The sequence below is a fragment of the Megalops cyprinoides genome, chromosome 2 (genome assembly GCF_013368585.1).
Source record: "Megalops cyprinoides isolate fMegCyp1 chromosome 2, fMegCyp1.pri, whole genome shotgun sequence".
NCBI lineage: Eukaryota > Metazoa > Chordata > Actinopteri > Elopiformes > Megalopidae > Megalops > Megalops cyprinoides.
Window position 1 is genome coordinate 49,315,046 of NC_050584.1, and position 244,491 is coordinate 49,559,536.

General features: G+C 39.2%; 14 protein-coding genes across 20 annotated transcripts; 10 read left to right on the forward strand and 4 right to left on the reverse strand.

Moving 5' to 3' along the window:
* Positions 1 to 58,018: 58,018 nt before the first annotated feature.
* On the reverse strand, positions 58,019 to 110,392 carry ttll7 (tubulin tyrosine ligase-like family, member 7). Its single transcript, XM_036522602.1, has 21 exons — positions 110,270 to 110,392; positions 94,498 to 94,681; positions 94,108 to 94,239; positions 92,108 to 92,229; positions 89,748 to 89,815; positions 89,452 to 89,610; positions 86,064 to 86,280; positions 85,415 to 85,579; positions 84,259 to 84,417; positions 76,337 to 76,431; positions 75,121 to 75,268; positions 74,422 to 74,495; positions 72,671 to 72,806; positions 71,591 to 71,677; positions 70,460 to 70,649; positions 68,848 to 69,125; positions 67,534 to 67,668; positions 65,891 to 65,971; positions 63,775 to 63,935; positions 62,233 to 62,406; positions 58,019 to 58,139 (listed from the first exon to the last, which is right to left on the reverse strand). The coding sequence occupies exons 2-21, from the start codon at positions 94,520 to 94,522 to the stop codon at positions 58,019 to 58,021; spliced, it is 2,727 nt and encodes a 908-aa protein (XP_036378495.1). The 5' UTR covers positions 94,523 to 94,681; positions 110,270 to 110,392.
* Positions 110,393 to 113,990: 3,598 nt separating this feature from the next.
* LOC118773620 (histone chaperone ASF1-like) lies at positions 113,991 to 117,972 on the forward strand. Its single transcript, XM_036522635.1, has 4 exons — positions 113,991 to 114,099; positions 115,610 to 115,725; positions 116,073 to 116,249; positions 117,769 to 117,972. The coding sequence occupies exons 1-4, from the start codon at positions 113,991 to 113,993 to the stop codon at positions 117,970 to 117,972; spliced, it is 606 nt and encodes a 201-aa protein (XP_036378528.1).
* A 5,712-nt stretch (positions 117,973 to 123,684) lies between these two features.
* Positions 123,685 to 144,495, forward strand: prkacba (protein kinase, cAMP-dependent, catalytic, beta a). Of its 5 annotated transcripts, none has more exons than XM_036520929.1 (11): positions 123,685 to 124,059; positions 136,768 to 136,776; positions 137,524 to 137,585; positions 139,175 to 139,303; positions 140,356 to 140,454; positions 140,696 to 140,778; positions 141,137 to 141,263; positions 141,427 to 141,522; positions 141,880 to 142,002; positions 142,615 to 142,779; positions 142,932 to 144,495. In XM_036520929.1, exons 1-11 carry the CDS (start codon positions 124,014 to 124,016, stop codon positions 143,055 to 143,057), a joined length of 1,065 nt encoding a protein of 354 aa, XP_036376822.1. In that variant the 5' UTR covers positions 123,685 to 124,013; the 3' UTR covers positions 143,058 to 144,495. The 5 variants fall into 5 exon arrangements, with proteins under 5 accessions (XP_036376822.1, XP_036376824.1, XP_036376821.1 ...); XM_036520930.1 differs by lacking the exon at positions 123,685 to 124,059 and adding an exon at positions 134,188 to 134,254; XM_036520931.1 differs by lacking the exon at positions 136,768 to 136,776.
* Positions 144,496 to 148,509: 4,014 nt separating this feature from the next.
* On the forward strand, positions 148,510 to 161,591 carry samd13 (sterile alpha motif domain containing 13). Of its 3 annotated transcripts, XM_036554556.1 has the most exons (6): positions 148,523 to 148,578; positions 151,158 to 151,200; positions 152,607 to 152,739; positions 156,354 to 156,396; positions 157,288 to 157,399; positions 159,179 to 161,591. In XM_036554556.1, the coding sequence occupies exons 3-6, from the start codon at positions 152,652 to 152,654 to the stop codon at positions 159,320 to 159,322; spliced, it is 387 nt and encodes a 128-aa protein (XP_036410449.1). In that variant the 5' UTR covers positions 148,523 to 148,578; positions 151,158 to 151,200; positions 152,607 to 152,651; the 3' UTR covers positions 159,323 to 161,591. The 3 variants fall into 3 exon arrangements, with proteins under 3 accessions (XP_036410441.1, XP_036410449.1, XP_036410457.1); XM_036554548.1 differs by lacking the exon at positions 151,158 to 151,200 and having other exon boundaries at positions 148,510 to 148,578; XM_036554564.1 differs by lacking the exons at positions 148,523 to 148,578; positions 151,158 to 151,200 and adding an exon at positions 149,228 to 149,338.
* A 1,424-nt stretch (positions 161,592 to 163,015) lies between these two features.
* uox (urate oxidase) lies at positions 163,016 to 169,240 on the reverse strand. Its single transcript, XM_036521471.1, has 8 exons — positions 169,133 to 169,240; positions 166,825 to 167,037; positions 166,620 to 166,736; positions 166,423 to 166,501; positions 165,930 to 166,116; positions 164,981 to 165,104; positions 164,539 to 164,622; positions 163,016 to 163,328 (listed from the first exon to the last, which is right to left on the reverse strand). Exons 1-8 carry the CDS (start codon positions 169,142 to 169,144, stop codon positions 163,254 to 163,256), a joined length of 891 nt encoding a protein of 296 aa, XP_036377364.1. The 5' UTR covers positions 169,145 to 169,240; the 3' UTR covers positions 163,016 to 163,253.
* A 1,899-nt stretch (positions 169,241 to 171,139) lies between these two features.
* dnase2b (deoxyribonuclease II beta) lies at positions 171,140 to 176,962 on the forward strand. The gene is made up of 6 exons (XM_036522548.1): positions 171,140 to 171,281; positions 173,048 to 173,222; positions 173,355 to 173,433; positions 173,889 to 174,050; positions 174,187 to 174,384; positions 176,501 to 176,962. Exons 1-6 carry the CDS (start codon positions 171,175 to 171,177, stop codon positions 176,830 to 176,832), a joined length of 1,053 nt encoding a protein of 350 aa, XP_036378441.1. The 5' UTR covers positions 171,140 to 171,174; the 3' UTR covers positions 176,833 to 176,962.
* Positions 176,963 to 178,039: 1,077 nt separating this feature from the next.
* LOC118771547 (deoxyribonuclease-2-alpha-like) lies at positions 178,040 to 182,626 on the forward strand. The gene is made up of 7 exons (XM_036519558.1): positions 178,040 to 178,047; positions 179,666 to 179,725; positions 179,893 to 180,058; positions 180,146 to 180,230; positions 180,586 to 180,744; positions 181,165 to 181,356; positions 182,286 to 182,626. Exons 1-7 carry the CDS (start codon positions 178,040 to 178,042, stop codon positions 182,624 to 182,626), a joined length of 1,011 nt encoding a protein of 336 aa, XP_036375451.1.
* A 1,160-nt stretch (positions 182,627 to 183,786) lies between these two features.
* rpf1 (ribosome production factor 1 homolog) lies at positions 183,787 to 187,837 on the forward strand. The gene is made up of 9 exons (XM_036522166.1): positions 183,787 to 184,072; positions 184,257 to 184,313; positions 184,634 to 184,714; positions 184,909 to 185,004; positions 185,137 to 185,290; positions 185,496 to 185,578; positions 185,759 to 185,940; positions 186,511 to 186,637; positions 187,646 to 187,837. The coding sequence occupies exons 1-9, from the start codon at positions 183,830 to 183,832 to the stop codon at positions 187,685 to 187,687; spliced, it is 1,065 nt and encodes a 354-aa protein (XP_036378059.1). The 5' UTR covers positions 183,787 to 183,829; the 3' UTR covers positions 187,688 to 187,837.
* A 58-nt stretch (positions 187,838 to 187,895) lies between these two features.
* LOC118773140 (guanine nucleotide-binding protein G(I)/G(S)/G(O) subunit gamma-5) lies at positions 187,896 to 189,685 on the reverse strand. Its single transcript, XM_036521925.1, has 3 exons — positions 189,503 to 189,685; positions 188,441 to 188,586; positions 187,896 to 188,263 (listed from the first exon to the last, which is right to left on the reverse strand). Exons 1-2 carry the CDS (start codon positions 189,581 to 189,583, stop codon positions 188,461 to 188,463), a joined length of 207 nt encoding a protein of 68 aa, XP_036377818.1. The 5' UTR covers positions 189,584 to 189,685; the 3' UTR covers positions 187,896 to 188,263; positions 188,441 to 188,460.
* A 3,132-nt stretch (positions 189,686 to 192,817) lies between these two features.
* spata1 (spermatogenesis associated 1) lies at positions 192,818 to 197,321 on the forward strand. Its single transcript, XM_036519569.1, has 12 exons — positions 192,818 to 192,859; positions 193,382 to 193,488; positions 193,727 to 193,844; positions 194,368 to 194,421; positions 194,637 to 194,988; positions 195,174 to 195,318; positions 195,849 to 195,882; positions 195,950 to 196,100; positions 196,267 to 196,392; positions 196,487 to 196,665; positions 196,949 to 197,047; positions 197,169 to 197,321. The coding sequence occupies exons 1-12, from the start codon at positions 192,818 to 192,820 to the stop codon at positions 197,319 to 197,321; spliced, it is 1,560 nt and encodes a 519-aa protein (XP_036375462.1).
* A 457-nt stretch (positions 197,322 to 197,778) lies between these two features.
* ctbs (chitobiase, di-N-acetyl-) lies at positions 197,779 to 200,919 on the reverse strand. The gene is made up of 7 exons (XM_036522174.1): positions 200,727 to 200,919; positions 200,098 to 200,236; positions 199,672 to 199,880; positions 199,252 to 199,423; positions 198,997 to 199,094; positions 198,662 to 198,823; positions 197,779 to 198,373 (listed from the first exon to the last, which is right to left on the reverse strand). Exons 1-7 carry the CDS (start codon positions 200,844 to 200,846, stop codon positions 198,170 to 198,172), a joined length of 1,104 nt encoding a protein of 367 aa, XP_036378067.1. The 5' UTR covers positions 200,847 to 200,919; the 3' UTR covers positions 197,779 to 198,169.
* Positions 200,920 to 201,710: 791 nt separating this feature from the next.
* On the forward strand, positions 201,711 to 212,537 carry LOC118771569 (vitellogenin-like). Its single transcript, XM_036519579.1, has 28 exons — positions 201,711 to 201,750; positions 201,840 to 201,860; positions 201,992 to 202,143; positions 202,315 to 202,566; positions 202,736 to 202,897; positions 203,052 to 203,206; positions 203,306 to 203,456; positions 203,546 to 203,703; positions 203,844 to 204,009; positions 204,130 to 204,255; positions 204,460 to 204,678; positions 204,804 to 205,021; positions 205,140 to 205,245; positions 205,484 to 205,600; positions 205,857 to 205,958; positions 206,426 to 206,615; positions 206,739 to 206,832; positions 206,980 to 207,165; positions 207,342 to 207,495; positions 207,686 to 207,799; positions 208,993 to 209,094; positions 209,291 to 209,497; positions 210,421 to 210,544; positions 210,718 to 210,904; positions 211,018 to 211,115; positions 211,203 to 211,457; positions 211,720 to 211,881; positions 212,422 to 212,537. The coding sequence occupies exons 1-28, from the start codon at positions 201,711 to 201,713 to the stop codon at positions 212,535 to 212,537; spliced, it is 4,134 nt and encodes a 1,377-aa protein (XP_036375472.1).
* A 3,263-nt stretch (positions 212,538 to 215,800) lies between these two features.
* LOC118772616 (vitellogenin-like) lies at positions 215,801 to 225,855 on the forward strand. The gene is made up of 35 exons (XM_036521115.1): positions 215,801 to 215,840; positions 216,166 to 216,186; positions 216,313 to 216,464; positions 216,700 to 216,951; positions 217,037 to 217,198; positions 217,282 to 217,430; positions 217,549 to 217,699; positions 217,825 to 217,982; positions 218,112 to 218,277; positions 218,367 to 218,492; positions 218,583 to 218,801; positions 218,929 to 219,146; positions 219,238 to 219,335; positions 219,451 to 219,575; positions 219,670 to 219,768; positions 219,917 to 220,036; positions 220,183 to 220,372; positions 220,471 to 220,564; positions 220,650 to 220,835; positions 221,025 to 221,166; positions 221,285 to 221,501; positions 221,640 to 221,823; positions 222,006 to 222,291; positions 222,421 to 222,465; positions 222,588 to 222,779; positions 222,887 to 223,093; positions 223,224 to 223,366; positions 223,471 to 223,609; positions 223,701 to 223,830; positions 223,999 to 224,182; positions 224,285 to 224,373; positions 224,495 to 224,589; positions 224,678 to 224,843; positions 224,922 to 225,083; positions 225,743 to 225,855. The coding sequence occupies exons 1-35, from the start codon at positions 215,801 to 215,803 to the stop codon at positions 225,853 to 225,855; spliced, it is 5,220 nt and encodes a 1,739-aa protein (XP_036377008.1).
* A 6,250-nt stretch (positions 225,856 to 232,105) lies between these two features.
* LOC118772635 (vitellogenin-like) lies at positions 232,106 to 241,533 on the forward strand. Its single transcript, XM_036521149.1, has 35 exons — positions 232,106 to 232,145; positions 232,364 to 232,384; positions 232,520 to 232,671; positions 232,857 to 233,108; positions 233,194 to 233,355; positions 233,439 to 233,587; positions 233,706 to 233,856; positions 233,982 to 234,139; positions 234,269 to 234,434; positions 234,524 to 234,649; positions 234,740 to 234,958; positions 235,086 to 235,303; positions 235,395 to 235,492; positions 235,614 to 235,738; positions 235,833 to 235,931; positions 236,080 to 236,199; positions 236,346 to 236,535; positions 236,634 to 236,727; positions 236,813 to 236,998; positions 237,188 to 237,329; positions 237,448 to 237,664; positions 237,803 to 237,986; positions 238,169 to 238,454; positions 238,584 to 238,628; positions 238,751 to 238,942; positions 239,050 to 239,256; positions 239,387 to 239,529; positions 239,634 to 239,772; positions 239,864 to 239,993; positions 240,162 to 240,345; positions 240,448 to 240,536; positions 240,658 to 240,752; positions 240,841 to 241,006; positions 241,085 to 241,246; positions 241,421 to 241,533. The coding sequence occupies exons 1-35, from the start codon at positions 232,106 to 232,108 to the stop codon at positions 241,531 to 241,533; spliced, it is 5,220 nt and encodes a 1,739-aa protein (XP_036377042.1).
* Positions 241,534 to 244,491: the final 2,958 nt, after the last annotated feature.

Below are 244,491 nucleotides of genomic sequence, written 5' to 3' on the forward strand. Positions count from 1 at the left end.
CCTACAGGCATACAGTAGAAAACCTTGGTTCAGGAATGCAATGGTGTGCAGCTTGAAAGAGCTTGGAAAGGCCTGCTTTTAAGGACATGGCCTGTTAGGTAGCCCTGAGTCTTGGGAGTAAATATACATAAATAAGCAACCCCTTTTTTAAGAAAAATGAGATCAAACTGAGTATACCACAGGAAGTTGTCTCTGTGTTTTTGTCCTTCTTTTTTTCAGTGTAGCACTGAAGCCTCTTGGGTCTTAGTTATGCCATGTGCATTTATAACTTCCCCAAGCATTTATAACTTCCTGTTTTTTATATGGTTTCCCACATGGCATTAAGATTGTATTACTTGTGAAGCCCAGCTTCTTTGAAGGTTTAATCTGTCCAGCTGTGTGAGGTAATTATATATGACTTCCATGCATCCTCTCTGAATGTTGAAATGTGACAATGTTTTAATTCTATATGTTTTTAAAGTTAATTTACCATAACGTATGTTATTGAGGGGAAAGCCAGCATCATCTGATGTCCTTATTCCCATCAGAGTGCTTTGCTCTAAATCCTCCCTGTGAATTGGGCTCGTTTTCTACAGCTACATTTCCATCTCCCATGTAGGATAATATTTCATCCTTTTTGACAAGCTATAAAACCCCATCACACTCTTCAGGGTCTTGCTCCGCATTCCTTCCATCTCAGTTTTAGCAAATGTACTAATGAGTGATAACGTACAGATGTGCCTAAGCAGGAAAATTAAGACAAATCCCTTAACAAAGCACACAGTGGGGTGGCAGTGGTGTGTTACTGTTATCCAATGTGATATTGCTCTGTATTGTGTAAGAGAAATTTCCCTGTCTGGGACTGTGAGAGGTCGCTGGAAAGCATAAGTATGACAAGTGGCACTCGTGGTTCCTCAGGTCTGTCTGTCGGTCTGCAAAGGAAAGCCTGTGACACTAGATCCTTTTGTTTTTCACCATCAGTATGTGAAACCACATATTGAAGGTAATGGGGCCATAGGCCAAACATTGTGTTGAATAGTCACAACATGATGCCTTTTTTCTTCTCCCACAGTTACTAATGTGTTTGTGTGCATATTTAGAAAAGAAATAAGATCAACTATGGCTAATCAGTCAGCTGGAATAAATAATTGGCAGTGGTGTTCAGTCACTGGGACATAATTGATGGCATGGTGTAAATGCGATATAGCTCATATTGCATTTTCTTCTTTCTTTGTGTTTTTTCCTACAAGATGAACAGTTCCCTGGAAAAGCAAAATAAAGGTAAAAGACAAAAACAGCAGTTTTATTTATGTGTACGGTCAGCTCATCTTTCTTACACCAAGAAAGGCTCTCAGCAGTAACCAGCAGTGAATTTATCCAGCAAATATGAAAGTTGTGACATGTATACCTATTATGCAGGCAACCTTTACCATATAGGTATGCTTGGTGTAGTGCAGCAGACTTCCACAGTGTGCAGTTGTGAGACCTAACCTCTCACCCTTGTTGGTGACATGCCATTAACTAAGAGTAGTGCTTTCCACTGCACCTACCATCCCTCACCAGCCAGGGCTATAAATTCTCTTTGTCTTTTCAAAGGCAGTGCAGCCCCTGTTAGAAGCCATGACTAAGGTCCGTTGCTTACAGTATGTTAATGTATCTTACAGATGTCCTTCAAAAGAGTTTATTTTGCAGTCATGTCACATTACTGTTCTTTCAGTTCTGAGGTCCCTGGCTGACAGTTGCAATTAATTGTAAAATAACATGCCGCTCCCTGTGGCACACCAAAGGGCTGCGCGGAGTACACCCAAGCGTAGCCTGTAGCGATAACTCCACTCAGATGCATTTACTTTGGGTGCCACAATTCCAGAAAACTATTTAATGGAGATCATGAGAGTGTCAGGTGCTGGGGAAATGGAGGCGGTTGCTGTTTTCATTTCTCCTGTCATTCCCGCAGCACCGCACGGATGCCGGAACACTGTCCTGTGACTTTCACAGTTCCAGCAAAGCGCGGGAGACTCCCAACTGAATCCCAGCCTCAGATTTAATGTCAGTGTGTAATAAGGGGTACAAAAGGAACTGGCCCTGTAGCAGTGTCCCGTATGAATTCAATTTTTGGTCCATATTATTGAGGGGAGGTGGGAGAGTGCTGCACCTCCCCTGTGAATGCCCCAACACACTACTCTGTCACAGCAGATGAGGCAAATATTTGAAATGGAGGTATTTTATGCTGACCCGAGGTTATTTTCTAAACACATGTAAGCACACTTCTGCAAAAATTCCCCTCTTGAGTTTTACTGAGATTGACCCCTGATGGCATTAATATCAGTGGTCACATCTCAGATCTTTCACAGAAATAGCACAATAGTTAGCAAAGTTACTTTGAATTTTGCCACAACGGCAGTATTACATATGTTGGGGGACATCTGACTAATTTTGACAAATGAAGCAAAATTTGCAAGACACCAGCCCTTGCTTTTCACATACATTGTCAACATACTTAATAGATAAGAGGTGACATTTTTTGACACAATTGCTTCTGTTGACCAGCAGCTGTGGCAGTACCGGCCAGTGCTTCCTAATCCCAGTATGCCTCTGATGCCCTGTTCTGATGCAGTCACCTAGAGCTACCTGGAATACCTGTTGTGGCTACACAGTCCTGTGGGGCTACAGCTGGGAGTGTTAGGACATGAGAGGCTGTTACCTCTCTGGAGAACAGGGTAAGGATGTCTGCTGGGAAGGATTTTTTACACAGCATTTGGCTCAAGATGAAGCTGGAGGAGATGTTCCATTTCTGTCTACGTCACTGTGGATTCTCAAATTCCGTCTTCCGAATGGGTCCAGTGCTTTCCCAAGTACCTGGTGAAGGTACTGGAGGAAAAGCTAAAAAGCTAAATGACAAATTCGAGAGTATCGCCCTGAAATACTTCCAACATAAATATTGTCCCTCTAGCTACATATTACTGTTATAAAAATCCACTTGGTAAGGGGAAATGCATTATATAAAAAGTGTTCCTGGATGCAGAGGTGTTGTCAGCTTCAAATTGTCAATGGTACTGATTTATATAATAAAGTACTGCAAAATATAATTAATCATACCGAGAGTTTAGCAGAGCATTGAAAAACCTCAGGCAACCAAATTGAAGTGTAATATCTTCTCAGTGTGGCCCTGGCAACTGTTGGCATTCAGTTATAAAACCCACATGTGGTACCATTTTTTCATACTTATGTCTGTCAATGCTTTTAACTCTGACTTCAAATGAGTTGTATATTTTACTAGAGACCCATATGAAGATAAAGGCACTTGGCAAGGCTTCAGAACTGACAGTGTGCTAAAAATTTGTTATTCCTATTGATGGCAATGCTTCATGACAGTAAGAGATGCATTATTTCTTTTAATATAAATTATTTTTTTTAATATTGCAACAATATGGCTGAAGTGAGGTAGAATGTGGTTACAGTTTGCCACAATTTTAAAACAACAGATTTTTCAATGTGATTTAATAATTTTTTTGAAAATTTAATGGTTTACCAGAAATCTTTATACAGTACATGCAGCATGTTTTTAAAGAATGTATCTCTGAATATGTGTGGTATGTGTTCATCCTTTTGCTTTGCTTCTTTTTTCTGTCTTCCCTCCAACGCTAATGCATTCAACTTACAAATTTTTAAGTTTTAAAGGATGCATGTGAAAAGGAAAATAAATGCCTCGTGCTATCTTTTAATTACTTTTTGGTAACGTTCCACAGCAACACAAAGGCAAGCAACAGGAAGGGGCTGAGGTCAGAAACAAGTTAATTAAAACTTATATGAAAGGGAAAAATATGCTTTGTAAAATGTTTTAAAATGGGAAAAATATGGTAGTGGAGATTGATGCTGGATATTAAAAAGCCAAATAGATTCTGTCTGAGAATTTAAACATGTATATTTAGTGTCATCTCAACTGTACACTCTTCATGTATGTGATCATACGCATAACAGCTCTGCCTGTGGAGGACTACCTGGGTCTACTCCCTCATTCATTTAGCAATAACACAGTCAGACTTTCACTGCAGAAAATTGCACAGAGCTGTATAACTACTGCTTGAAGAATGTGTGCTACAACTAATACAGCAATGACTTTATTATAATGGCTATTTGTTCTTTCAGTTACTACCCTTGTAGTACACATGTCTGCGGTGTCTTTTTACCTTTTCTTTCCTGTGAAAATGACCAGGTTGATCTTCAAGCAGATGGTGTCACGATTCAGCTTGAGCCATTACGGAACAGAAGCACCGTGGCACATGCTCCACATGTGTCAGCCCCGGCTGTCTCCTGTCTACCCCGCTCCTGTCATGCAGCAGAATGCTACAGAGCAGATTCCTCATATTGATCCATGGACGTGTAAATAAATAAATAAATCAGCACGCACTGCCTGAGTTCAAATCCTGCCCTTGACAATAATGTGAGGGAAAAAAATACAGCAGAGCAACAGGGAAAGGAGGCAGGAGGGTTCTGCATTGTTGATCCAGAATGACATTGATAGACAGGGTCTGAAGGAAAGCTGATAGCCATGTTTGGCCTGCTGGTTTAAAGGACGGACGTGACTGCAGATTCAAAGTCAGCCGAGCATGAATTCAGCGGGCTATCACCCTGAGTGGTCACACTGTGTAAAAAAAGAAGTAAAGGGGAAACTTTAACACAGGACTTGGTTGACTTTTTAGTTCTGTCATTATTATTCTCTATGTTCTGTTTCCATTTTTCACTGTTGTTTTTTTTTATTGTGTTATTTATTTTGTAGCTGTTCGTAATGTCTGTTTTTTCCTTCTGGCAGGCAATGAAAGGTCAAAGTGTCTGACGGAGTTCTGACTGTAATGTTAAATAAATGCCACTGTGCACCATCAATAAAAAGACAAAACCTCAAACACAGGTGAGCAGTGCATATGGGGGCAAGCGACATCCTGTCAGCCAACAGCTGAAATTACCATCCCAGTAGGAAATGAGTCAGAAGTGGCTGTGCCCCCCGTTTCGTGGGGCTTGTTCTGACTGAAATGGCCTGAGCCTGCAATTCAAGCAATTTATTTCAACTACTTGTTACTTTCACTTATTTTTCCAGTAACAAAAGAACAGTGGCTACTTGTAATGCAGCCTAATGGTGGACATTAAAACCAGCATGTGGTCTCCATAGCAAGGGGCATGGGCTGATTCCTAGTTCAGAAGTTTCTGCTGTATGTGTGGAACTCTCCCAAGGCTCCAGGCTGGAGCCAGAATGGGCATTGTGCCTGGGCGTTCTGTGAGTTCTCCGCACTGCCCAGAGGAACCATTAGTATTGTGTTAAAAACAATATTGAACACATCAGACCTTGGTTCTGCTTTGGGTTTCAGAGATCCCATGACATTTTTTGGAAAGAGAAGAGGAGCTACAGCAACAGTGGTGTTTTAGCAAAATACATTGTAGGCCAATACAAATCTGAACCACCCAGTCTAATTAATTATCCCAGAACCCCCTTTCCATCTTGGAATGTGTCCAGGCCGATGGTTGTAGGCAACATTTGCTGGTGCATTAAGTTTAGGCCTAAGGTGACATACTCTGCCATGCACTGCATTGCTTTGACTGGCGGTTGTCAGAAATGCTTGTGGTGACTCATGTCATGTGACTAAATCTACTGCAGGCCAAATTTTGTTTTCAGACGCGGCCTGTGTATTGATTTCTCTCTGAACCCATCTCAGTCTGTCTGCCTGTGTGTCTAACCACCCCTTCAGACATTAGCAGCCAACCTAATTCAGGATGCATAGATTTTTGCCAAGTCTTAAGAGTGAAAAAAATCAAGAATATGGAAATTGTGTACAGTATAAAAGGAGCTGATTGAGAGACTGCTCTAATGGAGCAAATATATCCATCCCTCCATATTTCCAAACACAGCAGTGCAAACGTCATCTATTCTACTGTGTGTTTTAAAGGACTTGGATTTTGAATTCCAGTTAGTGTTTCTGGACTTCTAATTTTAGCAGAGGGTGTCTGGCAGTGTGACATGGAGTAGCTCTCAGTAGTTAATCCATAGGCATGTTTTATTACTCTGCAGTCTTGGCTTTGGACTGTTTTTTGTTGGTGGTCCTCTCAGCATCGTTTCCCTTTTAATTCCTGCACTCACAGAGAGCAATGGGGAGATTAGTCACACTTGGCCCACACTTATTCCTTGTTCATAATTGAATTATTTAAGGAATACTTTGGTACACCACAGGAAAAGCTAAATAGTTATCCAGAATGTCACTGATTTCTCCACACCCATTTCCATAAGCCTCCTATTGCTCCGAAAACAGTAGATGGATGTCGCAAAAGCTTACAAATCTGAAGCGATTTTGTGTAAGGTTTATGGGGAAAAGATATATTATAATAGGAATCAGTACAATTCTTTATTCAAATACATTTTATTCATGACATGTTTATCAAAGCGTAATTAAAATGAAAGACATATAAGGGTGAATGTAGCCTTTTTAGGTGCAATATTGTAGGGTGCTATAAAGCATGGACATTTGTCCAAGAATTTATGACAGAATAGTGCTATTATAGAATATTTATCACACACCGTGTAGTGAAATCTTTAATGTTAAAGAGAAAACCACTACGTCATATCACAGATTGTCCTTCTTCGCCTGTTGCTGCTGAAAGCTTTTCTGCGGCCGACTAATTAATTCAAGAACAAATGTCCCCAAAGGCTGCAATTAATGATAAACTTATTAGACCTGATGGTACCCATGAGGCCTAGATTTAATCCTAATGCTGCTGCTCCTGGTGGTGTTACTTACCCAGCTGTCAGCTCAGATGAATCTTGAAAGTGGAGCACAGGAATCCCTCAAAAATGTGCTTGTGTTTGTGTGTGTGTGTGTGTGTAAGAGTGATATATATATATATATATATATATATATATATATATATATATATATATCTCAAACCTAATTTATGGTGTGGTGAAAACAGTTACATGTTTTGGCAACTATTAACATTTTCAAAACATCTCTTTATGTGGTTGGCACACGATTGCCTGATGACTACCCTTATTTCCAACATTTTAATAATATGTATGACATTAATTCTGCCAAACAAGGTACCTAACACAGGTAACACAGGTACCTACATACTTAGTGAGTGCAGACAAGTGAACAAAAATGACCATCACTTCAATTAGGCCTAATTGAACATTGCCCTGCTCCCTAATTGAACACTCATACTGAAGCCTATATAAGCCTAACAAGGTTGGAACATTGACATAAATATGACTTTCCCAATGTCTGATGGAATATGCAGCAAAAATATTGTGGGTTTTCAGAAAACAAGTGTGTGTCCCAATAATGTTGGACCCCAGTGTGTATATATATATAAAATCTTGAAGCTTTCCATTGTGTGTAATTACTTCTGTGTAGCGATCATAAACTATTTCCTCCAATGTGTTTTGAAGTAATTAAGTTTCCCTGTGAAGAGGCTGTTGAGCAGTCCAGTATAGCATCAGTAACCTCAGTGGTGCTGTAGATTTTAGCTTTCTGTTCAGCAAGGTATCAGCAGTCTTGCTAATTTGGCCGCTTGTGCCTCTCTGTAAGAACAACTGCAAACATTTGACTTAAATGCATTTTTAAGTCACACATCAAATTGTTTTGAGAACAGAGGGAAAAGTAAGATTCCATGTCCTTATTTTGCACAAGGTGTTTAAGCCAAGCAGCTGCTGGTGGGGTATTCACAAGTTAGTAAAATGTCCCTCTGTGCAAATTTACAACAGCATGAGAACACAAAACAGCACATTAAACTCTTAGGAGGGCTCCTAAAACGTGTCAGTAGGCAGTTGGCATGCATTCAGCACGTTGGGACGACCTCACATGATGGTCCGCTGCTCCAGTTCCGCCACATTTTTAATGTTTGTAGTGGTAGTTAACACCTTGCACCCCATTTTGCTTCTTATAATTCTTTCATGCTGCAGGGTGCAGTAAACAAGTTCAGGAATTAATCCACAGTGCGTACATCACAAGACCAGCGTGCGCTTTGCCAACTTCACGGTTACACTTTCTCAGATGGGCTTTTTTACTGCACCTTTTCCACAGCCTGGATTAGGCCACGCAGCTCAGGAAAGAAGGTCAAATTAACTTCCCCAGAAGAGCAGCAGGTTGCGGCTATGCAGTGACTCTGCACGCGTGGTCTGAGTGCCAGCAGAAGAGGAGTGCAGCGCCGCAATCTTAGCCGCCGCGGGGCTGCAGACACGGAGTTGCCATGGAGGCGACGGGTAATCAGTCGGCGGTGACGTCCAGCCGACCCCGCTGAGACCGCGTTGGAGTGACAGCAGTCATCAGGGAGGGTCAGGGGAACACGGGTACGAGCCGCAGTTTGATCAATGGCGGTCGCTGTTTGCTCAGCCTGATCACCTACCCTCTGACATCACCCCCAGAGAGTCACCCCCTTCACGGTGCAAGGGGTGATTCATTCTCACAGATCCCTCGCCCCTTTACTGATCCCCTGTGTACTCACACTGCACCCCCACCCCACACTCAAAAAAACTGGCTATGGGGGAAAAAAGCACCTGCGGGGTGCATCAAACCCTGCTAAATTAGAAATTATACTGGTCTGCTCAAAACAGGGGGATGGGGAGTGGCAGACCTGAAGTAATGCCAGGGGTGGGTCTGCTCAGCTGGCATTGTCCTGGCTCTGGGCCACTCCATACACTTCAGTGGCACAAGTACAGCTGCAGCACCACTTGTGTAATAAGTCATTAAGAGAGCCTTTGTATGCCTGCAGTTAATTCACAAATTAGAACAAAACAATGGCAGTTTTTTTTTAATGTTGATTACATCAGATCTGGGGGCACACGGAGAAGCTTCTGTTTTGTTTTCCTATTAGAAGTTGGATTAAAGAGGAAGCACAGAAATTAGATTCTGTGCCTTTGGCTAACTAAATCCATGTGAAGGCCAAACATAACACCTGTCTCTGTCATTAAAATGGGTTAGCTAGCTAACTTTAAAGATGCCTCGTACATCCACTATTCCTTGAATAATTGTATGTGTGATATGATCAGGCTCAGTTGTGGGTTTAATCTAGTGTTTCATTTGTGGCAACATAACTTTTCGAGCGATGGGGTGCATTACAACAGGGATTTCCAACATGCTAGAATGTACCTCCAACTCCTCTCTGTCAATGAAGTAGAACAGCTGTTGGGGGAAAACGGAAAACACTTGCCCTGCAAAAAGCAAACTGTGGACCCGATTCATCTTGTTTAATCCCTCGCTTAATGTCTGCAAGTCCAGTTTTACTAAACATTTCAAATGAAACAAAACACAAAGTGGGCATTTCACCCTCCCACTGTGATCCAATTATTCATCCTTCCCTTGATTAGAATGAATACAGAATGATTCTGAGCACATTAAGGAGCACCATTTTACAACTAGACCGCATCTTGCTCAGTCTAAATAACCCCTTGATACCTGGTAACAATGGGGAGTGCCTCAAGAGTTCGGAAAAAAGAAAATGCTTCATACTAACAAGCATCAGCACAATGATTCAGTTGAATCATTGCTCCCAGCTATTTAACTCCTCTGAGTTCAATAAAGGTACAGCCTCCGGATATAGTAAAATTATATATGCTTACACGTGAATGTGTGGACGTATACAAAAACTCTGTCCAATGTACACTGCCTTGTTCCCTTGCTCATATCTAATATGTATGATTATGTATACTGTTGTACAATATAGTGTATTATTGGACATCAGTTTATACCAGTAAATCTTTCACAAGAAAAAATTGATGTACTTAACAGAGGATACTAAAAAGTTACCATTATCATATACACTACAGACATTTAGGTAGAAGTAGCATGAAGTTATTTATCATTTTCATGTATTTATTGTTTGTTTGTAGTCCTCATTGGGAAACTATCAGGAATGCATATGGGAACCATAAACAGGTCCTGACCCCTACTTATAGAACCAAAGCCCAGGTGGATAATGACACAATTTAAGTGTTTCTTCCCCAATACAAATGATATCTGTGTATATGGACTCTTTTGTCTCCTATCTGTACATCCAGTATAATTTCTCTGTACAAAATGTTGAGGTGAAAGGACAGAGGCAGTGTGCCTGTGAGAAACTGACAGAGCCCATGCAGTATTAAAACTAACAATAATCATGGGATTTGATTGCCGGTCCCTCATCTTCAATAATTGATGACTCCAATATTTACTCTATTACCTGTGTGTTGTAAACATTCATTATGTGGATTCTTTTTAGATAGGTGAACAGGAGGAAGCGGGGGAACAAGGCCTGAGGGGAGCTCCTGTCAGTTTGACTAATGATGGAAATGAATAAAATCTCATAATTACTTTAGAAAAGGTACAGTCCCATCCTTATCTTTTGCAATATGCATTTTAAAAGTTTCTCTAGGTTTATTAAATTCAGCCTTCCAGCTCATGATACATTACAGTCAGAGCAAGTTCTCAAATGTCAAATTAAATTTTCAACTCACTACACACAGAATAAGTAATCAGATTTATGCATTATTGTATTTATATTGACATTAGTATCGTTATTATTTGTACCATGTAAATATTAGTAACTGGAGCTTGCTTCGTTCTTTTCCAGGAAGGTTTGTTTATTTATATGTTTTAATGGTTTCCAAGATCTGTTTCAGATGATAGCCATCTACTGTTTGCCATTATCAGGACATATTGTCTCTGTGTAAATGTATTATTAGTTTATTGCAGAGCAGAATACAGGACCATGCTTTTATCAAATTGTAGACCATTCTGTTCTGGCTTTCTATCTACCTCTATTGATACATTGTTTTCTAAGGTATATATAGGTCAGGACCAACACTATTCAATAGAAATGCAATATTACCACTGTGATACCAATTTGACAATACAAAACCCAAACAATAAAGAGATAAATAATGGTTACACTCCACTCCCTGAGAAGTAAGGCTGAAATCAGTGTGCTTCCTACAGAGCCTCTTGACTGGTTATTGTTTTTGTTTTTGTTTTTTGTTTTTTTTTTTTGTATTGTTTCCTCTGTATATAGCATGAAACACCACAGTGTCCTGTGCGTGAAGGATTTATTCAGGAGTGGCCAGAAAAAAACATAAAATTGAAAAACCTCCTGGGAGGCTTTGCAGGTATGCATCCATGATGGTGAGAATAGTGGTAATTATGCAAACCATCTATGTATACCGAGAGACATTCCAGTTATATTAGAGCTGAGGGAATGCAGTCAGAGCTGACCACTGTGTGGTTGTAGACATACATGGATTAATCCAAATTGATATAATTATCACCCAGGAAGTCAGCTGAAACATTTACAGTCCTTAAAATAGTACAGCAATCTTGGAGGAGCCCTGTACCTGTCAATTACAGGTAGTACCACTAATAATTTGGTTAGATTTTAAACTGGGAAGATTTGAGGAGAAAGGTATAATATTTTTAGCATCCGGCATACTTTTCAAAAACCAAGCAAAACTGAAACTTTAACAACAACACCAATTTTTTTATCCAAAGACAAATCAAGGATACTACTTTATGTTAAATGCTGACATTTCAAATTTGAAAGTGTAGAAACAAAGATCCTCCGGCATGTTTTTCCTCACTGCAGAGAAATCCCATATACAGCATGAAATATATATTATTGCATATTTACATTTTATAGAAAGAGACAGTGTATCATGTTCATTTTTCATGCTGTCAGAGTAATTACGAAGCATTGCAAGGGGGAGGTGTGAATAATATTATGCCCTACCCCCCCACTCGACTGTCACCCTGAGAACTGCCAATGAGCCATTGTGCCAAGTACTGCAGAAGAAAGCCTGAACAAGCTAAGAACATGGCATGGTAAAGGACAGTGATACCCACGTCAGGTATAAATACTTAACATAAAATGTCGTAATGAATGCAAAATCTACCCCTTTCCATGTTTTAGGATATGAAAACTGAGCAGAGGTTTTCTAGGTCTTTTTCACTGTGTTTTTGTCTGTTTTTTATGTTGTCATTTAACTGTGATGTGGCATTGTTGTCTACTTGTCTGTCATTTGTGTAAGCAGTGATTTTATCTTGCCAAAGTATTTTTATAGTGACATTTCCTAGTGTTAAACACAGAATACACTTGAAATGGATCGTGACTACAGAGACAGTGAAATTGGTCTGTCTCGAAGAGCGTGAGATGGGTTTAAGGACGCGGCTGCAGGGTGAAAATCAGTAGCTGCTCTGCGGGACATCCTCCCTCCTCCTCTCACTGCAGATGAATGTCTCGCCTGTGTGTTTGAAGTCAGGCATGTTCCAAGTTAACAGGGTTACAGAATTAGCAAAGATGCTAGATTTTGTTTTTTGCTGTCTTTCTAGAGCTTGATTGTTCTCTAGCTTGAGACACGAAGCTCTTGTTATGAAGATGCTGAGGAGAGATCTGAGCTGCAGTGTCTGATAATGTAAGAACTGCACCTACAAAGCATGAAGCCCTGACAGTAAAACAAGGATGAAAGACATTTTCGGTCACTGACAAACACTGTATCATAAGGAGAATATGCTTTTGAAGCACAGCTAGTCACACAGAATAAATCACAAAACAAGATGGGTGAAAAGGATTCAGCAAACTTGGAAGTGTATCAGATTTACCCTCGAGGCAACATAATAAACTGCAGAGAAATCATACAAGTCATGAAAGGAATAAATGAACTCCATGCTTCTTAGAAACACTGAATCCTTTACATACACTAGCTTTGTTGTGCATTATGACATCAGGCAACTGAATGATATCACTCTAAGGTCATATTGTTATGATCATACCGCCTGAAAGGAAGAGAGGACAGAGGAGAGTACACATGACTGGGATGTTAAAAGAATGGCTGTTTATCTTCTGGCACAAGCCACACAGTGGGTGGAGCACAAGCCACACCTGGTGAAATATACTGACAGCTGCTGTGTATTGCTCACCTCAAATAAGATGCTGGATTAGAACATTTGTGTTTAAAGGATGGGTAAATATACTGCATTTTGTGGTTCTGTTCAACAGTTTAAAAAATTTCCACTGTGGTTTCTTCGCAACTACAGAGTAAGGTGGTCTTCTTTGTTGCTGCTGTTAATGTCTCCACTGGCTTCCTCTAGGAGTTCTTCGTTCTCGGCATGGACCTTGCGGCTCTCCGTGGAGGATTCCAGTTGTGGGCCACAGGCCTTATTTGAATAAGCTCTGAACCAGAACGTTCAGTCCCTTTGATGGCTCTTGGGAGCACCACTTTGAGATGTTTCTCACTGAAATGCAGTAAAACACCTTTAAAAGGAGAAATAGGTGATTGTGGCACTACTTCAAACCTGTCTTAACAGCATGCAGTGTGAAGCTAATTTCTTTCTTGGGGCTAATATAGCCTAGTAAAGGAGTGTGGCACAATTAATACAACTAGATTGAGGGGTGGTAATGTTTTATACTGAACCATTGCAAGAGTATCAGAAAGGACAGGTTATATGAAGATGGCTTTATCCTGATATTATTTTAAACTCAGAGGAAGAATGGTAGTTATAAATATACAAAACATATCAAAATCAGATGCCAATTCTAAATTGCAAATTCAGTTCACTAAGAGGTAGGGTAGGAATAAGGTAATTTATGAATGATCACACTCAGATCAGTGATCAGTTTTATAACCTGTGATTAGTGGAAGAGAGAAAGCGCCTAATCTTTTCCCACCTTTAGTTGTTTTGTAGTCTTCCGTCTATATTGTATGCAGAGCAGTCCCCACTCGCAAGGCCTCCCGTGTTTCTACAGGGTCACCTTTACTCCTATGTTGCACAAGGTCTGGAAGCTAATGTTACTCACACATCATAAATGTGTCTAACAGCAATTTGGTTTGGATAAACACAGTCAGGCAGAAAGGAATTCCACGTACCCCATACTCCACGTACAGTGAGATAAGATTTTGCATTAAAATGTGCACCTAAGATAAGACAGCATTGACTTGGATAGCTGTAAAAGGGAGTGGGTGTAGGAAGGAGACCTCACTGCGCAGCATTAATATTAAACTGTTTGCCAATGCCCAGCTGGAGGATGGTCTATTAGTACTCTGCGACATTATTCACAACAGCTTGCAACAAACGTCCGGGGCCTGCAGCCAAATCAAGGAAACGATCCCTGACAGGCAAAACAAGGCCAGGTTTTGTTACTTTCGCCACATCATAATTGGAGGCTAAAGCCACGATCTCATAGTGTACAAATTGCACAGTGTGTAACTTGCACAGTAACATCAATCAAGAGGAAAAACCTGCCTCTTGACAGGTAATGACAAGAAAATGCTGGACCCCAAAACAGCAGGACACTCATTTTTACAGTTAACTTAGTTAAATTACCACTTTAGGTTTTAAACACAGTTCATACATTTGCATAAAGTATCATCATGTCCTGCCCACCCTTTACCAAAGAATGGGGAGAAGAGAGAAGAGACTTGAAGTATCTTTTTTTTTTTCTTAACCCAGTAACACAATGGGTTTGTGCCTAAAATGTCTTTCTGAGTAGCATTCTTATGTGAAATCCTACCAAGATTTTTGTGAAAACTTTACATTTTAGTTATAGAATTTATTCCAAATTTCAATACTTGTCAAATAATTTTTTAGTATTAATTACTATAAAACTTTATAATTAGTTCAGCAGACACCCTTAGCCTTACAAATCCTTACCTTACATTGCTCTTCCATGTGCAAAAATATCTGAATTATACACCATATTTCCAAATCTTAGTATGACTGCATTTTCTAAAGGGAACAAATAGACCCTTGGTTCCTCAACCACAAACAAGGTGCTTACTGTAAACTTATGGATTCTGTATATTGTTCTTGCTTTTGTCATTGGAGTCCTTTGGTAGAAAAGGGGTGTCTGTTGTATACACTTTACAACACCAGCCTAACAGCTGAATCCAGCAGCATTATTTACTGTTGTTGCTGCACACAATGTGTGCATAGTCAGAATGCTGAAAAAAATACAGTTGTGATTAGGCTAAAAAATCCTCTTGACGTATTTGACCACTCTTAGTATTCATTTAGTGGAAAGCAGGTGCTTATCAGCAAGGAGTCCCTTTATGTATTATTAATGTGTGATGCATGGCTTTGCTCCGGGAACAGGATTTTGACGATGTAAGACTGACACTGTCAATCTCTGCCTTCCTCAGAGAATCAATTAGGAGATAAACAGATCCACATGTCTTTGCAGTGAGAACGCCAATAGCCTTCCCTTGAATTACCTGGGGCAAGGTAAACTGACAATGGAGTTCTGTCCACTGGGGATAGAAGGAGAGCAAATTATGTATATGCTCTCACACTGTGTGAGACACTGTATATCAATTGTTACAGAAGGAGTAAATCAATATTTAAGGTTTGGATGCATAAAGGTTTTTAATTATGTCTTTGGGTTACTTCTAATATTCCACTAAAAAGTTCTGCATGTACACATACACACACACACACACACAACTCATCCATTCTACATTTCTACATTGCTGTGACTGCTCATTCTGAATTAAAGGGAGCAGGATTTGATATGTAAAATATGGTGATATGGTATGTCTCTCACTTTCATTTGCATGGTGAAAGGAAGAATATTTAAATTATGCAGTAGTCATTTGAAATAAAATTAATGTGATGTGGTAAAGAGAATAGCTTTGTGATTGTTTTTGTATTGGGAACTGGGCATAATAATATGATAATAGGAAAATGTTTTTTTAATACATATAGAATAACCAAGAATAGTATCACCCGTGTGTGTGTGTGTGTGTGTGTGTGTGTGTGTGTGTGTGTGTGCGTGTGTGTGTGTGTGTGCATACTTGCATGTATGCATGTATTTTCCATGAATATAACATATTTGGATTTATTTCATATACACATTTCAATGATGTTTTGACTTAAACAGTCTTCTTCAATCTCTTTCGAGATTCCAGTGAAGGGAGGTTTTTTTTTCAAACTGCACAATTTTCCTTAAAGATAACACTCAGATTGAGTGTGTCACAGATTTGTAGTCTACCAGTGGTACTATAATGAACTAACTACAATTCCAAAACATTTGCATTTAAGCTCATCACTTTCTTTGACTCCCCTACTTTCAGCTTTTAATAAGTGAAAAAGGAAATGTCCATGAGAGTTTTAATGAGCAGTAGCCTATTATTTCTCTTGTTATTTTATCATTAGCATACAGTAAGCCATGTACTAGGTTTAAATGACATTCTAATCCTATCCACATAACACTAAGAATGAAACGCTATGAACAGGGAGCCTAATGAACATTTTTTTTAAGATAATATGTTATTTTAAAATATTTCAATAACCAGGGGTAATGTATTGGACATAATGACCGTGTCTAAACCATATACAAGCTGTCTGCAGTACAACAGAAACAGAGGAATAGATACTGAAGAATGAATGTATAGAAAAAAACAAGCTAACTGCAAGAATTAGGAGTTAGGAGGAAAAGCAACAGGAAGCCAACATATCTTTCTTTTTTATCTCTGGTTTTACCTACTTCCTTAGCTGCATGTATATCCTTTCAAACCGAATTTGTGGGTGCCTGTATCTCTGATAAAATAAGTAAACATCTCCAAGACTGAGGCACTGAGGAGATGAGGACGTAAATGTATCTCCTGGCAAAAGAGTGAGCTGATGAATTACTTTTAAAATAACTGAAAGGTAATTGCAGGGAAAACAAACTATAATTACATAAAATCTATATAAAAAAACTATAATCACACAGAATCTTGCTGCAGGATTTAAAAATACAACCTGATAGACTTTAACAGATAACAAGGAATGAATGTACTTTTTATTACCAATCTGCTTCTGCTGAGATACAGAAATGTTGTGCATTCAAAGGCTTTCCATTTTCAATTAGCGCTATGCTCGATTATGCTATTTTATTTTGAAAGGAGACTAGCAAGACAATGGTGGTGCCAGCTCATTTTTACCATCCTGTCTGTTCCTTGTATATTGGGAGCTAGGTATGACTCTCCCGCCATACTAGCTGTCAGTTCCGCTGGATGAAGCCCCAGTGAAAGCCCCTGTCTCTGACCACCACAGACACAGACCAGGGATGCCATGAGGGAAGCGGGGATTTGATGGGTGGTCACACAGTGGCCTGACATGGTTTCAACACCCAGGCACTCATTGTAAACACGATGCTCATCTCCTTTATTCCCCCAATGCAGATTCCACGCACAGCAGTGCATAGCAAGAAGCCCCAACAGTGCCCCGGGATGCCGGCTTTGTGGAGTTGTCATCCGCAGACGCGGTGTCACAGCATGGTTATTGGGTAGTAATGACAGGGGGTGCAGACCCCATGGAGTGGGATTACTCCCGTGACAATTCTCCACTTCAAAAAAAAAAAAAAGCTGGTTTTGGGCGCAGGGCTATTCAACACAACTGGACTTTTTAGTTGTTGTTTTTTTTTTTTTCTCCCAAAGGGTCAGTGATGGTTTGCAAACCCCAAAGGATCCCGCATTATTGTTTACCAATGCATCCGAATGTAGAGACTTCGTTGAGAATGCTATTATTTGTGTGGGCACAGGAGGTGTTTGTGTCTGTATCTGACCGTGTCTGACCAGATGCTCATGTTGTTTCTAAATGAGCAAACAAGGGAAAACCTTGGCCTGGTGCATCCTTTTGTTTTTTATTATGTTATTGTGGAAGGACCATGGGAACGCACACACTACAATGCCTTCGAAGATGCACTGACCTAGATGTAGCATTTCTACACAGTGTGACCTTATAAAAATGTATGATTAAGTAATACTTTTTGGCCTTTATTTTAGAGGATCTGGCCCTCCATTACGTCATAATAAAGTACTCTTTCTTTAAAACTGTAATGCATTTAGCCATAATTATTCAGAAAAACAGTTTTAAAATGTTTGTTGCACACAAGTCTTTTTTGCCCAATCTGTTATGCAGATGTTTTTTCTTCAATTGAATTTACACATTGCAGGGTGTGGTGAAACATTTTGGAATGTTTTGAAGACTACATATAGAAAAAGAAGAGAAAATAATTGCACTGTAAATCTGATTGACTTGTTTGGCATGAAATGTTTGGAAAATGGAAAATGCTTATTTTGCAACAGGCTAAGGGTAAAGCAAAGAGACAGGGACATTACAGGAATTCTGCAAAGCCACTGGAAAAGGGTTTTTTGTTTGATTCTCATTTATAAATCCAAAGGATCTTTTGAGGTATTTATATATACAGTAATATGACGGGTGTCACTTTCAGAACCAAGTTTAACAGAGACACAAGGTTGTTTGGTAAACTGAGGACAAGGTCACTCCGGGGACTTGGAATGTATGCTTTCGTGAGGTTTGACTTTAGGGAATATGAGAATATAAACAAAAACTCAATGTCTAGCTGAATGGCTGACTTGTCAGTGTAGCTGAAATAATGGGCATATAGAATGATGCAATCCCCAAACTGAGCTATTTCATCTGATCTTCCACTAGGACCAGATCTTTTAACATAGTGGGGGCAGAGTGAACAATCTGATAACTTACAAATCAGTAGTGGAAGCACATACTGTCTTGGAAGCACATACTGTCATGCAATATGTTAGTCCCTATGGAATGATGCAGGTTGGCTTAATATTACTTCATACTGTTATTAAAAGAAATAGAGCTCAATGATCTAGTCAGCTGAACTCATCTGGATATCAGAGAGGTTTCTGCTGACCTTGCTAGCACAATACTTAGGATAGGTAGTATCATGTGCATGTCATATTGTGCTTACCCTTGGCCATTTCCATAATAGTAATTTACTGTTACCTACAGAGAGCAAGTTAGGAAAATACACATCTGCTTTTGTGTTTGGTAGTGGCTTAAGGTGACCCACAGAAAAATTAATTCCATACGCACCTCCCCGTTACATATATTTCTGTACTCCACATGACTATGAGGAATTTGTATTGTGTGTTGCATGGGAACCTCTAGAACAACAATATTCTCATTAAAAGATAAATAGATTATCCATTTACATTTATCAACATTTCTGGCAGTGCAGTATTTGGTATAATTGTTCCTCTAGGTGTAATTCATCATACTGTGGAATAGCATAATAGCAGTAAAATCCTTTCAAGCAACAGATATTAAATCTACCTGGAATTTTTGAAACAGAGAATTTTTCTTTCTTTTCTATTTTTCCTTTTTCTAGTGGGCTGCTGACTATGAACACACATATACAATCAATGGAACTTTATCTATTTAACAAAATAAAGTATACTAATTTTATGTTGTTACAATAGCTGTACATTTTTTAACAAAGCTGTTAAAATTGGGTAATAGTAGCTAATGGCCATGCATAAAATGCAGGGTCAAGACAATAGATGTCACCTTGTACACTGTCTCCTGGCTTTGTACTTTTACCAAATTAAACTACCAAAAGGTATTTTGGCAATGTTGACATGAATGATGCATTTGTGTTATTGTCACAAAAAGCCACATAATTGTCTGTGGTATTTCCTGGAAATTAAAAAATCTTCCCCTTCTCTTGCATTACAGTTAATGAAACTATAATGAATGCTCTGGCATAGCTCATTTATTTAGTCAGTCCGGGATATAATCGCCAGACTCCATGGCTTTCACCTAGTGCTTTATTACTCTTCCATATGAAAAGTGAAGAGTTAAGGCAGCGTTACACTGCAGAGAATGGTGATGGATGGTTGATTCGCTGTAGAAAGGGCAGGAGCACGTGAGGAAATCTGGAACTGTTTGAGAGTTGAGTTGTCATCAGAGAAGATGTAGTGTGCTGTAGTCCTCCCATATGCTGTTTTATTATTTTTTTCTCTCTTCTTTTTCCTTTTTTTGCATGAAGGAGTTCCCTGTGTCTCCTCTCTTGACTCTATATTGCAGTACACTCTATGCTCTGCTTCAGAAACGGTAGGAAAACTCGTATACAATTATTCAGATTTATCTTCTTCGGCTCAGAATAACTTTAGCCATTACACTACATTATTGTCTCTTAGCAGACGCTCTTATTCAGAGCAACTTACTTAGGTTACAGTGTTACCCACTTATGCAGCTGGATATTTACAATATAGGTTAAATACCTTGCCCAAGGGTACAGCAGCAGTGCCCTAGTGGGGAATATACCCAGCAACCTTACCCCTATGCCACACTGCCACCCACTGCCATCATTTTTTTGAATGACTTTAAGATATGTTGGCACCATCATGGTCACTTTAACTTGCAAACAACTTCTTTTGAATGTAATATGTTATAAGCATATTCAACTGGAACAAACCTTTAACTGTAGTATGAAAACCCCTATGTTGTTTGCAGCACAAAACTCCAAAAATGCCATCTTTTTAACTAAATGCCCACCACAACACAAACAAAGGCTGAATGTCTTGTAAATCCATGCATCTCTAGCCATTGTGGAGTGCTGCTTACACATTGCAAATAAAACACATGTAATGACAGTTTTTCATTCAGACCTGAGCAAATTCACACATTTTTGTAAACAATGTAGAGACATGTGACAATTTCACAAAGAAGGTGTTATTGCAGAAGAGGTATCTTTGCAATTTGAGTTTTCAGCCTCTCAGGAACCACTTCACATACCAGCCAATGTGGAATTTCACCATGAATGTTACATGCAGTTCGCAAACAAAGCACAAATTGAAAGAGTCCATGAGAGAAAGAAAAGGAGATTCAGAGGAATGAGGTCTGATATGTCAAGGATATCTCACTGCTTGATTTTCAAGGTATGGTATCCTAAGCATGATCTACAAGTAGAGACACAGATGATCTGTTATTCACGAACCCCGGAAGGTAAGACCAAAAAGGCTGAATAAGAAGGATGAGCAGTACTTGAAGTAGTATCCTTAAGGAAATAAAGGCAAGCAATGAATTGGGACAACTTGGGATAAGGTTTAGGTGTCACTGTCCATCTATCCACAGTACGAAGGTCACTTCTGAGGCTGTGTAAGCAAGAAAAACTCTGTTAAGGAATAAGACAATAAACCTAAAATATGCAAAGTTTTAGTCTCCTTATATTAGAGTGTAAAAAATGCAAAATAGTGAGAAGAAACAGCATTGTATTTCAACCATTCCATCTATCTGGATGATTGTATGCCTTGTCACATTTTATCAAAGTACCAGTTGCAGTCACAACTGTCCCTGACGCAACCACAACAACTGAAGTATTTTTGTAGGAAAAAAATGTTCAATGAATCTTTCTCAAAATTAAAAAGAACATATATATATATATATATATATATATATATATATATATAAAATTACATCAACAACTGCATTTCTGCTCTAGAACATAATTATTTAAATCATAACACCAAACCATTCTAATGAGAAATTAATGTACCATAGATATGTATTCATTTGTCAATGGCACTTACTGTAATTATTTGTGATTCATCTCATATTTCACTGCATCTGTTGTAGAAAAGGTATTAGTACATGTGTATGCAATCAATGTTTCCATCAAGTATAAGTGAAGTGAAAATTGCGATTTTAAATGTGCATTTCCAGAAATTTCAAGTATTTTGAGCATATTCTGTTCTATGACCCCGTGATTTTATCAGGAATTGTGTGCACACTGTCATTCCTCATATCTCCTCATTCAAACACCCTAGATGTTCTTATGATTTATGATCAGAGTAGCACCTTAAGGATTGTCTGATGTATTTCAGATGGTGTGTCATGTAACCTTGTTAACAGTGTTTTAAACATGTTCCTCTTAGACCTGTGTGAGAGTAACATCATTCCAACATCACCTGTGCACATGCAACACATAGCACAATGATCACATAGTCTTCCATTTTTACCTCAAACTCTGTAGCTGGCACTCTCCCTGTGAGGCCCTTCCAGCCCTATCCATTGCCATGCTTCATCACAATCAGACCTGTAATTAGTGGAACTGACCCACAAGTGATCAATCAAAGTAAGGTCTGCTCCAGAACCACTCCTCATCCAACTCTGAATTTGTTCCCTTGACAGAAGAGGCCACCATTGGCAAGATGGGGCCAGACAGATAAGACAAAATGTCCAATAACAGGGCAATGTTCACTGAATTCAAAAGCTCTTTGATTTTCTCTCCATGTTCTGCCACGTAATGGGTTTCAGTGACTCAGAGATGTTGCTACATTTGTGTTTTTCAAATGCTGAACATGCCAATTAGACATATCTTTAATGTGCATTTAAATCATTAGCAGTGGTTCTGTATAAATATGTGTGACTGGAATGTATGTCTTGATTTGGGAAATCCTAAAGCTCTGAAATTTGTTTGTTCAATTGTTATTCACAAGATCTGTCAAGATTTCCCAAACTCATAAAGGCCACCCAAAATGTTCCTTTGAGAAACACTAGTGTTTATGTCATGGTTCTCATACTACTGCCAGTAGCTGATTAAGATAAAAGATGAAAACAATAAGGTCTATATGGTTAGACTTTTTTTAAGTGGTTGTGCAATAACAAATCTTGTTGAAAATCCAAGTCCAACCCTCAGACTCACTTTCACCTGTGTACATGTATTTTATGAAATCTGTCATTACAAAAATGCAGTCTTCTCCTGGTCTGTTCTGGAGCCAATACCAGCGTCACTATTTTATGGCACTGGCCTGTGAACGGTTTTCCCATCCGTTATGCACATATGTGATATGGATTGCAGATTGCCAATGATCTGAAGTTCTGTTGATTTGTTTGAAAGCTGCAAATGACCCATAGCTGGTGACTTCAAGATGTTTCCCCGCTGCATCCAAACAGGGATGGGGTCCTCACCGGAGATGAAAAGCCAGCTTGCATCAGAAATATGGGCCCTGTTTCTTTGGCAGCCAGCAGAGTGTGAAATTTACAGAACTTGTCATGTTAGGACTGCAGCTGCTACAGAACCCGGGCCTGCTGCATTGTCAGGGAGGGAGCTGGGAGGGGGAAAATCCAGATGTGAAAGCATTGCCAGCCATTCCAGAATCCTGATGAACTGGCCGGGGCCAGGCTACAATCATTTTCTGTATAAATAATGTCAGTGATTTCCTCCTTGTTACATTCTGTTTCAAATCTGGTTGCATTTACGCTAGTTCAAACAGGCACGAAAATATGAAACTGATGTCTCTCCTCATTCGTATTACTTAAATTATTGTCACAGCTCAAATGGAATATCAAAAGATTTTGACAGCAATGGATAGCGAGCAGAAAAATGGCATCCAGAAACCCCATGAAGGGAGAGGGGGCGGGGAGCCCTGCCTTTATTCACATGACTCAAGCCACACTCTGCGTTATTTACACAGAGTGTTATGGCAATAGCATGCTTAATTTACAGCGGAGCCAATGTTTTCCTTACAAATTGCAGTGACATATCATTTTGTCTCCTTTTATTAATTTAAAAAATCAACAAACCTCAAATGGAGACACTGACGTCTGTTGTGCGCAGACCTTTGCCTTTGTTCTTCATCGCAGCAAATGCCTCTGCCCCTGTCAGGAGCGGGGAACAGATGCTGTTTGAGTCAGCTACCGGCTGGAAGCCTCCATCCTCCAGTCCCTGGGTCACTCACGCGAAGACGGTTGTGAGGGATGTGTGTTTAACTCCCAGGTTGTTTCAGTAAGCTGAGAACAATCCCCTCAGGTGATTAGCTCATTAGCAACTCAACCGTGGGAGAGACTCGCGGTCCTCCTCTAGCAAATCCTGGAGGAACGAAGGACGCTAACATCCATCGTCCCGATCATTCGTTTTCCTTTTCATGCTTGTTTATGTTGTTCAGGAGACTGAGGGCAAAAAAAAGTGTCCCATGGAATATTAGCACAGTTCTTTGTCCTAGGTTCATTATTTTTGCTTTGATTACAATCTGGCCCGGCTCAGGTTTCCTTAATTCGGCCCTCTGAAGCTGCGGCTGAAATTGGGCCGCGCTGAGTGATGGTTGACTTGAAGCAGTGAGAGGCTGCCATTTGATTGAGCGAGACAAAAAGAAAAAAAAAAAAACAATGGCAACAGCTATGATCAAAACAACAAGCGGCACGCAACACACAACAGGTAGTCAAAGATGTCATGTCGGGGAATAGATAGGTCTGTGGTGGGAGGATTAATTTTAGCAAATACAGTTTCATACCAAAATAGAGACATATTCAATGGTGCAGCCATAGCTGCGGATGTCAGTCAGCTACTGCATACTGCTCACTTTGTGAGGGTTTTGTTTTCTTCAGTTCAAAAAATATTTGAAAAATTCCACCACAAAGAATTAATTATACTGTACATCTGCATCTCCGGCTAAGCTTCAAATCCTCGACTGGTGACAGGCATGCCACGGGGATCACTGCAGACCGAGCTGACCACCACTAGACTGAGGACACCGCTCTACCCTGGTACTTCTGCATATCTGATCATAAATCCAGCCCATCTGTTCTCTATTAATGCCTGTAATTTCAGCCCTGCCAGAGTCACCCCCTCACCCCTCTTGGCTTGACTCCATCCCCATGCCTTTTGACTCAGTGGATCAGTGGAGCGTACACATTGTGCAGGCAGCTAGGTTTTTGTCCTGCAGATGTGGGTTTTGTTTAACACTTTTACTGTTGCTTTAATTATTTCCAGAGCCTTGTGCTTTACAGTAATTTTGCAGTTTCTAATGATCAAATTAGCACACGTAATTAAAAAAGGAATTGAAAAACATCCCTGTATTTCTCTTGGTGGTGATGAGTGCGGCACTGTTATTATGCTTTTGAACTCCTGCCGTGAGGGGGCAAGCTATGGACGTTTAAAGCAGCATGACTTTTTTTGTTTGTTGTTTCTTCAGTTCATTTTCATTCCTTACCAGAGATTAAAACATTGATAACCACCCTGAATTTTCAAAAGGGTAATTTGAGTAAACCTCTCAGGCAGATTTTGTTGTTTTCTTTTTTTCTTCCTTTCATACTTTCTTTTTTATTTTCTTTCTCTCACACTCCTTTTTTCCTTCTTTCTGTCCTTGCTTTGCTGTCACACTCTGGAGCTGAAGCACATACTGTGTGTACTGCAAGGTTTCATACGCTTTTCTCATTAGTTTTAATGCTTTCTTCTTGGCCAAAAGGGATTAAACCATAGGTTCAAATCATTTTGTCAGTGGTCTCAAAAGACTATGCCTGTACTAGGAAGAAATGTTTTACACCACATTCCTGAAAAAAAGGTATTCATTTTGCTACAGTTAAAACATTTTTTTCTTTGTCAGTCTTACAATGAAATATCACAGCTTTAAAATGAACCATTTGGCCTCCATATACAAAATCCAGATAGTCAAACTGTAAACTTTGTAATATTTTTGGAATAAAGTGCTATATTTCTGTCACTGGAAACTGCAGCACAGAAGTTGTAATTGTGATAGATAACGTATCCAGCAAACAGGGAATATGGAAATAAAAAGTCATACTGTAAGAAAGAATGAAAGACAGAAGCCAGCTTATACTGTATGTAGATTCTTCCACATATTCTATTGTACAGTTAACTTTAGGAAGGCATTAGGTCTCAGTAAGTTTCATACAAAACTTTTGAAATGCGTTTCACTGAACCATGTAAAAAGTATAATTGCCTCGTGAATGTAGGCCATAGATTTTGACTAAAATAATTTCACATGGATTTCCAGTGGTCTGCCTCTTCCAACGTGCTCTGAAGCAGACTGCATTCAATCCAACAGAGATACTGATGGACTGCTTTCCATGTTCAGTATTATGTCATCTATTTCTATTTCTTGTGGACCATGACTGCCAGACAGCCCATCTGGATAATTGAAATGACCTTTGGTTATTTGGTAGGGATTTTAATATTTTTGGCTGATTGTTATTCCCACAGCACAGGGAAAACATGTCAAGAGCACTCAAACATGACAGAACTGAGAGGGGCAAAACTGTTTTTTTTTATAATACTTTTGATGGAATTATATGTTGACTTATTTAGAAAAGGGTCATATAATTTGTACTGTTGTCCATTTCAGGTCTGCACATGAAAATGAGGACTGCATGCAGAAGCAGGCAGTTGTTTTCCCGATTCATGGCTCAGTAATCAAGCACAATATATACAATGAAGGGGCACTGATGCGTTACCCTGACAGAGAGATAAAAAAAAGTCAGGTAATACTATAAAACCATTGCTTTGCTCAGTATGTTAGTGTAACTGGTCAACAGGTAATGTTAAAATTGTTATTTAACATGTATATGTAACTAAAACTTGAAATGACTTTCAGGCTTGCTGGAAAATAAAATATTGTATATAAAAATCTGTAATATAAATGAGGTCTTTTACTTATTTTAGTTTGTTTAGTGTTTTTGTATTTTTATGTAAACAGTTGCATGCATGTCGGAATCAGCTAACTTATTAGATATATTTGCCTAGAGTCAGTTATCTCCTTAGGATTTATTTTAGCCTCATATCAACTTTATGTGAAATCAAAATCATAGATGTCAGGTACACAGAGGGATTACATCTTATTGTGTCTGTCAATCTGTAGTTTTCAAATACACCATTTAAATATTTGAATAGATTGTGACCATTTAGATTTGCATGTATGTCAATGGCAATATGAAATGACAGCATGAGCAAAATATCAAGCGAAACCTTTCATCAAATAAATAAATCCCTCAGTTCCAGCTCCATGTACACCTGCCAGGATGTTATGAACACCAGAACGAATCAGCTGCTTGCTGACCTCTACCAGGTTGAGGCTCAGCTCCATGCATCCTAGAGGCAATTCCATGAACTGATATGAAAAACATAATTAATAAAACCAGTGCTACAAGCTATTCAGGACTTGAACTATTGCTTACATCAAAATTGGGTCATGCTTGGAACGTGAAATGTCTCCCCTCAGTCTAACTATCAGCATGTGACTAGGTTCCTCAGTTCTTAAATCAGAAATAATCCAACCATAAGTTTAATACAGCTGCTGCTTTTCACGGGAAAAAAATGTGATAGAAATCAGTAAACATCAACACATGGGAGAAATAGGTTACTAAATATATGGGTTTTCACATCGAACTCTGTGTAAGTGTATGCCAGCATGTTCTTCATATGGTCTGGTGTAATAGGAAGCAGATGCCCAACAACAGGGGTGGCAGCTAAATCAATAGCTGAGGGACCCCTATTACTACCCTATTGCTACATTATTGTTATTTAGGAGATGCTCTTATCTAAAGATAATTAACACAGGTTACAACTTATAACACAGGTTACCCATTTATAAAGCTGGATATGTACTGAGGCAGCTCTGGGTTAGGCACCTTGCCCAAGGGTACCGCAGCAGTGCCCCAGCAGATAATCAAGACAGCAAACTTTTCCTGCTCCTTACCAATATGCTACGCGGCTGCCCCATAAATAACAAGTGTGAAAGTGCCACATTATTACTTTACATTACATTATTGGCATTTAGCAGATGCTCTTATCCAGAGTGCATAGGTTAGATTTTTACATGTTATCAATTTATACAGCTCTACACAAGGCCCAAGCATACAGCAGCAGCACCCCACTGGAGAATCGAACCAGCAACCTAAACAGTTTTCAGGAATGAGAATGTCATTGAGACACAACCAAATGAAGAAATTTTACTCAATCTTTCAGCTAACCCAGATATGGTCCCCATCATTTTTTCTGTAGTAGACTAAAAGCAAGGCCTTGTTTTGTTCTACTGGTCGCCCTGAAGAAAAAAATAAGCGTTCTGAACAAGCAGGTGCAGATTGGCTGATGCAGCAGTGACTAGCACAGCAGTTGTCAGAAATCAGTCAGTAACTCCTCCATTGATGGCAGATTGCACACCCTGTATAAACACCCTAAGTCTTCCCCCGTGAAGTCTGAAGTGCCATTAATTGTGATGGAAAGAGGGACTGCACTCATCAGCTTACTTCTGATTGGGTCTCTGGTGGCAAAGGCTATATTGCACGCCAGCCCATGACAGACTTTGCCATTTCTGCAGGCACTGCTCAGGCCCACTGCTGTATCCAGCTCACACACGGGCATTATCCTTGAAGGATTTATTGTGTTTAGTCGCAAAGTGAACATTCTGAAGCTTTAAAGTCACTGATCGCATATAAGCTTTGCACCACGTTCAGAATGTTGTAATTGCATGAGGTGGCAGATGGCAATTGCTTTCCTTTCCCTCTTTTGCCACATTTTGCCTATTTAATCTCTCATGCTGCTAGCCTCTCTCATGCCTTTTTATTGTACTCAACTGCAGATCTGCTCTCCCTAACCTGGTGAATGCATTTGCTTTTGCTAGTTCATGCTGGGCCTCTTTATTACAGTTGATACATTTCATATGTTGAGTCCAGTCATTACTGGTTGGCACCGCTGGTATCTCTGCCACTCAGAAAACCAAATCTTTTTTATTATGATCATATGACAGTTATTGTTTCCCTATTATCTATCCAGATGAATGGCTGATGATAGTTTAACTTAATATGAGCGGTCATTTATAGTGTCAATTGATAGAACAGATTATACAACTCTGTATTGAGACTAGTTTTACTCAGTTCAGACAAATCATCTAACCTGTTATCTGTTATCATAGATACCATATAGGTATTTTGATGCTAAAGTTGACATCCTAATCATAATATATACATTGGAACATTGGGGAATTGCCATTACTTTATGGAATAGCAAATGAAATGAACCAGCATATAATGACTCTGTTTTTTTTCAGCATTTACTCAACCTTATTGAAGAAGTGTCCTTACCTGAATCTCTTCAGTAAACTGTCCCAAATGATGAGAAAGATGGCTTAAGAAGAAGAAGTATTTTCCACAACTGCTCTTACAGGACTGATGCCTTCCTGGAGAAGGACAAGTAATACAGCTTAGTTATCTAATCCCCGGAGGAAGGACTGGTGCTGTCTTCATACAACACTGAAGGTACATCCCAATACAATAGGTCTGCATGGTAGCCTCACACGAGAGCTTCTCAGCCACTTGTGATTTCTTTGTGTAAAGCCATTCGATCTAGCATACCCCAGCATTCTCTTCAAGTTTATATAGCTGTATTGTCGCCTTATACAGTGTGGTGAAGAAAAAATGCAGTGATTTCACTTTTCTGTATGAGCCATGTATATCTTACCATGCCTGATCAGACCAATGAATTGTATTCATGCATGCCTTCCACCCCCCTGTCTGCCAAGTAATAAGATTTCTAAGTATTTAGTGGCTGGAGGGTCATAATAACGCCTGTATCTGAGGCAGAGTTGTAATAAAAGCATTCCTGTTGAGAAAATGGCAGCAAACAAGAGAAGGCAGGACAGAGTCAGAAGTAATTAAGCACTGGTGTGTGGGAGGTAGCCCTGTGCTCACAAGACAGTAGGAAATGATTACCATATTAAAGTCAGAACATCATGCTGAATTGATGGATGGGTAGATGGAAAGAAAGACAAGGCGTCCCTTTAATGATCCTCTCTGTTACATTTCCTACCGTATCCTGTTGATGCCAATTAAGGGGAAGGTAGAATAAAAAGCCATGTTGAATGGAGCTTCACTGAGCAAATACAAATGAGCTTCTTGCCTATCTTACAATTGAAAAAAATCCTTTATTTGGGGAAGGGGGACACAGTTAACAATCATATCATTGCTATTTTTTGAATAGACACCACACTTACTCCAAATTATGACGCTTAAACCAAACCATTATGACCAAAATAAAATTATGTTGCTCCATTCACTACCAAATACCACCAAACCAGTTGAGGAAATAAATGTTAATATGAGCAAGAACCTCTCCACTAACCTTTCAAGAAGAGATCATATATTGTTATGAGTCCATAAACTATGTAGTACATAATGACTCACAGTTCCTCAAGCTCCTACTCTAAAAAGATGCGTGAAAGAACAGTTTAATCATCAATTACAACAGCAGAAGTCAGAATTGCTTTAAAATTTAACCCCTCTAATACTAAGACTGGACTGCACTGATTAACCAATTGTGTATTCATTAGACCAATGTCACATGTAGGGAAAAAGTAATAATATATTGGAAAGTATAAGCACACAGTTTCGTTCTGTTATTAACACAAACCTAAAAGCCCCGATGAGATATCATGACACATGAACAAAAATGTATTCCTTTAGAAAACATATGAGACTTTTTCTTTTTTTTTTTTTGAAACGGTGGATTATAAGTGACGCCTTCCATTGCGCAACCTTAATTTTTTTTAATCCAACCAGCTCTTTACAGTTATTATTTTGTTCTTTTTTTGTTGTTATACTTTTTTAACAAGACAAATATACAGCACATTTCTCACATATCCACAGTTCCTCAGTGTTTCAAAAGAACAACAGGAATAGAACTGTGGGAACTGTATATGGAATTCATATGAGAATACCTGCATGTTGAGCTGCCCACTTTAAATTGTCCTGTAGTTATATGCTTTCCTATGCAATTTCCTGTCGTTGAGCTTTAAGAGGCTTTATAATAGACCATTTCTGCTGTATGAATTTCCTAGCATGTATCATGAAGTTTGAAATAGAAAGAGCAGATCACAAACTGCATGGCCTTCATGGTTAGGCCTTGTTGTTTTCACTAAAAGTGCTGTTTGTTTTGGTTATCAGAAAATACAGTGCCATGCTGTGAATAAATGTGAGTTTGTGAATTCTGAAAGGCTTCAAACTTAAATTACCCCGTAATATCAGAATATGACTCCATGGCAATTTAAACAAAACAAAACAAAAGTTGTGCTCCTTCCTTAAGTGTAGCTCTGGGTGTAGTTCTGTTTGTCTGCCAAAGCGTTTCTACCCCTGTTATTTCCTCCAAATGAGAAAGAGATGTAGTTTCCCCCTGCCATGAGTGAGCGCCTGTCGAGATGAGAAGTATTCCAGCTGCTTCATGGAGACTAACACAACAGGCCACATGACATCAATTAGAAAGAAATCCATTGCCACTTCAAAACAGAGCAATTTACCCCTTGTTTGCAGATCCAATAATGGAAATAATTGTCACTGACAATGTTAATATTGTTTTATTCTGATAATGCCATTCTGTTCTGTTAAACTCACAGTTTATGGCTTATTCTTTAGTTTTTTTTTTCAACAATTCATTTGTTTATTTTCTTACATGCTTATAGGGGTATTTAGAGCAAATATAATTGTACTGTATGAATTTAGCAAGATGTAATATGAAAGTGCTTCACTTCTAGTTTTTCTTGTTGCCGATTTTTAGCCTTGACAAGCTATTGAGGTGGCTAAAGCGAGGTCCGTACAGACACACACATACAATTAGCTGCAAAAATATGTCAGAAGTCAAAATAGCAATTTATGTAATTTCACAGTCACAACAGTTACAACAATACTTTTTTAGCACACACAGCACTGCAGCATACACAATAGATAATGTGTTCAGATTAACTTTTCAACCTTGTATGTGGTCAAATTCTGAAAAAAAAAAAAAATGGATTGTGGCAAGCCTAGTTCTAGTGAATATTACTGCATTCGATTCCAGTAAGGATGAGAGGTAAATTGACATTGGAGAAAAAAAAAACAGTTTTAGAATCTATTTTCTGCTGCTGGGAAATCAAATGTAATGTGCCAAAGACTTTAATAAGCTGGCCATCACCGCAGGGAGCCATTGAGACTGGGACATGTCAGCTGTTGAAGCCACTGTTTTTTATGAAATTTACTGGACACCAGAAAATATTGCAGGGAATGTCAGTAATTTCATCACTAAGCAAAGCACGGTCTCTCTGGGTGCCTTTTATAAACTCAAATTGCACCAAATTGAAGCCTGCTTTGACAATAAAATTATTTCAGACACACAATAAATAACAGGTATACCTTTTTGCATTATCGGTTTGCATGCCTTTGCTAAATTTCATAAGAATCAAAAGTGAATACACACAGAGAACCGTTTATAGAACATGTTTGCTTGGGTGTTTACAGCATTGTGTGTGGTTTGAAGACAATATCCAGACAACCTGAGGTTTTCCAATTTCAAATTACATGCATTTTTTTTTTTTTTCAAAACCTGGGCCTCAGTGAGCTGATCTGTGTAATCTCTCCTTCTTTAAAACTAAGTGCAATGGAGTCATTGTCAGTCAAATGTCAGATGTAGGTCCTGCTCAGGGGGATCTGTCTCTGAGTGAGTGGCTTTGGTGGAAACAGGACGTGTTGCATTCTAGAGAATTTTGTTCTCAGCGCTGGGCAGCTCACTCTGGCATGCGCTCTGGTTGGGCCCATGGGCCACAGGGTAGAGCTGCCATGACACAGGTAGCACATTCCATTTCATCAGCCTCCCATGTGGCCTCTGGAAAAACTCACATGCAGACTGCAGACCTTTCAGTTCTAAGTTTGTCAGTTTCCACAGGCATAACTTTCTGAAGAAAATACAGAGTGAGTATAAAGATGTAAAATGAGTGCAGCTGATGGAGGATGTAATATGATCCCACCACACCAATTTTCCCTGTTTATGTATGAGGGGGGAAAGGGGGCTGCCAAAGCCTCAGGGTCAGAACAGAGGGCCACTCTCCCCGGCGTGTGCCAGGTTGTTTCCTCCCCAAAGCACAGCAAGGTCAGAGCAATTTCCTAAAGTCAAAGCCAGGCCATCGGACCGTCAGTGTGCTCCCCTTTCATTTTGGTCTCGGATGGCTGGAAAGCGAGCTCAGACCATTTTGAAGTCCCTTCTGCGGTCCTCACAGTGGCAGGTAGAAATATGAAGATGTGGTTTTCAGTTTTTTTTCCCTCTTTCAAAAATACAAAAGAGAAGTATAGTCTTCATATTCCCCCATTGCAGTTCCCCTACTTACAAGGAAAATCCCACTGTTCCCCATTCCAGATTCCCCACATTGATGTCAGGTGTGTTCTGAGAGGAGCAAAAGGAAGGTGAGAGTTCCCTGAGCTGAACTCAAATGACCCATGAATAGGGTTATGAGGTTTTGGTGTATTTGATATCATGTCTGTTTTTAATTCTCTACCATCTGTAGGTGGTGTGGAGGTTATGTGATTAATTCTGTGTTTGTCTGTTAGCTGGATGAGTGAAACATTGACAGATTTGGATTATACCTGATCAAGTGACTGCTTTTGGAACAAGAAAAACAATTCAATTATCAGGGTCGCTACAAAACGTTGTGTGCAGTGGTATGCATTCTACCAAGTGCCTCTTCAATTATTCATTGCTCTTTTTTCATATATACTTTGTGCTAAAGTTTGTTAAAATCCACTTAAAAAATAACACATAAGAAGTTAGGCATGTGAACAGCGGGAATGTTTATTGTAGGTATACCTTGGTTAATGTAATCTCCAGAAGTCATGAAAAGCAGTTCCCATCCTGGTAAGCAATTGGTTCCCATGAGTACCAATTCTGTTTGTTTTGATTGTCAAAAGCCAACAATTTTACATGTTTGCCTATACACCTGCCTAAACATTTTAAAGAAGTGGTCCCTGTTTCACTTCTCATTTTATTCTGTCTTAGTAGCAGCACTGATTAAGTCACTGTGGCATCCTAGCAGCCATCTAATGCAACTGTAGTCATCCTGGGCAGAAGATGAAATGTAAATCAAATTCTCTAAATATAACAATGCAGATCATAAGGAGGACAGAATCAGAAGAAATTCCGCACAGTTGACATTGAAAACCATTTAAAATTAAGCAGAAAAGACAAAGTGCAGCATACTAGTGGCATTACAGGTTGGTGATATACTGTAGTAGTGGAAATTACAGAGCCAACTCAGAGTGAAATATAGGTGTTGAAGCATCTTTATTAATGTGTATTCAATATACTTTTATCAAATAAATTTGTATTTTCTTACATTTAATGTTATTTATTTAGTAGTTAATGTCAGTTTGCTAATTAACTCAATTTTCTGGGGGTATAATGCAGGTATTTATGCCACTGGTGACCTTCTGATAACAAAATGACTTAATTCAAAGCATCTCCTTTGTTTACTGAGGTATACTTCTAGAGGTATTGGTCTTGATCCTAACAAGTTATTTTTCCTTTAAAAATTGATAACCAGTATGATTATTTAAAGGTATATTCCATATATAGGTCCAATGGCTCCATTTCGTTTATTAACAGGACATGGTTTTGCTAGCCCAAATCTACCTTGGGCAGTAGCTGGGGACTTCATTTGGAGGATAATCCCAATAATAAGCACCTTGATCTCCTGGTTCTTATCTGTCTCAGAATGCAGGGCCTAGTTCAGGCATACAGCTCAGCACATATTCCGGTACATCAGAATATAATTAACAGATTATGGTGAGCTGAATTATTCCCTTTTGGTTCAATTCATTTCTACACTGCCCTCCCCCCTTCCCTTCCTGCCTCCAGGTGTTCCAGTTCCAGTAATGTCGGTTTATCAAGATCTACTTTTAATTGAAGCCTTGAAGTACACAATTGTGTGCCGTGAAATCCATAACAATGACTTTGACGTCTTCAGGGTCTGAGTTTCAGAATGCTGAACACAAACGGCACACTCATTTCTTTGAGCAAAGTTTCATCTAGAAAGAAAGTTGAGGGCAGTATATACCCTGGATGTCATTTATCTGGTTTCAAGTATTGTTCAATCTCATACTATAAGCATTATGCAGTGTTTCAAGGTGTTTCCCCTTTTAAGCAAATGGTACATTCTCATACATCTCTTCATCACTTAAGTCATGGCACAGTCCCCACATTAAGTGATTTCAAATTGCATTTCAGTGCAATGATGCAGGAGTATCCAGACATGTTCAAAAGGATGGAGTTCAAATAAAAATATATACATAACTACCCCTGAAGTAACTATACATGTTTCAGGTGCATCATGATAAAACTATGTTTCCTCACAGAAATTTAGGGATGTCAAACCAACTATAATGCATAGTTTAATATTTTAATAATATTCCATATTCCATAATATTACTATATTACATGGAATTGTACCTAGAAATAATTACTGTATATTAATTGTGTTGTAAAGTATTCTACATTAATTATACTGTATATCTCTGAACAGAAAGGCTTGACAAAGGGAAAGTAATGCTCTTGTCTACCAGTTCAGCACTGCTTCTCACTCTTGGTCTTTGGCAATGATGACTTCCCTTCTGTGTCATGAACTGGAATGTCATGGTTTAGCTCCAATAGAGGTGCGCTGACAGGACGAGACAGAGGCAGCAGATGGCAATGTGACATGCCCAAGGTCAACTGGCACATCGCTGTCTGAGCGCTGGATTTGAAATCCAACACTTCTCTCTTCCCTGCCTCTCTCTGCTCACTATCTAGGTCACAGAGCCTGCCACACATCCCGCTATCTCAGCTTTACCAAACCGTTCCACACAAGACTTCTCTCAACACACCGTGCTCGAGGCCCACCTTACACCTCCTGTACATTTTGGGGGTACATTCCTCATTATCATGTGACCATCTGTGTGGGATTCAGATTCTGATCAGTGAAATATTTTGACTATCTCCGAAGTTAGTGTTTGCGGAATATGTTTTACAAATCCTAATAGCTGTGAAGTGTCCGAGCCTTACACCTTCCAGGATCTCGTTACGGCTTTCAGCTGATTTCTCGCAGGAGCTGAGAGAGATTAGGAGGAGAGAGAGAGCTGCTGTTCGCCAACATCAGCCCAGACTATCAGGGCTCCCAAGTACATCTCTCAGCAATCTATGGCATAGAGTTATACTGTAATTCTGTTGAAAACTACAGCCACCATCAGCACCCTACAATTCTCCTCACAGACATGATATGGCGTTCACAGGCACAGCAAAGAACGGATCATGGTGGTTTTCTTGGATGGGCATTCTGAAACACATCAGAATGATTGATGAGCACATGAAAAGTTTCACGCAATACTGGGTATATTTACATTAACCAAGTCTTTCTTGTGTTTTTTTTCTCCCCGATATAAATTCTTTTTAAATATCGGTCAATATGTGTTGGCAAGCAAATTAAAGATTTTGAAGATTTTTTCATTTTAATTGTTCAGATTTCAAACTAAGGAATACCCACAGTATTCAAAACAGTTGCTATTTACTATTAGTTACAATTACTAACATGAACAATAGCTTAACAAAGACATAACGTACATGTGGACAGATGAAGAATGGAATTTTCGATGAACTGTGACGGGTCTGCATGAATAATGGTATTTAACCCAGTACACTGAGACTGGCCTCTGTGTCTTGCCGTGCCAGTCCCTATAATTCAGAAAATCTGTAGAAAAGATTCCAGCACTGCCAAGTTTGTGCCACTTCTTCAGTATATCTTCAGTGAAACACTGTGTTACTGTGCCAACAGTTAACTTTATTTGCCGAGTGCTTTTTGAAAGCACACAGTGACAGCATTAGTGCGGTAATAAGATGAGGAAGACATCATGGCTTTCAGCAGGCTTCAGAACTGCCGTTTCTTGTCGGGGAATATTTGACAACAAAAACGAACAATAATTACTCTCATGTTAAAACCATCTTAAAGCCAAATGTAGAATATTTTGTTGTTTTCCAGTGGTCTGCTTTACTATAGCTCCAGTTGTTTCAAATAAGCCTCTTGTCTGAACTTCTCCAATGCAGCCTTACTGTTCAGGTTTTGATTATTTCTGTCCTCTTGGCAGTATTTCCCTTTCAAAATAAACAGCAGAACTATAACTGATTGGTCTCAACTGCATCAGTAAGAGATTTTTTTTATCTATGGTAATGCTACAGCAAAAAAAAAAAAAAAAAAAAAAAACAAAGTACTTGGAAAAATTCAGATCTCCTCATCTACAGACATGTTTTTATGAATAGTAAGTATTTTAGCAGAAACCGCATGTTTTCCCTTGAAAAGATGTTTGTTCATACCCACAAACACTAAACATATGGAAGCACTTATGGGGAAACTTTGTTCTCAGTGTTGAAAGTATAGCGTTGAATCTTAAAAGTCTTTTTCATTTTTTTTCTATATCACATGAAAACTATTTTATTTACTGTCCATGCATTATGAGTGAGTGAGAAAAAATTGTAGAGGACTGAGGTTGTCATAATAGTTCAGACCTACATAACTCCACTGCTGAACTGCCTTTGTTCAGTTTATGACCATTATACCCAGTGCTCCAAATGCTTGATTGTGCTACTCACAATTAATTTAAAAAGTTTTCAAGGCTGCCAATATACAGTACACTGTTGTTTGCATAATAACAAAATGTCAAATACACACTTCTGCAGACATCACCAGCTTTTGATTAATGATTTGTGCTGTTTCCCTTTTTTGTCCATTTGAAATGATAAAAAATACTCAGTTAAGTCCAGTCACTGTTGAGAAACTTTGGCATGTTGAAATCTGCAAACTGTAACAAAACAAGCCCCACTAGAGACACCATTTTGTTGCACTGCAAGAGCTGGGAATTATTCTTGAAAGTACAGTGACACCTAAAGGCTAGTTCCATAGCCATCTTGCTGGTGCACAAGTGACTTGTTCAAGGACAAGCTGAAATTTTTTGAAAAAGTGATGAGTTTTCACTTTTACTGGACTTGATAGTTCCAAGCACCGGTGAGGGGGATCAAATTCCCACCCTAATGACATGCCTCAGGCTGCCTTCAGGAGAACTGGCATTTTCATCTCACAACCTGAAGATCTGATTGGGCATTTGAGAAAAAAGAGTAAGAGAAAAAAGAGGGGTGGAAATCAGGTAATTTTATTTATTTGAAAAAAAAAAAGAATTAGCATACCTCTGTCCATCTCTCACCAGTGTAGAAATCATGTGCAGTCATTTTCCACGTTAATATTAAATTAAAATTATCTTATACAAACCTACAGCACAAAATTGTTTGAAAACTTAGAAATGTCGTTCTTTTATTTTTTGTAAAAAAAAAAAATAATAAAAAAAAAATCTTAAATTCCAAAAAACATAAGATAAGGGAACAACATTTTGTATGAATTTCAATTTAAAGATGAGTAAATTGTTCTGCATGGTTGGTTTGAAACTCCTGTTTTCTGAGGAACGTGTGTTAGGAAAGGTGTCCTTGGTGATCGAGAAACGATTCGTCAAACTACTAAAATACATTTTCTACGATCTAAATGCTTTTTTTTTACTTGATCTGAGCGTGCGTGTACTTGAATGTAGTTAATAACAAAATTTTACTCTCCAATAAAAGTGAAGCCATACAGCTCTTCCCAGAGAAGTCAGCATTTAGTCTTCGTTTTTCTGGTATGTGTTTTTCAGTCTGAAGTCAGGATGCTAGCGCTGTTTAATACGAGACTTAGACTCATAGCAGCTGCCAAACAATAGACGTTGACTTGAACTGTCAGCGGGTCTTAATCACGGGGATTACAGCAAGGCGTAATGTTAGATTCATGTTAATAACACTAGTGGTGAAAAAGGTAAACAGCGTCAAAGATACACATCTCTGAACTTGAATTTGCCGTTGTGAACAATATCCCATTTCATCACTTTCAAATATTTAGGAATGGATGGCGAAAGAAATCTCCATTGGCCACCAGTATTCAGTCAGATTATAGGATTCTTCATTTGGAGAATATAAATAGATTATTGGGAACAGAAAATAAATTTTATCGGACTCAATTTGGATAAAGTGTCCTGGTTTTCTTACAAAGCTTCAGAGGTCGGTGTTTGTGGGTTACAAGTATGCAGTCGGTCATTTGTGATGACCGTCAGCATACTGTACCACGAGAGAACTGCCGTTGATTAGAATCCCGAGAGAAACCCAACAATGGAAAGATAATATTGCTGGCATCGAGAGGACCTCCTTTAATGGAAAAAGGTTTAAACTTAAGACTTTAGGCCTTGCATGTATATTACCTCATCAGAAATCTGGTACCTTGGAGCAGTTAAAAAAAAAACTCGTTTAACAAAAGCATCTAATAGTTTTGGAGATGACGGTCAAGGAAACTTTCACAATGTAAACAGAGGCGGAACTTTGCCTGTGATTTCAAAGTTCAGAGAAACATAAGACTTGTCGAAGTTTAAAATGTACACATTTTTTTTGGTACAATAAAATAAATACGCTTTTTCTGTGTTGTAAAGGGGTGCGTTAATGTATTTCCATATTTTAAGCCCTCCATATTGTAAAATGGAAATATTTGCACGTAACCATTTTTAAGTTGGAATTGGATTTTTTTTTTTAAATCGTGACTACATCGGGCAAATTGTATTATTTGCAAATTGTGCTTGTTACTACTACTGCTACCATCGCGTCTAATCTGCTTAAATCTCTGAAATGGGTGATCTAAATAAATTTACAACGCCCATTTTATTGATTTTTAATCCGCTGTAATTATCCGTTGTGTTAGTCTACGTAAATGTCACATTTAACATTCGCATTGAGAATATTTATTTTTGTAGTATTTGGCGTCTTTTCAAGTTTAATTCTACATAGATATTGTATGTGTTTTATTTTCGATGTTCTGTCTTACTGCCGCCTCCTCCTAACACTGGTCATTTTAATGTTTCTTACAGTGGGTCAGCAGAAATACGGTAACTCTCTCAGACACGCAGCGGTCTCCCTCTTTCTCAGCATTATTAATAATGTCAAAACCATCACAAACACTTATTGGACACGTCCTGGACAGATCAAGGAACTATTTTTAAGTTAACAGTGAGGGTTGGCATCTGTGACCTGGCTTCTGAAATTGTACACAAACTTTTTTAAGAAATGTAATAAGGCCTGTGTGATGTACAGTATGGCCAGTTAAGCTTACAGGCTGGAGGGGGAAAAAATGTGTATCATTATGCAAATGAACTTTGAAACCCTCCTGTGACTGTCAAAAGTGGAAATAAGTAAGTAAATAAATAAATAAATCAAAATGCACAGTCCCAGCTTTGTCACCCATACATTTAAATATCATCAATGGCTGTGGAGAAGATATGCCTTAAAGGTTAAATCCTTTCTCTGCCTAGCCCAATAATTTTACCATAGCTTAGCTGCTCCACTAAGATCTGCAGTGTGTGTGCACTCCATTGCCCCCTTATCTCATTTTTTAAAAAGCGACTGGATTAAAGGCGGCTGCTTGTGGACTCAGACAGGCTGACTCCATGGTGACATGGTTTCATGTCTGTTTCAAGCCCTGGGAAGTGTTTATCACAGACAAAAAACGATAAAGCAAATGCATGTGTATTGTAACCGACCTTTATAAACAAGCTGGTGTATTGTGTCGCGGGTAAACATCACTGGATTTGGGGTTGTCTATTTATTTGCAGCATTTAAGTGTAACTGAATTGGTGTCCAGTCGATGCTGTTTTCATTTTTGTTTGTCTGGAATGTCCTGGACATATATGTAAGCCTCACCATTCTCCACTGCTGAGTTATTATTTAACTGTGTTAGTATTTAAGGAACACACCACCTGCATAATAGTAGAGGAGGTGTAGTGTTTGTACATGGGTGGAGGTATGCTATGTGAATGATTGGGAAACAATGAGATATTGTTTACTTTGTCTTCTTATTCTGCAGTGACCTCTAGGGGTCAGTTATCAGGGCAAATCTTAACATAATGTAATATTTTGCCATATTTTACTAAGACCAAAACTAAAGTTATTGTATTGATCAACTGCATTATTGTATGCTATACCATAATGGTCTGTTCATATGAAATGGCACGTTTTTCACGAAATACCATATGGAAAGTGTATATTAAATCTATAATTATTTTACCTAGCCAAAATGTTCCAGATTCCCAAAATTAGTACATTCTGTGGAAGTGGTTCCTATAAGAAGTGGAAAAAGTAGAAAAAGATGTGGAAAAGAAGTGAAGCTGCAATTAGCTCACTAAAACAAAATTAGAATCCTGCTTGAATGAGTCTGTTATTATAACAATAGATCTGATATCATAAATACCTTCCATTCAGTATTTGAGGTACATTCTAGTTTCTTACATACGGTAGTGGTAATGAATTTAATGTGTGCCCTCTTAGAGGAATTACAAAATTATGGATGCAAGTGATGATCTGAAAAGAAATGCTCACAGTTTTTATTTCTGTGTATTGCTATCATTTTTTCCCTAAACAGAGAGCAAAGTGCAGAGAATGCACATTGATTACTTCAGTTTGGTAGGAAAAAAAAAACATCAGACTTGAGTGTCTTGATAGTCATTTGGGAAACAGCCACTCCTCAGTAAGAGAATATTGCCTGAACGGGCCCGTACATGAGACAGAACAGGATATGCATTCCACAGCTTAGTTCAAAGTGTCCATTTTTACTGTGCTTTGAGGATTATTCTGATTGTGCATTTGTCTGCATCTTTGTGAGCAATATACAGAGGTTCACAATCAGCACTTTGCTTTTTGATGCTTATAATTGCATTTGGCTTCAAGGTATCAGTGTTTAGTATTAATATTACATTATAAGGAGCATAACAGAATTATGTGTCAAAGCCAAGGTGAAAAATAATTAAATACACGGAGTTCCGAAAAGACTTTCAAATCCCATTCTTGGTGTTTTTGCCCCTGTGGTGGAATAAAGTTGAGAAAAAATGCAGTCTGCAAGGACGCTCCCATTTAAGGGACTGAAATACTTAGGAGCCTTCTTTCAGTGGTGTATGTAAAATAAGCAGGTGTGACTGATTTTGATATTCATTTTCCTTAATCTGTCCAAATCTCAGAGAAGTAAGATGAATAGTGAAGGAATGGACAATGTTCAGTGTATTCAATTAGTGCTCTCCTAGTGTTTATATACTCCCGTACGATATGTTCTATTTTTTCAAAGATATTGGAATAAAAGAGATTAAAACATTAAAACTATTCTAACATTGCTTAAGAAACCAAGACTGTGTGGAATTACAATAAACAGTGAAAGTGGAATATGGCGGATCTTCTACTGAAATCACTTTGTGTATTATTTAGTTCTGCTATGGTGATGTTCAGAAATGTTAATATGATATTGTACAATATAAAGTCAGTGTTCAGTGTCCAGTTATTTTCTTTGCTCTGGAGTGAAAAAATCTCTGTATAAAACAGAATATCCCCAGTCCATTTCACTGTTGCACGTATCAAAGTGAATACATTTTTAACTAGGCCATGGCTCATTTTAAAATCACAGTTGAAGGTTATGAAAGAAAACCTACTCAGAGGACATGGCAGAATTATGTGAGAATATTTTCGGTATTTTCAGTCTTTAGTTCAGTGTAAACTAAGGTTTTATCCATCTACATGTATGACTGTGTGCATAATGAAAGATCTGACGTGACTGTACGCTGTGATGTTTCTGAAACCATCACTGTAGAATTTTTGGCATGTTCCTCAGTAAAACTGCGCCCTACTGAAAAATCACTCTAGCTGAAGCTATTTATAGGAGACACTTTCATTTGCATCTGGAGCTTATGAGAGTACCGTGAAGGATACAGTCAATTTTAGAATAAATAATTAATTTTTTCAGCCTCCTCATTTATTTTCTAAAGCTAAGAGGAATTGCGGCTCATTTTTTCAAATGCTCGCAAATGTACGCAGTGAGCACAAATTCTGCAATACCCCTTTAACCGACACAAAACAAAACATATCATTTTCAGTGTCCCTCACTTATATTCTAGCATGTTAATTAGGTGTATTAGGTGTGCCAATCTCAGTATCCATAACCTTATTAATGGAAGTAATGAAACATCTGTTGGTATTTTAAGCAAGGAAACAATTATTATACCTTCCAAATACAGATGTAAGACAACAATTGCATTCAGCACATCCACAGTGATCGTATAAATTGCGTTTGTAAGGTGTAGCATTAGGCTTGTTGGCATTTCTCAAATGACATTTCGCACAAGTGAGAAGACAAGTGTCTTTCAGACATCTACAATATACATGGAGATTTTCTTCCTGAAATATAACACTTGCATCTTCTGCCGCATGCGGCATGTGTAGATTACAGATTAGGAGTTATGTATTTTGTTTTATCTGGGAAAAAAATGGAAATGAAATTAAGAAACCTTGATGGATTAAATACGCTTTTGTTCTCTCTGTTTAAAATTCAGCGCGGCATGTGTGTGATTTGCACATCTGCATAAGCTTAAAATGTATGTTCATCCTGCCAGTGACATAAAGCAAAGAAACCCCAGAATCTGACTGCATAATGTTCCATAGACAACATCACACGAAATCATTGACCAGCAAGACGCCATCGAGTCGCTACCTTTCCTCTCCCTTTTTCAGAAGTGTCAAAATATGTCATTTATGATCATAACAGCACTTTTGTTGTTAATGTTCCTGGGTTTGATTGAAATGGCTGCATTCTGAAATGGGCATTTTTTAGCATCAGAACATACCCCTGTCTTATGAGACCACATTAAGCAGTGTAATTACAGAGCTGAAATGGGGTGTGAAAGGAGTTGTGTGATCAAGGCTTCAATTGAGTCCATTTACTTTTGTGTGTTGTCACATTTTAAAGCAAAGTATAAATATGTTAATGTATGTTTACCCCATTCAGTACAAGGGCATGGGTGTATTGAAAAAGAAGCTTCATTGAGCACTGCAGCTTTGGAGGGGTGGTGGGCAGGGGGAGGCGGGAAGGGAGAGAAGGGGGTTGGAGGGGGGGTGGTAGATGTATACATTATTCACTATGGCTTCATCACATGTTCCTAGTTTCTTTGGGACTTATTATTCCAACCCGCTTTAATGAATAACAAGAGAGAGGGCAAGAAGATGAGAGGATGATTTATGAAGAAAGTGCAGAGAGCACCACCATCTGGTTTGTCCCAGTACTACATCACAACAAATGTATCCCTCTGTTGGAAAAATAAAAATAGCCGCAGATCTCAACCTCCACTGTGGCCCCAGCATTAGCATCTGACAAGGTCCTTGGCTGCTGCAGCGCATACAGATTGGGCTCTCTTTGTCAAGGATACTTGTCAAACACATGACAGCCAGATTTCAGGAGCTTCACGGCGTGGCACAGTGTCCAAGTGTTGTTGAGTGGGGAAGCATGAGTGAAGTTATTGCAGCGCCCATATCCAGACTGACTGAAACCATGTTTGTGTGTGCTTCAGTGTTCCAGATGGCCTACTTTCTGCACAAATGAACTTGAAGTTGGGGTGGACATTCCTTTCCGTTTTTCAACAAATTACAGATTTGTTCATTACAATGATCATAATATGACTAATATTATTATTTCTGGAAGTATACATTAATGGCAGAGAGCTATGAATGAGTACATCCTAATCGTAATTTCTGAAACTTTGAGTTATTCTACTATTTTCAAAGTGCCTGCATGAATGGAAGGCCCTTGTATTTTAGAATTTCTGAAAGCACCATGCTGTTTTGAGGAGTCAATAAAATACTGTGTCAGAGGGTGTTCAGTCCATTCGTAGGGTACTGTGATTTGTGGCTGTATTCTTTTTTCCCTTGAATTTCTTATTGGAGAGCATAGGTACCCTCTACAGAAAACTGTAGGGGAGTAAAATAAAGGTTTTTGCTATATGCTGCAATTCCCCCGATCCCCAATGGCGTCTAGCTCATGCTCCCCACATTGCCTGTATGTGGGTGTTCTTGCATTGGAAGCTCTGGGCCATGCAATCACTTAATCATCAAAAATCATTCTGATCATGAATTCCAATCCAGAGAGGGTGAGAGCTTTTTTTTCACAACATTACTGACTGATGAATTCAGTTCGTTGTTCACCGCTGTTCAAAATTCTTAAATGAGAATGCATCAATACTTTGTTGAAGGGCTTAAAACAAGATCAGGTTGTGTTGCTTTAATCTGTGTAATAGAATTAATTTACTGAATTAATGACACTCAAACAGTGATAGCTCAAAAATTCAATTATCCTCTCTACAAAAAAGCAAATTGTTGTGTTAGACTTGATTTTGTTATTTATGACAATGAAGAAAATATTCCTTTCATCCAATTAAAAAGAAAAAGAGGTTATTTAAAACTGTACCACACTGCTAGGACTGCAAGCAAACAAGAAATACATTGGTTTCAGTGATGACACATTGACAGTCTTCATCATGTTAGGTCAGCTTTCTGCTGTAACACTAAACCCATTTGCAGCTGTTTTTCAAGGCCTTTGATTATTTTCAACAATTTAGCCAACTGGAAGGCCTAATGTTAGACGGCCGTTACGTGTCCACTCTCATGGGTGACAGCTTAACTATTTCTTTCTTGATGAGACAGACTCTAGGGACGGCTAAATAGCACATAAGCCAAGGGCTTCGGCTGAGGAATCCAGGGACAAAAAAGTCATAGTCAGGCCTGGCAAATGTTTATCATCAGAGTCAAAGGTTATGCTTCCCAATAATTTTGAGAAACACAGTATGATTGAAAAGACAACATGTCGTGCAGGGGAGCGGCTGCTCCAGTCCCCATAATGGGGGAACAGCAGCCCATGAGGGCCACACCTGTAACATGTCATTCAGAAGCTGTCATCACAAAGTAAGCCTCATTAATCATGTTTATAGAACTATTCATCTTGTTCAACACACAAGCGAATGTTCAAAGAGCAAGAACTCAGGATGTTAAAATCTCTGAGGATGTTGTCATGTGCCCTGTAGATTTTAGCCATTTGCAGCGTAGCAAGCTCCTAATGGTTTTCCACTCTTCTGTGCATTTCCACTGCAAATCAAAATGACAAGAAAATTAGTCCCCCTGTCTGGCAGTGTTGTCCCGGCTTCAGCCCTCATTACTGCGCTTGGGTTACACGGCATATTCCGAGATTCAATAACATCGGCATTTGAAGATTCGTCAGGCAGCAAAACAAGGTTAGGTTGGTATGTAACAGGAAGCCTCCCCTAAACCAGCCATCCGTCTGGTGTCGGCGCATACTCGGGGATGAGTGATTAGATGCACATAAGTCAGTGTTTGTATACTTGGTGTAGGTAATCTCATAAGAACAGCTTTTATTACTTCAGTCAGCTAATGAAGTTAGCCACTCCACTCATCTAGTTTATTGTCCCTCCCTGGTGATCACCAGAGTGGCTGAAGGGAACCAGTGATATTGCTCAGTCTGGATAAATATTTCCCTTAATAATTTAAACCTTATCTCCATAAGACTCCTGTAACAAAGTAACCCCCTCTCTGGATTTCTGGAGAATCAAAGAGGGGGGTCTGTCTATAAGTAATAAAGCAGACTTCTGGGGGGTTATTTAAAGTCACTGTTTGTCCAGCAGTCTCAAATAAATGATGTAATTACATAAAAACTGGTTGGCGGCCACCAATAAACATCCTTTTGTAAAAGTATGTGGCTGTGTACAAGTGCTGTTTCAACTAGATTTATCACAGCACATAAACATGCATTTTTAAAGGTTTTACCTTTGTCCTCTCACAAGCAGCCTTTTATGGAAAGCCGAAAAATGTTTGTTTTCTTCCTTTTTGTTGTTGTTTCCTTTTTTAAGTTCAGCAGTTCAGACCATCCCCGGCTGAACTGCTCCTCGCCTGCAAAGAAACGTTGGTGGGCCACACTCTGGGAGTTTAATGAGGAGTTAATAAGATAACAAATATCACTGTGTGGATCCCCACACCCACTGTGACAGGACGACCGTTCTCAGGCTTCACAAAACCAAGCAGGAAGTGTGGGAACCCAAAGGGTCATGTTCCGTCCAGGTGACCAGGAAATGCCTGGCTAGTGTTTGTGACCATCTGTCCATTTGGGTGGACTTGATTGTCAGTAGTGAAGCTGTGCAGTGATAATGAAGATCACCATGCACTCCACCACTCAGTCCTTTGTCAGGCAGAGGAAAATATTTGGTAATGGTAGTCAAATGATTTAAGATTGCATTGCGGAATGGAACACTGTATCATCTGACATGTGGCAGCATACAGCTGAAGATTTACTAACCTGGGTTATTTTAGTGCCTGTCATAAACTGAAGATAATGTATTGAAAAGCTGAATTGTACTTGTTTTTATTTTGTATCATTTATTTTTCATGTTATGTACTAAAATTCAGATGTATTTTATCATGCAGTGTGAAGTACTTTGGGCTGTAAATTAGGATGAACGGTGATATGTTATATGATTTCCGCTATTATTTATCTATTTATTTTTTATCAGATTCAATGTTGACAATAAACCTATCACAAGTCTTGAGAGAAATACAGTAGCTATAAACTCTTGAATCGAAAAGGGACAAAATTATGTTTTAGAGTGAAGTGATCTGAGAAGCTGGATGAGGATACCATGGAAGACTAGTATGAGGGATGTTCTCAGCTTTCTTTGTAGTGGCACAGTCCATGCTTTTCCTCTCAGGAGTTTGAAATCAGAAACGGTGTTCCACGGGGTTAAGTGCACCCTGACCCATCCATACCCCATCTTTAACATGGGGAATTGTCTTGGGATTCAATTCTGCAAACCTTGTTCAAAAACAGCCCATCTGTAGAGGGTTTGTTTGTTTTAATGACTTTCTAGGAGCAACCTACGAGTCAAACAAGGTCAAGAGTGTCTGAGAACTCACTACAGAGACCTGAGAGAAAGATGGTCTGGAGCACAGTTGGCTGTGTTCACAAGCAAATCCAAGCATCCGGCCTGCAGTTTACAAAACAAATATTGAGATTTAACACACATGGTGTGAATTATAGACACCAATCATCGCACATTGACGTTAAAGCTGACTGTGCTGTAATTTGATGTCCTTTTCAAACAATTTGACAATATTATATTTTTTTTATTCACATCTTAACCTGCAAATGAGACAGCTAACAGGCTGTTCAAAAAATGACAACCAGCACTTTAAACAAGGTGTATTGATAAGGGTGTTTTGATATGCACACATCTCCAACCTTCAGAAATCATTTTTAAGCATATTTCCTTGTCCTTGCCTGTTTTTGAATGTGTCCTTTTTTCCATTTCTTTGTTCCTTCACTCTATTTCAGTTTGTTCCAACCCCTCGAGGCCACAGGAACTTTATAGGCAGTCTGCAGTGCAATGACAGATGTGAGCGCTGCAGGTCTTGAGAAGGTCTGTATTAACAGGCCTTACAGGTGCCGTAATCAAGGTGTTAAAACTCTCCGTCTTTTTTCCTTAATCAGCCTCAGTGCTATTTTTACTGTTCCCCCTGGCTGTTGATCTTTTTTGCTTTGAATTGGCCGGGTATGCTTCCCACTCACATGGCACAAGTGTAGCACTGCACCATTCTCCTCCAAAGACCAAAGGGAGAAGACACCACCATTCACAGAATTTTAATTATTTTAAAGATTAGAACCGTCCCTAAAGCATATACACTGTAGTATCCTTCACCTTACCCAACATTCAGGATCCTGAATTATCTGTCTCTCATTTTTTTCTCTCCAATGCAAGGCATTCAACCAATTCAAATGTTTATATTTGTCCAATGAATGCTTCATCATGTAACCTTGACCTACTGTACCTAAAATGTGTTTGAATTACATATTTCTTTCCATAAGTTGAAACAAGACTAGTAATTAATCTTCCTGGAGTAATGAAGCATATTTGCTGATTTGAGTCAATGAGAGCTTCCTTTGCCTGTACTAATGAAAAGCTGAAAGTGTGAAACTGTTTCCTCTTTGTGAACATCATTCAGCACAGTATTCCCTTAGTTTCCAACAGACACCACTCTGTTGATCATCTCACATCCTTACATCTTCTATGTGTATATTTGTTGCCCTTATTATAGAAAATAGTAGCAAGGCTATCAAAATCACAAAATAACACTAACAGTAAACCTAATAATAATCTTTGCTTGAGAGGAATGCAACACTCTAATTGGAGCCTTGATGAAAAAAAGGTGAATGTTCTTTGAGATTACAATACAAGGTACCTGAGATTGCACAAGTCAGTGCAATAATCATAATACCTTTGGAGGGTAGATTGTTGCGAAAATGATGCATTGAGCCATCTCAGCAAGTTTTGTGTTGCTGTACGGTAATTGCCTTCTGTGTGTATTGTCTGTGTGTTGTGCCAGTGTATTTGTGCCACTTCTCTATTCATTCCACTCATCCCATTTCTAATCTTGTATTGTTGGTGTTCTGCCTTCCTCTGTCACGTTGCACCCTTGACTCTCCCACTGTAGATGCTAAATAATACCTTTTGCTTTTCTAAGTATTTTTATTATTTCTGCATTTGTCAATATACATCTTCTCTGCTTCGCTCCCCATTGCTTGAGACAATGGCAGAATGTGGCAGCTATTCTTGTCTGATTAAGTGCGTTACAGACAATCAGAGACTCTGCACAACCCACTGGCTAGTGACTATGTGATGTGTGCACAAGGCAGGAACAAAGACTCAGATGTTCCCTGATACAGAGAAAGAGCAGCATTGTCTGAGTAAACACAGTGCATAAGAAAAGCATGCACTCACCATCCCTCCATTTAATCCTGCTTATACACATTGTTCCTAGAAATCCAATATTTTCTGGTCAGTTAATGTCAATATAGGTGGGAAAAACAGGTTGTCCTTTTGAGTAAATCATTGTTGCTTGAACTGCCCTCTGAAGTCTGTAGTTTGTTTAGCCTTTCATTTTCTCTTTTTAGGCTTTTGATAGCTCCAAACTCCCTCCTTCCAAGCTGACTTTATATGGCAGACTGTCGAGAAGTGCCACTGTAAACTAAAGCCACAGAAAACATGGGTGGCTAGGTTTTGGATGTGCATGATATTGCTTTCATTTCCAGTACAGTGGGGCCACCTGGCCACCTTCCCTCTGCGGGGTTCTGTCTCTCATGCTGCAGTGTGCTGTCCGGGAGTGTGCAGAGCACGAGCCTGACCGTCTGCTACCCCGCGCTGCCCTCAGCAGACCGTCTCTCAGGGAGCTCTGATGGAGAGAACGCATACAGAGGCGGTCCTTTTTAGATAGAGGGATTTAAGTGCGACACTCCCCTGGGTTTATTACTCAGTGTAGACGGGAAGTTTCGTAGACATTTTTTTGTCTTACGACAGCACAAATGCTTGTCATCCATTTGAATAAATGTATAGCAAGCATGATTTTGCTATCTGCACAGGAACATTAGCAGTTTTTTAGTTAGTTTAGCTAAACCATTCTCAAGTCAAACAATTAAGCCAGATAATTTATCTAGCCAATGCACATTTGTGCAAATAAGTTGCTATGAAATCTCGGTATCGGTGGATTTTTTTTTGATGACCAAAAATCCTTCAGGTCTGAATTTTTAAAATGTTTTTAAAATGCTTTTAAAATGTTTACCATGATAATGTTTTAGTCTTTTAGTTTCCTGTCATTATTATACCCTAGCTACCCTAAAATGCAAGGACTTCTTAATTCAATATTGTCTATTCAACCAAGATTAACCAAAGGTACTGTAATTTACGAAGAAATACCAGTACTGCTACTAGTATGGTAGTTACTGGTTTTCAGCCCACAGCAGCAGAAGACCCGTCCAGGTACCACTCCTGTCAGCTAAGAAAATGAAACTGAGGTTGCAGTTGGCACAGGCTCACCAAAACTGGATGGTAGACGATTGGAAAAACATCGCCTGTTCTGACAAATCTCAATTTCTGCTGTGACATGCAGATGGTAGGGTCAGAATTTGATGTAAACAACATGAATCCATGGATCCATCCTGCCTTGTGTCAACGGTTCAGGCTGGAGGTGGTGGTGTAATGGTGTGGGGAACATTTTCTTGGCACACATGAAGCACCTTAATACCAATTGAGCATCGTTTAAATACCACAGCCTACCTGAGTATTGTTGCTGACCATGTGCATCCCTTTATGACCACGGTCTACCCATCTTCTAATGGCTGCTTCCAGCAGGATAACACACCATGCCACAAAGCACACGTCATCTCAAACTGGTTCCAGGAATGAGTTCAGTGTACTCCAATGGCCTCCACAGTCACCAGATCTCAATCCAATAGAGCACCTCTGGGATGTGGTGGAATGGGACATTTGCAGCATGAATGTGCAGCTGACAAATCTGCAGCAACTGCATGATGCTATCATGTCAGCATGGAGCAGTATCTCTAAGTTATGTCTCCAGCACTTTGTTGAATCCATGCCACGAAGAATTCAGGCCATTCTGGGGGCAAAGGGGGGTCCTACCCAGTATTAGAAAGGTGTACCTAATAAAGTGGTCACTGAGTGTATATAAACACATATATATAAAGTGGATCTAAGAAGTCTACAGACCCTTTCAAAACGTCTTGTTTTTGGTGTCTTAAAGGCTGAAGTGATTGTTTGGATAAGTCTCTACCAACTTCTCACATCTAGATTTTGCAGTTTTCTCCAATTCTTCTTTGCAGCAGAGTTTGAGTTCACTTAAATTGTGAGGGGACCACTTATGAAGAGCTCTCTTCAGGTCAATCCAAAGATTTTCAACAGGGTTGAGGTCAGGGCTCTGACTGGGCCATTCCAGGACATTGATCTTCTTTTTTTCCCTCCAGCCATCCCACTGTGAAATTCTTCTCTATCTTCAGCTTTTTTTGCAGAGGCTGGCAGGGTTTTCTTTTGGTATTTTGCACTGTTCCTTTTCCCCTCCATCCTCACCAGAGCTGAAGAGAAACAGTTCCACAGCATGATGCTGCCACCACCATGCTTGACAGAGGGTACAGTGTTCTTAGGCTGATGGGCTGTGTTGGCTTGCACCAAAAATATCATTTGGAATTAAGGCCAAAAGGTTCTACCTTTGTCTTTTTTTCCATGTGACAAGCGATCCAGAGACTTTTTGTGTAATTCAGACAAGACTGGATATTCTTCTTTTTGAGACACAGCCTCCATCTTGCCACCCTACCCCACAGCTCAGAATTGTGAAATCTTTGTATAACCCTCTCCTGATCTGTACCTTTCAACAGTTCAAAACCAGAGATGTTTTGGTAGCTCCTTGTTGCCCACAGTTGTTTCCTTACACCGGTATGCACTAAGAAACAAGGAACCCTGCTGAGAAAACTTTCAGGAGCAGCTGATTTTATCCTGAAGAAATCAGAATCACTTCAATTGTTTACAGGTGAAGTCAGTTAGGTTTGGCATGATTGGCATGATTTGGATGGTGCATGGTCAGACCTGAGCACAATTACAACTCCCATTATAAAGGGTGTGTAAACGTATACAACCAAGGTGTTTTGGTTTCTCTATTTTAAATTGATATTCAGAAGTGTGTTGCCTTTTCTTTTTACTTTGATATTGTGGGTTACCATGTCTAAATGAAAGTGGAAAAAATCTGATTTTTTCATTTCAGACCCCAAGGCAATAAAAACAAGACATTTTGAAAGGGTGTGTAGACTTTCTTTTCCACTGTATATGAAATTTAAAATATTATTCTATTTTTGTCAATCAAAAGTGAACTTGATAGACCAGATTTTATTAATGCTTTATGTTTACAGCAAAATAATGAATCCTGCAAACAAGTATAATTTCTTATTGACTGACAATGCAAGTCAAATTGGCCATCATTAAACCATAAGTGCTTGTTTCTGTTGAATCAATGGGAAACTAACAGTGAAATATAAATTTTGGGAAAAAAAAAAATATTTTTTTTTGTTTTTTTAACAAGAAGGCCGTTATTTGCAATGATCAGCAGTGTGGAGTGTGGACGGTGCAAATTTGATCCCATGCCCAACCACCGCACCCTCCCTCTCCACCCCCAGGGTGCTACACAGTGTTCGATTTTAGATACAGACTCTTATATCCATACCACTCTTCAATGTTTTCTGCATGGTTTCCTCAGCAGAAACCATCTTCTAAAAGATAGGAATATAAATCGAGTGTTTGCCTCTCACAGATCTCACCGGGGTGTCACATTGCTTACATTTTATTTTTCTGTTTCAGAGTAGATTTTATTAATGATAATAGGTAGAGCGAAGTTCAAGGAAAACTCTGCACATCTACAGAATACTTCGATACTTGAAGCGTAAGTAGAAAGTAAAGGGTCCAATTATTTCAACTCGAGGACCCTGCAACACTCAATCAATTATTGAGGCAAGTCTGGGGCAGGTTGGCTCAGAGACATAAAATGTGGAAAGTAAATGGCATTCCACCGTGCCTGACAATAAGTGACAAATCTAATTGACTGCAGTTTACTTCTTCAAATATGTTCAAAACTATCTGGTGCCATCCCCAAGTTACACCGCATCAATATCATGCCAAAACTACCGTATATTCAACACACCGCACCTGCCTGTGCAGATTCAGTGAAACATGCACGTCAGAGACTCCTCATGAGTATGTGCAGCCCACTCTGTACTGAAATAGTGTAGATTTCAATTGTCTTCTCTCATAACGTAGGCAAGGCATTTAAAAGAAAATAAGACAAATATGACTTTGGGATGACTTTGAGGAGAGGGGAATGGTCTGCACCTGTCTCCAGGCAAGTCTCTCTACACACTTGGAAATACCTCTGACTAATCATGAAAAATAAGATGAAGTATGGCTCCATATGCAGTGCACACCATGTATTGCCATATTTGTTAAAGAGATTTCATGCAAAATTAATGCATATCCTCCAACAAGGGATGGGGTGCAAGCACACACACTCGCAAACACACACGCACGCAGGCACGCACACACGCACACACACACACACAAAGATGTGCCTTGGAAAGAAAAAGCAAAATGCTGAAAGTGAAAAACGCAAAAGCAGCAACCAAAATGTGAAAACGTTCCTAACCTAGTATATGAGTAAAAGAGTGCCCAGAATTTAGTCTAGTCTCAAAATATAATCACCAATGTTCAAACACAGCATAACTAATGGTATACCTAATTCTTATGTTTTCCAACTGTTTTGGGACAGACATCCAAAGAGAGCTAACCAATAGCAGCAGAAAGATGAATATGAAATTCAAAACTCCATGGTTTATGTGCATAGCATTGCTCCTCTTCAGCAGTCACAGCCCAGAAATCTCTTGAACAAGTTTTGAGTACAGCTTAACCTACATTTTCAGCTCGAGGAGACAACTGTGCAGTCCCCAGCCTAGCTCTCTCAATCTGGCCTTCTAATCATCCCCAAGTCTAACTGGCTAATTAAAGTCCTTGCCTCTCCATCACAACTGAATGTTCAGCCACAAAATGGCCACTATTCATCTTTCAAGCCCTAGATATTAGGGCTGGATGAACCGAACTAAGATACACAAGAGTTAACTTGGGTCCTTATTTTCAGAGGAACAGAGGGGGAGCCTAGGGTGACCCCCGGGTTTTTAGCAGAAGACGAGAAGAGAGAGACTTGATAAAGCTACAGTAATTCCTTCATGTAGTTATGTGAATTTAGGTGCGTCTCAGCACTTGTTCTCCAAGTGCAGAGACTCCGGGAGATCTCCTGGCACTGGAGCAAACAGACAGCTGCTCCCAAGTCCCTACGCTCAGCAGTCGACTAATGGGCAGAGCAGCCCTGTCTCATGTCTCTGAGCTTGGCTGGAGGGGATGTATTGATAATATCCACGCGGATGTCTCAATCCCCAGAAGGACAGAGGAATGGAATCCCTGGGCAGCAGCTCACTTTCTCCCCCGCTTTATTCTCTGTCACTTTCACAGACTGACAGCATGCACCTTAAGAGGGGATGAGAGGTGTGTAACAAGAGTGGAAAAGAGAGGAGACCACTCGGCGGGTCCTGCTCTTTGGATTGTTAGAAGTGATAATACGGCGGGGGAAAAACCGTGCGCTGGCCTCTTGTTAGGAGCGGGTTTTCTCCATCTTTAAAGTTGTAGTTTCAGTGAAACTGTATTACATTAGTGTGTCTATTTTTACATTCTTCTTCTTGCAAATGCCCAAGGGAGCTGAAGGGAGTGCCTTTGGATGTGAGGCTGTGTGGGGAGTTCAGGCTCCGGGCTTACTGTCACCCTGCGGTTTGAACAAAGAATGCCGGGCTTTTGGGGAGATGATTTTTGTGCCTGTATGTTTGACAGTGACAGTGTGTTGGGACCATGCCACACTAGTAGGTTTTCCATAAGAGCTGGAGAGGAGCAGGTCAATCAATCCAAGCAAATAATTTAATGGTGTTATTGCTACCAATAAAATACTACAACATAGTACATGCTGCCCATGCATTTCCTCAACAAAAGATAAACCTTGTTCAGTCCAACTCTTGATGCCTCTCAACTCGTGAATGATGTTTCAGACTTCACAAAGACAGGTATTTAAACGAATGAACTGAAAATCATTTTCATTTAGCTCTGCTGGGCAAAGAACACTAAATGGTGTGTAGTTAGGCATTTAGAACAGGGGGAAAGGAGCCCTTCATTTTTCAGACAAATGATGATATCAAACGCTCAAAGGTCTGAGAAAGCCAGAGGAACATGTATTTCCTGTACTGTCTATTATCTGCCAGCTGCTGGGTGGACTCCAGCTGAGAGAAAGATGCTGCAAATGTCGGATTCTGATAACGCAATGAAGGAAGTCACTTCTCCCCTGCTCTTCAGCTCACATAGAAAATTGTTTGTGTCAACAAACGAAATCATTTGTTGTTCTGCCGGGTCTGCAAGGGCCGATATTGCCACTTATTCTGAAGTAAAGTTGTCTGCATTAGGAAAACAGATTTGTCAGACAAAATGTTGTCAATACCCTACATCCTTTTTGACCTTGTAAGGATTGCTCAGAGTGAAAAGTTCGAAAATTGTCAAAACTAAGAACATCAGAGGAGCCAGAGAGGTCATCTTTTAGATCCCAGTTTCCTTCCCTTTCCACAGAACGCAGGATTAAAACAAACAGGTTTTGGAAAAGCAGGGACCGCTTCAGGTTACTTTCCAGTCGTGGTGTGCCACTTTATCACATTTGGACCGTTTCTGTCTCACGCTGCTCCACTGAACATTCCACAGACGCATAGGGACAGGCAGCAGTGGGCTTATGTGTTTATTAAAAGTGGGTCAACCACAGGGACCTCTCCACTCACAAACTACCCACTGACAGCTCTGCTCTGGCTGGACAAGTGCAGGTGCGACTGGGCGGTGGGAGAAAAAAAAAAAAACGTGTCAGGATATTTTTGGAGAGAGCCGAGGTTTAGAATTCAAGGTCCAATGTCTACTTATTTTGAAGTTGCGGGAGCTGTTTGAAGAGGAATTCAAGGTCGTGATCTATACTCTGGCTGCTGACAGAGAGGGAGGAGGGGGCAGAGAACCCGTGGCACCAGCCGAGAACGCAGAGGAGGCTGGCATGTGGCTGGACACTATCCTGACACTGAGAGTGTAAATAAAGGCTTGCTGAAATCTCACCAAAATCACCTTCATTCCCATGGTTTCAGGTCAGGACAAGACATGACAAGGCCACAGTCCAGTCTCACATCAAGTTGACGGTCTGTGTGGGAAGGCAGAGAAAGCCACTTTTCTACGGGCTGAGATCAAAGAAGCAATCTGTGAAGTGGACGCAAGTCTGCATACACAGGCAGGGCTACACAAGTAGGGGGAACCTAAGTTTAATTTAATCTTTAAATTTTAAGAGTCATTATACTAAATTACTTCTTTGCTTAACAAACATCTTACTCCAGTGAAATTTATAGTTTACATTTTACACATTATCTATTTATGCAGATGAATATTTATAAATGTAACATGTTGCTCAAGCGTCCAACAGCAGCGTTCCATCTGACATTTGAACCTCCAACCATCTTGTTAAGATACATTTCTATAACGTTCCGCACTGTCTACCAACTATGACTACCATCTAAGTAAGAAATCAAATGAGTATAATCAATCACAAGGATAATCAGGGGTAGTGTTTGAAGCATTTTATTGCTATGTAAACTTAAAACTCATACTCTGAAAGGAAAGTTACAGCAGTACTCTACACATATGCAGGCAAAACAAATATTTGGCATTGTTAAATGACACATTTAGGGAAAAAGAAAGTATTATTTAAAGCACATAATTAGGATGGAATCCATCAGAAGGAATCTTATAAAACCTACCATACCTTGGGGTTTGCTGCTTTACACTGATATTATCAACTGTGAAAAAAATTAAATAATGTATAAAACAGAACACAGTGTACCTATACATGTGTAATTAATGTACATTTAAGAGTACATTTCTATAGCTATTTTAAATGCATCCCAATGGAAGAATCTACTGTGGTTAAGTAATTTTTAACGTTAATAATGAACCAATTACTGTATTACTGGTTGTGCTTAATATTGGCATATCACTGTTTGCACTGGCACTTATATCTGTTGGAGGAGCAATAGGACACAGCTGCTAAAACACTTTATGGCAGACCTGGCTTCATTCAGATCGGAAACAATGCACTTCACTTACAATTGGGTAAACCAATCGGAAAGAATGCTTTTTCCTCATACAGTAAAACAGGTATCTTAAAATTCATGATACTACTGTCAAAAAAGACAACACATACATGTTTTTAAAACAAACTTAATTTATGCATTTGAAATCCAAAATAATTCAAGTATTTCCCCATATACAGTTGCTCATATCCAGTGCAGGTGAAATGATCAGCAACTGTTTATGCATGCAAGAAATAATGCAAACAGCTGCAGTACACCAAGTCCCAGCTTAACATACTGCAAGGCGCAAATTCAATTTAACATTCTGTAAGGAGTCCTTTGGCTCCCTTACACGCAGCCATACACTAAGCTAAAATGCGAGATCACAAAACTTTTGTTTTCCTCATGGACACTTGACAGCAACGCTAGCATTCTGTTGGGCTCTTTAAAATCAATAAACAGAATCACTGAGGCAAGACAGCTGCTGAGGTATTCAGCAGATCAGGTGTAGGCTGAGACAATATATTTAAAGTTCTGAAAGCCTATTGAGTAGGAGTATGTTGTACTTTGGACTGCACTGTATAGAATGGAGCAGCTCTACTCTGAAGAACTATAAAAGCAGCAGTATAACATTAAGACTAGAGCATGTAAAGATGTTACAACCTTTAAAAAAAAAACAGCACCAAAATTATTTTGCATTTTGTCATCAACAGCAAAAATAAGCAATTTACATCTGTTTCTTCAAACAAGGGATTACCTGTAATCTCATTCCATCTACATATTACTTCAACATTCTTGTTTACATGGAATATGTTACATCTCAAAATAAATGAATACTTTGTTGTCGAATTTTTACAGTACTGTGACAACTGTACAGCAAACAGGTATCATACAGCAGGTACATCTGGACGGCGCATCAGGGATTGGTTAAGCTTCTGAATTTGACATTGTAGCTCAGCAGGGGGGTTGTGTGGGGGAAAGGGGCAAAGCTCCTCTCCCGCTCGCTCTAGCATTTGTTCAGTACCCCATTGGCCTGGGCAGGATGCGGTCCTTCCCACCTGAGTGCTGAAGGGCTCTAGGAACACTGAAATCTGGCAATCTACAGAGCTGGGGTATGCCCTGCCCTGTCCCATTCTCCCCCCCCCCCCCCCCCCCCCCCCCCTCCCTTCATCAGAACTGCCCCATCCTGGTGGTGAACAGGCTGCGCGAGCGCGGCATGGCGGAGGAGACGCGTCCAAAGCTGGAGGAAGGCCACTTCATGATGAACTGGGAGGTCACTGGCAGCAGATACCTGGACAGACGGGAGGATTGGACAGGAGAGGTAATGAGGGGATTTGAAAGACAAAGGTCGTATAAAGAGATCAGTCCGCATTAACCCAGAGCTGCAATCTGACACTGGGGCCCCGCGGTTTATACTTTTCCGCCATGAGGCGTAGCTCCGGTATGGTCTCCGCTTTTATCTCCTGGCCATTTTTTATGTTCTACTCCTTGTTCAATGGCTCTTGGTGAGAGAAATGGACTTAGCTTGTTGAGATGGATTAAAGGTCATGTGGTTGGTATAAAAGTGTCTGAATCCCTCAGTAGCCGGGCACACGCCCTTGCCTGTGGATGTGCGATTAGATAATTAAGCCCTGGAATGGGACAGGTAGGTTCACAGTACGAGAGCGCTATTGACCTACATGGAGGAGTACCAGAATAGCAGGCCGATCGACCGTTGTCAGGTGTTTTACTGAGGCCAGTTTAACCAGTCAGAATACTTCAAAGGGAGAGTCCTTCTACCTGAGGACATAAGCATATTAATTCATTCATTCATGCACAATGGTTAGGAATTCAGGAATATGTGGCAGGGTAAGAAAACCCATCACATGATGAAAATTGGACTTTTTTTTACTTTAGGCATTTCTGACAATGCACTGTCCCAAGCAGTCTCCTTTCACACAGATGGCTTTATCATCACACTCATTCTCACTGTACATTCATTGTTAAATTGGTCACTATTTCCATCTTTGTGATTTGCAATAAAATATTTGTTTACTATCTATTCTCAGAACTGCAGACAACTTGGCCTTTTAAATTATTTAAACAGTAAGGAATAAGTGTTCTTAATTATATCTTCACTGGCCATACAAGCAGTCATGTGAAGGATGAGGTTATATGCTTCTGCAAAGTTCTGTGTCTTTACAGGAATTGTTTACAACACGCCAATACAATGTATAGCACAAATAAAAATATTCCATGACAAAAAAAAACCTGGGGGTGTGCAAACAATTTGAGCTGATAATTCAGTGAATTTCAGCCTATAGTCATGACTTCATCTATGACTTCCCACTACCATTTTGCATACCATGACACAAATGTATATTGCATTTTGAATAACATTTCACTCTGGGGGAAAATGTATTTTATGTGCAAACTGAAGCTGAGCCACGAATTGTCTCAAAAAAGCTAAAACTTGTTACAAGCTGGGTTGCTGGGCAATAACACTATCCATGTAACGTGTTCCTTGTAAAATATGTCTCCCTGACAAATTAACAGACCTGGTTCTTATAAGCGTACCAAAAAAAGAACTGCACGGAAGTCATCTTCTGTAACAGAGCCCTACCCATGAGAGTTAGCAAGATTTAAATTAACTTCATTTAGTTCAAGCAGAATGTCCTTGAAACTGCTCAAGTGAACCATTTGGGCTTTTGCATGGTCAAATGCATTCTTAAAAATTTGCTTTGACTACCTTTATGTCAACCATTCAGCTGGGGAGTGAGGGAGGGATAGAAGTGAGATTTTTTCACCTGCCTGTCTACAGCACTGGATTGCACAGGATTTCACACATTAAATACAAATTTTTGGGGGCTTGCACTTACTATTCTGAACATCGCCAGTTCTAAAACTGACGTTTTGGATGGGTAGATTCCTATTCTTCTTATGGCTCGTGACTGTTATGTTAATTAGCAAGGCAGTTATTATTCTTAGGGCTCACTGATTCTGATTATATTCTAACAAAGCTTTATGAAATATTTTACCTCTGTATTAAAGCAGGGTAGCTATTGGATTCGGGGTCATACACAATTACCACGTCACCTTCACCCCAGCATGCTCGCGAAAATGTTTATATATAGAAAGTCAATTCAAAGTTTGTGGAGATCGGTGCGTCTACATCCATGTAATACCATTTAAGAACGTTCTGTACATATACTGTTAAGTGGCTTGTTATGGATTTCTACCATTCCTCCTCAAGTCCAATCGGGCTGCAGGAGATGCTTAATTGGACCCATGTAAAACTTTCCCCAGGTCTCAGTCTTTTAATCATCTGTAGAGACTTAGGAAAACGTGCTGGTTTGAAGCCCTCAAGCACCAGTAACTCTGTACCACTGGTTTCTTCATACCATTCAGTGTGAATGCTGCTCTCATTATATGCACCTCTGTACATCATCATCACACATATCCTACAGGCTGTCTTTTTTCAAAGTCTACACCCTACATGAGCTGCCGCATTGAGTTGGAGAAAAATACTGAGAGAACTCACTTCTTAATAAACCAAGACAAAGATCTTTGCTAAAAGCAACAACTGCCATAAACCCATAAGACAGTGAATCTTGTGTTAAGATTTCATTTTGTTTTATATGGACTTCAGCGAAGAGCTAGTGTTCAAAAAGGCATACAGCACATTATAACCATATTAATCACAGTTTCTTATGAAAACCAAGCAAAAAAATAGTCCAAGCAGTCTGTAAAAGCTTGTTGGCATGGTAATTGAAGTTTCAACAGGTAAAGGCTTGTGGAGGTGTCCACATACTTCAATTCTGCTCAGATTCAACTTGAGCTACAGCATGTTCTGAGACCTGCATGATTAGAAAGGAACCTCTAATTTAGCCACGAGTGGTGCTTAAGCGAGCACAGAATTGCCTGTGAAAATAGAATCCCCCTACAGCACTCCTCTCTACCCCTCTCCAGTGGACTTCAGAGCCGCTCAGAGAAGTGCGTGTCAGTGATGGAGGACGAGCGGCACACGGGTGCAGTTCGGGGGGGCGCAGGCACATGCCAGAGTGAAGTGACGAGTGGCGGCAGACGGGTTACAGGCAAGATGATGCTCCCGTCATAATCAGACACAATTTCCCCAATAAGGCAAAGCATATGCAGTTAATGGAAAAATAACAAAGTTCAGTCCTGTTCAGGTCCAGAAGTGGGAGGGCTGAGGGCATGGAGCAATCCCCAAGTGCTTGATGTAATTAGACACATTAGGCAGAGGGGAGACGTACAGTGTTGTCAAGTGAGCTAAGTGCAGAGAGGGAGAGAGATGGAGAGACATTCTCTTTCAGCAGGAGGACAAGGGGAGGTGGCTGGAGGACATCTTCAGCACGCTCACTTGGTCAAGCGTCCTCCATATGCAGCATTATGAGACAGGTGTGCTACAGTAGTGACAGGGGGCAAGGGGGTGGGTAGGCATTAGGGACACAGCCACAGGCTGCAAGACCATGGGGTGTTTCTAAATCAAGCAAAGAAGCATTGAGAACCTGCTTCCAGGAGCAAGGTAGAGGATGACGAGTCTGCCAAGCCATGGGCCAAGGCTGGTCCTGTAGCCAATAGTGAGCTTCACCACAGTCCGCCAAGGTAGGAGCGTATGAGAGAGACACGTTCTTTAATGGACAAAAAGTTTGCCTCCTATCATGAAGGATGGGAGAAAATACCCATCCATGACACTGACTATGTCAGAGACTGGATGAACATAAATGGCTGTAGATGTCATTTTTTGACATTCCATTTCATACTTCCTAATAATGACCATGTTTGTCATAATATCTAAACATCACAACATCTAAAAATCACCATCACAGTACAGGATCTATGGAAAAGCCGACATAAATGTGCTGTCATTCATGCAACATTCAAAGGAATACCAGACACCATGTTTTTTTCGTCAGGTTTTTTTTTTAAATAATTCACATTCATTGCTGTCACTTTCTAATTCATTTCACTTTCATTGCCATCTACACAAAAACTCTGATGACATGGAGTTTTTAGTCTCTTTCTTTTAACACATTTCACTAAAACCCAGCAATAATGTGATACTTTACTGAGATGCTTCTAATTGAACTGTGATATATAATGCTTGTTGTGGGTCTTACTCCCATAAGATCATTCATTCTGCCACTGATCTGTTTTATAATCGGATTAATCTAGCTCCAGGGGGTATGTTAACTGGACCATTTAACTGAATTTAGGCACTCCAGGGGTCTTTACCTCCTGTTCAAACCACACCTTATTATCTTATAAAAATGAACTCGTACAAAGCCAAGTGAAGTTCCTTGACTACTGAGTGTGTATTGACCTGCAAAGGCCACGATTCACGGCCTGCCATTTCAGAGGATGAACCCGAGGAGGCCCCTTACCTGGTGTCATCCCACTCGGGACTGAGGCCTGTCAGAGAGCCACGGGAGTCGGCCACAAACTTATAGACCACAAGCAGACAGTCCCGGCACAGTTGCACCAGCCTCTGACAGCACTGTAGCTCCAACTGCGACACCACCTCACTGCTCTTACTGAAGATCGTCTCCCATGAAGACCTGAAGGAATACACACATAACCATTACAGCGAACAGCTAGGAAACAGGAAAGTTACAGCTGTTTATTTTCAGCCACAAGCCCTTTCTTTAAAATCCTCTCAAAATTAAACTAAATTGATTTGTCTGAGGAGTCTTCCTTCAATTTGGAAGATGACATAGTTGTATCAAAAATCTCCACATACTCATTCAATTTTTTTTAATGATTTAATTGTTCAGTCATTCAGATGAAACATCAAAAGCCAGGGATCTTAAGATCGCATAACACTGCGGATCTTACCTACAAGGTGGCCTCTCTCCACACGACAATGCACACCCATTGAGATTTCTCTCCTACCAGCTGCCTACCTCCTTCAGTGCCTGGTCTGATTAAACGCAAGCAGCGAGTGGCATTCAGGACTGCTGTTAATCCCCTGGCATGCAGGCCCTCATCAGCTGAAATAAACCCAATCTGAAACACCAGGCAACACGGCCATCTGTCAATTACAGACTTTTGGTAAAGAAGCCAGCTCTACAGAACTTGGGAACCCCCTGCATAGACACGAAGCTGCTTTACTTTAAAAATAAAAAAAAAAAAAGGAATGGAAAAACTCACACCGCCTCAAGATGAAAAGCAGCCCGCGCGGTTGGCTTTGTGAGATGCTATGATTATGCTAATGTATACGTGAACATCTATAGCGATGTGAAGAGCTGAAATAACTAACAGAGAAATGGACACTTTAAAAGACTCAGAGACTTCAAAAGGTTTGATAACTCCAAATGCTGTCAGAGCAGAAGCCCGTTAATATGGAGCCCAGACCATTTGGTGACTCATCAGTTGTGTCTAAACGGCACTGTGTTTAAACCAAAACTGACATCATAGCGTGCCGTTTGATACAGGCTGTTATTGTCGTTAAATAAATGCTTTAAAAAGCCCTTGTTCTCGAGGATGGTTACATGTTTATGTGACACTTTGACAGCAGTTTCCTTCAGAAATGGAGGGAACCCAAAGGCCCCTTCTTCTCTGTCCCAGCTAAGCAACTTTAGTCTGCAGATGCACCAGCACGTGTCACAGAATATCGACGGAAATCAGTTTGCTTCTGCTGTAACATAGTGTTGCAACTGTGCAGTTCCTTGCGCTGTTTCCCTGAGTTGGCTAGCTTTCTGTCTCCATAACTGAACAAGAAAATTCACTGGGATGAAGAGAAAAAAAGCCAAGGAAGGCAGCAGCAGATCTACTCTCATTCAGCTAACCTTGGGAGGAAGAGAGTGCATGAAAGTCGCAGTGGCGTGAGCATATACCTTAGGCTGAAACAGCATTTCCTTTCTTCTGGAATATGTTTAATGTAGGTGTCAGCCTTGTTTAGCGAGAGCTGAGGAGATGGAACCTACCCGGAGTTAGAGAAGCAGTTCCACAGCCCTTGGCCATGACTCCAGAGCAGGCGGTTAAAGACACGATTGAAGAGACGGTATAAAGGTAAACTGTCCACATCTGGCTCCCTCCAGATCCTTTGCAGAACCGAGCGCAAGTTGGTACGGACGATGTCTAAGACCTTCACATAAAATATTCATGGACGGGGGGGGGGAGAGAGAAATCAAAAGTCAGTATTTTAAATAGGTGCCTATGGATGGCTTGGGAAAAAAACAGTGAAGCACTAAGACAGCTGCCAATGGACTAATTAAGAATCAAGGTGGGAATACATTTTCACTAAGTTTATTAATGTATTATTTTAGCAGTGGGTACAGCCACATGCTCCCTCCACATGGCAGCAGACACGGGCCATAATTATCCTGGCTGTGTATGGAGGAGAAATTGGACAACACTGCAGGAGGAGACATCGTGAGAGAAGCTCTAAGGCCCAGCTGCACTGGGAAAAGGGGAGAAGTAATTGCAGCGAGTGTCAGTCTCACACGTACTGTGTCAAAAGTTCTTGGTCAGTTGAGGATTTTCTCTCCCCTCTTCTTTCCCTTCTTGCTCAAGGCCATAGTTTAGGCTTTTGAATCCTCTTCCCTAATTACTGACGTCTGTGATATGCCGTTCAACAGAGATGCCAGATTTAATGATCTTGCATGTGGGACAGAGTAAACCTTTTCAGACAGGTTTGACTAGGCTCACATCGTAATCAGCGTATAAGGGGTGCTACTGGCCCACCAGATGTCTGCAGTTCATTATACCGGCATCCACATTCCGAGCGGTTTCTGCAAACCACATAAGACTCTAAGGAAAGGGCACCTGAGATCTCAGATTTCTAATGAACGTAATCATGTTATCTCAGAAGCAGCTCTAAATATTGCTGTCGAGCTGGAGGTATTGATGAACAGCAGCATAGCTCGTAACTGACTTCCACTCCGCTGGGATGCTCAGATCAAGAATCAAAGCATCAGATAATATATGGAATAAATATTCTTTAAAAAAAATACACAGTCAATATATCCTCGTCCCTTTGCTATAGCTCATAAAGAGAAAAGGATATTTGAAGTTCATTCATTAAGGCTCCGCAACCTGATGCAATAGCCAGCGATTCTGTGCAAATCCCACTGACTGTCTGGTTGTCTGGCTGGTAGTGACACGTTCACAAAGGGTTCCACATCAAGCGCATTAGGTAGCAACATTCACACATTATCCTGTCTTGGAAACTTGACATTTCTTTTTTTTTTTAACATGCCTTCGCTTTAAGTATGCTGTTGAAATATAAACGGAGCTGTTTACATGATCTCAGTATGATCCGCTCTCCTGAGATCCTCTCACTCAGATGATTAAATGATGGTTGCGTGACAAATTAATATATTTCTCCTTTCGGTAAAAAATTAATTTATTAGTTAAAAATTAAAATGACAACCCAGTTCAAAATTCACAAAGAATGTCCTTTGAAGGTCATGAACACACAATCTACAGCAAAGGCACCATTTATAATCAGATCTTGCAGCCCAAAAAACCCTAGTTATTTACCAGCAGAAATATTTCCGTGCCGTCTGACATGTGAAGGTGCTTGCACACAAAAAAGCGGCTCCAGAGCGGCTGCCGTTATTTTCACTGGAAGATGGTGTCGGCGGCAGCTCTGGGGGGAGCGGGCTGGGTTATTCCACCACCGCAAATGTTCAAAACATATTTTTAATGCTGTGGTTTTCCACTCCATCCTCTGATATATCACCAGTTTATCCACAGGAAGGGGAGCTGTGGCCAGTTGCTTACTGTGTGCATGCAAAAGGATGACACTAGTTTGAAATCATATTTTAGAGGCATTTTCTTTTCTTTATTGATGCTTTTCTTCTTGATGAAACCTTGAATTATTGAGGAATAACAAATAAAGAGACACAAATCTTGTGTGTATTGTTGACTTTTTTATGTACTTCTATAAATTTTCTTTTGGCATGACATAAGATTAGGATTCAGGCCTAGTAGCTGAACTTGGTTGGCTGAAATTTCAATCTACTATCTTGAGCATCAAGTGTGAAAAATCTCTCATTTTTATCCCTGCAAGGTATAGAAAAATTGAAATGCACTCACCTTCCTTTGTTTTGTTGAGTCCAACTTCACCAACCAATATGATGCCACTTTAGGTTTATGGTATTTCCAGTTATCAAGGATCTATCGGAGAAAAGGAAATGTGCAGAACATTGGAACATTGTTCACATAGACAGATTGTTTCACTCAATTCATCTGCACATCTCCTTTCTCAAGTTCTCAGGTGTCTGTTTGCTGAATGGCAGGATTTTTTACAGCATTCAACAGTTCTTTGCTGCACAAAGTGCCAGCGAGACAAAATCAATGTCTGTGGTCCAGACACTGAGAACCACTGAAGAACATCTTCGAATCCAAATAAGCCTTTAAAACTTAAAGCAAAAGCATGTTTTTGTAGACTCAGCCTAAGGAAATGACTACACTGTGTGACAAGTTAATTTTCTGTATCTTTGGTTTCAAGGGGGCACTGAGAGCCTTAAGTATTTAATTCTACCTTAGTCAATAGGTAAATTAAACCAGTGAAGACCTTGGAATAAAACAGAATATTCACACTGGGTTTTTCACATTTAGTCATTTTTAAAAGTAGCTACAACTTTGAATAGTTGTATTGTGTTAATGTGATAATAGAGGGTTGTGAAATCAATATTTGTAGTGTGAAGAGACAGAATATTCTATGCAGTGTAGCAGATATGTTAGATCTGCATTCATTTTTTTCTTCACTTCCTTGTTTCCATCTCCTTTCAAAAGCATAATGTTTATCTATGCAAGGTGGCTCACAATGAATACCATCACTGAAGCCTGCAATCCCTCTCCCATCCCCATCCTGTGTCAAGGGCTCTCTGTCACTGTGGCTCTATTTATTATGCTACAGCATCTTATAATTCCTCCATTACACAACTCTAGTGGACACAGAGCATCCAGCTGGCCAAAGGCTCTCACTGCTATCTTATGGTATATAAGGGGCGTCATGAACATGACATGTATTTATCTGCAAAGGAAAATACATAGCCAGTAACCAATTTACATCTAGTTTGACTGCAATCAATTAATTTTACCTATTAACACTACAAAAACCTTCCCAAAAAAGAAACAATGATGACAATTGATACTTAATGCTGGTTAGTTACCTGAAGAAGTGTTTGCAGTTTTGCTGCATTTAACCTCAAAGTACACATTCTTTTTCCAAATAAAAAAGCAAGGTTAGCATGACCTCATACAAAATTAATCTGAAAACAAAATAACTGCAAACTGTGCAAAACAGTCTTTGCTGCAAATCAAAATAAACAATGAATAGTATACACGAAGCTTTTAAAGTTTGTTTTCTACAAGGTAATCATTTTATGTAGGCCCACTGACAATTATACAAGTTATATTCAAAAGTATTGTGGGCACAGAACACCAGCCTGACCTTAACTGTCTTGCATGAAAAGCCTATGCTTTAAACAGGCAGTTTTCAGCAAAGCAGAAAAGGAATAAGGACTACGTGTCACGAAAGCATAAGTGAAAAATAATTACATTTCTTAAAACAGGAAATCGGAACGTTATATATAAATTTAGGTATTAAAATCAAACGCAGATGAATTGGGGGGGGGGGGGGGGGTGAGCCAATAAAGAGGTCTCCCCAGGGGAGAGACTGCGACATTGCTGTTGTTGCGAGATGACTCCAGAGATCAGACCCAGACACTCACGTCATCCAACACCATCTCCGCCTCCTCCTCATTCTTTCCTGGGAAGCGGATCCTCATTTCGTTCAGTGCAGCCAGGGTCTGCCGCGTCAGCTCCGCCTCCTGTTCTTTAGTTCTCAGATTCAACAGCGACTCTCCCTGAAACACAACAGCATTGGCAAAAACATAGAATGAAAAACCAGAGATGAATTAGTACGAAGTTCCCCCCCCCCCCCCCCCCCCCCAAAGTTTTCTCTCTTTTTAATCATGAGTTTCACCACACTACGATCCCGCTCCTTTCTTGGAGCTCAGCGAGAAGACAAAATAACTGCAACAATTAATGCACACTCTGGCGGCACTTCAAAGAGAGGCCATCATTCAGGCCTGCTCTGCTCCTGAGGTAACGGTCTAAGAAGCGACTGTCGCCGTCTGGAGAATCACAGCGAAATGCGATGCTGCACATGGTGGCCTGTCTTTCTTTGGGATAACGAGGAATGTGTGTGACGGCTTTGAAGCCACACAGCCTACACTTCATCTGTGGAAGCGCACAATTTTTTAAGGTAATTACAGAAAGCAGACGGCAGGGCAAAGGGAGAAGAAAAAAAAATTCAGGGGGGAAAAAAAAAAGTGTTCACCGACAAGGGCTGCTCAATTATGGCAAAAATCATAATCACGATTATTTTGGTCAATACTGAGATCACGATTATTTAACACGTTTACTCATTGACTTTGGAAACATCATGCATTTACTGAACTTTTTTAAAAAACTTGTCTTTAACCCTTGCGAGCGTACAGTCACACCGGTGTGATTAGCTGTTTGGTGCGTATGCACACTAGATTGGAAAAATCTAGCTAATTTTAGCTTTGAGGAAACAGCGATTTAACGTTGAAAAATATAGCAAATGCTAACTGGACACTATGAAAATGAAAATGAAAACATAACGAACCATGTAATGTAACATTCGCGCTACACAGCATAAAAATAAGTTACGTGCGAAAGCGTTAACAGTGGATTTTCTTGAACTTTAAAAATAATTCAACTGAAAAACAAATAAAAAATAAATGTAAAAAAAGAGATAAATCAATAATAAATAATAATAATCTTTTTCTCGATTATCTTGTTTTCATCATCGTTGGAAGCCAAAATGGTAATTGAAAATAAAATTTGATTAATCGTCCAGCCCTATCACTGACCCCCCTACCCCCCCCAACACACACACACAAAAAGTAAAGGGAGTACAACGTATAAACGAGTGCATGCAGTTGTGCCCTTTTGTGTGCATGTGTGTCTGTGCACACAACGGTTTGCACATGCATGTTACTGCTAACTGGACTTGCCATGTTGGAGTGGATGGTACCCAGGCTGCTGCTGTGCGGTACCCTGCCGGTGGAGCCGCCGCGATTCAAGGAGTGAGAGCGTGAGGCAGAACTGGGTCGCATGGTGGGAGTGGAGGGCTTCACCGCGGCAGCACGCTGATCGCCAGTAGGCGACTGCGCTGTCAGCGAGGAGATGGACCGTGGGCAGGAAATTGAACGGCGGATCGGACCGGATAGAGTCGGAGAGGCAGAAGGTCCGGCTTTGGCGGTCTTTATGGGAGGTTTCCAATGCACCCTGCCTACGAGCAGAGGAAAAGATAATGAAACGGCACCAGAAGTAATCAAAAAGCCAGCAAATGCTCTTTTCACTCTAGTCTATTCACCCCCAGCCGCTGTTCTGACGGTGGTAGCTAAATCACTATCTAAATGTGGGCCGACATAAAGATCCTTCTCAAACATTTGACAAAAGATAGCAAATGTGGCTTATAAATCACCATACCATGTGTTTCCCTTACTGCCCAGTCTGTTCCCTCTATGGTTCAGATTATGAAGTCCGCTCTAGCCCATCTATTACCCAGCAGGTCAACATTGAACGCCCTCCAGTTTGACTATCAGCCAGTGTTTGCTGTTCTACTAGTGAACCTTGAGGGACAGAAGTTGCCAAATTGAGTATTATAGAGCTTAGCTTAGTCCACCCCAGATGGACTCTAAGAGAGAGGAGTCAAAGTCACTGCAGCATGGTCCCAGAAATCCCGCCAAATCATCTCTTCGTCCTTCATCCTGGAGCTAATGGAAAATCTCTGGCTAGGTCACTTGTCCAAATAGAAAACTGTTTCAGTATTGAAAACAGTAAAAGAATACATATTGCACAGAGAATGTAGAACCAAAATATTCGTAACTGCCTCAACAACTACTTCCATGATTTTTTTTTCTGTTTAAATGATATGCACTGGTTATGAACCATAAGGAAAACTGAACTTATCATTCCCTCTTCCCTTCAAAAGTTTCAGAACAATTTGCCCCAGAAGTTTTCAAGGTAAGTTGCAAGTTTTTTCTCTTTTTTTTGTTCTCCTTCATAGAGTAATCCCCAAACTGCAGCACACAGTGCCTGAGACTGAGTCACCGCCAGATCACTGGACTGGAACACATCAAAAAGCTTATTAAACACACAGTATATGTGAGCTGAGAGGGCCTTTCCAGCCGGCCAACTGGTAATGTAAAGCACCATTCTACTGACACATCAGACGTTCCGTCCCTAATTAAAAAAAGATCGATTTCTGCTGTCTCATGTATTAATTAGGTAAACAAATACATTATCCAGATTTACTCCTGTAATTCAGGTTGGGCATGCTGTCTGGCAAATCCAGACCCAGTAGGATATCTACCTCTTGGCACACGAGACTGTGTGTGACAAAGGCATAAGTTTGTTTTTGTAATTAACAGGCCCTTGTGGTCATCTGGAATGCATCAGGGGAGGAATCTCATATAACAGACTTCAATATGCCGGGGAGGAAATGGGGAATGTCCTGGAAATATCGGACATCCTAATAGGAACTCCTGATTGGTTATAAAGAGAATCCCAGACCGCCTTTTTAACAGGTGTGGCGCACGATACGGCATGACGAGCCCTTACTGGAGCGCTCCGATGATTTATACTTGTTTTCCCCCAGGTCGTATGAAACCTTCTTCTCTTTCTTCTCCTGGAGGTCCTCTTTTTCCTCGTCCTCTGAGCCGGAGGAGCTGCTGTTGTTGCAGCTGCTGGTGCTGCTGCAGTCCCTTTGTTTCTTTGGCGTCTGGGTGCTCTCGGGCATGGAGGACAGGGGCTTGGGAGAGAGCCGTCGGGGAGATGATGTCAGCATTAGCAGATACACCCTTCAGACCTTTCCGATTTACATTTGTCACTTAGCAAAAGCCCAGGTTTCAGCAGAGAAGAAATGACAAAAGCCAGCTGACATGCGTACAGATGACAAGGACAGTGTTGACTCTGCTATGATTAATGCAACAATGGAGACATGTTAATTCAATCCAAACAGCTCCCCGACACTCCTCCTCTAGTTTGTTGCATGAATCTCTAATTTCCTCCACAGGAAAGTTAATTGAACTGAATGTCTATTTCACACCCTAGAAGAAACACATTGTTAGCATTAATAAAGCATCCCCATCTGTTATTCATTAGCTAATTTGGCTTTCTTTTTCTTTTCACGACGTGATCATAGGCGTGTGCTTACACAATCAATGGAAACGGGCAGAGGGACACAGAGAGACAGCCTTTCCTAGTTCTCAGAAATTTCCTTCAGATGCTGGTTTACATAGGACAGTTAAAGAATGGATCTCCCGTATTCAAATTACCTCATTTCTTCTCTCTCTGATTTTTCCAGATGGCTCATAATACACCCCTGGGAGTGAACATATCCGTCTGAGCACTCAGCGAAGTCCAGCAGGCCCAGAGAAATCAACTTACACTCCGCGCAGTTGAAAGTGACAAGCGCAAATTAATTTCGGCAAAAGTAACCGTGTTGTGTGGAGCACGTCGTTATCCTTGTGGAAGTTTAATATGGTTTCAAGATGCCCTGACAGTACCACTTTGGTGCTTAATGCGTTTTCCCTCCTCAACTGTTGAGCTTTCACTAGATTTAGATGTAGAACCTCTGAAAACGGCTCAGATGTTGGGAACCATGCCGCTTCATTGTAGCTGTGGGTGCGTGGCGGACAAAGTATGTTGTAAAGCGGGAGAGCTGACAGCCCGAGCGGTGCTTGCTATTACCTTAGGCCCTCTCTGCCTAGATGATTTCCCCATGAGTTTCTCATCGTCCAACTCGCACTGCTCCAGGAGGTCCAGGATATCTTCCTCCTGTGAGAGTAAACGGCGCACAACAAATCTCCTTCAACCGTTACAAGGCAAAGAGACACTGCAGCGGCCATACAAACAGGAACAGATGGAGGGTGCTTTTCGCACATGGATGAAATACATAGGCTGCTATTCCAATATGGATGAATTTGCTTTTGATTACCTACGGAAGTGCTGCGGCGGTGTTAAAGGGTCACAGTGTTTTTTTGGTCAGCTGGAAAACGCTAGCGTCTGACTAGGTTTGCCAGGGAAAAGGTCAGAGGCTAACGCAGTGCTGGCTCACAGTAATCTCCTGATTATTGCTGAGCCCAACCAGCCATCCACTCAGTAGGAGTCACCTTTTACAGACACTGAGTCACATCTACACATGCCATATCTCCCCCAGTCCCAGGGCGGACCAGAACTAACTAACATCGTGCTCCATCTGCAGCTCTCCATGAATAAAACCTTCCATCTATAAGCTTCCCCTCAATAATAACACCGCCTCCAGCATCAGCACAAACAGTCCTTTCCCCTTGAGCTTAACTTCCCTGTCTCATAAGTCCTTTAAAACAATGGGACCTCCATCACATTGCTTGACATCTTTCCTGCAATATGATGCATTCATGTGCATTTGCATCATATTTATCCTTGAAAAACCTCTTCAGCTTAACCCACTGAAACCTTAGACAAAAAACATAGAATAATAATGAATAAAGTTGAGCCCAGTGACAATGACAGGAGGGAGAGAGGCCAGGCATGTATAAAACCCCTCGAAGACAAAGGGAAAGTCTGTACAGTTTCATAAAAGCCTCAGAAAAAAAATTATCCTCAGCATTCAACGGACGCTTTTTAAAGAGCCTATGCACAAGGACATGGCGACAAATGCAAGGTGGAACTGCAAGTGCATCGCTGGGTTTTCTATTTTCAGACGAAGAAAGAGTGAGAAAGGAAAAAAATAAAAGAAGACTGCATGTGCTGTTGAACACTAAAGCCAAAGGAGTCTCAGGTACATGCCTTCATTCGTTTCAGAGGATTATTCATTTCCTTTTGAAGTGAGGCGGCTCGCCCAGCGAGGAACGTCTGAAAGGCAGCGGAGAGGAGGCTTTCATACTTCTCCAAGAGCAGCTTGTCATCTGGGGGGTAAATACGTCTGTTGGTAAGGAGAAAAGGAGAGGAGGCAAAAAAAAATTCAAGTTAAATATTCAAATGGTTACTTCATTGGCCTGACTTTAACATGAGCAGGAGGTGAACCAACCCTACGAATGCCTTTCCCCCCTGCCATGCAAAGCTTGATGAAAATATACTGTGATTGTGAATGTGTTCATTCCCATTTAATATAAAGTGCTAGTTCACACACCAGCCTTCAGGAGCCTCTTTCGTGGCTTAAAACTAAATAAATATAGGTAATGTTGACCTTCCAGCAAGAGGGACCAGAGAGGTATGAAATGCAGTTGCTATCTGTATATGGTATATGACTGCATTACTTCATTGCATCACTATGTGAGTATTGCCATCTAATAAAAACAATGGTGGTGACAATAATCTAAACAAATAATAACTGTGGGCCTGAGTGGACCAGTGCATTTATATTTTTATAGGTGAACTGCCCCCGGTGTTAAAAGATTCGTCTGATAAAGCTTGTGTATATATGTCTATACAGGGTGTGGGAATCCAAACATCTTCCTCATGTTCCAGCACTGCAGTCAGACACTCTGCGATCATGGGATTAACCACTGTTAATATTGAGATCTGAAGATAAGATTTTCAGTCCATTAGGAACTATACATGTGTGTGGAAAAGGTCAAATATTTACACAGCACATTCTAGAATCAAATCTTTGCTGGTGTTAAACATCTGGTAGCTTAATCTGTGGATGACCTACATATCTTGAATTTTTCATGTTTCAGCACATTTTCATAGTTGTTTTTATAAGGCAGTGATGTTGGAAATAGCAATTACATCAGCTAAAAATTGACCCATTTCAATGGTTTCCCTTTGCATTCATCATCTGGCTTTGAAGTACTTGTATTGCTTCAGTATGCTGGTCTTCAAAATCACTCATAAAACATTAGATAAGTGGTACATATTGTAATGGCCACATGCAGGGGTTCTCTTTGAACTTAATTTCCCAATCCCAAACAGTATTTAACTTAATGGAGGGCTGAGTTAGCTGAGTGACTCTTCTCATAAGGGTCCCCGAATCAAATCCGGACGTTGCCTTTGAGCCATGGGGCTTTACTGCCACAGCGCAGGCAGGCCCATTTTAAAGCAGTATACACAGCATCAAACAGCTTAGCACCACTTGTTCGGCTACGTCGTCACTGAGTATTCTGCGAGGGCTTTCTGTATGCAAAACAGTGTTCGCGACATATACAATAATGTCCCTGGCAGACGTCAAAACCAGCAGTTCGCGCTCAGAAGTGGCATCTGCTCTTTTGACAGGTGAATATTAAAAATGGATTGCCTCCGTCTTCTGAAGTCTTTATCAGCAACGGAGAAACGTGAGCGCAGGGCCGGGGAAATGGCTGGTTTTTTGCTGCAGCGTAATGTGGCGCTTACGCAGAGGAAGTCACAATTCTCAGCTGCTGACAGAGAACACAGGCATCACCCGTTCATTTCAGCTCTCTCCTACTTACTCTTCTGACTTAACATTCTTTTCAATGTTATTTATTCTCCTGGGACAAAAACGCTCTACAAATGACCCTGTAAATGTAAGTAGAACCAAGAACCTGGCCCCCCGGGAGCTCCAGCGCGCCTCCTCTTACCTGTAGTTCCCTAGATGTCGGTTTTCATGCTCCTCCCTGGAGATCTGCTTGCGGACCTGAGCCAGCCTTTCTTTCTGAAAACAGAAAGGCACACGTTCCCATTATAAGCAGGCAAAAATCCACCCCATCAAAAATGCACAGTGATACATTCACTATTAGAGCCTGTTAATGAAGCAGGAGTTAAGAGAATGAACACAAAGACTTTCTACTGAAGACGCTCTCTCTTATGTCTGTTAGTGCCAGAAGCCGATTCATAATTCACATGGATTTTACACCCCCGTTTTAGATTTTAATATATCAAATGCAGTAAATGAGGAAAGGTCAGTTGGTCAATTTGCTGGAGAGCTGCAGGATACCTCCAATTATACTCTCACAGTTTGATCTTGCTTTAAGTTGCACACGTTCCAAATTCAACCTTGATTCCACTTTTTCACCCGCTCTTGTATCCTGCTGTGCACTCTTTAAGTCCCACCTACGCACAGCAACCTAACAGTCACACAATCATTCATTATTCAAACACTGATCAAAAGAGTAATGAAGAGACAGAATAAAGCCGCTTAGCTTGGTTCGGCTCACCAGACACCAAGACAGCCGGTCGGGACTTTGACAAGCCTTGACCAACCTCACCCAGAACTAGGAATAATGAAGCATGATATTGTCAACTGACACGGTCACTCAGTGTCACGCAGAGAGACGCACCAGCTCCTCTTTTCTCCTCTCCAGTGTGTGCCTCTGCTTCTCCCACTCCGAGGAGCCGGCTGAGAGCTTCTTCATGGAGCCCTGTCCGTACAGCCGTCGCTGGGCCTCCGCCTTCTGCTGCGCCAAATTCCGCTTCTTATCACTTGCTCTGGAAACAAAGGAAAACAAAAAAATGAAGGTGCGCACCAACATGTATACCACAAGCGAGACGCACACATCGTGCAGGCTAGCTAGCAGCTAGTAGACACTTCTGTGCGCGGCCAGAATGATACAAAATAATAATTTATGTGAATTTTTTATGTCGTTTATGTTTGCTTTCATTTGTTGTGCTGTGGAACCAGGGTTACTAACTGCCCTGGATTTCTGGGAAAACCCTGGTTTTGTCATCAGAATTGATTTTATAATATTAAAAGTCTTAAAGAGTGAGATTTCACTGTGACTGGATCTGCTGAATGCCTTCATCACCATTCTAATTGGAAGTAAGGAGTCTACCTACAGAGTAACTAATGGTCCTTTTAGTTCCCAAGAATGCTTTGTGTTTCACATTGTATTTATATTATTGTAATAAAAATCAGACCACCCTTTGTGAAACACAATCATATTCTTCAAAGGAGCCACAGCTATAAATCTGTCGACTTATATCCAATAAAGCTCACCGAATCTTCATTGCGCACTATATAATATAAAAGTACAATACAATGCCTTGCAATTAATACTTCATCTGTGTCCTAATGCAGCATTGTTGAGTCTATATTTATCCCTGTGCTGAACTGTGAAGGCATTGTCAGAGCTGGAGGTCAGGGCTATGATGATCAATCAGCACAGCCTTCTCCTCAGAGTCCCATGTGACCTGGAGATGCACAAACACACACAAACAGCACTCTCCCTGCTTGACTGGACAAAACACAATGCATGCCATCAGTGCACTGAACACTGGGTATCCCTGTCTCCCTTTAACCATTCCACCCATGCACAGAAAAAGACAGGAAACTTTCCAAAGTTCACGTGTGCTTTGCACTCAAGAAAAGGGAAACATCAGGGATCAAATGGTTCCTGCTATAAAGGACCAATAACATCTTTAAAATTAAAATGCACTGGCACAATAAAAGGTCAGGTGGTGCTTTTTGCCTCTTGTGCAAAATAGCTCTGTTTCAGATATTTTCTACTATACTAGTATAACACACAAAACAGAATTTGGTCTGAGAGCCTACAGTACCTGATGTTCAGCAGCTTCAGTGCATTGAGCAAGACCCCCTTCTTCACATCGTAGTCAATCTTCTGATCAGTCCCAAAACTCGGAGCCCGATTGATCTAGAATGCAACATTTAAAAGACTTTTTTTTTCCATTTCAGTACAGACCCAGAAAAAAAAAAAAAAAGACTGCTTTTGTCTGGCTCTGGGATGAGGGGCAGTATGTGTCTGAATAGTACCCTTAGAGGCTGGTTTTATGACCTTTAACCTCACAAAGGCACATATCCTGTCTGGACAAGGGCAGCTGTCACCTGATAAGTGAGCCCGTCTTAGCGTGCCAGTAGCAGCAGCAGCAGCAGCGGGTCACTTTTCATCTGCGGTGTGCTACTGCCCCCTGCTCCGCTGAGAAGCAAAGCCTGCACTCCAGTCCGCACTGTAAGGCCGACTCTCTGAGGGAATATCAATATTATCATTCATGACTGAAAATTACCTCCAATGTCTTGTAAGAGTGAGAGCACTGCCAACATGTTCTAGTTGCTTTACTGACACTCTGCTGAAAGCATGCAACAGTCAGGGAATTTATAAATGCCCTTTTTTAAATGAATTTGCAATGCTGTCAGTGATGTGAATATGGGAATCAGGTATTATTCATCAGATGACAAATTCTTCTTTTTTTTCCCCCCCAGATGGTTCAGGAATTGTTGAATGCAACAAAGGGACCAACAAATCGAGAAGAATACTGATTCAATTGCTTTCCATCTATGCGAGAGTTCAAATGTACTACAAGTACCACAGCCTCTGCTAAAGACTGTATCAGTTTACAGTCCTTGAGCATCTAGATAACCCTTTTTACATCACTGGCAATCTTCTATCCCTGGTTTTCCATTGCACTGGGTACTACAACAATACGATGTATTAGCATTCTGATTAATAAATGTTCCATTTTTTAACAAGTATGCATAACATACACATTTATTTTGCTTGAGGAAACCGCTCTCTGGAAGACCTCACACGAGCTGTTGAACAATACTCCATTCACTTGGGAAAGAAAAACACACCTCCGATAGAAAATACGGAGTGCATCATGAACAAAAAATTAAAACGCGCTGGGGCGTACATGACTATGATCGATGAATTATACATCAATTTTAGCCCCCATGTTACTTTTAGGGACACTTCAATTGTGTCTGGAAGCTTTTTGCGCTCGCACTCTTGCTATGATGTTAAAACCACGTAGGGGTGTATCGCATGCCTTGTACATGAGATATTTGGACCTGGTCATTAAACCCGACGGTTCGAGCGGTTGGAAATGAGCAGCCCTGGCCCACGCTCCTGTGAAGCGCTGCTGCAGGGGAGACACACAAATCCTCTCTGGGCTCTGGGTAAATCTACCCCGGCTGGATGTTAATCCCCATCACAAAGGTGGTTACTGATGTGTGTGAGGCTTAGAAGCAAGCTGTAAGATAATATTTACATCACAACTGAGCGCCGGGTGAAAAAACTGGGAAACTGGCAACTGTGTGCTAAATCAATGAATTTACTGTACTGACCGTAACTCTAGCAGCTTCTGCGTCCTCGGCTTTGAGCGGTGCCACATTACCCGCAGAAAGCTGCCCTGCAGATGGCCAGTCTCACAAAACAACAAAGAAGGCTCATCAAGTTCTACAACACGGGAGCCCCTGAGATTTACAGTGTCAGCCATTTAACAGAAGGTTTCTTTTTTATTCAATGGCCTCTGTAAAAGGGAGGGAGTACATTTACCCCCGGAGCCTCAAACGTAACCCTCTTCCCACCACTGGACCAAGGAAAAAAAAAATTGAAAATCACAATCGTAATTTACATTCCCTTCAAACACAATTAACAAAAACGTACATTAGACTATGGATAATGCTTTTGCTCTGCATAATCCTGGTTCCACTTTTTTTTTTTTTTTTTTTGCTTCTCTCATTTTTCACTGTGATTTCTAATGTCAATCTGTCATCCTGAAAGGACTGATACTGGCAGAATACCAGGCCCTTTCTCATTGCGGAAGTCAGGCCAGTCTGGGGCTAATGAACCCCTGTAGCCTTTAAAACCCTGTAGTGATTTCCTTAAGTGTCTTTGGCAGGGGCTTAAAGACTCCGCATATAAAGAGGCATTCAATAAAAATGTCAGATGAAAAGATGAAAGTTTAGTTTTTGATTCCTAGCCTAAATCTGTCATTTCTAAATTTGTGCAACAACAAGAGAAAAGAAAAAGGAAAACAAAACAAAAAAAAAAAAACAATAATTTCATAAATTTGCCCAACCAATATTTCCACTCCCACTCTCTCCCTCTCTCTCCAAATGAGATCCTCAGTTCAAGGAGAAACAGCAGATCCACAGAGCAGCAGCCAGCATCCAGGGATTGTTCTGCACCTGGATCTCCGTGGCTTTGATGCATAAATAACCTGTCAACGTTTTCATAACCACTTGTGGGATGCAGCCTCTGTGATTCACTTTCTGTATACTGTTCCATAAAAACGGATTATCCATTTGGTTTCAATTTACTTTGATGTACTTGTGGTCTAATGATCTCAATTATTGCCTTTAAAGCAAAAACATTGCGAAACCATCCAACCAATGGATTTTACACTAACCATTTCATTTGAAGAATTCCACAGAAAAAGGAGATTTAGCAACCTTCATGATCTGATGAATGACATTACTCAATATATTAGACACGAGCGAAATGGGTATTTAATAATGAGTAACAGCAACAAAACAATCTTTAAAATTCCACTCCATTCACATTATTTCATCATGATACATAATTATTTACTCTGTTAAAGCAGTATGCAATCATAAAAATGTATAGGAATGATAAATTACTTCCTCCTGTACACTAGAGTTACTTATCTCTGACACATTATTATAAACAAATACAGTTTCCTAAAAAAACAATCCTGACCAACACTTAAGGGTATCAAGAGAGTTCAACTGCCTCCAAAAATCAAAGGAAAAAAGCAGGGCAATACAACTGGTCAGTCAGAAAATTAAAGCTCCACTTTCACTTTGTTATCAATCTGTTTTTTTCTTTTGTTGCATTTCTAGAGGCCAGTTCCATTGGAGAAACTCAAAACCTGATTCTGTGCAAGGTACGGTACAGTGAGTTCTCCAACAAACACTTTTAAGGTCACCTGTTAAGGCGGGTTGGAATGGTTTCTGCACACACTGATATGGTCAAGGCCACGACACACTGACTTTGAGGATTGCTGCCTACTCTGCTTCAAGATAAATGGCCAAATAGTAGGGTGCATTTTCCATTGCCTCACGAAGTTGACTTACCGACTCCCAATGTGGTGTTTGTTCAGCACGATGGTCAGGCAAAATAAATGTAACTTAGATTTACACAGATACAGATAGGTGGATATAGACAGACACATAGATCATTATAATGATTTTTTAAATAAGTTCATTTTAAATGCATAGCTGTTCACAAAGGGGAACACTGCCATCTAGAGTCACATAAGAAGCTGCTCAGAGTATGTCCATTGCAGCAACTGAAGGTGAGCGGTAATAATATTCCTTCCTTGCAACAACTGGATTTAAAGCATTTAACAATAAAGCTTTTAAGCTTTTTAGCCTATAAATCACAAGCGGGTGAAACAACAAAACAGATCTTTAACCAAAAAATAACTGCAAAACATTCTACTACTCACAAAACAAATTCCATTTTCTGGCATGATCTGGTTGCTTAAATACATAAAAGCAAATCTAAATCATAATTTAAACTATTTCAAATTATTACACAAGTGCCTACATTACTTCAGATTTTTTTTTCCCGTTTTCTTGGATTACTGGGACTATTATGTATGCAGTGTCATATAAACACAGTGCTCTGCACCTCTGCAATTAGTTTACATACAGAATGCTATCTGGCACAGTTATACAACTGTAACCTTTTATATTCTTAATGTGAAAACACAATTACCCAAGGACACATTAAGGGCTCTTTCAGTGCAACTACTCTGCAGCTAGGGGGGTTTAAGTTTGCTTTTCAGAGCAGTGCACGGCAACGAGGGGAAATAGCCGTCATGATGCTGAAGAGAACCCCAAAGATCAAAAGTGTCTGAGCGCGCCATGAAAGGAGCCTGTTTGTTTACGCTTGCTGGTGCAGATCATTTCCATTCATTCCGAGGGAAGAAAGGAAGTCTGGCTTGTGTTGGCTTTCAGGAAAGGACAAACAAACTCATCTTGAAACAATCGGGGGAGAGGAAAGTGGCTTGACCACCGCGGGGGTGCAGGCTGAGCTGTCATCGTCCCAAGAAACACCCGGAGCATGCCTGACCCACGCCTGCCTCATTAGTTGCCAATCACTACGTGCTCCCCCCTGGAGGGACGGCAATTAGGGCACAGCTTCCAACATACAAATCCTAATAACTGTGCGTTGCCTTGTAGAAAACCTACATTGCGTTCGTATGTAATTGCACTCTCGGAAGACAACAGCTCATGCAGCACCGGGCAAAGAAAGCAAACATGGTTCTGTGTGGTTCCCCCCCCCGATTCTTGTTTCGTTTCCGTACGTATGGCAAGCAAGAGGTCCCTCCCAACTCCTCCTTGCTGAAAGAAAGGTCGGGTTTGATGCTAGCGAGATCAGAACGGCCATGCATGTTCCTGAGTGAGTGCCCTGAAGAGAAAGCACAGCACAAGGAACACACTGGGTCCTGAACGCAGTGGCTCTCTAACAAGCGGGTGTCTTTGAGTGGGAGCAGGAGGGAGGCAGCCCGGCAGGGACCTTCCAGGACTCTAATTATCCTGCTTGCTGCAAACACTTGTTCCTTTTATTTAGAAAACCAGCTGTATTTTTTTGTGAACCCCGCAAACAAGAAGTAACCCAGCTTTAATGAGGCCGAACACCGCAAGTGGTCTACGGGCTAGTTGTGCTGGCCAGGAACCCACCATGAATTCATAAAACAATAAATAATCTCACAGTCAGATTCCAGCAGGAGCGACATGCCGTATCATTTAAAGGGGCAGTTTGCATGTGCGTTCTTTTTCGCTTGCTGTGTGCCCTGAATATTTTTCTGTCATCTGCTCTTACATTATTCGTCATGCTAGCTTAACAACTCCAGTGTGACCAGCTCCTGGAAAGACTTGTGAAAAATTAGACGGAGGACCCGGGGGGCAATGATATCAGTGTACCACCAAGATATTTTATTAATGGACAAAAGCTTGCCCGATGATACTTTCTGACCCACACTTCCCAGCAGCAACCTTTCAGATCAGTAGGCTACGCAGCAATTACCATGCAAACCACAGCCAAAGTGGTCACTGCGCGCAGAAGGCAGCGAGTGAAATGTCGGAGAGATGCAGCTGATGTGCTTTTTTGCAAATGTCCAGACAGAGTAATGGAAGTGAGGTTTCTAGAGTTACACTGTTTTTGTGTCTTTCTGTGTCACCGAGATGTTTTAAATGTCAATGGGAGGTAAAACCTGTGTTGAAAACCGAGGGAATTAAGATAAGAATCGCACAAAGGCCCTCTTTTTCCTCTGCTTAATACAATCTGTCTGTCTGTTGGCTCGGGTTGTGTTGCGTTTTGCCCCGCTTTCTTTTAATAGTTGTTGAAACAACATTTGGCATTCTCAAGCAGGTGTGCGTTTATTCAAGTCTGCCTATGCTGGCATTTATTTTCAATATTTTTGCAGCTCTGCTGATTTCCTTTGTCTGTTCCTTTGGAATTCACCTAGGCTAAGTCTGTTCAGCTACCTCTCTGTCCCTAATCAGTGTACAGTACACAGATGTGAATATCTTGTCAAAATGGCGGTGACTTTTCAGGATAATTACAGGATGTAAAGTGCAATCATGCTATTTTCTTGAAATGCACCACACGCACAAACAGAATTGTATTTGACATTTCGTTTTTCAATGATACCATCTACATTTCAGGTGCAAGCTGAGAATTTATTTGCACTGAAGTTTCGTTTGCTTGTTAAGTCAGCCTGTCACTGATGTAGTTGTCCGAGTCCAAAGGAGAAAAATATGTAGCAACGCTACAGGAATGAGAGGCAATGCCTGGCATCAGGAGTTTTGTTTCATTTGTGGTGACACAAGGTAACCTGAGATATTTAGTCTGCAATTGCAAACATTTAGACAAGGCATACACAGGTCTTACAAATGTAAGAAATTGGGGGGAAAAAATGTTATAATACAAATAATTTCAGCCAGTTTAAAACTAAGATAACATGTAATAGTCATTTTAAAAAATTAAGATGACAGAAAAAAATCTGAAACTCATGAAAATATTTTTTACCACCCTATATGTAGCTTAAATATTCCTGTGTGGAACTACAGTTTGGGTGCTGGATTTGTGACTGTAGATTAAAAGGTTAAAATCCCACAAGGGAAGCAGCAATGATAATGGGATACTTCCAGCAATGATGGAGTATGACTTAAATGTAACACTTACAAAAACCTGGCATCTGCTAAGCAAAAATAATAATTGTCTGCCTTTGTAGTATGCACTTGAGACAGAAGCCGTTTGCTTGGAAATGTCTCCTAATCACTTGAATTTTGGAAATAAATGATTGTCGCCGTAAATGTAGCGTGAAAAAGAAGCTGCTTTCCCGTGTGGAACTTGCAAGGATGTTAATTGATGAGAGTTATGGCGGGCAGGCGGTTGCACTGAGGGGATCATTATCGGTGGAGTGTAACAACTGCATCCACGGCTGTTTGCATTTTCTCGCATGCAGGAGCTCCGCGCGTGCAAGCGAAGGCAGCCGCAGCCACTGAGCATGTCTCACTTTGCGTCCTTTTGTCATTCAACCACAAAAGAACTAGACAGCAACGCAAGAAGCGTGCCGCGATGACGCGGCAGAAATGCAGATAAACACCCCATTTAAACTGATGGCTTTTAACAGATTTATTTTCTGTTTATGCAATGATGAAAACAAACAGTTATCCCAAAGGCATCTCACATCCTCCACTCAGTTTATGGTGGAGGGGGAAAAAAAAAAAAAAAAAAAAAAAAGCCCAGCACTTTGGGTTAAAAGATTTAGGTCATGCTTTCACTGGCTGCATCGGTCTGGGGAGATGGAAAACCTGGCCTGGATCTTGCTGCACATGACGAGCTCACAGGCAGATGCAGGACTTGAATTCATGAGATTGCAGGGCTGGCTGGAAGTGCATTTCTGACTGATATTCTGAAATGTATGTCTGAGCCAGTGCACCGGAGCCAGCGTTAAGCATCATCAGCATAGCGGCTGATGAAGGGCGCTGTCAATATTTACCACATTTTTCTCTTCTATAAGCTATACAACTTCAATTTATAGCCACCCACACATACTCGTTGCACACAAAATCTGAAATGCTGTACACAAACCCCACCCTTAGTGCGTAACAAATATGCAATAGTGAGTGGGCATGATTTAGATTAGTTCCAATTTTATCCAAAGGTGCTGCCAGTTCCAAGCTAAATTAAGAACCCCTTTAAAATTAAAACCAATGGCAAGCGGTTAGCGGTTTTGTGAAAAACATGAAATTAAGAGGGCTGTGATATTAAGCAGGATGATATTAGCTGGTTTGTACTTGTCAACGATATAAGTGACAGTGAAGCATTTATACCATGATTCTGCTGTAACCAGACATGTTGTCTTAATATTTCTTACCAATAATATTTCTGACCATTACACTGTAGTTAGCTAGTGACATATTCAGTCTGAGGGGTTTTTCTGTCACATGAATGACTTTTTCATGCATATTTCGTTTCCCTATCAATATCAGAACTGCACTGCACATTCAGATATGCAATTTTGTCAATTTTCCATGTCAGCAATGTTTGGGGTGTATCTTCACACAACACTGGCCCTGCAATTACCAGTAAAGACAATCTTTCTATCCATGGAGATGTACATGGAGGAAGGAATTCAGCGATTAAAAGACAACTGCACACATGGGTGTTGAGGACATTTTCTCCCAGTGCATACTGTACCTCTAGCAGCCAAGGCTTCAGCTTGCGGTCCAGAATGATGTCAAACCCCAGGACTTCAAAGCAGACACTGTCGCTCCCTGGTGGCTGTCCGGGGCGGCACATGCGATAAGCGTGGAGGACATGAGGCTCGGCCACGATCAGGGTCTTCACCACGAGCTCCTGCAGCAGAGCAGCTCTCATCAGCACAATTCACACTACGCCTGTCACTGCATTCGTCTGTCCCCTTCCCTCTCACACCACTTCATCACTGGGACAGCACGTCTCCCGTGAGCCGCACATCGGTGACCTGGACTCAAACTAGGATACACAAAATACCAAACAGGCAGCGAACAAATTGAATAACAGAGTAACAGAGGTTTTACTGTGTAATGGGGATGCTTTCCACTAAATTTGTCAGGCCTTATCCTGAAGGCACAGCGATGAAATGCATATGCTGGTGGCCTGAAACTGTCAGCGTATTCCCTTATCAGCACCGGGGTGGACGGAGCTCCCCTGGAGAGCGCAGACAGGTCTGTCTGTATCACCGGCACGCAGCAGGGGAGGGAGAGAGGAGAGAAGCGGGCGTCCTGTGGGGAGCAGGGAGCGCGGGCCCACACCGGCAGCTGCGCAGAGCCGGGCCCGCCTGGCCCCCACAGGTGTTCACCCCAGGGGGAGAGACTGTGTGCCTGCAGTAGCCCCATGGTGCTGACCCACTCTGGGGTCCCTTCAGAGATAAACTAGCCCACTTAGTATCAGGAGGTCATAAAGAGTAAAATTACATGAACAGAGTCACTACTACTCTCATTTATAAAGCCTTTTTGGCTTTAGTTTTAAGCCACACAAAAAGACAAAAATTATTTAACTGTTTAAGTTAAATGATATAAATGATATAAATGATTAACTAAGTTACAAAGTTAATATGAACAGTCATCAGAGTTTTGTCAACCATCACCCTTCAACATATGTCTAATAGGAGTTTGAAATTCAAATGCAACCCTAAAAAGTATCTGGTGGGTTAATTAAGCAAGACGGCTCTTATACAGCCAGTGTTTGGTAAGCCTTACCCAGACACTTTTTCTGCATTTTGTAACTTCAGAGAAAAACCAGAGGTCACTTTGAATCACCTGGCACTGATCAACACTTCAGGGCATGGTGTAAATCAGTAAGGAGCACTTACAGACACATCTCCCCAGAATTTGGCAACGTCATGGTCATTGGTGCGTAGAAACTCTGTGAACCAGCCAATGGATCGCTTGCTGCCCTTGTCCACTGTCTCGTCCCTTTCAAAGTTCTCATTGTGTTTGTTCACGGAGTAGTTTGTCAGATGCATGTACAGCTGATTCTGAGAAAACAAGGAATCAGGATCAAACATTTAAAATTGATGTACGGTGGAAGTCAAACAAGCCAACACCCTGTCTCTACACCTACATAAAGTCAACCTGACCACTAAAGGCAATTAATGTTTCTTCTGCCTACCTCAAACAAACTGTTGTGCCTACCTCAGATAAACTGTTGTGCATACTTGCTATTCCTTCATTATTAAGAGAGCGGCTTAGTCAGTATTTACAGCTGACAAGATGAAACCCAACCACCGCTGTCTCAAATCTGAGGTCTCTTGGATACCAACAGCCATCTGATACCATGCACCGGTCGTCAGGGTCTATGTGATCCTTCATTAATCACACTCTGTCACGCATCACTCTCAAATGTCAGATGGCGTGTAAGAGAATCTGGAGTATGCAACCAAACAGGCCGCGGTAGTCTCCACAGCCCTTCGGGAAGTTGCCTTTAATGAGGCATCTGGTACACTGGCCCCCTCCCCTCACCAGGTTGGATTCGTTGGGTGCGTGGTACTTCTCGGTGCCCATCCTAACTAGGCCGTCGTTGTACAGGAAGATGCGCAGAGGGTCGCAGGACGTGACCAGGATGTAAATCCTCAGGTCAAACTTGTAGCCCTCCATGAGGAAAGGCTTGTCAAGGTACTCCTGGACAATGAAGTGGTCTTGAGCCGGAAGCTTCTCACAGTTTCTGATCAAGGAAATGCTGCAAGAAAGCACATGAAATCCATCTCTGAGCAGCCAACATTCCACCCAATGTTGAAATAAGGAGGGGCTGCCGAAGTAGTTAAGTGAAAGACAAACTAGAGGCAACAGCAGAGCACAGTGAAGTTTAGGTTTTTTTTTTTTTTGGTATTATGGAACCCCCTTCCCCACTGCTGTCTACCCGTTTCCTGAAAACAGAACATTTAATGTTGTTGTATAGGGTTTCTAACTATGCACAGGGTAATAAGAGCAGACACACTGCTCCATTTCTGCTGCTGGCAAAACAGATTTGCTTCAGCCCCCTGTCACTGGTGCTCAGTGGGGATAATAAGCAGAAGCGGGCGTATGGATTACAAACAATTTGCCCTTAGAAGGCCCTGGTTAAAACAAACCATCATTAGATGGCGTTAATCATGATACCTGTCCTTAGCATTTATGTTGTTTTCTTTTCCATAAGTCTGAATGCAAAATATTTGATTTGAGTGCAATGCAGCACTGCAGCTCTGAAAAACAACGAAGATAAAATCATTCATAAAAATGAGTTAAAGCGTCATGTCTATTCCGGTTGGATCAGAATGTTTAACCTGCTAATGTGATTGCACAACAACCAATCGAGAAACAGAAAAAGTGGGAGATAAAAACAATATCAAAATGTGTTATGCAAATGCCACATCCACATAATAGTCATTAATTGTATGTATTCTGTACCTGATGTTTCAGTGGACCGCAAGCTGACGCAAGGTCAGCATCACAAAAATTCAACAAAATTTCACTATTGGATTTAATCCTTTTTACTGCATATTTCTCATCATTTTGCCGTGGTTAGATCAGCTTGTTTTTCCATAGATTACTGTTAAATTCTAAAAACTAAATGCTGTATAGTGACAATATAATAGAACAAAGACGAATTACCCATGTAGAGAGTGTAGAGATAAACCCGACAAATGCACAGCCATATATCACAACTCTGGACAAGACAGGATTCGCCCACTCCGCACAAGGTCCAGCTCCCATGGGCAATAACTAATTGTGCTCTTGTCTTGACTCCAGGATCTGTCTCATGTACACAATGAGCTACCATTCCATTAACAGAAAAGCCTTAAATACATATCACATCCTGGGACAAAAGAGAAGACTAAACACTGAATGATATAGAAATGAATTCATGATGAAAATGGGGAATATAAGAAAAGTTCTGTCAGTAAACTGTTTACAGTGCTTACAACAGTCACCTATACAGCAGAAATTCTTAAAAGAAATTCAGAAAGCAAGCCTTTCTGCTCCCTCAGTACCGAAGGAATAATCAGTGGTCTGGATTTGTACGTTTATTTGAAGGTATGGGAGGTCTAGACAGGGTTAAATCTTTTCATAGCTATAGCAGTAAATTACAGGACATGATTGATGAGCACTAATGTCAGGTAATCAAAACCCACTTAAAGTGGCTGTTTAATTTGGCACCATTGGGGATCTTGTATTTAAACCCAACGCTTTTTAACAAGCTTCAGTTCAGACACAAACAATAACTTCATTTAGTTTTCAGACTGAAAACAAATTACAGAGGAAGATATAACTTAATTTCCTGCGTCATGCTGCGAGTTTTCAAATTTAATCTCATCCTCCTCCAAAAGCCCATGCTAAACTCACCTTAAATCATCCTTCACTTTCTTAATGCATTGGAGTAATTCAGCCTATGTAGAAAAACAGTGCCATAATGCTCATACACCTGAAGGACAACAAAGCAGCAGAAACTTGGCCAGTCACTAGTCTTCAGCACATCAATATCTCCATCTATTGGCCTAAATGTTAAATACAACACATTTCAACATGCAGCAGAAAGATGCTGCAGCGGTTTCAAAATAAACTCCCGAAAAAACATAGAAAGCCTTTAAAACACCAAGGGTATATATCAGTTTACTGTAATACTGTTGGAAATAGAGAAATTGTTCAGTGATGCATAAAAGTGTGTATCAGGATTTTTTTATTTTTACAGGAATATTACCATTTGCTGTCAAGGGTAGTAACACTAGCACAAAAAGTACCTATTCCCAATTTGCCATCAAGGTGGTGCATAAAGGAACATTTGCACACCCATACTGTTAAAAGCTAACAGCTGGCAACTTCTGGTCTTACAAAAACAGAGAGAATAACTGACTGTTTGCCAGCTAAAATAAAATCAGTGTGTTACTGTGCATTTTCCAGATGACCGGTCAACCTGAAATCATATACATCTTAATGGCTGTACGAATGGTTGTAAACAACCATTATGTTGCAGTGTATTGTTGACATAATGGTCAGCATCTTTTCACAAAGTTGACAGAGTCGGTCACATCATCATCACAGAGCACAAGTAGGTCTTCTTATAGGAATTTAGGCTCCCTTTGACTCTCACTCTGATGTTGTTGACTGCTGTTGACCCAGTGGTCCACTTGCAGTAGACTGTCCGTTTAAATACTCGGTTAAACTGAGTAGATAACTGAGGTCAAGGCTGTTTCTGCTAGGTTTGTCCAGCATACAACAAAATCAGACTTGGGACATACTGTAGTTTTTGTAAATAAGGCAACTGAAAAAAATTACTTAGACAGGTAGATGGTGAGTTCAGCCCTGCACTACATCTAAAAAAATCTGCTCTTTTTCTACCTTTCAGAATGCTCAATGCTCTGCGGTTCATTGGATTTGATCCGTTAGCAGCTGGTAAGGTACAAAAGCCCTTTTTCTCTCTTGCATGAAACTGAAAACCCTTAAGACAAACAAGTTTGTGATCCATGCCTTTTTGGAGCAATTTGCCCTGACATGTTAACTGACTTTGGCTCGGATTGGCTGAGATCTTTTTAGAGGAAAGACAGAATGGTAACATAAAGGCATAGAGCCGCACATCCTATTTATAGTCTGGCCAGGTCTCCATGGCACTCGATAAGGGGACTCAATAATGACGAGCCAGGACCTTCAGGGAATGGGCTGCCTATGACTGTGTCCTTGCCATGGATTTATGGAGGGGGGAAATGAAAATGAGGTCTAGTGTAAGAATGGCTTTAGTCTTACCACAGAATTACTCAATTTAGCCCCAGCACATTATTTCCTTAGATGGTGGTGTCACGGCCATCTTTCACACCGGTCCGTAGCGCAGTCACTCACTTGCAAGCACCGCAGACAGACGCCTCCGCCCGTGACCTACCCGTGACCCATGGCTCCGTTGGCGGGCTTCACGATGAATGTCTTCTGCTTGCGCTTCCTCCGCAGCTCCTTCACGTAGTTCTGGAATTGGGTGTACTCCGCGGGAAAGATCCAGGTCTTGGGGATGAAGCTGTACTCCTGAGGCTGGTTCTTTATCATTCTGCACACAAGGAGATCAACACAGCGCCATCTTTGACATCTTAACCATTGTTTTATTTCCTAAATAACATACAGAACACAACAGGCACTCTTGTTAGCCCATGTGATCTGATGTGTCTTTACAGAAGGGAAGCTTACTTGGCCATATTCCTTGCCAGGCAGTCTTTGCGGCAGATCTCACCCATCCCCGGGAAATGGTTAATTCTCTGTAGTGAGAAATGAAGGAATAATAATGTTGTTAAACCCAGTAAGTCAATTCTTCTCATCCACTAAAAAATGCAATGTAAAAGCACACAGCTTGAAGTTAGATTACAATGTTCTGACATTTATGCCCAATTACAGACTCAAAACAAAAGGTGACTGTGAGACCTTTCTTAACCCTTATTTAGTTTACCACATCGTTTTTAATTTAAAAAGAAAAAAGCCGATCAATTTCTACTCCTAGGGGCAAAGTAATTGGTTCTGCTTCAGAGCTCCTGCAATTGTAGGCAGTGACAGATGAATGAATTGCTTTGAATGCAAAAAAAGCTAGGTTTCTGTATTCTTTGACCAAATGAGGCTGAACAGTGCCGTTAATTAGGCTCGTATGAACTGCAGCTTGACAGCAAACTTTCCGGGTAAATCAGTGAAAAAAGAACATGTATTTTACAGACTGTGAAAGCAAATCACGATTATCCGAATGAGACTGCAGTAATTAGGATTTGGAGGCCCTGAAGAACCGTTACCATCATGTTGAAGGACAGCTATGTGTGAGAAGCATGAGCAGGGTGAAAAACTATACACATATATTATTTATGTTGTTATTTTAATATTATGCATATGCATTTTTTATTTTAATTTTATTTTGGGAACAAGTCCATGATTTCTAGCTGCAAAGACTGTACGCTATTAAAACATAGTTGTTAGTATCCATGTCCAAAGCGCGTGCTGCAACTGAAATGTATGATGTCTTTTGAGCACTTCTCTCTACTTAAGCAGGGGTGTTCATCACCCAGAGCTGCTGTTCTATTTCTTTGCAGCGCTGCACTTCTTCTGACTGAGCAATGATATAATCGATCCTTACTGTCCTGTGTAATGAAATAGCTGATAGAAAAAGAACAGATGTCAAGCTCAAAGAGTCAACTGAGAGCCTCGAAAAGAGGGTGAATACAGACGTTTAAAAGTGATGTTTCATTTCAGAGCTCTCTAAAAGGCCTCTGAAAAAAAGAAACTGTCTACTCTATCCTTCCCAACACATCCAAAAGCTGGGTTTTCAAACTCCCAGAAAGGTGAGCATGCTATGGGCTCACTGATAAATTGGAAGAAGGTGAAAAGGATCAAGATTCTCATTCCATTCAACACATCAAGTACAAAGAATTAATTACCTAAAGTTTTGGGCTTTTGCATTAATTAGGTTCATTCAGAAACTTCACAAGCTGAATGCCATCTCAGTTGACCAATGACCTCCTATAGGTTTTTCCTTGGGAGACTAAAAAGTTAAACAAAATTGTACTTTCACTGACATGTCTATAAAGTTCATTAAAACATCAAACATGTTTGTTATAAAGACATAAAGCAACAGGTAATTTATGAAATTTTGAACTTATTGTGCTTTTACTCCTACGTTCGGCTGAGCATGGCCCAGTAGGTATTAGCAATTTTTAACGTGACTTCACACAGTGGGAAGGTCAGTGTGTCATGCGAGCTGGAAGCATTAGTGAGGAGGGAGAGCGGCGGGACTGGGACCCCCCAATGCCCTGGACTCTCTCAGCTGGTGATGGATGCAGATGCAGCGTACTATGTGAGCAGCGGGGCCAGAGGGGAAGGAAATTCCACTCGCACAAGGCAAGTCATGTGCTCCTTTCTTGCTCGTGGTGCACTGCATGCAGCTGGGGTCCTCACCTTGCATGACTTTGGCATTGTCGCAGGGCTCACCTCACGTTACGCAGCCCTAAGCACCAGCGAGCACACACAGCTCCAGATCACATTCCTGCTCACCATAAAGTTAACCTGTCCTCGAGAGGTGCTTTTCTGCAGATACTGGCCAAATAATGCAGATACTTACAATTCATTTTCAATGTCCTTGTTTGGATTCAGATCGTGAAGGTGTTTGCTTGGTTTTGTACTGTTTTATATATAAAGGTGTCAACTGCAGCACAAGATATAACCAACAGCTTGCCTGAAAGGAATTTGTTCTCTGTCATAAACTGCCCCCACAAGACATCTGTCATTTTCCCAAAAATCAAGACAAAGGCCACATAAATGTTACTGTCATTCAGACAGAGATTGGAACAAATTGTGTTTTCAGCTACACAACCCCCACCATTCCCCCAACACCATCCACGTAACCAGAATACATGGTGATCATTGCAGGTGCATAACACTCTGTTTTTCAGTCTCTAATATATCACAGCCTAAAGATGGAGATAATACTGTTTGCATCCAAAGTATCCCTCCCTCTGTCCACATGTTGTGCAATTCTGCCGGGAGGGTCACAAATGTAAATAGATGTGCAGTACCTGATAGTTCCTGAGCTCAGCGATTTTCTCGTGCTGCACTGCAGAGTCGTTCCAGATGAGATTGGCAGTTTCATCCTCATCTCTGGTTTTCATGAAGGCCATTTCACTGATCACTATACGCACTGAAGAACAATAGCAGCATTTCTTGATCATTCACCACTAACCACTCATTTGCAATACTCATTTTATCATGACACAAGTTGTTGCATATGGTTTCATGAGTGCTAATATCGAATTTATGGCAATTTAGCTTGACTGCGAAAGTTTAAACGTATTTGCATGCAAACGTGCTCATGTAGTCATAAATACACTGTACTAAAAAGTAATAAATTTAACAATTAATACTGTAGCCGAGTTATGTTCTATAACATTGTTATATTGTTACAACATTGTTAGACATCTGGACAGTCAAGTGAGAACTGTATAGCTAGTACCGATAATAGTTATATAATATATAACTATAACTTATATATATATATATATAACCTGAAAACTAATGGGAAAGTGAATCACGCATTACCTTGGTTGATTTGCCCATTTAATCTGACAATTCTGCATTATTTAGAGATGACGTTCCCCTATCCCTTACATTACAATAAAGTATCAGTTGCAGACCACATAGACCTGCTGTTCAAAGCAATATGCACCATTACTGAGACGGCTGCAACACAGTAACTTATAATACATTTTCAAAAAGATAAATTAATGGCCTGTAATGCATTTACATCCCAGTGGAAACTGAAAGTATGAGGGATAGGTGGCCCACGCATTTAGACATTAATCCAATAACTATTCATTATTCAGGGACTAATGAAAAATTCATGTGCCCTAACGAAATAAGGTATTAATTAATTTCTTGAATGTCTTCACAAACTGGGAGATGCCATATCTAATGCTGTGTAATTGCAGTTTTTAAAAAATGTTACCAATGGCCACAGTTATCAGGGTAAAACTAATATTTCACGCTATTTTGCAAACAGCTAAATGTAATACCTGACTGTAACTAAAAAAACTCTACACCTTCCTTTTTCCTCTGTCCATATGAACTTAGCACTCTTTCAACCTCATTTTTATTAACTTCATGTTAGCTGTTGATATTCACTGAGCTTTCATGAATCAATCAATCCACTGCTGTCAGTGGTAGTCCTCTTTCTTTTTTTGAGCTTGTTCTCAAATACTGCCGGCTGATGTTTAAAGAGAAAGTAACTACATTAACAGCGTTCTACATTGTACACTGGTTGACAGGTGAATTAAATGAAACTACGTTTCACTCCTCAAAGCCTTTTATCAAAGTATTTTTCTTGTTTGCTGAGTCCACATTTTGCTATGTTGCAGTTCACCCCTTGAGATACCATCACATAATTTGTACTTCAGGAAGGCTTATTCAGCAATTTTAGCCTTCCATTTTAAAATTCACTGCCAAAGTAAATTATCATTCACTCATGTCCTTTTGAAGTCAACAATGAAGCATTTTATTTGATTTTTCTGTATGCTATGATTCCATGGTGAAACAGGTTGTGTACAGGTCTATTGTTCTGAATTACACTTTTGTAGAACTGAATGAGAGTTCTACCCATAAACAATCTGCTCAATGCTCTTTCTTAAATGTTTGAGACTACATTGCTTTGAAACACTTATTTCCAAAGAAAACAACATGGTTTCAAATCTGGTTTTCACATTAAGGTGTATACCCACAGGTGGTTAAAAAATGCCTTTCCTTCTTTCAGAGTAGAAGTACGCTCTAAAATAAAAGCCTGGCTACACACCCATTTGACTCACCTTTATATAGCACAAAAATTAATTTTAAAAATTAAAAGGTTCAGGGGCCTGAAACACATTCAATTCTACATAGCGTGCTTTGGTGAATATCAGCTGAGCCAGGGATGAAAAGAGTGAAATGACATCAGCTCAAGTAAGTATATGTCAGCAGAGGGGGATAAATGAAACCCACACCACCACCAGAGACTGGCCCAGGTTTCAAACAGATTTGTATTCCATACCGATCTCATACTTGGTTCCTGCAACGTTGGCTGTGATGATTCCCTTCTTCTTCTTGGTGCGGACCTTCCTCTTCCCACCGTTCTGATAGGACAGGGCAGATGGCACATTCACGGGGGATGTTCCTTGATCCTCTGCGGGAACCGCACAGCACAAGATTAGAAGCAGGGGGGTTTTAGGCAGAAATTCACACAACCATTACAAAGCATATTTACTAACAGACTGCACGCAAGCGGTAAGAAGGAGCTAAGGAGGCTCGCACTGCTGAGCTGGAGGCATCGTTCCATCATTCGTCAGTCATTGTCAGCCTGCGTTAGAGCGGCTCCAGACCTTGTGACACCCACGTTAAAGTAATCCTCCGTGACAGGCCTCCAGAGGAGTGTCATACTCACCTCCATCGTTGGGGAAGGAGGGCATCTCACAGGTCGAAGGATCAAAGGCCCAGGCTGAATTTTTGGCCAGGCTCTTGGGACTCCAGGCAGCCCTCCGCTGATGGACTTTGTCTCCTCTGTCTTAACAAATATCTAGCAGCATTGCAGCCAGCAGAATTGGCAGAATCTCCTTTTCGGTTTTTTCCTTGAGAAAGTGTAAAAAAAAAAAAAAAGTTTTGAATTAATGCAAAACTCAACTGTTGAGCATGTACAACCTGGGAAAAAAAAAAAAAAACACCTGGTATCTGCTCTTTTACTGCCTTAAACCACACCAGAGAGGAAACTGCTCTATGTAACCTGCATTTTGTTCAGAAGATAACCACTGGATCTGCGGCTCAAACAGATCTCCAGCTGTCATCCTGGTGACTATCATTTCAAAGGATTGAGCCATTCTCAATGGTGCTGTTTGGCTGAAAGCTGCATTCTCTAACGATACAGCAATGTTTACTTAAAGGAGTGGGTAACATCACCTGTGCTGTTACAGTGTATTTGTAGTGAAATATTAATGTAGGTACTATATCTGGCATAGGGTTTGATTCCCTCTGTTCAGCATTTCACTGCTCACCTTTACTGGTCTGCCAGCCCATTCAAACAACTTGTCTCATTTACAAATCTCTCAACTACAATCAATTCTGATTTGTGGTTATGATGATAGTCCATCTTTCACATAAGTCTTGTCATAATTTCTTACATGTCATGATCAGTTAAGCGATACTTTAGGTGCCTTACATAAAATACACTAAATCTATGATTTTACAGTATTTTTACAGTAAACAAATGTCTTACAATAAACAAAGAATTTAGCAATATGCCAGTATTTCACTATATTGATAAATTGTTAATCAAGTCCTCTGTTTTGAAAAGAGATCAACAGTATCCTCTAGTGGTCGTTTGTTGAAAAACATGTGCCCATGATATAATTGATACACACTGTAAGGCGTTTTGCATCTCCAAGAGTCTATTAGAAGTTAAATGCCTATTCAGCAGCTAATTTCAAAAGGGGAAAATACAGCTAGAAAAAAGGTATAGAGTACAAGAAGGAAAAAAGTTGATTTATGAGAATTTTTCGGCTCATGTATGATTAACAAATTAAAAACAGGGAAACATTTAGCATTCAACCACAAGAGGTTCACTCTTTGTCCTTCATTTCAGTGATGTCTCAACAATAACACAACGGTGCTGCGTGAGCCCGGAAAGAGCTGATGAGCTTGCTGCTGACACCATAACTCCCCTGGGTGGTATTCAGTTCAGCACTCACTGTTAACAGCTTCCAAGTGCTGCACTCTGAGGAAAAATCCATTCACTCTGGCTTCGATTAGCTCTCCATGGCCCTGTTTTTCAGCACTAAGAGCCACAGCACTCTCCCCTGATCCCTATGGATTCAGGAGTCATATGCTATGCGCCAACATCTGTCTCACTAGGCCTTGAGCTGAAATTTCTCAAACGTGTGCAATTTTTTTCACCAGAGGGTCAAGGGTCCGTTTAATGACATGACAAGCAGTATCCATCAGATGCAGTGTGCTCAGTCACACGAAACAAGATTATAGTCTTTTTAATGCAATTCACCACTGCAGTCAATTTACAAAATAAATGGTACCATACTTGTCTGCCACAGTTCCATGCTTAGTGAATATGTATTATGCCATAGCTCCACAAGAGGGCCTCCTTGCAACAGTTTTAGAATCAGTGACTTGGTGGTTTTGTACTTTTGATTGGCGACCCTTTTATTTTCTTCTTGTATATTGAATTTGGATATTTGTGACTAATGGATCAAAACACGTTTTTATTCCTTACAGGTTGCCCTTGTTGTGCGAAATCACTGTGTGAATTTCCTGTCCAATCCAATACACAGGTAATAGGGAAATAGTGGTCAGTACCTGTTACGTGCCAATTAAAGAGTTATTATTCTTCTCATTCCAGTAGCATTTTGTAATTTTCAGAAGATCATTTTCTGTTTAGTCAAGCAGCTGGAATTCTAATGTTATGACCCCGGTTATCAATGAAGCTCTGTGATGCCTTTTGATCATCAACGGTGTCACATTTTTGCTTCATTCATGTTTTGTGTTGGTATTTTCTGTTAGAAATTCAAATCAATGCATTCTGAAGCAAGTCCCATTCAATCGCACACACACTCGAGCTTATCTGAATTTCTGTCAGTGTTTCTTTTAGTGTCAGACCTACCACATCCTTTCATTTTCTTCAAAGTGTAATGTCTTTTTTTTTTCCTTTTTTTTTTTAAACAGAGGGCTGTCAAGGCTCTCATGTGTTTAAAAGTTTTCCTTTATCTGAATGTTTAAGTCATTCTTGTCTAGCCTTTTTATCTGAATAAAACCCAAGACAAAATCCTTTCTAAGGGACAAAATGTTATTTGCAGGGCTATGTTACTTTATCACAGGGCATGGAGAGATGCCAGACTAATGCCCTTTCTGGGGTCAGTCCAAGCCTCACAGAGGTGGAGAAGCCACACTTCTCACCCTTTGGCGCCAGGTGCCACAACTTGTACCATGAGTGAAAAAAGCTGGGCTCATCGAATCCGATCAGAAGGTGTATATTAAATTGTCCCAACTGTACCATTTTATAACTAGGATATGGATTTACAGAGAAGATACATTGGTGACACCTTGTATGTAGACAGTGGTGATTCCTGACACGAGATGCAGGTGGCTGGCACCCTAGGCTTGCTATGGTGGTACAGAATCCATTACTGCAGCTGTTGTGGTCTGGCCGGTTGACTGTTACTTCAAAAAGAATGGGCTCTTTGTCAGTGCCCTGTTCCCACTCTACGTTTCTACACTTCTGCAGCAGCCATGTGGCAGACGCATGACAGACTAGCATTTTCTTATTGCTGTGATTTTGCAGTATCCTGTGACTGCACCTTAAAAAATTCTCACCATACTGACATTCACTAGTAGCTCTAGCTTTTGCGATGAATCAAGCATAATTTACTTAATATACTGCTTTTAACAAAGGCAATGTCCCATACCTGATTCCACATTTTCCCATGACAGACAAACAGCACAGCATGTCTTGACTGCAATATTTTACACTACACATAATACTATTAAATCTCCTGTCATGAACCATTTTTTCTTGATGGTACATCTATAAAGCAAACTTAAAAATCCTGAAGCACTACACAGATGCCAATTTATATTCACACTGTGTGTGATCAGCATTGCTCTCCCCACTATTTGAAAATTATGTAGCAATAAAAAATTGCTGAAACCTTTACAAAGAGAAAATGAGACTCACGCCACACTATCGTATGGAATGTCTATGCACTTTCTAGATTTTTTTTTTTGTTACACTACAATCTTAAATACGTTTGAGGTGGGCTTCTTTTTTGCTGCCCAATCCATCCAGTCTTTATTGGTTTTCATTTTTATTCTTATAAAACTGACCTTAAATTCAGACAAGTGAGAGGCTTGACATTAACTGCACTACAGGAAGACACGATTTCCAATGCTGCAGAGTGTCATCTCAAGAAAACAGAAAATAACGAGGGTGAGATTTGGACACCTGCAAAACCAGCCAGAAAACACATACTGCTGGTAAAATTAAATGAGTATGGGAAATAGAGGTGATGTACCCAAGTAGAACTGTCAGTCAGAGAAGTATGTTCCCTTACACAGATAGCATTTACTCAAGCAATAGCTGACTAATGCCCAAACACAATTCAGACAGAAACATTTCATGATATCATGGAATGCCATCACTGAAAGGTACAAGCAGAGCAGTTGGATTAATTCACCAGAGCCGCACATTTCTACAGCAATAGCACGCTGCAAAAACTAGAGTGTACAACTGTACAAGTGAGCATACAAGTGACCTTGAAAGCACTGTAAACATAATCATTACACTCTCAGACTACAGTCAGTTAGTGCACAGTGGCTTATTCAAGTGCCTGATCTACACTGACAGAGCAAGGACAAATACTCTGTTCACACACAGGGAAAAAACTCGATGCCCTTGTCTTTGAACAATGGTATGCCCTTACTTACTGACGACTGGCATTGTGAATTACTGTGAAATCCCAATGTTTCATGCTTTCATTTATTATTGTAACTTCCTTATTGAAACTTCTAGTTAGTTCTATTCTGTTGCTTTATTTGTCATCTTCCATTTCACTGTAAAAGGTTTTGGATAAACTGTACCTATTGCCACCTCAAAGCATTAAAGAGTCTATACCAAGTATCCAACTGTTGAATGTTGAAACTGGCACATACTATTTAGGCTTGGTATCATCTTACTCACGAGCATCGCAAATACTGTTGTAAGGTGTTAAGAGGTGTAATGGTAGTTACGTCTCCATTAAGCAAGATGTAGCTATAGAGCATCAATGACACTGTTTTCCATATATTTGGTGATTCCCCTAGTGGGATTCAGTCAAGGTAGGCAGCCTTGGCAATCTGGCATTTGCTTTAGAGTTTTTTTTTTTTTTTTTACATATTTTATTAGTTATGCAGCTACATTGGAGAGTGGAACTGGGGGATGGGATATGAAGCTTTTTTGATGGATGTAATTTGAGGGAGGGGCACATTATTTTCACAATAGCATCAGAATTTGCATTGCAGACACAATGGATTTAGTACAATGAGTTGACAAGGATGTTTTTAAAAACTTATTTTGTTTTTTATGTTTTTTACTATGTTGTTGTATTTACAAATAGGTTTTCGTGTATACAAACATACAGTACTTGACTATAAGTAATGGGGGGCTCACAGCATTCATTACATATCACAACTTACCATCTGACACACAAATGTCATGCTATTTCAACTCAGTTACCTTCATGTCTTTATTATTTTATGAACTGGAGAAACTGAATAAATTTACCCTATAATTTTTCAAATTGGTTTATTGTTTCTTTCACCTGTTAGACTCCTCTCATTTTCAAATACTAAAGCGTTACCTTTTTCCACTATGACAATTTTCAGGACAATATGGGGCCAATTCTGGAATATATACACCGATGAGCCAAAACATTATGACCACCTGGCTAATATGCTATTGGTCCTCTGTGTGCCACCACAACAGCGCCGACCCGCTGAGGCGTGGACTCTACAAGACCCCTGAAGGTGTCCTGCAGTATCTGGCACCAAAACATTAGCAGAAGATCCTTCAAGTCCTGTAAGTTGCGAGGTGGAGCTGTTGTGGATCGGACTTGTCAGTCCAGCACATCCCACAGATGCTCAATCGGATTGAGATCTGGAGAATTTGGAGGCCAGGGCAACACCTTGAACACTTCATCATGTTCCTCAAACTATTCCCAAACAATGTGTGCAGTGTGGCAGGGTGCATTATCTTGATGAAAGAGGCCACTGCAATCAGGGAATACCATTGCCATGAAGGGGAGTACCTGGCTTGCAACGATGTTTAGGTAGGTGGCATGTGTCAAATTGACGTCCACAGGAATGGCCGGACCCAGGATTTCCCAGAAGCACATTGCCCAGAGCATCACACTTCCGCCACCGGCTTGTTGTCTTCCCACAGTGCATCCTGGTGCCATCAGCCCCCCAGGTAAACGGAGCCCATGTACACGGCCATCCACGTGATCTAAAAGAAAGCGGGACTCATCGGACCAGGCGACCTTCTACCACTGCTCCAATGTCCAGTTCTGATGCTCACATGCCCATTGTAGGCGCTTTCGACAGTGGACAGGGGTCATCATGGGCACTCTGACCGTTCTGTGGCTACGTAGCCCCATACGCAGCAGGATGCGATGCACTGTGCGTTGTGACACATTCCTCCCGTAACCATCATTAAAATTTTCTACGACTTGTGCCACAGTAGACCTTCTGTCAGTTTGGACCAGACGGGATAGCCTTTGTTGGCCTTAAGTGCCAAACACCCTGTTGCCGGTTTGTGGTTTGTCCCTCCTCGGACCACTGTCGGCAGGTACTCACCACTGCTGACCGGGAGCACCCCACAAGCCTTGGCGTTTCAGAGATGCTCTGACCCAGTCGTCTGGCCATAACAATCTGGCCCTTGTCAAAGTCACTCAGGTCTTTACTCCTGCCCATTTCTCCTGCATCCAACACGTTGACTACGAGAACTGATTGTTCGCTTACCATCTAATCTACCCAGACCTTGACATGTGCCCTTGTTTGGATATGATCAATGTTATATGGTTCACCTGTGAGTGGTCATAATGTTTTGGCTCATCGGTGTACATTTTAACCACACAGGATGAAACAACCACCCAACCAATCATTTATTTCCATTGTGTGTCATAATTATTATCTTGAATAAGACTGCAGTACTGTGTTGTGTACATGGCTTTTGTTACTGTTAATGACCTGCTTTGTTTTTGCTGCACGTGCCTGAATGCATTACATTGTCATTTAGCAGAAGATCTTATCCAAAGCAACTTAAACAGTGCATCTACTAAAGCAGCACAAAAGGTTGCGGAAACAGGATGCCACCAACGAACAAGCATCAGTGTCAAACAAAGAGCTGAGATTGCAAGTCCATGCCTAGGCCAACATGTAACTGAAATGCAATATGCAGAGCCTAAGGACTATACCATTCCAAATACATGCCCTGAGGTAAATCAGATAAGTAATTAGATAAGACCCCAAACTGCATTTCCACATATATATAATTACACCTAAGAGGGAAGAGAGATCATGCTTGGGTAAGGAAGCTGAGGTGTAGCCTGAAGAGGTGGTTCTTCATTCTGCTCTCAAAGATGGCCAGTGTCTCAGATGTTCTGACTGCAACAGGAATCCACACAGGGGCCAAGAAAAACACTGAATAAATAGGAAAGCTTTTCTGTTGTTCTGCTGTTTTTTTTGATGAATGAGTGGTATGTACTACTAAAGCTCATATGTACTTTCAAAATCAAACCATACCCATCTGACTTTGCAGTCCTTGTCAAAAATTCCAAGTATGATGATTTGGATGAAGAAAGTCTCCCTACCTAAATTGCTCAATATAGATCATAATCACAAGGTTGGTATTAACAAAACTGGAGTTGGAATATGAAAGTCATATGAAAAATGAGCACTGCAAATCTTGCTAGAAGAGAGCTACCCTTCCAATGAATAAACTGCATCCATTCCAGAGTAAGAAGAGGGTTTTCAGACAAATTATGTACTTTGACTCCATATTCTCCTGCAACCGATCATGGTACAAATAGCACTAACAGCCATTTTATTTGTCTTAACTATCATCATTTATTCGGTTATCATTAGATTGTCCTAATTAAGAGCAACTACTTAAGATAAGGAATCCTTATCACCGTACTCAGTCAATGGGATGATAGGCTGCCACTCTCAGCTATGGTTTATTTATATAATTTACATATGATGCAAGGAAAAACAAACTCCATTGTGACGGAGTGGCATGGTTAGTACCCTGTAGACCTGGGTTCGAGGTCGGGTGGGGTGACTGCTCTTGCCCTTCCCTACACCCACTTTCAACTGAGAATTGAGGTTGTACAGATATTCCACAATTGATCACATACACTTCGTGAAATCAAATAAGAATCTCATAGTAGTTTTTCCATCCTATACCATTACCATGACAAAAAAAAACATGGTGAAATTTTTATTTTGACAGAATTTGGTCTTAACCTGTACATATTAGGAGCTCGGGTCCATCAACATTGCCTCAGCTGCACAGAAAAATGCCTTTCTTAGCACACCCTAGGGAAAACAAGTCATGATGCAATTTTTAGTTACACAGTCAAGGGCTAATATTAGGAGTTAACAGAAACAATTACTGCAGTTTTACTCCCCAGACAAACCACATCCCACAGAGGTATGATCAGGTCTGGACCAAAAGCCCTGTGTCAAAGACACAAGCTCCCTTGGTTTCCCACGGTCAGTCCAAAAGTACAGCATTTAGCTCCCAAAATCAAAAAAGTCAGAGACTACCGTGATCCCATCCAGGTTTATCACTCTGCCTACCCAAGAGGAGAATGCATATTCCAACTTCCTAATAAATGCAAATTCAGCAAATAACTTTTCAATGATCACTTGTCATGCAGGCGATTCATAACAATGTTACTTCCATATTTATTCCTACCCCTGTTAAATCTGAACATAAACTTGATTCAATGGAAAAAGACCATGTAATTTTTTTACCCACTTGGATAAAAATCATATTTTCAAAATAATGATAACTACTCCGAAAACAGCATCATCATCTCTTTCCCAAAGAACTGACTGTCTTCTGAAATACACAATGATAAAAAAAAAATTCATATTTCCAAATATCCCCACACAGAATCCTGCAAAAAATAATAACGTTCCAATATTCTGTTGTTTGGACATCCGTAGGAAAATGGAGCCCTGGCAGTAAGAGGAGAGGTTTGGGAGCAACTGTATATTCAAAGGCAGCAACTGGAGATCTCCAAGATAAAGGGGTATCTAAATGACAAAAACTACTCTTCAAAGTCATTTGTATGAATGAGGCATTAATGGTTAGTTTTCCGAGAAGAATTCTCTAATGAGGGGACACCACAAAGGAAATGCTGTGATTTCAGCAAACAACATCTGAATGACCACTGCAACCAAGCCTAACTGTCAGATAACACACATTTTCAGACTCGTCTATAAATACTGTACTTCATTTGGTAAAAAAAAAAAAACAGATAAATCTTATTTTAAGGACAAAAGAGATATAGATTAACAGATAGACAGAGAGACAGACAGATAGACAGACACACAGGCAGACAGACAGACAGAGATGAGAAGGGGTGAGGGGGTCATTACAATGGCCACAACTGAAACACACATAGCTGTGTGCCTAATTTATGAAATCCTGTATTTAAATGTTCTCATTCATTTTAAATATGTGATCACAATGACAGGTACTAACAAAGAAAAACAGACCAAAGTCTTTATGATTTGCCATAGCTGTTTTGCAAACAATATGTTCCCTATTCAGGAGTGAGTACATATCTCAAAATCCACATGAATAGCTGATGCACACAACAACAAGTACAACATAGAACAAAAGTCCAAACAAAGGGTGGGTGGGTCAGACAGCATTTCTCTCAAAATTTCTCTCTGCCTCTTCTCATTGCTCTCTGGCGCCCCATAACATGTCAGGCGCCTGCGAGTTGCTTGGATGGTAGCAGTGGAGTAGAGCCTATCCTGATTAGGATACTGAGAAACATGCATTCAAGGCCCCATACTCCTTTCTCGATATCAACTATAATCCTGTGTGTAAAAAAAATGCACCTCCAAGCACATGAGAAAAAATGCTATGCTCAGTTAGCTACCTAGCGAAGGATTTTCAATTGGCAATAGGTCATCAATGTAGCCAGCTATACTGATCAATACCGTTGCACCTGCAGTTCTGTGGTCACACAGTCCACTCCTTGAGTAGAACATTGTCAAGATTACAATCTCCAATGTCATGCATACTTGAAAAAGAAGAAATCCTAGTTAGCTAACATTAGCTTGCTAGGAACATTACTCCTTGATTTAGCTGGGAACCAAGCAAAATGGCTATCTGATGTTAGCCAATCCAATCCTCTCCAATCCAGGCATTACAGACAAGCCAGCTCATGAGCTTAACAATAATTACTGACTCAGAAAATTCAATCAATTTGGTCAAACATTTTAAAATTGGTTTGTCCCCATAAGGCCTCCTGAAGGCCAGACAAAGATGGTAGAAAACAAATGGCATAATCAAGCCCTGCTGTATGCTGAACCTAAAGAAACAACCCAATCAAAGAACTGCAATTTGACCTAGGATTCTATGGTATTTGAAATCAAACACACTGGGCCAGCCTCTTAAAACATTTTATGGCCAGGAGTTATGAACTTTGTCATTTCACAGAGTAGTATAGTTATCTGTGTAACTTGGGTGCAGCAATCTGACACCTTGAGTCAGATGCAATGATGCAGGAGGGGGTAAGGGATTACTCTCCTTACAAAACCTACAAATTTGCTGCTAAACTTTGGTGAACTAAAAAGCTCACCACAGAATTTGACCAGAAGGTTTGCCATGTGTCAGTATTATCACAAAAAAACAGACAGCAGCATTTCTGACAAACACACTTTTATTAGTTACTAATATCAAAATATTTTCCACAAGTGGCAAACCCCTGGCTAACCCAAATTTGAGATTAAATTTCAAATAACCAACTATTAAAAAGTAGAGCAGTCCATAAGGATCTGCCATAATCAAAAATTATAATGATATATGAGTGGCTTGTTTGCCTGTCAGCATCCTGTAGTTTAAATTTTCACATAAGGGCTAACAAAAGCTGTTTCAGTCTGGCCCCTGAGAAATGTCCTACCCTCAGAGCAGATGGTTTGTGTTGGCTAGAGTAGGCTGCACTTACTACAAAAGCTGCATCAGCACCAGCTTTCATTACATCACTAATTAAATGTGTACTTTTTATCTACTTTTATCTAAGTTTCAAAAGGGCAACATTATGGAGAGCCCATGTGAAAGGAAGCCTTCATAACTGTAGAGTCCCTCCATCTTCCTGCCGACATGGCAGGAAATTTGCCATTATCTGATAGATACAGCTATTTCAAAGATCTGTCCCCAATTATTGTGTGTCTTACATAGAAACCATTTAACATTTTTAATTCCCAATCCAATCAGTGCAATTTCAAACTGGAAAAACACACCTGCACTGTGCTTATGCTTTCAGCAACATGACATTTAATGTTTATGGCAATCAGAACGTGCAGCTGTTGATCTGGAACAAGCAACTTACACACAGACACACACACACACACACACACACACACACACACACACAATTACTGGTTGACTTGTCTTGTGTTTAGAAAGCTTCTGTTAAACATGGTGTTTATGGCCTATTTATAACCAATAGTATAAACCGTTTTTCTTCTAGGTGAATATACCTGAACATTTTTATGTTTATCCGGTTACTCGTTAAACCCCCCAAATTTCCATTTAGCTTTTCTATTTACTGTTCTCATTTGACATTTCAATTCACGAAGCAGATCTATTTTGAATTTGTTTTTAAAGTTGTGTTTATTACGTAAAATGTATTTTTAAAAAGGGATCTTACAATATAATTGAGTTTATAGATTTTGTTTACGAACTGTGTTTATTAAACTAGCAACTAGTTTTTCTTTTCTAGTTTTACGCAGATGTCAGTGAATCTTTTCAAGAAATGTCTGCAAAATTAGCAAGGCTGCATTTAGTTTGGCATTCAGATGCAGTCAAGATAAGGTTTTGAGTTTCTTCAAAATCTAAAATTAAACTGATGACATGACTATGTGGCTACATAATATGGTGATATAATTAGATGGTACAAAATCAAGAGGTTATAGATAACCACCTGTCAGCTAGTTTCCTTGTCCAGTTAAAGTATCCCTGGCAAGCAAAACAAGGCATGCACTAAGCCTTTATAAATAAGCTTGGTCAGGGCCATGGACTTGTTGTGCATGTTACAGTACAACCATCGAAACACCCTCTCTGAGTCTCATGTTGAAATACCTCCTGAATTTCCAGAACACATTCATTTCTAGGTAGAATCGTTTCCAACTGGACATTAAATGAATAATAATTAGACAGAAAACTGTCAAAAGGAAGTTGCCAATAATAAACCCCAGCTGTTCATGGAATGGGGTTTGGTGTAGACCCTCATACCAGTCTGTCAGGAGAGACTATGCAAAATTTATGGGCGTATTTCAATGTTAGCACAATAACAGCCTTTTTGCTGTCTGCCGATATTTCAGGTCACTACAATACAGTATAGTATTCATATATGCAGACAGTGTTGGATTTATGTACACTGATAAACCTGATATAAGCATTACATGTAACAGATCTATAGCATGGTACAGCAAAAGTGAGATGTGTGGTTGCAAGTGCACTTCCTGGGTTAGCGATGTGCTTCAGGTTGCCCTGACCTTCACTGCATTAACTAGGGCTGTGCCCCCTTTAGGACAGGAATCATATCATCCAAACAAGCACTGCTGCAACACAAATAGCCAGGTGCATAAGGCTTCCAAAGCCTATGGTCCAGGCATCCAGGACCTTTTGCAAGGTTGTATACACTATATAGAAGCCAAAACTAGCAGATAGCCAACCTGATCAAAAACCATATTTTTGTGTTGTCCTAAACGGTCAAGTGCTTGCACCCAAAAAGTGGTTCTGGAACCACAGACATTCTTTCTAATGGAAGGTGTCATCAGCAGCAGAAAAGATGTATCAGATTTGGTTGCCCTACAAAATGATGTTTTCCTTAAAGGTCACTGTCCAAAATTTCAGCCTTGAGCAGACCATGCCGTTTACATGCCTTCAATCCAAAAGTGAGCAACCTGTAGTCATCTTGTCCTCATGCAAGTAACGCTGCTTTTTTGACAGGTGGCTAAAGAGATCATTACTGGGTGTGCTGTAAATGCTTTTCTAGCCATTGGTTCTCCAGCTGATCATAAGTGAAGAATAGTGTGTGACAATGCACATATTGCATTTTCTTCTCAGCAGATTCTCTTATCCACAATTTTCATATTGTCCATTTGTACAGCTTAACATTTAGCAGGGACGTTTCTAGCTATTGAAAAGATCCGGGGCTAAGTCAAGTTTACCTGGAGCTTATCTTTTTTTTTTTTTTTGAAGGGGGATCGACATCAGTAGGTTGGAGAGGTTATACCTACCTTTATAATAAATAAATATTATCATACCTTCAGACGCTTCAAGTCAAGTTCCGCTCTGTTACACAGTCTGTCTGCTGTTTTGCTATAAACACCTCCTTTTCAAGGAGAAAATATTTGGGGCTAGGCTTAAAATATTTGGGGCTATAGCCCCGAATGATCAGATCTAAAAACGCCACTGACATTTAGTAAGGCAATTTAGGCCATTGCCAAAAGTTTCAAAAGCAGTGCCCCACCTGGGAACTGGCAGTTACAAACAACTAAACTTAACCGATTCTTTGTGAATTTTAAACATTTTAATATTTGGTATTTTTTCTGTTTTTTTTTTTTTTTTGAAGCTGAGCAGAACAATATCTTTACTTGGGGGACTGCACATCTACCACAATGCAGCAGCATCTCTCTCCAAATTTCTTGCCAAAGCAAAGTACATTGTACTAACTTGGAGCTTAAAAACTGGAGGAACCACTTTTAGTGGTGGAAAGGTATTTACACTTGATTCCCACTCCAGGTTTATCAGGAACAGAACAGGGGTGGCATATGAGATGTAGCAACATATTGTACATTACTTTGACATAAGACATTTGGAGCAGGGAAAAAACAAACATAAAGAAACCATTTCTCATATCTGGGTTCTCTCCAAAACAAGAACAGAAAATATAAATCAAGTTGCTCAAATTCTTGCATTTACTTTTTGATTCAGGCATAATTAATTTCAAAACTTTGCTTTTGGCATAGTATATGGGGACTCAGCTAGCAGAATTTCACTGGGGTAGCAGAAACTTTGACACAATCTGCAAACCTTAAAAGTTCACCATAAGTGCTACTTACTAGAAGATTAATTGTGGTAGAATTGCCCATAAACGAAAGAGGTCTGCTGGCATGGGCTAACAAGGCTAAAACATGTCCCTAATATTGAGTCATCCATAATAAAGCTATTTATTTACTGCCCACTCAAAAAGTTTCATTTTCAGAAGTATATTACTGATACTGAGCTGCCCATTGAAAAAGTATATTATACAACTACACACCACATTATAAGATCAACAAACATCCAGTGAAGTAACAAAATTAGGCCTATAATTTTATTAACACACACAATGACATGCAATCTTGTGTCCCAATCATAAATATGATATTGGGAAACCACATATTTTATAATTAACAAGTTTAAATACATAGCTTTACAAATAAGCGAGCCTACATTTTTAAATCCTTAATGCAGTGTAAATAACTAGATCTAACACCTTACAAGAAAGTGCTAAGGAAAGGGTGTGATCACAGGAAATGTTGATTGTGATTGTCATTTTGCATAATGCCTGGATGGTGGGTGGGTTGGTTAAGGGAAAGTGCAAAAAAATTCTGAGACAAAAGATTACAGATGTATCCACTATGCAAATATCGCAAAGATGCATATGTTGATTTGTGTCCTACCGACCTATTTGTCAACTCATTTTCCCATGGTTTCTGCAGGAATTCAGTCTTGGCATTTCAGTCTCGGTCTAGGCATTTCTTGTTATCCACCCCCCCCCCCCCCCCCCCCCCCCCCCCCCCCCGCCCCGGGCCCCCCTTTGTTGACTTTATCCAAGGCAGTATTTATCGGGCATTGCCGGTAAGGAGGCACCTTCTTGTGGAACAATGTCAATTGATTCTGTGATACAGGCGCATAAATAAGAAGGGTAATAAATTTTAATCGTAACCTCCTCGTAACATTAACGCTACCTTTATAAAGAGTATAGGGTCTCCCTTATAGGCTATTCGCTACGCTACAATTAACATTACATCAACCATACAATATTTAATAGACTACGCAGCTACACTCCTTAAACATACAGAAATGGGGTATGAGAAACTAAGGCCATGACATGCAAATTAATTGATATTCCATTTTAATTGTTTCACTCACCACTCACACAAAATTGTATGGGTGTTTTATTTTTCATTCTCATATTTATCACAATGTTACTACTATTAGCTAATATTCTTCATGCAAATATTCTGGTTTATCCTAAACGGTCCTCTTTTAGCAGGCTAGGCCGTTTTTACATTATATGAAGGCCAGCTGCTTGTTAAGCTAACATGTAGCATTGCACTACCGTGCAGACAGCTAAATCATCTATACGCGCATTTTTATGAATTTGTGTGACTAATAAAATTTGCGTTGGTTTGGGAGCTGTATTGCCAGGGAAAAAATAAGTAACTATCTTTATATTAATAAACAGGTCAGTAAGACAATTAATGTTTACCCTATGAGGCAATTCATGTTTTTAGCATCAGTCAGGACAAGCAAAAAGCTATCGGAGTGCTGCAGATTCATTTGACCTGCTCACTGATTAGCCTGCTGGCTAGCTAACGTTCCCATTGCTCTGTTGTAGCGCTGTAGTTTACAAGCAAAGCTAACCCCTTACAGTTAGCAAGCTAACGTCATCGCTAGCATGCTACCAAACCAAAGCAAGATCTGTAGTGACAATTGCCGTCAGCAAGTTAACTAGCCCACATCGAATGGAAATAAACCAGTATGGAAATGTTTGAGGTTGCACTGTAAATAACCTTAGCTAGCTAGTTAGCTACCAGATACCTCCTCGAGAGCGACTGACCAAAGCTAACGTTAGGCACCTTCTTACAGTATTATCGTTATACACTGCCGGCCACAGTGCCGCTGTCTGTAGCTTGCCACTGTCCCTTGCTAGCGGCTAGCTAAAGCGAGACAGGGAGCTCTAGCAAATGGAATTAGCGAACTAACATTAGTCACAATAAATCTCTCCCGTTTTTGAGTAGCTTATTATATTAAGCCATCAACAAAGAGAACAGCGACATCCTTAATTCAACACGGCACCATTCAATTAGCTTACTAAATGGTTAGCTAAGTCTGTGATTTAGTCCAAAATGACCAAGTAAAAGCGAAAAATAAATTATACATAGCACAGCCAGCAATCCTGACACATTTGATGGTCAACGAACCACCACTTCAGTCCAGATTTCTTTTGCATATAGACTGGTGCTAATCTAGCTAGCAAATAAAATAATGGACTGCTACCGCATTTTAATTAACCTGCAAGAGCTAACAAGCTAATAAGAAACCCGATTAAAAAAATGAATGACTTGTAATGGCAAGACACATACAACTAGAAGCGTACCTTATCCAGTGGCAAGCTTGGGGAAACAGATTTGATTCACTGCATGGCAATGAGTCCAACGCGTTTTAATTGAAAAAATATACTAGTTATTCAGTAAAACAATTTACTATTTAATTCAGGTGATATCACCCAACGCCTCCAATGAGCCGTCCTTTTTGGCTTTACGCTCACTACAGCTGAAAATTGAGGGTTAAAGCTCCCAGGGACTGAACCATTCTGTTTATCGGGGGGTAAGCAACCTAATGTAGTATAGCAAATTGCCACATAGAGCAACAATCATCCGTTCTATAGAAATACTTTTAATTCTCTGTTATGTTTAATATGACGAAAATTTATTTTAATTTTAGTAGAAATATCACCAGATTGTATTTTTCTTTGTAAACACTTTCACCAGTCTAGTTACTATAGTTGCGGTTTCTAGCGCAAACAGAAGTCTTGGCAACATACTGTATGCTGACTGCCTTTCCATAAGGCTGTGCACCTGACAAGCGTGAATGGCAAGGAAATCATTTTTGTAAACGTAAGCAACTGTGTGGGGAAACTACCACTTGGTCGATATCCAGATTAAACACTTGAACTGCCAGCCCACGAATGACCTTTCTTTAATCCTATATTAAATCCTCTTTGGTCACCACCGAATCAAGACCAAATATTCTTTTCCATTTGTAGTGCTTATCTGTCTAGTCAACTTTACATTCATGCATTTATCTCCATTATCAAGAATTTAACCTGACTTTTTAATGACTGAAAGTGGATTGCTATGCAGCAAATTATTTTTATTACATGTTTATAAATCTGTATTGGGCTCAAACAGACACATTTTTAATTACTTAAAAACCCCTACATTTTAATTACTTTAAAGCCCTAATTAGTTTTCAAGTTTCCATTGTACAATATTAATTTGTGTATAATATCAATAGTTAAAATCTTTATAAAAACTCAAGGCTCATAATTTGCCAATTGTAGAATCATCTTTCTTTTTTTTTACCTGGTAGCCATCACTTCAGTGATAAAATAGTATGCATAGGCCCATGCTCATTACTGCAGTTGTGTGCATGCTTTTTGTTGTAATAAATTTATTTATTGCATGCTTTTTGTTGTAATAAAATCTATTCATATTTGTCATGTGATGATTGGTCATAGGAAATTGAGGGTGTGAGTAGCTATTAAGCCAATTCTTTCACCATTTTTAATCTGCTGGGGTCTGTCCAACCACATGTTCTTTGCATTGTCAACAACTTCTGTGTTGTAATGATTGAAATAGTTAAAACCAAGCCAGAGTTAAACAAAACAATGTTCCTTACACTGTCCTTACATGCAGGTCAAGTTAGAGAGCCTGATCTAGGGTTTGAAAGCTATCCATGTTGTTAGGATCAGCAGTTAGCAAGTGATGAGGCTAGGGAGATATAATGATTTTTAGATAATTTCTTGTGTGAGTTTTCATCCCCTACATTTTAATTGAATGACTAGTGCAATGTTTTACATTGATCATAAAAAGTCTGGTACCACTCTTGTTATGCACGCGTAAACACACATAAAGACTACAACCTGTTTTTGGGGAGAATACATGTAATTTACACTATATTGAATATTTTCAGTGTAATGAACACCTGACTTTTCCTTTATGTTTCGAGTCTTAATTTTGTATGAACACTGTACCAGTGGTAAAACACTTGGTGTATGGTTTTTACAAAATTTTGTTGTTCATAAAAGTACCACTCAGGGTAACGCCAGTAATCAATCAGGAAATGGCCTGACATGATAAGCAAGTCCTAGGAACAATATCCAGGGCAATTTACATGTCCTGCAACTGCACAAAACAAATAAAATATGCAGCACACATGCTTCATTCTATTAACATTTATTAGTCACATCTAAATCTTTATTTAAGATTTTGTTTAATGTTGTCACATACATTGAAAGCTATATAAAAGGCACCTAGGTTTATGAGAAAATGAAATCCAGGTAGACTTTGGCCAGCCATACCAACTTTTTACAAGTCCATGGATGTGTCCTAAACCACATGCTTAAGCCCTTGAATACTTAATCTGTTCATACCCACACAAACACCAAGGATTTTAGGGTGTCCTATTTCTTAGATGTGAAACAGGCAAGGGATTGACTGTGTCCTTTCTGGGGCCCTTTCTGTAGCCAAAGCTGAGGGGCATTGTCCATAACCCCCATAAGCACTGCATTAGTTTGGGGAATATGTAGACTTTTTCAAATGTTTTTGAAAAATGGCAGATCGACAAACTCAGTAATTCAGCATAATAATAAATCTTATTGTAGTCTAATAATAAATTAAAATTCTCATTGTATTTTCTGCCCATAAACTATGTTTGGCTTAGCAAGCAGTTTACCTAGCATTAACTAGTTACTAACTTCGGTTACCAAGTCAGAGATGTATGGTTGGTTACATTACAGTATTATCATTTAGCAGATGTTCTTATCCAGAGTGACTTACAATTTATACAGCTGGATATTTGTTGAGGCAATTGTAGGTTAAGTACCTTGCCCAAGGGTACAACAGCAGTGACCCAAGTGAGAAATGTAACCAGTAACCCTTTGGTGCCTTGCCACTACACTGCACTGCTGTCCACTAGCAACACTGTCTAGTTTAATCTTTAAACATTTATTACAAACAGCTAATAACTTAACTTAACTTAACTCTTATACGCAGAGACATTCATTTGCGGTCAGAGATTTAAACAGAAATTCAGCATGAAGAAGCCAAGTGCACTTCTGCATGTTTGTGAAGTATGTCTCTGAGGTCCACTCTTCATGAAGTGTGTGGGGATTACAGCATTTGGTTTGAGGCAGATCCTAAAATTAATTAAGCCTACTTTCCTTAGGTGTCATTTTTAGATGAACGATATGTGAATTTCTCTGTACAATTGTGATTTTTCAGTTTATTTCAAAATACATTTAGATCAACGAATGTGAATGATAATTATACTTGAATGATAATTATAAAGTAATATAATTACCAGGTCTCAGAGAAAAAAGGCAAATCTGTAAAATGACAGTGCATACTACTATGACACTGTGATGCTGCTACAGCCTCTACCAGTTTTCGGTATAATACTTATTATTGTTGCTGTTGTTTAATCAATATTAATGCAGTTATTTGTGCATCATAACTGCACTGAAATGTAATCACAAAAGACGATATAAAGGTGAGGATATCATAATTTGTTTAATTCTGACACAACTGTAACAATTCTTGTGAAATACTGTACATTTGCTTAACTGATATGTGCTATTTTAGAATAGCAAGCTCTATATTATGTAGCTGTGGTAACATTTTTGGATCAATGTTTTTATTGCCATGAACAGCAGAGGGCGCCCGAACTTTTAAATATTGACGCTGCGAAAAGGGAGTATAGCTGGATTTTTCTGACAGTGTGTATAGTGGAAGAGGTAGTTTGGAAGATAGCCGGCAAAACCGTATGGTTGTTTCCAGTATTCTGGGAGCTGTAAAAAGGATTTCATGGGTTTCTATCCCATGCATAATTCGGTTGGCTGTTGTAGCTTGCTATCTTGTCTCAGAAGCATGCTGGTAGAGACAGTGTCTCGCAGGCTAGCTTACTAGCTAGCTATTTCGTTTGAAAAGGGTGGCGTGTACCTTTGTGTTTTGTAACGGTGACACTGCACCTGTACCAGCCAGGAGCTACGAGCTACAGCTAACTTGCTAACTAGCTAGCTGGCAACCTAGAAAACTATGGCAAAGGTTCAGGTGAACAGTGTGATAGTACTGGATAACCCGTCTCCGTTTTTCAATCCATTCCAGTTTGAGATCACTTTCGAATGTATAGAGGATTTGCCTGAAGGTAGGTTTGCCTGCGCGCATGTTGGCTACTTTCCCCCAAATTTCAAGTTCATAGTATCGTTACCATAAGACAGTTACTTGTTTGCTACAATGGCTTGCTGTGTATCCTGTGGTCAAGGACTGTATCTTTGACTTGTTGACAAGTTCGACATTTAGCTAGCTGGGCGAATTGAGTAACTTGCTAGTTTATCGTTGTAGTATCAACTAATTAGTTCACGCTTGTACATGTGTTAGATAGCTGAACTTGCTAGCTGCTGTTTTGATTTTCTCCGTGTTGGTTTTAATTACCTAACCGTTATTTGTCCGGCTTTATTTGTTAGTTAGCCAACAGTAGGAAAATAACCTCATACAGCCAACGTTAGCTAGAGGGTCTCAAAAGTTCTAGAATGGGGTGACGAAAAGAATGGATGACAAGGATGTTCGGAAGTAGATAACGCTAAGTAAGTTAAAGACAACTAACGTTTTTTTTTTTTTTTTCCATAGCCAGCCAGCAATCCTTCACAGTACTGGTTACCAAGCTAACTGCATGCCTTTTCCATAGCCGGTAGTTAGTTAACGTTGTGCATATATGTCGCCAACTAATGTCCGTTAGTTAAGTCGCGTCTAACGTTTTAGACGCATGCATGAGACCTGAAGTAATTATCCATGTTAACTAGCTCCGTAGATTAAAAGATAAGTTCTGTGATTTCACAGATAGATAGGTGACGGTAATGTAGTGTATGTCGTTTGCCTAGCTATGTTTCCTTTTGCATTGTGAGCTGGTGGATGTGCCTCGGGGTGTTTTTAGACCCATTGTACTTCGGCAGACAAGTGCAGTTGATGGGTGTAGGTCGCTAAAATATAACCCATATAGTTTATGCTGAGGGGGTATACTGTTCCTCTGCTGGCACTGAGACAGTAGAATTAATGGTATGAATCTTCCGTGCTGACACAATACAGACTACGTATGGCTTCTGTCACTGAACCATCGCCAACCCATAGTATTACTCTCTGGATCAATTGAATATCGTGGACATTGCTTTGAGGTCAGTGTTTTCTCCAGACCTGCCGCTCGTTCATACTCCGACAGTAAACGACTACTTCCTAGCTCATTAACTAGAGCAGAGTTCTGCATTCAAGTCTTCCCTGGTTTTTTGTGTCTATTCTTTCCTACTCATCTCATCTACTGTGTGCGGTGTGGACTGAGAATAAAATTGTCTTGCCTTTATCTCTGCTTTTCAACAACCGAGAGCAACACCTTGATCACATAGGAGCAGTTTTGAATGTGCACAAGGGAAAGTGACTAAATAGTGACATACTGTGTATTTGTGGCTGTGAGCTTTATATAAACTGACTGTGGTTCAAATGTAGGTTCATATCATGTCTTTTAGAAAAATTGTTCATATTGGATATCTTTCTAGGGAATAAACCCCCTTTTTGTAGGCATTGGATCATTGGGGCATTGTAAGAAATAGTTGATGAAATGAATGATCATGCTATACCTTAACAGCTGTAATTTAAATTTTCTACAGATCTGGAATGGAAAATAATTTATGTTGGGTCAGCAGAGAGTGAAGAATATGATCAAGTCTTAGACTCAGTTCTTGTTGGACCTGTGCCTGCAGGAAGGCACATGTTTGTGTTTCAGGTAAGCTGTCTTTTTTGCCTATTCTACATCACCTCAAATGCTTGCCACTTACGCTTGGCACGTGTCCCTTGTGACCCAGCAAAAGCCATAAAGAGATCCATATAGATAACTACCTAGGGGAGTAAATGTGGCTTATGGCAAGTGAAGAGCATTAGTCCCCAAAATGAGAGCCGTGTATATTACATAACTGGATTGGGAAAAAAAATTAAACCAGTCTGGCTGGGCTCCAGGAGGTTATGTCTGATGCATGTGTCAGTACAGTGAATATTCATATACATGAGGACTTACGCACAGTGTTATGGTCTTTATTTCTGTTTGTTGTTGTTTGTGTTTTGCCTCGTCTTCAGGCCGATGCAGCAGATCCTTGCCTGATCCCTGATGCAGATGCAGTGGGCGTTACCGTTGTGTTGATTACTTGCACTTACCGAACTCAGGAGTTCATTCGCGTTGGCTATTATGTGAACAATGAGTATGTTGATCCAGAGCTCAGAGAAAACCCACCTGTAAAGCCTGATTTCACTAAGGTATTTGTTATTCTTTACAGTTAATGGAGGTGTGACACAGTGCAATTGACAGATACATTAATCTCTCTTACAGTCCATGGTAACTCAAAACATTGATGTGGAAATGGCTAATGGAGTCTAATTCAGTGTCAGTGACAGATTGGCAAATTGGCAATAATAACGTGATTATTATTTTTACTCTGCATAATACCACGTGTATCTATGGCCCAGCATTGGTAATATGGTTCACAATTTGTTTTTATTTTGCCAGTAAAAGTAATAAAATGACAGTATGATGATATTTTAAAATTCAAATAATAGCTTCTGATCATTACTCAATAAATAATTCAGTCGATGTTCAGTTTTAAATCTGTACTTAAATTAAAATTCTGCTGGGGCATTTTTATATAAAATTTATATAAAATACTAGATCCGCATTTACCAGAGAAGAAGAGTAACCTAAAATACCACACAAGCAAACCATTGTAGTAAAATAAATTCTGAAAAGACAAAGATTTTCCCCTATTGGGGGCATTGTTTTTGTGAGTTGTATTTTCTTTTATATTTTTAATTTAGTTTTTTTCTTTTCTTTTATTTTTTTCTCATGTCATTTGCACTGTAGCCTAAAGAATCAAATTTGGAGAAGAGGAGTAAATTCTTCACAAGTCAAAATTATTTGCATAATCTAAAACCATCGGAATTCTGTACAAATTTCAGTTCCACCTTTTATTTTTAAATAAATCATAAACATATATTATTGTCAGAGAAATCTCCTAATTCTAATTATACTTTTGTAGTTTAACTCATTTGGCTGTCTGACATCTTTTATGTATTTTTTCAACTTTGCTATGTTTGTCAGTACTTGACTTTCATTTGAACCTGGGTTTTCTGTCATTTTCATTCTTCAGTCTGCTTTGACATTGATAACATTAGCAATTAGCTATATGGCATGCATTTAATCCAGAGTTTAAGCACATGTGTCAAGGAGACAGGGTTCTTTGCCAGTGATCTGCAATATTACAGTAAATATTTATTCTTCAACATAAAGGAGAAATCAAAAAGGTGACACACATTGGACATGACTAAAATGTTTTACTCTATTTAAATAATTAAATCTAATTTTCTTAAAGGAAACCACTTATAAAATTATAATCCATCAGACATTATTCAGTGTGGAATGCTGGTCTCACTTCTCATTTAGAATATGCAACTTCCTTGACAACACAGTATAGTAAAACTAATTTTGTCTTATTTACAAAATATTAATGTAATTAACATTATCAGAGCACTTTAAAATACTTTAAAAACTTTTAAGTTGTTTTTTTTTTTGTTCTTGAGAATATTTAGATTTCTTATGATCATGGGCCTTGATACATGATCTGAAAAAAGTAACTAGATGTCCAATGCATTTTCTAAAACCCAATAATTCATTTTAACAATACTATAATACTTTATATTATCAGCTGTATTCTTTAAAAAGTTGTCACATCTGCTCCTCAAATGCATTGACATTGCATGTTTTCTTTTCTTTGCCTCTCAGCTCCAAAGAAACATTCTAGCCTCAAACCCACGGGTCACACGCTTCCACATTAACTGGGACGATAGTGCTGAGAAAATGGATGAGTCCACAAACCTCAACATGCAGCCCCTGCTGGCTTCAAACACCTCGCCTTCAGCTTCAAAGGGACTTGTCACAGGGAATTCACTACACCTCATGTCAGACTCACTCATGAACTGTCTGTGACTGACCAGATGGCAGTCTGTGGAAAAAAGACACTTCCTGACAAATTCGGTTTGCACATTAAGATTGAAAAGTTACTTTCATAATGCTTGTAAAAAAAGATACAAGAACAGGCTCTGTTCAGGGGCTGAAGTTGGTTTGTTGAATCCTATTTGTAGTGCCTTTTTGGCATCCAATGGTAAAAAGAAAGTGCTGTCTCTTGAGTGGAGCAGTTCGCTGTGTCAGTCATACCATTGATGAGCCAAACATGCTGACACTAAACTGGACTTGGCTTGCAAAGTCTGGTTGGTTTTCTTTTGTAATGTCGGGCTGTAATAGGACATACATGCTGCCCTGGGAGAAAGACAAGGTAATTTCTCAAGCTTTCACTTCGCTAACAAACATAGAAAAATAGTATTCATCCTTGTTAGAGTGGTGCAGTTTATACATATACAGCTACCTGTGCTTTGTATGTTAATGTAACATTGGCATAGCAGAAACTAGGACACACTAATACTGCTTGAGGAAGGGATGGACAGGAATGGATGTTGAAAAAACAAATATTTTGGATATGTGCAGTCTTTCAAGCCTTAAGATACACTAAATGGAATATCAACAGAAACCTCATACCACATTTCTTCCTTCCTGGCAGCTTTGGAGCTGACCCACACAACATAACCAACCAAGACCACCCCTGGCCTGCTAGTAATAAAGTCAGTACCAGATACAGTTTGGGGCTGAATTAGCACAGTCGTGTTTAGTGTGGCTCTAGAAAAGAGACCCTGCTCTTTGTAGGGCTGCTCAGAGAAGGCAGGATTGTACACTGTTTTGCTGATGCTGCAATTGAGGAAATATTCTCCATGTGTGATGTACTGTTTGATGAATGTCGATAGACATGGTGAAGCACAACACGCAGTGAAAACAATTTTTTTTGTTTGTTTTTTTTTTTGACAAAGCAGGAAGTATGACAAAGATGCTGAATGTGAAAATTGCACGTCATTTATGGAAAATACCAAAAAGAAGCTATTTTGGAAATAATGTTCTGACTTGAGCTGGGAAATTCTGGGGAAAAAGGTGTGAGCCTATCTTAAACATTACTACACAGCCGAAGACTATAGCCAAAATCTACTTAAAGGTTTGAGTTGTTAATAATTTTTCAAGTATATATGGTTTGAACCACACCCTCTCAGCCTAAAAACTGACCGTCCAGTCATCCTCAGGCTCAAACTACACATGAATATGTTCACAGAAGGCTTCCCTTCATGTTTTTTGGAGTCTTTAAATGATGAAATCATGCTTTCTTTGCAGGGTTTTGCATTTCTCCATTCACTTTAATTAAAAGCTTTGGTTGGCTATAAGTTTGGCTCACACCATTAACTAGAAGTCAGGTTTTAGCTTTCCAAGACACTTGGTAATTCTCATCCCTGCATGCACCTACTTGATACTGTACATATCACAAATCATTAAGTTTGATTTTTTTTTTACCCAGACTTCACATTAAAGTGCAGATCATAATCTTTCCTGGTCCCACTTTACATGTAGTGGCCCTAATATCTTTGTATTTACACAGTACCTACAACTACCTAGTACCTGTGTTTACTTACAAATTAATTACCGTGTGACAAAATTAATTACTTGTGATGGGAGTGTTAGAAAACAAGCCAGCAGAACATTTGAAATTGCTATATAATTATGTGGATGCACAAATAAGTAGGTTCAGAAAAGAAGTGCACAGATATTAGGGATACACAGATATTAAGGATACTTAATATAAAATGGGACCTCTTGTTGAAATGTCTAATGTGGGATATGGAGCTGACTAACAAAGCAATTGAATTTAAGTTCTGCAGTGCAAAAAGCAGACATGGCAAAGATTTTTTTTTTCCATTCATAAAATCTTCATTCCATAATGCAGGATGTGTTGCATGTGGGAAAAACAAACCTTGTTACTTGACTACCATCAGTTACACTATGGAAAATATGGAAATAAAAGGATTTACATTTTCCTTATGACTGTTATACCTCTGATGGTAGGGAGGAAGTGGGTCTACATGGTGGTTTTAGAGACAGTTGACCCATTGTATTTGAACTGCTTCTACTGTCAGTGACAGGTAGAGCAAAAACTAATGTGACCTTGAATTTTGAAAGACACCTCAAGGTTAGATACACCTGATCATGGCAAATGAAAACTATGAATACTATTGGGCATCAGCCAAAAAGCAACATAAGGAAAAATGTGTAGTGCTGTAGCTACACTCTGTAATACTAGAATTAAGTATTTTTTCCACCTGAATAAAACAATATGGCACAAACAGGAAACTTCATCAAAATGTAACGTAGCCGGACAATCACTGTCACTGATCCACCAAATAGTCATGAGTTAATAATGTTACAGCGAAATAAAGAGTATGTGCTTAAATCATGCCATTCTTTTACCCTTGTCAATCCTCTCCATTATCACAGTACCTTTATGCAAATTAATTAAATACAGTCAACATAAGGTTCAATAAAAGGTTCAGTTGTCCTTGTGTCTAGTTGCCTTGGCCTTGTGGCCTTGTTCACTGTGAATGAGTAATATGGGTGATGTCATCAATTACACTACAAATGTGGCTAGGTATTGTCAGTGTCAAATTTTGTTACATTTCAAAGCAAAGCTAGTTTATGCAGTTCAGGGAATTATCTATATATTTATCTATATGTGTAGTGGATCTAGGAAGTCTACATGCCCCTTCAAAATTTCTTGTTTTTATTGCCTTGAGGCCTGAAATGAAAACCCATTAAATCAGATTTTTTTCCAACTTTCATTTAGATATTGAAACCCACAACATCAAAGTGAAACAGAAAAGACAAAATATTTATGAATATTAATTTAAAATAGAAAAAGTAAAACACCTTGGTCGCATATTTTTACACACGCCTCATAATGGGAGTTGTAACTGTGATCAGGTCTAACCATTCACTGTCCAATTATGCTCAAAGCTAACTGACTTCACCTGTGACCAGTTGAAATGATTCTGACTAGTTCAGGATAAAATCAGCTGATCCTGTAGGTCTCAGCATGTTTCCTTGTTTCTTAGTGCATGCCAGTATAAGGAAACAATTATGGGCAACAAGGAGCCATCAGAACATTTCCGGGATCAAATTGTTGAAAGGTACACATCGGGAGATGGTTATAAAAAGATATGAAAGGTTTTAAATATGTCATGGAACACAATAAACACGACAGTCAAAAAGGATGAAATATGGCGCCACAAGGACCTTGCTTAGATTAAGCCATCCCTCCAAGACAGTTGACCGTGCAAGGAGGAAACTCATCAGGGAGGCCACCAAGTGGCCAAAAGCAACATTAAAGGCACTTCAGGACATCATGGCAAGGACTGGCCACCATATGCACAGAGCAGCAATTTCAATTCTGAGTAGGGTAGGGTGACAAGATGGAATCCACAGGGGTATTCCCAGAAGCCATGAAAGTGTTTATAATTTGAGGGATTGGGGAGTATTTACGTTTGTTTATTTCAGTAAATATTATGAAATGTATTGAGGTGAGGGGTTGGGCAAATTTGCAATCGATAGCAAATAGCAAACAATAGGATAGATAGACATAGATAGGGAGGAAAGTAGGCTAGAGATACAGCTTGAAAAGATGAGTTTTAATTTTTTTCTTGAAGGCATCCAGGGAGTCTGTTGTCCGAATCTCAGCAGGAAGCTCATTCCACCAGAGTGGAACCAGTACTGAGAAGAGGCAGGTTTGAGAGATGCTGCCCTTGTATTTCAGGACACAGAGGCAACCCGAGGTAGCAGAGCTCAGCACTCTTGCAGGCTTGTAGGCTTTTATCATGTCCTGTATGCATTGGGGGGCTGATCCATTAAGTCCCTTAAAGGTTAGTAGCAAGGTCTTGAACTTGATCCTTGCTGCAACCGGTAGCCAGTGGAGGGACTCAAGTAGAGGTGACACATGGGCCTGCTTGGGGAAGTTTGCCGTCAATTGGGCTGCTGCGTTCAGGATAAGCTGCAGCGGTCGGATGACATACGCCAGGAGGCCGGCAAGCAGCGAGTTGCTGTAGTCCAGACATGACAGGATGAGGGTCTGGATCACCACTTGGGCTGGGTATTCGGAGAGGTAAGGTCTGTTCTTCCTTACGTTGAATAGCAGGAATCTGCAGATCCTGGTTGTGGCTGCAATACGCTCTATGAAGGTTAGATTGCTGTCCAATCTAAGTTACCCCTAGGTTTTTGGCAGCTGTGGTTGCCATTACCTTTGCGCTGTTAATGCAAATTGAAAGGTTCCTCTGAGGGGTCATGTATACAAATTTGGAAATTGATACAAATTTGGATAAGAATAGTACTTTTAAGGGAATGCTGTGCTATGTATCATTATTGCCTGCGTTTCAAAGATTGTAAACATTCTGTTCAAATATTAGGCTTCTTCATAATATTGGATATAGAATATTTGACAGAATACTTAATGGACTCAATACAATTCCTTTCCAGTTTTATCTCACTTGTACATTATGTTTTATGAACACTGGGTATGTATTAAAGGCACTGTGAAAAGGTGCACTGTGTCACTAGCGCTAATTTAAAAATTTGTTGGCTGATAAATCCCATGCACATTTGTTAGGCCTTTGCCACAGATAATGCACATGCAGTCCTTTTGTGACCTTGGCCCCAAAGACCAAAAAGGAATTGATTGATTTTTGCCTTTGCCAGTTTCCAAAAGGGAACTGTCACATGGGATAGGAGCTTGAAATTTGGGCCCATTTCTCTTGATATAATGAAATGATCAATATGTTCAGGTGAAATACCATTTAGCTGCATGTCAGATCAATCCACATGCCCTAAAAACTGATCCAGCCCTTGTTGCTCCCACTTACAGATAGTGGGAGGTAGTGGGAGATGAAAGGACAATAGTAAGCATGATGCAACTATTTCTTGGTGCCTGTGCCTTTGTTTAGCAGGCAAAAAGACCAGTTCTGAACTACACAGTCAATCACAGTTAATCAAACTGCATGAATAACATAATTGTGATAATCAATTGTGACATGAATTAAGACCATGAAAATTGTGTCCCTGCATTTCTTATGTTAATTAATTATACTAGCCCAGGAGCTCTTTAATACATACTGGCACCTGGAAGTGGTGATAGAACCCACCTAGCATACCTTTTTAAATGCAAAACCAAAAAAAAAAAAAAAAAAAGCTGTCGAAAATGTTCTGTGCGTCTTTAGTCATTTGCTTTTCAAGACTCCTTTGGCAACACATTTTGTTTTACATTGACAGCATTTTAACAGACTATATTTAACAATATTTTAGTTTGATGTTGTGAACTTTTTAGAACTTTGCAACTTGTTTCTCGTTTTTTAGACTCTAAAAGATTTATATTCACTTTTGAGAACTTTAACTTGGCTTCATTGTCCTCATTTTTGAGATGTGTGTATTTGTTGAGAATAATTATTTTATCATTTTATCATATTTGCGCTTGTACTATGGTCACACTTCCATTTAATTTCTTGATAGTTTTAGTAAATAACGGGGTTTTGATTTCTTTAACGTGCGCTATAACTTAGACAATGCATCAGGTTAACTTCCTTTTGCAACGGTTCATAAATATATGCAATTAATGAAGAAACAAACAAACGCTGAGGGATATTTCATGGCAAATGCGATATTACTCAAGATTTGGCCATCAAGCGACGCTATAGTTCCAGCTTCCTCTCCTTGATCGGTCGTCATTTCCGGTGTGTGCACCAAGACTGTTTTGCTTGGTTGTAGTGGTAAAAGGGAATCAACAGTGGGACTGGAGACTGGGGAAAAAAGTGTGGATGTGTGTCCATATCAGCGAGATCGATCAGAGCTCCCCCGTCAATATTATTTCAGGACATAAAGGGGTTGACAAGGCGTGTTTGGGCTCCCCCCTACACGGTACACAGCGAACATTACTGAAATTTAACTAACAATTAGCTAGCTAGCTACAAGATCGAGAAGAGGAATACAACAGGGGACCCCTTCCATCAAGCACTATCGCCATCTCCCGCACTTCGAGCAATTGCCGTGTCTTCCTTACGATGGGAAACGCTGCTACCGCCAAGAAAGGCAATGAGCTAGAGAGCGGTGAGTGAGAGTTGTAAACGTTAGCTACTTAATGTGAAGATACCTAGCCAGGTGACGTTAGCTTCTCGAAGGGGTTGAGCAGGCCATGGTGGGGGTTATAAGAGCAGCCTGAGGACGGCACACGCTCATTCATTCCTGCTGCCTAGGGTAAATATTCATTTAACATTGGTGCTACCCTAACAAAGGCAAAAGCATGGTGGCAAAAGTAGTAAGGGATACATAGCTACCTCACTAGCTGAGCAAGTCCAATGAAAAAGCGTAACAGTTACCTAGTAGATTAGGAGTTAGCTGGCGAAAAACATCTCTGTTGATTGACAGCTACATAGCTGAAAAGTAAACTCGCAAGTTAACTTAAAATGTAGCTAGCTAGAGATGGGACTGATGGAATTATCACTCGTGATAGCTAGCAAGTTTTATGTTTGGAAAACAAAGACATGTGTAGGCTTGATTTTGCACAGTTCACATTTAGCTAGCGAATAGTCTCTTGTGCCTTCTAGCAGGCATTGGGTTCTGACTGTTTTACCTAGGTGGCTGGCTGCAGAGGCGACTGAATAAGGATTTGCTAACGTTAGCTTGCATGTAAATATATTGGGAAGCTGAAAAAAGGCCTTGTTAGGTCTACAACGTAAGCCAGCTAATTTACAAAGCAATCTACGTACCTTGTTTTTCTCAAGTAAAATGGCTAGCTATCTACATAGATATAAATAAACATTTCTTTATCGTTAGCTTGCTATATGACGTTAAGCAATGTACGTAAGTAACTGGCCACTGTCACTGTGTTACTAACTTGCGAGCCTGCTAACTTGCTTCATAGCAGAGTAGCTCTCACGATCGCGTATTAGCTAACATGCTAGATATGTTATCTTTCAAACATCGTAGTGGAACATAGCAATGTTTAGCCAGTCATGATGGTGTAAACGTTACTACTAAGGATCTGAATACCTAATCCTACTTAGCGACGAGCTAGGTAGCTGTATATTTAGGCAATGGAAAATGAGAGGCCAACAGGAGATGTGAAAGGCCTGAAGCATCCTCGCTAAATAGCTAACGTTAGGTGGCTATTTAGCGAGGAAGCAAATCAGTGACTGGGGCAAATCAGTGATCTGCTTTAGTTGTTACGACGTTAACAATATGACTTGATGCATGCCTTCATTCAAAAGAAATGAAAAAAGAAGAAATAATTTGGTGAAAATGGTCATAGCGGTTTCACTATTTTTTTTTTGCTACCGATGCCTTATAGTGATGTGACACAACACCGTGTATTGTTTTCTTTGAACTGCAAAAGGGGTTTTGGGGGCTGTTTTATAAATAGCCAGCAAGCATGTCCAGCTAGCAAATTACTTGACCAGCTTACTAGCATCATTACTTTGCCAAAGTGTTTACTGTAAATGTCAGGTAGCTAATTGCTACCCGTCTTTGCTTATTAATTGGAAGTTAGTACTAGTTAGGTAGTTATAACGACATACTTACAGCGGATAGACTAGGACTAGACAAGTTCAGCAGGTTAGTGAACGTGAACGTAAACCGGAAATACATTAGCAAGCAATGTATTGAACGCATATGTCTGTTATTCGGTGGATCCGTCTTTTCCTGATTATTCAGTTAAAATTCTACTTTTGCATTTGTAGATGCATACTTCTGTTGATATATGTTCTCGGAGATATTGTTGTCTCATTGTAGTAAATATATTTTCCTTCCTATGAAATTAGGTAGACTTATTTTAAAACATTTTTATATTTTCTTGAACGTTGGCTGGCTTCGTAATATTCAAAATGTTAATATTATATTCAATTTTTTTGTTGTCTATTTTTGTGAATTATGTTATGCGTAGTAAATTTTAGAATGGAATCACACTTGTCTGAGGGGCAGTGTGTGATGAGGGAAAGGAGTAAAACTCAGAGGTTTACGCAAAAGTATGCTTCAAGAATCATTTTTGTATCATATTTAGTAGAGCTTTTCACTCATTTACTGGTCTATGTTTGTAAAATGTGCCACAAACCATTGTATGTATGATGTGTTTTCACAGTGGGATTTTACAATTGACCCAAATGGTTGATGAGCAGGATTAATATAATATTATAAAGGAGGTGTAGGACTTTTTATTGATTGTCTGAAATGTCCAGGATATGAATCTGATTATTATTTAAAATTATTTTTTTTTTGCAGTTGATATGTCTGTACAGTTAATACAAGGTTTGCACAAAGCAGGTGCAGAGACTGCTTTATGCAAAAATAAAAAAAAAAATAGATGGAAACATTACTCAGTGAATGTGGATAGGCGGAATTCTGTGATGGTCCCTTTCACATTGTGTTACAATCTGATTTTTGTCTGTGCTCTGATGAAGGCTAACACAGCCAAAACCTGTTGGTGTTATACTCATTTGCATAGCAGTGTGTTGTTTTAATCTTTTTCATGCATTGTCAGTATAACAACTTTTCACCATGCTTATCAACTGGCTTCTTGAAAATGAGTGCTTTTCATTTGGAGAAATGCCCATTTCTTACGACATGTTATTGGCCCAGTGGCTACTTTCTTTATTCTGTTTTAGTGAAGCATCCAGATTTCAATATGGACCTTGTTTCCTTTCTCAATAGTCACATATAAGACATTTCAAGAGCACATTATTCTGTTTTTACAGTTGATGTAGCCCATTGCATGAAATTTTTATCTGTATCTGTGCAGTGGATTGTTAGTCCTAGAACATGCGCTGATCATTTGTGGACTAAATATGAATGTGGATGTTGTTAACTGACAATTATTTAGGCCTACAATTTTAACCAAACTTTTCACTTCCCGCTGGTTAGTCATTCAGTGAGTAACTTAGTGCTTAGTGAGAGTAAAGACACTGATAGAAATTCATCAGTGATATTTAGAAAAAAACAATCCTGTTCTAATGTGTGTAAATGCAGCTTTTTGTTAAATAAAAAGAAAATTAGCTGGACCTTTATGATTGTCAAAAATCTCAACCGTTAAGGAAAGTTTAGCTGGTCCATTTTAACAAACTAAAGCAATTAAAGCATACTGGAGTTTGTAACAGTGCCAATACAAATAAGAAGCTAGATTTAGCTTTTAATGTGTGTGTTATCAGCGTTGTAAATATCATCTCCACACTTGACTGACTGGGCAAGCTGTGGACGTCAGCAGTGGTGTCCTAAGCTTTGCTATATAAACCGCTCTAAGCTGACACAGTGCACTGGGCAGATTTGTCAAGTGCATTACTTTACATTGCACTCATTCCAGACAGTCATCACATAAGCACATACAGTACTCTCCTTATTTCCCATTAACCAGTTAAATAATGCACAGAGGTGAATTTGACCTACTGTCTGCTTTTAGTAGTGCAAGGGTTTTAAAACTGTGATGTCTCAACAGCATGTAAATGGAATGTAGAAATTCAAATATTTAAGGTTAAAACAGTGGATAATAGTGGCTGGATAAAGTAACTTTAATAAACTGATTTCAGTTTCACTTAAATTCTATTAGCCTTCATTCATGCAAAGCTGAAATATTGTATTACTCTAGTAAAGATGTGATACAAAACCCAGCTGATATGGGGCAGTGGGGTAAAGTTCAATGATTCAGTAAGCGTTTTTGATATCAAGCTAACCAATAACTACAGATCCAATCTGTCCATGTCATGTCAGGCAACTGCATTTTTGTTTCCAATATCATGTACCAAATCAACTTACTTAAAGCAGTGAAACTGTAACACCAAACAGTTACTGTACAACAAGTACTTTCCTGCAACTTTCATTTCCAATTTATTCCAATTTATTTTCAAAATGCCCGTCCTCTGATTTAGCTGTGAATGATGTCAGTATTTCTTATCAAATTGATATCATTCCAGTATTGTCATATTGAGGTCAGTTAGTTCTCCTCTTTCATTAGGTGTGAACTTGAAAAATTGGTAATGGCCAGTGTTTTTTAAGTACTGGATCATCCATTCTTTCATCCATTCTCAATCCAATTTATATGGACTCTTATCTAATCGGTGTCACACTCAATACCCCAGTAATTACTTTTAGCACTCCCTCTCTCTGTTACGTACTTCACTCGCTCTGCCAGCTGTTGAACACAGTCTGAGTAAACGTGAATGGTGAAGGCAACAGAAATAAAAACTAAGCTGTCTTCAGCACTGTCTCAGGCTCGTCTCGCAACTGTTATACAAGTTGATTGCGGATCATTGTTTACTATGATAAACATGCATGCATTCAAGAACGTTTTTTTTTTTTCCATGATCATGGAAATCACACCGGCAATCTTTTCAAATATTGCAGTGTCTGATTATCAGCTATTAGCCCAACCCTACTTTGGTTCCAGTGTCTGTTCTGCTGAATTCTCCCGTGGAGGAGTATTTAACACAACAAACCTTATTAACTGATTGAAGGTACGTCACCACACTAAGCATTTTGCAGTCGTAAAAGCAACTGAAGAACAGAGGCTATTACTCTCAGCTTAGGGAAGGATGTATATGAGGCAGTTTTGTTTTTTTTTTTGTTTTTTTTTTCCCCTACTTGAATTTTGGTAAACCACACATGCCTGGAAATATTGACAATGTCATGGATGATGCTGTAATTGTTAATCTTAATTGCTTAATTGTAGAAAGGACTTTCTCAGCTCCATCTGTTTGACTCAAGATGGCAGCATAGGAGCGAACATTTTTCGCATTTGTACAATGTCATTTGGCTTCCAGGCCCTTTGGTTAACAGTACAACTATTTTCACAAAATATTTTACATACACTGTACTACAGTAATTCATAAGATTCATTGTATTCAAATTGGAAACAGTGTTTTTTTTTTTTACTGATGTGGCTTTGCCCTCCTTCGAGTATCATATTACATCTTGTGAGTGAACCAAAGGTTATTCTTGATTCTTACAAGGGGAATATTCAAACAACATCTACAGAGGAATTATTCTGTCTGACTGTTTTTCTTCACTGACCTCCAAGTTGGTAATTCTCTTATCGGTAATTTGTAACTGTGTTACCAGTAATATATTGAAAAATTAGGGAAACATGGATAAATTCTCAATATAAATCAAAGCCCACTACATTGGCAAAGGCTTATGGCACCAGTGTTGTGACTGCTATATGAGTCAAAATTTTAAGTTTTAAATGAAGTCTCAGTGGGCAAAATGCCAATCCAGTAGAACAACCTCTTTTAAACATATCTCAGATGATAATAAATACAAACATGTAAGTACATATGCCTTTTCCTTAGACTTAACCCTGGCATGAAATTTGTATGGCGGTTTGAAAATATGGGAGGGCCACGCCAAGGTAAAGTTGATGTCATATGGAATGTCCCAGTTCAGCCAAAATGATTTTGCAACTGGATGTGTTAGGCTTACATGGTGTAACCATGGTGTCTGATTGCAAGTGTTGTTTGATATATGTTTTTAGGGTCCTTCCAAGGAAAAAAGAAACTGTTGGATTAATTTGGTGGCTATTCTTGATTTTTTCCTTTTAAATTTTAAATAACTCATTTGTCCTCATTTTTATTTTCCCATGTGAAGAAATTAAGTTTTACACCTTGAAAACAGGCCTATATGGTGTCCATGTTGCTGTATGGTGTAGTGGTATGGAGCAGGGATCATCACCGAAAGGTTGTTGCTTTGATTCCCTGCCACCACTTTTGTACCCTTGTGCAAGGTACCTAACTCAATTGCCTTAATAAATATTCAGCTTTGTAATGGGGAAAACCTATTGAAGTTGCTCTGGATAAGTGTGTCTGCAAAATGACAATAATGTTATAATTAATCTAGTTCAGTTTTATATGAAGAAAGTGCTAAAATTCTTTCCTGTAAGCATGAAAAATTGTGTGTAAGATTGTCTCAACACTCCAGAAAATAGTGTCTCTAACAGCTAACTAAATGTAAGCTGAGCCCATTTCAGTTTATCATCAGTTAGGACCATCCATTATGTGAAAGATACATAACATAACAGACAACACAACTTTTTCCATAGCTGGGTATTTTCTTTGACCAGGACGTACATTGATTGTAGATTGTGCTTCCAAGACACAATTTGATACCAAAATAAAAGGTCACATTTGTTTTAGAACTTAAAAATAGCAGAAGTTAATTAGTTTATAGAACGTGGTATGAATTGTTACCAGTAGAGAGCACCATTACCTTTGGTAAACCCCTAGTCTACACAAGATATGTATGCAGTTATTTATGTAACTGCTTCTATTAATTTTGTCTTTCTGCATTACCATAATAGTTACTGACTTTTTGCTATAGCCACAGAAAGTGTAGCATCGTAGGCATATAGTGATTTCACTCACTTATGAGGGGAAAATGAAATTTGAAGGCAATTTGCATGCATCAAAAACATGCATTTCTCTCCTGTGTCATGAAATCTGTGTTAAAGGGTATTCTTCTTTCTGCATGTGGACTTAATACTTTATAATTGCTTCCAGACATCATTGAATATGTGTGTACTTGTATAGGGCTTTTTATGAAGCATTTCTTGTGAACTGCAAAGATTACATGCAAATAATTCTAAGACTTGTTGTGTCTGGGCATACACATTATTCTTCCTTTTCAGCTTCTAATTTTGGCCCGTAGTTAAAGAAAAGATTGATTGGAGGGAGCTATTTTTCCATGTTCTCTTTTAAGCAGCTGTTTGTGCTGGCCAGTTAGATGTGTTCTTCACCTTGAGATTTCTTGCTTATACAGCATTGTTTTTATCATCTACTCAGTCAAGAGGTGGGAAGAGAATATGATAATTACAGGAACAATGTGTACTGTGTATGTATTGTAATTTAGTTCAGTTCAGCTTTAGAATTCACACTAATCTTGAAAGGCATTCTGTAATTAACCAAACTGCACAGAAGAATTTTTGCTAGTAGAATTTTGCTAGTGTGTTTTGTGTAAATGTAGTAGGACATGAAAGTCTACAACTGCCAAAAATGATTTACATGATAAATTCCCATCTGCTATACACATAGTAGTGATATGGTTGACTCATTTATCTTACCTGGCTTTGTGAGGAGTTTCCAAATTTAACATTAATCTCTCCTCCAGTTTTGTATTTATTAATTTACTCTGGATAGTTCTCTTTTCATTCAGCTTACTATAAGAACTGAGAAAATTACGAATCTTCAAAGCAACATGTGACCGAGGTATTGTTAAATATTGTTAGTGTCTGTGATCCTTTTTTTAGTTTCGTTTTTGCAGAATGTGGTGTCTGCTGAGAGGAAGTGTGCCATGACATTAGAGAAGAAAAATCTGACTTGATTACGATCGACTCAGATGGCTCAAATGTCCTCATAAAAACCTTACAGACACAGAAAACATTTATTATATACACCAGCATGAACACTTGGTTTGATTATCCGTGTTCATCATTTGTTTCCACTGTGAAAACAAATCAAGCCATATTATATTTGCTGAAATCAGATTAGCAATCACAAAAAAAATGATGTGATATGAAAAGGAAAGAAGATGAACAGATGATAAATAGTGCAGATGCTTATTCTCAGACTTGTGATTTGGAAACAATGTAGACCCAGCTTTATGCTTGCTGATGATGGCAGGCCTAATAAGAGCACAGTGTAACTCTTATGCTTTGTTTGAGACCCATTTTTCTGTATTCATTTTTTATATGCTAGGAGAAATTTACTTCTAGCATATAAACTCTAACTATATTTAGTTTGGCTGACATTTGATATTGTTTCTATTGCCCATGTGAATTAAATAAAATAATTGTTTGTCTGGAAAGAGGATGTCCACAGGTCTTGAAAAGGTTGTATCTTTTTGATAACTACCCTTAGCATTGTGATGCACTTATATGGAAGTCGCTCTGGGTAAGAGCATCTGCTAAATGACGTAATGTAATGTAATATCTTTGTTGTTTTTATACATTTGTGTCTTTGACAATGGATAAATGCAGATTACTCATGCACTTTTTGTAGTACCGTGTAGCGTTTGTTTTGGCAGAAACGAAGTACATTATCACTGACAGGAAGCCTGACCAACTATGCATGCGGTAAACCAAGCAGCAGCTCAGTGTGTTGCAAACAGGAAGCTTGTATCACTCAGCCTCCAAGTTGAAGACATATCGGTTACCTCTCTTCACTGACTTTGCTCAGCAGACATATAAGATCTCAAAAGTGTGTGGAAATGGCCCAGGCAAAAGAGCAGACCTGCGGCCAGTCCACGGGCACCAATTCTGCCTTGCAAAAATTGGATGACCTGGCCAGCCGCTTTTTCCACAAGTATCGCAAGGGGAACCAGGAGCAGAAGACACAGGAAAACGAAGGGCCTCACGTCTCTGAATTCACGCTCAACTGGGACAGATGGAGTAAGTGTATACAAGCCATGTAATCTGGTCAGGCAAGTTGCAGCATGCCTATATCTATAGTTCTCATATTTGCAGTGCTGCCATTATACTAAAAATAACTTCTTCCGTGCAACTGACAATACAGATTGCACAGCTCTTACTCTTCCACAGTTTGATGACTTAGCAGTTTCCAAACCTTAGAGTCAACTGAAGATATGTATTTCATAGTAGCGCAATAGTTGAAACTTTTTTGGTGGGAAAGTGGTTGTAAATGGGCTTCAGGGTTAACTGTATTGAGTCTTGCCATCAGTTTTGTACATGTATAGAAGGATCCTGGACTCCTGGGAGTAAAATGGAGTCTGTTACATAGAAAATGACCCATGAGTAAAAGATTGCACAAATCATGGAAACATGCAGAAAAGCTATGTGTTGTAAGGCAACTGAGAAAGTACCCCATTCTAGGCTCTGAACTGCAGTGTTTTGAAGAGGAGTGAAGCTTATTGGGATGTAAATGTGGTAGCATGTGAGAGCCACTTGCGTAAGGAAAGGAAATTTCATCAGTATATATTTTATGCCTCATGTTGTGTGCTTGGGTAAGGACATTGCTAGATCAAAGTGAGTGAGAGAGAGAGAGAGAGAGAGAGAGAGTGTGTGTGTAATAACTCACAGGTATTTTTGAATGTGTATTAACCACCTCACAAGATGGCAAACTAAGGAATATGGTAACCTGCCTCACACAGTTTTCACTTTGACAAGCTCTGAATTCTGTTTTATAATCGCATGGTGATTGTAGAGTCCATGAACACTGGTCCCAGATCAGCCCTGTTGTTCTGTATCTTAACGGTAAGGTCATATTGATCCCAGTCCAGCAAATGTAGGTTCTCCAGAGTGCCCCTCTGGTTTGATGCACAACAGCAAAAAATATTGAATAGCAGTAATGAATCAATTGAAGTAATAAAAATAGTAATAATAGTAATAGCAGTTTAAATGATGATGGATAATTGTGTCATGTGAGTGTTGGTAATACACAGACTAGATTAGTATAAAGGTATAAGCTTTACCCAGCTAAGAGTTTGGAGGCTTTATTCATATGCCTTTTTTGTGAGTAAGTACAACAGGGTTTCCAAATGTATTTTGCAAGAACCCACAGATAGAAGACGAGGAGGAGCAGTGCATGCTTTGTTTAATATCAAGGTTAGATAAAGAGTAGGAACCACAAACAGAGATTTTCAATATGGATATCTATTAATGTGGAGGTAAGGAGCAAGATATTCAGTTTCATAATCCTGGTAAAGTTGCTATTTAAGTCATCTTTGTATGATTTGTACTGGTGTTACAATGAAATGGCTGGATATGAGTGTTTTTTTTTTTAAATGTAATTGCTTACTATAATGTAACATCTTCTCAGGAATTACGTTAACTGCATTAATTATTTGGCTGCATTGTCTGTGTCAATGACACAATTTCTCCATTGCAAAAAAGATTTTATAAAGCTCCTAAAGGGTTAAGAACCACTCTTTGTCTAGTCAATGCTACAGCTCGAAGTCAAGTGTTTCTGTGCAGATTACGTTGCCATGGTTATGCCCTATGCTCGATCTAATTGCAAACATCTTTTTGCATCATGGTGTGCTTGCATCCTAGCTTCCATTTAAACATCATCACAGAAACAGGTGCCGTAATGTAGCTGTCTGTAAGTTTCTTTTGGTTTTTGTTTGTATGAATCTAACCTGGATTTGCGAACTTGAAGGCGTTTGAAAATAATAGAGGTTTTCCTTTACCATGCCACTGGAGACGCCACACCTGGCACCTTCTTTATGTTGGTGTTATGCATTCTGCTGCGCTCGGGATTTGTGAAAAGCTGAATGATTTTGAAACATGTTTTCAATGTATTAGTCAAGATGAATGGTGAGTATGTATGTATGCATGTTAATTTTCATCACCTGAGAGATGAATTTTATGTGCAGTAAATGCACTGGTGTCTTTATGTTGAGATAAACAGATGAACTTATATCTGTCACAGGATATGTGCAAAGAATGTGGTAGTTTTCAAGATAGCATTATGAAAAGCTCTAATGTCTAATGGATATTATTTTGTTTGATGAAAGGATTAAACCAAAATTGTTAGTCATATTTTTATATACTATGGTTATTTTATCAAGCTAAACTTGCATGGTTGTGTAGGGGAGGCTGCATAATCTGTTGAGATACCGAAAAAAATGTACATAAGTAAATTTAATTAAAGTCATATAGAGACGTTTTCACAGAACGAACAGAGGATTCTTGGTTCATACAGCTGGTTTCTAAATGGTGATTTGCCTGTGTTTAATGACTGAAGATTTGCCCCATGTAGAATAGCACATTTTGTGGCCAGAGGGCTACTTTTTAATCATTAGTGACATGGCCCTAGCAAAGTCTATTAATAGATGGAAAGCTATGAAACCGTGACAGCTAACATTGCAATACTGTGTCTGAAAAGCTTTTATTGGGTAACAGCATTCTGTCTGCATAATAAATGCTGATATTCTCATTTTTTAAATGATATTGTATGTTTTCATGTCAGTTGAGTCTTGAGTCAGTTTGAGAATGTGACTGCATTTTCTTCATGAGATGAAAGAACAGTGGAGTCTGTGCTATCATTCCTTTTTGGACACTTTGGTCTGCCTGAGTGGGATTGCGTTTGTGTTGAACTGATCATATAGCTGACCCCAAAAGTCCTCCTGCAGCAACTAGTGAATGCTTCCTTGGCATGTTCTGTGAATTTGCCAGTATTTTATTGGCAAATGTTTGTATTTATTTTGTGCATGGAAAAGAATAAAAGTCATGTTCCATGATTATAACTGTATATCCAATATTTGTATTTGATACTAGTTAAAAGACTGAAAGGTTCCATTGTTCAGTGGTAAGTGCAATTTTCCTAAGTTAGATCTACATATCAGTAGTTTGCTGGTGGGGGTAGGTATAATCACTCAAAATGGAGAAGGAGGAAGTGCCTCCAAACCTCATTTTTTACCGGCCAACTACAGCTATTGAAAGTGAGTGGGTTTGATACTATTGAAAGGTCTGAGGTTTGAAACCATAGCAACGCATTCGTGCACAGAACTGTGTCAGAATGTCTTCCCCTGAATCATCGGAAAGAAACACTGTATAGAAATGGCTTTGATAAAGCAGCCAACACAGTAATAGTGAACAAAATTTGCAATGCAAACCTATCATACTACAAAACACCTAGCTCACCACTTGCAGTTGAAGCATGCAGACATTGTAAAAGATGGCAAGAAACAGTAGGAAGCAAATGTCTGTCAATGCATTTATTAGCACAGCCACTTACTGATGATGTAACCAAGCTCATTCAGAGAAAACCACTGAGTTTGTTGCTAAAATTTCCATTAGGGTCTTACTGCTGCTGAGTTTTGTTGTAGGTGGGGGTTTTCACCCTTGAGTTGATACACAAAGCCTACAAAACAAATAGTGAGTTTGCATCTAGTGTCGAGCTTCAGTTTCTACATCAATTTTGATCTGAATTCTTGATTTCTTAAGAGAAAGATAAATATTTATGTGAACTGAAATAGGTTGACAATGTAATAGCTGATTTTGTAACTTCTACTCCTGCACACTTTGGCCACTGTCAGCACCATCTCTGCAGTTGTGCTGAGCAAGTAGGCTATTGGCCACACCCAGCTATACTTCAGATAAGATAAACCGCTCATTTTTGGCACGGCGGGGCTTATAGAAAATAACTGAAGTAAACTGACAACAGTTCCTCAAAAATTAAGGCACCACATTGTGTTAGTGTTTAAAAAGCAAAAGTTTTAAAAACTGGAAGAAGAAACTTTTTAATTTGACCCATTGCCTCTGAGTAATAACATACACATTTATTTGGATACAGCCAAACAAAACAGGTTTAGAGACCACAGGTTTAGAAACCAGTAATGCAGTTGTGAAACGATGATGCAGCTGACTTGTACTGGTGTCAAAGAGAAACATTTGAAATATAGGATACATGATTATGGAAATATACACCAGTAGAGTTTGGGCAATTTTGTGCAAGTAAACCTTGTGGGGATTAGTAACTCAACTGTGGTTTTGTTCTCTTCTTTGTGAATAACAAGGCAGGCGGTAGTTGGGCAGATAAATAAAAAAATGAGAATCTCTGGTTCAATTAATTTGCCTTTTTACTCACATGTTCAGAAGACTCAATGTTGTTATCAACACAATTTCAAGTAAAACCAACAAATAGGGCAAGCTACAAGAGAGCTTCTTCCTTGTTTTGTCTTTCTGTCATGCTGCTACTGTAACATCTGTTCCACTTTAATATCTGATGTGCTTCTTGTTAAATTCATAAACCTTTCTCCCTTTCTCTCTCCTTATCATCCCATCCATGTGGGTGAATGTTCCTGCAAACCCTTGGTGAACTATAGAGACTTTTGGTATGCTCATTCTTTCACAAGATGTCCAAAGTCACAGAGAGCCAGCACACACATTGCCAGTTTTCTTCAGCTGGATACCACAAGTTGTATAAAACAAAAATGATTATTACTGTATTACTGTAATCCAGACGGTGTATAATTGGATGTGTCGCACTATAAGTTAAGAAGACAGTATTCCATTACTTTTTTGGACAAAATTTTGACTTTTGCCTTTGAATTTCTGTGACTATGGGCAGCTTACGTGTGCTGTGTCTTTCATGTAGCTCTGTGTGTCTTTGCTTATAGTTAAACTGCTTCTCAGCCCACAGATTTCTGTTCTCAGACAATATTACCTCTGAAAGTGATGCACAATAGCCCCATGCTTCTATACGATACAGCTGCTGACCTTGGTTTTCAAGGTGTTTCCTCCTCATATTTTCCAGTTACAAAATTTGGAGAGCTCTTGGCATCACCTGTAAGATTGCCTGCCTGTTTAGATGTCCCTGTGAGCTTTAAGTTTATAGAAGTAAGAGAGATTAATTGTTTTATAATAGTAAAATATACTGAGCAAGGTATTAATGTAGATGGAAGATTAAAAGAGGTGATGTTTAATCTTTTTCTTTGTTGGTCAGTAATTCCTTGGTACAATGTATTTAACTCTCTCTTACATTTAAGTTTTCTGTTTGCTACCCAGCCATACCCTCACCTTAATGACAGAATGAAGCAAAGCTTCATGCATGCTGATTTTGTGTTAATTTCTCCTTACAGTGAAAGAGTTCCTAGCCAAAGCCAAAGAAGATTTTTTAAGAAAATGGGAGTGTCCACCACAGGTAGGAGACCTGAACAGTTTGAAGCAAACCATTTCAGAAAGTGCAACTATTAAAGTTAAATATATTGTAAGATACAGTGGACAATGTAGGTATTTTTCAGTGTGCATGTGAATTTTCATTTATTTATACTCTAAGGTCTCAAGAAACAGACTTGGATCATTTAAAATCTCAGATATACAACTGCTTTATCTTTTGGTCAGATATACAACTTTAATTACTTAACAAGCAGTATGGACATGCAGGCCTAATCTAGGCTATTGTCTGTTAGACACCCTTTTCTGTTAAGCAAGCCAATGAATGGGTTAATTTTACTTTGAGTATGTCTATGATTGAGTAACTTGTTAAACCCCAAAAAAGCAACAAACTGGAGTCTTTAATCATAACAGCATCACACAGACCAAAGCCATATTGTTAATTAACAACGTGGATCATACGATTAAGGTCAAAGAGCTTCTGAAGACTTCAGGCAAATTGACCTCCATAATTTGGGAGTTTGATATAAAAGAATTTTATTATTTTTTATTATTTTATTAAGAAATTTGAGACTACTGGTAGAGTGGAAACCCTGCCAGAAAAGGGATGCAAGCATATCTTGCAACCATGGGATATATAAAACGATTCTTTCTGGGGGCACATTTAAAGGTAACAGTTAGAGATCTCTAAAACTGGCATGTTCAGGATACAAAGTGTCAAAAAGAAAATTCCTCATGGCCTGTGTGAATATGGCATTGGGTGGGCTAAAAGGAAGAAACATGTTCTGACAGCAAATCACAAAAAGAGACAGCTTTAATTTTCCAAACTGCTATTTGAAGGACAGTTGGAAACATGTCTCATGGTCAGATCAAACAAGTTAAATGTTTTGTGTAAAAAAATGCTGGGAAAAAAAAAACAACCTCAATGTGAAGTATAGTTGAAGGTCTGTTACATTTTGGGATTATTTTACATGTATGTGTCTTGGAGATCTTTTTAAGATGGACAGAGATATGAACTCACACATAAGAATGTATTTTACTCAAAAACGTCTGGGAAATTTCTGTTTTCCAGGAACCTCAAGCTTGTCCAAAACATCCCAGCATGACAGTGATCCCAAGCATTCATCCAAATTTTTAAAGAAATGGAGTACAAAATTAATGTTCTCAACTAGCCATTTCACCACACCTCAATACAATTGAACCTTTGTACTCAAGAAAGCAATTCACAAATGAAAACCAAGAGATCTAATGGACCTAGAGCAATTCTGCCTGTCTAGCCTCAGATATGCCAGTGCCTTGTAAAACTGTGGGAATTTTTTTTCAATATAATCCATGCCAGACAAGGATATACAAACTACTAACTACAGGAGTGTGAATAAATGTAACCGTCATGTCTTCTGGGATCAGATTCCATGTTTGTGAACAACATGACTTTTATGTATGTAGTGCAACCAATATTAAATATTCAAGCTGAAAAAACTGTCTAGTATATGCATTTTTCATTCTGTTTAAATCATGGCTAAGATTAAATAAGTCAGGCACTGTGTGCTTACTGTAAGCTATGACGTGCTTCTTCCGGCCATCCCTAAACTAGTCCAATGTGTTCTCTTTCCTCAGTGCACAACTGGTCTAGATGACTTTGAGAGGCAAAAAACTCTTGGCACTGGCTCATTCGGAAGAGTTATGTTGGTGAAACATAAAGGAACGGAGCAGTACTACGCAATGAAGATCCTGGACAAGCAGAAGGTAGGTTGAAAGTGCAGTGAAATTGCTTGTTTTTTTACGGAGGTGCATGCCATGTAAAATGTATCTGATACATGGTCATTTTTTTTTCTTCTTTTATTGCCACGAGTACTTTCTGCTTTCAGAATCGCGGATTTATTCCAGCAGCATTATATTACGCATTTTCCCCATATTGTTAACTATTCTGCATTAATATACTTAAGTCAAAGTACCTAAAAAAATTTCTTGAAAATTACTGCAGTAATGCAGTTCAAATTCGACGGGGTCTGTGTACGCACCAGAGCTTGCATGAAATCTGTTTACAAAATTTCTTCACTCAATACAATGGCTAATTTGGCATCTTGCACAAATATTGAGTTAGCACCATAAAACCTCTAGAACCTCAGAACAAGAATAATGGAAGATAAAGCCTAAAGGTAGGGGAAATTCAAATTACAGAATCAAAGTATTATTATCACATGTCAATGTGACCCTTTCCAGAACATACTGTGACATATGGTTTCATTTCACTGCTCACCTCTTGTCTAGTAAGTGGGATGGTTTGCGGACGATTTGGCCATTCCCTCTAACAGAAGGATCCTGACTGTACTTTGTGATGTGTTTAACATGGCAGTTATAAATCTCAGGGAACGTCCACACCTATACGGTGAATCTCTGGAAAGCCGAGTTATAACCTTAGCTGCTTTTCATACCCACAATGTACTGTTTTTACAGGAAAGAGTAAGTGATAGGAAGTGAGATATGTGACCCATGAGGTTAAAACTGGTGTGGGCCAGGGGTGGTAACCAAAAGAAATGTGCTCATTGCATCCGTCAAAAATAGAACATGGCCGCTGCTCTCAGAAGCACACCAGAAAAACCAGACAGAAGAAATAGACTTGTGTAGCCTAAGCCTATATTTATATTGAAATTCTATTTTTGCTTGACTGTCCACCCTGCCCAGGGTTCTTTGCCAGTACATTGTACTTCCTCCCTAAGATGATAGATGTTGTTTAGTGAAAGTGTAATAACTGAGACATTGTTGTTTAGTTTTCTTTTTCTGTATTTTTACACTAGGTGGTGAAACTGAAGCAGATCGAACACACACTAAATGAGAAGAGAATATTGCAGGCTGTGTCCTTCCCATTTCTTGTCAGATTGGAGTATGCCTTCAAGGTAATTTATCAGTGTCTAAAATATTATTATATAGCTCCGGTGGACACTTAGACTACAGTTCAACCATATTAGCCTGCCTTTGTGAGCATGTACATTAAGATGATTACAAGTAATATTGGAATATATACATGCACCTACCAGTTTGACAAAATATACATCTGAAATATGGAGACCCAATTACTTTCCTCACTTGAAGCTTCTTTTGCTAAACCATTGTTTATTCCTCTATCCATAATTTCAGGACAATTCCAATTTATACATGGTGATGGAGTATGTTCCAGGTGGAGAAATGTTTTCACATCTTAGGCGAATTGGACGGTTCAGGTAAGACGGAATGCTTTTCCTTGTGTTTTTTCGTTAGGGTTGGTTTTATCAGAAAAGGTCACCTGGTCACATCCCTAATTAAAACCTCCTGTCACCTCTTCAGCTGTCTATCCATTGGCCATTTGGGCTGATGTGGTGCACCGAGGGACTTTTAGTGTAATACAGCTGATGTCTAGATGCAAATTCATTGGAGATTTGCTCTTGTCACATTTGAGCACTCATACTGCAGAGGAAGTGTCAGTGAGGCTTAATGTACAAATTGACAAATTCAAAGTCAGGACTGTAAAGGGGAAAAACTGTTTAAAAAAACATTCCACCAAGGTGTACGCAAAACTAATTGTTTCTTTCCTTCTTGTAGTGAACCTCACGCACGATTTTATGCAGCTCAGATAGTACTGACATTCGAGTACCTCCATTCACTAGACCTTATCTACAGAGATCTCAAACCCGAAAATCTTCTAATTGATCAACATGGGTACATCCAGGTATGTAACTTTGTGTATCTTTTTCAGAATTTTATTTTATGCTTAGATTCCTTCAGAAGCTTATTCTGTGCACACCAAGAACTTAGGCTGATTTATTATTATTCTTTTGTGTTTGCATATGCATAGTGACCAACCAGAATTTTCTTTTTCTCCTTTGTTTCAGGTCACAGACTTTGGCTTTGCCAAAAGAGTAAAAGGGAGGACTTGGACGTTGTGTGGGACACCAGAGTACCTGGCACCAGAGATCATCCTTAGCAAGGTTGGCATTCAACATCTTATAGAAATGATGTATATAATGGAAATGTGATGGTGGGAATAACGTCACGATGAACTCAGACTTTGTAATACCGGCACTGAATGTTACATGTAAATGTTACAGTAAGTTGCTCATTCATAAGAACAGGAAAACCAAATGCATGTTTGTAACCAAACCTTGTTTTGTTACCTGTCATTTCCAAGTCAGTTATTGCCACAAAGCTATTATGTGCTAATTTTGGACTTTGGATTTTGGACGTATACAGTTGAAGATTCATTAATTTATCTGAGGTGTTTACCACATGTCTACTACTCTTGTTATGGAATCATTCTGTTATGCTGTCATTATTTGTTTGCATAGGGCTACAACAAAGCTGTGGACTGGTGGGCACTGGGGGTTCTAATCTACGAAATGGCAGCTGGCTATCCCCCATTCTTTGCAGATCAGCCTATCCAGATCTATGAGAAAATTGTGTCAGGAAAGGTATGAAGACGTGATCCTATACTTGTGTATTCACTGAGTTGAAACATTTACATTTATTCATTTAGCAGACGCTTTTATCCAAAGCGACTTACATAGGTTACAGTTCTTTACAATGTCATCCATTTATACAGCTGGATATTTACTGAGGCAATTGTGAGTTAAGTACCTTGAAACCTGCAGTGTAATGAATGCATTATAACAAGGTGATAAAATCAGACATGTTAGAAAGTGGGTATTGGTTTTAAATTTTCCTTTAAAACCACCTAACCTACAGTGAAGGTTACGTGTAGTAGGCAGACTGGTTTAAGGAGAGCGGCAATCCTGTTGATATTCTTTTTAATTCATCAGTTTGTAACTTGACCCCATGCACAGTGAGACATATTATGCCAAAATGGTCTGATTGTTTGCTTCAAGCAACATACTGAGACTCTGCTTGACCATGGTTGCGAACCCTTGAATATTAGTTCAGACAAATTTTGACCTCCCTTAGATTCATATGGCTTTCCCCGACACAATTAACACCTTGTTAAATGGCTTCATGATATATTTATTTGTTTATTAGAGTTTGAGTGGCTGAGATTGAATTGAAAGCCTGAAACTTTTTGCTTTTAGGTACGATTCCCCTCTCACTTCAGCTCAGACTTGAAAGACCTCCTGAGGAACTTGCTTCAGGTGGACCTGACCAAGCGTTATGGCAATCTGAAGAATGGAGTAAATGACATTAAAAACCACAAGTGGTTCGCCACAACAGATTGGATTGCCATCTATGAAAGGAAGGTATGACAGACCGCAAAGTTTCCTTCATTACCAAAACAGATGAAAATTTGGATTTTGTGTAAATCCACAAAATCTCACAATTGTTCTCTGTGTGGCAAATAATCATTTTGTCTTTAATCACATCTCTCTGGATTGTTTGTTTCTGCATAAAGGTGGAGGCCCCTTTCATACCAAAGTGCAGAGGCCCTGGAGATACAAGCAACTTCGATGACTATGAAGAGGAAGACATCCGTGTCTCTCTTACAGAAAAATGTGGAAAAGAGTTTTCAGAATTTTAGCGTGACAGTAGGGTTGCATCAGGGCTCGTGTGTATTGGGAAATTTGCACTCTGCGTAGAAATGGGGTGGAGCTGAGACCATCATGTTTGTTCATACAATTACCTTGTTCCTTCATTCCACAAGACTGAATGAGGTCCTTATTGCCATTATCCTTGTGTGCAGTTAGCTCTAACTCATTCACAGGCACATTGAAGCAGACACTCCGTGTGCTGCAACACAAAGTACTAGACCACATTTTTCTCTCCCCTCTGTTTTTAAACAGTTGTCGCTGTCTTGGAAAGTTGTTTTCCCCTTTTTTAAACCAAGTGGTATTTTTATGTAAATGGGAAAGACTACTATCAGTGAAATAACGTTTTTATGTCGGCACATCATAAAAAGTGATTGATTGTATTGGGCAGAATTTCACTCAAGTCTCGCTTGTGTGAGATTTAAGTTGGATTGAAAGGTGTGTGTTTCTTCCAGCTCTTGCCAGCAAACAGTTTATGTCTGTTACATGTCTGAGATTATTATATATATTTTTTAAGTTAAATGAAAGCCTGTTTTAGCTCAGACTATATTCTTTAAACATTTTGGGCATCTATCAGAAGTAGTAATTGTTCTTAATGCATTTGTGTATATTGATCAAATACAATTTTAAAACACCTTGTGTGTTTAAACCATGACCAAACTAGAAATATATGGATGACTGAAAGGGAAGATCAGGCTTCTCTGGGGTTTTCCCGAAAACCCAGTGCCACTTAGCGCCAAGGTTTTCTTCCTTCAGTTAATTGGTACTTGGCTCTTGAAATAGCTGGATACTATAGAGTTCGGAAGACTTTATTATTAGCAGAAAAGCCTCAGCAGAAGATAGGTCATTTGTAGCAGTGTTTTACGGGTTTGTCAATCCATGGATAGTCTCCTTTGAACTCCTTTGACCCGTGTATCAAAATATTTGGTAATTAAAAATGTGGGAAATGAGACAATTTCAGGCACACCAAAAAATAACAGTACTACAATGAAATTAATCAGCTTTTATGTTGCTGAGTAGTTGTGCACAGTATTTCATATAAGAATGGAATATTGCTAAATTGAGTTGTCCATTGTTTGTTATAAAATGTATGAAAAGGATTACTGCCTAGTTTTGCCTGTGGAACAGTGTTGGTAAAACTGGACGTAGGATGTGCATTAACTATGTTTTGCTCGATTATGAGTTTAATGCTTAATTTGTTTTGCAGAAGTTCTCAAAAGAGATTGTAAAACTGCCATATTTCCCAGTTTTCCATTTTACTCCAGCATTTCTGTTTTAGTTTGTTTCATTCTTATGACAGAATGCAGAGTGGCAACTAGTAGGTATGTGTATTAAGTTATATTCACACCAACTAAAACAAAATTTCACATGCTGACTTTAGCCAGCTTCAGCACCTTTCTATCACGTTTAATTCTTTGTTAAACTCATTTCACAAGCTACAATTGTTTCTTATGTATTTTTTATTTATATACATATTAGAGAAAGATGCTGTCAAATAAATTTAATTTTGAAATGGATACAATTGCATAGTCTGCTGTTTTGGAACATTTCTCTCAATTTCATTACAATGAAGTTAAGCCGTTTAAATTAAGATTCACACTGATACTTAGCCATATTTGTTAGTGTATCAGTTCCTATTACATAACTGATGACACTTTTTGTAAGCAATGCAGCACAAAATAAAAAAAACAAATACTGTTTTTTTTTTTTTAATACTAATCCTTTGTAGTCGTATACATTACATTATGGTCTTTAATAGAATTTATGCATTTAGTTTGTTGGATAAATTGCACAATTTCATTCGAAGGCTGACACATTTATTTTGCCCTCTAGTATTTACTTGTATTTGCGAGGGAAGTATACTCTACTTTGCTTTTGCAGATTTTATGTAACACAAGATATATACAGTACGTCACATTAATAAATTAAAATTAAAACCTTTGTATTAAAATGTAAGAATCTTTTGTATTTAATTTTGACCGAGGACATGCTGTTTTCTAGCTGTGTGAAATAAATGCAGCAGTATTGTTGTCATTCATGGACATAAGTTTTAATAAATGCCAGCGATTACATTTCCATTTGTTTCTAGAACCATAGATTTTTAGTTAATGTAAACTGCAGGACTGATTATTTTTGTCAGTTTATTCAAGAACTCAGCGGGAGATTGGGCTCTATAATGCTACATCCCTACTTACAGTTCCAGCAATTAGATGCATCCAATAAAGCCAAAACATTTGTCCTCCAAGTAAGATGCTTTTTTCCAAATATTGTCCCAAAGAAATGGTGACAAAAAATTAACTAACCACATTTGTACTGATTTCCAAATTCAGAAAAGTATACTTTACATTATTGGAGGTGGCACACTTGCTGTAGTTTCAAAACAAAACATGGCTGTTTTGATGTTTTGGTGTATGGCTTGTAGGGAGTTGCTTTCAACCATCAAATGAAAAGGGCTTCACTGGGTATTTTGAAGAAATTTGATGTAATGCTACAATGTGTATAATCGTAACTGACTTCCATTGGTAGGCATTCAAACTTCAAGAAGTTGTTATATTTTTGTTTTTAAATGAAGCACCACAAAAGTTGTTCAATACTGTGAGACATTTCGAATTTTTAAATGTACACCCTCCTCTGTAACATTGCTTTTTTACTACAGAAATGTCTTATCATCTTCTTGGCATACTTGGAAGTATCGATGAAGAGCTTATCAAGCATGAACACTGGCTTCCTTTTTAACAGTGTAGAACAACTTATTTTCCTGGTTGCTTGGTCTGAGATTTTTATCAAGAGAGACTGTTGAAACTTTGACACTGCTTCTTATACTTAGTATGTAAGGAGGCACAGGAACTTTTCAAAGTTGAAACATGTTGTTGAAATGGATGTTTTAATTTACTCATTTTAGATGTCAGAACTGAGACCTCAGAGTTATTATATTGGGATAAGGTCCTCTCATAGTACTTGGTTTTGTGCAGTGCACATCAAGAAAGCTGCAAGGCAATTACACAATTATACTGGTCTATACCTCATCCTTGAGGTATTTATGCTCATACATTTTCTGTTGTCCAAAAAACTAGATGCAGTGTCAATATTAAAGCTTATTTAAAAGATGTTTTCTAGAAATATGATTGATTAGTTGTGTTTTGGTAATTATTAGATTATCAGTTTGAAGTTTTAGAATTTTAGAAACAGACTGAGGGTCAGGTGAAATCTGCATTTTGATAGCTGATTTTTTTCTGCACTTAAACCTGCTTTAAGATTTTAATACCTCATTCTAGAGAATGCCCATCAAATGTCAACAATGGGAGTCTGCTTCACTATCACCATCAGCCTGATCATTCTACTATCACCTCAGCCACTTAATCTGTGGGTGCTGGTGGCACTCCAATGGGTAGACCATTGGTGATCACTGTACAAATGCTGAGGGAACAAGTGGTGATTGGCCATCCCACAGGTAAGAGACAGACCTAAAGACAACTTATACGTGGCAGTTTTTCTCTGGCAAGGGGAGAGCCTATGAAGATCACATGAGTTATGGTTATTGGATTATTATTTTACTGGCAGATGACTTGTAAAAGAATTAGGAGATAAAAGTGCAGAGCACATTACAAAACCCAATAGAGATATTTTCACATTCACAGTTTAATATTTTTAGCACCCCTCAAACAATAAAAACTAAAAGTGAATGTACCAAAACATGCTGATTCAGTGGTACTCGCTATAGTCTACAACTTGCTGCTATTTTTCATTTGCTTGTGTTTTGAAAGAGTGCAGCTGTTAGCATTTTTACTTGAGACCCATCTGGACCGTAAGTGAAAACCTCCTTATGCAGACCATATCAGTTTATGTTTGGAGCACATATCGCATTATCAGGCGAAAGCATTTGCTACTTCTTAGGCTACTTTTTCTTTTTAACAGTGGATTTGTCAGCACACATTGCATACATTTTGCTTCCATCTAAGTATTGATAAAGTAAATACACCAATATTCAATATTACTATGACATGTTAAGAGGGAAGTTAAAAAATCCTTTATCTAGCCCGGAATTTACAAGCTCTGATCATGCCATGTTTGTCGGTTTTCATTTTCACCAAGCTCCTAAATAGGTTTGAATGAGATTTTTATTGAATACTGAATACTACTGTACTTAATAGTGCTGTTGGAATTTACCACGATAAAATTCCCTTTTTTAGCAAACTGTTTCTATTGGCACATGGAACAACTTTATGGTAGCTGTATGAAGCATAATTAGTTGTACGTATAACTGTTCAAGACCCCACTGAACAAGTAATACCGTCATTATTCCTTTGGCCGGCGGTCTTATCCAAAATAAATTATAAGGCTAATTTAACATCGTCTAATAGGCCTACATATCACCACAGCAAAAACGACGGCGATACGCAGTTGCCAGGTTTTATAGCAAACGAGCAAACGAGCATCAAGCGGGAAAGCCATTGTTAATTATAAATATAGTACTTAAAAAGATCAAAAATAATCAACCGCATGCTACTTACTTCAACGCAGACCTCAACAATGACCGACAAAAGCAATATTACCATTATTCAATATGGTGCAAAACAATGGAAAAAGGCTAAAGACCCGAAACAGGAAAAACCGCAACAAGGCTAACTCAGTAAGGTGTACACTGTGATTAACAAGAAAGGGGAATTGTGGTTTACACCTCAGCTACTCATCGCTAGAATTAATCATAATGACATAGGCGGTTGACCAGCGTGCATTTGGACCGTGCACTTCTAACTATTCACATCGATTACTTAAATGATATGTGACAGCTTGTGAAACATGTTAATTTTCTGTGTCTGCCTTCATTTAGTTTACTTCACATTTTGAATATTGTAAATTAGCAGACACTGTTCCAGATGATGCCACCGTAACCATGTTGTTTTGTCGTTCAAAATAATTGCATCTGACAGACCCGCATCATACTCTTTGGTGCCCCCTGGTGCGACAAATTGCTGTTAAGCAAAGTGTGTTCTATAAAACACCAATATAACTGGTATGCAATCACCACAGCTGTTATTATTGACATAACATCGTGATCCAAATTCCGTATTGCGATTTGTTCAGCTGAACAAATGTAATTAAATAAATGCTAAAGGGTCATCAATGCATCTTGTTTAAAAAACATCACCAAAATCGTACGTAGGAATTTTGACATTAGATACTATTATAGGTCACTTTGGTATCTGACCTAAAAATATAGAATGAATTCGGTGCAGATTAAGCTGTATGTGCTGGATATATTTACTACTACTTACATGAAGATACAGAATTCCCGGACCACAGTACACATATGGCTACTTATTTGCTAATATCATCTGATAATCATCCACCTTATCTACATTGTTAAGGCGCTAGAACTTCCATACCCACAATCCTTTACACAATAATGGTCTCGTGTGATTGGATACAACAGATGATTTTTGTTGGGAACCCTGCATGTGAATGTAGTTCTGGGAGGAAGCTGTTTGCTGAATCGAATCTAATCGTTAAAAGGTGAGTTTTGTTGTTTCTTTTCCTATAAAGACAAAGGGGAAAAATCATGAACATATAACCTTAAAATAAGATGACGTTTTCCTTCCCAAATCGGATGAAAAAAAACAAAAACAAAAACGTTTTGCAGTCAGGGTCCTGCTGTTGCTAACATTAGCTACTCAGCCAGCTAAATGTCACATGCTGTGTTAGCGAACATTAACATTAGCTAGCTAGTTAACTAGCTGTAGTCCTGTTTATCTTGGCAGTTAGGTAGGTGTTAAAATACTAATTAACACCCGCTAATACATTGACCTATCATGCTCGCGTTTTAACAGGAGCAGTACAGATTGTTCCTTAGTATTAGGTAGCTAGACTAGCTAGTTCCATAGCAACGATGGGTTTGAACTTGAGCTAACTAGTCAGCTCGCTAAAATCCAAGAACCTAAGCAAAGCTAGCTGGCTAGATAGACTAATATGGTTTCTTGTTTGGTAGTTTAAAAGCAGGATAGCAAGTTAAGTAATTCGTCACTAGCTACATTTAATGCAATATTATGAAATACGTGTATGTTGTTACAAATGTCGTTTTGATAAAGTCTTTCATATCATTTATTTGATTGTTCCCTTGTTGGCTTACTTAGCGGTTAGCGTCATACCAGATTTTCTCCATTTCGTATGTTATGTAGCTGTCTAGGTTAACTAGCGAATAAACGAGGTGAACCCATTTTTATAACTAGCTAACTCTACCTGGCTAGCCAAAAAAGCAAAGAACGTACTGTTACAGGTAGGTCGATATATTTTACCTAGAATTCTTCTTTTGTTCCTTTTTCCTATTAGTACTTTATTATGTAGTGATTTGTTTTTATTATTGTGTTGTTGTATTATTAGCAATTGTCAGTAGCTAATTTCTTTGTTGGGTAAGCTTTGTGAACTAGGACAAAATGTATATAAGCTCGTTAGATTCCATTTATAACATTAGTGACTGGGTACGACGTCGTCATTTTTAGCTCGCTAGCTTTGCTAATAAGTTCAACGTAGCCAGATCAGTGAAGATCCAAGCCAGAAAAAAAGCTGTCTGGTTTGAATGTTAATGTAAGACATGAATGGTCTGAACAGGTGTAGTGAGCTAACATTGGGTAGCCAAAGTATTGGTGATGCATGAATTGGGCTACTACTTACAGGGATTAGCTGGCTGGCTAGCTAGCTAGCTTTAAGTTGCGTCTGTCAGTTGACAGAAGTCAGGGTTTCTACAGGAAAACGATGTTTTGTGAAAACATTGAGGAAACATGTCCGACGTGGTAGCTAAATTGTAGTGGATTGCAGGGTTTTAAAATTAATCAGTTTAATTTCCGAATCACCTGAGAACAACAATTAAAAATGGTTTTTGGGTTTCATTAATACCCGATTGAAATGTAAGATCTTTTTACTGACTCTTGGTCTTAAGCTCTGTCAACGTCAGTACTGGTAGAAACGCAAGTCAGACATTTTGGCTCCATCTTCCAATCGGCGTAGATTTATGTGGTTGAAAATGAGTGTATTTTTTTTTTTCCCCCCCAGTCCATAGAATCGGGAAACCTTAGTGCTGCGACTTTGATCAGCCATGTCTGTGCACGGTGGAAATTGACAGCTTTCATAAATCTAATCGGTTTTTAATCATTTGAATTCTCCTGTAGCCCCAAACATCAGAAAACGTGTGATATTTGCCTATGATTTGACTGTATTTGGAATTTGCCGACGTCCGTTTCTTCCCCATTTGAAATGTCCACATGACAAGTAAATAGGCTGAGCCTTTGAAGAGGTTTTCCCTCATACAACCCTCATGAAAATAGGTACAACTTGTCCCTTTCGACCAATTCAAGAATATGTTTAGAAATGAAGATGGAAACAGTGTCTCTTATGTGCACTGCTAAAGTGAAAGTGGCAATCAAATTAATTTCTGTAGAAATACAGCCTTGAAGGCGTGGTAAGTAATAGCTGATGCATTTTTTAAATCTGAAAATACATGGGCTTGTACATGCATTTTGGAAGCATGTTGTTCAAGAAATGGTTAAACATGAATGAAGCGCTTCTAACCTCCTTAATGTATTCTTGGGTCATTTCATGTAATATGGCCAACTTTGGTATGATCCCCTGTCAGATCATGCATTGGTCATGCAGAGATCTGGACACAGTTGTAGTTTCAAATGAAAATCTTTAAATTATTTTTCAAATATGGTTAATTTTACATTTTTGTTGTTTTGTGTCTACCCAGGAGTCATTTTAAGATTATGATTTTTGATCTGCACAAGATGCATCAAAAATATTGGTGTCATATTAAAGCCCTAAGTAGATAATTAAGGTTTCATTGTAATTTACAAAGACTTATCCCAAACATGGTTATTCATTTTTAAAAATACCACCTTTACTTTTGTTTGAATTTTGGTATGATAGTCTGCACATTTGTGTAAGTACAGGAAAATTTAGAGCGGTGTCTTGTGGTTTAAGATATTGCCTGTACTATAATAGGAGAGTTATCTGTGAAATTCACCAGATAGACTCTGATTGTTGATGCATTGCACAGTTAGTCTTATTGGATCCCTGAGAACTTGTGTTGCAACCCAAAGGTACAATACATGTGAAGCTGTGGCAATGCCCTCTTCAGAAATGGTAAGCTCTCCCTGTGGATGTTGAAGTGCCTGCCTTTGTCATGACATGTCAACACACATCACAAGGATATTGTCAGTACTTGCATATGAAAATGACCTGATGTATCTGAATTGAGTTAGCTCACTGTCATATCTTTTGTGACAAAAGCCTGTCTTCACCAGCAATGGCCACACAGTAAAATTTATATTCCAAGCTGTTTGAATAGGCCTTCACTTGCAGTGTGTAAACTTTACACACTGTAACAACATTACAGCTTTTTGTCCCCACAAAGCAGATTTGGCCATCCAGGCCAGAGTGGCCATTCTTAACATATCATGGTGAAACAGGTTATGGTACCAGGGTAACTATAAAGAAAACTGCAGAGCAGAAGTAGCCTAAATCTGAAGATTTGTGCAGTTTTGAGAACTTACTACAGTGAAAGAATGGCAAGATGAATGTGAGAGGCTTAAGGGCACAATCACTAATGCTTAAACATTCACAGACACACAAAAGTGGCATGCATACATCCCAGTTTAAAAACACGTTTTAGAGGAAGGTCCATTATGGGGAATGGGGAATATCCCTACAATTATAAAAGGTGCCACTCTGACATTTGATTTGATCATACAGTATACTCTGTAGAATGTCATACCAGTTTGAACAAATGTTCAAACAAAATTCACACACACACACACACACACAAATGCCCACATATGTTTATATTGTTATACATGTATTCTTACATGAGCCAGCTTTGAAGAAAATCACAGAGCATCATGTTACAATTTGCCCAGATTCACACATAAGGACACTATTGTGGGCTCTTTTCCATTTCTGTACTGTATAGTAAATACATTTACATTTTTCTCTTCACTCTGCATTCCTCTGCAATTCTGTAATCAGAATATATTGCTTGAGGATTCAAGTTGAAAATTGATGGAAATCTGTTTTGAAATGCATTTTTTTTATTCCTGTATGTTATAAAGGGTCTTTTTTCACTTACATATTGCTTTTAAAATGGTTATGCTTTAGAGTCATTATGAGTCAAGATTGTTGTTTTGGCCCAAAGTCATGTGGTTGAAGCAGATTTGACAGAAATACATTTTTCTAGAAAAACACACCTTAGGCCAGCTTTTTGTCCAGTATATTTAAGGTTTGCCGTAATGTTTATTGAAATGTGAAAACTAAATTATGTGAAATTATGTAAAAACTACTTCTTTGCTCAGATATGTCAAAAGGGTAAGGAAAGTTTTCATAGAAACCCCTTAATATTATGCAGCATAAGTTCCTGGAGTCACGTGTGATACAGAGCCAGTGCCAATGAGATTTAGGTACTAAATACATATTCTGCATGATGATTTAATCGATGCATTTGTTTTACAAATGTGGGGAATGACTGTTGTCTGTTTAATAACTGATGGCTACAGGACTGGAGGAAATGCAGAACCTAAAGTAGAGGCACTGAAGGAACAATGCTCCTCGTGGAGAGATCACCCTATGATGACGTGCTGCAACTGAAGACACCCAATGAAAGAACACCAACAGACAGCAAGGAAACAGGTAAGGATTACTGTGTTCTGAGTTGTATAGTGTGGTTTGAGAGTTATGTGAAGATAGTAATGGAAAATGATTGATTGCTCAAATGGCAAATTAACATGTTAGCAAAACTCCAAAGGAGTGAGGATCATGAAGGGAGGACGATCATGAGGCTGTTCAGGGACATTCTCCCATAATTTTGTGGATACTGGTATTCATAGGTGGACACTTATTGCAAAGCTGCAGGGACTTGGTGCTTGCTTTTGAACCAGGGTGAAACAAATTTTCTGGAAATGACTCATGGGGATTTAAGTGTTCTGTTTAATTTGTTGGTGCTTTTATTAAGAGTGCATATTAATTTCTACAGTACTGTAGAGTAGGCTGAAGCTAAATAAAGTACTGTACCTTGTTTTAAATTAAGCCATTTTTCCACTTGAACAGCAGCCCTGCATCTAGCCAGTCAGAAAACACAGGCTTAAGGAAGAAGTAGACATGCCATCCTTGATATCCTGCCACATTAGCCTTGTGGGAGTTAGTGGGTGGCAGATACAACATACTGGTTTATCCTCTGGTAGGTGTATGTTTATGTAAGTCAAAGGAACATATACCCCTGTAATAATGATGTCACTTTATCTTCTTGTTCACCAGATTTGTCATTACAATAAAAATACATGGTTAGATTGCATTTTATGTAGGTTATGTAATTTGTGTGCAAAATACATTTTTTACTGCAAAGGTTCACAGATCAAGCCTAAAAGCATGTTTTATCTCTGTGATCTGTGCAATAAATTTTCAGAAATGTGTAATGAATGGTACTGGGTGCATGTTAAAGTTAAAAGGAAAATGTTGATGGAGCTATTAGAAATGGAGTTATGTGAAGGAGAGTGCGTGTGAAAGGGCACTGCTGGAATTATTGGATCCTGGCCTTGCTTCCGTGTCTTCTGGGCATATTTGTAAATATAGCAACTCTTCAGGGCAGTTGGGAGTACAGGAAGATCTCATTTCCCTGTAGCTCAGCCTTACTTAACCAAACAAAGCAACTGCAAAAGCAGTGGGTCACTCCTTTTAAATAGTAGAAATTAAGGTTGTCTAACAGGATGTATTTGTCCGTTCCTGATAAGACTTGATAAGTGTTAGATGCACATTAGCTTCTTTCTTATTTGATCCAATATGAGATGACAGGGATGAATGTACAAAAATGTAGCTGAGATTTCCCCTAGCTTTTTCATTTCTTAGGCTGTGTCCCAAATCACTCCCTCTACCCTCATTTGCTAACTCCCTTCACTTGGGAGCACACCAACCTCCATATTAAGTTTGTCTCATTTCCTTAGCAGGCAATGGGAAGAGACTTGTTGGCCCCTCAACAGCCCCCTCAGACCAAGTCTGCGAAATTGCCGGCTTCTCAGTGAGGGGTGAAAGCTTATGACCCATAACTCATTGCTTTATAGCTGGAGTCAGCTGAAACCACTTCATTGGCTTGAAAATACAAAGAAGTTCAAACTGACAACATGGTGGCCATTCCTTCATGTGAATACAAAACAGCAGTACATGTGTTGTTAATATTTTCCGTCACTGTTATAAAAAAGTATAAATGATACATATTAATTCATCATCCAAGCGTAGCATTTTGCATGGATGTGTCCTCTTCTGGAAATAAAGTAGCCAGTGTGCTAACTGTAGAATTATAAAAGCACTAATATTGTGAGGGAGCTACATATTAACTGTCTGGTAATACATTCTATTCACCTGGCTGCCTTGTAATTAAATAATGCCTTAGTGGACTGTAATAATTAACCAGTTAAATGATAAGGAGCTAGAGTAGTTATAAGTTGTTTGTTACCTAGGCTGCTTACAGCTGTGGATGTTGTGAGCTTGCTAGCAATAGATAGTAGCCAGGTTTTGGACAACAGGCTAATGATTGCTAGGAATTGATTGCTGAGTTGAAATAATCTTAAAATGCTTGTAGGGGCTGACAGGGGCTGATATATGAAGTAAATACAAAACAATGAAATTAAGTTTCATCAGTTTAATAAGGCTGTGGTTTAGCCATTATAAATGTGTTCCAGCCTTACTAGGTAGTTTTAAAAAATGTGATCCAGATTCAACGTCTGTGGCAGTGTCACAACAGCAGCATATAAATATGTTATATTCTTTTTCATGGTCTCAAATTGAGCTTATCAAAAGGTCAAAGTTTATGGCTTCAGGTAGCTTGCAGTAGCGCCATAGCAAAGGCAAACAGAAAGCTGTTGGTAAGTTACATGGAACAAAATGTTTTCTGTCGTGATCCTGCAGAATCAATTTTCCCAGCTTTGTTATTCCAACCACACTGATCTCAGTTTTACCTCATGTATTGTTGCCTTGTGATTAGGATATTGTTCCCAGTTGGTTAATGGGTAATGTGACGTGCATTTGTGCTCAAAACAAACATGAAGGGAAGCTCCTATTTGTGTATGAGTGTACTGTTTTCCCGACAGAAAAAAAAGTCTTGATCTGAAGTAAAACGTACACCATACCTTTGCATTGTGTTGGCACTGATATGCTGTCAGTTGGGGTCTAGATGTCAGATGTTTTAGGATCCAGGTGTTCTTTTTGTCCTGTACATGCCTGCTTCTCTTAGATTATAATAAAATTAAGTGATTAGACTTAACATAAATACCTACTTCCACATCACAAGATAGGAGTAATACTGTTTGGAAAACATGAAGGAAATGAAGGGCCTTGATGTAGCTAATCTGCAAATCTCCTTGTTTGTTACATGGAGGGTCCATTCCCTCAAGAAATTACTGTTTCTTTTTCTGTAATCACTAAATTTCTACTTGTGCTTGTGTTATTGTAGGCTTTATAAATGAGTACTTTGACTGCGAGTGCTGCTCCAGGTCAGAGAGCACAGAAGAAGTCATGTTGGACTGTGGTGGTCCTTGATAAAGGTTTCTTTGCTGATATGTCTGATAGCCTTCCAAGTTCAAATACTAAAAATTAGTGTAGGTAAAAATTAGTAGGTAATATAGCTAATGAAGCATGTGCATTAGCCAGTGTGAACTTTTGTCACACTATTACCCAATATTTGAAAAGGATTTTCAGGTAATGCATGTGTTTGCAGAACTTTTGTAATTATATGTTGTTGGTAGGGTTGTTTTCAATCTCCCATTGGAATTGGTGAGCAGACAAACCTTTACTCTTCATCCAGCAACTGGTTGAATGCTTGTGGCCTTTGAACTCAGCATTTTTCCTGAAATGGCATCATATTCATCATATTCAGGCTAGCCATTTTTACACAGTTTGATCCAGCTCTTAATTCTGTGGGCTTCACACCACATTCTGTTCCTGACAGCCATGGAAACGGTCTGAATAAGATATATTTATAGATTTCTTCTGGTATTGTTGTTTTATTTCATGTTCGTATCCTCTGTTGATGTTGACAGATGAAAAACTGGTGATTGGGTGGAGCAGATATGTGAACGTATATTAGAGTACTCTTCACATTATAGTGTTTTAGTGGTAGGCCTACATACTAGAGCAAGACTTCAACATAAGCAGAGTAAACTGCCATATCCTACTTACCAATCTGCTGTTACACTGATATTATGGTTCTAATTGCTGACAACATTAACATCATTCAACATTTTTTTTCTCTTTAGGTGCCATGGAAAACAAGGCAAATGGCTCAGTGGACAACAAAAGGTCAGTCATCAAACACATGGTTATACATGTTATGAGTTGTGAATTGTTTTCAGACAAGGTTGAGAAGCAAAGGAGATACCACAGTCCTCCAGCCTCAGAGCCAGCCATCCACTCTCAGTAGCATATCATGAAACCTGCCTTTCATTGACATCTGTCAATGTAGTTATGCAGGAACTACAACCTCAACTAGAATAGCAGGATCCACTTCCTTCAAACACCTGAACATCAATATACACACCCAGTGCACTTATATGTATAACTAGCGTGCTTTAAACCCATTAATCTCCATGTTAATCGTGAATGCCTACTCCATGAGTGGTTTCTCTGAGTGGCTGAAATTTTAAAACACATTTTTGCTGTTTATGGTACATACTTCACTGTCATCTAAAGGACACAGTAGGTGAACATTACCAGTACTCCACTTATGTTTGCTGCAAAATGTCCTCTCTGGAACCTGCTTCCTCCTGGCATTTCACCCCCTAAACCTTTTAGAACTGGATGTATGTCCAGGCTCCTTAGATATCTGCAAAACCAGAAAAACAGTGCATAATATTATCCCCGTTTTAGCCTTGATTGTGGACTGGTTCATATGACAGGGGCTGTCTAAATCAAATGAAAACCAACTAGCAATGTAAGCAGCAGCCTTGCAGCTATTTCTAGTAAGAAATTTCACGTATTGCATTTTGCTGTTAACTAATTCATCCAAGATAGTTCATCACTCTCCTGATAAATGAAATTAATCTCCTACAACATAACTTCAACATCTAAGTATAATGACAACCTTATTGCTAACAGTAAAAGAACTTACAAAGTGGCTTGTTTGATTGACAACAGAAATATGGCTGTTTGTGTGACTGACCAGCCTGTTTGCTCCTCCTTGTTACTTTGCAGCCTCATGGAGAATGGGCAGCTGCCTGACCCTGCAGACTGGGCTGTCACTGATGTTGTTAATTATTTCAAAGCTGCGGGATTTGATGAGCAGGCCAACGCCTTCCAGGATCAGGTAGAGCAGAGAAATTTTTCATTTTTTTGACAGACTGTCTTTGGCTCTTTGTTTGCTTACAGGACTTTGTTCCACAACAAGTAGCACCTTCTTGGGAATCCCTCTGCTTTACATAGCCCCCCTCTGGTGAGACACATGCATAACAGTAAGTTAAATGAGCAACAGCGTCAGACCAGGTTAACAACACTCCCAGACCACTGAGTGTGAGCACAACATTTAAGCACATAAGTTAACTTGTGCTAATCTGAAATTGGACAGCCTAGAAAAATAGGGAAGTCAAGTACATACACATATATATCACACAGTCACTAGATGACAGTGTCCTTAACACATCATAATGCTACAAGTAAATAAGTGGCAAGTAAGTGGAAGTGGACCGAGATGCAGTCTGAAGAGATGACCAGTGATTCTGCTGTCCTCTCCCCTGTGGGAAGTTCACTTCCACCACTGGGCAGCCAGTACAGATATGCATCGTGGCTGAGAGGAACAAACCCATTGGGAGGGGATAATCAGTTTCCCCAAGCTTGCAGAGTGTACTGATCTGGCTGGTACATATGGTTTGAAGACTGATTGGAGTTATGAGGGGCTTTCCCATTCACTGTCCTCAGTCTTAGCCAGGTTGAGCTATCCACCATCCACCATCCAGGGTAAAAATTCTTCAGGCAAGCTGAGATGCGCACAGAGACGTGTGTGCCAGATGGAGGATCAGACAGGAACAGTGGAGTGTCGTCAGCGTAGAAGTGATATGAAAAGCCATGGGCGGACATAACCGAGTCAAGAGATTGCATGTAAAGAGAGAAGAGGAAGTGGCTGAGTATAGAGCCTGGAGGGACGCCCATAAGCAAACTGTGGGTTTTAGACAAACCAGCATTTCAGGACACTGTGAATGAACATCCAAAGTGGTAAGATTGAACCTAAAGGAGAGCTGTGTCAGAAATCCCCAGTGTAGGCAGGGTGGACAGAAGGAGGGTGTGTGACGCTGTATCAAAGGCTGTAAAAAGGTCCAGAACAATCAAGACTGAGGAGTGAAGGGATGCTGTAGCTTATTGAAGAGCTTCAGTGATGTAGAAGAGGACGGTCCCAGTGGAATAACTAGCCCTGAAGCCAGACTGAAAGGGGTCAAGAATCTTGTTCTGGAAGGGAAAGGAGAATAGTTGGTTAGCCACTGCACGTTCAGGTTTTTTTGTCGAGGAAAGGAAGGAGAGAGACTGGTCAATAATTCTGGATAGTAGATGGGTCTAGAGTCCTTTTCTTCAGCAGGGGTGTGACTCTTTGAAGGCTGCAGGCACACAATCCTGTGGTGAGTGACAAATTCATCAGAGAGGAGATGAATGGGAGAAGGTTGAGAGCGATGGTCTGAAGGAGAGGTGAGGGAATAAGATTCAGGGCACATGTGGTAGGTCGGTGAACATCTGAAAAGTGGAGAGAATTTAGGGAGAAAAGGGAAGGGGAATGGGAGGGAGGAAAAAGACAAAGAGGAAGATGAGAGCTGTGGTGACTAGAGGGAGTTTTAAGTCTGTAATCTTCTGGTTGAAGTGATCTACAGAGTCATCTGTAGAGAGATCAGAGGAGGGTTGAGGGGGGGGAGATTAAGGAGAGAAGACAAGGTAGGAAACAGTCTATGTGGGTTAGATGGTGAGTTTTGAAATTTAGATTACCAAGATTGTACTACCTTTCCATTGCGAAAATGTGCTATGAAGGATACTTAACATTATTTTTACTTCTTAATGATTTTTGGTTTTACAGCAACACTCTCACAACAGCTCTTATTTCCTTCAGGAAATTGATGGCAAGTCCCTGCTGTTGATGACTCGTAATGATGTCCTGACTGGATTGTCAATAAAATTGGGCCCGGCTCTAAAGATCTATGAGTATCATGTGAAGCCGCTCCAGACCCAGCATCTGAAGAACAACACGTCATAGCATCATAAGCAGGTCTGCCCTGAGGAAGACAATCACTGGAAGATGCAACAAGTTGACCATGCCCAAACCCAAAGGAAATTAAAAAAGATTAGACTTCTGTGGTCTCATCTGCATCTTATGCAATTAAAACTATACTTTCTATCCATTCATGAGAGAAATGGATTCTGCTGGTACAAAACCTTAGACTGTGGAAAGATGACGTCTGTCTTTATTGACATTTTTCCCTCCACTTTGTGAGACATTTAAGTGAGAAGAGCATTCTCCAAGATTTTTTTCATTCTTTTTTCAGTTGAGTTTTTCTTTTGGCCAATTTTAGGCCAGAACTTTGTATTTAACTGCCACTAAAACAAAGAAAGATGTAAATATCATGTGAATTTCATTTTGTGTTGTGGGAGATGATTTGATGTTACCAGATTAAAAGATGTGATTTTTTTTTTCTGGAAACTCTCAGAAATTAGGATGGATACTTCGCAGCTACTGTCTAGGATTGTGAACTGTATGTGTCAGCAATGATGGGCTAGACTGAAATCTGTTTTGAAAGTCACCAAAGCAAATGATCTCTTACTGTAAGGCGCAGTGGTGTCTGGAGTTGCATTTCTTTAATCAGTCACTGTACGGAGCGTGTGGGTGGAGAATGGGAGCTGGATCCTGCATATTTTATCGTACTATCACTGACGACATTTACACACAGGTAATATTCGAGCTACTTGAGAATTCTGAGTACCGATATGTGAATTTCAAACCAATATTCAGAGTAAATTGTTTACACGTATGCAAAATTGTATATCATACTCATTACTACAGCTTACAAGCAGACAGTGATTGGATTGAACTATAGCGTGACAATATGAGGTCACTTTTAGAATGGACATAAGTAGTCAACAATGAACAAACAGGAGTGGTGCATTCATTCGTTTTTCAAATATCATTCAGACAGTCGCAAGACATAAGAGCTTGAATTTGATGCTTGCATTATTACATGGTGCCGTCTCCTATTTGGGATTATTGACATTTTGACAAATTTGGCCTTCATTCATAGGTATTACTGTAGTAATAGTGCACAACTTCTCACTAGTCATTTGCAGTGTTTACCTTATTTAGTGTTGTATCCAGTTTTTTTTTTTTTGCACAATGTACATGCACGTATACATTAAATTAATCCAAAGGAGTAAGAATTTTGAATATGATGATGTTTATGTGACTAGTGCTATCAGATGGAATACAAAGAGTATCTCACTGCTCATATTCCAAACCATTGCATCAAGAACACTGTCTTATTCAAAATATTTTTTTTAAGAATAAGCTGTTCATATCATGAGGGTCATGTGTAAATACTGAATATTCCACCTAATAATGGGATTTTTTGGTGCATGTAAATGTGACCACGATTCTTATTCTGTTGTCTGAGTCTCCTACAAATATTGTGCTTTTATGCTTTGATCTGATCTAAATTCCCAAATTTCAGCCTTGTTTGTGTTGTTACGACTAGTGGTGCTTTGATTGCTGAGGGGTACTTCACAGACCATGGTTTTATAATTATCATTTTAATTTTCTGAGGTTTGTCTTTAGTAATTTTAATCAAAATTAGGCTTTATGTGCTCATTCAGTCACTATGCCTAGTCTTATCCCCTCGCCCACCCTTGTAAATACAGTATCTGGCTGAATCATATCACACTCCTGAAGGTCATCTGTTGCTTTTTATTTTGTTCATTGAAATATGGCAGACTTCAGTAACAGTGAAAAGGACCAGTAGCTTTTTTGGCCTTTGTGCAGATAAATGTGTGAATGAATGCTGTGCAGCTCCTTAGACTTCGGCAGGTGCTGGGCAGCTTCTGTGATCAGTTTGCCGCACTACAGGCAGTCTAAATCTCCTATGTCAATGAGTCGTACTCAGTGCTGTTGAAAAGGTCGTCACTGACAGTGCAGCACATTTCAACAACAGTAGCATGACCTTAATAAGGGTAACATTGTACTGCATGGTATAATCTCATCTTGATTGCAGCTCAGAGAAATAAAGTTTTGTTAGATGTGCAAATCTAATGGGTATAGATGGGACTCATGTCATGGAACTGAACTTAATGTGTGTTTTTAGATGGTATCACTGAGGGTGGTTTGCTTTGTTTAATATTGAAAGAGTTAGAAAACACAGGCATCATTAGTGTTGTTCATCATATGGCACTCAGAAAGTTAGGGTTGCCGTCTATTACCTTGTATAAAGGGCTCATTGTTAGTTTCCCTGTCTAGTTTTTATATATAGTATATATTTCTATGTAAGTATTTTGGTGCTAAGAAGAACTTTTTGAAGATGAAAGTATAGCTTCTTGGAAAATAGAGTAAGAGCATGTTATCTTGTTGAAATACTTTCTTTAAGCATATGTCGTTTTTCGATTAACTTATACTTTTATTTCACTGTCTAAGGACAGTGCATGTACAAAGATAATCTGTTCAACATCGCAGTGATTTCCTTCACGTGTGAACTACAGAATGAAATAATCAGTTGACAAGCTCTGGTAACTAAATCAGATGCCTGTAATCCTGTTTCTCTCCCTCTAAGGTTGCGTTTAGAGCACCTTTGTACATGAAGCTCATGGGTTGCCAGCGAAGGTACCATCAGATTTATCTTATCCTTCCCCAGATTGAGAACTGTTCTGAGATCGGCCTTTGCCAGTGAAATTCTGATTATCATTTGTGTTCTGTCACTAAGTGAAGTGTACAGGAAACCCTCACCATTTGATGGGGATATGCTGTAGAGATCCCCCATGAATGGACAAATCCACAGATACTGTATTTTACCATTATGGTAGTCAATTCTCATAGGGGTCTTGTTCCTGACACAAAAGAATATTTTTAGTTTAAAAATGATGTAATTATGCAACAACTGATTTAATATATTTCCATAATAATGATGTAAATATGAATGTGTAAAGAGTGGCACAGCAGAAACAGGGAATGCTGCCTGGCATTAATATCCAACACCATGAAATGCAAACCTGGAAATGGTGATGGTCTCCTGTATTCATGTTTGCACTAAATATTAATTTATATAATTGTCTATTTTGAATTGGAAGATTGTTGAGCACAATTTTCAATACAGACCAGTATTTACTGTCCATGAGAAAAATATGATGTCATCCAGGGCTTATTGATGTCAAAGAGGATGATTTTATTTCCTATCCAAAATCTCTTTTGTAGCTTAATTGCAGGACTTTATTTATTTGTTGTATTTTGATAAATGTCACCAGCCATTAGGTGTCGCTATGAGTCTTTTCAAACACTCTTGATCTGAATTTGAGATGGGAGGCTAAGATGAGTTGATGAACAAATTAATATAGTTTTTGGTTGAGGGTCTTGTATATAAAGAAATGCTCCAGATATGTATGTGTGTAAGTTAATCAGTGAAGTCATTAAATTTTATGTTCATTATATTGCAGTCTGTATTGGTAAAATATAATTTGAGAGTTGAAGCACAATATATTTTCTTGCACATACTAGAACAAATAACTAGCCCTGGATGCATTTGAAATCTGAAAGAATGTATCAATTGTATTAGCCCGGGTATGCAAAGACAACCTTACAGCTGAGCCCCCTTTTATTTTTCATAGGGTTGTGAGCACCTCCTTGTGGCTGATATTATGTGAATATTATGTATAAATGATTAAGCAGGTATGTTGTAATTAAATACAGTGAACAGTCTCCTCACAATTTATTTATTGAACTTAATTTGCAGTACAGTAAATATGGGTTGTAACTGAGAGAACACTACATTAATTCCCAGTTAACATTTTACTTCAGTGTTTAAACTCATTCTTCTGTTCTACATTTTGGTCAGAGTGTTGCTAGGTGTACATTTTTGCTGGTGATTAAATTCTTTGCAACCGCTTTGTGTCACATTGTTGTCTGCCTTTGCGCCAAGCTGTGTTTCCTCATTGTCTCACAGTTTGGCCCGCGGTTTCCTCCGCAGCGTTCCCGTGATGTTCCCAGAGGGATTATCCAGTGGCAGGAGAACCTGACAAAGTGCATACTGTTAACAAAGCTCACAGATTGCTAACTGCAGGAATCTCTGGGGTACTGTTAGAAAGTGCAGTGTGAACACAACACAGTAATGTATAAAAGCAGTCTGCAAAACGTTACTGAACATCCTCTCTTAAGTCCTATGAGTAAATGTTTTCTTAGTAAATTGTAAGATTAAAAATGTATGTTTATTGTCCTGTACTTGTTTCTGAATTAGTATTTTGCACAGTGACTGGGGATTATCAGATAATTTACATTCCGCATTCCCTTTTAGTGTCACTGCCATCATTTTTGCATCAATTGTCTGTTACTCGTTTTTTGCTGCATTATTTGACCACCATACAGGCTTTGAATGATTTACTTTTGCATGAATTGCAAATACTATTGTGAAGGAATGCTGTATGCTGTTCTTAGCCAGGTATTAAGGTATTAAGTACTATAACGGGCAGCAGTGTCTAGCATAGTGGTTAAGGAGCTCGAGGACTCGAGTCATGACTGAAAGGTTGCTGGTTTGATTCCCTGCTGGGGCACTGCTGTTGTACCCTTAGGCAAGGTACTTAACCCACAGTTGCCTTAGTAAATATCCAGCTGTATAAATGGATAACTTTGTTAAAAAAAGTGTAACCTATGTATGTCGCTCTTGGTAAGAGCGTCTGTAATGTAATGTAATAGTGTACAGCATGTACATCTCACATTCCGATGTGAACTGTTTCAAAATGTCCACTTAAGTTGCTATTTTTAGCATAAGAGACTTGTAGTATTCCCATGATTTCTAATAATAAGCACCCCTTATTTTTCTACTGCTAATCCATACATTTTAATCAACTCATTTGTTTATCGTTCTGAGCTGGGGAACATCTGAGATTACCTCTTAAAAAAAAAATAAAAACAAGGAGTCATAAGCTCAATATTGCAAGAAGTGGATGTTTTCTGAAGGACCAGCCAGTTAACTAATCAGAGTGGCACACAGCTGATGACTCACATCAATTAAAACATTCCTAGTGAGAGGGATGTGATAACATTTGTTATCACAGTTTTGTGTCATTGTACTGTATCAGACCAAATGGAGGATGCTGATCAGAATGATACAAGAAGTAGAGCAGTATTCTAAGAACAGGCCTTCATCATACATTTCTCCCAATAAAGAAACGTAATATTCCTTGATAGTTTAACCTGAGGGCAATGAAATGTCTAAAGACACTCACCTCATCCTTGTTGGAGAGCCCCAGTTTTGTCATGTCTATGGTGAAATAATGCTGGTTTGGCATGATTATTTCAATCTCCTCTACCTGGAAAAGGATTTGTATCAGTTATGTTTATCTTGACAGTCAGTACTGAACCATGTGTAGACTTTTACAAATTAAAAGTAAAGTGTTTTTTGAGCTGTACACCCTCACCATCTTTAATTCCAGATACAGTGGGAAGTTAAGGGCATTTATCTGGAGTGTAACTACTGTGTAGGAATAATTGTTGTATGCACTCACTTCTGTTTACAGTGAAAAGGAAGTAAGCCCAGTCTGGGCACCCACCTGTGACTGGGTTACATTTGGAACTGATTTTGGCAACATGCATGCACTGCTGTTTTCTTCAAGCTACGATTTTTCAGAAATTTTCAGTCATACCAATATCTCGCAACAGGAGACGCACCTCTGGCACTCTGTTCAAAACAAGGACCTGTGTGTCATAGAGGGTCTTCTGGACTGAGGCTGAATATTCACCACGGTCATATGGGCCTGCAAACTTCTCAATAATAGTGTCTCTCACAGACTTCCTGTGAAATTCAAAGAGTCTGAAATTAACATTTTCAAAAGCTCTCCCAGGCATTAAGATATTTCAGGTTTATTTAGGGTTTATGCTTCAAATGCTTCTGCTACCTGCTACTTGCATCACATCCCTTGAGAGTGGATCCATCTGTGATGACTGACTTTTATGCATCAATTTTAGCTTATCTGCACACAGTACACTAGCTTCAAATTAAAATTCTTAATACTTTTACCAATTCTATGAATCAACTGGCATTAGGCAATTTTTGTTTATTCCTTTTATCATTTTGCAATTATACAGACTGGTTTGTTCTAGCTCTTGAACATTTCTTTTTTCTGTCTGTAACTTCCAAACATTGCTTTTAGCTAGTTCATTCACTGGAATATAAATTGATATGCAATAATCCCCATATCATGTTGCTGCTATTCTACGACACTGCCATCTCATATACTTTTGTTTCTTGTTTCTTTTATTCCTGTAATGTATCATTGGACTATTATTGTTGAATCATTTGTGTCCTTCTCATTCTTTGTCTTTTTTCAGTCATGTTTGTTAGTATTTCCCTTCCCAATAGGAAATCAGGTCTGATGAAAGTATGAAATGAACTAGGGACAAAAATGTTAGTTACCCTAAGCAGTATGACTGTCCTGACCTCTCTATATGCCAATCAGTTGATTATCAAAAAAAGATCTATCCACTGATCTATCACTGAAAGACATGACGTGAACAGGTTCTCACCCAGGTTCTCCCCAGATGTCTTACATGAGTGAAATGCACTGCTGGAATGAGTTTTCAACTGTACCATTACCATTATAGTGGTATTGGTATTTACCATGCATCATCAAAGGGGACATCCTTGTATGTGTTGTAGCGCCACCTGGCGTACACAGAGGTACAGAAGCACCTGTCCTTGCTGTCCTGTAGAGTGGTGAACTTATCCCTCAGGAAGCCCTCAAATCCAGACTGTGTGGTCTTCAGTACCTTCATGTCTTTCAAACCACTGTGGATCACAGGGTTCTCTGTGGATTAGATCCCCATTAGAGCTCTGTAGTACAGACTCTCATCAGTCAGCCAGGGTAGACAATGTGAAATTCAGTAGTTTCACCAGAAACCAGGTTGCGTCTAGAATACTCAAAGCGAAAATCTGTGAATGGAAAGATGTGTAATCTGATCTAGTCAGTTCAGTCTCTTTTTTTGTTGAAGCTGAATCTCAGTTGTCATATTTTGCTTATGATTTACATCCAAGGATTTAAGGTGAACACAGGGAAGTAGCGATAAAGAAATGTTACAGATTAAAAGACGCTTTGTTGTATTACGAAGCTTACCATTTAAATATTGCTCGACGTCACAGAAGTGCCAAGCTTCTGGGCTGAAGATGAATGCATGGGCATGTTCAACACCATTCTATGGAACAGATGGTGAACTAATAACTTTTCCAGAAAGACCTAAGGACACAGCATTAAATACAAGAAGCCACATGGAGATTTGAGCTATTAATGAGAGCTATAGAAGGTGGCTGTACCTTTTCCAGTCTTCTCCATGGTGCCTCCTCAATGCTAACCCTGGCCCTGGTGACATGTTTGAAGGCTGTCAAAAAGTGTTCACAGATGTCCATAGCAAACTGTTCAATTGTCTTGACCTGCAAAGACACAAAGCTATCCAACATCACCACCTCTCAGCAAGACATCTCTGTGGTACATAGGACAGAGGATGGAAGGAGCACCTACGCCTTTCATCTTAGCCAGTGCGTGGACTGTGTTCTTGATGGTGTCGGTGGGAATGATGTCAGCATTGTCCCCGTTTGTGTAGTCTTTGCGCGTCTTCAGCGTCAGCTGCACATCCGCCTTCAGTTCTATGATGTAGTGGTGCGTCCCCTCTCGCCTGATGTGTAGCACCTTCACCATGTTCTTCCCATAGCCCGTCCGCACAAACTCAACATCCTGCAACAATGCCAGAATCTCAGTGAGTTTTACAAGCAGTGGTAGCCGTAGCTATTATATGTGACATACAGCCTCTGCTACAGACTCTATTGCATGAGCACAAAAATACTACGAAATTTGATGAATAGCTCTGCACTGTGGCTGAGCTTGCACATGCTAATCACTTTCATTGGGAATTTACTGAAAGGGGTGCCCCTCATAATCAGTTAGATGCACTCAGTTTTTATTGATTATATTTTTTTAAACATCTGTATTTTTTTCAACATCATTAGAGTTATTGACTTTATCGCTAATAAAGTTGGGCAGCTGAACTATTGTATGTTGTTTAGACATCTCCATGAGTTTTTTAAAAGCCACAGAAAAGAATGTTTATGTATTTTTGCATTTAACATACATGTATTTATTTGTTTGTTTATTTTTGTTTTCATATATTCATGGATATATATATTAATATATTTTTAATGTTCACAGGTTACATCCTCCAACCATAGACCTTTGTATAAGAATGAAAGAAAGATAGAAACAATTTCTGACCAATACTCAGCCAAAAGCTGAATGTGTTTCATTTGACACATGATGGAGGTAGATAGACTATACAGAGATCTATACAGCTAGTAAACTTTCAACAGTGCATTTCATGTCAATGGACAAAAAAGCATCAATGTGCAAATGAATGGAAAAGTATGGATGATAAGGTTGATATTGCAGGTAATGATTAAGTGAGATGAATGAGGATTGCTATGTGGGGGATATTTTAAATATTTTACTATGCACATAGGTGGTTAATGCCTAATACAAGTAGCCATTTTTTTTGGCAAGCCATTGAGCACCAGGTCAGCACCTATGATCAGACACTGCACAGACGCTCTGGAAACTTGACATTTTAGACAATTACCATATGACTGTCATCCAAAAGGATATTTGGTGTAAACCTGATTTCCAAATTTCACAACTGATTATTGGCTCTGTCACAAAGTCTATATCTCCAAATAAGCATAACACATTGTCAAAATAAAAAGTTCATTTATCATATCCATGATTATTACATTGTGTGTCCATACCATATAGCTCCTGTTAAGGGGAAAGAGCATTTATTTATGCATATCCAGTTGGAGATAATATATGGTATAAATGATTATTTGAAGGATTGTGGCTGTTACCTCATGACTTTCGTAAGGTGTTTTGTTCACTTGAATAGCACCTTCCCTTAAAATGACTTTGCAGTTTTGACTGAATCCAAGCTTGTGATATGTCCTGGGCACAGCCCATGAACTGGAGTACCGAGGAGTACTGCTGTCATGAACGCACGTCTACATCCATTTCTAATGAGCACTGCAAGTATATCCCTACAAATGAGTGTTGATAAAGGCACTGTAAAGTTCTGAATGTAACTCAAACAGGAAAAGAGACAATGATTTAGGCATGTGTAATGAATAATGTTTTCCTTTCATGCCTTTGATTGGTACCATCAGATTGCCATTTATCTTCTGTTTATGTGGTCAAATGGGTAATATAAAGTGGTACATCGCAAAATTTAGATGGGAAATAGCATTGAATATAACTGAATAACAGCATTGCTTTGCCAACAAAAATATACATTTTCCCCTCTGTTCAGAAACCGTAGCTTGGCTGGGAAGTCAGTGACCCCAAAATCAACAATATTTGCTTTTCACCTTGACTGAAGTAGACTGAAAGTACACCTAACTGTATCTCACGTATTTGTGTTGAAAAAACAATTACTAATGGCTGATTTAATTACTTTTCTTGGCTATAACAATACATTAATATACAATAAACAGATGCATAAATTGAAAGATCATCTAAAAAGGAATGTGCTTAAGAGCATTGAGGAACTGAGTATTTAGAATACCCAACAAAAAGGTACCATTTTTCATGCAGTATTTACCACCATGGTATGAAAAGTATCATACCATGGTGGTCAATTGTCAGAATTACCATAGACACTATAGGGTATAGGGTGAATAATGAAAAGATATTCTAAAATAAATAATGTCATCCATAATAATAATAGTTATTAACAAGAGGAGTAGAAAAAGAACTTCAATGATTTTAGATGAGTAAAATATTTCTGTACCTGATTTGCCATGCTGCTCGTGTACCAATCTGTTACTTTTTGCCTGTCCTCACCAGCAGTTGGGTATGCCTGTGATTATGGTTTTTGTTAAGGGGGTGGTGTCGGGCTTGTGTTCTGTCAATGTTTCATGAGTTAGCTATAGTATGGGTCAGGGTGATCATAATGAATCATCAACCTGAATGTCCACAATTTTTGCAATAGCAGTTTTTACAAACTTTGCATAACAGGTTCAATGGTATGAGTATCTCCCTGGATACTGAAAACTAGTGGGTATAATCCTCTTCTCATCCATTCATTTTTCATTAATTGACTGTTTATACTGTGTAAATAAATTGATCGATATGAAAGCCCTTAGCATGAACTATGACCCTATGATCTGGGCTCAGACATAGGGACCAATATCAAACATAATATATGAAGAATATAGTGACAACTTTAGTCATGCATTGATGTGGAGATTACACCATTGTGCAATTTTATGCCACTGTCACATCTAATTTGTCTGATTGATTGATTTCAATAGACATTTGGTTCATTTGGAGCTAAATGTGAAACCTCTGACAGTTATGAAATTGCATCAGATGCATAATAAAACAATTGAATTCAGACTATTAGAGTGGGGTGATCTCTGACCATCTGCAATTGAATTTGGGACTTTGGACTGTTCCAAACGAAATGAACTACTCAAAGGGTATCTAACCATGTAGATATGTGCAGATGAGTAGATCAGCCACTTTCAGACCTTATCAACAACCACGGGACCTGAACTCAGACCTGCCCCATTGCTTCATCTTCTTTCACATGCCATAAGGACATGAGGAGTCCTTGAACCCTCTCTAATCAATATTTGGCAGTTGATTGTCACTGACATGACAATCAACTCATATATATGTAACACATTTTTACTGAGTTTCTTGATTGCTTTTTGCAAGAAATCACTTCCATTTAGCTTTACCTGTTTGTTTGTTTTCATTTTTAATTCTCACTGGAAATTGCGAACTGTACGTTGCTCTCTGAAAAGGCAATGTACCAAATAAAATTTGACTTAATTTGTTTGGAAAATAATTCAAGATTTATTTCATTTTCCTGGTCTAAATCAAAGCAAAGCTGACCCTGCTGGTCTGTTTGTGAACCTGCTGGACTTTGATTTGTAAGCAGCTGATTAACTGTTCCTGTTGGAATGAAAATACACAGCCTGGTTAACAAGCTGTTGATTTACATTACATTATTCGTCTTTAGCAGATGCTTTTATCCAAAGTGACTCACATAGGTTACAATTTTTTATTGTAAATGCTATCCATTTATACAGCTGGATATTTACTGAGGCGCTGCTGCCCAAGGCTACAACAACAGTGCCCCAGTGGGGAATTGATTAAGCAACCTTTCAATCTTTCAATTACAAGCCCTGCCCCCTACCATTATGCTACACTGCCGCCCAATTTGGGATGCTCTTCCTACCTGGGTAGCAGTTTAACATTTTCATCAACATGACAGGTGAATGGGATAAAATGGATTGAAATCTTACATCTTTATGGTGCTATCTCTACCTCAACATAAAGCAGGGAAGTGCAGTTCACTTTTAAATGAGAGCTGTTGACCCACAATTCAACATAGCTGGTGATCACAAGCTGTACATATGACACACCAGAGCAGTTACGGTCCCTGGCAATCCCCCTGCATTTCCATAGTTGGTTCTATCAGTTGTCTAAAAATAAAAATCGTGAAAGAAAGGTTCATCTGCTTGTGTCTGTTGGTTTCGGTTTTCGTCCTAATTTACATTAATGTGTATTTTCTGTCAGGCAGTCCCATTTGTTCAGTACTCATTTGTCTCACTTTTTCATATTTTTGGCACTATGAGTTGTGTGATGTCACTTGTCACAGGACAGACTCCTGACTTCCCTTTTGTGCTTCTATAAGCTGCTTTGTACAGTTTCGCTAATTCTCAATTCTGAGGCAAACAGTGGAAACAGAAACAACTTCTCCTTTTCAGTTCAACGCCACTTCAAGTGTTACAGCTCTATTTGTCTACACTTTGTTTTGAGATGTACAGTGGATACATTTGGTTCATTTTACTTCATGCTCTCTTGAGTAGCATTCCCTGTCAGACAGCAATATCCTGCAGGAATGAGGCAGGGAAGCCTGTTGACTGGTAAGTTGAATTTTTCAAACTACAGTCCAGTAATTCATACATACGTTTAGTCTGCACTTTTAAAATTCCCCGTTCAAAATAGTTATTTCTAATTTTGATTTATAGAATAGAATCACTTTACTGCACCATCGCTACCTGTAATTAAATCTGGGCTAATCACGAGTTGCCTGCAGTTGTCAGTATGCACAATAAACAACTGAGGGTTGTTCAACCCAAGGAAATGACGAGATGGCCAAATACATCCTGTGTGGGAGGTTTTTTTTTTTTTTTAATGGACACAGAAAAGAATTTCAGAAGATGCTGACTATAGCTATGGCAACAGTATGAGCATTTATTTACTCTGTCCACAAACTAATATGGTGCACTGCATTCATAAGAAATATTGATATGAGAATCAACTGCATATAGTGATCAAAACACTAGGAAAGAAACATTCTTGTATGTTGTTTAAAAACTCCACATATAATTGTCAAGTAATCCACTTAAAAGAATCAAACTGGGCATACTCACAATACGTATTAGCCTCATACCATGTATAATATTTTGAAAAAAAAAATGTGCAATTTAGCAAAGTACCTGAACATGGCATGAATAAAGAAGATGCTTTCTACATATGAAAAATGAAAGAACTGCAGCTAAGAGGTCAGGTGTTTCAGAGTCAATACTATTTAAGATTCTATGAAGAACTAAGGAGCTGTCACATTATGTCAAATGTGAATGTCCCTGGTGGAACAAACTAGCTTTGTTCCACCACTGTGGGTTTCTGCTTATCATCAGCTAATGACATGGCTGGGATCAAACCTAGGCCATGGAGCTCAACTTGCACTCAAGATGAGAGCCTTAACCACTGAGCTATTGGACAGCCCCTTTGTTCTTTGTCTTTAAAGAATTCAGCTAACAACATTTCTAAATTACAAGAAATGTTAAAACATAAACTTCAATTTCAACCCTTAGTTTGGAACTCTGCTTCAGAATCAATGGCTTGTAGCTAGTAGAAATATTCCGAGCTGGATGTGATTCTTATAAGTGTGAGTGTGTGGGCTACACTACAACAAACAATGGAAGCATGATCAGTGGAAAAAAACAGCTTGATAGAAAGAGTTAATAACTTTCTATGTCCAGGACCAGGAGGTGCTTTATAAGCTTATAGGGCTGCATCACTGACCAGTAGGTGGCTCAGAAATCATTGCCCAATCCTGAGGAAGTGGCATACAATACCATTGTCCAGTTTCTAATCTTGTGTGCTGTGCCAGCCCCAACCTCACTGTTTCTCCAGCAGCCCATTTGCAATGTGCGTCAGGTGAACTTGCTGTACACTTGCCAGCAAACAAAAATTGTAACTCATGTAGTAGCTATTAACTAGTTAAACTTCAGGGTTACAGCTTGTGTAACTACAACAGTCATTCACACTAATACCACAGCTATATCTAGCATTTAATCTGTTAATGTGAGTCTTCATCTTAGTTAACTAGCTAGATATTAAGCTATCTATTAAGAGTTACGGCCATCAAAATTGTTGACCTCATTTTGACCACTTGGCATGACTGTTGGTTACCGTTGGTAGCCATCTTTAAATGAAAGCTAACAGGTTTCAGTTTATGCTCTACTGTTTTTAAAGTGAACCTTTTCTTGGACTTCACTGCGACTGTATCACAGTAGTAATAACTGATTATTCAACAGTAGGTATGTGCAAGGGAGTCAGATAAAAAGTAATTAATTAAATAAGACATATTTAATTATGCAGATTTTTTCCCCATTAATAACAGGTTCATCATTTACAAGTTACCCAAGTATAAAATTGGGCACGATGGAACTGGGCTCGACTACATGTACCTGGACTCCTCAGTGACGAGCTGGCAGTTAAGTGAGTTTCTAGTTAATACAAGTCAGGGAGCCCTTGGGAGCACGCTTGAACAGCTGTACAAGGGACCAGGGCGCGAGGTGAGGTTATGTGTCAAGGTAGTTGTGACTGTGCCTTTTTGCTCTTTGCTCCAGTTACGTACAAATCTTAGATAGCAGTCTGCACCTATTGCTGAATGAATCATAATCTTTTATATTTCTGTTGTTTTCTAGTCTAACAGCTCAGCCTATGTGCTTTACAATGATGCCCCTCCCAAAGTCGATTACCAAGGTCATTACGGACACACAAAAGGTGCTGTATTTAAACTGTTTTTGAATGAAAATGTGCCATGAAAGCTCAGTTTAATTTGGTGGGATGTAATTGAAATACTGTAATTAATTGTCACTGGCTTGCATAGCTTTGGTCAGCTTCTAAAAGGAGTCCTTTTTATGGTAAACATCATCATCAACTAAATATGGCAAATATAAACATCATCCTTTACAGAACAAATAAGGAAAAATAACACCATTTTGGGCTGTAGGGCATAGGACACCATAATGTTCAGTGCTGGCTCTGGGATTTGGCTAAGCAGCCTCATTCTTTGACTGCAAAATGTAGGTTTAGATGTGCGATGTGTCATGATACTGTGAAAAACTTGCAGAGTGCAGGGTTGATATGAGGCAATAGATCACTGGATTTTAAAGTTTGTGCATGCATGTGTGTGTGTATGTGTTTGTGTTTGTGACTTGCATCTGTGTCCTTGGCAGGAGCTCTGCTCTTTGACCAGTTTCAGGGATTCTGGCTCATCCACAGTGTTCCTCACTTCCCTCCTTTCCCTGAGATGGGGTACTCCTGGCCTCACAGTGGCAGACAGAACGGCCAGACTGCGATGTGCGTCACTTACAAATATGAACAGTTCACTCAAATAGGTGAGAAAGTGCCAAAATATGTATTTAAAAGTTGAGGACAACCAGGAAGCCAGATTACTTCTGCACTGTGGCTGTTGATTTTTGGGATGTGAAAGTGAATGTGTGAGTTGTCACCTTCCTTAATTTCTCTTTTCAGCCCAGCAACTCCTACACTATAACCCACGAGTATACAACTGCTCCTTGCCTTTGGCATTCCAGTCAGAAATGGCTAGTTTAGCCCTCCTTTGTGAAGGCTCTGCATTGCCATGGATCTCTAAGAAGAAGGTTGTGCGACTGTTTTCATCCAAAGGAGAGAGCTTCCTCAGTTTTGCAAAATCACGCTACTATGTTGATGGTAAGAGCATTAATTTAACAAAAAAGGAGAGAAAGAAAAGTGATCTTCTCAAAAGGTACCTCATTTAACTGCAGACCTACTGTCTGTTTTTTTTTTTTTTTGCATGTAATTTTGCTGACTGGTATGCCAAAGTACTCAAATGTCCTCTGATTATTGACACAGGTTATGCAACAGTGAAAGGCACACATTAGAGTTCTTTGACGCACTACTTTGGATGAACTTGTCTGTACTTTAAGGTTGCCCCCCATTCAGACCACAATTAGATCAATAACCAGCATGTACTTACCATAAAACAATGTCACATACAGGTGTTAGGATGTACGTCTTCATTAATATTAATCGCTTGGTTCAGACTCATTGTTCCTATTAGTCAATCTGTGTAACAGTCGTAACAATATCCCTTCATATACCGCGGGTAAATGTAGTTTTTGCGCATCCATCTGACATCATTTTGCATTGAGAGCCTGTCGCTTTTGTAAAACCGTCAGTGTTGGAGGAACTCTAAACAAACGTTAGCTACTTAGTTAGCCAAATAAAGAGGAGAAACCTAACAAGTAACAAGTTTTATTGATTAGCCTACATGACAGATCATTATACATCATAGTGCCTAAAGCACCCCTTGCTGTGTCAATATTCATGTAGCGCGTGAAAACACTCGCCTAGCCGTGCCAAAATTCCTGATATACCATGGGGTTCCATACCATAACGCTTTTTTATTGAGTACTTGGAAGATATTCAAGGACTAGCTGGCTAGTGGCTACTTAGCTAGCGAATCCACGTTGTAATCCAGTTCATACCTAGGAGATTGCCACTACCCGTGCCAATATTCATAATATGGTATGATATACCACGGATTTATGTGCGAAATGACATGAAAGCAACTAAAATATATCAACAATCCAAAATATATTCCCTACATGCAGACGTGAACGGAAAGCCATTCACTCATTTTATGTATTATCGGCTGTCTACACTGCCACCAGCTAACAATATCTGATAAGGTTATTGCTGGTTTCCGTTACTACTGTTCTGTGTTTCAAAAAAGTCTTAAAAGTAGATCACAAAATAGTGTGACAAGCTCAGCAGAAACAGGTGTAGCTCATCAGGTGCGTTAACTTCCAAAACCTCTAAAGGGAACAGCACTGAATGTCAATTTTGGTGCTTAGTCGTTTGTTTCAATTGTCTTAAAAATATTAAAATATTAAAAAAAAAAAAACTACAAAAACTGAAAAATACATTTGGTTAGACACTTAACCTACTAGCTTTGTGTTTTTTGTCTTTTAAAATTACAAACCGCATAGTCAAAGTAGTGCCACCATCAATTTAAAGCATAGTGGTAGCGCTGTTATTACAGCAGCTATGTTTGCCAACTTTGATCAACTGTCTGGAGTGAGATTTTTTTTTAATGCAACCGTCTCGCACGCCCAAGCAAGCGTTTTGTAGATACGTCCACGTTAGTTTTCATTTTGAGTTATCTTGTTGACTAGCTAAATTAGAATGCTAAATAATAAGCCTACATCTACATCCTTACCTTGCTAACCAGCTAATCCTTTTCTTCTGGTTATCCCACTAGCTAGCTAAAGCACACTCTAAATCAACTCTAAATCAACATTTATTCTAGCTGGGTGGCTAAATCGGCAGCGCGCAAACTGGCCAATCATGTTTGCTATTCCGGCTCTACTGTGCAGATCCAGCGTGAGAGCATGAGGTGGAGGCTGAAAGCGTGGAGGTCAAGCCACATGCGTGAGAGTTGGCAACCGTGCAGTAATGTTGTACACGTTTCAGTTATTTAATCCCGTGCCTTGCCAGTTTCAGAAAACCATAATTTTGAGACATACTCTTAAGTAGCTAACATGCAGCTAGAAAAATTGTGAATGTATGTGAAGTGAAAGTTTCCATCAGGGGTGTTCAAACCTCTCCTGGAGGGCCAGAATGATCAACTCCTGAAGCTGCTGAATAACAAACTGATCATTTGAATCAGCTGTGTTGGAGCAAGGACAGATCTAAAACATACAGGACAAGTGGCCCTCCAGGAGAGGTTTGGACACCCCTGGTCTACATAAAACAATATTCTTTCTACCATACGAAAATGAGTATCTCTGTTGACCTTCCACAGATATATACACTGGTTGGGTTGCTCAGGCCTTGAAGACTACTCTGTTAACAGAAACTTGGCAGAACGATGATGTGCTACCCTCCAACTGCTCTCTCCCCAACCATGTTCTGAACATCAAGAGGATCAAACTGCCCGGGCCAGTTGTGTTCAAATCCCATTACGATCACTCCAAGTGGTGTGTGTCACAAATGTATGAGGACCAGTGGACATGCCTGGGGGATCTGAACCGGGAGGAAAAGCAAATGTGGAAAAGTGGAGGGCTGGTTTGTTCACAGAACCCTGTCATCTACGAAGCTTTCCGCTATGCTGTGTCATGGTACCAGAGTTGCTAAGACCAGCTGTGCCAGCAATAGTGTTCAGTACACCTCACTATTCAGTATTAGTGTACTGTGCCTGTTCATTAACCAAGCTGAAGGTATGGTGATTAAAGACATTGTAAGGTATAAATAAAAATAAAGTGTAGCATGCCTTGCTTTCAGTTGATGGTGCTTATATATTTTTTTCACTCGACATAAAGGATGAAATCTGAAAGATTAAAATGATACAAAAACAAACAAAAAATGTAGTTTAAATCGTTTGTGTAATTTATTCAAGTAAATTCTGTTGAAATTCTGTACAGTGTAAGACTGTCCACAGACATAAAAAGTCAAACATCTAATGAATACATGGTTAAAGGAATAGACTAGAATATACTCAGATAGATGATAATTACATTCAAAATAGTGTCCTGCTGCTCAACATAATAGGACAATGATAGAGAACATGTGTAGCAACAGAACATAATATGAAAGCTACAAAAAAGAAAATTATTCACACAGATTATTCCTTTACTCCCTCCTTCACTCTCAGTTAACAGGCTTTTAAGGGTCAGACTCCTGATATAGTTAATGACCATAATTTCATAGGATGTGTGCTCCCTGTAGATCTGTAGGCTTGGCTGTATTTATATTGGCTTCAGGTACACCTCAGGCACGCCAGCAGCCGGTCTCTGTAGCTTCACTTTCTGATATGATACTGGACCACACCTCAGCAGGCTGAAAGTTGGCTTGTGTTTTGTGGCCTGCCTGTGACTCTACATGAACCTCCTGTACAGTGTATGAATTAACAGTTATATTGCTCTAGCCTACTTTGAGAACAGGTTAGGGGTGTAATGACCTATGTAACTGTGTTCGTTATTTACATTACAAATACAGTAACTATTTCTAGTTATTTAAAAAGGGGTAGTCTGATTACAGGTTCTTGAAAAAGGAACGGACCACTTGAAAGATTACTATATACACATATTGGAAATACGGCTACAGGCCTGCACGTACATTCTCCATTCCAGTGTTGCTAGAGTATGACCTTACAGCAGCCTCTCAAGATACAGTAACTGTGATCTGCACAATCAAACAGTTCAAACCAATTCAATTCAATTATTCAAATGAGAGGTTGCCGATCAAGAAAAATGCATTTGACATCACAGACATTTGAAAATCTGTGATGTAAGTTATATAGCATTCATGATCTCAAAACAGGGGTGCCTGATCAAATGCGAAAATGAGGATGTATGAAAACCTGTATTTTGCTAGCAGTATTTTCTTGTGCAAGGATATTGAGGAGTGTTCTGTGAAATGTTACATTCATAAACATAAAAAACTGAAAGCTGTAAACATATAGAAAATAATATAACTTTTGGAGAATGATTAAGGATGTAGGACAGTTCAAAGTCAAAAGGAGCTGCAAAGAGGCAGAAGGGAGAAAAGAAACTGCCTAAGTATAAGGTCAAATAAGGTATACATGGGTTTCAGTGAACAGTAGACAAACACACATTTACATGTGTGACCAATTACTTGTTGAAAAGATTAGCAGAAAGACCTTCAAATTTTTCAGTGTCAGCAATATCATTTGCTTTTGCATACTTCACTCTTGATGAATGCTTGTACGTCTTGTAACCATATCAAAAGTTGTATAAATTATTATTTAATTATCAACTTTTGTGTAAGTATATGTATTAAGGTTTTAATACAGATATCAAATATCTAAGCACACAAATTAGGCTGATCCCAGCAAGGTGAACTTAGGCTGATATCATGGTGGATGGACCTTACTTGCTAAAGGGAATGAAATGATTGGTCTGCGGTTTTTAATAAATTTAGCTGTGAAACTGAAGAGAGAACAGACCACAGAGAAGGCGCAGAGCTGTGAAGGTTTCTACAAGTAACACTGCAACAAAAAGGAACTGCATCTGATCTTTGGTAAAATTTATTTTTAACCAAGCTGTCGCTTGGTAATCTCTTCTTTCTTTATTATACACTTATACCTTCTGTTAGAGAACTTAATGTATTCAGCTGTGCAGTAATACATCTCGGATAGACTTTTTTTCATTTTAACTAATTTCTCAGGGTAGATTTCTCAGTCTGTTAACTGTATCATCTGCCGGCAAGCACCAAGTTGTTGCCTTATTGTATGTTGCTGTTTCTCACTGATACCTAACACTGACAATGACACTGAATTTTATGACTTTATAAAAAACCCAACCTGACAACACTTTGATTAGAAAATATATATTTTCTAGTCAAAACAAAAAGAAGTTACATGATCTGCATTAAGCTGTTTAACCAGTATATTTTACTTTAGTGCGCAACTGTCTCCAAGTCACTCCAAGTTGAATATCTGAACACTAACACAGTCATACATTGTGTTTTTTTTCCAGGTTCTGAACTTTACATAGGTATTTCAGGGGTATTGTATCATAGTCCATTGCAGTGATGGTTGTAAGTGTTTCTTCCTTTGACATACTCAATATCTTATTAGCCTCTTATAAGCTAGATCTCAGCATAAACTTTGTAGAGTCTCATTATTATACAACCATATATAACAACCAAAAACTTACTCTGATATTATAGTATAAATTTCAATTTGTTACATTTCATTTTAGGCAAAAATACATTTTGATTGACTTCTGCATTAAGTCAACAGAAGTATAGGCAGTTTAATTACAGAAACGGCAGATAATATAACACAGAAAATTACAGTATATGTCACGTGACTGCACAAAACAGTAACAAACTAAGTTTGAAAGAACATTTTTTATTTCATCCTTGCCAGTTGTGTTTATGTATTATCTCCGTAGGGGGTGATTTGGAAGGTGCCCTCCTGTTTGATTATCCTGCTCCTTTGCAGTGGGTGTAGAGCCAACACCCGTGTGTCCTGCAGAAATGAACAGGGAGATCCTGTGGACTGGTGAGCAGGAGCATTAATTGCTAAGTCTCAAACCATATATCGCAATGCATAGGACAGGGAAAAATGCAGGTGTCTACAGTGACACAGACATGGAACCTATAGAGGTACTTATGACCATGGCATAACTTTCCTACTACTGTATGCTGTTTCATTTTGGTTTCCTCTAGGTATATTTTATATAAGCTCCCCTCTTTTGGAGGTGACAATGGGCTGGAGTACCTGTACATGGATGGGAGTACTAATGGCTGGGTATATGGGAAAAAACCCATTGATGATCAAGAAAGTGCTGTGGCCCAAACTTTATATCCGGTCTTCATTCACAAAAGAAGAAAGGTAAGAACATGTGCTACGTGTACTGTGTTAATATTGAGCTGTGTTTCCAAATAACACAAATTTGACTAGTCCTTTTTTTCTCGATAGACAGAGAGCTTTGGATATATACTCTACAATGATCAACCTCCAAAGCCATTTCCAACTGCTTCCTCAAATTATGGACACAGTAAAGGTGCGATGATCATAAAAAAAACATCCTATAAAGAGGCTGGAAATATGTGCTATTTTGCATTCTGAACTGTAGAATATAAAATGTGTTTATTTTTCTACCCTGTGAATAACTGGGAATAACCTCAGAAAACTGTAATTTCAAATGGTTTTATTAAATAAGAAATGGGGGTGGGGCTCTGGCTTAAAGTAATGCTCACTTTACTGTCCTTTATATGATTGCCTCTCTGTGTTATACTTTGAAATTATACGGTTAGATAACAGAAAATATCTGATACTTTTACACAGGCTATGTTTTTCATGTCATCAGATGTATCTTATAGGTGGTTTATATATTATTTTGATATTTTGGTATTTAGGTATTTTGATGATGGATAGAGAAACTGGGGTGTGGATATCTCACAGCACACCCCACTTCCCAGGAACCACAAAAACATCCTTTTGGCCTGCAAGTGGATTTCACAATGGACAGACATTCTTCTGCGGGACATACAAGTACAGTGAATTCAGGAACATTGGTAAAGTACACACAGACCTCTGCTTCTTTTTCTTTCAGCACCTAAGATTAAAAGTCATACAGGGACATCCCTTCCAGAAAATCATCAAAGCAACATCAATGTCTTTTAAATCTTTGTCATGGTTGAATAAAAGTGCAAGCGTGTTTTGAGCCAGGAGGAGTGGCAGGACTATATCAGTGAATGTCAAAAACAGGAGGTATTGTGAACATAGATCAGCTGGTCAAAAAGCTTAGGTGTTGTTTATGGAAAATATGCCATAGAAATTCACAGATAAATACTGTATATGATATGACAGTTTTCAAGGGAATTATTGGATTTAATTGTCTTTAAGAGCATGCAAATTCCTGTAAGATTGTTTGAAGTAGGTGTCAAGCTTTGCTGCTAAATGTTTTTTTCCCCCAATGCTGTCTGTCTTCACAGCTGTTCAACTCCAATACATTCATGTTTTCCCATTTGACTTTCACATCCCTAAAACATTCTACTTTGAGCTTCAGTGTGTTGCTCATAGAACCTGCTATCCCAGAAAGGAACCTTGGTTTAGGCAACTGAACATGACATCCTTGGCAGGAAACAAATTTGTCAGCTTTGCAAAGTATTCAAGATTTGGAAATGGTAAGATTTTACAAAAATATATCTTATTTTGTGTTAATATGAAACAAGCAATACTTTTGTTATCTGGCACAGTTTTTAATTTATTTGTTTTTAATTAGTTTTTAATTTGTGGTGTTTCTGCCACAGAAATTAAGTAGCAACTCCAGCTTTGAAGCTACACGTGCTATTTGAAGTCAGTAATCTGTGCAACTTTGATTGCTTCTTTTCTAACAATAAACATTGTACTTTTCGATGTATGTTTTTTTTTTTTTTTTTTTTTTAAAAGTCACTATTGCTTTTACTTAAGAGCAAAGACATCAGGAGACATTGGCAACTATTGCCTGGCAATACATTGGTTCCTTTGGAACACAGGGGACACATAAGAGCCACGATTTTTACACTGTATGGTCATTCTTATTGGAATATCTAACAAGGAAGAGTACACTTTTAGCAAATACTGTTTCCCAGCTTGCTAGCTAACTTTCTTGACTATAGTTAACTGGCCATCTAGCTCATATTCTCCTGGTGCAAAAAAAAAAAAAAAAAATGGCAGTCACTACTGAACTCAGTAGCTTGTGTTTCAAGGTTGTGCTAGTCTGGATGCAGGAAGCTGGAGTTTCACAGGAGTTTTAAAGCACCAAAAACAACTTTAAAATCCATAGAATATTTTGTTGTTAACTTTACCTAGCTAGCCTGCAGGGTACATAAATATAGTAAGTATAATACGGTGCAGATAGTTTTCTGCCTTGTTCACACTGGTTACCAGATAATTATGCATTGTACATAGAGCTTCTGTTTATGTGTAGTTCGTATATTCACTTACCCTCCTCCACGGTTAGGTAACTACTTAGTTTAGCACATGCATTTCCACACTACCTATCTAGGTGTAGGCTAAGCTCTTATCTTATATAAGCTCATATCATACCAGGTTTTCCATCTTTTCATTGCAGACCTTTATTCTGGTTTGTTGGAAAAGTATTTGGGTGATGCCATCTATGTCAAAAGCTGGGGCAGGATGCATCGTCCTTTACCTAGTAACTGCACTATTGAGCACGATGTGTTCAATGTGCAAATGGTGCAGCTGCCTTCATCACAGTTCTTCAGCATCAATGTGGATCACTCCAAGTGGTGCGTGACCGTGAGAAAAGCCCCAAGACCCTGGACCTGCATTGCCGACATGAATCGAGAGGTCAGCCAGGAGAGCAGGGGTGGTGGAGCTGTGTGCACAGACCAACCTGATGTGTGGAAGGCCTTCGTCAATGCTGTCGACATGTATGAGCCTTGCCCTTAGCAACCTTCCTCCAGCAACTCAAAATGTGGATTTGAAGAAAAAAAAACAGACTGCATTTTACTCTATGAAACCTTAACACAAATGTGTTAAAAAATAAAAGTGAGAGAAAACACAGATATAATTGACACTATTCTGAAGATTTGTTCCACAGAATAATATATATATGTCATAGCATTAAATCATTAACAGCCACAGCTTAGTTCTTTAAGAGCAAAATGCAACATGGCCATGTATCTTGTGTGTATATATTATACATACAGTTTTCCTGTCAGTGCTACAACAGCACAATCAGTTAAACTCTATCACTGCTTGTGATTGCACTCCACTGTACAGATACATATTAATTATTAATTATTTTCTATTCTCAACTCATATATGACTTAATTTTTTCTTTCATTATGAAAAACAGTTGTTAAATATTGCAACATGTCAGCTGTGGTCACATTACTAAATAATATTTTAATGAGCTTAACAGTTTCTCTATGTTCTATGGCTGCAGCTTGTTTTCAGAACATTTTTTTTTCTGCTTTATGAGACAAGTGTATTGATTCTCCAGTGAAGACAGATGCAACCTTGATCTTGTGTGTTTGCTTTGATGACAGCTGAACTGGAAGAGTTTAAAGAACATTTATAGTACTGAAAGAGAGCTTTCTGAGGTTAAATTTAAAGCTTTGAGACTTTCTTGCTATCACTATTTTGTTTTAATTAAGACTGTGATTGTAACTGTGAGAGCCTTACACTAAAAATAAAAAACAATATATTGCAATGAATTTGTGGCATTTTCTTTGGGGATACACATGCTTTCATTGGGTGAAGATATAACAAATTCTTCCTCATGTTATTTGACACACTGACAGCAAAAAAGGAGCAAGTACGTTATGTATGCACATATTTTTATCTTGTATCTTTATTCATTATGATATTCAACTATATTTAAGACAGTATATGGTGAACAGATGCTTAGGAAATATGTTATGTAAAAGATGTAAAAGATGACTCAAACATCTGATTTCATCGGAAATTGTACTGCTAACACTGAAATCTGTTTATCACGAAGTGTAATTTGTCTTCCACGTCGCCAGGAGGCGAAACAACAATCTTTGATGCATCGCAAATGAATCGGATACCCTTCTTGGATACTTCCAGGGTTGAATGGAAAGGTGAGGAACCACACGTGAGAAGCGTGGAAAAATATCGTTCAACATGGATTTCGAAGTGCAAGCTGAATCGGAGAATAAAACCAAGAAACAGAAGAAAAAGTCTAAAAATCAAAAGAAACAGAAAATAGTACACGAGGAGGCTGCTGAAAATTCCGTTGGCAAAGAGTCTGAAAATGTTGATACTCCACCAGAAACGGCGTTCCCTCCGACATTTAGCGTGTCAGAAATAAAAAACAAACAACGCAGACACTTTATGTTCATGAAATTCAAACAGGAGAAACGAAAGGTAAGAGAAATCATTCCCGTGTAATTAAGAGAAATTATCGTCTGGCAGTTGCCTTAGCCAACAAGCTTGTTAGCAGGCTAGCGAGTTGGCAAGCAGGTTTGCTAACTACAGTTGCAGTGTCGATGCATGTATTCATTTGTTTCTTTCATTTTGTAGATTTGTTATTAAGGGTTTTTCATTACAGGAAAAGTTGGCATTGAAGAAGAAAAGGAAAAAGGAGAGGGAAGCCCTTGGTGACGCAGTAAGTTGTACTCATAGGTACTAGCTAAGTAGCCTGTTCAGTACAGTAACGTTACAGATTTGTTAACTGCCATGCGATACTATACAGTGCTGCTGTTTTGGACCATAAGGTTACGAGGTCAGATTCTGAGTGGACCATAGCATAGTAGGTTAATAAATGTATTCATGGTGACATGATTGTGAAGTTATCTCTCTTGACCTTCTTAGTAACGCCATATTTTGATGTTTGTCGGATGGTTTAGTATAGTGTGTGTGTGAGTGTGAGAGAGAGATACATACAAAAGTGTAATTGTACACTAAACATTACCTGCTTTACTCCAGGCACCTCCAAAGCCAGTCCCTAAAACAATAGAAAATCAGAGGATTTATGATGAAACCACAGTGGATCCAGAAGATGAAGAGGTAATATATTTAATAAGTTTAAAAAATGGAAAAACATGAATTATTATTCATAGTCATAGTCATTATTATTATTCAATTCTTAATTATGAATTATTTCCTCTGCGTTGTGGTTTGAGATCAGCTCAGTCTTACTGGCTGTCAAGTGTGACATGATGGTCAGAATATTTTCATTTTCTTTCCAATTTGTTTTGCAGGTAGCATTTGATGAAGGAACAGATGAGTTTTCAGCTTACTTTAACCGACTGACAAATCCAAAAGTGCTCATCACTACTTCAGACAGACCTAGAGGGGTGAGTGTGGTTTTTGGATACCAGTGAAGACGATTGTATTTGCCAGTCTAGAAAAGTAGACGGTGACACCCAGTGTTGACAGTGGTATTAAAGTTGTGCTCACTTTTGTGTTTGTTGTTTTTTCTTTTTCAGAGAACAGTGAGATTCTGTGAACAGCTTGCTACTGTTATACCAGATTCACATGTGTACTACCGAAGGGGTTTGGCTTTGAAGAGGATCATTCCTCAGTGTATAGCCAGAGGGTTCACATACCTCATGGTAATAAACGAAGATCGCAAGGTACCCAGTATCCTTTGGTGTGGGGTTTTAAATCTTGTTTTTAAAAAGATGTGTATGTCATATAGTCATAAATGAGATATTGTAATGATCATTATTGTCTTTAAAATTGTCAGAGATAATTGCATATTATACTTGAAATTATCAACTGACTGGTGCATTTTGTTGAGATGATCCTACAGTTACTGAAGACTCCTTTAACACATTTTTAAAAGATGGCCTAGTACTTTGTCATCTTCCGGATGGACCCACTGCACACTTCAAAGTGAGCAGTGTTAGACTCCGCAAGGAAATGAAGGTAAGCTATACTGGGTTCAGAACTACCTTAAGTTTCTGAGGGTATGCTGATTCTTTGACTTACTGTACATTTATTTAATTCATTATACATTCCAGAGCTGATATGTGGCTTCAGTCCTGTGCTTGTTGCTGACTTATATACTGCTTTAATGTTTCACTGCTTTCTAAAAATGTCTTGTAGAGACGAGGCAAAGACCCAACAGACCACTCACCAGAAGTGATACTGAACAACTTCACCACACGGCTGGGTCACAGCATTGGACGCTTGTTTGCTGCTCTTTTCCCCCATGATCCACAGTTTGTTGGTCGGCAGGTTGCTACCTTCCATAACCAACGAGACTTCATCTTTTTCAGATTTCACAGGTGACTACCCTGAACCTGCGCCCCCGATTCCCAAGAACTTAGTGTCAAGCTAATATTAAATGTTAAAATATATTGTGGAAAAATGTGCGCTATGACTTAAAATAATACAGTGCAACAGGAAAAATGCACTTGGTGGTATAGTCTGAGGTTTTCCATGAATGGTTCTTATAGCCTTTTATATATTGGCCTTTCTTCCAGTCTGCTGATTAATTATGGTTATTTAAAATATGCATTTATGTGCTTTCCTGATTTTGTATTAAGCCTGATTTAAGCAGGATGTCAGTTCACCTGGGTACAGTTTGTATTGGCAGTCCTAACATTCTAGGAGGATGTGGATAATGATTTTCAAGTTTATGATACTGTAATGACATTTTTATGTGTGTAGAGGCAAATCCCTTTCTATTTTACAATATTGCATTTTTACTATAAATTCTTTAGTTTGAATGAAAACTAGCATACACAGGAGAGTCTTTGGACTGAGTTTGGGAAGCTGTGATCCAGTTTTAATGGAAAGGGGACCCACTTTTGATTTGTTATTCACTAACAGCAATGGTTGTCTGCTTCTTTAAGGTACATCTTCAAGAATGAAAAGAGAGTGGGTATTCAAGAGCTAGGACCACGCTTCACCCTGAAACTCCGCTCTCTCCAAAAAGGAACATTTGATTCCAAGTTTGGAGAGTATGAATGGGTTCACAAGGTGAGTACCTATATACCATGACTCTTAAAAGTCTGTAAAGTAAAGGTAAAGTGGAAAAACGTTTACCAATGCAAAGATGAACAATTCTAATCTGAGAGGTCTGAAATCATACAGGTGTGTAAGGGGTCATTTTTGGTTACACCAGTTTAACTTCATATAGATACAGTATAGCAGATAGCATGTGTAATTTGTCACAAGCACAATAACCAGCTATATGCACATTTTGGTGCTGCTGGTTATTGCATATTGCTTAACCATAAATTTGCGCCAATCAGTATGTTCGGTAGGGCATTGTTTGTTTTGTACTGTTCTGCCAGAGGTTTTTTCTAATGAACGTACCCTAGGTGACGTGACTTTAGTTATTTCCTCTAAACAAAGATATGAGGAGGAACAAAAACCAGCAGATGTTGCAGCCCTTGGAGTTCCCCATGTGTCTATTTTGGCCATATATGTATGCACACTTATATTCCGTCAGTTTGTTGCTTTAATGTTGATGGATTGTAGGTATTAATTAACCATATAAATTAATGTAAGGCAGCATTCCAAAAATGATGTGTCAGAATTGATGGACTGGGACACATGGCTAATATTCCTCCAAATGAATAGCTTTAGTGTTGTAAACATATCTGAAAAATTCTTGGTGTGGGTAACATTGTGTGCATATTTCTGGGCTTCTGTTCCATGCTAAAAAAGTGGCAAGTCCATCCCAGAATACTTCTTATGGCAATAACTAAGATTCATGTTGTTTAAAAACATTTAGTTTGTAGTTGCTTTCCCTGTGAATGTCATTTCTAATTGGTGTTCATAATTCTAATGCTTCTAATGCCTGGAGACAGAAAGCTCTTCTACTTAAAATTTGAGTGTGTAGAATATTGGAACAACCACAGTGGTTATTAGTAATAAGATTGGTTTTGGTTAAATACTACTTACTGTATGCTCACAGTAATATGTTGACATGCTGTTGAATTGTCTTTAAATTTAATGTTTTCTTTCATAACTCATTTTCAGCGTCATGAGATGGACTCCAGCAGAAGAAAATTCCATCTTTGAATGGAAAAACGTGGCTCTTGCCATTCATTCAACTGCATTCATGTTAAACAGTGGTGGTTTGGGAGTGTCACTGAAATGGCATTCATTTAAAACCTGTTTCAGTGTTTGCAAACCTTGACAAAATGTATATTAAAACCTATTTTATAAAACTTTTTCCACACCTTTTGTTGTGCTTGATCATTAAACAGACATGCATTCATCTGTGAGATTTTATTATAAAAGTCCAGTCATGAAGGTTGCAAAAAGAGAGAATGTATCACATAAAAGGCACAAACAATACAATTTAATTTAAAATCAGTCTCTTCTCCTCCATGGCCACAGTGGTTTTTCACTAAATACAAATTTATGCAGAGATTTACAAAAGACTGCAAAGCATTTTGAATTTCTTTGATGAAAAAAATGCATACCAAACGCTATGTATTCAGTTTCACACCTACACCAGTAGAAAAAATGGCAAATAACATTATTAGAAATGAGGTACAGTACAAAAATAATGTAGCTGGCTTGTAATCAACACATTTCACTTCTGTCAAATCATCATTCAGTGTGGCATCCAGATGGGGATAGACTAACAACCTGAAAAACAAGGATTTTCAACAGTTAAAGACTACCTCAGAGTTATTTTGCTGTACTATATGTAACAGTGAATAAAAGCAGTCCTATGCTGTCTATTAGGGCTCACAAGAGTAAATGGTTAACCCATCATTATTGACATTAATGAGTATGTCTTTAGCAGACTAGAACAGCACTTACCATATAAGCCCGCGGCACTGTTATAAGAAAGAGCAGACTTTCTGAGGTCTGAACGGGTTGGTACTGGAAGACACTCCGGTAAGCAGAGGGTCGCGAAGTGCATTCTGGATGCAGAACTGCTGCAAGTCAGCAGCTGCCTGAGATACCTAGGGATGGAAGCAGCAGTCAGTAAAGACCATGCCACTGAATTAGCTGACTACATCCAAAACACCCTACAGACCTAGCAAGTTTCATCAAGTAATTCCTAAATTAGACTAACGATACATGATGTACAGTTAGCATGGAACACCAGAGGGATCTATTATTCTGCAACTTCCTACTACCAGCCAGCTAGCTAGCAAGCAATATACTGTGTACGTTGCAAGCTAACTAATGTGAGCTATATAATTACACATAAATAAATACACACTCGTTCACTAATACGACTTTAAATTTAGTTAACTTAATGTATTCACGTTATTATCTAGCTACACTGACTTTACAGTTAGCTTAGTGGCGAGGTAGGTGGCCCCGTTTAAGAAAGTCATTCACCCGTGAAATTGTAGTCTACGCTATTGTGTTTGTGTACAAACGCCTAAAATGGACTTTACTAATCCTTCCCATGGTACTGCCCGAAGACAGCCGTTTCACTGACAACGAATTTGTTGGTAGCTAATTTAGCTAACTCAACTGACTGTGCTCTGAATTGGCATGAACATCAACTGCCTAAATCAAAACAAAAACTCACTAACTGAAGCTTCTCATAATAAGCTATGCTAGCTCGCTAACGTTGATGATTCACGTTTTACTACGTGACCTAGCTGGTTGGCTGGCTAGCTAGCTAGCTAAGGATGCTGTTTAGTTAGCTGTGCGTATAATCGACCACCATGGACTGGTTAGATAAACAAGCTAAAAAATACACTTGACTGACATCTAATAGCTACTTAGCAAGTTCACTGAACAAAAGTTTTCAGAAGACACTAAAGATACTGACGAAATGGGGGCTGCGCTGCTCCCTACGCCCAATCCAGTAAACTAGCCAGTAAACGTTAACGTTTATAGTCACTGCTGTGCCATACCTACCTTGACTCTGTTGATGCTCGCTTCAAAACGCAACTGCTGGACAATTTTCTTCATTGCGAGGATATTTGATGAGGCAGACATTCTTTAAAATCCTTGCCAACAAAGACAGAACAAAAGCAAGACGCTTACTATCGCAACACCACGTCTATGCACGTTTCCGGTTAGAGCAAAATACAGAATTGCCAAATGCACTGCAGCTATCCTCCTATTGGTGAGACAAAATTCAGAAGTCTCTACAAAATTGCACGGAGGGTGGAGCCTGTAAGAAAAAGAATATTGCACTCCGTAAGCGATTTTAGGACACATATTTTTATTACTTACAAAACGGTCGTAAAATCTTCGCACTTAACATTGGCATTTCAACATTTGCTTCAATTAATTGTATCTATCGCAAATATGCTTAAAATTGCTTAAGGAATCGGACATCTTTACGTGTATTTCGGAGCGGCGTATATTAATAAACAATTCATGTCATAATCAAATGCAATCATTTGTTTTCAAGAAACTATTTTCAAAAATAAACTGAAAATAGCATATGAGCTAAATCAGTTAATCACCCCCCCCAAAAAAAAAAAAAAACCTTCGTGTTAGGCACTTGCAAGTGAATAAGCGTATGACGCATATTCACGCATATGAAGCAGTGGCTTAAAGTTTATACCACTTGGAAACATAAATTCCATGCAATATTTCCAGGATGTTATTTATTGATTCTATAACTGTTGAGTATTTTGAATTTAATTATGTGGGTGGCAACCACCAACAGTCTGCCACTGTTCCCCCAATTAAATATGCAGTAGTACAACTGGCATGCTTACTTACCAATACAGACAGTAGTAATTGTCATGTACTGACAGACTGAGCAGTATAGAAAAGGGCTTTGGTTTCACACTAGGTAAAAATTCAAGTTCACTAGTAGTTATGAAGTTCCTGAAATCCCCTATGTTTCGCATATTCCCTCAATCAGATTTTCTCTTCCTAATTTAAAGCATTCTCTGATTTTTCCCATGGACTACATTTCCCCTTAAATGGAGGATGTCATGTAATCTGGTGATATTGATAAACATAGCTATTGTCAAAAAAATGCAATAGGGGAATAATTAAAATTGCACTGCTGTAAAAGCAACATTGTCATGCCAGTTTCAGACTTATTACAAATGCTGAGCTCCACAATCATGATAATAAATAATAATTATTGTCGGTAAAATAAAATTAAGTATACACAGAGTACCCATCATGTAAAATAAAACAGATTATTATATGTATGAATAATGCATGGCCAGATAAATCACTTAGTAAAATCACTTCCCACATAATAAATGATATACATATTGAAAGTTTTAAAACATATTGGCCAGGACCTTTTGACAATGACATTTGTAAATTTTGGCTCATACTCTGAGTCATTTTAGCCACTCCTCATCCACAATAACTGAGACACAAGCACCAATGTCATAGGGGTGCATCGACTTCAAGTTCAAACTACAGGTCTCATTGTTTGCATCACACATTTTTTCAGTTCACTAAAGACTGTTTCCATTTAAGAGAAGTAGCTGTATTCTTGTTCTAAGAGATTATGTAACCCTTAGTGAAGGATGCACAAACACTCATTTACACTAATAAACTGTGTGTACAGTGTAAAAGAGTTCTTTCTGTCATTTGCTAAGGATTGTCTTTCTGCCAGTTTTCATAGGTAGTTTAATTATTTTTAGTCTAAAAACAAAACAAGAAATGCAAATACCTATTGCAGTTAATGTATTTTCATGCTGTGTACATCCTGTCTGCATCATAACATTGCAAACACATTTTCAAGTGAAGTAATATTGACTCTATGTGGAAGAATATAGCAAATATGTACTTTCAAAAAGATACAAGGTTTATCTGTTTTATTTATGTATATTATTGTTGTTTCTATATCTATTTTTGTATGTACTCTGTAGTTGCACAGTTGGCTGCTTTCAATTTAGCACTTTGTACTGCTGCCAGTTCACCACAAACGAGTTTTAGTGAGTTTTAATGTTTTACATGATGCAAAGAAGCCACCACTCAGTGCGTGCTGTACCCTGCCTTATGCTACATTCAGCTCTCCAGCAAGACCCAACTGAAATCAGGTGGTTTTTCCTTTGGACAGCATTATTGGCATCTTTGCCGATAAACAAATGCATTGGATTGACTTTTCTAACGTCAAAACACAAAGATGACCTACTCATTCTGAGGTAGTGACCAAACCTGTGATTGTAAACACTGACAGAAACGTCAGTTTTTCAAATGTCTTTACTTAAAAATCATTAACATGCCAACTAAGAAACACAGGGTAGGTATAACTGCGCAATATGTTGAACTTTCCAACCTGTGTAGTTTAATTACACATACTTATGCAAATTAACCTCACACTAGATAACTCCACATTCATAAACATGTATTTATATATAGAGATACTCATGGATAACATGGATTGATCATAGTATCGTCGTTATTCCTTCCGTTCACTCGCAAATGTATCTTCTTTTTAAATTTATATTAATTATTTTTACGAGATCATCTGTTGTGCTTGTTAAAACCAAAATTAGTGTCATCTTTTCACAACAATGAATGTAGACATAATGGAATTAAGTGAAACTTATATTTTATTCCCTACCTCCTCCAATAACTGTTGTACCGTTTTAGGATAAAAAATTTGAAGCACTCATCCTTAGTAGCTGTATCTGTGCATACAGTACAATATTATTTTAATTATTAAAATAAAAATATTATACAATTTCGTTTTACATATCTCTGACACTAATTAAAATATTTTAAACACAGCTTATTTACGAACCTTTTATTTCACAATGGATTTACGTAAAAGTAGGCAACGCTTTCACATTCCTCAATCAGATTTTTTTCCCTGTAGGCCTACATCGTGTTCCTTTTTTTCGTTTTCAGACGTTTGAAAAAGAGTCTTCATTCATTCACTCTTGCTTCCTCCACACTCACTTGCGCCTCCCTTGAAATGCTTTTGACGAGAATGGCTCCTCATACACCAGCTTGGCCATTACGGATTGCCGTTACCCCTCACGATTTCCGAGGGAACTGCACTGCCCAATACTGTTTGATTACACGAGATTGTTACTTAGCAGTCTGCTCCACTCCTTTCCTTGGACGCACTCACCAAGCCAACTGGCTAAACATCGTCATGTTTTTTGGTCGATTAATTGGTTGTTACCTACGAAATTACATTTTTTAAACAAATTAATCCACAACATGACTTCGCTAGGTGGTCGATTACATCCCTAAGGAGATTTACGTGGTGTGTTCTTTTGAGTAGCCTATTTCCAGATGAGCAGAATTCCAGGCCACAGAAGACCAGCAACTGCGGGGGTAAATCGCTATAATCTTATCATTGCTATTTTAATGTTATCATTTTAAGAATATTTTTATCAGATTATTTGATGTGGACTTTTGAGAGTATGTCTGAGAAATGTTTTGCATATAGATTTTTGTAAAATATTTGACATTGTCATTCAGTACAACAAAGTAAATGTGTAATATAAAATAATGTTTTAAAATCAAATGATAATGGTAAAGTAGTGGCATTATCAGCAGCAGTAGGTGTAGGTCAGATGGGAATACATTAAATGTTTTGGAAAAGAGACTTGTTGCCCAGATATAATTAAGCAACGAATAGTAAATGTTTAAGAAATCAGAGTAATATCAGTAACACTCTTTGTTACAAATACAGAAGTTCTCATACGAATATAAATTTGCTACTAGGGATAAGAAACAACATTATGGCAACCTTGTGAACAATGGCAGTTGATTTAGTCGAGAATAACCATGGTAAGTAACAACCAAGCTTTGTTACAATTCATTTGTGCTTATGAACCATTTATGATTCACTAGTTGGTGGAGCTTCATGTCTTCTACGTACCAGAGGAAAAATGGGATTCAAAACTGAATAAAGCTGCAGTAGAAGCCATTGACAGCTTCATATCTGCCGGCTTTATTAGGTGAGTGTTTCTCTCCCCTCCTTTTGCTGTGTGAGCTTTTACACAGCATTTCAAAACACAAGACAAGTATTTCAAAATATCAACACGAAAATCATTAAGGAAATTCTTGACTTAAATATAACACCTGCTATATGAGTGATTCTCATTAGCTACTCAATGCTGAAAAAGTGCAATAGGATATATTTTTGGGTATAATTTGCATTTGTATGCTCTAATGTAATAATTTATCTACTTTTAGGGTGTATCCAGACATCAGTCTAGAAACACTTAGGGAGGAACTTGGTGGTCTTCTTGGGGCAGAAAGAACAATTGACAATTTTTCATTTTTGAAATGTGTTGGTCGAAGTTTGGCATTGGTGAGTACAATGAAGCTTGTCCAAGGGAACATTAAATATAGGTTTTGCATGGTCAGTTCATTTCACAAACTGTCATTTGCTGGTACTTCAAATCAGTGTACTGGGATCAAAGGGGCAGTAAAAGTATAATTTGGGTTGGTGTTTTTATTTGGTTGGAGACAAAGATGTCAAGTTTATTTAAGATGAAAGAAAGGCTGAAAATGAATTTATGATAGCCATTTACATGCTAGCCAATCAAATAAATTTCCATCATCTATATTGCTGAACAATAAATGTAAAACATTTATTGAAACAGTAATATTTAGAATTCCAATATTGTGTGCACGTCCAAGTTAGACTTCTTTCTAGGGATGAACCTATTGGAGGCACATGTTAAATGAAAGGACTGCTTTTGATTATGATACAGTTTCGTCAATGAAATAAATTCACCAAGCTAACAACCTACAGATTTTTTTAACTGTATACAGTACATATGTTGAATTACTCATACTCAGATCTGTGTGTATTTATTTCTACATCTCAGGTCAAAGCCAAGCAAGAAAGGGAACTGAGGGTGAAGTCTTTTGTGCCTCCATATGTATGTACAGTGTTATATAAATTATCAGTGAAACAAACTATTATTTATTATTGTATTATTGCCTCATTATTGTATTTATGAGGTTGACGTTTTCTGGTTTTCAAAGCTCACACATATCTTATGTAAAACACACATGCCACGTAAACAGCACATATTTGATTGTAAGTTGAGTTGTAAGATGTATTATAGCTGTTATATTTATTCTTACTCTTTAGGCACTTCAGCCAGAAATATACCTGCTGCCCATGGTGGAAAATGGCGACAGTATTCTTTCATGCTCACTCACACCGGACAGACAGAGCTACCACACAGATCTTCAGGCGTATAACTCTTCTAAGACATTCAGTGTGACTGCTATGAGAAAGGAGCCCACTAAATTTCCCCAAATCAAACACCAAGTCCCCCAGCAGCCTCCCCCTGTCCAGGGCCTAGATGATGAAGGGAGCTTCAGCTCCAGTGATGAGAAAGAAGAGGACCTTTTTCCCTCTGAGGATCCAGGCTGGGGTGATGCTCATGGCCCCCTGGGAAGTGTCCGTGAGCAGTCCCACTCTATTCTAGAACAGGCAGGTGAGCAGAGCACACAAGTCCTCTGACTGTATCCATTTGTACTGTCATAATATTTCAGGTTTGTATTTGTAAATAGATGAATAAGACTTATAAATACTAAGTGACCTGTTCTTTAATTGCAGGAAGAGCAGGATTTAAATTTTGAGATCTCTGCATATTTTTTTATTCTGTGTCTGTGTATGTAGAAATACCCCCAGCTACAGAGGCTCAGATGAAAAGCAAGACCTGTGTAAAGAAGGGCCCCCGTTTCCACAGAAACCGTGCCAGAGATTCTGGAGTTCCCGAGTCACTGGATGACCATGAATCTGGATTCTCTGTCTCTCAGGGCAGGTAAATATATGTTACTTATATGTGTCAACACATGTCTCAGAGAATGACATTTTTACAAGGTATTGGTTTTGTATGTACATGCATCCTATAACATTTTATATTTTCATTTTTTAAAGGAAATTCAAAGACTCTCCGCAACTGAAGTATAATAGCAAGAACCCAAATAATCAGGGAAGTAGATATCATTTGCATTGATTGATCACTTTGTTCAAAGCTAGTTTAGACAACATATCAGGGATTCATTGTCTTCAAAGCTATATATAGAAATGTCAAATAGCATACTTGTACAGCTTGCTTTTCAGAAGACCATTTCCATTTCCTGTTGGACACTGAATTTTTGTATGTCACCCTTGAATATGTCACCTCATGTTTAAAACACTGTACTAAAAGAAACAATCAGCAATTATACTGGCATGGAGTTTTATTGAAGCCCCCATAGTCTACCAGGAAGTCTAGTAGAAATGGAAATGAGCAATTCCCTATAAAAAGGCTTGGGGGTTTTGTGTATAGCTTTGTTGTCCAAACTTCAGGAAATACCACAGCCAACAGGGGGGCCAGTTTCTGGCCCCCTTTCTCAAGAGTTTAAATACAGAGGACAACAGACTCCAGGGAAAATGAGACAAATTAATAGTGTGAGGTTCTCATTCATTTTTGCACTTCTTTACAGGTCCACAAAAATCCACCTCAACTGCCCACCCCTGCTCAGTACTCCGCACCACCTGCTGCCCCTCTTCTATCTGTAGCTACTCGAAAACCCACTACCCCAGGTTTCCTAACAGGCAGTAAGCTGAAAATACTCTGTTCACTTCTTTAAAATGAGAGAAGTGCTCTTTCAGGCCTTTTCCTATTTAGGTACATAAAACAGGCAGTCAACTATAAAACAGCTTAAAACACAGCCTAGTCATTTTAAATCGATAGCTATCTAAATACAGTGGTTTTTACCTTAAGGAGATGAGTTGATTGAACAGATTAAGCTGGCTAAAGAAGAAAGGAAGCAGCTTGAGAAGACAAGGCAAGCCCTGCTGAGAAAAGGCAAAGACCTACTGGCACAGAACAGACACCGCAGGAATCAGGGTAAAAGTTATAGCTATGTAAAACACATTGTTTGCATGATTAACTACATTAAAATGGTACCGAGTCAAGTTACAGCTGCAGTTGTGCCTCTCAGCTCGGGACAGTTGGAAGAGGAAGTATTTTGCTACCAAGAAGGCCACCGAACCCCTGGAAAGTACACTAAGAAGTCTCAGACAAGAACTAGAGGCATTTTATCATAAACTTCTCCAACAGCTACAGGCACGGGACAGCAGAAAGAAAGCCAAATGTGTGGGGAATCCTTCCCATACCAAAGTGAGTGACACCTGCTTCTCTTCAAAGCAAAATGGATGTAATATAATTATGTACATGGCTTGTCCACTAGGGGGCTGTCAGACACTACAGTAGTCATAGTTCTATTAAAATAATTCTGCCCACCTGATATCAGTTATGTCAGTTTAAAAGGGGGGAAAAAACAGACAATGTATCACAAATGTAAAGATTCTTGTAGGTCTTATATCCAACTGCATGTCTAGAATACATCTGATGTTGCAAAGCTGTTAAATCTACCATTATATACAAATAACTTTATTTTCAGAATGAGCTCATCATTCAGATAATGACAGAGAGTCATGAAAGAGACAAGCTCAAAAGGAAAGTGGAAGATGCTAAAATGAAAGTTGTCACAGAGATGAAGGTATCATAATCCCTTATTGCCTTTCAAATATTCAAAGCTGTATTTTCTTTTTTTTTTTACTATTTTTATAACCCAAGGCTTTAGAGCTTTAATAACTGCATGCTTTGTTGATCCTTTCCAGCTCAGGAAGCAGGCGACAACGGAACTGCAGGCTCTGAAGGCAGAGTTAACACAGAAGAAGAACCAGTCCTCTCTTTCTGGGTCACACGCAGGCTCACTAGGCAATGAGCTGGGCTTCCAGAGCACGTCTCAGATTCAAGATATCTCTGTCTGAGATGTCACTGGGGCTTTAGACTTGTTTCAAAGAGTCATAATTTTTGTAGGACAAAGGAAACATTTTTCAGCAAGTAGGACATGGAATCATTGTTCACCAGTGCCACATAAGATGGCCAGGGCTGCTGAACTCATTTTCACTCTGATCCCTAATCATTATTTTGTCACACCATTTTTATCTTGTCCACTATATGCAATTTTGAATAGATTTTTATATAAAAATATGCTGTTAAAATTTTATCACGTGGTTCTTGCAACAAAATATGGCATAATATAGAACAATTTCAAAATGTTTATACATTTTTTATCAAAGATTTTGTAAAAAAAAAAAATGGAGAAAATTGAAATTACACATATGAGGCATTTTATTAAGTATTTAATGTGTTCATTACACTGATCAGGAACAAATTAATTTGCTAGTAAGAAAAATTACAAGTCATTCTGCCTTTTCAGATGCACAAAATTCAATAAAGTGCATTTTGTGCAAGGTTTTGCAATTCAGTATTTGTGGATATAGTACAAATTGAATTACATAATGACAGGAAATTCATGTCAAAACAAAATGGGGATTCTATTGTTAAAAGACCTGACAAACAACCATTTAAATGCATTTCAAATTGAATAATTTCGTGATACCACTGGGAGAATAGAAGTATTCCCATTTGTTTAAATAAAATGTCCTACCAATTTTTTTTTACGATTCCCATAAAAAAGCAATTTGATTAGAGTGCTAGAACAAATCCCTAAATTTAAGGGGGAAGACACTTGGTTGTTCTTTCTCCAGTACACAAACAAAGCATTATATTGACTTGTAGAAATAGCTGTGGAGTCTGGGATGTCTCTCTTCACTCAGAGCTCTTTCTCTTGGTTTGGTTTAAGGGCATTCCACATGTCTTTGGTCTGCTGCTGGGCAACAGGATTGTCGCTGTAGTCCAGCAGATTGCCATTCCACATGCCAATTCCCCGCAGGCCTCGTGCACTGATATAGGCTGCTTTCAAGGAAATGCTTTCGGGGTCGTCGTACCACACCTGGTGGACCTTCCCTTCTTTGTCCTAGTGACAGAAAGTCAAGGCTAAAAATCAAATACTGCAAGAATTTGTGACTTTATTCACCTAAAAAAAGTTTCGTATCAGAAACAGATGGACCTCAAGGACTATGTCACATTGTTATATGAGAAGTACAAACATGACATCCGGCCCTTTTAAGATGCCATACTAGTCGGCACATTCCAAGCTACCTAAAGTATATTGCTGTTTAAGGTCCTCCATAGAAATTCCTTGAGTTCGATTTTGGACTGCATATCAAGCATATTCTGTGGTACATCTGTGTGACTTATTTACCTTGTAATTATAGTACGGGGCAAGCTGAACCTGGTCCCACATTCTTCCAGACATTGAACTGTTGATCTGTTTCATCATAGTGCTGTAGGGTATTTGCCGTCCAGCCGCATCACTGCAAGGAGCTCCGCGGAAGGGTACTTTGGAGATGGTACACACACCTTCCTACGAGGGAACAGCCACATTTTATTAAGTTTAAACATTGCGGCCACTTAGTCCCCTTTACAGGAATACTCAAAGGGTTCAACAAAGCTTAATACACTACTTGTACATGTCAAGCAGACAGACCACTGTGCTCATACAGCATCAGTCTCTGTGGAAAGTCATTGGGTATTTACCTGTGAAAGGTTAAGACACGGGTAGTCATAGCCATACCATGGCACTCCCATTACAAGTTTCTTTGGATCTATCTTCATCTTTATATAGTCATCGTAAGCTGAAACATGAGTTAAGACAAATGATTCAATCAGAATGGTATTCTAAGTTGAAATCATTTCTGGCTGCCACATCATTTCCAAAACAACTGTGTTAAACAAACTCAAGCTTTTTTCAAAAGTCAGATCTCACACTTAGGTCCTCTACAGGTTCCTTACCATTTAATGTCTGGTTGACTGGTGCATTTGCCATTGCAACACAATCATCCCATATTTGACTCTGCTCATCATAAGACATCACAAACAGCAGGTCACATGACTCGGCGATGGCTGTATAATCATAGCAACGTTTGTCAATGCACTTGGGAGACCATGCCACATCAAATGACACCTGATGTTGAGAAAGACAAATAAATAATAACGACGATGCCCTGTGATGCCAATATCAAATATCATCCACTTTCACTTTAGTCATAATATTTATTTTATTCATGAAATTTGCATAAAAGGGTTATGTATATAATTTCAACTTTGCAAAGTTCTTTGTGTCTATTAGAATAATGTGAGAAAAGATTAACAATCTTTGAGGAAAATGTGTTTAAATACAGTACGAGATCATTTTGCAAAAGGGCATTTCACCTGTGAGCCTGGAATCTCTCTGTGGAAAGCCTCTGTACTCTCTTTGACGAGTGCGGTCAAAGCATAGTACTCAGGGGAGAACTCCTCGACCTCTTGCTCAATGTCAATATTGATCCCATCCATAAACTGCTTCTTTGCCAAGTCCACCTTCTCTGAAATCCAGGCAGCCCTCTTGGCAGGCTCCACAATATCAGAAAGAGGTACATCACCTAAATGACACACATGAATATGTTTTCCAGCTAATTTCCATTTTTCACTTTCATCGAGATAGAGCCAAATCCGTTCTTACGTTATGTGATGGCGCAACTCCCAGACGATGAATTTGCTGGCTACTGTAAAATGTCCTAGTTCCTGTTTTTATTAACGTCATAGTGCAAACATGTAACATGTAAATTGGCTCAAACTGAAGAGGGACTAGCTGCAGACCTTTTAGTACCAGACGTGCGCCTCTAGAGTGGGCATGACACATGAGCTCTGGGTCATATTTTCCAAACGCAGCTACCGTGGTAACTTTTGTCCAGTCATACGACTTCCATGCCTTCTTCCCCACGTCAAACACGTACACCTGAAAGCAGAATCATTACTGGGGTGTAAAGACCGGCAACTAGTTAACTTCAGGCATTCGAGTTTTCTGTCAAATTCGTTTGGTGACGTTTTAGCTTGAAAAATCACTCACATTAGCTAGTGAGCTACCCAGTGGCCAATATCTCCAGGAACCGTAGACAATCTTTACAGCTAACAACTAGACTTGTTAGATGATTCTTCCTGAATGTCATAACTCGGCTAGTTAGCTTGACAACTACATTTACGTTTTATCACAACGTTTGCTTTGACACTTTTACACAGGGCGATACACAAATGCAGGACACCGACCTGCATTTAATAAAGCTAAAAACAGCTAAGGTTTCTTCGTTAACCTTTCTTGGTTAAGCTATTCGCTGCGTGATGTATCAGCAGAGAGCTAAGTTAACTATAGGCTCAAACAAGAAGAACAAGTTTCGGGCATGTGATTCGTTTCCCATTAATCATAGGACATAGCTAGCTTGCTCAGTTACCTCAAAGTCTTTTTCATCTGTGATTTGCTGGCAGAGCTCTTTACGTTCACAAGGACACACAGTATCACAGAAGATCACCGGCAAACAAGACGCCGTTAGGAGCAAAAGAAATATTGGCATAGTTGTGATGATAGGAAATAGACAACTGGCTAGATGGCAACATACCCCATAGAAATATTTTTCAGTTCCTCGTGACAAGTGGTTTCCGTCAGTATGGAGTGTCAAACAGGACAATAATGACGAGACATTGACATTTCGTTAGTGATAGCTGCCCGAGTAGTTGATTAGCTTGCGATTTTAAATGACTCAGGTTAACGAAGGTTTAAAATAAAAATAAGAAATCAAACCGTGATTTGATTATGAGATACTATAGTCTGGCCGCTCAAGCAAATAAAAATGCTTGGTAAAAGTAACTTTGAGGTGTTTTTTTAATTGGCTTGAAAATCTTAGTCACCATCAATTAAAAGGTTAGTATCCAAATAAAGTGATTTGTGTGTGTGTGTAAGCCTATGCACTTATCAAAGCAAAACCAGTATTTGCTCATCATTTGCTTGCCAGTTCTTACCAGAATTTGTTTAATCTTACCTATTTTGACTCACAAATTGTTTGTTGCAAGTAACATTTTAAACCCCAAAGTTCAAAGTCAATTCTTTTTTGTCACAGTAAGGTCACAGTAACCTAAACCCTAGAGCCATAACAGCAAAAAATTGAATAAATATGCCAATAAACAATAAATAAATAATACTAAATGATAACAATAAACTGTCACTATATTCTAGCATGTGATGTGCAGATGGTAATTGTCTGTGTTTAATAGGTTACACAGTCATTAAAATGTCAGCAGTTTAGTGCAGATTTTACTTGGCAGAAACAATTTGCCTAAATGCATCTGAGTTGAGATAAGGAATCTCTCGCCCAACAAGAGACATCCCCTTGTGTCATAGGCATAAGTATTGAACTCTTTCAGAATTTTCAGCATTCACAATGAGAGGAATCATACTTGCAGTGACTCTGGCTGTGGTGGGTAAGTGTGCCTTTCAAAGCTATGAACAATCTTTACTGAAACTTTAAGTAGTGGGCTTTTAATAAATATTTATACCTGATTTTTTTTAGGATGCCAGCAGATAAAATATGGTAAGCACCTTTTTTTGCAAATCCACTTATATTATATATCAGAATGAGTCCATGCACAGTATTATATAAAATAACTTTTATTCTTATTAAATAGAACAAACGGACACATGTCATTTTAATATTTTGTTCAGAGCCTATATTCCCTGGCAAGAAAACCTACCAGTACAAATATGAAGGCTCATTGATGAATGGTGTATCTGAGAATGACTTGGTGAGAGCGGGTATGAAAATCATCTCAGATGTGGCCATCACTGAGATTGCTCAAAACACCTACGTGCTGCAGGTCAGATCTAACTCACAATATTTAGTTCTTGTAGTTCTTTCTTAGAATACATTCACAGTTTATTTCAAAATACTGTTGAATTATCAAAATCAGTTATTTATAACTTTACAAGAAAAAAAACATGAATCAGATGTACCCTAATTTCAAAAACACTTCCTGTATTCATTTCAGATGGTGAATCCTCTCATCCAGGAGTACAATGGTGTTTGGCCTAATGCTCCATTTATTTCCATGGCAAAGCTAGTCCAAGCCCTGAAACAGCAGCTCGTTCAGCCAGTTAAGTTTGAGTATAATGGTGGGCATGTGGGTCAGATCTTCACACCTGCTGGTCTGTCTAATACTGTGGTCAACATCCACAGGGGCATTCTGAGCATGCTCCAGGTGACGGTGAAAACCACTCAGACTGTCTACCAGCTGCAGGAGGTCAGAGCTGAAGCACAATCACTGTACAGTGTTTCACATTTTTATAAGAATCATGCATGAATATATACAAGGCCTGCTTCCATTAATGACAGAGAGATAACAGAGAGGCAAGGGGATTGCTCTTATTAAAATACCCCTACATATTCTTCTATGTATTCCGTTGCTTTAGCCTGACATTGCAGGAACCTGCCATACCAGCTATGTCCTCCAGCAGGAAAGTGGAAGTGACCAAATCATCATCACAAAATCAAAGGACCTGACCAATTGTGATGAGAAAGTACAGAAGTTTACTGGCATGGCTTACATTCAGAAGCCCACCATGCATAATGAGGTGGGTGTCATTTTGAGGTGTAAGGATATTAACTTGAAGCTATAGGATGTTTGATAGCCTAATTCAGACAAAGTATAAATCATCATAAATACTGGTTACAACATTGTGTGTTGACAATAAAAATAACACCAAAGTCTGTCTCCTCTAATTCAAGGTTGCAAAGACCAGTTTGGGCACTGCAGCCTACATGTATGTCTTGAAACCCCTTAAAAACAGTCCTGGTCTACTGATTGCTGAGGTGACCTCCAAAGGTGTATATCAGTTTTCACCATTAAATGATGAAGGTGAAGCATCTCTCAGTGAGGCCAGGTACAGCTCTGCACCATGAACATTTCTCCATCTCCATAGGAATATTTTCTATGTGTCATATTTTGTATTTTTATGTTCTTAGTAATTTTTTTCAAATAGTCAGAAACTCATCCTCGCAGAAGTGAAGGAAGCGCATGGAAGTTTTCCAGACCTGGAGTTTCAGAAACGGGGAACCATTCAATATCAGTTTGCTTCAGAATTTCATCAAGCCCCTACATTTTTTCTCAGAATAGAGAATGTAGAGGCTGAGGTGGGTGAGCCTAAAATGTATTTAAAAATAATGCGTGTGTGTGTGATCATTGTGGAATAATTGGGAATTATGGTGTTCTACTTTTAAAGGTAATAAATGCTCTGCAGCAACTGGTACTGAAAAATGTTGAGAGAGTCCACAAGGATGCACCAAATGAGTTCCTTAAGTTAGTCCAACTGTTGCAGACTTGTACCTATGAGAACATTAATGGAGTATGGAAGCAGTATGCAAAATCCCCACAATACAGGTAAGGAATGGATTATACCATTATGTGATGGCATTCAACATTGACAAATGCAAACCAATAGTAAAGATAATTATAAAAAATATTTAAAAAATAGCTTTTTATGTCCCCGAAAAGTATTGTTTGATGTTTTTCACACCAAGGAGTTGGCTCCTGGATGCGTTACCAGCCGTTGGGAACTCAGTATCTTTCAGATTTATTGCTGAAATGATCATAAAGGCTCAACTGACCGTGACAGAGGCTGGCCAGGTCCTTGTCACTGCCATGCACCTTGTCCAAGCTGACCTGGATACCCTGAAGATAGCAGCTGTGAGCGTGCTTATGATCATCTGTACCTTTTCAAGCTGTTTAACTAATTTAAGACCAGATAAACTAACAAAATCTTTGGTGCACTTCTGATTCACGGCCATCCCTGAATCTTACCTACAGGAGCTCTTATCTGCAAAGAACAACATAAACTCACCCACTGTCTACAATCTGGCTTTATTAGCCTATGGCTCAATGGCAAATAGATTCTGTGTGGTGAACAAGGACTGCCCAGATATCATTTTAAAGGTATTATTCTGAACTAATCAAATTCATTATTTTCAGCCAAAATAAAGTCTTTTCCAGTACAAAAAAAGATATTTCTGAGGGATGATGTGGTTCCATTTCTTGGTGCTTATTTTGCATTCATATGGTCTAATATGCAGTTTTAGCTGTTCATTCTGAGCACGCATGTATAATTGTTTGGATACTTGCTTTTTTTCTGGATGACAGCCCCTCCATGATTTTGCTGCAGTTGCATTAGATACTGCGCAAGAGGAGGACACAATCCTGGCATTGAAAGCCATCGGTAACGCAGGCAACCCGGCCAGTATCAAGACCATCATGAAGATTCTATCTGGGCATTCCTCTATTGCTCCAGAGTTCCTGGCTAAAGTCCAAGTGGATGCAATAATGGCCCTGAGGAAAATTGCTCAGCAGGACCCAACACATGTAAAAACCTTGGCAGAAATAGCTCTGTTATAACAACATAAGAGAGAAACATGCCAATATAAAATAAATGCTAGAGTGATTCCACTTTTCATGGTGAAAATAAATGCTGATGCTATGTCTTGCAGGTGCAAGAAATCACGTTGGGTATTTTCATGGACCAGAGTCAGCAGCCTGAGGTTAGAATGCTGGCATCAGTGGTTCTGCTGGAAGCCAAGCCACCCTTAGCTTTGCTGACTACAGTAGCTGAAGCCTTAACACATGAGACCAGTCTGCACGTGACCAGCTTTGTCTATTCCCTCATGAAGAGTCTGTCCAGGAGCACAACACCTGGGCATGAAAAGCTGTAAGACAATGCAGATATTGTACTTTCCCTTATTGTGACTTTATAAATCTAAATTCAGCCTTGTGAAAAGACATTAGATGTGGCAGATGATAGTGCTGTTTTTTTAATCTTTCTACAGATCTGCTGCATGTGATGCTGCTGTAAAACTTCTCAGCCTCAAGCTTGATCAGTTAAGCTACAGATACAGCAAGTCTATTTATGTGAACCTGTATAAAGGTGATTTGGTTATATATCTACATGTCTATATATAAACAAGATGATCATTTCAGAATATTCTCTTGTTAGTGTTTGAATGTGGAGTCACACATAAAAGCTGACACCTTGTGGGTTTTCTTTTTTTTAGAGAAAATGTTTCTATCTTGGCAAAGTTACAAGAAGTGCATACAAACATTTCAGTCTCAGGATTTGCTTTGTGAAGTACTGTATATATTATGTCTGTGCTTTCCCCCCATCAACAATGACATGTTAGGAGCTGCAGTTAATATCCACCTTATGAAGAGTTCAGCCAGCATCATCCCAAGGTTTTCTATCTTCAAAGTTCAGACTTATATTCTGGGCAAAACTGCAGAGCCACTGGAGGTACACAATGCTCCAATTAAGGCTTGTTTACAATCTTATAAATTTGTCATATAAATTTGGAAGGACTCCAGACCAAGCTACTATTATTCAGAGCATAAGCGCACTCAGTCAACAGAGTGTATTATCTCTTAAGAATGACACACCAATAGTAATAATGTTATACAGGTTATGTATCTTTTCTTGGTGATGATGATTTTATTTTTCATTCTAATCTTGTTCCTCATGTTCATGCAGTTTTGTTCATATTTTTGTCCAGTTTGGCATTCGCGCAGAAGGAATCGAAGATGTACTTATGAAGAACAGTGGTGAATCACACACAATATCCACATCAGGGAACATCCAAAGAATTTTGCAGTTGGTGAGATTGCTTTGATTCCCCAAATATTACTTTTATATATATATATAAAAAAAAAAACATTTTTGGTCAAATAAGTATTACAATAGTGAATTGCGCTATTTGCAGTCTAGATTTGCAACAAGATACTATGTTGCAGAAACACATTAGCACATTTTGAAACGGTTTTGGTTGGATTGCATTAGAAGAATTCTGATTTGTTTTATGTTTTGTTTGAGCAGTTGAACAGATGGAAATATTTACCTTCTGGAAAACCACTGGCGTCTGTGTACATCAAGTTGTTTGGACAAGAGATTTTCTTTGCCTGTATGGATAAGAAATTAATTGAAGACATATTCCAGGTAAGGTGTGGATATACTGAGTGAACATAAGAACAATGTTACTAATTCCTGCCATACAGTTTTAGGTGTGCGCAAGGTACATAAATGGACAGAGTTGTATTATATTTGATTTTGTCTGTCTCTGTCTAGGTTGTTAGAGGGCCGGTTTCTAACTACAGCATCATCTGGAAGGTAGTGGCAATGCTGCAGGAAGGGAAGACACTGCAGTTCTCCAATCGCTTCCTAGCAGCACAACTGAGAGCCATCATCCCCACCTGCATTGGCCTGCCAGTGGAAATTAGTCTGTTTTCCACTGCTGTCATCAGTGCTTCGGTGACAGGTAAAATTCACGGGTCACAGGAAAAAAAAATGTAACACCTCCATGATGGAGAAAAGTAGACCTTCAGTTTCAGATGCCTGTATAACTGAGCTATATGTCACAGAATTATGTCTCCCTCCATAGCTCAAACTAAGATTATGCCAACCCCAACGGGTGAGTCCAGTCTGGCACAGTTGCTCAGCTCTGATGTCCACCTTTCAACTGATGGCTCCATGGGGTACTTGAAATGCATGTTTAACATTCACTTGTGGAACATGACTGACTGTGAATTTAAATACTGTCAAATAGTGGGAAACATATCTTCTTATATTTTCTGAAGGGGTTGAAATGTTTTTTCATCGATAATTTATTTGGCATTCTCAAGTATGGCTGTGAGCACCATTGCTACGATGGGGATCAACACAGAGTTCATTCAAGCAGGAAAGGAGCTGCATCTAATGGTACATGCCATTGTCCCAGTCAAGTTCACCACTAAAGCTGATATAAAAGAGAAGAACCTGAAAGTGCAGTTTGATCCTTGCATACGAAAAACAGACCTACTGACTATGAGGTATACTCTGAACTTGGAGTTCTTTTTTGATTTTGATTATAATTTTTTCATTAATCATTTTACACTGGAGTCATTGCAGGGCTGATCAGTATTAGTTTTGCAAAATTCTGTGTCACATTAGAAAAATAAAGGTTTTGGGATTACAGGGGAAAAAACATATATATTTTGTTTTTAAGAACTGAGGCCTTTGCAATCACAAGAAATATTGAAGACCGGCAAGCAGACAAGAAGATCCAGTTGCAGCCAGAAGCTCCAAAGAACATTTTGAAGTCCCATTTCAAACCAGAGTCCCTGCCATCTGAAGAAAAAGACTCAGCTGCAAGTGTGATAGTAAGAAGTCTCTCTTTATAAGTAAAACTCTTTGCCTGCCAAAGGGCTCATCAATGCTGCTTACACTATTCTTTTTGCATAGTAACAGCTAATATTGGTTCATGCTCGATGAAATTGTAAGAATACTGTCATTCCTGGTCAAACCTTTAAATATATATTTGTCTCTCTCTCTGTCTGGTTCTCGGCTTAGCTGTCCGATGAAATCATGTCCACAAAAACAGAGATGCCAACGGAGGAGAAGAAGCCCCATGTCCTAGTTGATCAGGAAGACATGTGTGCTGAAGCTCCAAATTTTGGATTCAAAGTGTGTTTTGAGACCCAGTCAGTTAATAATGCTATTCTCCGTGACATGCCTCTATATGAAATCATTGGATATAACTTATTAACCATCTCTCTGAAACCAGGTAAAAAAGAATAACCCCAAACAGGAACAGATCAGCAAACAAACTGTTTTGTATTTATATATCATTTCATGCTTTTGAAGTATTTAAAAATTTTATCAAATTCATTTAATACTGTCAGTAGTAAGCAAACATTACTATAGATCTACCCTATACTTATCCTTTCCATGAGAGAATGCCACAGCAGTATTGTTCTGTGCTGTCCCATTGCTCTGAATGTTGACTGTCACCTCCTAGCTCCAAATTCTGCTGCTGCCATAGAAAGAGTAGAGATAGAGATCCAGACTGGGCCTAAGTCTGCAGCAAAAATCATTCAAATGACAACCGTTTTTGAGAACCCAGTGCCAACCCAGTTGACGGACAGGGTCTTATCAAAATTAAGGAGAATACTGACCACTGACAAGGTACAGTGAAAACAACCAGACTTTACAGTGAACATTGCAATAATGAACATGACTGATGAGACTCCTGCCTGTAAGACGTGCTCATTTAGGGCTAGTTATATCAAGTATTACAATAAGCCATTAATTGATTTATTAGGTGAGCATGGGGACAGTTTCCAGGCAATTCTTGCACTTAAACAATGAATTCAGATGCCAGAATATGGTAGATTTAAAAGGCAGAGAAAGGAATAATCAGTCACTATGAACAAGATCGACAATGAGGGCTATCCTGTTTCCTCACAGAAAGTAAGAAGAGGATAGAGGAATGCCCAGATAGAATCTTCAGTGTAATCAATGTAAAATCATTAATGAAAAAATTACAGCCAAAATCAAAAGGAACTCCATAGTATACTTCATAGTCAGTACAGCTGTTTTTCTTATTCAAGGATCAAACTGCAGTTTCAGGTTCTAAGTAAGTAATGAGTAAGAAGACTAGGAAAAAGCAATTCTGACAATGTATTTTGTAAAATGAAAATCAATGCACATTACCATTACTGTACAGATACTGTTAGGAAGACAATGTCTGATTCATACTTTTTTATTTTTGTCTTCAGCACCATAGAGAGTGACCGTTGTTTGTCACTTCATTATATTTCTTCATGTTATATTTCTTCATGATTTTTTCTTTTTTATCCTTTTCTTTTTTTTCTCAGCAGTTGAAGAACAATGCAAGACAGTTGAGGACCTCTTTCTCTTCTTCAAGTTCCACAAGCCTGTCTAACTCTGAGAGCAGCAAGTCATCCCTCAAGCAAATGGTATGTGAAACTTGTATCCAATCAGTGATACCTTGTGCTTCAAAGATGCGAGAATATACATTCATATGTATACAGTTCCACAGCCAGAAAACATTACAATAATTGTAGGGTCAATAAACATGATTATGTATTATGTAGCTTTACTTACTGGAGATTGTGAAATTTTAATTTAGTCACATCGCTTTGTGATTTCCAGAATCTTAGGGATACATTCCCACCTTTGTTTGCCATTGTATCCCATGCCAAGAGAATTGATGGAAGTCTGCAAGGCTATGAGCTGGCTGTTTATGTAGATACCACTATATCCAAGCCCCAAGTACAGCTCCTGGCCATGGAAATGGGAAACACGGAGAAGGGACATCTTTGTGTAAATGCTGACCTGCAGAGCGAGTACAAGGCACTGGTAAGACACCTCACCAACAGACCTATGGGCAGCTTGATGCAAACCCTGTTGACCTTGTTCTTTGAACCCTCATACTGATGTCCTCAAATGGTTATCAATTTTTAATAATTACACATACGTAAAACTTTACTAGCCTTTGGAAAAAATGTTTTACATCCATAGACCGAAAACATTGGGAATATACTCAGGACTCATAAAAGTTTTTTGAAGACAAAAAGATGACTTCCTGATCACCATTTTTAGTGTGGAGTAGGGCAACATCTCTTGCTCCCATGGTGCCTCTCGACAGATGGTGATGCAATGGGGAAAAGAGTGCCAGGAATACAAAGTTACCATGGAGGCAATGACTGGTCGATTAGCAACAAATGCTGCCCTAGAAATCAAAGCCAAATGGGGAAAGATCCCTCCAATTATTAAACATGCAGGACAAATGTAAGTTTTTATTTTTTATTCTTGTTATTTATTTGTTATTAATTCTTGTATAATGTGCACATGTCCTCCGGTACCAACATGTCAGAAGTAAGTAAATAAAGGACAAATTGAAAGGTAATGAATACAAAATTGCACTACCTGCACCAAAAATTATTATACCAAATAAAATCCTGTGCCCAGACAAATCACAAAAATACATGAAGAAAAAACTAATAACTTATGAATCCTTATGAATGTTAACAGTGTTATCAGCTCTACCATACTTTTTGGCAGCCTGGCAGCATATTTACCTGGGGCAGCAAAAATGTTAGGATTTTCTCAGAAGTGGCACAGAAACCCATCAAAAGAATTAGTCTTATTACTGGCTGCATCTTCACCAAGGACAGTAGATATTATCCTAAAGACACCTGAGGTAGGTTAAATTTCCTCTAAGACTGTCTGATACATTTTGACATAAAATGGTTCTTGTTAACTTGTTAATCTATTTCCAGATGACAATCTACACATTGGCTGTTCCAGTTCCTATTGCAATGCCCACTGGTGACATGCAAAGCCCTTCTGGTCTCACACCCAGTCTCAGTAAGACCTTAACCAAGCTTACCGAGTTATCCAAATGTAAGTGCTATACCTGTTTTTCACTGGGAAACACAATGCTGTAGGTAGATGTTTAACAAATATGCAGTTATGTGCCCTTGTTTTTAAAAAACAGGATTATATTCCCTTCTACACTCATTAAATATTTACTCTTCCAAGGTTATCCTAACCTATGTCATTCCTTTTTTTCACAGCAAACTGTATTGCAGAAGGAGGGAGATTCATGACCTTTGATGGGGTGCAGTACCTGTATGATATGCCCCACGGCTGTTTCCATGTTCTTGCCCAGGATTGTTTCTACGGACCCCGCTTCATAATCCTCATTAAACAGCTCTCTATGTCAGACCATCTGCAAGTGGTGAAGGCCCACATCAATGAAAAGTATTGATGTATTCTGAATAATGAATTACATTCAATTATCTCAGTCAATGCTCTTTGAATTATCTGTCGTACATACATTACTTATTGCCTTAATTTCCTTTTTTTGTGATCAGTGAGATTGAAATATTACCCTCAGTCAGTGGTAAGCTAACACTGATATATAACAGACATGAGATCTTGTCATCGAACCTTCCCTTCATTAACACTCAAGGTGAGTAAAACCTGGCTAATGGTCATGGGGTTCACCAGTATCTGTCCTAATCGCATTACCCTTAGCAGTATTTTATCTAACTAACAGATGAGGTGGTGATCAAAGCAGAGAACCAAGGTTTGGTGCTGCATGCAGAGCGGTATGGATTGGATGTAGTCTATTTCGATGGGAAGAGGACGGAGGTGAGGATTAGCAGCATCATGAGGGGAAAGATGTGTGGGCTGTGTGGCCGCAATGATGGAGAAACAAAACTGGAGTTCCGCATGCCAGATGCTAATGTGGCTAGCAGCGCTGCCACGTTTGCCCACTCCTGGATGTTGAGGCATAACAGCTGCAGAGAAGGTACAGAGTAACATCTACAGTGGTACAGTTAAAGTGTACACGAGTCTTTTTACGTTGAATGGATATGATTTTATGCTTCTGCTTGTTAATGACAAAATTCTTAAATAGTGAAATTGAAATACATTTCACTATTTTCCAATTTCAGATTTTCCACTAGGGCATGTTATTGCCTTTTGGACACACATAGCTGCTGTATGTGTGCATTCTTTCTTTCACTTGTGCAGTGATAGATACTGTATGTGTGCAAACTGTGTGCTCTCAGGCTGTAAGCTCCAGCAGGACCATGTGGGCCTCAATAGGACTGTCTCCATTATGGGAGAGCTGTCCCGCTGTTATTCCATTGAGCCAGTGCTGAGCTGTGCCCCTGGGTGTGCCCCCACCCGCACAGCCCTCCTCAATGTCAGTTTCCACTGCCTCCCTGAAGGTAGGAAGGTTGCCCACCCCCCCCCCCACACACACACACACATCTCAGTTCTTTCACCATCGACACAGTCCAAAAACTTGTGCGTTTTCACACGCACAAGGCTGTTTGATCTCATTTCTAAGCTAATTTTCTCATACAAGATCACAATCTGATACATGGCATAAGAAATGACATGGCATAATGACAGACATGCAAGCTTGATGCCAGGAGGAAATAAAGTGTAGACATTGGGATGTAAGGAGACAACTGGGGGTGCACTGAGGTCTGTCTGCAGGTGCAATGCACCCCTAAGCACCCCCATAGTGCTGGACCTGCAGACATGCACCTTTAGAATCACATTAGGTTTTACTTACTTTCACTTAACTCATGCTTAGAACACAGTAGGGTTTCATCAATCCTAATCAACTGCTTCTGTGAGTATAAAGCATCAAAAGATGGCCTTAGATAGGTCTCATACTTCATTATCACAAACTGTGCTGCCCATTTCCTTCCCCAGTACAACCGAATGTCAGTCTCTGTGTATTTCCTTGTGGTCCACAGAGAACCCTGTTAAGATGGATAAATATGCCAGCCTGGTGGGGAAGAGAGTACACTTGGTGGATCCTGTTGTGATGCACACTGCGTGCTCCTGCCCGGCACGTCATTGTACTGACTGAGCCTCCCACAGTATAGGCATGGCAGCATGGTCCTACCCCATCACCTAAGAAGCTACGCTGATACAAATATTTGTTAGAGATCCACAGGGAAAATAAAATTGGTCCAATTGCTTCTGATATAAAACTTTAATGCAATGAATGTAAAATAAAACTAATGTAATGAATGCAATGTGATATATAACTTTTTATGTTTGTGAACTTAATCATCATTTTGGATTTGCAATAAATATTTCATTCTGTTTAACACCAGAAAATGTCTTTATTACATTCAAACTAAGTTACATAATGTTTCTGTAGGGTTTTTTTGCAATGGATTGTGCCATTAATTTGTGTCAAATTAAGCTCATTTAGTGCCATCATGTATACTCTTCGAGTAGAATGCATAAATTAGAAATGAAAATGTCAGAATACAAATGTTTTACATATCACAGGACAGCCTTTACCAGTCTCATCAAAATATGCTATTTATATCTGATCATGAATATCACACAATCATCAATATTAACCAAACTGAAGGCATTTGGGGGAATTAAACCATGCATATTCATAGCAACTAAACAGAGTTGCACCCCTCCATCACATGAAAGTATGGTAAATCTGCAGTTATTTAATAGCTGTATAAACAAAAAAACAGCTTGAGAAAATGTTGCAGTAAATGATTACCCATGGTCATATCAATGAGTACATAAATATTTGTAGATTTGTTGTGTGTACTAAATAAAAATGGCCTTATACAGTGCACTCTTATAAATCTTGATTCTTGATCACTCTTGATTCTTGTAAGCAGTTGATTCCTTTCAACAACAATTTTCTCTTTATTGAGAAGCATTCCTTACTAAATTCTTTAGATAAAGAACAAAACACATTTGATGTGTTCAGTATTTGAATGTTTCCATAATAATTGGCACTGTGGTGCCTTGCTGGTTTTCATTCATGATTTGACGCATTCATAGTTCTTCACAGAATCTCAGACTGGACTTAAAACATTCAAAAGACCCGAGAAGGCAGCATCTTTAATCATACAAACCATCTTTCTTACTCCTGCCATGTTGACTGGCATATATGCCTGTAGTTAAACTTCAGAAGTTTTTTTTTTTCAAAATATGCTACATGTAATGTGCTTTGGGAAGTTATCAGAGATGAAAGATAGAGTGTTTTCAAATTCTAACAACTTGTTTCTTTAATTATACATTTTTGACCTCCATTGAGTACTATATTTCATGAAGTGATGGAGACCAAATTTATTATAAGATTGTTTGAGTCTTACAAGTGGGGATTTTAAATACATAACACAGGAATGATTCTGTCCCAGTGCACTTTATCACTGTACACAGTTGATTCTTATCTCTTATCTCTAACAGTGTGCCATATTATTCATGCTAAACTCAATGGCGAAAAATAATGCACAGATAAAAAGGGCCTTTGTGCCTGCAGAGCGGTTCCAGGCCACATCACCCACCCACCCTGCAGCCTCACACCTGTTGCCAATGAACTCTTCCCTGGCTTATTTAAGGCTCCCCATCTCTCAATGGGTGTGAAGTACTCTTGTGGGAAAAGTGTGGAAGGAGTGGTTTCTTTTTCCTTTCTTTTTTTTTTTTTTTTTACTTTTTTTTGTTATCTTGTGCTGTTGCTGTGGGCAGTGCATACCTGTCACAATAAAAATCCTACAGTCCTTTTCATATTGCATTGTGTTTGGTCTGTCATTTTATTGCAGAACCCTGTGTCTCACCTCTGGTCCCACCACAACTAGCAGAGCTGATGTTTTTGTGTGTGTAAGTGTGGAAGAAAATTGTGAGTGTGAATGTTGTTCATGGGAATCTGCTGCTCACCCTGTTGTATACTATTATTGTGTACAATGCTGAAATAAGCAAGAGGCCTCTACCACAAGGGGGATGATAGTTAGCTGCTTGCTCCTGTAGTCTTTGGGTCACTGCGCCCTACCACAAGGACACCTGCGAACCAGAACCTGCTCTGAGTGGTTCTGTGTAGTCAAAACAGAAAGATACAGAGAGAAGTCACGTTGGGTGTGTGTGTCCCGAGTCACATATGCTTTAGAAGATTATGTTTAAGAATGAGCTTGAATGAAATGTTTCAATTTTAAGCACACACTTATATGTCAGCATGCCACTTTAAAAATTTTAAAACACAATTTAAAACACAATAATATTTAAGATTAATTTTTATTTCATTTTGGCTCCTTAAATTATAGAACAGTGATTACAGTATCACAACACAGCTGCAGATTTAGCTACAACTAATGTGGTATATATTGTACATAGTCCAGCATTGTGAGTCCAAGAACATAACAACAGGAAAACAAATGTTCCTATTTTAATAATGAATTTAATACTAAACTGCATGTGCTCCTTCACATTTTTGACATTTGTTATCAGTTTGCCAGCAGTGTTATATCAATATAACATGACATGCAAAGTATAACAATTATAAATCTTATTTTCTCAAACCTAAAAAGGGAAAATGAGAGCTCACTCAAAACAAAAATAAAAACAAAATATAGATTTCTGAAATAATTTTCTGAGATTAAACTAAATGATTAAAATGCCATTTTTTTCCAAAATAAATGTGGTTACACACAATTGAGTTAATAGACCAACACTCTTCTATTACGTAAAGAACACTGGAATATTGGAAAATGCAGTGATTGATCTGCAAATGTGTTTTACAATAAACAGTCATAAATGTTACTTATCTAAAACACTGACCACACAATAATAAATTATAATTAATAAAAAATAATTTAAATGAATACAAATACTTTCACATGAATAATTTTATTTCTTTTCCAGTTTAATCATCATATTGTCTACATACGTCAAGTGTAGATGTAGATTCTGAATAGCCACTGAAAATTGGCTGCACTGTTTTTTGATCCATTAAAGTTTCTCTCCAAAGTGGACCTTGCATGTTCAAAAATTGCTAACACAGAAATACCAGTGACAAATCATTTTTGCACCTTGGACATTGAGCTTGACATCAAATGGCGGGGTAAAAAACAGGTCAGGTCACCCTACCCTAGTATGGCTATGACCACCATCAGCATACACTTTTGTGCAGTTACTTAGATTTAGTGCTGCAATTGTGAGACAAATAGTAGACAAATGATCTCTTAACAGTGGGCAATCTGACAATCAAGTGAAATCAGGCTAGTTGGTTAATAATAAATTTGTCACATATGTGTGGTCAGCAAAAATTCTGCTTTAAAAAGACTGAGGGTCTCCAGTGTTCCTCACGTCCCAACGGCCATGAGAGCAGTTGTTTTTGCCTTGACTCTGGCCCTTGTGGGTAAGTATATTGGAGGATAATTCATGATTTCCCATGCTTCTACTTGTCTGAAAAAAATGTACTGATATCTTTTTATGTATCAGTCTACTGAGTCTAACATTCAGACATAAATAATACCTTGCTTGAACATTAAAAAAATTCAAGAGAGAATAATTATGCAGAAAAAAAATGTTTTTATGTTTTCATGGTCAGTCTAATGTTCTGTGATATTAACTACTTCGCTAAAACATTTTTCTAAAAATCCAAGACATAATTATTATGAGGGAAAACATATGGTTGTATGTTAATATCCATTATAAAGATATGTTTTTTTTTTGTGTTGCAGCGGGTCACCAGATTAAGCTTGGTGAGTATCAAAATTATTTAAAATCTATTAATATATAATGTCAGTTGTAATTTAATTTAAATTTTTTTCAAAAGACATTTTAAAGCAAGACCATTCTTCATTAGAAAGCGATGACTGTTGTTACAGCACCAGAATTTGCCACCAGTAAGAACTATGTGTACAAGTATGAAGCAGTGATCATGGGTGGTCTGCCTGAGGCGGGCCTGGCCAGGGCTGGAGTGAAAGTTACCAGCAAGGTTCTAATCAGTGCAGTTGCCCAGAACAACTACCTGCTGAAGGTAAGACTTATTAGAAGTGTACATGCTATGACAGTTGTAATGAAAAGCTGGGAATACATTTATACTGTATATATGGAAACACTTATCTTTCATTTAGTATAAACAACCATGAAAGTGTATGTCTGCATCAAATTTTCAAAATACCTATTGTCTTTTTAATGACAAATTTTGATTTGATCAAATGCAGTGTCCATGACAACAGAATTCTTACCTAATTAAAATATTGTCTTCCCAGCTCATGGACCCTCAGATCTTTGAGTACAGTGGCATCTGGCCCAAGGATCCATTTGTACCAGCTGCAAAGCTAACTGAGGCCCTCGCTGCTCAGCTGCTAATTCCCATCAAATTTGAGTACACTAATGGTGTCGTGGGGAAGGTGTTTGCCCCCGCTGATGTCTCTGCAACTGTTCTGAATGTCCACAGAGGTATCCTGAACATACTTCAGCTCAACATCAAACAGACCCAGAACGTGTATGAGTTGCAAGAGGTGAGAACTCAAGCTCAAGGAGCAAAGTTGAACTCAATAGAAATGTTCCTGACTGGTCACTCATTCCATGCCCTCTGTTTACCAGGCTGGAGCTCAAGGAGTCTGCAAGACAGACTATGTGATCAGTGAGGATGCAAAGGCAGAGCTCATTTATATCACCAAGTCCAAAGATCTGAACAACTGCGAGGAGAGAATAATGAAGGATATTGGTATGGCATACATGGAGACATGTGCCCGCTGTCAACAGGTAAGGCTAATATGAACTGTAGAGAACTCTGACAAAGTTCCATGCAACTCATGAAAGCTCACCACACTGCTTTCTCTACACAGAGAGGAAAGAACATGAGGGGAGCTGCAGCCTACAACTATGTGATGGAGCGAACTGCAAGTGGAGCTGTAATTAAAGAGGCCACTGTTAAGGAGCTTCATCAGTTCACGCCTTTCAATGAGATGGCTGGGGCTGCCCAAATGGAAGCAAGGTAAAACTGCAAAGCTAGGCACTAGCAAAATTGATCAGAAATGAGCACCGATACTTAGAAAATATTTACTTGTTTTGTTATTTCAAATAGTTATTATTTCTTTCATTTTCGTATACAGACAAATCCTTGCATTCCTTGAGTTCCAAGCAGATGCCGTTAGGCCCATTCAAGCAGACTACCTGGCTCGTGGGTCTTTGGCTTATGAGTTTGCATCTGAGATACTCCAGACTCCCATTCAACTCATAAGGATCAGTAATGCACACACTCAGGTATAGTGGCTGTGTTTATACATTCACCTGTTGAAATATATTATCCTACTGCTTAGAAAAACAGAGAGTTTGATTTTTTTGGAATGCTCGTAATGATTCATTGTTTCACATTCTGACCTTTGTAGATTGTTGAAATCCTGAATCATCTGGTAACATACAATGTGGCTGCGGTCCATGAAGATGCTCCTCTGAAGTTTGTAGAGCTGGTCCAGCTACTCCGTGTAGCTACATATGAGAACATTGAAGGCATCTGGGCTCAATTCAAGGAGAAGCCAGCACACAGGTAATTTTCTAGAGAAACATTACCATATACTTCCTTGGCATTATAAAACTAAGCAAGCTTTCTTTTTGACAACTTTGTAGTAACAGGAAATGGATGTGTGAATGATCACATGAAACTTTCATTCTTCAGGCGCTGGATCTTGGATGCCGTTCCTGCCATCGGAACAGTCCATGCTGTGAGATTCATCAAGGAGATGTTCCTGGCTGGTGAACTTACCACTGCTGAAAGTGCTCAGGCACTGCTAGCTGCTGTGCAAATGGTCAAGGCGGACATGGAAACCATTGACCTTGCAGCTGTGCGTAGTCCCATTCATCTCAGTGTTTAAGATCAGATTGATTTATGATTGGAAAAATTCTGAAAAACAATGTCTATTACCTCTTCCAGAGTCTGGTATTCAGCCCTCAAATTGAGAAAAACCGTGTTCTGCGTGAAATTGCCATGCTTGGTTACGGCTCCATGGTTTTCAAGTTCTGTGCTGCACACCCCACCTGCCCAGCTGATGTTCTGAAGGTATATGGGTATTTTGTATGGTTCTGCCATTAGCTACTGTAGTACAATTACTAGTGGGATTGACCATCTTCCCCAATCTCCTTTCCTCAGCCCGTTCATGACATTGCTGCTGAAGCTATTGCTAAAGCTGATGTGGCTGAGATCATCCTGGCAGTGAAAGTTCTGGGGAATGCTGGTCATCCTGCCAGTATCAAGACAATCATGAAGCTCCTGCCTGGATTTGGTCATGCAGCTGCTGCGCTCCCAGTCAGAGTTCATGTTGACGCTGTGATGGCCCTCAGGAACATTGCCAAACTGGAACGCAGAATGGCGAGTATTAATCGGTCTAAAGGCATATATAAAACGTATCATTATCTGCTCTCATTTTTATAAGCTGTGTCAGTACGTGAAGTTAACATGAAGCTTTTCTTTCAAATGTCCACTTGTTGTGTACCAGGTCCAGGAGGTGGCTGTACAACTGTTCATGGACAGAGCTTTGCATCCAGAGGTGCGCATGGTGGCCTGTGTTGTGCTGTTTGAGACCAGGCCAAGTATGGGTTTGGTGGCTGCAGTTGCTGACGCTCTAGCGAAGGAGGCCAGCCTGCAAGTTGCCAGCTTCACCTATTCCCACATGAAGGCTCTGACCAGGAGTACTGCCCCTGACCTTGCTCCTGTGTAAGAGCACATGTTCAATCATGCCTCTCACCACTACTTTCTCATCATAGATTTGATGAAAAAGTAATATTTCTCCTTTCTCTCTGTTCAGTGCTGCTGCCTGCAATGTTGCCGTCAAGATCCTGAGCCCCAAATTAGACAGACTGAGCTACCGTTTCAGCAAAGCTATCCATCTTGACAGTTACAACAGTAAGGATAATATAAAATCTGTGTAATGTTTATACCAGACACGAGGACATCATTACATCTTTTCGCTTGAGGTTATCCGTGAATTATACTAAGAATTCTTGCTTTCTGTTTAAAGCTCATCTGATGGCTGGTGCTGCTGCCAGTGCCTTCCTTGTCAATGATGCTGCCACCCTTTTGCCCAGGGCTGTTGTAGCCAAATTCCGTGCCTACATTGCTGGCGCAGCAGCTAATGTTCTGGAGGTGAGAATGAAATTTATGAAACATTGTTTCACTGTTTTATAGAGTGAGTAATTCTTTCAAGCTGAAATAAAATAAAATCCTCCCTCTGTACCAGCTTGGTGTTAGAACTGAAGGAATCCAGGAGGCTCTTCTGAAAGCACCTGCTGTTGCTGCTGCTGACAGGATCACAAAGATGAAGCGTGTCTTGAAGGCTGTAAGTGGCAGAGAAATTATTTTGGAAATGATTGGCTAAAAATCTTTAACTTTTGAGTAAACTGGAAAGCTATACAAGAGATTTTAAGGTGTCCTTGAACAATCATTTCAGCTTCTTCAAATTCAATGTACACTGCTTTTCCTGACAGCTCACAGACTGGAAGGCTGCACCAGCAAATGAGCCATTGGCTTCAATGTATTTCAAGCTGTTCGGTCAAGAAATTGCCTTTGTAAACATTGACAAGGCCATCATTGACCAGGCAATACAGGTATGTAATATAATGTTTCGGTTAAAGGTGGTAATGTGTGTATATTATTCTACCTTCGTACCTAAACGTAATTTCCGGGTTTTGTACGAAAACACTGTCAACTGCAAATGAGATGAAATAGGCTCCTTTGATGTGATTGAATGCAGGTTACTACCGGAAGCGCTGCACATCATATAATGGTGAAGCATGCACTGAACACGCTGCAGTCTGGAGCTGCATTCCAGTGGGCTAAGCCCCTGCTGGCAGCAGAGGTGCGTCGTATCTTCCCAACTTCTGCTGGTGTCCCCATGGAAGTGAGTCTATACACTGCTGCTGTTGCTGCTGCTGCAGTTAAGGGTAAGCAGTTCACAAAAAAAGACAGAAGTTTCCCTGCTATATCTTGTAACTGAGAGGGTTTTCTGTTCTTCCATTCTAATCTATATTTATATTGACAGTCAGAGCCACCATGACACCTGCACCTGCTGAAGCCTTCCATGTCGCTCAGCTGTTGAACACTAACATTGAACTAGACGCTGACATCGCACCAAGGTAGAGTCAAGGACTGTTGGCTAAGATGGCAAAATGGTCAGGTTACACGGGGTTATTTTATCACCCGTTTCTCTGCTTCCTGCAGCATTGCCATGCACACATTTGCAGTGATGGGAGTGAATACTGCCTTCATTCAGGCTGCAGTTATGGCCAAAGCCAAAGTGCACACAACCATCCCTCTGAAGTTTGCTGCAAGAATCGACATCGCTGAAGGCATCTTCAAGGTTGAGGCCTTGCCTGCTCAGGCTCCGGAACACATTGCGGCTGTGCGGTATGCAGCCTTTAACTACTTTTCAGAAAATAATGCTTAAATGGTTTCAAGAGAATCTGACCTACATTGGGGTGGGAACCTATTGCTGCAATTAAAAATTAACTACTTGAACAATATATTTCCTGCTAGAACACTTCATCAGTCTTAAAATGCATCATGGATAATACACTTAACATATTTTTTCAACAGTATTGGAACCTTTGCTGTGGCAAGAAATGTAGAAGATGTTGCAGCAGCTAAAAGAGTTGCAATATTGCCTGCAGCTCTTGCAGCCCAGCTGTCCAAGGAGAAATTCACATCTAAAGCAGCCGTTTCTATTGCTAGTGGATTGGTAAGGCAAAGATAAATATTTGCATTGTTAAAATCACTGCAATAGTTGTAGGAAACATACATTAAATGTGGTCTTGTGCACAACTAATCATACCTTGTTCTCTCTGTCTGGTTTTCAGTCAGCATCATCAGAAATCATTTACACTGATATAACTGCCAGTGCCAGGCCCAAAGTGGCTATTTCAGCTAAAGTTCACGAAGCACTGTGTGCCACATTCACTACCTTTGGATTGAAAGCGTGCGTTGAGGTTGCCTCCATGAACGCTGCGTTCATCAGAAACTGTCCTCTTTACAAACTGGTTGGAGAGCATGCAGTCACAGTTGCTGTGAAACCAGGTATGTTGTAAAGATGTGTACTCAGACAGATAATACGCCAGTCAGAACCAAACATGTAATAGTCATTTAAATGAATGATTGCTTCTGCTTCCTTCCTTGCCATATTGAAGTTATCTGGAACAAATTCTCTTGCAGTAGCTGCTGAAGCAGCCATTGAAAAAGTGGAGATTGAAATCCAGCTTGGACCCAAGGCAGCATCAAAAATCATCAGAATAATCAGCCTGAAGGATGCTGTGGAAGCTCCAGAGGGAAAGACTGTCCTGCTTAAACTGAGGAAGATTCTGGAAACTGGAGCAGTGAGTAATTTTGGTTTACAAATCACGTGATCCATAACTTAAATCAATAGTCTTTCATTCTGAACATGCTAGTTAATATATGTATAAATAAGTAATGTCAACAAACAATATAAACCTTCTCTGGCATTTCTATTGTTGTTAGATCTAAAAATATTGATGAACATTCATAGCGAAGATTCATGTTTATGTTTTTCTCTCTGCAGAGGAGAAACCGTACCAGTTCTTCCTCCAGCTCAAGTAGCTCTGCCACAGCCAGCGTCAGCAAGAGTTCCTCCAGCTCCTCCAGCTCGTCCTCCTCTTCAGCTGCTTCTCGTCACAAGAAAAACAGCAAACATGTGGCCAGTGGCAGCAAGATCATCAGGAGAAGCAGCAGCAGCAGCAGTAGCAGCAGGAAGCGCAAGTCGGCCTCAAAGAAGATCAGTTCCAGAGCTTGGAGTGTCAGCAGCTCTGTCAGTAGCTCTGTCAGCAGCCGTATCTCCAGCCGCATGTCTAGGGTGAGGCGTCCATCCCCCAGCTGTGGTTTGAGGGAATCACTCACTGCTCAGATGATACATCCAAATTAATTCCATTTGGTCAATTACTTGAAGGAAACTGCAAACTTAACCTGTCACTTTCTTTTACAGGCTGAAATCTACGACTACAAGTTCACCAAACACCACATCCATCAGGTAATAATTTTAGGACACAAAATTCAGTACGTGTACATGTCACTACTCTGGGTTTTTGAACGCTATGAATATGGATAAGCCATATTAATGATATGAGATGACTGTCTCCCTCTGGCTTGCAGCACACAATCTCTAGAGGTGTCTCCAAGGCCATGGTGTCCTCCAGTTCCAGAAGCAAGAGTGTGAGCAGCAGCGTCAGTAGCAGCGCCCGCAGCGGCATCCGCGGCAGAGTCAACAGCAGGGTCAGCAGCAGTGTGAGCAGCAGCGTGAGCAGCAAGAGCAGTGCTTCCAGCTTTGAGGCCATTTACAAAAAGGTACAGGCTATCTGTAACTCCTCATGTACTCCTTATACATTGCAGACTCAGCACACTGGTCAGGAATCATCAACCTCAATGTGCTGCCCCTTTTTCTGCTCCCACAGAATAGATACCTCGGAGATACTGAGCAGCCTGCCGCTGTGATCATTATCCGTGCAGTGAGGGCTGATGCAAAGATGCAGGGATACCAAATTGCTGCCTATATGGATGCTGCTGCTAACAGGGTTCAAGTCATCATGGCTACTCTTGCCGAAAATGAAAACTGGAAGATGTGCGCTGATGGTATCCTACTGAGCAGACACAAAGCCATGGTGAGAGAAATTGCCTTCAATCAGAGAATACTGACACAGTAGTACCTCTGTGACATTAGCCTGATTTATCCTGAACCCCTATGCCCCCATTAACCTCACTATCTTTAATGCATGATTTTGCTCTCTTAAGGCCAAGGTTGCCTGGGGAGCAGAATGCCAGGAGTATGCAGCAGTGATAAAGGCCGAGACTGGTCTTCTGGGTGCAAGCCCTGCAGCCCGCCTGAAGCTGAAGTGGCACAAGATTCCTCGCGCTGTTAAGCACTACTCAAAGATGTAAAGAATTATCCCCACTTTGCAAGATTTGGTGCTTTTCCAACATATACTGTGGAAATCTTGAGCCTTAATTGAGCCCTCTTTTCGCTTGTCACTCCATATAGGCTCTCTGCCTATATCCCTGGTGCTGCTTTGATGGCTGGTTTGAGTGAGGGCAGACCATATAACAGAGGGAGACAGATCAAATTGACTGTGGCTGCCACCTCTGAGAGGACCATTAATCTGATCTTGAAAACACCAAGGGTAATGTACATGTTTAACATATTTGCAGGATTTTACATGGATGCCATTCTGGGTTCTTTGAGACAAATTGCTGTTTGTTTGTTTTCTGTAGATGACTCTTTATAAACTGGCTATGTACCTCCCCATTGCCCTGCCTTTCGGAGCTGAAGCAACTGCCCATGCAAACCTGGAACAGAATATTGCTGAGAGAATTCACAATATGTATGCTGAAGCCAATGCAGGTTGGCAGTAATGATAGAAGATTTTTACCTTCAGTTGCTTAAACTGCATTAATTTATACTCATTTTAATTTTGATTTTTGATATTTAATCAGTATAAATACTATTCAACTTATGAACACTACTACTACTATTACTATTAAATTGAAATTAACTTTTGCATTCTTGCAGCAAAATGCAGCCTGACCAATGACACAATGACTACATTCAACAACAGACGATACAGGAATGAAATGCCCATTTCCTGCTACCAAGTTCTGGCTCAGGATTGCACACCAGAGCTGAAGTTTATGGTTCTGATGAAGAAAGATCAGGCCTCTGAACAGAACCACATCACTGTGAAACTCGCAGACCTGTTAGTAAAGCTCATACTCACCTCCATGTTTCTCGACTGAAGCAACACAGCTGCATTGTATTTCACCATGTTCTAAGATGCCCACTTGCTGATCTCTTCCAGTGATGTTGATCTGTACCCCAGTGACAGCGGAGCGCTGATGAAGATCAACGGCATGCAAGTTCCAAGCCTTCCATATGAACATCCTACAGGTTCATGCTTGCTATCTTAAATCTTATATATGGGTGGAGATTCAATGTTCCAGAAATGTACATTTTCTTTTCCATCTCGTTATAACAGATTATACATTCTTTTTTCTTTTTGTGCCTACAGGATCAATCCTCATCAGACAGAATGGCGATGGCCTTTCCCTCTATGCTGCCAGCCATGGTCTACATGAGGTGTACTTTGACAAGAACATGTGGAAGGTGACCATAAGTCCATTTGTAAACATGTTCTGTACAGGCATCTTTCAAATTTAGCATAGCTAATTCTTCGAACAATCTTGCCACTTAGGTTCAAGTTGTTGACTGGATGAAGGGTCAGACTTGTGGAATCTGTGGAAAGGCTGATGGTGAAGTAAGACAGGAATTCCGCACTCCCAACGGACGCCTGACCAAGAGTGCACTCAGCTTTGCCCATTCCTGGGTTCTTCCTGCAGAAAGCTGCCGTGACAACAGCCGTAAGTATCTCCACAACATCAGTAATCAGGTCTCATGAAAGCTTGACTTGTTGACAAATTTCCCTTTCTCTGATCCAGAGTGCCGAATGAAGCTGGAGTCAGTGAAGCTTGAGAAGCAGATGATCTTGGATGGACAGGGGTCTAAATGCTATTCTGTTGACCCTGTGCTTCGCTGTCTGCCTGGCTGCCACCCACTGAGGACCACCCCTGTCACTGTTGGCTTCCACTGCCTCCCCATTGGTGAGTTCCAATCATATATGGAGAAAGGGTGCTCATAGCTACTAAATGCTTTTTGGTGAAACAATTCAGATTCAGTGATAGCAATTTAATCAGAGTTTAGTCTTATAGAGTTGTTCAGCATTGTCTTAATGTCAGGGAGCACAGGCTAGGACTCAATCGCAGACCCAAAAGAGCGAGGGTTTCCGGGCAGAATAATGATAACACACGGCAGAATCGAAAAACCAGTACACAGGCAGGGTCAAAACCAGAGAGGCAGTCCAAGGGAAAATCCAGAAACGGGAAAGTCAGAACAGGCAGGGTCGGACAACGGGCAGGCACGATCGAGCGAACAAAACAAAGCGGCAGGCAAAAAACGGATCAAAAACAGGCAGGTCGAAATCGGAAAACATCAAAACACGATAACGGCGGGGACGAAACAGAGAGAAACTACTGCTACAAACTAGCAACGACTGCACAACAAACAGGGTATATAAAGGGACAGTCTGATGATGGGATGAGATGCAGGTGTGCAGGTAATCAGGCGGAGACAGGGCGGAGAGCAGGGCAGGGCAGAAACACAAGGGAAAAAAAAAACAAAAGCACAAGGGCTAGGGGGCGGGAGCACTGACACTTGTATTTATTATTGCTGGTCTGATTTCTGGTTTCTTTTCCAATTCCAGAATCCAATGTGAACATGTCTGAGGGTCTGGGCAGTATCAGGGAGAAGAGTGTGGACCTCAAGGAAACAGTCAACGCACATTTGGCCTGTCGCTGTACAGAACAGTGTGCTTAACTTGTACTGTTGTCCCTATCAGACCACCTTCTCAAGTGCAAAGGTGTATTTGTTGCCACATGTTCTACCCAGTTAATGTCTGTAAAATCACATAATGTAAAATAAATCAATTCTATGCAGCACATTCAAATGTGATTGTCTCTGATACATTATTCTAAACTCATTATTATTTTCTTAGCAGATGCCTTCATCCAGAATAACTTTCACACCAATTTGCACAGCCATTTTTTAGGAAAGCAGCTCAGGTTAAGTAATGTGCTGGAACAGCTGCACCTTCTCTTAGATAACAAATTTTCAGTCTTTTGGTTACAAACCCTGCTTCCTGGTTCTAAATTTATTACACAAGCTACCATTGGATAATGGTACCATTGGATACATTGGTGTGTACCAATTTCACAATAAAATACTAATACTACAACAGGTCCTAATTTCACAGTATATTCATAAATACATAGGATGATTCCTCTCCCAGGGATGCAGCCACTTAAAACAATTCAGGTGAAGTACTGTGTTGAAGGGCAGAAATCCCCATTCAGGTTTCAAGCTTCTGATTAAAAGTTTTAAAATGAATATTAAAACATATTGAAGTTTCTTGAAAGATTAGAGGAAATGCTCAATAAAATACATTTTGAATAGTGTCTCTTTAGTGTGTATGACCTAATGTAGTCATATTTGTTGCTTCTAAGTTCACCTCATATTGATAATGGAATTTGTGGAACTTGTAGTCCACATATAATAACACATTTGAGTTCACTTGTAGTATATTATATGGTAGTCTATGTGGCATATTTCTAATTTGAATATAGTGCATTTCTTATCTCACTCAATTTCAATACCTGAGTGCATAGTAAAATAATGTGAAACACAAATTCTTTTGCATTGTGTCTTAAATCCAGCTGAGACATTAGGCACTTCACAGCCTACACTGTGTAAGATTCTGTGAAGAATAAAATGTTTTACATTTTAATTTAGCTGTTGAAATTGACCATGCTAGAGCATTTTAGCACCAACAGTGCAGGGTAAAATTGGAGCTAACTTATGTTTTTATTTCATGTGATGAAGAATTATCTAAGATATAGAACACATCCAATAAATTTCATTCCATGTTTTGAAGAACTTTGCTTTTCAATTAATAGAAAAATCTCAAACCTTAGTGCCAAAAAGATTTTTATAAATGGAGAGCTGTACATTTGATGAAAACAGTGTTGCAGCTGTACCACAGTCTACCACAAGCCTATCACATAGTACAAAAATTGATGAAGCAGTTCATGCACATTCTATGTATCCTTATTTAGGTTTGTTTAATTTAAAAGCATTCAGATGAGATGACATACAAAGGCAAACCAAAACCATCTGATATGACGATGGCAATACCATCACATCCATTATGTTTCCACATATAAGTTGTAGCTGTAGGCTGAATATAATGGTATTGTGGTAAGTCTAGCCAAACAGGTGACTATTTGTGTTTCATTTTCTTACCTTTGTGTGATTTTTGTTTTCACTTCAACAGAAGCTGAGGACAACAAAACCTCAGCAAACAGTTACACAACGACAAATGGGTGAATTGAAAACAATCATTTTGTGTTACACACATGACCCTACAACAGAATAAAGGGAGCAGTCTTTCATTCAAAGTAAGACTACATAAAATGAAAGGTCTAGCAACCTCTGCAAAATACAGAAAAACAATAGCAGGTGTGCCTAATCAATTATTCATTGCACAGTTCCCATTCTCTCTCCCATATCGAACCAATGCCAAGTCACTAGTTTTAAAAAATACAACAGAAATCCCCCAAATCTCCTAGAAGGTTTTAGGCTTTCCTTTTACAATGTACATATGTAAATTTTTCTAATGTTAGTCTAAAGGACACCTGACATTAAAACAGGTTCCACTCAAATGTTGTTTATTGAAAAGAGTAATTTGTTATACAATGATTCAAATTCACAAGTACACAAGGTACTTCAAAACAGGGCAAGAACTGTTTCAAACTGTTTGTCTCTAATGCCCTATCTATGGTTCTGGATTAAAGAAACTGAACCAATTACCTTGCTATGATAGAAACAATGGTGACTTATATTAATGCAGAAATGGTACATGGCCAACATTTAGGCAAGGCAGATCAATGGTATTGTAGAAACAATTCGCTCTGAAAGTGAAAATATTCCTCAGCAGGTACAGCAGTTATCTCTGGTATCAATTATCTCTGGTATTCAAATTTGTCTGTAATATTTGTATTAATTTAAAAGTTCTGTCCTTCCTATTTAGAAACCATTGCTTCAATGATATCTGGCTTGGTAAGACCTGACTGCAGTTATTGCCAAAAAACAAACAAATTTTTTAAATTAAATAAATCATACCAGTAATTATACCAGTGTAAACCCTTTAAGTAAACCATTTGTGAGGTAATGCATAACTCAAATAAGAGGCTTCTTCAGGATGCTTGGCTCTTCCCCCCCCCTCTCATAACTTCAAATCCCGGATACACCCACTGTCTGTCTTGGGCTTGGGAATGAGCTTCATGTTTTGGTTAGAACAGTTGAAACACCGGCCATCTTTTGTCTCAGACTGAGACCCACTTCTTCAGGCTATGCCTCAAGCGTGATCTTTTGTCCCTCTTGTATGTAACCAAATATATGTGGAAGTGTACTTCAGAGTGTTATGTAATTAGGTATGTGGAGGTTTATTTGCATGCTTGTGGTATATGTTAGTGTAGTATTTGGAATGGTATAGTCATTAATTCATACATATTGCCTTGCATTTATATGTCTATCTAGACACACATCTGTGATCTCAGCATTATGTTTGGCATTGACACTTGTTCATGTGTGGTTAGTGGTGTCTGTGTAATTTTTCATGCCTCGTTATAATATGCACTGTGTAAGTCACTCTGGATAGGACCATCTGCTAAATGAAATAACTCAAGGCATATGGAGTTGGAAATCAATCACAGGAGAAGGAGAGCAAGATATTTGTGAAGTGAGAGCAGAAGTTATTCAGAAGGCATGTGGTATTTCATATACTGACAGAAAAATCTGGTGCATCAGGTTGATGTAATTGTTCGGATGTGTCAGATAATTTCCATTGACAGTGTATAGTCCTAACTATGTCTATTCCTTCTTACATTCTGAAAAGGCTATTTTATATACTCAATCAAAAAAAGGTTTCAGTAGTGCTCCACTGTTAAAATACTATCTCTAATCGTAATACATCCCCTCAATTAAATCCTTGGATGACTGTTGATAATCTTGAACTCCAGAACAGAGTTACAAGCTTCAAACAGACTTGTGACTGCTCTCCCTTTTCTGTAGCCACCTAAGTAGCCTTGGCTGTGTAGTGAGGAATGAGCCACGGACCTCCCCTCAGCATCCAGACAGCTCCTTACAGTGTTTGTACTCCTTCCTATCATACTGTAGATTAACAAGGCTCAGCTGGAATCCAGACAGCCATATGTGCAGATACAAATTGAAATTAAGCCACATAAAAGTAACTTGGCAGGTTGCTACAGAAAGAAATCAAGGACTATTGCTAAATATACCACAGTTTGCTTAGCACATTTTGTAACAGTATGGGTTTCTTCCTACTAGAGAACCATCCAGCTGGCTAAGATACCTTTCATTCTTTTAATTTAATCAGGAGGCTAAGAAATGGAATGATCTCAAAATCCCACACAAATGTTAACTCTCTCAGGAAGATGGGGCAACAAATTTAATCTCCATTAGCCAACCACTATAACCCCATAATGACAATGCATAAGACAGGGCATATTAAGTTGAGTACAGTCATTTTTAGATTGTATGCCAAACACACATCTCAGTCACTGTAGGGTCACATGGTGAAGCTGAAAAAAGGATATGTCAATAACCCAAATCATCAATCAAAATTTAAGACACTATTGACTGCACTCAGTATAAATTCTCAGATAGCTATCTCAAACTTAAGACCTCAATCTACATGAACTTTTGTGGTTTGAACTCAAGAAAGCTATTCACAAACAAGGACCAAAAGGTCTTTAACAAGTGGGCAGGGGGAATCCAGTTGCAGAGACAACACAGTAGCACAGATGAGTTGTAAAGAAACAAAGTAATGTTACTGGAGACTCAAAAACAACAAGCTTTGCACACAGGAAACACACAAAGCAAGACAGATCAAGACTGAGCAGGGAACCAAGTCACAGGCAAGGTTTATATAGGCCACCAAAAAAGTGGAGAGACTAACTACAGACAGTTAAAAACGATTAACTAGATTAGGCAAGTTACAAGCAGGAGGACCTCTGGTGGAAGTTCACGGAAGCAGCAGGCAACAGGGCCAGACAGGCTTTTATGAGGACGCCTGCTGGTTGTTGCAGGAAGCAGTCTCTGAAACCCTGACAAGGTCTGAAGAACCTAAATCAATTCTTGACAAATGGTGAAAAATCCACCATCTGAATAGCCAGAATATAATAAAATACAGGACAGGAAATGTCTTGCCAGTGTAATCCTCTACAAAAGAAGATTTACAAATTATTAAGGGCTGTAAATAAATATAAAATCTCTGAACAATATATTTGTTTTGTGTGATGACATTTTTAATGTTTAGAGATCTGCCTCTCTCTCTCCTCTCTCTCTCTCTCTATATATATATATATATAGACAAGTGGTGCCACAAGAAACAGAACCAAGTGCCTGGAGTTTGCGAAAGGTCACTAGAATTATGACTGGAAGAGAGTGCTATGGTCAGATGAGACCAAAATTGAACTTTTTGGCCAGGCACACCATCGGCAAAAGAAGAATGCATACAAGGTGAAGCACCTCATACCTACTGTCAAATATGGAGGTGAGTCACTGATGTTTTGGGGAGGTTTTGCTGCCAGCGGTCCAGGGGCACTAGTTAAGATCAATGGCCTAATGAATTCCACGATGTACCATGAAAATTTGGCAGAAAATCTGGCTGTCACTGCTAGGAGACTGAGACTTGGTCATAGGTGGATTTTCCAGTGGGACAATGACCCCAAACATACATCAAAATTCATACAGAAATGGAAAAACAAAATCTATGTTTTGCAATGGCCTTCCCAGACTTTGGACTTAAATTCCATCGAAAACTTTTGGTCTAAACTGAAGAGGGCAGTCTATAAGTGCAAACCCAAGGATATCAATGATCTTGAAAAGTTCTGCGTGGAGGAATGGCCAAAATGTGTTCTCTAACCATATCACAAATTATGGGAAAAGACTTAGGGCTGTCATCTTTGGCAAGGGAGGTTGTGCAAAGTATTAAACCAGGGGCGCCAATAATTGTGAAACCTGTTTTTTGGACAAATAAATTTATTTGAAAACTGTAAGACTTTGGTTGATTTCATTTAATCATTTAACCATTAATAAAGCACACTATTTTGTGAATGATGAATGTATATCAGTTTACATTATACAAATCTAGTTAAATTTATGAAACCACGCTCACTGCAATAGGCTACAAACCTACAATGCCTATTTCTGTGCCTTGTATCAACAATGGTCATTTTGACCCCAGAGTTGTTAGCTTATGCCAACGTTTATTTTTGTCTTGTGCAAAACAAATAATCATTCAGTCTGGGGTTCAATGGCAAAGCATTTCAAAAAATGTATCAATTGAATTCAAAGATACTGTATATCAAACTGCAAATGACACTTCAAATTCACTTGATTAAATATGTTACTCAAGGACAAAGCACATGGCTGATAATAAATGCAAACCTTTATTTTAATACCTGCTAATTCAATCAAACAGAATCAAATGCATTATATAATATATATATATAATTTTATTCCTTTCAAACAGTACGGTATGTTATATAACTTTGAATAAAATTCATATGAATGACAGCTGGCCAAGATTCAATAGCATAGCTAACACCAATAAAAGTATGTAAGATAATTTGTAGAGGCATTTTGCACATCTGCTTGTTTCAAATTTCACAGTTGAGAAAATACATAATAACAGGTTTAATTTCAGTTAAATATTCATCAAGGGTATCATGTCAAACATTATTTCAATTTGGACATTGAGCCTGACCTGTCAAAGAAGCAGACAGAAGAGAACAAGTTAACCTAACCTTGCACGGTCACCCTCACTATCAGACATTTGTCCAATTATTTTACTTGATTATATTTACAATACAAGGTGAATTTGGAAAAATGTAGTTAATGATACATCTTCTGATGACTGCAAAGTCAGCAAAGAATCTCCTATAAAAGGCATTCTGTTTCCAACCATCTTCACATCCCACCAGCCATGAGAACGGTTGTTCTTGCCCTGACTCTGGCCCTTGTGGGTAAGTATATTGAAGGATAAATTATAATTTTTTTGCTTCTGCCTATGTGAAAAAGTTTACTGACTTCATCTTATGCAATATTCTGCTGGGTCTAACATCAGTCATAAATGGTACCTTGATAGAATTTTTTTAAAAATCAAGACAAAATTATTACAGGGATAATATTGTTAACATGTTAATCACCATTTTAAAGAGATCTTTTTTTTATTTGCTTGCAGCGGGTCACCAGATTAAGCTTGGTGAGTATCAAAGTTATTTAAAATTTGTTAATGTATATGTTAATGTATGTCAGTTGTGATTTAATTGTAGTTTATTACATAAGACATTTTAAAGCAAGACCATTCTTCATTAGAAAGTGATGACTGTTGTTACAGCACCAGAATTTGCCACCAGTAAGACCTATGTGTACAAGTATGAAGCAGTGATCATGGGTGGTCTGCCTGAGGCGGGCCTGGCCAGGGCTGGAGTGAAAGTTACCAGCAAGGTTCTCATCAGTGCAGTTGCCCAGAACACCTACCTGCTGAAGGTAAAACTCACTAAAAGTATACATCGTAAGACAATTGTAATGAAAAACTTGGAGTACATTGATACATTTAGTATAAACAACCATGAAAATGTACCTACTGTCTTTTAAATGACAAAATTTGATTTGATCAAATGCAGTGTCCATGACAACAGAATTCTTACCTAATTAAAATATTGTCTTCCCAGCTCATGGACCCTCAGATCTTTGAGTACAGTGGCATCTGGCCCAAGGATCCATTTGTACCAGCTGCAAAGCTAACTGAGGCCCTCGCTGCTCAGCTGCTAATTCCCATCAAATTTGAGTACACTAATGGTGTCGTGGGGAAGGTGTTTGCCCCCGCTGATGTCTCTGCAACTGTTCTGAATGTCCACAGAGGTATCCTGAACATACTTCAGCTCAACATCAAACAGACCCAGAACGTGTATGAGTTGCAAGAGGTGAGAACTCAAGCTCAAGGAGCAAAGTTGAACTCAATAGAAATGTTCCTGACTGGTCACTCATTCCATGCCCTCTGTTTACCAGGCTGGAGCTCAAGGAGTCTGCAAGACAGACTATGTGATCAGTGAGGATGCAAAGGCAGATCTCATTTATATCACCAAGTCCAAAGATCTGAACAACTGCGAGGAGAGAATAATGAAGGATATTGGTATGGCATACATGGAGACATGTGCCCGCTGTCAACAGGTAAGGCTAATATGAACTGTAGAGAACTCTGACAAAGTTCCATGCAACTCATGAAAGCTCACCACACTGCTTTCTCTACACAGAGAGGAAAGAACATGAGGGGAGCTGCAGCCTACAACTATGTGATGGAGCGCACTGCAAGTGGAGCTGTAATTAAAGAGGCCACTGTTAAGGAGCTTCATCAGTTCACGCCTTTCAATGAGATGGCTGGGGCTGCCCAAATGGAAGCAAGGTAAAACTGCAAAGCTAGGCACTAGCAAAATTGATCAGAAATGAGCACCGATACTTAGAAAATATTTACTTGTTTTGTTATTTCAAATAGTTATTATTTCTTTCATTTTCATATACAGACAAATCCTTGCATTCCTTGAGTTCCAAGCAGATGCCGTTAGGCCCATTCATGCAGACTACCTGGCTCGTGGGTCTTTGGCTTATGAGTTTGCATCTGAGATACTCCAGACTCCCATTCAACTCATAAGGATCAGTAATGCACACACTCAGGTATAGTGGCTGTGTTTATACATTCACCTGTTGAAATATATTATCCTACTGCTTAGAAAAACAGAGAGTTTGATTTTTTTGGAATGCTCGTAATGATTCATTGTTTCACATTCTGACCTTTGTAGATTGTTGAAATCCTGAATCATCTGGTAACATACAATGTGGCTGCGGTCCATGAAGATGCTCCTCTGAAGTTTGTAGAGCTGGTCCAGCTACTCCGTGTAGCTACGTACGAGAACATTGAAGGCATCTGGGCTCAATTCAAGGAGAAACCAGCACACAGGTAATTTTCTAGAGAAACATTACCATATACTTCCTTGGCATTATAAAACTAAGCAAGCTTTCTTTTTGACAACTTTGTAGTAACAGGAAATGGATGTGTGAATGATCACATGAAACTTTCATTCTTCAGGCGCTGGATCTTGGATGCCGTCCCTGCCATCGGAACAGTCCATGCTGTGAGATTCATCAAGGAGATGTTCCTGGCTGGTGAACTTACCACTGCTGAAAGTGCTCAGGCACTGCTAGCTGCTGTGCAAATGGTCAAGGCGGACATGGAAACCATTGACCTTGCAGCTGTGCGTAGTCCCATTCATCTCAGTGTTTAAGATCAGATTGATTTATGATTGGAAAAATTCTGAAAAACAATGTCTATTACCTCTTCCAGAGTCTGGTATTCAGCCCTCAAATTGAGAAAAACCGTGTTCTGCGTGAAATTGCCATGCTTGGTTACGGCTCCATGGTTTTCAAGTTCTGTGCTGCACACCCCACCTGCCCAGCTGATGTTCTGAAGGTATATGGGTATTTTGTATGGTTCTGCCATTAGCTACTGTAGTACAATTACTAGTGGGATTGACCATCTTCCCCAATCTCCTTTCCTCAGCCCGTTCATGACATTGCTGCTGAAGCTATTGCTAAAGCTGATGTGGCTGAGATCATCCTGGCAGTGAAAGTTCTGGGGAATGCTGGTCATCCTGCCAGTATCAAGACAATCATGAAGCTCCTGCCTGGATTTGGTCATGCAGCTGCTGCGCTCCCAGTCAGAGTTCATGTTGACGCTGTGATGGCCCTCAGGAACATTGCCAAACTGGAACGCAGAATGGCGAGTATTAATCGGTCTAAAGGCATATATAAAACGTATCATTATCTGCTCTCATTTTTATAAGCTGTGTCAGTACGTGAAGTTAACATGAGGCTTTTCTTTCAAATGTCCACTTGTTGTGTACCAGGTCCAGGAGGTGGCTGTACAACTGTTCATGGACAGAGCTTTGCATCCAGAGGTGCGCATGGTGGCCTGTGTTGTGCTGTTTGAGACCAGGCCAAGTATGGGTTTGGTGGCTGCAGTTGCTGACGCTCTAGCGAAGGAGGCCAGCCTGCAAGTTGCCAGCTTCACCTATTCCCACATGAAGGCTCTGACCAGGAGTACTGCCCCTGACCTTGCTCCTGTGTAAGAGCACATGTTCAATCATGCCTCTCACCACTACTTTCTCATCATAGATTTGATGAAAAAGTAATATTTCTCCTTTCTCTCTGTTCAGTGCTGCTGCCTGCAATGTTGCCGTCAAGATCCTGAGCCCCAAATTAGACAGACTGAGCTACCGTTTCAGCAAAGCTATCCATCTTGACAGTTACAACAGTAAGGATAATATAAAATCTGTGTAATGTTTATACCAGACACGAGGACATCATTACATCTTTTTGCTTGAGGTTATCCGTGAATTATTAAAAAACTAAGAATTGTTGCTTTCTGTTTAAAGCTCATCTGATGGCTGGTGCTGCTGCCAGTGCCTTCCTTGTCAATGATGCTGCCACCCTTTTGCCCAGGGCTGTTGTAGCCAAATTCCGTGCCTACATTGCTGGTGCAGCAGCTAATGTTCTGGAGGTGAGAATGAAATTTATGAAACATTGTTTCACTGTTTTATAGAGTGAGTAATTCTTTCAAGCTGAAATAAAATAAAATCCTCCCTCTGTACCAGCTTGGTGTTAGAACTGAAGGAATCCAGGAGGCTCTTCTGAAAGCACCTGCTGTTGCTGCTGCTGACAGGATCACAAAGATGAAGCGTGTCTTGAAGGCTGTAAGTGGCAGAGAAATTATTTTGGAAATGATTGGCTAAAAATCTTTAACTTTTGAGTAAACTGGAAAGCTATACAAGAGATTTTAAGGTGTCCTTGAACAATCATTTCAGCTTCTTCAAATTCAATGTACACTGCTTTTCCTGACAGCTCACAGACTGGAAGGCTGCACCAGCGAATGAGCCATTGGCTTCAATGTATTTCAAGCTGTTCGGTCAAGAAATTGCCTTTGTAAACATTGACAAGGCCATCATTGACCAGGCAATACAGGTATGTAATATAATGTTTCGGTTAAAGGTGGTAATGTGTGTATATTATTCTACCTTCGTACCTAAACGTAATTTCTGGGTTTTGTACGAAAACACTGTCAACTGCAAATGAGATGAAATAGGCTCCTTTGATGTGATTGAATGCAGGTTACTACCGGAAGCGCTGCACATCATATAATGGTGAAGCATGCACTGAACACGCTGCAGTCTGGAGCTGCATTCCAGTGGGCTAAGCCCCTGCTGGCAGCAGAGGTGCGTCGTATCTTCCCAACTTCTGCTGGTGTCCCCATGGAAGTGAGTCTATACACTGCTGCTGTTGCTGCTGCTGCAGTTAAGGGTAAGCAGTTCACAAAAAAAGACAGAAGTTTCCCTGCTATATCTTGTAACTGAGAGGGTTTTCTGCTCTTCCATTCTAATCTATCTTTATGTTGACAGTCAGAGCCACCATGACACCTGCACCCGCTGAAGCCTTCCATGTCGCTCAGCTGTTGAACACTAACATTGAACTAGACGCTGACATCGCACCAAGGTAGAGTCAAGGACTGTTGGCTAAGATGGCAAAATGGTCAGGTTACACGGGGTTATTTTATCACCCGTTTCTCTGCTTCCTGCAGCATTGCCATGCACACATTTGCAGTGATGGGAGTGAATACTGCCTTCATTCAGGCTGCAGTTATGGCCAAAGCCAAAGTGCACACAACCATCCCTCTGAAGTTTGCTGCAAGAATCGACATCGCTGAAGGCATCTTCAAGGTTGAGGCCTTGCCTGCTCAGGCTCCGGAACACATTGCGGCTGTGCGGTATGCAGCCTTTAACTACTTTTCAGAAAATAATGCTTAAATAGTTTCAAGAGAATCTGACCTACATTGGGGTGGGAACCTATTGCTGCAATTAAAAATTAACTACTTGAACAATATATTTCCTGCTAGAACACTTCATCAGTCTTAAAATGCATCATGGATAATACACTTAACATATTTTTTCAACAGTGTTGGAACCTTTGCTGTGGCAAGAAATGTAGAAGATGTTGCAGCAGCTAAAAGAGTTGCAATATTGCCTGCAGCTCTTGCAGCCCAGCTGTCCAAGGAGAAATTCACATCTAAAGCAGCCGTTTCTATTGCTAGTGGATTGGTAAGGCAAAGATAAATATTTGCATTGTTAAAATCACTGCAATAGTTGTAGGAAACATACATTAAATGTGGTCTTGTGCACAACTAATCATACCTTGTTCTCTCTGTCTGGTTTTCAGTCAGCATCATCAGAAATCATTTACACTGATATAACTGCCAGTGCCAGGCCCAAAGTGGCTATTTCAGCTAAAGTTCACGAAGCACTGTGTGCCACATTCACTACCTTTGGATTGAAAGCGTGCGTTGAGGTTGCCTCCATGAACGCTGCGTTCATCAGAAACTGTCCTCTTTACAAACTGGTTGGAGAGCATGCAGTCACAGTTGCTGTGAAACCAGGTATATTGTAAAGATGTGTACTCAGACAGATAATACGCCAGTCAGAACCAAACATGTAATAGTCATTTAAATGAATGATTGCTTCTGCTTCCTTCCTTGCCATATTGAAGTTATCTGGAACAAATTCTCTTGCAGTAGCTGCTGAAGCAGCCATTGAAAAAGTGGAGATTGAAATCCAGCTTGGACCCAAGGCAGCATCAAAAATCATCAGAATAATCAGCCTGAAGGATGCTGTGGAAGCTCCAGAGGGAAAGACTGTCCTGCTTAAACTGAGGAAGATTCTGGAAACTGGAGCAGTGAGTAATTTTGGTTTACAAATCACGTGATCCATAACTTAAATCAATAGTCTTTCATTCTGAACATGCTAGTTAATATATGTATAAATAAGTAATGTCAACAAACAATATAAACCTTCTCTGGCATTTCTATTGTTGTTAGATCTAAAAATATTGATGAACATTCATAGCGAAGATTCATGTTTATGTTTTTCTCTCTGCAGAGGAGAAACCGTACCAGTTCTTCCTCCAGCTCAAGTAGCTCTGCCACAGCCAGCGTCAGCAAGAGTTCCTCCAGCTCCTCCAGCTCGTCCTCCTCTTCAGCTGCTTCTCGTCACAAGAAAAACAGCAAACATGTGGCCAGTGGCAGCAAGATCATCAGGAGAAGCAGCAGCAGCAGCAGTAGCAGCAGGAAGCGCAAGTCGGCCTCAAAGAAGATCAGTTCCAGAGCTTGGAGTGTCAGCAGCTCTATCAGTAGCTCTGTCAGCAGCCGTATCTCCAGCCGCATGTCTAGGGTGAGGCGTCCATCCCCCAGCTGTGGTTTGAGGGAATCACTCACTGCTCAGATGATACATCCAAATTAATTCCATTTGGTCAATTACTTGAAGGAAACTGCAAACTTAACCTGTCACTTTCTTTTACAGGCTGAAATCTACGACTACAAGTTCACCAAACACCACATCCATCAGGTAATAATTTTAGGACACAAAATTCAGTACGTGTACATGTCACTACTCTGGGTTTTTGAACGCTATGAATATGGATAAGCCATATTAATGATATGAGATGACTGTCTCCCTCTGGCTTGCAGCACACAATCTCTAGAGGTGTCTCCAAGGCCATGGTGTCCTCCAGTTCCAGAAGCAAGAGTGTGAGCAGCAGCGTCAGTAGCAGCGCCCGCAGCGGCATCCGCGGCAGAGTCAACAGCAGGGTCAGCAGCAGTGTGAGCAGCAGCGTGAGCAGCAGGAGCAGTGCTTCCAGCTTTGAGGCCATTTACAAAAAGGTACAGGCTATCTGTAACTCCTCATGTACTCCTTATACATTGCAGACTCAGCACACTGGTCAGGAATCATCAACCTCAATGTGCTGCCCCTTTTTCTGCTCCCACAGAATAGATACCTCGGAGATACTGAGCAGCCTGCCGCTGTGATCATTATCCGTGCAGTGAGGGCTGATGCAAAGATGCAGGGATACCAAATTGCTGCCTATATGGATGCTGCTGCTAACAGGGTTCAAGTCATCATGGCTACTCTTGCCGAAAATGAAAACTGGAAGATGTGCGCTGATGGTATCCTACTGAGCAGACACAAAGCCATGGTGAGAGAAATTGCCTTCAATCAGAGAATACTGACACAGTAGTACCTCTGTGACATTAGCCTGATTTATCCTGAACCCCTATGCCCCCATTAACCTCACTATCTTTAATGCATGATTTTGCTCTCTTAAGGCCAAGGTTGCCTGGGGAGCAGAATGCCAGGAGTATGCAGCAGTGATAAAGGCCGAGACTGGTCTTCTGGGTGCAAGCCCTGCAGCCCGCCTGAAGCTGAAGTGGCACAAGATTCCTCGCGCTGTTAAGCACTACTCAAAGATGTAAAAAATTATCCCCACTTTGCAAGATTTGGTGCTTTTCCAACATATACTGTGGAAATCTTGAGCCTTAATTGAGCCCTCTTTTTGCTTCTCACTCCATATAGGCTCTCTGCCTATATCCCTGGTGCTGCTTTGATGGCTGGTTTGAGTGAGGGCAGACCATATAACAGAGGGAGACAGATCAAATTGACTGTGGCTGCCACCTCTGAGAGGACCATTAATCTGATCTTGAAAACACCAAGGGTAATGTACATGTTTAACATATTTGCAGGATTTTACATGGATGCCATTCTGGGTTCTTTGAGACAAATTGCTGTTTGTTTGTTTTCTGTAGATGACTCTTTATAAACTGGCTATGTACCTCCCCATTGCCCTGCCTTTCGGAGCTGAAGCAACTGCCCATGCAAACCTGGAACAGAATATTGCTGAGAGAATTCACAATATGTATGCTGAAGCCAATGCAGGTTGGCAGTAATGATAGAAGATTTTTACCTTCAGTTGCTTAAACTGCATTAATTTATACTCATTTTAATTTTGATTTTTGATATTTAATCAGTATAAATACTATTCAACTTATGAACACTACTACTACTATTACTATTAAATTGAAATTAACTTTTGCATTCTTGCAGCAAAATGCAGCCTGACCAATGACACACTGACTACATTCAACAACAGACGATACAGGAATGAAATGCCCATTTCCTGCTACCAAGTTCTGGCTCAGGATTGCACACCAGAGCTGAAGTTTATGGTTCTGATGAAGAAAGATCAGGCCTCTGAACAGAACCACATCACTGTGAAACTCGCAGACCTGTTAGTAAAGCTCATACTCACCTCCATGTTTCTCGACTGAAGCAACACAGCTGCATTGTATTTCACCATGTTCTAAGATGCCCACTTGCTGATCTCTTCCAGTGATGTTGATCTGTACCCCAGTGACAGCGGAGCACTGATGAAGATCAACGGCATGCAAGTTCCAAGCCTTCCATATGAACATCCTACAGGTTCATGCTTGCTATCTTAAATCTTATATATGGGTGGAGATTCAATGTTCCAGAAACGTACATTTTCTTTTCCATCTCGTTATAACAGATTATACATTCTTTTTTCTTTTTGTGCCTACAGGATCAATCCTCATCAGACAGAATGGCGATGGCCTTTCCCTCTATGCTGCCAGCCATGGTCTACATGAGGTGTACTTTGACAAGAACATGTGGAAGGTGACCATAAGTCCATTTGTAAACATGTTCTGTACAGGCATCTTTCAAATTTAGCATAGCTAATTCTTCGAACAATCTTGCCACTTAGGTTCAAGTTGTTGACTGGATGAAGGGTCAGACTTGTGGAATCTGTGGAAAGGCTGATGGTGAAGTAAGACAGGAATTCCGCACTCCCAACGGACGCCTGACCAAGAGTGCACTCAGCTTTGCCCATTCCTGGGTTCTTCCTGCAGAAAGCTGCCGTGACAACAACCGTAAGTATCTCCACAACATCAGTAATCAGGTCTCATGAAAGCTTGACTTGTTGACAAATTTCCCTTTCTCTGATCCAGAGTGCCGAATGAAGCTGGAGTCAGTGAAGCTTGAGAAGCAGATGATCTTGGATGGACAGGAGTCTAAATGCTATTCTGTTGACCCTGTGCTTCGCTGTCTGCCTGGCTGCCACCCACTGAGGACCACCCCTGTCACTGTTGGCTTCCACTGCCTCCCCATTGGTGAGTTCCAATCATATATGGAGAAAGGGTACTCATAGCTACTAAATGCTTTTTGGTGAAACAATTCAGATTCAGTGATAGCAATTTAATAAGAGTTTAGTCTTATAGAGTTGTTCAGCATTGTCTTGTATTTATTATTGCTGGTCTGATTTCTGGTTTCTTTTCCAATTCCAGAATCCAATGTGAACAGGTCTGAGGGTCTGAGCAGTATCAGGGAGAAGAGTGTGGACCTCAAGGAAACAGTCAACGCACATTTGGCCTGTCGCTGTACAGAACAGTGTGCTTAACTTGTACTGTTGTCCCTATCAGACCACCTTCTCAAGTGCAAAGGTGTATTTGTTGCCACATCTTCTACACAGTTAATGTCTGTAAAATCACATAACTAATGTAAAATAAATAAATTCTATGCAGCACATTCAAATGTGATTGTCTCTGATACATCATTTTAAAATTAATACAATTGTATTTGTGTAGCAGATGCCCTCACTCAGAGTGACCTTTACATCAACTATTTATATACTGTAGCTCTTCAATAAATCTTTCAATAAATCACAATATTCCATCATGAAAACATGGAACATTTCAAATACAGTTTGCTTCATAGAACCATGGATATCTCTAAATTACTTAAGAGAAAAATTATTGTTTTAAACATAGATTTTTAATAAATTTTACTCCTTCACCGGGAACTCAAAAATATTTTAAATCCAGAACTGCTGAAGAATAATCGTATTATTAACAGAAAGCCTGTGTTTTTATCATACAGATGTTTCACATTACAATAAAATTGCATTTTGTTAGTAGAAATGAATATTTGCAAAGTTTAAATGCGACTAATCATTTGGTTGTTCTCTGGCAGATAGCAATTACCCTTCTCAACCCAGTAACGACTTTAAAATTTATTTGAAACTCCAACTAAATTTGCAATTCTCAATTGTATACATTAATGCAAACATTTTGGCCACACATTTATCTCAGGCCATATTGTGAGTCTCATATTAACATTTTCACAGGTAACAACTTGATTTAGTCTTTGTTTGGATTTGATGAAAATATTATCTTTCTATATAAATGTTTGCGGTCTACAGTTATTGAGTCCCCCTCCAATTATCCAGTTATCTCATTTGAGTGTGAACTTCTCTCATTTTATGTGGGTGTCTGCTCCAATTTGATTATGACCCTGACGGAGACTGAGGCAGGTCACAATGCGTTGGCCACTTTTTAAAATTATTCTTCCATGTAAAACAAAGGCACTTTAATGACTTTCTAAAATAACACTGTACTCTGGGGTTTTTGGAACATACCAGCTCTTTACACTTGAAAAGCACTCATGAAAAACATTCAAGCAAAGTGGCCTTCCTTCTGTCTCATCTGTTGCAATAAACCTTAAGTGTCTGAGGTGCGGCTGTATGTAGACTATATCCCTGGAACCAAGCAGTACTTCTCTTCATGAGGTTCTTCACAAATCTTTGACAAGTTGTGCTCTTGTCTCTTTATACATTTTGACAACACATTTGTACTAAAGTATCTAGATGGCACTATATACTGTGGCTAGTACATTAACAATAACCCAGTTTTTCTAACTTAAATACCACAATTCAGACTAGATCTTCCAGCACCATCCTTCCCCCTGTGCTTGATAACACAATGGTGTATGCCAAGATTCTTGGAGCTATTCTTCAATAATTTACATTATTGCTATTCTTTTCCTACCACTCTGCTACCGCGCTCATTGTCCAGACACTTGTGCTGTCTGTACTAAAATGTCTAGATGTTTTTGATTTGGGACAAATAGTTCAAAACGTTTACCAGGATCAGTTCTGAAGCTTCGAGTTTCTGAAACTCGAAACTTTGGTTAGAGGTACTGTCCCAGTTCTTATAAGCGTGCGCAATTCAGGCGAATTCAAATAAACTAGGACGGAAAATCGAAAACCCGAGAGATTAAATTCAAACAATCGGATGTATCTTCGCGTCTTTTCCATGATCCCTTGTTGACGCTCATCGAAACGCGGATGAGATGGCTGGAAAAAATAACGAGGTACCTAACGCAGTAAGGGAAACAGAACGTGCTTTAACGGCCGAACTTCGTCAGTTTCGTATGACATTTAGTAGGAATCCCTTCCAGCTTTAGGGCAGATGTTTATTAACATGGACTGGGGGCCGCCAGTGTAGCACAGTGGTAAGGAGCAGCTATCATAACCGAACGATTGCTGATATATACAGTATGTATTGCATGCCGACTGTTCTTGAATCCTATTTTGATTAATGCGAGCCTGAATTACAGGAAAATAATGGAAAGTCATCTGTCCTAGTCACCTAGTAATCAAGCGTTCAACGCGGTATCAGAGGACTATAAAACAATAAAATAACCATCTATCTAAAAATAAAGCGGTTGTCTATCTTTTTGACCACTTATATCACTTTATAAGATTTACATTTTTAGTTCTCTATACAAACATTACAACACATAATGCCAACGTGTTCAACAATTGTCAATTAATTTAATAATAAATTATTATATTATAACATCCGTGAATGCATTTCGAACACATCAATTCAATCTATTTATGCCTTGGAAGTATTTTCATCACCTAATTTAGGCATCAGTGGTTTACCGCTTTTTCAAAAATGTTTTTGACAAAACATTCATGCATGTTAATGCTTAGATGAGAAATTAACTTCAAAATATTAATGGCTTAAATGCTGCCAGCTTTGTTGAGGATGTATTTAAAGAGCATTTATGCCAGAACTTAGGTGCCCCTTTGTTATGTGGCATAAAGTCTCATGTGATATAACTGGAGCTAGAGGTAACCAATGAGATGTGACATTGTTGACAAGGTTGGATGTGAGATTGATTTCTATATAACATCACATGTAATGATTTATCTGACACGATCCCTGTCTGTGCTGGTCCCTCAGTGGTGGAATGAACTCCCCATGGGGGTTAGGACAGCAGAATCACTGGCCATCTTCTGACACAGACTGAAGACCCACCTCTTCAGACTGGATCTCGGCTCCACTTCTATCCCCATCCCCTGACACCTGCTGCCACTTGCATTTGATGTTAATTTTATGTGTAGTATTACGATGCATTATAATTTGTGTTTTAGGGACTGTTGTATGGTAGTATAGTTGGCTTTTGTCAGTGTGTACAAGTTAACTGGTAGGGCTTGAATAGTATTATGCTCACACTCACTGGTCTGGGAGCCTGGGAGTCTCCTGTTCTGACACTGTTGCTCATTTAA

Excerpts from the sequence above, each read along its gene's own strand:
- ttll7 (XM_036522602.1), bottom strand. The coding sequence starts at position 94,522 with ATGCCCTCCTTCCCCAACGATGGAG. Across the intron at positions 72,807-74,421 it reads CGACATCTAGGGAACTACAG|ACGTATTTACCCCCCAGATG; the intron begins GTAAGAGGAGGC and ends CCTTACCAACAG. Across the intron at positions 67,669-68,847 it reads GTACCATCCACTCCAACATG|GGAGAGTCGCTGTTGAATCT; the intron begins GCAAGTCCAGTT and ends GTTGTGTTTCAG.
- LOC118773620 (XM_036522635.1), top strand. The coding sequence starts at position 113,991 with ATGGCAAAGGTTCAGGTGAACAGTGTGATAGTACTGGATAACCCGTCT. Across the intron at positions 114,100-115,609 it reads TATAGAGGATTTGCCTGAAG|ATCTGGAATGGAAAATAATT; the intron begins GTAGGTTTGCCT and ends AATTTTCTACAG. Across the intron at positions 115,726-116,072 it reads GGCACATGTTTGTGTTTCAG|GCCGATGCAGCAGATCCTTG; the intron begins GTAAGCTGTCTT and ends CCTCGTCTTCAG.
- prkacba (XM_036520928.1), top strand. The coding sequence starts at position 132,190 with ATGGCCCAGGCAAAAGAGCAGACCTGCGGCCAGTCCACGGGCACCAAT. Across the intron at positions 141,523-141,879 it reads CAGAGATCATCCTTAGCAAG|GGCTACAACAAAGCTGTGGA; the intron begins GTTGGCATTCAA and ends TTGTTTGCATAG. Across the intron at positions 142,003-142,614 it reads AGAAAATTGTGTCAGGAAAG|GTACGATTCCCCTCTCACTT; the intron begins GTATGAAGACGT and ends TTTTGCTTTTAG.
- samd13 (XM_036554548.1), top strand. The coding sequence starts at position 152,652 with ATGCTCCTCGTGGAGAGATCACCCTATGATGACGTGCTGCAACTGAAG. Across the intron at positions 152,740-156,353 it reads AACAGACAGCAAGGAAACAG|GTGCCATGGAAAACAAGGCA; the intron begins GTAAGGATTACT and ends TTTTCTCTTTAG. Across the intron at positions 157,400-159,178 it reads CCAACGCCTTCCAGGATCAG|GAAATTGATGGCAAGTCCCT; the intron begins GTAGAGCAGAGA and ends TATTTCCTTCAG.
- uox (XM_036521471.1), bottom strand. Across the intron at positions 166,502-166,619 it reads CATGGAGAAGACTGGAAAAG|AATGGTGTTGAACATGCCCA; the intron begins GTACAGCCACCT and ends TCTGTTCCATAG. Across the intron at positions 163,329-164,538 it reads GGCTCTCCAACAAGGATGAG|GTTCTCCTGCCACTGGATAA; the intron begins GTGAGTGTCTTT and ends GCACTTTGTCAG.
- dnase2b (XM_036522548.1), top strand. The coding sequence starts at position 171,175 with ATGTACAGTGGATACATTTGGTTCATTTTACTTCATGCTCTCTTGAGT. Across the intron at positions 171,282-173,047 it reads GCAGGGAAGCCTGTTGACTG|GTTCATCATTTACAAGTTAC; the intron begins GTAAGTTGAATT and ends CATTAATAACAG. Across the intron at positions 174,051-174,186 it reads TGAACAGTTCACTCAAATAG|CCCAGCAACTCCTACACTAT; the intron begins GTGAGAAAGTGC and ends TTCTCTTTTCAG.
- LOC118771547 (XM_036519558.1), top strand. Across the intron at positions 179,726-179,892 it reads CAGGGAGATCCTGTGGACTG|GTATATTTTATATAAGCTCC; the intron begins GTGAGCAGGAGC and ends GGTTTCCTCTAG. Across the intron at positions 180,231-180,585 it reads AAATTATGGACACAGTAAAG|GTATTTTGATGATGGATAGA; the intron begins GTGCGATGATCA and ends TTTGGTATTTAG.
- rpf1 (XM_036522166.1), top strand. The coding sequence starts at position 183,830 with ATGGATTTCGAAGTGCAAGCTGAATCGGAGAATAAAACCAAGAAACAG. Across the intron at positions 185,579-185,758 it reads GACTCCGCAAGGAAATGAAG|AGACGAGGCAAAGACCCAAC; the intron begins GTAAGCTATACT and ends AATGTCTTGTAG. Across the intron at positions 185,941-186,510 it reads ATCTTTTTCAGATTTCACAG|GTACATCTTCAAGAATGAAA; the intron begins GTGACTACCCTG and ends TGCTTCTTTAAG.
- LOC118773140 (XM_036521925.1), bottom strand. The coding sequence starts at position 189,583 with ATGTCTGCCTCATCAAATATCCTCGCAATGAAGAAAATTGTCCAGCAG. Across the intron at positions 188,587-189,502 it reads CGAGCATCAACAGAGTCAAG|GTATCTCAGGCAGCTGCTGA; the intron begins GTAGGTATGGCA and ends TTCCATCCCTAG.
- spata1 (XM_036519569.1), top strand. The coding sequence starts at position 192,818 with ATGAGCAGAATTCCAGGCCACAGAAGACCAGCAACTGCGGGG. Across the intron at positions 194,422-194,636 it reads AGTCTTTTGTGCCTCCATAT|GCACTTCAGCCAGAAATATA; the intron begins GTATGTACAGTG and ends CTTACTCTTTAG. Across the intron at positions 194,989-195,173 it reads CTCTATTCTAGAACAGGCAG|AAATACCCCCAGCTACAGAG; the intron begins GTGAGCAGAGCA and ends CTGTGTATGTAG.
- ctbs (XM_036522174.1), bottom strand. The coding sequence starts at position 200,846 with ATGCCAATATTTCTTTTGCTCCTAACGGCGTCTTGTTTGCCGGTGATC. Across the intron at positions 200,237-200,726 it reads CAGATGAAAAAGACTTTGAG|GTGTACGTGTTTGACGTGGG; the intron begins GTAACTGAGCAA and ends TTCTGCTTTCAG. Across the intron at positions 199,095-199,251 it reads AGTCAACCAGACATTAAATG|CTTACGATGACTATATAAAG; the intron begins GTAAGGAACCTG and ends CTCATGTTTCAG.
- LOC118771569 (XM_036519579.1), top strand. The coding sequence starts at position 201,711 with ATGAGAGGAATCATACTTGCAGTGACTCTGGCTGTGGTGG. Across the intron at positions 204,679-204,803 it reads CTCAGCAGGACCCAACACAT|GTGCAAGAAATCACGTTGGG; the intron begins GTAAAAACCTTG and ends TATGTCTTGCAG. Across the intron at positions 207,166-207,341 it reads ACAGACCTACTGACTATGAG|AACTGAGGCCTTTGCAATCA; the intron begins GTATACTCTGAA and ends TTTGTTTTTAAG.
- LOC118772616 (XM_036521115.1), top strand. The coding sequence starts at position 215,801 with ATGAGAGCAGTTGTTTTTGCCTTGACTCTGGCCCTTGTGG. Across the intron at positions 218,802-218,928 it reads CCAAACTGGAACGCAGAATG|GTCCAGGAGGTGGCTGTACA; the intron begins GCGAGTATTAAT and ends GTTGTGTACCAG. Across the intron at positions 220,836-221,024 it reads GAACACATTGCGGCTGTGCG|TATTGGAACCTTTGCTGTGG; the intron begins GTATGCAGCCTT and ends TTTTTTCAACAG.
- LOC118772635 (XM_036521149.1), top strand. The coding sequence starts at position 232,106 with ATGAGAACGGTTGTTCTTGCCCTGACTCTGGCCCTTGTGG. Across the intron at positions 237,987-238,168 it reads AATTTTGGTTTACAAATCAC|AAACCGTACCAGTTCTTCCT; the intron begins GTGATCCATAAC and ends TCTGCAGAGGAG. Across the intron at positions 238,943-239,049 it reads TTGAGGCCATTTACAAAAAG|AATAGATACCTCGGAGATAC; the intron begins GTACAGGCTATC and ends CTGCTCCCACAG.